Below are 248,680 nucleotides of genomic sequence, written 5' to 3'. Positions count from 1 at the left end.
GATCTCGCCACTCCCCAATCTCAGCCCTCCGTGGCCTCTGTGGCTATCTCGCCATCTCCAACCTCAGCCCTGCGTGGCCTCTGTGGCTATCTCGCCACTCTCTGTCTCTATCCCCAACTCTCTCTTCCACCCCGCTGGCTGGCGCCGTCATGAGCCCCTCAGCCACCAGGCTGAGGCACGGCGACCACCCAACGTGTTCACCACCCTTCACTCCCCCGACTGACCCAGATGGCTTCCTGTCTCCCCGCTATAACTTCTCCCCCACGTGACCCTGACTCCTCCCTCTCGGATCGTCATATCCGCCCCGCCCATTTACGCCCGCATTACACTATTATAGAGTGAGTAGATACTGCTATAGATTTTGTAGTTACTACTATAGTCAGTGGATACAACTATAGAGTCAGCAGATACTATACAGTTAGTCGTTACGAGTATATAGTCGGTAGATACTACTGTAGGCCCAGTAAATACTACTATGGTCAGTAGTTATTACAGTCACTAAATACTACTACACAGTCAGTAGCTACACATGGCTCAGTAGATACTACTGTACAGTCAGTAGATACTACTACAGAGTCAATAGATACCACTTCCTCTGTTGTATGTAACGTGTTGTTAGTATATATACCTACGAGGGGTAAAGATATTTTTTGAGGGGGGGGGGAGACCACAATTTTCGGAAACCTTTTGACATCAACTATTTACCCCACACTTTCTACAACTTTTTGGACTTTTGAAAGCCTCTTATATTTGTTGGTGGAGAAATGTACAAACAGCCCACCGGGCTTTGACAATACCTTAGTATCTGTGTATATATATGTAAGGTTTTTAAGAAATATATTTTTCACCCGGGCAAAGCCGGGTACTTCCGCTAGTATGTTATAAAGGAGCCCTAAATAAAAAAAAAACACTTAAATATTAAAAAACGAATGTTTCACTTGCATAGTAAAGTAATTGTGTTTTGTCATTTGCTATACAGCCAGATATTACGACAAATCGCTAACCTTAAACACCTAGTCGTTCATAAAAGTTGAAGGCAGTTTTGTACTATAGTAATAGAGCAAGTGCAGAATCACTGAACCGGAATTGATAGCTTGAAAGGATTTAGCGCGGGGTCCTTGAAAGTACGGAGCCCGTAGCTACATCATGTGTAGCTACTACACATGATGTAGCTACATATGTAGCTAATTTTGCTACGATGATCATCCGGCACTGATGTTGTCGTCATACTACGTTGCCCTTCCCCCGCACCTCCGATTAGCACGGTTAGCTGCGTACGGCGCGAAAGAAGTTCAACATACACACATATATTCCCCAAATTCGAAAATTACACACAAATTGCTCAAATGGAATTAAACATAGCTTTCATCACATTCTACTGGCAGTTTAATGCCCCCGGGTGACTCTTTGTAAATTAGACTTTGCTGGTCTCTAAGGTAGTCTGACTTTAATAAGCCCTCCCTGAAGTCAACGGAGCCATCAACATGTGTTTCCACACATGCCTACCACTGTCGCGTGTTCCCAGTGCAGCTTGTTCACCGGGAGACAAAGGTGGTCACGTGTGGTGTTCGCCAAGGCCATAATTATAATATATATTGAGGGGGGACACATCCCCCCCCCCCAATATTCAAATATGCTCAAAATGTCCCCCCCAATATATTGCTATAAAATATATTTATGTTTATATGATTGTGGTTATGATTGTACTTTATTAATCCCAAATCTCTGCCATTACATACAATGAAACAAGAAAAGGTAAACAAGAAAAAACAGCAATGTCATACAATACACTATTAGACATTATTGTAAAAAATAAATAAAACGTCCATCCTATGTATTAGTGAATTTCTTTTTTATTTTAGGCAGGAAATGGCAGGAAATGAGTTTTCAAATTGATATTTTTTTTCTGGGGTGGGGGAACCCCCAGATCCCCTGGAAGATTTGGTCCCCCCCAATGTTGACTCCATGGCTACGGCCTTGGTGTTCGCCATGCGTCGTGTGTCATGCCAGCCTTAGTCGGTGCTATACTCACTCGCAGCGCATCGTCATGGTGTCGTGGTTATTGCACGGCACTTAAAGCCGTGATATCCAGGGTTTGGCTCCTGACACCTTGATGTATAACATAACATTAATTGCCATTGCTATTTGAACTTACCCTGTCATCTCAGCCTAAAATAACGTTCTGCTCAAAATGCGTGAACATCACCTATGGGAAGACAAACGCGGCTGAGCAGCACTTAAACCCCAATGTTACTTTTCCATCCTTAATAGGTGCTCACTAACAGTTTGCCTACGCCTCATTATGCCACAGCAGTTGATCATGGTTTGTGTACAGAGCGGTGTTGCAGTGGTTAGCCACAAAGGTGGCCAGGCATGGTGCAAGCCACAACACCACCCTCGTGTGCATTCATGGGTGCTCACGAACGGCACGTGCCTCGACTCAACGGCCAGCATGGGCTGCACGGTGAATATTTGTCCGTGTGTGTAAATGTTATCAGGAAACGCACAGGGACAGCTGTGTTATTACACGCCTGGCTATTCTGCTGCATGTGTGTTCCACAACACGAGCACGCATGCGTGGTGTTGTGTTCACCTCTCGGGGACTGGGGGCGGGGTGCAGGATATCGCAGGTGCGCTCGGAATCCACAGCACGCGAACCTTGGCGATTGTAACCCAACACACAGACGCAACGACCGACCGGACGATGCAAACTCGCCTAATCCATTAAACGTAATGACGTGTGCGTTACAACCCACGTCCCTGTTGCGGTGTTTAATCATCTTTTATCGCCAAAACTGCTGCAATCGATGGTCCGCGACGGTAAAACGCCCCTCGTTGCCATCAACTCTTGCGCGCTGACCTCACGCCGTCGCGAACATCGCTCACTCGCATCGCCCCAGTTCGCACCCACCGCGCAACCGGCGGGCTACCGACTAAGTCCACCGTCGCTGACCCCCAGCTCCTCCGTGACCATCGCTCAACGGTATCCACTTGCGCCGCCCTCTTCACGCGCTCGCTTTTCCACTTTCCACTTCCCCCCCTCCCACCGTGCTCGCTCGACCCGACTTGCGCATCAGCCCTCTTCGCCGTGAGGTCGCACTCGTGGCGCACAAAGGCGCTCGTCGCGTAATGAACCACGACAAAGGCACCTTAGGCAGATCTCTCGTCAAGGGAGCGTGCAACCGTTGCGCGAACTCCGCTCGCCGTCGCAGCAGCAGCAGCAGCAGTTTTTTTGGCTCGGCCATCGAACAAAGGCGACGGTCAGCGGATCGCGCGCGGCACTCTCAGATGCGTTTCTGCGGCCGTCTGGAACGCTCTTCGTTCGGATGTTAGGAAGGCACTGGAGCTATGCACCTTTACATTTGGATATAAAACTAATTTCTAGGAACTCAATTTCGTGTTGAAAGTTTGTTGTCCTTCGCCCGCAGCTCCGATTAGCACGGTTGGCTAAGCACGGTTCAAAAGAAGTTCAACACAAGTATAGGTGGTGGCTCCTCCCAGAGATGCCAGTCTTCATATGCCGTCGTGTGCGCACTCCTGTATGAATGTTGAACTTCTTTCGCACCGTACTTAGCCAACCGTGCCCATCGAAGGTGCGTTAACACCCGCCTCTGTCTTGAGCCCTGAAAGCCAAACATCCCCTATGATAAGGTCATTTGCATATCCAGGGAGCGGAGATTCCCAACTCCTCTGCAGCTCTTCGACTCTTCAAACCATCGGTCTCCTCCGTAGGATCTGACTCGCCAGCATTTGGATGCTGGGAGTTTAACAAGAATGTTCACTGCTCCGGCCTTTACACATCTCTCCCATTGCCTGCAGGGCACCCTTGACCCCGCGGAACCGACCAAGCGCCGCACATCATTCCTGTGACCGCGTGCTCATATCCACACCATATTCGTCATCATCATTATCATCTCCAACAGCATTACACCCCGCGCCTCCGATTAGCACGGTTGGCTACGTACGGTGCGAAGGAAGTTCAACATAAATAGATACACACCAATCACATCAGTCCTACAATTCAGTCACAGCATATGCATGCACGTGTGGCACCTAGCCCTGCAGTATAGCACAAAATCCAAGTCTATGCAAACGATAGTGCTGCGATTCTACACCTATGCACAAACCCATAAGCATCCCGCTGTTTGGCCGACGTAGACTGCCAAGGTCACTTGCTCACCGTCAGCGGGCACCGAGTGTATTAAGGGCAGCATGGCAAGTCGACGTGTGTGTGGTGTGATTAACATCACGAGTCACGGCAGTGCTACTGTGGCCATGCAACCAAAACTGTGTACCGTTCACGTAAATCACTGCAGTCTGTGATCCGTCAATGAAAGAAGAGCAGAAACTACACGAATTCTCTCCTGAAGCCCTCTCGTGGCTAGCAGACCTCGACATTGGCATTTAGCTCCGGAACATATTGCTATCATACGCAAGAATAGACGAGAACGCCACGCTTGACTGCCTGCCTTTCTCTGCTCTGTCATTGTTGTTGTTGTTGTCCATTGTGAAACGCACCACGATATTTTGGGTTGAACAAGCCAAAGGGGAAGCTCAAGCCAGATTCAGATACCAATGGCCACGCGTGTTTCCCTGCTTTCTGAGATTGCATTGCAGTGCGCTAACCACTGACTGCTGCATTGTTCCCCACATTGCAAATTGAGGTCAGAGCCCAGAGCTGGCACTGCTGAGGGCCTGGGTTCAAATCCACGTTTAGCCGCCCATGATTATAAACTGGCTTTTATGTGTCGTGAGAAGATTGTCTCAGTCTTATCAGCAATGACTGCACAAAATAACGATCATTATACTTGGATTTGCACTTAATTTAGCTACATTCCAGCTCTGAGCATTAAATATATATATTGCTTTGCTGTCATGTGACCAACATTACTCTCTAGAGAGCATAATATGTCACTGGAAGATATTTCAGAAGCAGTTAACTGACGTTTCCTTCAATGGCCCTTCTATAATATGGGGGGTAATGCACTGCTCTGTGAGTTCCAAATGGATTCTTCATCTCATGTAATGACCCGATAGCACATTCGGGACACAATTCCGACGTGTGACTGCTGTTGACAACCTGAAGGTCGATATTTCTCAAGTTCGTCTGCTTAAACAAATGTTGCTGAAAATATAGGTCCAGAAGGCCCAAAAGCAATTAGTCATAAAATATCTTAATTTATTTTTATGGACCGAGACGGACTTCACATCTGTTCACTAAATTTCGTGACACGTTGCATGGGACGAGTTCGCTGCAGGGGCTGGGGAGATGGCAGCGGCTCAGGAAGGACCCTCATACAGCAGAGGGTTCACGATGTCTGATGATGACGATGATAATAATCTTCTTGGTTCTTTCGGTAAAGTCACGTAGAAGGGAAGTAATAAAATAGTAAAAGTAAAACATAATAAAATAAAATAATTCTCACGACGTTTCGGCTACAACGCAAGCAGCCGTCTTCATGTGCTTGCGTTGTAGCCGAAACGTCGTGAGAATTATTTTATTTTATTATGTTTTATTTTTATTATTTTATTACTTCCCTTCTACGTGACTTTACCGAAAGAACCAAGAAGATGAATCCCTGCAGTCACGAAAGCTTTAAATCGATGATAATAATGTGCACAGGAGCCTGTAGTGCTGTGTTCTTCATCGCTCGGCCCCCTGGTGGCCTTTAGTGCGGGTACCCGACAATACACAAATGTGAAAACACTGCGGTGCCACGACCACGGAGCAACTCTGCAAGCGCCACGACTCCCCCCTGCCCCCCACCCTGAGCACACGCACACACGCAGCACACACACGTAGTGTCCCGCCGGGGGATTGCCTGGCACAACGGGTTTTCATCCGAAGGGCCCCTAAGAGGGAAGTCCCGCGGTTTCCCGGTGGCAGGAGATTGGCCGAACCTCACAAGACAAGTCACATTGCGGTGCCCCTAAATTGGCTTAAAATTGTATGGGCGCACAAAGGTTCGCTGGGCCAGCCGCAATGAGTTATGCACGACATCGGGCAGGGGGCTGGGGTGAAATATTGAGCGAGCAGAGCAGACATTGAGGTCAGGGGATCCCAGCACCGCAGACCGAATGCACACTGGCAGGGTGTGTATTCGCCAGCCGGACGCCCTTCCAGATTAAACAGGCTGGGTCCGGAATTAATGAGTACAGGTGTAGAAACAATAGGTCGAGAAATGTAAGGGAAGAAAAACTATTGAAAATCACAGGTAGGAGCACGATTGGCTGCGCATGATAACGTAACCCTGGATTTTGGAAGGGGCATAAAAAGAGGAGCCAAAAACCGTTCAGTTGAGATCTGATCTTCAACCTCTGGGTCGCCAAGACCCCCCTCCCCCCTGCCATCCTGCCTCCTGGAGCTGCTCGCAGCATCCGTGGGAGTGCTAATACGAGGCAGTGATAGGCAAGGTATTTTCGTCATCCTCCCTCCGACTCTCACAGTGTCCGTGCGACGCCATGAGCACTGCTGCGAGGTACGTGATAGGGCGTGTGAGTGTTTGGGGACTTGGATAGCAGTAGGTTAGGCTCTGCTCGCAGAGCATCGGTGCAGTGTCTGTGATTTGTTTGTGTGTGGACACGTGGTGAGAGTGAGGGCAGAGCCGCAGCACGAGCGCTCGTTGACATAATCGCCTGCAGGGGCGCGTGCATGCTCGCCGCCACCGCGTTAGCATTCGTGGTGGTGTGTACGCGTGTTAGAATAGAATCGCCCGCAGGAGCGCGCGCGTTCGCGCAGCCGCTTCAACGTTAACAGTGGTGGTGTGTACGGGTGAGTGAGGGCTAACTCTGTACGGCGGTAGGCCAGTAGTTCAGTCATGTCCCTCAGAGAGGGCACTAGCGTGGGGGGGGGGGGCAATCACCCGGTCGGTGGGGGCCCGGCAGGAGCCGATCGACGCGGTGGAGGACGGAGTGGAGGGGGCGGACGTCGCACCCCACCTGCCCGGCGAGGGCGGTGGGGTGGACGCCGTCCCCCAAAACACCCCATCGTCGTGCGGTCAAACCCAATGGTTTAAATGTGTGGCGGCCCTCTGAGAATTAGTGACGAACACTGCTGTAGTGTATGTAGGTAAGCACGTATAAACAAAGATTCCCCATAGCGAGCTCCTATGAAGACCGGCACGACACACGAGGGGTGGGTGGCCAGCAGCACGCACGACCACTTTTGTCTCCCTGGTAGCGATGTTTACACATCGCACCAGGTACTCATTTGAAGCTGAGTCGACCTAGGGGAAGCCCAGGACCGGTTCAGATAATCGTCACTAGTGTTGGACCTGTGCAGGAATCGAACCCGGTTCGCCAGGTTCGTAGAGTAGCTCGCTAACCGCTACCTAAGCTGCTGCTCCCCACCTGTATAAAAAAAAACACACTGGCACTGTAAAATGTCATCTGCTACCCAAGTAACGTGTTGCTCGGTACACAGATGGTCTGCTGATGAAGGGTAGGTGTATAATGGAAGCCAGGGCAGTCTGTGGAGTTTGCAGTCACCACGCAAAGTAAATGAATATTGTCAACAATTCCTTGCGACGGAACACGTGGTTATTTTTTCTACGTGGCAGATGGCTTATAGATGCATGCGTGTTTGGCATTTCAGCACCTGTCATGTCCCATGAGCAAATCAGATGCGAGCCCATTAAGATTTGTTTCACAATGAACATTAAGTAATTGGCCATACATCTATATATATAAAATCGTTCATGTCTGTGTGTCTGTGTGTGTGTGTGTGGACTGCACTTTCATTGGACGGCGGTTGCCCCTGGCAACGGCTAGCCACGCCTTCGCAGCTTTCATTGGACCTGGCAACGGCTAGCCACGCCTTCGCCAAGGGCTGCAGTTTCATTGGACGGCGGTTGCCCCTGCCAACGGCTAGCCACGCCTTCGCCACTTTCATAAGCTCCGTATTTAATTAAATATTAGCCATTACACAGTATTGTTGGAGCGCTAGGTGGGGGGGGAAGGAACGCCACCCGTACCCTGCCTCTTCCAAGCCCACAATTTTAGGCGAGGCCGCAGGCTTTGCACGCTACTAGGCCTCGACACCCACCACGCCACTCTGAGGTAAATTCATCAAAGTTTTTCCTACTCTTCACTACACCCCCACCACAATGTGTGCTATTAATATTACTTTTAAACCCAACGCGCCAACAATCGATCACTTTAATGTTCACTGTACAAATACTCATTAAGCTGGGTGAGCGTACTGCCAGTCTATCATGTACACTGTAGCCTGCTTATTAAGCTCGGTGAGCGTACTGCCACTCTATCATGTACACTCTAGCCTGCTTATGAAGCTGAGTGCGTGTACTGGCAGTCTATAATGTGGACTCTTGCCTGCTTATTATAATCGATTCTTTATATGTTCTTTGTACAAACAGTCATTAAGCTGCTTGAGCGACCCCAGTTCGATTCCAACTCACGCCCACCACCGCTGACGATTATTTGAAACGGACCTGGCCCTCCCCTAGGTCCACTCAGCCTCAAAAGCGTAACTGCTGTCGTGTGTGAACATCGTCACTGGGGAGACAAAGGCGGCGGGGCATCGTGGATCCAAGTCCCCGGCAAAGCCGGGTCATGTGTGTGTGTGTTTGTGTTTATGTGTATGTCTGTGTGTCTCTATGTATGTGTGTATGTATGTGTATGTATGTGTTTGTGTGTATGTGTGTGTGTATGTATGTGGGTTTTTTTTATGTCTTTATGTGTATGTCTGCGTGTCTCTATGTATGTGTGTATGTACGTGTGTGCATGTGTTTGTGTGTATGTATGTGTGTGTCTATGTATGTGTGTGTATGTGTTTCTGTGTATGTATGTGTGTGTATGTATGTGTGTTATGTGTCTGTCTGTGTCTGCATGTATGTGTGTGTGTATTGTGTATGTGTTTATGTGCATGTATGTGTGTGTTTGCGTGTATGTGTATGTCTGTGTGTATGTGTTTGTGTGTATGTGTGTGTATGTATGTGTGTGTATGTGTTTGTATGTGTTTGTGTGTTTACGCTCGCATTACACAAATGTGTTGCTGGTCTAAGGCGTTCCTCGCACAGCATTGCCGCTTTATTATTTCAGTCGTTTACTGCCTTACGCACCCTGAAAGTCGTGTGTGTCTGCAGCAAGCGCGTGTATGTGTACCTATGGACGCGCGCGCGTGTGTTGTGTAGGGGGAACGGTAGTGTAGTGCTTAGCGTGCTGTCTGTGTCTGTGTGTGTGTGTGTCTGTCTGTGTCTGTCTGTGTGTGTCTGCGTGTGTCTGTGTGTGTGTCTGTGTGTGTGCGTGTGTGGTGTGTGGGGAGCGGTAGTGTAGTGCTTAGCGTGCTGTCTGTGTGTGTGTGTGTCTGTCTGTGTCTGTCTGTGTGTGTCTGCGTGTGTCTGTGTGTGTGTCTGTGCGTGTGTGGTGTGTGAGGAGCGGTGGGTGTAGTGCTTAACGCTACGCTGCGCTACCAACCCGGCGAACCCAGTTCCATTCCCGCTCACGGCCACCACCGGTGACGATTATTTGAACCTCCCCTAGGTCCACTCAGCCTCAAACGAGTAACTGGTGTGGCGTATTAACATCGGCACTTGGGAGACAAAGGCGGCTGGGCGTGGTAGATCCAAGTCCCGGGCGAAGCCGGGTCATGTGTATGTGTTTATGTGTATGTCTGTGTGTCTGTATGCATGTGTGTTTGTATGTGTGTGTATGTGTTTGTGTGTATGTCTGTGTGTGTATGTATGTCGGTTTTGCCGCCGTGGTGGATCCAAGTCCCGGGCGAAGCCGGGTCATGTGTATGTGTTTATGTGTATGTCTGTGTGTCTGTATGCATGTGTGTATGTATGTGTGTGTATGTGTTTGTGTGTATGTCTGTGTGTGTATGTATGTCGGTTTTGCCGCCGTGGTGGATCAAAGTCCCGGGCGAAGCCGGGTCATGTGTATGTGTGTATGTGTTTATGTGTATGTCTGTGTGTCTGTATGCATGTGTGTATGTATGTGTGTGCATGTGTTTGTGTGTATGTATGTGTGTGTGTATGTATGTGGGTTTTTTTGCATGTGTTTATGTGTATGTCTGCGTGCCTGTATGTATGTGTGTATGTACGTCTGTGGATGTGTTCGTGTGTATGTATGTGTGTGTCTATGTATGTGTGTGTATGTGTTTCTGTGTTTGTATGTGTGTGTATGTATGTGTGTTATGTGTCTGTCTGTGTGTCTGCATGTATGTGTGTGTGTATTGTGTATGTGTTTGTGTGTGTTTGTGTGTTTACGCTCGCATTACACAAATGTATAATGCGGGTCTAAGGCGTTCCTTACACAGCATTGCCGCTTTATTATTTCAGTCGTTTACTGCCGTATGCACCCTGAAAGTCGTGTGTGTCTGCAGCAAGCGCGTGTATGTGTACCTATGGACGCGCGCGCGTGTGTTGTGTAGGGGGAACGGTAGTGTAGTGCTTAGCGTGCTGCCTGTGTGTGTGTGTCTGTGTGTGTGTGTCTGTGTGTGTGTCTGTGTGTGTGTCTGTGTGTGTGCGTGTGTGGTGTGTGGGGAGCGGTAGTGTAGTGGTTAGCGTGCTGTCTGTGTGTGTGTTTCTGTCTGTGTGTGTCTGCGTGTGTCTGTGTGTGTGTCTGTGTGTGTGTCTGTGCGTGTGTGGTGTGTGAGGAGCGGTGGGTGTAGTGCTTAACGCTACGCTGCGCTACCAACCCGGCAAACCCAGTTCGATTCCCGCTCACGGCCACCACCGGTGACGATTATTTTAACCTCCCCTAGGTCGACTCTGCCTCAAACGAGTAACTTAACTACTGTAGCGTATTAACATCGCCACTGGGGAGACAAAGGCGGCCGGCCGTGGTAGATACAAGTCCCGGGCGAAGCCGGGTAGTACAGCTAGTACCAATACAAAACCCTCATTAAAGAGTATTGTGAGGGTTTTTTTGTCCGTATTAATAATGAATTATGATCGTTTTCTGTTGTGGTTGGTCCATAAATCTGTCGATTTTCCTCTCCTAATGCTCTTCGAGAACATTGCGTGTACATGAATACGCAGCATAAAAAAGGTCATAATTCTGGATATGTACGTTATAACATGGTTTTAGGAAAGGTTTGTTTTCTGTCATCGACAATGTAAAAAAGGTGCAGCCCTGCAATTTCTGTTTTTATTGGATGCAATTGTGAACAATAGCCATATTAGACATTAGTTCATCTCATCGGCATCATTTTTGGTTGACTGCAGCTCAAAAACTCCGTCCCTACGAGGCGTGTGGTGAAGTTGGGAGATGTCCATGTGCGCTCGCCATTTGAAGGCCTGAAGACCAGAATCGGTGATGCATTCAGGGAGGGCAGTTCCATATCCGGACAGCAGAGTGACTAATGGAGCTTCTGTCCAGGCAGCAATGTTCAGGCAACCGGAGGGGGCAATGGCGTGGCTTGGCCTGAAGGCAGAGGTCGCAAATGGGGTTTGATTCCTTACCCGTACCCGGCCGCACCAGGGTCGCAAACAGGTACCCGTACCCGGCCGTACACGTACCCTACCCGTACCCGGCCGGGTACGGGTAGGATACGGGTATCAGGTACCTGATTGCGACCTCTGGGATGAAGCCATGTTGCAGGCGCGGGTGCGTTGATTCTAGGAACTTGAATTGTGAGAAGAGACAAGACGTTGGGAAATGAGTGACAAACAGTTACTCACCAGTGACTCACGGCCTACCCGTACCCGTACCCGGCCGCACCAGGGTCGCAAACGGGTACCCGTACCCGGCAGGGTACGGGTAGCCGGGTATCGGGTAGGGTACGGGTATCGGGTACCCGATTGCGACCTCTGCCTGAAGGTCTGTGGGGCAGTGGTTGGTGTGCATGTTGTACCAGGGACTGCGACAGCAGCAACCTGTGACAGCAGCGTGCTCGCGCTGCTGCTGGCCCGACGGGTTACCACGTGGGGGAGCTTCTCGAGAGGGTGTACTTTGGCCCACTATCCCACGCTAGTTCGACGTTTTGGAAGAAGGTGGAAGTACCCGCACACTTCGTCCTAACAAACAACACCTGCCGATCGATTGTACCTGCTGGGTGGGCAGAGGTGGGTTGGATTTAGAAACTTGGTCGTTGTTTCAAATTAATAACCAAATTAAAAAAAAAATAAGAAAACAATTAACACTGACAGGTGTTAAGATGTTCAAACATCAAATAGAAACATTTTGCAAGGATCAAGTCTGCATTAACCACACGCACTTGTGGCGAACATGCAAATAAACGTGCTTTGATAACGTGTGCATTGTCTTTGAAACTGATTGGCCTACACCGCCTTTAGTGCCTCGTCTCACCAGTGTCAGACCAGAGAACGCCAACAGGCGAACATATTATTTTTCATTATCCGATACTGGCAAAAAAGGTCCCATTATAGAACCCTAATTCTTTGTAGATTATGAAAGGGAATTTTACTCTTTGATTTAAAGCTTACGTGACTGCAGGGATTCATCTTCTTGGTTCTTTCGGTAAAGTCACGTAGAAGGGAAGTAATAAAATAATAAAAATAAAACAAAATAATTTTATTATGTTTTATTTTTATTATTTTATTACTTCCCTTCTACGTGACCGAAAGAACCAAGAAGATGAATTTTACTCGATGAAAGTGGATGCAGTCTTCCAATGATTCACAAACAAATTATGAAACATAAACACGTATATTTATTAATAAATACATCAAAATTAGTTTGCTAAGTTGAAACTGCTACTCGGAGATTAATTTTAAGGAAAAAAAAGTGTGATAGATGAGACGACAGAAAGCAACAGAGCCAATTATCTAATTGCTCACGCTGGCAAAATGCAATTATATGATGATGATTCATAATCAACGTTTTTGGGTTTAGATCGCGTTATTTATAAATGTGTCGTAACCCTCCACCACCCGACACGGCCAATCAGTAAAAATGTGTCACGTTGACAAAGACAAATAGTTCACTGCTTTAGCCCACCGGTGTGTTGAAGCCACAACATTTACAATTTGAGTACGACGTTTCGCTGGTAATTGCAACCAGCATCATCGGGCAATTCGCCAGAATGGTGAGGCTCTCCTGTGTCTCCCGTTCTTATATAGAGCAGCAGCAGGGTGACGTCATCATTAACTCATCAACTCATCAGGTGCAAAGATTCAAGGGGGGAGTGATTGTATTTATATACTAGATTAGTAATCAGGCTATTGTTACGATGCGAGTTGTAGATTAGTAATCATTTGGAATGTGTTTTATTGTGATTATGCTACATTAGTAATCAGTTAGTGGTTGTTTCCCTTATAAGGAATTGTAATGTATCTTATTTAATAATACGCTTCCAGGCCGCACTAAGCCTGTAGCTGTCTGAGCGATTAAAGTTATTTCTGTTTCTCTCAATTTCAATCGATTCTCTAATTAGTCTTTGCCAGTAGTAACTAGTTTTACACAACACTTCCACGTTGTCAAAATCAATTGAGTGTCCCTGTGTCCAATAAAACACATTCCAAATGATTACTAATCTACAACTCGCATCGTAACAATAGCCTGATTACTAATCTAGTATATAATTACAATCACTCCCCCCTTGAATTTTTGCACCTGATGAGTTGATGAGTTAATGATGACGTCACCCTGCTGCTGCTCTATATAAGAACGGGAGACACAGGAGAGCCTCACCATTCTGGCGAATTGCCCGATGATGCTGGTCGCAATTACCAGCGAAACGGCGTACTCAAATTGTAAATGTTGTGGCTTCAACACACCGGTGGGCTAAAGCAGTGAACTATTTGTCTTTGTCAACGTGACACATTTTTACTGATTGGCCGTGTCGGGTGGTGGAGGGTTACGACACATTTATAAATAACGCGATCTAAACCCAAAAACGTTGATTATGAATAACATTGGTCGCGAAAGCCTACGTGTTAAAATGATGATGATTATCTGAAAAGTTTGACGCAGCACCTACATGGGGACTCACTAGTACAGGCAGTTTTCTTGGAAGATTTATACAAGAGGGGGTCAAACAGCAAACATAAACATATTTTTGAGTCTTTCCGTAAAGCCACGTAGATAGAAAAAAAGTAAATAAAAATATTACGTCGTTTCGATGGCAACACAAGTAATCGTCATCAGGTGAAAAAATATAGCGGGAGAGCTGCTGAGGCAGGAAAATATTTTGATGACGATTGCTTGTGTTGCGATCGAAACGTCGTGATATTGTTAATATTTTTATTATTTTTTATATCTACGTGGCTTTACTGGAAAACCCAAAGAATATGAATTCGTGCAGTCACGAAAAGTCAAGATTATAAACCAAATTTTTAAAAAGGTGAAAGAATACAACGTTACAGTCTGCATATATGTGTTTTATAGATTGTCAAAAAGCACTTGACTGTGTACAGCACCCAAAGGCTATTGAACAACGTAGAAGCTGGTTATAAACACACTGTATACACGCACAGTTCTGATATAAGCAGCACATCATAACATTACACGTGTCGGGGCAAGTCCAGAATGCGAACTACAAATACAAGCACGCGACTTTGGACATGAGCAAAACTCTGGACATGCCCCCAAGGAGTGTGATTATACACGGCCTCCACTGTCTGCTAACTGTGGTGAGTTTCCAAGATCACGTGGTGGCGGCTTTTGAGAAAGTTATACAGGAATCCGTCAGGAGTCAAGCTGTCAAAACAGCAACGCGGCGGCAGTGATTGATTGTATGACTTAGGCAGCCCACGGCGCGAGATTGTCTCTTGTCAAATCCAACGGTTGAATTCCCATAGGTGGTCAAACAAAAAGCGTAGTCATTATAGTGAAGTACCGGTGAGGACGCTTGACGCCGAGGTTGAGGCACACGTATATTTATTCACAATACGACAGTGGGCATATACACACTCGAGGGGGTATCAGCCCCCTCACCCGTATAACTCGGGATACACCCCTAGCTAACTCTGTCCTAGCCCCGAATCCTCCCCTAATGGGCTAGGGGAGGCTAACTGGCCCGACACTGGTAAGTCGGGCCCGGTACCCGGAGTTCCAGACCAGCTCTTACAAGAGCACCGGCTCTGGCTTTCGGGACCACGCCGCTGGCTCAGTCCTGTCCGGCCCTGAAAAGGACATCGAACCAGGGGAGTCCAGGGCTCTATCTAAGACGTCTTCAGTCTTCTTCCCTTAGCTTAAACATAACTAACTCGAGCCCTTTGAACATCCCCTTTTATACCCAACCCCTCCCTGAGGGGTGGGGCCCCGGGGGATCATAACGTTCGAACCAGCCCCCCCCAGGGTGTCTCGCTCGGACGTCGTAGAGGGCACTTGCTCGTGCACTTACGTAGCCCCGCCCACTGTGTTTGTTTTCCATAGGCTGCCATGCATAACGGGCCCTCTCTTTAACACCCCTACAATAGATAGGAGACAATACCATCCGGTTTGCAGGAAGTACGTGCGCTATAAGAAGATGTGTTAGAAGCGGTAGTGTAGCGGTTAGCACGCTGCGCTATAAACCTGGCAGAACCGGGTTCGATTCCCGCTCAGGGCCAACACCAGTGACGATGATCTGAACCGGTCTTAGGCTTCCCCTAGGTCGACTCAGCCTCATCTGAGTACCTGGTACGGTGTGTAAACATCAGCACTCGGGAGACAAAGGCGGCCGGGCGTGGTGCTAGTTACCCACCCCCTACTGTGCCGTGCCGCCTGCTCCAACAGTCTGTTAAGGCTAAACGGGGGATCGTTGTACTTGTTAGAAAGAGTCAACACGGAGAGTGCAATGTGTCAATGCATCACAAGACGAATGGCAATGGCGTGGAGAGGCCTTCATCCAGCAGTGGATAACAGATCGTGGCTGCCGATGTTGATGTTTGATGTGAATCATCAGTAGATGGGTCTTGTGCTTATGCAGAGAGATACACGGGTACGGATTTTATAACCAGATATAAACGACAGCCAAAGCATTTATCTGCTCAAAAAAACAAACATTGGGCGCTGCTCATCTCAGTCGGCAGCCCAGAGCATATTGTGGAAATTCCATAGTGCTATGGCAAGAGACAATCTGTCCACAGGGTAGCTACTAACTTGATTTGAAGCTTTCATGACTGCAGGAATTACTCTTTGGTTCTTTCGGTAAAGTCACGTAGAAAGGAAATAAATTCAATAATAGAATACGACGTTTCGATTGCAACACAAGCAACCGTCATCAGGTAAGAATGAATGAATGAGAAAACAAACCTAGTAAACTTAGAAATACAATGCAATACAACACAGAGAGTCGACTGACACAACAGTCAACACCCTATTTGGTTGATTACGTTCTTCCAACGATTGCTAAATTTAAGAGACAAAACACAGACACGGAGACACATAGACAGACACACAGACAGAGAGAGACACACACATAGACACAGATAAACAACGCTTCTGCGTCGAGGCCTTAAATAGAGAGGGGAGGGGGTTGTGTGTGTCTCTCTCTGTGTGCCTCTCTCTCTGCTTGTGTGTCTCTCTATGTGTCTCCGTGTCTGTGTTTGTCTCTCAATTTTAGCAAAGACAGACACACACATCAATTTACACGCACTTAAAGACATTGACCCACACCCACAAACACATCGACTTACACACACACACACACACATGGACTCACACACACATTGACCTACACACACATATGGACTTACACACACACATCGACTAAGACAAACACACATGGACTTACACACACACATAGACCCACACACACACACACATCGACTTACACACAAACATCGACTCACACACATACATAGACTCATACACACAACGCCCTACACATACAAACATATGGACTGACACACACAGATATCGACTTTAGATACACACACATGGAGTTACACACACATAGACTCACACACACACATAGACTTACACACACACATTGACTCACACACACACACATTGACTCACACACACACACATAGACTTACACACACACATTGACTCACACACACACATAGACTTACACACACACATTGACTCACACACACACACATAGACTTACACACACACATTGACTCACACACACACATAGACTTACACACACACATTGACTCACACACACACATAGACTTACACACACACATTGACTCACACACACACATAGACTTACACACACACATTGACTCACACACACACATAGACTTACACACACACACATTGACTTACACACACACATAGACTTACACACACACATTGACTCACACACACACATAGACTTACACACACACACATAGACTCACACACACACATAGACTTACACACACACATAGACTTACACACACACATAGACTCACACACACACATAGACTTACACACACACATTGACTCACACACACACATAGACTTACACACATACATAGACTCACACACACACATAGACTTACACACACACATAGACTTACACACACACATAGACTTACACACACACATAGACTCACACACACACATAGACTTACACACACACATAGACTCACACACACACACATTGACTCACACACACACATAGACTTACACACACACATTGACTCACACACACACATAGACTTACACACACACATAGACTCACACACACACATAGACTTACACACACACATAGACTTACACACACACATAGACTCACACACACACATAGACTCACACACACACATAGACTTACACACACACATAGACTCACACACACACACATAGACTTGCACACACACATTGACTCACACACACACATAGACTTACACACACACACATTGACTCACACACACACATAGACTTACACACACACATAGACTTACACACACACATAGACTCACACACACACATAGACTTACACACACACATAGACTCACACGCAAATACGGCCGAGGTGGCACCTTGGCAGGCTGGGGGCTAGGCCTCTACCCCCCCCACCATCCCCCCGGCCGTGCTACAATAATGCTATGTAAACACTAGAATATTAGTATCTAGCGAGCCTATAGTAGTAAGTGCACACATTGGGGTGGGGGGAGAGACATGAAACGTTGAATAATTTACCTCAGCGTTTATTTGCATTATGAAGGCGAAAGAGAAATCTCCCCCTCCACCCATAATGCGCGTGCGTTGCCAGGGGCAACCCCCGTCAACCGAGTGGTGTAATACATAAGTAAACGGAAACTGCACAAAATCGCGAATTAAAGTACTTTAAAGTTGACGGATGGGAAAAAGGAATAGCGTTTGCTCACCACGGGGCTTACGGCGTGGTACCTGGCTATTTTTTTTCGTAAACCCCACCGTTTGAGAGCCAAATCCCTCGAAAGCCTGCGCACACACACAGACAGACAACGAAAATCACATTTATAGGTAAGATGCATGATAGACAAATTACGGTTAGCACACTAAGCTTGCGATCCAGAAGTCACAGTGTTCGATCTGCCAGGACGGCAGTTGATACAATGGTGCAAGTTTCTTAAATGCCCCCTACCCCTCCACCTCTGTTTACCCAGCGGTATGCATGGAGACCCCCACAGTTAGTCTATCAGTAGGTCACACGCGGTGGGGTAAAGTGTGGGCACTGCCACCGTAATATAGTCGGCCGAAACACCCTCTGTATAAGTAGGCCAGAATGTCCCCCAGAGTTTCTCTCTAGAGCTTCCTGTCATGGAAGCTCATCCACCAGCATTGGCGTGAGCAAAGAGTTTCAGGGCTTTCGACTTTACCACAATTTTGACTCAAATGTTATTCGGTTAAAGTGAATCTATTCATCATATGGGGCCCCTTGTCAATCCACAGCTGGATGAATGCCTTTCAGCAGGCATTGCCATCCTTTACGGACTCACAAAGCAACACTGCGTCTGGCTCCTGCACATTTACTACTATAATGAGCCAAGAATGTCTGAGTCCCACGCGTGACGTCACTCCACATGGACCTCATTAATACTCATGAACAGGTGACGTCCTCCACATGGACCCCCCCCTCATTAATAATCATGAGCGGGTGACATCACTCCACATGTAGCACCCCCCCCCCATTAATATTCATTAGCGGGTGACGTCACTCCACATGGGGGGCGGGGCGAGGCGCCTCCTCCCCCCTCCTCGGCGTCAACTCACAACCCTCACTACAAAGGCAGAACACCCCACGTCACGCGATCTCCGTAATGCTCTTGAGACATATAAGTAAAAAGGACGTCATGATGAAGAAGGGATTATATAACCTTTAAATGAAATAATTCTGTGTCACCGCGGCCTTACAAATTGCACACGAATTGATGCAATTAATATCACGTCGCAGTCTTCTTTTCGCTTGCAAGTTTCAGATTTATTGAAATACACCCGTTCTTAAACGGGCGAAAGGCTAATTACCTGATATTACCACCCCATGTCCGCGGTAGCCATTCTCCTGGTTTGCCTGCCATTCTATTGCCAGTCTCATCCACCGACTGTCATCTTTTGAGTGATGTGTGCTACCCAAACCCACTTACTTTTCTTACCAGACAATATAATGTCTCTGAATTAAAGTCTTCTCTATTCCATGTATTCGTGTTTCTGTCTCTCGGTGTAACTCCAAGCACGTCCATGTTTCTTTGCACATTTTTCTACTTTTCTTCAACGTTATTTGTGCGTGGCCATCTTTTTGATCCATATTATTATTGTGCTTGTTTATCCACGGAAGTCCCAATGAGTCGCATGGACTGGGCTTTAGGAGGGTGCTGCCCAGGGGCGGTTTCTTCATTAGGGCGATTGGGCAACGCACCACCAATGTCATTCAACCACAGAGTTACGCTAGCCGTCACTGTGCCTCTGGATATAGTCCAATCAGCGTCATGTCACGTTCTGTGGAGTACCGCCTCTTTTTGGGCGATTTCACTCCGGCTGAGAATCGCCCCGAGTGGCCCCATAGACTTACATTCAAAGATGTTTTTTTTCGACCGGGGGGCGCTCCAATACATTCTCTATGACTTCCGGGAGGGCTCGCCCTAACGTGCTCACGTCATCATACGTAAGCACGTTTCATCCAACAATATAATTTGTCGCCACCTAGTGGAATCTTTAATAAAAGAAACTTGAGTGGATTCTATTAATAGTGAGCATAGAAACAAACAAGGAGATGTATTGTAAGAGTCACTTTATTTTTCATTAATATTAAAGAAGTGAAGTTGCCTTTACATGCTTAAGCTGTTAATGTATCCATTGCATGGGTGGACCTTATCCTTATCAATCATCCAGACATTTGCCCCCCCTGAGAGATTTTGCAGGAGCCGCCACTGGTGCTGCCATGTGTTGGCAAGGAGAGTTTCCCGCTCAAACCAATTCTTAAGGAAAGCATCGGCCCAGAAGGGCCACTCGACTGATGCGTTTTTCAGAAACAATTTTTTTTTTCTTTACGTGCAAAGATGAACTTATTGTCAAGTATTTTGTGACCCCCCTCCTCCCCCCCGAACCTCTGTGAAAGTGCATAACGAGTGTGTTATCCACAGATGACTTTGCTCTTTCAAAAAGAGTTGCACAGTTGTAAAATGGGTAGTTTAAGAGCCAATTATTCCAGAAGAACGAATCTACAATTCGGTCAGCAGTCTTTTCTTGGGCTTGGAAGAAACACGTCTGCAGTAAGGCCAAAAACACTGACATTTTTCACAAGATTAATTTACACTTTGTATTTCCAACTTAGTTTTTAACTTGTTCCCTTATCGTTAAGCAATTATAGACGTTACGGTATTAGGAGAGACTACAACAAATTATTTAGCCAATATTTCCCGTGAGTTTCTCTTAATGAGAATTTAAGCGCAAAACGTACATCTTTTTGTTCATGCAATTAGCATATATGTATCGTGTTTGCACCACACACAATATAATGAGATGTATCTGTTTCCATAAAGGACATGGGACCAAATCGTTTAATCGAGCACGTAATAAGGCCAGCATGGCACATGTGTGGGTAGTGTAGCCACCAGCACTATGGTCAACTGCCAGTGCTGACGTCCGCACACGGCATTAGCTCCTCGTTTGATGCCGAGTAAACCTAGGGGAAGCCCAATATATAAGCGAGTGATGCTTTCCATGGCAAAGAATCAAAGGCAGTTATTTGGTGCCACCTTCCCTAGCTGCTCTTAACACACAAAGACAAAGAACACCCCACATAGCCGTTTAAAAGGCTGTTCAGGAAAGTTCTGTTATCATGGACTTGTGAAGGTCGTCACATTTCACGAGTTGGTGGCCAGCCTTTCTCTCAGTGCTGATGTTTAAACCACCGCACCAAGTACTCATCTAATACCGAGTCGACCAAGTACAGACCGAGGACAGGTTCAGATATTCGCCACTGATTTTGGCCGTGAGTCGAAATCAAATACGGGCGGCTGGATTCATAGCGTGGTGCACTAACCACTGCAATTATGATAAAATCAGGTTCTCAAGTGTAGCAATTGTGATGATTACAGCACTGTCACGTACCACTGTCAACAGTGGTATGACATACATCCATGTTATGCAATTGACTGCAGCTAACGTCTGCATTTAGACCTGTATTTTTAATTCATTTTAATGCACACATTTCTGTCAATCTCTCCACTTTATATATATTTTTTAATATCGCCCGTCAGCCTATTATCTAATGAGACTCACAAATGTAGACACTGCTCTCGAGTTTGCGTGTTTAAACCGATGCTGCTTCTGCGCGCTGTTGATCGGGAAATGCCAGGACAGTCAACACTCGATTATCCAGGGTAAAGGAGGGGGGGGGGGGCGGGAAGGGGTAGCCCAGATAAAACAAAAACACAGACACTGCAAAACATATGTAAATTAGGCTATTTGTTATCTCTGCGATGCTTACATATGTAAGATGAACCACGGCCAATTTGGCGATGCCCGAACCACATTCGTAAAGGTGTCCGTCGCTGCAGAGCGAACCGCAGGGAGTGAGGCCATCTCGACCAGGCCCTGAACATGAACTACGTCTTCGGTGAAGAGCAGATGACGCTTCTTTAAAAAAAAACTAAAACTGTTTTTTTTTATTTTACCAGCTAAGGCCCACTGAGCTGTATAGTTCTTTTTCAGAAGCAACCTGGCCATAGATCATATCCAAATAAAGTGGCTTACCATGTGGAAATGTATAACAAACAAATACTATAAACGCATGTTTCTAAATGTGGGGGGGGGGACTGAAAGACCCTGATAAAAATCCACACGAGCATGGTGAGAACATGCAAACTCCAAATATATAGGCGTCAGGGTCCAGATTTAACCCATGACCTCCTGTATACCAGGCAAGCTAGTTAAAATTTCGCCACCATGGCGCCCAATATTTGCCCATCTCCTCTGAAGTGTGTTAGAGGATTCTAGATTTGAAGCTTTCGTGACTGCAAGGATTCTGCACAGCTGATGTATATCTGCACAGCTGATGTATGTATGTTGAACTTCTTTCGCACCGCTGCCAACCGCCCTAATCGAAGGTGGGGGGGAAAGGACAACAAACTAAACACAAAAACAACAGCTCTAAAGAGTGCAGCGCCAAATTAAATACTCACTACAATGACAATAGTTTAAGGCGCCCTTTTCCCCCCTTCCAACCCAGCTTATATATATGCTACAAGCGCGTGTGCTGTTTCATTCAGACGCTGTCGCTTCGACAGACCTGGTTTTCACCTGATGACGGCTGCTTGCGTTGTGGCCGAAACGTCGTGAGAATTATTTTATTATGTTTTATTTTTATTATTTTATTACTTTCCTTCTACGTGACTTTACCGAAAGAACCAAGAGGACGATTTGAAGCGTGTTTTATTTTTATTTGGGGGGGGGGGGGGGGGGGGGGACAGAGCTTTGTGACGTCATATTTGAGGGGGGTCTGACTTTTTGTGACGTCGTGTGACGATGAAGGAGGGGTAAAAAAATCGTCCTAAATCGCGTGACGTCATTTATGGACGGCCCCTAAGTTGATTGAGTTGATCTGACTTCCGCCTAAGGTGATATAATGGACTGCATGAAGGAATGACGAATGTATAATGTGGCTGCAGTTGTACTGCACAACGTGTCCGTGTTGTTTACGCTCCGACGTGTGTCTGCGGTCAAGTGGTCACTGAGTCACTGACCTTCGACGAGTAGGAGCAGCTATTAATAGAATCAGCGTGCACGTAAAAAGACGTGAATGCGCACAGTTAATCCGCAAATTTCCCACAGACAATGGTGCGTTAAGTGTATCCCAATGTAATATGAGACGCGGGGTTTTTGTTGTAGAAGTATGTGCATTTTATGTGATTACTGATAATGTTCGCGACAGTAGCATTTAATGTCTTGTAAATTGCACATTATAAATACAATTGTGGCAAACTTTAGCTCCAAAGCAGAAAATTAGTATTCCTAATTATCATTAAAGATAGAGATATACGTGTGTGATTAACAGTTAAAGAAGAGCATATCCTGCACCCTTTCTTTTTGTAACCAGTATTGACATGCCCCGCGTGGCTATTTTGTAAACAATCTTTCATCATTAAAATTTGTTGTGGAAGAATGTAAATTTTAGCACATTTAAGATGCAGTGTTGGGCCCACCATTTTTATTTTTTTTTAGTTGCATGACGAGTTCATAAAAAAAAACTCAGAAAATCATGATGGATAAATCCGGCCGAATCAGAAGTAAAAATAACCACAGTTAAAACTGGGACAAATATGTATAGTTCCTGATTTTTTTTTTACACATGCAATTCAGAAGCAATAAATAAGAACAAGTATAAATCACAATTCTGATTATGTAAGTGGGGTACTTTGTCTCTATTTTAATGTGTGCGTGTACTCGTGTTTGGAAATGTAAAGTCACATTGGACAAAAATCCTGACATTGCATAACTCAAATTTTCACAATGCATGTATTAAAATTACAAACGATTGTACACAATTCTTACATAATATATATAGAAACCTCCATTCGATATCTATAAATAAAAATTACTTAAAAGCATATGCATTTGTTTTACAAACAGCCTATTGTCATTCCTGACTTATTTTCACCATTTGCACAACACGTGGCTATGCTGCTGATGAGATCCCAAATATAGAATCCAGTCCAGAGCTGTGCTTGTTGAAACAAACGCTGATCTTTAACATACATCTGGACATTCAGAGTTATTATTTTTGGAACTCGGCTATTAAAAGTTATACGCTATATAATTGGAAGCATATTTGACAGTTTTGCCAGTGTGATCAGCCCTGAGCCAGTAGGTATGGACCCAAGGGTTCGACTCCCACCACAGACCTGTAATGTCTAGAGAAGATAATGTTGTCTGTTGTATAGTGGTCATTAAAGACACCACTGATTTTTGGAAAATACAGACAGTATGCTGCCATGGTGTAATGGATAGCACGCTGGACATGTAATCTCGAGGTCACCGATCAGATCTTCCAGCACGGAAGCTTAACAAATATGGCAGGTTTATTAAATCCCCCACCTCTGTCGAGCGGTATAAACGGGTAAACGGCAGTTAGCCGACGGCAGGTCACGTGTGGTGGGGTAAAGTGTGAAAAAATCAAGATTGAAAGTGTGAAAACTTTTACCTTTTCCAAGATGTCTAACCAGCATGGAAGAATAAATCAAAATATCTTCAAGAGCTCCCTCTAGCAGTGGAGTGAGCACAAGAAACAGCAGGGTGCACCTTGACATGTGTACCTTTTAGGTATTGTGAAATAATATCATACCCCCCCCCCCCAAATTTGAAAATAAAAACTGTACCTTTGAAGTTACATTTTACAGGGCGTTCTCATGGTTAAACAACGGACATAAAATAGACATTTGGTTTTGTTATGGAAAGTGTTGCCGCATCACAAATCAAATGAAATTTAAGAGAAATGGGTCTCACCTTGCTGAGAAAATACAATATACCGTGAGGTTTTTTTTTTGGGGGGGGGGTCCTGGCTGACCTTCCACAGAGATCATTTACTATGCACACTCAATGCGTCACATTCCATCCCAAGGTTACATGGTTTAAACACATTTTACCTGCACATATCATCGAGCTGAAACGAGGCATGCAGGCTTCCATATTAAACATTATTTGCCTACGCCCTTACCCACGTGTTGATTTGTTTTACAACGGCTCACTCATTGACGCATCACAAATAATTAGAGCATGTGTCGTGAACGGTACCGGTGGTCGTAGATTCCAGTGCAACGGCGATGAATGTTGGCCATTCACACGGAGCTGAATGACGTCTGTGTGAAAGACACCTCTCTTCGTTAGTAACGTCCACTAGGAGGCAGTAGAGCAAGTAGGTTCCTGACGTGCATGTCCTCTCCATCCCCATGAAGCCGTGGTGGTTTTTCTGGGTGCTCTCTCTATATAGTTTGTTTTTGACCCAAGAAAACCTCACAGTCTCAATATTCGTTTTCACTAGCCTCCTGTCAAGTTTCGCAACAGGAGGCGATGTTGCTTTGTGTAATCCCGGCAATTTTGCAGTACGCACTGGGATGTCTTTTTTCTTCCGATACCGGTTTCATTGTATGTTCTTTTTTAATATAGTAGTCGTCGTGGATAAACTGGCTTCCAACATAGGAATGTGGAATTTACACCATTTGTTTTAGACCATGAACAAATGCTCATTTGCACGAGCATTGTACTGTACTGTCACCTAAATTTAGTATTGAACATGCATTACAAACAACCATGGTCAATTAGATATTATCCACATATTCACTCAGCTTTTGGAATAAACTACAGATGCTGGTGTTTTGAGATAAAAAGTAGTTCGAAATCGATAGAAATGTAAAAAAAAATGTTTTACAGTATACCATGTTTAAAGCTCGGATAACAATTTACTGTACATCTTATTTTATCGCATAGATGCTTTTTATGTGCCATTCAGTAATAAAGGACAAATGTTTTTTGTTTACGTATCAAAGTTAATTTATTTATTTTCGAATTGTGACCGTGCTCGGTTTACAATTGGCATCTTATTTTATAATAAGTCCGCTTCATTCAAAAATGTGTTCTTAAAAGGCGTACGGATAAGCTATAAATTTAATAAGGCCAAAGTACACCTAATCAACAATGTATCCCATTCTAGAGCAGGACACATTCATATTGTGTATGCCTTCGAATGCAGCCAACAATAATCTGATTTAATTGTGCACATTACTTTTGCTTCTCAAATTACTACAGAAGGTTGGCAGGAACGGCGGACCCCACATGAGTGGGACAAACGCGTGGAAGAAGAAGAAGACGTCTTACAATTACTTACAGAGCAAACACATACTAATTAAATGATTACTAATCTATTATATAATTGCAATAACCCCCGCCCCTCCCATGCCTCTAATTTCTGCACCTGATGGGTTCAGTGATGACGTCGCCCAGCTCTATTTAAGACCGGAAGCAGGTCGATGGCTTCACGATTCTGGCAAATCGCCTGATGATGCTGGTTCATGTAATTACCAGCGAAACGTCGTACTACTCAAATTGTAAATGTCGTGGATTTACTCTCCAACACACCGGTGGGCTGAATGAGTCAACTAATTGGCGCGTTGTTTACGTGACAAACCTTCCTGGTTGTGTCGGGTGGTGGAGGGGTTAAGACACATTTATACTTACGCGATCTAACCCAAAAACCTTTCGATTTTAAGCTTTCTTGATTCGGTAAAGTTACGTAGAAGGGAAATAATAACACAGGGCTGTCGGAAAGACAGCCCTGTTCTTCGCCCGAGGACGGCTGCTTGCGTTGTGGCCGAAACGTCGTGAGAATTGTATTTGATTATGTTTTATTTTTATTATTTTATTATTTCCCTTCTACGTGACTTTACCGAAAGAACCAAGAAGACCAAAAACCTTTATTATGAGCTTCATTCACGTTTAAACAAAATAAAACGTGGAAAATAGACTGGGTATTTTAAACGGAATTGTTCGGTACCTTTTTTTTAATGGTCCCATACAAAACTACAGCCGAATATCCAATTATAATTGGCAACTCGCTGAATGCATTTTATTCGTGATTTGTTTTTTTCTCTTCTCACTTACATTAGGCAGAGCAGCCAATCCCCCTGCCTTAATCCTTTCCTTACTCCCCCCTCTCTCTCTCTCTCAGCGCATGTCAACACTCACTCACCCCCCCAAAATCCCACCCACCCCGTTCAGAGCAGTCACTGCGGTGGGCAGCCCACAGTCACGGTCACCCCCAGCCCTGCCTCTTTCTGCCGAGCTCATAAATAAAATGCGCAGTCGCGGCAGAACATGAGCGGAAGCTCTCCCGCCGCGTCCGAGGGTCTCAGGCGCACATGTTTAGCACAAAGGCAAAGTATTGCCATTGTACCCGCATCTCGGCAACCCTGCGCACTGCTCTGTCCATCATCAATGCCAGTCGAAGGTGTGAAGATTTCAGAAGAGCCGTGCGGAGAGAAGCCTTGAGGGAGATAAAGTTGCCTTCGCCTGCTGCTGCTGCTGCTGTGTATAGATGTGTTTATAACTAAAAAGGACACAAGGTGTGTTTTTTTTTGGGTGGAGGTAGCTATGTAGAGGAGCAAGCTGTTTCTGCACGGTGGTATTTGTATTTGAAGTGCGCGCGTGCTGTTTTGTAAAGGGGGGCTCTGTCCGATTGATTCCGTTGCTGCTGCAATAGCCCACGAGATTGTGGTGGGTCAGTGTCTGCTGCTACAGCATTGCTAACACGGGATCATTAATTGCGTTTGTACTGCAGCCGTCACGCTGTGTAGCTACGGATGATATTCGTGTCAATGTAATGTGCAACGTCATGTAATCTGCCTTTAAAACGTGTGCAACTTTACCGTTTAAGCGATCGAGAAATAGAATTGTCCTAAATTATGTTTGTCAATTGTGGTACAGCACAAGTGTAGCGGGGCATTGCGCGTCAATATATGGTCCAATAGTATAAGGAAAGCTTGTGCTTTTATAGTCCGTGGCTTTGCGTATGATTCGAATATAAAGCGCTCATGATTGAAATGTTTCAGGAAAACGCGTGAGTCGTATTGTGCTTGCCACTGTGCAATAGTTAGAAAAGAGTTTTCACATTCTCGGGTTATATCTAATACGCGTGCATTTATTAACCAAACGTCTATGGCAGTACAATGTATGTGAACACTGTTATGAGCCTCGGGCAGTGGATAAAATCAGCCCACGAGCTCTAGGAGAGGTTGTATACTTGCGAGCAGCACATAGCCGCACAGTGCTCGCTGCCTGCTGTTTTGCACGGATATAGTCTTGCCTAGCCGCGAAGTCTATACACAGCTGGACAGATGTAGAGTATAATAGTCATCTGTTACATGCGTTGTTGGCTTATGTGTAAGCGTACTGGCTGTAAATTATTCTTTCTGGCCCCTCGAGTAGGATTACTCCGCTGGGTTGTTTTATTGGAGTAATATACTGTCGATCAAACTTTAGCTATTGTAGTTCATATATTGTTAATAGGTCATAGATTCCGAACATATTGAGCAGAACGGACAGGCTACGTTGCACGTGCAACGCCACGTGACGCTGGACTACCCAAAAGTCCCGAGCAGCTAAAGAGGATAGGGCTCATGATTGAGATTAGTGTGCATCTGTGCGCACGCTGTATACAGAAAAGTACAATAGCGTAGCAGCCAAGCGGGTGAAATGTAGTGAAGAATTCTCAAACTCTTACAATCCATCAACCGATCATCACGGTGAAGATCGCGGCCATGGGGTGCCCCCCTGTCATCCGTGATGCCCGCACCGCGCAGGTGAGTTGAGATGCACTGTCACGGTTCTGTGTGTGTGTGGATGTGGACACCCTAGGGAGCGGTGGCATAGTGGTTTGCGTGCTGCGCTACGAACTCTGCGATCCGAGTTCGATTCCCGCTCATGGCCACCACCAGTGACAAAGTGTCTGGACCTGTCCTGGGCCTTCCATATGTCGACTTGAACTCAAATGAGTACCTGGTGCGATGTGTAAACATCCCCACTGGGGAGACAAAGGCGGCTGGACATGGCCACCTACCCACTTCATGTGCAGTGTCGGCCTTCATAGGTGCTCGCTAGCAGCACTTGCCACAAAGATATGTTAAGGTTAAAGGGGGGGGATCTTTGTCTTTGTGTGAACGCTATTGCTGTGGTGGTGTTCTTTGGAGCATGCCCAACGAAAGCAAATGTTTAATTGGTCTCATTTTGCAATCGATTAAGCAATATCAAGTATGGTAAGTTAATTAAAAGTTGCATTGTGTACGTTTTTGAGCGACGTGAATTTAACTACTCTACTCTATATCTCTTAACGTGTCGTGGTTTCCCTTCCATGTAGCCCTGTCCATGATGTTTATTCAAGAGCTTTGCATTAGATACCCCTCCCAGTTGCATCCAATTGTTCAAATTGCTTCTGTACTTAATTCGCTGCCTTCCCCGGCTTCTTGTTCCTCTAATTTTTCCAGTCAGAGCATTGCCTTCAGTCTCACTACATGTCGAAGAATTCTAATGTTTCTCTGTATATAATTGTTATTAATGTTCTTTTGTAGCTACTTTCCAGAATACATTTACGTGCTCACCTTGTCTATCCATGAACTATATATCAGCAGAGGTCAGTTAAATATCTCTCCACATGCAAATACAATTCGTATGTATAGGACAACAAACTAAGAGTTCTAAACAAAATTCGTTTTCAATCAAGACTTAAAAGTGCATGGCTTCAGGGGCTTCCTAATATCGAGAGAAAGGAGCTTTCCAGACGGCCGCAGAAGCGCATCTGAAATCAGGCGATGGATCCAGTGACCGTCTTTGTTTAAAAGCCCAGTCAAAGGCCCCTGCGTGATTATATCAGTCCATCGGCCTATTGTCCTATCAGAACAATATCATCCAGCAACATTTTTCTTAAGCAGGAAAACTATGGACCGGTTTCGACATTCTGGGTCTCATCAGCAAGGCATAATGAAACTGCGTTGAGCATATCGTGAGACCTCTTTTGCCAGTATCAAAGTATAGGTTTTACCCTTTCTGGCGAAAAAATATCTTCAAACGCCACGTACCATCACTGTGGCCTGCATTGACCACACGTATTAGTATTGTGGTCTGCATTGAGCACACGTATTAGTATTGTGGTCTGCATTGGGCACACGTATTAGTATTGTGGTCTGCATTGAGCACACGTATTAGTATTGTGGTCTGCATTGACCAAACATAATAGTACTGTGGTCTGCATTAAGCACACGTACTAGTGCGTACACCACGCGGTGTTTGAACATCTTAACACCTAAATTTCGATTTAAAGCTTTCGTGACTGCAGGGATTCATCTTCTTGGTTCTTTCGGTAAAGTCACGTAGAAGGGAAATAATAAAATAAAATAAACATAATAAAATAATTCTCACGACGTTTTAACACCTGTTTCATTGCCAGGAAGGGTGAAACCCATTCTTTTAACGTGCTGAGCATGCATGCATTCAGGCTTTGGTATCCCAACCCCACCATTCCCACTCGTCCACCCACATTCCCACTTGTAACGGTCACGCAGCGGGCGTTAGAACTTCAGCGGCCGTGAGCGGAGAGCCGCCACGTGCCCCCCTGCTGGACGCGTTCCGCTACTACGCCGTTCTGGCGTCCAGCGGTGACGGATCAAACTCGCGCACAATTAAATACCCCCCCCAACCACCACAACCACCACCATCACAACAACCACCAAAAAAAAGTGAACGCACCTCGTTCAATAACTCTACATTTTTTGTGTTTGTTAAAGGGAGATAAATATATAGCAGGCGATGGCCCAATGATAGCGCGCATAAAGAAGGGTCGTTGAGTAATACAATAATAAACATAAAACAGACCTGGTTTCACCTGAGGACGGCTGCTTGCGTTGTGGCCGAAACGTCGTGAGAATTATTTTATTATGTTTTATTTTTATTATTTTATTACTTCCCTTCTACGTGACTTTACCGAAAGAACCAAGAAGAGGGGTCGTTGACTGAAACGTCGCCTATTATATGTGTGTTCTTCCCTTTTTGACGTCACAGTTGTTGTTGTTGTTGTTGCTGTTGACGAATGTGTCGAGTTTGTTGTTGTTATTTGTGCTCTGGCGTCACTGCGAACGAACGCAGTGACGCCATACAATGTGTGCTCAGACGCAAATGTGACAGTTGTTTGTGATGCTATGCGATGCAGTGCAATGCAACAGCATCGTATGTTACTGCATTTTGCCTATGTTTCACTCATTAATGAAATATACGTTGCAATTACATTGTTTCGTGGGCGTATGCGTTTTACATACACGCACGCGCATACATTATGCACGGGAGTACAAACCAGGGTTGTTAAAATCGGTGCACAAAAAAATAGCAAAACCGGTAACCCCGTGGAAGAAACGGTTAACGGTTTGCTATAGGTAGAAGAATGAGCACTTTTTGTTTTACTGAGAAACGAAGGTAGGCTGCTGCATACATGTCACGTTGCATGCATTCTGTATGTCCTACAGCACAAGTCAGTGTGTCTTGCACACAACGTGTTTATATGTTCTGGCTTTAGTTTCAAGGGCAGTACAAGCATACTCTTTGTATACACGCCAGACGCTGCCACAATGTTTTTTTTGTATTGAAACGCACTCAAATCAATCCTCTGCTTTAAGTTGAAGGCTTCCTCCTACGGGCTTGTTTAAACCATACTTCACCACGCCGGTCTGTGCGGGTTGGTGAGGTGGCGCGTCCCTCGCACCTGTTCAGATGACCTTCACCACAGCCGTGGAATCAAACTCGTGTGTGTAACCGGGTTCACAGCGCAGCGTGCGCTAACCGCTGCGCCACCGCTCCTCCGCAATGTGGATTTTTTTTTATAGCGTAATAGCATGTGCTGACTGTGCTTGTACTCTTTATACTAAAAGAGACGGTGACACCAGGTCTAATGCTCGAGTAGATTTCCACTATTGTGCCCGAATGGTGTCAGCGATATGTGCATTGATGTTTGGAGTTAATGTGCTCAAAATGAATACGTGTGCATAGGCTATTGTGTTACATAGTACTCTCTGACTCTCAAGCCAGCCGAGTGTATACATAATCGTGAAGTGTGTGTATATGTACACGTTCGCGCGAAGCGTACATCATATGACCGTGCACTGAAATAGGATATATTATGCACAGTGGTAAATATTTCATCGACGCGAACCTTACACGTGGCATGGAATGCACTCATGAATGGTATCGGGCAAGCATTTCCAATTCAGGACCTTCCATACTGACAGTCTGCATAGTCGGCGAGGCTGTTATGAAGTGAACCTGGCCACCTGAGTTTGATTCCTCCCCCCACCCTCCTCAGCTATATAAACCCTTGTCATAGCCATCTCTTCGGCATACCTCAGCAACTGTTTTCGGTGTGGTGGTCCCCACCTGATGAAGGACGCTTGTGTTGCGCCCGAAACGTCGTGATTTAATTTAGTTGTTTTCATTTTTTGTATTTTTTTTATTTAATTATTATTTTCATCTACGTGACTTTACCGAAATAACCAAAAAGGATGGATCCGTGCAGTCACGAAAACTTCAAATCTAGAAGAAAAAAACACCTAATTTAGATTCCCCACTCCACAACTCGCCGCCCCCCCCAACCACCACCACCCCTTCACCAACTCACACTGACCGGCGTGGTGAAGTATGGTCAAATTGACAATCGTCACACGGTCCTGACACGAATGACACATTGAAGGGACGTGTTCACCCTGCAGTGGATAGACACAGAGCTGAAAATTATACATTACACATCGCATTGCTATTATATATAAGTTAAACGTTAAATATGCAAATGACACATATACATCATTAGTAAGTATAAGCGTGCATTTATGATATCCGTTAAATGTCCGTGCTTTGATTCAATATGCCCGTTACACTATTAAGTATAATCTGTGAGCTATAAATAACTTTAGTTTCTTCCCTCTATCCTTGACGAATCACTGCCATTACCAAATACTGTGCCATGCAGCACCCATGTCAGCTTTTAACTGTGACCTATCAAAACATATCTACAACATTCGTAAAGGGAACTAAATAGAAAACGCAGTATTATAGAGCCCGTGGACTGACGTAAAACTAATCCTCTATCGCTACAACCATGGTTACTGTCTCTGCGAAATTCACGCATTGATTCCTCCAGCCAGACTGTGTTCAACCACCACCAGGTCACAACAACACATTCACTCACCCAATACCAATACCCACCATTCGCGGCGACGTCACAACGGCGCCTGTGCCAGGCCAGGTGCACTTTAAGGCCACGTGAAGTGTCGAAGGCTCGCTGACAGGAGATCACGGGACAGACCCAGGTGCCATGGGTCAGCTGACTGAGACGATTGGTAGATGCACCAGTTGTATCCCCTACTGTGCCAACTTGCTGTATTTTAGCCACCCGGCGCTCCGCTCGTTGTTGTAAGTGTCGCTACTCTTGCCCTCCGTTGTTGTTGGAGGACGACTGCCTCCAACTGCCCAGTAGCGTCCTTCACGAGCCTCCTCCATAGAGGCCGATTTTGACACCGCTGGTACCAGTCGTCGGCAATTCCACTCAGCTCCACGTCCTCCCGTACCGCATCAGTCCATCTCTTCTCCAGCCCATGTCGTGCCCGTTTAGCCCCCTCTATGAGTCCAAACAAAAGATGCTAGGGGAAGCGGTGGCTGGGCAAGTGGGCTACTTGACCCAGCCAACGCAATCTTGTCTGCCGGAGGACCTCATTGATAGGAATGTGTCTAGATCTTTCAAGGATTTGTGAGCTCTTCAAACAATCCAGCCTGGTTAAACCCACTCACTCACTCTCACCCACTCACTCGCCCATCGACTCAGCCACTCACTCTCACACACTCATGCACTCTCACCCACCCACTCTCACCCACGCACTACACTCCAGGACAATACCGCTTCTCTTTCTTTCCCCTCTCACACTGATCCACTTCGGCATTCCCTCTCATTGTCTCTTTTTTCCAAAAGTGTATTACAAACTCGCTCAATTCAAGAGACATATTACTTACCTCTTTGCTATTACAACTTCAATAGTGCTGTTTGTTGCTGGCCACTTGGCACCTTTGGCCTTCAGGCCTTCGCTCTGCAACTGCGATACAATAAAACTCCATGGAAAGGCAGAAGTATATTTTGTATTTATCACTCATTGAGCTATAACATATTTATCTGCCTAGTCTTGGTATCAAATGCCACATAACAACAAATTCTAGCAATACACAGGCGCAATGAGCTCTAAATGAACATTACAGTGAATTTAATTAAATTGCACGTAATGTACCATAGCCCAGGCGTCTGGACAATGTAGTAGTCGAGAGACCTAGTTTTCAAGGAGCTGGAAGTTTTAATTTGACCACTGTGCAATCATTTCTCTGTGGGATTACCAGAGAAGACCATCTGCTGTTGAGTGGACGTTGAAGACTCGGTGGAATCGTTTAACGGAGTAGGGATGTTGCATGCCGTTATCTTAGACTCCATCCCCAATTATGAAAAGTAACTCTATCTGCTATAATAATCCATTCGTATATGGGTGTATATCTCTTTTGTACATGCTTACCAGCTCTCAATGCACCCTTACTTACTGTAAGAGTCAAATCAAGTTGTGGCTCAGTGGTCAAATAAGAATTGTGTGCGTCTCATTGTCATTGCAAAGCCCAAAGCCAGTGGAGGAAGTTACTGATTCCTGTGGTGAGGGTCATCCTTTCCACATGAAGACCCGTGTTCGTTTGTGTTCAATATCACTATTATATAATACATTATAAAAATACTAGCTGCCCTTTATTTATCAAGCCAGCCTCATTGATTCGCCACGGGTAAATCAGAACTCATTTTTTTCAGGAGGGTCCCAAATTGGGATGTTGGGTCACGTCATCCGTATGCAGTGTGTTCACGTGGGAGCAAAGCACCCCAGGAAAGCCAACATACAGAGTGGACTGCACTCACAAACTACAAATTCCACGCAAACAAAAATCAATCGTGGCATGTCGAGTGGGTATGCGTACATTTGTGGCAGGTTAAATAAGCAGCCCAAATCCCAATGACACGGGTCAAAATGATCATTCTTGATTTATTCATTACTCTGGATATTGCCATAGGCACTTTTATATTTTGATCTTGCATTCGCAAAAATGTTATCTGCATGAGGCTCATTGAAAAATTAATGCAAGTTTCTCAAATACAAAAACCTGTCGCCTACGATTTTTAAAATGCACTTACTGGAACAGTGGCATATGCAACAATCATCAGGTAAAGTGCAAAGAAAGCGTTAACAATCCATCGAGCATTTTATTTGTTTATGTCCGATTGTATTTCTTACCGAGGGCAGATTGCAGAGCCGGGGTCAGCCGCCGCCATAACTTACTCAAGGCTTCGGAAGCAAAAGAGCAGCGCCATATTCACAAAGATTAAACGGCTTAAACGATATGTGAGAAATACAAACAAATATGCCTCACCAGATAAGTAACATTTTATCATTTATTTGACGTGTAAATGGACTGGTTATGTGGAAATGTCTTAGTATTTCAATCATGCAGTTTAATAGGATAGTGGTCAATGCTTTTTATAATATTAATAGTAATTAATTGCTCTTTCTTAATCAAATACTGGATGAAGGTGGAGCAGCAATTTCGTTCAATAAGCGCGGTTGGCTACGTACGGTGCGAAAGAAGTTCAAAATACATGCATACGTTTGAGCATAATTGACCGCACGGGTCAGTGAGGGTTTTTGAAAGCAGCACCCACAACTGGTTCAAATATCGATTGCCACTGATGTTAGCCGTGGCATGGACTCTTAACTCTTGTTGCTTGCGCTACACAGCGCAGTGCGCTAACCATTGCATTGCGATGCCAACCAACTTAAATAATGACACAAATTGTCATTTGAATACGATCTGGCCTTCAGATAATGTAAGCAGCACCAATGTAAAAAAAAGTCGTCAGACTATTCACTCAGTCGGTGTCAGACAACGATTGTCACACTGATCGTCTATGTTGTGAATGTTTAGCCCAGAGGTGGAAATAACCCACTTGTATGGCATTTACCAGGACATAGGATTATTAATGTTGACTTCCAAATTAATGAAACGTATTTTATTGACCCCCAAAACGATGGTGGGCTGAATCTCACAATAATTATTTTATTTGGAGAGACTGTCGCCTGTCATTGGAATGTGGAACTTCCACCATAGGCTCAGGGCCACCCATGGATGTGAGCGCTGCCAAACACTAATTTGCTTGGGCAGGGAGAAACACTTTGAGTTTAGCTTATGGACAGTTTGGCAGCAACAGAAAATACTGCGAAAATGTTGGGAATTGCGTTTTTTCTATATATATTTGGAACACTTAAACTTGGCTTTGTCAGCTGTTTGACATTTTTGCAAACGGGCAGTTGTGTAAAGAGAACAAGGTAGCGGGCAAGGCCTGCTTGTCTGTTCGTGGCATTCTGTATGCTCCCACCGATGTGGCTGCTGCTGCTGCTGCTGCTGCTGCTGCTGCTGCTGCTGCTGCTGCTGCTGCTGCTGCTGCTGCTGCTGCTGCTGCTGCTGCTGCTGCTGCTGCTGCTGCTGCTGCTGCTGCTGCTGCTGCTGCTGCTGCTGCTGCTGCTGCTGCTGCTGCTGCTGCTGCTGCTGCTGCTGCTGCTGCTGCTGCTGCTGCTGCTGCTGCTGCTGCTGCTGCTGCTGCTGCTGCTGCTGCTGCTGCTGCTGCTGCTGCTGCTGCTGCTGCTGCTGCTGCTGCTGCTGCTGCTGCTGCTGCTGCTGCTGCTGCTGCTGCTGCTGCTGCTGCTGCTGCTGCTGCTGCTGCTGGAGGGACTGCCCATTGTTTTGCCTGAGATTCCTTTTTTCGCGACCCAAAATACACTAAAAATGTCCATCGCCGCGGGGTAGGGGTGTGACGACCTGGCAGATTGCTCTGCAAAGAACAAACAAGATGTTGATGCGTAACCACACGTGGCCATTCGTGTCTTTGGCAGCTACGATAAATACGGATGCAGACGAGTACCTGAACGACATCGCATCGTGTTACTGAGATCTCAAACATGAGTAGATCTCAAACATGAGAATGCCCCGTACAGAAGTGTGCTCCATCGTGGTGAGGTCGCAGTGTCTCCACGCCAACTCGCGCGGGGCAGCATTTACCTCTATTGGAAGCTCTGAGCCAATGGTGGAATTTCTGTATTCTCTGTGGCAGAGGTCGCTCGCTACCTTTGTACGATACGTCTCAAAACGTGTATCATATTTTATGAATCCTAAAGTTTGAGATGGGAAAAATTGGGCATGTGGACCCCTGGTGGAAATCCAAAGCACAATTACTGTTAGCTGTAGTCAAATTACCCACCATGTGTCTGATCATGTCAGATCTCAGAAACAAAGCAGAGATAGGTCCTGCATCGTGTTTGGGATGGACAACCAATCACACATTGTTGTAGTTTACACAGATGCAGAGCAGGTAAGCAAAACCCAGAATTATATTACACTTCCTGCATCTATGCTCCTCCCCACCAACCTACACTGACCAATATGGTGAAGTATGGTCAAATAACCCTCCCCACTCATCCCAGCAGTGGATTTAATCAAGGTCTGTAGATGTACTTATTTATTATTATTATTATTGTTGCACATGAGTGAAATCATAGAATAGCATTTTTGCAATCCACGGAAATGTACAGAACAACTTAACATTGCTATCCAGCTATTATTGTTTTGTCAGCATGTGGGATTTATGTTGCATCGAGGTGAGTTGTGGCACACTTAATTTATCGTCTTAAAAAAAGGAGTCTTCATAAGAACCCATTTGTAAAACGTCCTCAAATTGTGCCCTTGAATGTGATGTCAGCCTGAGTCTGGAACACCTGTACACACACAGACTACTGCTGTGTAAAGAATCGGGAAATGCCTTACACAGTTTTGACTTTCAGAACCGTATACCTTGCGACGTTGTAGTAACATTGTCATGAAAAACGCAGGATATGTTTTTCAAGCAGCTCTGTTGTTGTTTCCAAAGCGTTGCTATAGCTAATGCTCGTCTGAATGTATTTTTGCCTTCCCAGTGACAGGTAATTTGTAAACGTTTAAAAAAAAATACTGTTTGTGTTCAGAAGCTTTGCAGTCGTTGTAACCAGATGAGAGCTCGCTAGGCAAAGTAAGCACCGTTGATATGTTGAGTGCTTACTTATACTGGTAGGAACCACCTGGTTCCACCAGCCCACAGGGGATTATTGTGTCCGTCCATCCGTCGTGCATCCAAAAATGGGAGGGGTCGGGCTGGGTGGAGAGGGGAGGGGCTGGGTGGGGAGGGTAGGAAGGGGCTGGGTGGGGAGGGGAGGGGCTGAGTGGGGAGGGTGGGGCTGGGTGGGGCTGGGTGGGAGGGGTGGGGCTGGGTGGGGAGGGGCTGGTCACCCCGTGGTGCCCTTATAAAACTGAACGTTTAACCTACTCACGCCGGCTTGTGCCCGCCCTCACAGTCGGCGATATTTGCCGAATACACCACGCCGCCGTTGACCCTGGCCATTGACCGATCAAGCCAACGTTCCTACCAGCTCCCTCCGCAGGGATGTGTTAATTCTCAGGCCAGTTGGTCGAGTGAGCAGCTCGCAATCAGAAGTTGTGAGTTCAATCCCGGTCGGAGGGTTGACTCGGCCCATCAAGCCTCCTGGGGTTGATAAAGCAGGTACCACTTTGTGGGTTCAGTATGAATCGTTTTGGGGTTTAGATCGGGTCAATATGTATCGTTAACCCACCACCGCCCGACACAGCCACAAAAGTGGTGTTGTCCTATGGATAGACTTACCCCTGCCATATAAACATGGAATTTCCATAACTGGTTCAGGGCGGTAAATAAAAGATACACACTGCCTCAATGCTCGTTTGAGCTGGAAGCCAGTGATTCATATAGCGATTAATCTTGCTGAGTTCAAATCCAGGTCAGCAATCAAAATTAGTAGCTTATTATTGAGGAGTCCATGAAATGAGTACCATTTGGTAGCAAGTCATTGTGGATTGTGCTGTGGAAAGATCGGTCCTTCTCAGGTGAATGGCTTTCCACATCTACTGACTATGTACAGAATGTAGCCATTCCGGGTGCGTCTGTCAATCAGTCGGAAAGGGTAACAAAGCTCCTTTACTTTGATGTCACGAGTGTGGATCCTAGTTGAGATCGACAGCTGAGGGGAACACTCACATTTCTTTCGGTTTAACATGTCAACAACTTACTTCCTGTACTAAGTGATAGGGTATATAGGTGTGTGTTTCGCTACCAAAGAATTCAATAAAATAACACGTCCATTATCATTCCTAATTAATTTCTGCCAGAATTATGGCAACTGCCTAATGATGCCCATTCTACTTATCAGTGAAACGTCATACTACCCAATTGTTAAATATAGTGAAACAGTAATATATTGGCACGTTTCTTCACCACGTGACAACTTTTTAAATTGGCTGCTTTGGGTGAAGTCGGGTTTATGACACATTTTACAGATGCAATATGACCCAAAAATCAATTATGAATCGTAATATTGGTCACTAAAGTCTATGTGTTGAAGTCCATTATCCTTTGAACTTCCTGAGTAAATGATTTTCAGCAACATTTTATCCTTTTTACGGCTTAAAATTCAAAACGAGGTCAGAGTTTGACTGCTTCAACAAATGAAGTTCAAGTTAATTTTGTTTAACCGGGTAAGAGCTCAAGAGACCAGGATAGTCTCATTTGAAAGAGTGACCTGTGCCATTAGGTTGCCAGTAGGGAGAACGTATTGTTACACATTATCCCATGTGAGTCATTTGTGCGTAATTTCAAATTTGGCAAATTTGGACTCTGAAGTATGGTGCTGTAAAGTGTGGTTCAGAGGCACTCGGGTCTGATATATCTTAAGAGTCATTTTAGTTTTGGTGGTGTAACAGGCCATTGTCTCTTCGGTTATTCATGAGCTGTTACCCACAATGTCACCAGCACAGCAACAAATAAATTCGTAACATATTTGTAGTACAGCCTCCTGAAGGTCACGTGTAACTGGGAGGGGGTATAAATACTTCGAGGTAATGGTCTGAAGGTTGAATTTCTTAATCCAGCAGTGCACCGAGAACCACCACCAATTGATGATAACGATAGACCAAGTCGTTTATGCACTTTAATTACATTAACATAGCAATAGGGTGCAACTTACATTTCTGCGCTATAATTGGTTGGGAATTTTTTAATTAAACATTTAAAGCCAACAATAATGGCGTGATTTTTCTGGAGCAATAATCTCTCTCCATGCACATTTAAATATATACGCCCTTATTGTCGGTGCAATTAACTGAGATAATGCTCAAACATGGTAACCATCTTTGTCCACAATCTGCCCATTACACAAAAACCTCTCGAACCATTCTGGGAAGAAAAATAAATAACTCAAAAGAGTTCCCCCAAAGGTCATTAATTAGGAATTTAAATTGCACATCGACGGTCTTTTCAACCTTAATTATTTTCACGAAGTTTTGTAAGCAGAATTTCCCCTGCGAGCCCTATCACGTGTGTGGCTGTGCTAAGAACTCACCGAGCAACTTAATTGCCTTTGAAGGCGTGCGGCGGGAAAAGTGGATGCAAGGCTCCCCCAAACACCGAGGGGCTTTTCAAATCAGAACTTACCGACAAAAAAAACTAAAAGAAGTGTTCATGCTACGCCGTGGCAGCTGCGTGTTGTCATCAGACTTGGGAATGAGACAGCGTTGTGTTCCAAGTGGGACTTGTCAAATTCTCCGTGACAGGTGAACCCAAATGTGATTGAAAACTTCATTGCTTTTAACCGGTTCCTTCCCAACTTGCGCGACATGGGGCATTTTTGTTTACTTAATTATGGGGATTCGAACTCATAGTTGTAACTTTACAAGATCGTTCCAATGGTTTTTTTTTATTTGGTGAAAGCAAAACCGAAAGCAGAATTATCTTCTATTTCGCCACGCAATGAATATTGTTGAGTCCATCAGCCTATCGGATTTCCAGACCGCAATACTATCAAACGGCATTGGTTGAAGCAAAAACATTTCTGAACCGGCTTCAGCCTTTATGGGTCTCATCAGCAGATCCAGACCCATTGGAGCGCTGTCTTTCTGACAGCTCTGTTCTTCACCTGAGGACGGCTGCTTGTGTTGTGGCCGAAACGTCGTGAGAATGTTATTATGTTTTATTTTTATTATTTAATTGGTTCCCTTCTACGTGACTTTACCGAAAGATCCAAGAATATGAATCCATGCAGTCACGAAAGCTTTAAATCGAAAAATAAAAGATCCAGGCTTGTTAAACAAATGGTGTTGAGTGCGTGTAATGTTTACTTTTGTTCCATTACGAAGCGTTTCTCTTCTTGAGGGGGTGCAAGTGGCATATATATAGCGCTGCTATATGCAACCATATCTCAAAAGCCTGCACGAAATAGTTATAGGGTATGCATCAGAGGGGAAAGGAAGCGTATACGAACTGTGTATACAGATGCGTGTGGGAGGTGAAGTAGTGTCTGGCATAGCCTGATGAGAGTAGAAAGATCTGGAGTCTGGACTTGAAGAAGGGCGAGGAGCTCTTTCAAAGGGAAAGAAACTCAATTTATAATCAAAGCCAAACATATAATGTCCAAATATTAACAGCCATGATTGATCCACTGCTGTATGAAGGCCTCCCCAAAGCTTCCCCTGACGCCTGTATATTTGGAGTTGTCATGTTCTCCCCGTGGTCGCGTGGATTTTTTTTCTTCGGGTCCTCCGGTTTTTCCCGCCACAATTATAATCAACATGCGTTTCGAGTATTCGGCCGTTATAAATGTCTACGTGATAAGCCACTTCATTGAGCTATCGCTTGTGGCCGGTTCGCTTCTGAAAAATAGCTATATATCTCAGTGGGACATACCTGGTCAAATAAACACAAAATCGTTTAGTTTAAAATTTATCCTAGGCAGCTTCCAATAAATCATTTACAGCCAATTTTCGCAGCTGGATTAAGGTCTCCTAATGCCATATAGGTCATGGGGCTTATTTGAGTATACTTCGCCATGCTGGCCAGTGCTGGCTGGAGATGAGGGGGCTCACAACTGGTTTCGATGTCACTCGTCACCACAGCCTGATGTTAGTTGAACTCGGGACACTGTTCATGGCACAGTTCACTTACAATCGCCCTCACTTTAAGCGTGGAGCCCAAGACAATGTTCAGTTATTTCCTGAATTAAAGTTGTGACAGACAATTCATAATTTTGATTACCTCAGGATTTTAATTTTACGCTTATAGCAAATAAAAATTTGTCCTACCTGAACTAGATTTTACACACTAATGGTGTTGTTTTATCTTGCAAATAGCCTTGTCCCCCGAACTTAGGCAATGTTTAACCATAACCTACATATGCTTGGTTCTTTCGGTAAAGTCACGTAGAAGGGAAATACTCAAATAAGAAAAATATGAAAAAAAATTGTTTATATTTTAATGATTCTTTTATTATTTTATTATATATCTTCTACCTGACTTTACCGAAATAACCAAGAATATGAATCCCTGCAGTCACGAAAGATTTAAATCAAAACATAACCTACATTTTAACCTTTGACGACTGGCTGTGTCCTCTCCACTGAGGACACAGACACGTCTGGCAATGTGTGCTTTGTCCATAAGAATCAAGTTAGTACAAATTGTAATCTCTCGAATCTTCCTCTCATCTCTGCACCTCTTGGCTATATTTTCGTTAAAGTCTCTCATTCTGATGTTATTACTGTACATGTTGTCCCTCAGAAGTCCATTGCTTCATACATTTGGTGCAATGCTAAATCTTCAGGGCTCATTGACTGAACACGTGTTGGAATTATCTTCAACTTGCTGTACTTCAAGAACCTTAACGTTACCTGGGCAACTCTATCTGAAGTGCTGTTGGTTATCTCATGGATAGACTGGTCCTGCCATATGAATGTGATTTTTTTTTTACCACTGGCTAAGTGCTACCGATTATGGCCCATTCCTTATTTGGTTATGTTAGATTTTTTAAATAGAATAATGTCTTTCATAGTTATCGCTGACCAGTCTGGATCCAAAAACACACCAGACTTGAGCACCTGGTATGGTCATGATTTCCCTTAAAAGGCAGAATTCTTAACGAATGTGTTGAGTAAGTTTTGTTTAATCGTGAATGTCTGCATGGCTTACAATGCAGGATCTCAGAAGCGCTGACTCAGTACTCTAACAGAGAGGCATTTGCTCACGGAGACAACTCATGTTCACTGTGATAAGTGTGGGCACACGTGCACCGACAGCATCGCTTCAGCAAACATCGCCACAGCCTCTTGATGATGCTTTGTGTAGCACGTTGGTGTAATGGGTGCTTCAAAAAATGTTAACACTTCTAAGAATTTGCAAATGTGCCTTCGGGCTTTGGAGACGGTGTATTATCCGTTCTTTTTCCACTAAAAATGAAAGTCCCATATAAGTGTCAAAACAAATGTTTAAGCTCCCTGTATTTTCCCATTAAACGGAGCAGAGTTTCGATGACACCAAGTGCATGCATATATATCATGGGAACATTGTATGTAAAAACCGAGATGCTTCGGAAGTGCCAAACACCACACCGCGTTGCATTAACGAGCACGCTCGAGGCGGGGCCAGTTTGTCCTGCCAGCCTCCGGAGTGCAGGCGGATTAATATTATTTCATTTGACAGCAAGTTGCACAACTGAAGGACATTCTATACGATCAATGTGCTGCATGCGTTCTTGACAATGTTTTTAATATATATTTATTTATCCATTCCCTCCAAATGTATCCCAAATGTGTGATGTGCCATGGGCATTTTGCGCAGGTAGTGCACAGCAACTGGTCTACGTTGGACGAAACACAACTCAATTTAACAGATGAGGTGTTTGCGATGACTAACATGAGCGTTCAATAATCGAATTCATGTATACAGACAAAAAATATATTAATTTATTCGGGAAAGCCTCGCTGAGTCTCAGGGCTCTTTTTTTAACAGGGTCCTGTATTTGGGTGTTTGGCAGATCGCTTATTTAAATGAGTGGCTTGCTTGGGAAGAAAAAGCTGGACAAAATGTACGCGTTAAAATACCCCCAAAAAAATCACTCAAAATCGACACCTCACAGGTCTACATTAAACTTGCTGTAGTGCCTTGCGGTCATCACACGGCCTCTGACGGCATCCGTGTGATTGTACCACACAATTGTACCGCAGAATCGTTTCTCGCTCGCCCCGTTAGGAATAAACGCTTTTTCACTGCACTCGGCAACAGTGTGCGAACATCATCTTCATCACGCGAGGCTTTGATCATTCCTTTGTTACACAATGGGTGGCACAGCTCTGAAATAAGTGTTTGTACACACACACACACACGGGTGTAAAAAATCATCATAATTTGCGCGCGTGCTGCCTTGCTGTTGGTTTCAAACTGAGAAGGGAGACCAGCATCTGCGTCCTTGCCTCCTGCCGATGCCAGTGTTGTGAGGAGGTGAGTGGGAAGGTTGTTGTCAATATGCATCGTTTAAGTCGAACTGAGAAATCGCAACCGAAGATTTGCTCTTTTGGTTACGAACTGCCCCATGGGCGAAATGGAAATGCCAGCTTCAAAAATCAATTTTGGAATTTTTTCTTATATCATATATTGTTGTTATACCTATGTAGTGACTTGGTCGGAGACACTAAGAGTAGGAAGCACTCTGTTTATTAACAGCCTTAACAGTTCACACAAAGTAACGACAGCTCCCAATCAGGACAGCTGGCAGACTGCCTGACTGACGACGCCGAGATGGTGAAGACGTAGTTGGCGGCGAAGACTCCAGCAGCACGACGAGGAGATCCCACTCCAGGCAACAGCCCCGAGCCTTCGCTTGGGGGCCCCTTTTATCCTCCCAGCATGGCCTCGCTCCGCCCTGGCCACGCCCCCTTTCTAGAACCTACTAGCGGGTTCCACGTGCCTCCTCTGTAACCTTTACCCTACAACCCTCTCTCTGGTCTATCACGTAACCTGCTGTTAGGGCTGCTGCAACTGCAGATCCCCTCCTTTGCCAGAAACAAGTGCTATGCTGCAAAGTGACTGATTCTATGTCACGACACCGATATGCCCTATTTCGCATTTGAATTCAAGCGTCGGCATTTTCCATTTGGGTAATTGTCTAGTGAACGCTGAAGTTAATTGCAAGCCGTTAAATTGGTTGTTCGTTTTGCTTTGTTAGTATCTACATGTTTATCTCAGTCACAAAGTTTGAAAAGGAAACAGTCATCTGATTTGCCGAATTACATTTTCTTCTTTAATACATTCCACTCTGCTCAGGAGCTCGCATTAAACTCGCATTCATTTGCCCAATGGGCCAAGACAGTGCCAATCTAAAGTGCATTCAGTTGAACCAGTGATTAATGTGTTGGCAGTTTTGCACGCAGAGTTAATTTGTTCAATTATGCACATGCAGCCTTGGCTTTCGATATGTCTGCTTTTATTTGTGTCAGTGGTAGGCAAACTTAAGAATAGCATGAATACAATATGATTCGTTGTATTTCTTACGTGGGAAACAACGCTATATATATAAGCACACCTCTATTCTGTGTCTCCACATATTAAACTATTGTTCAGCCTATTTGCCTCTTGGCTATCCAGGCATATATTATTCAGAAGCATTTATTTAATCAAACCTCTGGACTTGTTTGGATCTTCTGGAATTCATCAACAGTAAGGCTTTTTTAGTCCCTCCATAGATGACGTGGTGTGCAAGAGCACTCCATGTCAACCGTCGCTCCAACACAAAAGTGAATATTGTACACAAACCCATTATGAATGTATGTGGAGCACTATGGGCAAGAACATTTACCTGTATAAGCAGAATTCCATTCTATCTCACCATATTAAAATATCTTTCAGTCCATCAGCCTATTGGCTTTCTAGACCAAAATTATCCAGTAGCATTTGTTTAATCAAGCAAACAATGCAGTAAATACATTTAATAATAAATACAGAATGGCCTGCGAGGCACAACAAGTACGAACATGCAAGTATAGCTTTAAAAGGCTGCACTGTGTGTCCTTTGCTTCATTTATTAGCGATACCAAGTGACAGAAAACCTCCTTGGATGCTTCGTAAAAATGAACAAAATAGCAAAATTGTGCCTAAATCCGCACATTGCAGGCGATGCTGTGACATAGAAGTGAGTGATCACTTTTCTCACGCGACGAGCCCCGGAGGCAGCATGCCCTTGAACAGCAGCAGGTGCTGCTCAATGAATCGATGTCTGTGTGGCCATATTGTCACCAGGAGGTGTGCACTTCTTTCACACAGTACGTAGCCAACCGTGCTAATTGGAGGTGTCGGGGTGGGGGGGGGGAAGGATGACAAGCTAAACACAAAAAATGGAATTATATTTTATCACTTGGCTTGGGTGGCCATGAAGCCTGATAGAGCCAGACTGAACACTTTGTCTCATCCACACTTTCGACCACCAAAACTGCAGGTTAAAAACTACTCTGAAACTAAACAATTTTTTTTATTCTACCAGGTAAGGCCCACGGAACTATATAGATATTTTTCAGAAGCGACATGGCCACAAACGAGAGCTCAACGGAGTGGCTTATCGTGTGGACATTTATAGCAGCCACATACATTTAAACGAATGTTTCTAAATGTGAAGGGGAAACCGGAGGACCCGGAGGAAACCCATGCGACCACGCAGAGAACATGCAAGTTCCAAATATACAGGCGTCAGGGTCGCGATCGACATCGAACCCACGACCTCCTGCGTACCAGGCAAAGGATATAACATTTCGCCATTGCTGCTTTCCACGCACAGCTCGGTTTTGGAATTCCCTCCTCTCGTCTCTATTCACAAGTTCTCATAATATTATGGTATTGTTTGTTGCTGGCTGATTGGAGTTTTAGGTATCTGGGCCTGTGACCAGCAAAGGTGATTAATAAATAAAAAAAGTCACCCTGCTGGAAGTTGTTGTTAGTTAAATGGTTCATGCGAGTGAGAGCACAGTGCCTGTGTGCGTGTGTGTATGTGCGTGTGTGTATGTGCGTGTGTGTATGTGCGTGTGTTCTCGTTTCATTGTGTATGTGGGGAGTGATAGCGCAGTGGAATGCACACTGCCCTACGCACCCAGGTAACCCGAGTTCGATTCCCGCTCACCACCAACATCTGTGACGAATATCTGATCCGGCCCTGGGACTCCCTTAAGTTGGTTGAGCCTTAATTGAGTAACTGGTGCAGTGTGTAAACATCAGCACTGGGGAGACAAAGGTGGCCAGGTGTTGTTCAGGCCACACCCTCCCCCCCTCGTACACTGTGCCGACCCTCATAGCTGCTCGCTACCAGCACTTGCCCCGAAAGCCCGTCTCTGTGTGTGTTTGCACACCTTGTCAATGGTAACGTTCCAGGATGTGGATATCCTGTGTACGCACAGCACTTTCCTAGGGCTTAGGCAGTCTGTGTGCTTTACCTGACCAAAACTCAGGTGGGGGTGCATTTATTTTTCTCAAAGTGAACAATCTGAAAATGATTGCCCACGTTGATGTGTTTGCAGTAATTTCTACCCTGGGTTAAACATAAAAAAATAAACCCACTTGGAATAATATCTCACGAGCAACGTTTACCAATGGCAAGCGATGCAGGAGGGGCGTCGAGTCAAGGGTATGACGTGTGGGAAAAAAAGAAAGAGGAACGGGAAAGGGGAAGAGAGAGTTCGAGAAAGAATGGGAAACATGAGGTCAAGGATGCAAAAGGAAGAGAGAAACTTGAGCCACGGGTCAGAAAAGATGAGGATAGGGCGGAAGAGGCTGAATAAGGGCCCTCATGCATTGTGCGCTTTCACAGGGGCACAAAGAGAGGGGAGAGATTCCGAGTGGGGGTGGCCATACAGAAGTCGTATGATTTACAGAAGCCTTGAGCTGATTTATATAGATAGATAGGTAATATAACAGCATATCTAATTACAGACAAAAAACAACATCGGTCTGCACGAAGACAAAACAAATCGAGTTCAGGTGGGAGAATTTCGACTGATTCCAAGCGACAGATTGAAATCGCTCGCGGAGAATTAGGCCAATGTGGATGGCACCACGACGGTCATTACATTCACCATGATTGCAATGGATGTTTGCGCTGACATTTGAGGAGGCCTGAAAACAGAAAACGGTGAGGAAGTTGCCTGAAACCCCAGCGAGGGCGATGTCGACGAGGAAGGTAATGGACAGCGATGAAAATGTCACATCTTCTTGGTTCTTTTGGTAAAGTCACGTAGAAGGGAAATAATAAAACATAATAAAATAATTCTCACGACGTTTCGGCCACAACGCAAGCAGCCGTCCTCAGGTGAAAACCAGGTCTATCTGTCTCCACGACAGACCTGGTCTTCACCTGAGGACGGCTGCTTGCGTTGTGGCCGAAACGTCGTGAGAATTATTTTATTATGTTTTATTTTTATTATTTTATTATTTCCCTTCTACATGACTTTACCGAAAGAACCAAGAAGATGAATCCCTGCAGTCACGAAAGCTTTAAATCGAAAATGTCACACTCAAGGTGGAATGCAAAACAAACGACGAAAGTTTGTGAAGCCGTTTGGAAAGTAATTTTAATGAAAATAAGAGAACACAAACACGCAAAGGCGTTCCGACGATAGGCGATGGCAAATAGTGTGAGCAGGAAATTGGGTAAAAAAACACAAAAGACACGTTGAAATTGGATTGAGGAAATAAAGCACGGACATAAGTAGAGAGAACGTATTCACCATCTCTGATTTGTTAATGACAGTCATTTAATAACAACCGATGGAAATGAAATAAATGAAATGGTTGAAGGACTTAACAAAGAATCCTGCAAAGTTGGGCTCAATACAGTATAGGCAATTATCATGTATTTTGATTATAGTGTGCTGCTACTACTATGATTGTTATTTGTGATCTAACATCAAAATGGGATTTTTTTTGCACATTTTTGTACGCAGAAAAAACAAATGGTGCTTTTTCTGGAATATTTTATTGTTTTTGTAGGGGCTGTTTCAATTTGCGTACAGTAAATTTAAAATGAATCTTGTAATTGTATTGTTTGTTGCGGTTGCACCCGAATCAAGAGCCGAATGGCTCGCAGGATTATTCCAAATGAATGAAATAAAAATAAAAGGTCGGGCTAAATATAATCAAAACAAAAGTTATATAGCAAGCTCATTGATAAAAACAATTGTTGGAGGGATGCAGTTGGAAAACACAACACAACATAATATATTTATTGAGGAGACTTTTGAAGGTAGACAATGAACCAATTTGATTAAACAACGAGGTGGTAAAAGCTTGATGAAGTGTTTTTGGAAGATTATTCTGATAAGCAGCGTATAGTACCGGTGTGCCTAAAGGGGGACGTTTTAATCAGTGCAGATTGCCTGCTATGACATATGGATCAGAAACATGGACACTGGCAAGACATGGATTAAGAAGGCAAAGGGTGTGCATCCTGAGAATTACTCTGAGAAACAAAACGTAGATCAGGGAATACACACAATTTAGACACATCGTGTTGACTGACGCGGATGCCTGATGCACAAATGGAAGATTTTTTTTTAAAAACTATCCAGTGTGCAACTGTGGTCATCCCGAACAGACCGTGCATCGTATAACGACGCAATGCCCCGATTCACAATTACGATGGGGCCATCACAGCGATGCACTCCATTGCTCCTGACCACCTGAAGTTGTGGCTATACATCTACATAGAGCCAAGATGTTCACTGCCTCGCCCGATATACAGGAGGTCGTGAGTTCAATTCCTAACTTGACCGCTGTTTATTTGGAGTTTGGATATTCTCCCCTGGGTCGTGTGGACTTTTCTCCAGGTCCTCCGGTTTTTATTACACGATTTTATTACACGCTTTTATTTAACTCACTCTGTCTGTTGTATCCCCAACTCTGTCTGTTGTCGTATCCTCAAATCTTGTAACTCAATTTTAACCCACTTCCCAATGTCGTATTGACTGCAAACTTGATATACTTATGTCATACTGATGACAATACTATATTCTATCATTAAAAATGAAAAAACAATTAAGCAATATTTTGTATATCTTAAATTCGGCTTGGGTCTAATTGTCCACCCTCAACTCACGTTGGCTGTAAATCACCACGGCCCCTTATGTTGTGGCAAGCTTCGGGGCCACTTCCTGGAGTCGTGGAGTTCTGCCATTACTCGTATGGTACATTTCATTAAAGCGTGTTTAAAAATTGTTTTTTTTATATATATATTACTTATTCCGTCCACATTTAGAAACATGCGCTATTATTTGTGGCCAGGTTGCTTCTTTAAAAGAGCTATATAGCTCAGTGGGCCTTACCTGGTAAAATAAAATAGATATATAGTTTAATTGTTTTTTTTATATGAACATTCAAGTATTTGGCTAAACATATACTTGCAAACGCAACGTGTTGATGCTCCGTGAAGCTTTTCTGAGTAAAAGAATGATTAGTATTCGTAGTAATAATACATATGTGGACATGCTCCCAGTTTAAATAGGCTATTTTGATTATTTGTTGACACTACTTTAGAATTCTGTGATCTCTTTGAACCACGTGGCACTTGTAAAGTTGACTCTTTGCCTTCATGGGCTGCCTCCACAATTATTTTTGTTCTAATGTAGCAGAACATATCGATCAAATTCAAGCTGAGTCATGCTGCAGGTTATAGCAAGCAACTAATAATTGGAAAGTTGCAATTACCAATTTCCTTTAAATTTCGATTTAAAGCTTTCGTGACTGCAGGGATTCATTTTCTTGGTTCTTTCGGTAAAGTCACGTAGAAGGGAAAAAAAAACATAATAAAATAATTCTCACGACGTTTCGGCCAAAACGCAAGCAGCCGTCCTCAGGTGAAGAACAGGTCTGTCGGAAAGACAACCAACCCAGCTTAAATATACGCTTCCAAGCCTGGTGGTGTTCATTCAGACACTGTCTTTCCGACAGACCTGTTCTTCACCTGAGGACGGCTGCTTGCGTTGTGGCCGAAACGTCGTGAGAATTATTTTAATGTTTATTTTTTATTTTTTTATTTCCCTTCTACGTGACTTTACCGAAAGAACCAAGAAGATACCAATTTCCTGTGAGGGATTGAGGGTTCGATACAATACGTTAAAAGTAAAGTTATTTATTGCTCAAATGAGCATTTAGGTGGTGCTCATCACCTATAAATAGCCCTGATCCAGCAGTGGAAATTGGACATTCTCATGGCAGAGGCGTGTTTCGATAAAACCAACTTCTGTTGACTTCCCCACGCGGTGGTTCTCGTCATATCAAAGCCAGAGGGAGTATCGGCTGAGCCAACCCCCAAATCAGGATTTGAACTCTCAACTTTTTGAGTGCGAGCCAATCGTTCTACAGCTAAGCTACCTGGCTGGTTTAAGAGCGCAGCTGTAGTTATCGTTGACCGTTGGTTGTCCTTTCAAAGACCCTCGTCCCAGAGGTCGCAAATGGGTTTTGATTCCTCACCCGTACCCGTACCCGGCCGCACCAGGGTCGCAAATGGGTACCCGTCCCCGGCCGGGTACGGGTACCCATTCCCTACCCGTACCCGTACCCTACCCAAAATGAGTGACAAACGGTTACTCACCAGTGACACACGGCTTACCCGTACCCGTACCCGGCCGCACCAGGGTCGCAAACGGCTACCCGTACCTGGCCGGGTACGGGTAGCCGGGTATCGGGTAGGGTACGGGTATCGGGTACCCGGTTGCGACCTCTGCCTCGTCCCCACTATGGGAGGTTTTTAACGCTGGCTCGGGGCCGCCGACATCGATAAGCACCACCAGCCAAGCTTGTGCAACCATAAAATGAGAAATGTTCACTTAAAATTGAAATTGTATAGCGGGAACTCAACAGTTGGCAGGCCGTTCTTTCGTTAACTTTGTGAATGCGTAATGTTATTCTCTTACAATGTGCCGTTTCATTAACGTCAAGCGATTACTCCGCAAAGCTTTTTAGAATTTCAAATGCGATTTTAATATAGCACTGTAATTTTTTTTTCATTTGTTAAAGGAGGTTTGAAGTCATCTGTTGATGGCGAAGAAAAACAAGAACGAATCAGTATTTCCCAGCTCAAACGATATAGTTGCCATCCTGCATGTGGCCTGTAATCCGGCACGGTAGGGATGGCGTGGGTGGTTGGATCGCCGCACAGATGCTGCAAAACTCCCTTCCTGCGGGCTTGCCAGGGTATGGTGGAACAGCAAAAATGTGGACTCGAATCCCCACCTCTGCCATTTGTATGGGATAGAGGAGTGTTCTTCACTAATTTGCAGAGGGAGGGGGACACTTTAACCAATGAGACATCATCAGGGTGAGGGCTGCCACACCGCCTGCAAGGTCTGTTTTCACATTTGTGTATTGTCGGGGGGGGGGGCACACTCAAGGCCACCAGCGGCCGGCAGTGGCCCACGGAGCCTTGCAGTGAAGAACGCTGGGATAGAGCGTGGCCCCCTCGCACGTGTGGGGTTTTCTCCAGGCGCTCCAGTTTCCTCCCACATGTACAAGCACTCATTGATTGGCTAAAAACATCGTGACGTAAAGAGGAACGCAGCAATCATTTGTAGTTGTCGGTAGTTATAGTAATAGGTTTTTACCCTTTCAGCTGGTACAAAAACTGACACCTTTATACAAGGCACCGTGTTTGCAATAACCACAACACAAGCAGTCAAAATGTAAACAAAAAGAAACAACTCTGATAATGATATGCACTGTCCTTGAAGGTGATTGGTCCACACCCGAGACAGCTTTTCTTAGAGTCTAGTCTCAATTGGTGTTGGACCAGATGACGTCAAAAGGCGGTAGTTGTTTACCTACGTAACTTTACCGAAAGAACCAAAGAGTACGGATTCCTGCAGTCACGAAAGCTTCAAATCAAGATTGAATGTAATATGTATATAAATATACATTAACCCCCCTCTGGTCTTCGCACCTGATCGGCTCACAGTGGTGACATCACCTTTACTCTATTTAAGACCGAAACAGGAGGATTACTTCAAAATTCTGGAAAATCACCCTGATGAAGATGGTTGTAATCACCAGAGAAATGTCGTACTCAAATTGTAACTCTTGTGGGTTTACGCTCCAACACACCATTGTGCTGAAGTAGTCACTGAGTCGCACTTTTTGTGAACGTGACACACCTTACTAATTGGCTGTGTTGGGTGGTGGTGGGTAAACGACCCATTCATATTGAGTCGATCCAACCCAAAATACATGTTTATTATGGATTATTAGAAAGCATTAACTTTGAACAAAAATGTATTACATCCTTGTTGCAGGAGCCGGTCGAACCATAGGACAACCCACTCTTGCATGAAGTTGTACTGATTCTCTAGACTTTGGATGGTAATCTAGTTACGTTGATCCCTGGTCAGGATGTGAACTCCCTGCAATGCCGACTGATATTCTAATTCCATAGTTAGAAGCACCACCTGGTTCAATCGATAATAGTAGGTAGAGAACTGCTGTTTGTGTTTTGTTTGTTGTCCCCCCACCCCACCTCCAATTAGCACGTTTGCTTAAGTGCGGCGTGAAATAAGTTCAGCATGTGTAAACACAACATAACAATTCCACTGGCTCAGATGAAGTGCATTCATTATTTTGAGTCAACGCTATATCGCAAGATCAATGAGGAACGCATTCCTCGCTGTCGGCATTTAAATACGTACTGTGCGCTAATGTGTCCTTTCGCGTTTCATGCCGTGATTAGCTCATCGCGGGCACGTAAAAATAGCGTATATTTATTTATATCTTTTTATAAAGCGTGTCGGAATGAAACTTGGCAGCGCTCGTAATCTCTTGTGTCTGCCTTGAGGATTTGTGCGCGCACGATTTTGTGCTACCGCACACTGGAAATTTAAAGGCTGCGCCACTCACAGTGTTGCAGTTCAAGCAGTGCTTGCTTTTGTTTTTGCAAAGCAGGGGCAGTGATGTTTGGGTCCCTGAGTCTGTCATCGCGTTCCCTCATTATATTGCAGCAGAGTTGCACCATATGGCCGTGTACGTACGTATATTTGATCTTCTCTCGCACCGTACGTTAGCCAACCGTGCGAATCGGAGGAGCGGGGGAAGGACAACAAAGAAACATCAAAAGCTATTCTAAAGAAATGAATGTTATACATATGAAGTGTCAACGATTCAGAGACAGAGTTTCTAGGAGGCACTTTCTTTATTAACAACTTTCACGGTCTCGTCCGCACACTCTCCACAGTAGCTCAGCCTGGCCTGCACACAACACCGGCCGTCTAACACTGACGGCGCTGACTGAGATAGCCAACTGATATCCTTTGTAGCGCAACATCTAGCGGAGACATTAGCGACGACGGTGACGAGACGACAGCGACGACGGGACGAGACCACTCCCAGATCCGGCAGCCTCGAGCTCCCGCTCTGGGCTCCTTTTATGCTCCCAGCGCGGCCTGGCTCCGCCCTGACCGCGCCTCCCTTCTCGAACCCGCTAGCAGGTTCTAGGGGCCTCCAGATGGGGTCCTCCGTGACCCTTACCCTAGTTCCTCCCCTTTGCCCACAGCCCGTGCACATCCTCAACGGCGTGTGTAATATCTGTCCACCTGCCAGCGCTATTACGCTACACATATAAGCACGGGTGGTGGTGGCTATGCACGCAGCCTGTAATCCGGCACTGTGGAGGCAGCGAGGGTCGGTGGATCACACTGCCTTCCCACGGCCATCGAGGTGCCACACTCTGGCTCGCCAGGAGAAGGTGGTGCACACATCATATATAGAGGACAGCAGAGCTTGGGCAATTGTTGGGGCCAAGTTAATTGCCCAGCTGTCTTCCAGCTCATCTATGGTTCCTAGGAAATTGTGTAAATTTGCATGAACGACGCAACAGAACCATAATAACGTTAATATAATAATCTGGCAAAGTTGTGCAGTGGTTTGAGTAACACACCCCCTATCAGAAGATTGTCAGGTTACGTTCTGTTGAATGTATTCTCAGACTACCATGCCTTCCTTTGTGGTCCGTAACATAATTTCCCACTTTGTGAAGTAAGCCATATTTGTCCAGTGTAGAAATTGGCCCCTTGATAACTCTGAATGGGAAATATCACCCCTGCCTCACGGCCACCCAATGGAAAATAAACACATCCGCACACTTTTTTGCCTTTAAATGTGTACACAGGGTAATGTTAGGTACGGGACGAATTGTAGTTAACTCTCGATTATCCATGGCTGAAGTTATCCGTGCTCATTCGCAACTGCTCCTGACACATGAATGGCTCGTGGGGCCGTGACTCAGTGCCCATGCCAGTAAATGATGAATACGTATCGGCAGCCTTGTTTACATGCGTTGTTGTTGTTGTTGTTATCTGGGCCGCCACTGACCCCAGTGGCATCAAATTACCAAGAGGTGGCTGTAATAATAACAACGTTGTTGATGATGATGATGGCGGTGGTGGTCTTTGTTTACGCGGGTGAGTCACTTGCATTGGGAACTTTGTGACCCATACCATTCATGAGAGTCGGGGCGTGTGGGAGGAAACTGGAGTGCCCAGAAAAAAACGGACGCATGTGAGACAGTGACACGGTCAAATGTCCACTCAGGTATATTCAAGGGTCCATTGCCGCACTGCTGTCTCTTGCCTACAAGGCCTGGTATTCCATATGAATCCCCCATACAAGAACTAACAACGACCAACCCTGCTAGCTTTCCGCAGTTGGAGGATGGTGGGTACGTATCTGGGTTATTTGGTTTTGATGAAATTCTAACCCTGTACCTTGCAATGTACATAGAATGTCCTCGTTGTGTACATGTTGCTCTCCCCCCCTGCCCCCCGCATTTAATTTAAAGGTAACTTATAACGAAATAAAACAAATATTAGTGGAAGAATACGAGTGGAACGTTCAACAGATCTGTGTTTATCGAGCGCAAATGTTGAGGCAAGCATGGATCAAACCGAATAAATGAAAAGGTAAGCCAAAGCAGGTTGCAGTGCGTTTGAAAAACATTTTTTTTATATAAGAAAACAAACATATGAGTGTCACTAAAGAGGAGACGTTTCAACAACGTGTTTATGACCCACTGGATCGTAAACACGTCCACTGACAAAGGACATAGAGCAAAAACTGAAAACTACGGAAGGAAGCGTGAAGAGATGCATGCTGGGAATTACACCGAGAGACAAGGATCACGTGATGTTGGCTTGCGGAGGACGCGGGGTCACACCCAGGAATCGGACCTCCATAGAGATGGAGCAATGAGATCAGCTCATGTACAAGAGCAAGATGGATCATGGGATCGTGGCACCGTGAGCGATGGCGCAACCGTGGGGGACCCTTCATCCAACAGTGGATTGATCAAGGCTGTTGATGACATATTCCAACACAATCCACAGCATTAACATTGGGACATGAGTGTGAATTCATCCAGTAGTTTACCAGTGCAAAGATGTCCTTCATTTGAGCCCTATGTTACATGAGAGCGTTCTATTAATAACTGCAATAAATACCCGTCAATCTGCAACCAGTCGCGATAATGTATTCCACACTCATTGGCCTACTTCGTAGCCTTTTGCCTTGAACAAATTGACTGGACATTCATTAATTTACCCTGAAGAAATGCAAAGTTTCACATTGACTGGGAAAAGTTAGCTCACGTTAAACTGTGCTCAATGCATAATCCAGCACTTAGGGAAAATTACAAAAAGCTCTGGAAACACATTGCGCTGATGAATTTTCCAATAAAAATAGGGTACGTGATGTTATTGCATGTCTGCTTCGTGTATATTAATTTGGTTGATTGGCCAGAGTAAGTGTTGTGTTGCTTCAGTCGTTTAGCCAATCACAGAATGAGGTAGCTTGTTTGTGCTGTCTTTTTTACAGTACGATGTGTGAATTGCATATTTCACCAATTACATAAATTCATTCCACGATCTTGTGGCAGGATAAAGTATCTCTATAGGACAAACACTGTTTCTTTTGCCACTGGGTTGTATTTATTTCATCCACCCCAGTGGGATGATCGGCTGATTCAACTTCACACCGTCATTTGAACTCGCAACATTCTGATTGCCAACCACTTGCTCAGGTGTGACTACGCTCCTGTTATGTTGACAGAGTGGCCTATTCTGGTTTTTACCAATGTTTTACTTATGTCCGAGCACTGAGTCAGCACCATCTCGACATCTTGAATTGTGATCCCTGGATCAAAAAAAGTATCAGGTTTGATGATCTTGGTTTAATCACCAATGACTGCACACCAATATAGATAACTCTTTGTTAATCTGCCTGCAATAAAACTACCCCATCATAATCATTAACAAGCACAGCCTTATCAGTGGAATGTGTAGTAACAATCTTTAAGTTAAGGTTTTGGCAGTCGGCACTCTTGTTTTAGAGCAGAGAGGAAGAAGGCAAAACGTTTTGACACGTTCTAAAATAAACCTTTAGATATAAATGTTTGACAAAGGAATGCGAGAGTAGCAAGACATTGGCCAAATATATTTTTAAGTGCTATGGAATGTGAAATGACTGTTAATTAAAACTGAAATAAATGATCCAGCCTAGGTCAGTATGTCCATGATATATCATGGCTCTGGTGCTCTTCACTGTCAGTGGCCCACAGCTCCTGGTAGAATTTGCACATTTTGATGGCTCGATTTAATATCTCCATAAAATAAGTTTGGGTGACAACATGTTGACTTAAGGCTATTAAAGTGGTAATGCACTACCTTATGGCGGCACGGAAGATACATTCTATCGTGCCGTTTTGAGGTGTGGTATGAGTGGTATATTCCAAAGACATTGGAAATCGTCCTGGGTTTGTTTACTTATTTCAGGATATTTCTCAATTTATTTTAATTAAAGAAATGCATTATTCACAATCTCACGCATACCGTGATAATCATCGTGTCCAGGTCAAAAGTGTTACTCTGCTCTTCCCCTATACTTTGAATTCCGACCGCTGGTTGTGTTGTTTGTTTTTGTAACTTTCTGACCCGCCCCTACTGGATAGCTGTGAAAAGTGCTTCATAGCTCATCAGATTGCTCCAGGATTAATAGTGCTTTTGATTCTGAATATGCATTGGGCAGGGTTCTCTCCACTCCAGAGCGGCTGATGAATAGCAGCCGCGTGAATTTTCAGTTTAAGTTGTGCCGCTGTACATCAGTGAAGATACTGTTAAATATATATCCTTGCCCAGATGACCATTTGAACGCACTCATCTCGCTTGATGGCACTGAGTCATTGGTAGAAATTCCATATTTTTATGGCAAGGGACCACTATGTATGTCCATGACTGATAGACTATCCAAAAAGTGATAATCATATTTATCCCCCCCCCCCTCCAAAGTGCTGCTGATAATGATTGGCTGAGTTCATCTACGCATTGATATTAAGAGTAATAATAATTTGTCCGAATGTTCAAAAAAAACATTTATTTTAACATTTGGGATGTTTGAGCACATATGGAAAAAAAATACAGAGCTGGCTGCATCCAAATGATCCGCGGGTTGGATCGGGTGGCTCGTGGGGTAAAGGGAAGGCCGGAAGTCGAGACAGATGATCGTGTTCGGGATAATCAAACCCTCAGAAACTCTTCACTCGGTTAACAGTCGTTAGCGTCCCTAGCTAGCGTAGGGGTGGAACGGCTGGCGCAGTAATTACCACGCTGCGTTCTTATAAACCCCGGCCATGGCTAGCATCAGTGACACGTGACATATGAACCGTTCCTCGGTGATCCTACCCACAAATCCACACTCACCAACACAGTGGAGGAGTACGGCCAAACAACCTCAGCGATTGAAACGTAAATCAAGTGGCCCTTCTCCCAGCAGTCGATTGACGAAGGACTGTGTCAAATGACAATGTCTGTAGGTGTAAGGTCACTAGCACTGGGAAATCCTGTGTTTTCAAACAAGTTTGTTATGCGTTGCATGTATACACTACAAATATGTGTAGACCATAAACACACGGTATTATATTTTCATTTCACACGTGTGTGGGTGTGTGTTATACGGACTTTGGGGAATGGTTACGTAGCAGTTAGCGCCGTCCGCTACGAGCCGGGTACCCGAGTTCGATTCCCGCTCACGGCCAACACCATTGATAATTATCTGAACCGGTTCCTGGGCCGCCCCTAGGTCGACGCAGGCCTCAAATGTGTACCCAGTGCGGTGTGTAGTGAACATCGTCGCCGGGGGAGATGAAGGCGGCCGGGCGGTGTTAGCCACCCACACTCCTCGTGTGCTGCGCCGGCCTTCATAGGTGCTCGGTAACAGCACTTGCCCCAACAGTCTTTCAAGGCTATACGGGGGAATTTTGTCTTTGTTTTTGTACGGACTGCACTACATTCCGGGTGCACACCTGAGCGATCAGTAGCGCAACCGAATTCGCGCAACTCCATCACCGCCTGCGCCCTGCTTTGTCCACATCTGAGCGATCAGTAGCGCAACCCATCACCGCCTGCGCCCTGCTTTGTCCACATCTGAGCGATCAGTAGCGCAACCCATCACCGCCTGCGCCCTGCTTTGTCCACATCTGAGCGAGCAGTTGCACGGCGGAGAGATTGAACGGCACGCGCCTCGGGATCCCGACAGCCAATCGTAGATCGCAAATGTGCGGCGCGCGATGAAATACGTTGCTACAAATCACCGAGCAGACGAGAGACGTTTTGAAGGGGAGTCTGTCTGTGCTGCGAGCAACCAGTTGAACAGCTGATTGCAGCTGGTTGCTGAAACGTCACGATCTGAGTGATCCATAATACAGGTTTTCTAGGTTCGATCGCGTAAATATAGAAATGTATCGCTAAACCCGCCACCACCCGAAACAGACGAATTTTAAGATTTGTCATGTAAACAGAACGTGCCAATTTGTTACTAGAACAGCACTAACCGGTGTGTTGGAGAGCCAAGCCACAACATTTACAATCTGAGTACGGCGTTTCGCCAGTCATTACAACTAGCTTCATCAGGCGACAGTCAGATTTGTGAAGTCTTCCTGTTTCGTTCCTTAGAGGGGTAGATGTGATGACGTCACTTGTGCGAAAGCCTACGTGTTCATCTGAGTGATGTCCATGCTGCGCAACTGGCCACTGAGGTGTGGACCCAGACTAAAGCCTGCAAATGTAGAAGGCTCTACACGAGTATAACGCATCGATGAGGGATAGTCATGATTTTGCGTAAGCACTTGACTCACAATCTAAAGGTTTTGAATCCACACTTCCATCAGAGGTAATTATTTATCCAGAGGTCAAGAAAACGAATACCACTTTGTGGGAAGTCATCCATGCTCTGATCCCTTCTATGAGAATGTGGAATTTCTACCCTCATCTAATTGCGACCAGTGGCAATTTATTTGATTTACTGAAGCTGAGATTTGTATTTGTTTTGTATATTTCACCACACCGTGTAAGATGCAATTCGTCCACCGGCAGGTCACGTGTGGTGGGTTAAAGTGTGGGTACTCCCACCTATTTTAATGTCTGGCCAGTGTGGAAGAGTAGGCCAAATCATGTTTAAAGATATTATCTAGAGTTCCCCCTCGTTTAGGCCCTTCTGCCAGCAGTAGCATGAGCAATAAATTGCATGGCTGCTCCTTTACATTCCCTTTGCAACGTACACTATACGGCCATATGGGTGTGTGCGCTCTACTTAGATCGTGTTATTGAACTTTCAAGTGAAGGTGTCCACAAGCCCAACTCATCTCTGTTGCACTTCAATGAGGTGCCATACCCTGGCTTGCCAGGAGTAGGCGGTGCAGTAAATGTGGGCTCCATCTGTATGGGATAGAGTGTTGCCCCCTCGCACCCACGTGTTTCTCTGGGTGCTCCGATTTCCTCCCACATGTAAACACGTATTAATTGGCCACTAACACCTTAATATATAGAGGACCACAGAGCTTGGGGGGGAATTTGGTGCCAGCTCCCGCTTGTCCGTGGTCCCTCCTCGTGCCTCTTGACTCATTCTCTCCCGTCGAGGGCGAGCGAATGCTGTGTGTATCAAAAACTTGAAATTGTGTGTTGCAGAGCAAAGTAACGACGTCGCCATGGGTGAGTGAGCAGTGAGTGCAGTGCCACCTCTGTTGGCGATTCTGAGCCAGTGGGATGGAATTCCACATTGTTCTAGTGGAGCGGGGGTGGCGTTTGCCTAAGCAAACTCGGCAAAGGCTGAGGTTCCCCGTGTAACTCACCGGGGTTGTGGCTCCATGAAAATAATATGGGTGCACCAAATATCAGCTCGATGTCAGATCCTAAGATCTCGTCATTCTAGTCGGTAAATGCAGAGCCCATCTGCACTGGCCACACGTCTTGGAAGGGGTCAGAGTCCCCACACTTTACCCCACCACACTCGACCAGCTGATCGAAAAACAGTCACTGCCATCATTCTAATGATACTATTATTCAAATAATTTTAATTGAAAGTCGCCTATTCACCTAATTACTTTGCTGCAACTGCGATACAGTCCGGTCGTGTCGCTTGCTCATCATGTCACGTCTCTACTTTGGTCACGTGACGCGCCCAACAATAATTCCTGCGTAAGGCCCTCCCAAAGGGCCCAGCACAGGGGTCGGTAACCAAAATACAAGAAGTGACAATTCTGTCCGAATTCTGTGTGTAAAAAAAGAAAACTCTATTTCAAGAACTGCCAATCCACCGTGGTGAATACGAGACGGTGGTGGTCCCTTAGTAAATAAAGTCGCGAAGCAGCGGTCCTTTAAAGAGCCGCGTGTGGTTCCTGAGTCGGCGGGTTTGCCGATCCTTGGGCTAGCAACCAACCACCGCTGCCTTCACTCGGCTGCAATGTTTTTAGTTTTGAGCCGGATCTGGATGATGAAATACAACGAGATACGCGCAGCCCACTGGGTTATTAATCGCTTCCAATGCGATTCACAATAAATCATTTGACCCGCGCCTGCCAGCGCATCTCCACGAGCTCGGCACCGACTACATAATGAATTCGTCCACGGCGGAGCGCATGTGGAATGCAACTTATTTGTTTGCTACGCGCTGAACAATCTACAAGTGAACATTTAGGATTAAATTTCTGCCCCCACGTGCAAACAATGTGTTCTCTGCCTCCCTCCCCGCCCCTCCATTGTCCCCACCCCCCTGTTGTGTTACGTGATGGGAGGGGGAGACAGGAGGCATGGCGGTGTTGTTTTGACCTGCCCTCCGATGAATATTGTATGCGGTGTAAGGGTACTTACTGTTCAGGTGTTACACGATTATCATCAACACGGTGTGTTATTGCCAGTCATAAAACCCATTCAGATGCAATGTCTCAGAGCTATATGTTGTACACTTAACACTTATAGTGGTAAACGTGTGTTGGGTCGAGGGCACATTCGGTTTTTTTTTTCATGTTTATTGTTTGTTTGGAAATCATTTGTTACTCAAAGTCTATTTCGAGCGTCTCGGTGTGTTGAAATGAGCATTTGTGGCCAGCGATCATTTCCATTTATGGCCATCTGTGATTTTTTTTGCACATCTCCGTGGCAGGGAGAAATATATCCAGATAATGCTATTCATGTACTATTGTAAATGTTATAAATTTACCGTTTAAATAAAAATCGTATTTTCTTAATTACGAAAAAATTATTTCAAATTAAGTTTAACTTTACCAAGATTGTGCTGCAATAGCAATTGTATGATCGGCACCTATTTTTGAGAAGATAACCATTACAGTAATTGGATTACTATCAGCCAATACTGACTGGTAATCTCAATATTAGTTATTCTGCTGAGTGATGAAAGGTTCCCTTTACTTCGCATAATTCGGGTTGAACACGATGTTTTAACTTTCAATATTCACATACAAAAATTACAATAATTACCCCCGAAAAAAAATGAGGATTGGGCACGTTCGCAGCTTGGGTGACTGCATTATTTTCCAGCGTAAGTCTCACTCACCGAAACATTACGGTAACTACGTTTGTCTAGTGATCCGTATTTACACTATGGGGACCTCATTTGCCAGTAAAAATATGATAATTGGTTCTTTACCCTTCTATCTGGCAACAAAACTGACACCTTTTTGCAAGGAGTCATGTTTGCATAGACCGCAATACCTGCAGTCATAAATACAAACAAAAGACATAACTCTGATAATGTGCACTGTCCCTGAAGTTGATTGTCTCGGGTGTGGACCAATCAACTTCAGGGACAGTGCACATTATCAGAGTTATGTCTTTTGTTTGTATTTATAACTGCAGGTATTGCGGTCTATGCAAACATGACTCCTTGCAAAAAGGTGTCAGTTTTGTTGCCAGATAGAAGGGTAAAGAACCAATTATCTGATCCGTATTTGTTTTGGGATTGGGCCACGTGGTGGTAGTTTTATCCCAAAGTTGTTTCCATTAGCCCTCTACCACCCGACAGAATTGTCACGTCGTACTCTGATTGTAAACGTTGTGGCTTGTCTCTCCAATACACCGGCGTGCTGCACTAGTGACGAATCAGCATGTTCTGTTTACGTGACAACCCTTACTTTTGGCGTGACAACCCTTACTTTTTGGCTGTGACGGGTGGTGGTGGGTTTTAACGACACATTTATATATTTACGCGATCTAACCCCAAAAAACCTCTATTACGGATGATTGTCACGTTCACAATTATACTATTTATACGGAGTGGTAGCTCATGCAATCTCTCATTTACTTGATACAGCTGTCGTGGCTGTGACGGTACCACCTGAAGACGGAAGCTTGTGTTGCCTCCGAAACGTCGTGATTTTTATTTTATTTTAATTAACTTTTTTAATGTTTTACCTACGTGACTTTACCGAAAAAACCTAAGAATATTTATACGTGGCCAACGTGTTTAATAAATTGTGGCCAACAAAACTCGCCGTCGTCGATGGTTTAAGACGTTTTTCTGTTGCCTTGAAGAACATGAAGGACAACACACTTGGGAAAGAGATTAATTTGGCCTAATAAGAGCTCATCAACAAGCCATGCCCGCCTATGGGCTGCTATATTAACGCTCTGAGGGTTAGAGGCTCGGAGAACCACAACTGAGCCATGGCGCTTTTGTAAATTTCAGCGGCAGAATTGCGATTGGATAATGTTAATGGTTTATTAGACATTTGCATACCACGTGTTACCTTAATACGTTGAGCGTCACTGGCGTGATGGTCTAATGATTGTGAACGGACTGCAATGGGGCATTTAGTGCACCGTCGTCGATGTGGCGTTCCAACTTGCAGGAGTGGAGCTTCTGTTGGGGAGAGAAGAGTTGGCAGTGCAGGTCCAACGCGAGTCTCTTTTGCATTGCGTAGACCTATAGACCTATTGCTGACGTGAAAATAAAACTGCTTAGTCGAGTGGGAAAAGAGTTTACTTCTCTTTTAAATCAACTCGAACTTTTGGCATATTGCCGGCTGTGTTGAACAGATTATACACTCAGCTAATGGTAAGACAATAAAGCTAAACTGATGGGCGCCTGGATAAATTGAGGTACATTTAAGGTAATTCTCATTCGCGAGCGTTGTCTGTTGTCTTGGCCAAGGCTACCCACTATCATCCAATATTACTGCAACATTCCTTGTCTGATTAAGGAAGCGGGCTCTACACGTGTAATTTCCCCATATACTCCAGGACTGACATTGTACATAAGCAGGGCCCAGTGTTAAATTGACCAACCGACCAGATCGGAAGGTTGCGAGTTCAAATAATTGTTGTAGATTGACAGCCCCCATCATCCCTCTGGGGGTCGTGAAAATGGATACCACTTTTCTAAGGACGTCAACAGTTGCTATTCTGTGGATTGACCCATCCCTGCAACAGGAATGTGGAATTGCAACCAATGGCTCAGAACAGTAAACGGAAGACGAATCACCACCTTCAATGCTCATCTGAGCGAGAAAAAAATTGCACTTTTGAATGCCCATTGAAGCAGGAGGCTGCTTAGCCTTGGCAACAGCAGGCACGGCATGCTCAACACGCCACCGATTTCCATAGCCCCGAGCCATAAAATATGACTCTGCACTCTCGCTAAACCCTAATCGAGGGGCCAACGTAGCAATCGATCCTGACTGAATCCGTGCCATGGCTCCCTGTGACTCGCCCCCATTCATTTGGTTATATATAGACCCTTTCGTAATCAAAAGGGTGTGTGCATCAGATTTAGCTCTGGCAAATCCCCACAAAACCAATGGCCGTTTCGGATAGAATACCTCAAGCAAATGCGCTCACCTACACCTAGGAGAAATGGAGAGCGAGAGACCAAAATAACGCAGTTGTTTAATTTCGTTCATCTTTCCCCGTATAATGTGAATGAGATCTGCTCATATGCCGGCAGTGAGAACAGATCGAAGCTTTTCAGGACCACGAAGGATAATGCCGGTGTGGGGAGGCCTTCATTCAGCAGTGGAGAGATTATGGCCAAATGATTATTGTGACGGATTGACCGTGATGCTTGCGCACCTACGGTTAGCACGGTTGGCTAGGTGCGGTGCGAAAGAAGCCCGACGTACATACATGCGTCAAGAACAGCACCCACACTTTCTCCGACCAAGCCAGGCAAAGCCCATCTTAACCGGGAGGAATATAGGCGAGGTCAAAGATCGTGGGGCCTCACCAGAGGTTGACCTGTGATGCTTCCATAGGAACACATTCCTCCTGCGGAGGGAGCTGGTAGGAACGTTGGGTTGCTCGGTCAATGGGCAGGGTCAACGGCGGCGTGGTGTATTCCGCAAATATGGGCGACTGTGAGGGCGGGCACAAGCAGGCGTGAGTAGGTTAAACGTTAGGTTTTATAAGGGTACCAGCCCCTTCCCACCCAGCCCCACCCCTCCCACCCCCCACCCAGCCCCACTCAGCCCCTCCTCACCACCCAGCCCCTCCCAGAGGTCGCAATCGGGTACCCGATACCCGTACCCTACCCGATACCCGGCTACCCGTACCCGGCCGGGTACGGGTACCCGTTTGCGACCCTGGTGCGGCCGTAACGGGTAAGGAATCAAAACCCGTTTGCGACCTCTTGCCCCTCCCCACCCTCCCCTCCCCACCCACCCAGCCCCTACCTTTCCACCCAGCCCCTCCACACCTTCTCCACCCAGCCCCACCCCTCCCATATTTGGAATGCACGACGGACACAAGAATCCCCTGTGGGCTGGTGTAACCAGGAGGTTCCAACCAGTATATTCCACCTCTGGCTCAGAGGCTTTATCGGAGACGAGCACTGCACCAAACCCGCCACAGCTCCAGACGTAACGGGAAATGCATGATAGCAAGCAGCGAGTGATTTAATTTCATATAGCGGCTATTCATGGCAACATAATTCCACAACGCTGTAAATTAATAATATACAATGACCAAATCCCATGTGCGCGGTTGGATACGCACTCACACCCACACAAAGCAAGCAAATGAAAACCCTACTTACCAAAGCGAAATCATAAAAATGATGACGAGTTGTAGCGTGAGTCCACCCAAACCGGTTCCTCACTTGGTAAATCCAGCGGTGGATTGATAATGGGCTGTGCATGTACACACCTGATGACGGCTGCTTGCGTTGTGGCCGAAACGTCGTGAGAATTGTATTTTATTATGTAAAAAAATGTTTTGTATTATTATTTTTATTTCCCTTCTACGTGACTTTACCGAAAGAACCAAGAAGATGAATCCCTGCAGTCACGAAAGCTTTAAATCGAAATTTAACATGTACGTATCGTTTACACCCTATGAGAATCTTGATTTGAAGCTTTCGTGACTGCAGGAATCCATATTCTTTGTTTCTTTCGATAAAGTCACGTGGGTAGAAATAAAATAGAATGAATCACGACGTTTCGATCACAACACAAGCGACCGTCATCAGGCGGAACCGATACAGCAGGACAACTGCAGATTTAGATCTTTCTCCGAAATCAGCTGTTGTCCTGCTGTATCGGCTCCGCCTGATGACGGTCGCTTGTGTTACCCTATAAGAAGCTGATTTATTAATGCGGCGATAACTCCGCTGACCACCGGAGATAACTCTAATTGTTAACAGTGTGGGTTCACTCTCCAACACACTGGTGCGCGTTTTGCTTACGTGACGAACCTTACTAATTGGCTGTGTCGGGTGGTGGCGGGTTTAACGACACATTTATATATTTACGCGATCTGACCAAAAAAACCTCTTATGTATAATACTGGTCGCGAAAGCCTAAAAACCCTCTACTCCGCCATTACCCCATTTTACAATTTCACCCAACACAAGTCGGGCCCAGGGCCAGATTAACGCAGCAGGAGCTATATGGGCTTGACCCTTGAGCCCCCCACCCCCCCCCCCCCAAGCACCAACATATATATATATATACAGCACTGCTTTATAATGGTTGTAAGGCAATGCAGTAGCACTAATTCCACAGTAAAATTCGGTCGTTAAAGCAGCAGCATCAATATGCGTACCGCTGCCGGTCATGTTCCGACATGAAATTAGTTTTGTTCATTTTAATGTTGATCACGCTTTGCAATGCGTACATAACATAAAAAAACAGTGCTGAAACAACCAAAACACTTAATCACATTCGTCTCAAAATGTAAAACGTAACAGTAGGTGACGTTTCAAACGATTCCTCTTCTTAATATCCAATTTGACACGGTATAATTTTATGGGGGGTTATTTTGTTGTTGTTTGCGCTTGTGAAACTGCTGCCAACTCAGTCACCAAATCATTCGTGAGGTAACCACGGCAAAATAACAATGCGGCATTTGGCATGGGTGGCGGTAAACTCCGAGTGGCTCGCAAGCGGAAGGTTGTGAGTTCAAATCCTGGTTGGAGTTTGACTTCATCCCTCCCGGAGTTGATACAATGACTGCGACTTTGTGGGGAGGGTAAATTCACCACACCGTCCCAAGTGCCATCATAACCAGGAGCTGAGCGCTGTCTCAGTGTTCATTGTACAAATTGGAGCCCCCAAAATTCAAATTTTCCTCCTCAAAGTAAATTTGACGGTAAAGAGACTACGTGCCACTGATGTGAGCCCCTTTCAGATGCGCTTCTGCGGCCGTCTGGAACGCTCGTCCTTCAGATATCAGGAAGTCACTCGAGTTATGCACTTTTAAATAATCTAGGTTGAAAACTAATTTCTTTAGAATTGCTATTTGTGTTCAGTTTGTCCTTCCCGCCACACCGCCGATTAGCACGGCTGGCTATGTAAGGTTCGAAAGAAGTTCAACACACGTACAGGTCTTGGCTGCTCCCAGAGATGCCAGTCTTCATATCGGTGCCGCCGTGTGCGCACTCCTGTATGAATGTTGCGCTTCTTTCGCACCGTACGTAGCCAACCGTGCCCATCGAAGGTGCGTTAACACCCGCCTCCGCCTTGAGCCCTGCCAGCCAAACATCCCCTATGATACTGGTAGGAACCTCCTGGTTACACCAGCCCACAGGGGATTATTGTGTCCGTCCGTCCGTCGTGCATCCAAAAATGGGAGGGGTGGGGCTGGGTGGAGAGGGGAGGGTGGGGAGGGGCTGGGTGGGGAGGGTGAGGAGGGGCTGGGTGGGGCTGGGTGGGGAGGGTGGGGCTGGGTGGGGAGGGTGGGGCTGGGTGGGGGGTGGGAGGGGTGGGGCTGGGTGGGGAGGGGCTGGTCACCCCGTGGTGCCCTTATAAAACTCAACGTTTAGCCTACTCACGCCGGCTTGTGCCCGCCCTCACAGTCGGGCATATTTGCGGAATACACCACGCCGCCGTTGACCTTGACCATTGACCGAGCAACCCAACGTTCCTACCAGCTCCCTCCGCAGGAATGTGTTAAGACCATTGGCATATCCAGGGAGTGGCAATTCCCAGCGCCTCTGCTCTTTGTATTTAGATTGTTGTCCTTCCCCCGCACCCTCGATTAGCACGATTTGCTACGTACGGTGCGAAAGAAGTTCCACACACATGATCAAGTGAACCCAGCTGACGCAACCTGTTTCCTGGGCGGCTAGATGCTGTTCGTGCTTCTGCTGGTCGCCTCGAGCACGGTGCGCTCAGAACGCCTGCTGTGCGACGGAGAGGAGCAAGCCAACTTCACAGGTGAGGGCCCAGCGAACAACACACACCTGATTCTAGATTTGAAGCTTTCGTGACTGCAAGGATTCATACTCTTAGTTCTTTCGGTAAAGTTACGTAGGTAAAAAATGAAATTAAAATTAATAAAAATAAAACAATAAAAAATATAATAATAATCACGACGTTTCGGAGGCAACACACCTGATGATGGAGACTTGTGTTGCCTCCGAAACGTCGTGATTTTTTTTTTTTATAATTTTTTTTTTTTTAATTTTTTTATTGTTTTATTTTTATTAATTTTAATTTCATTTTTTACCTACGTGACTTTACCGAAAGAACTAAGAGTATGAACACACACCTGCGCATTCCGCCACCGCCGCTGCTCCTGCCCTATAAACTTTCCGTTTAGTGTAAAACGTACACGGCTCGCTGGCCAAAACACATATATGTTTCTAGCACAGCTGCTGAGCACAGGCCAAAAGCATCAAACGGTCAAGGCAACAAATAGCACCGTCACAGTTGTTTGTCGTAGATGAGAGGGTGTAACACGCCCCCTGCATTGGTGCAAGGTTATGAGAGTCTGGGAAAAGAGAAGACGGTTGGGCGAATTCCAAATTTGTTGGAGGAAAGCTATTGGGAAGAAAACAAAGGGAACAATGTACGGATAACTAGGGCGTTTGATTTGGCTATTGCCACAGTATTGTATGAATGTTGAACTTCTTTCGCACTCTATGGGGACCTCGTTTGCCAGTAAAAATATGATAATTGGTTCTTTACCCTTCTATCTGGCAACAAAACTGACACCTTTTTACAAGGAGTCATGTTTGCATAGACCCGAGCTCTCATACTCTGATGGTGCATTGTCTTTGAGTTGTGCGCCTTTTGGCGTCTTCTGGTCCAACCCATGTGAGACTAGGCTCAAGGACAGTGCATACATTATCAGAGTTATGTCTTTTGTTTGTATTATGACTGCAGGTATTGCGGTCTATGCAAACATGACTCCTTGTAAAAAGGTGTCAGTTTTGTTGCCAGATAGAAGGGTAAAGAACCAATCATCAACTTCTTTCGCACCGTACGCAACCAACCGTGCTTATCGTAGGTATTATCTCCCTAAGCCATCCAACCGCCTCGCACAGCATTGCAGTGTGGTACTCTGCGTTCTATTGTTAGTTCTCTTTTACTTCGCTATGCCTTCCTGGGTATGTTGACGTTTGGCGGAGTCAGTGTACATCAGAACGGCTTGTCTTGGTAAGTCGTTCCGATGCATTGACGCAATGTGCTCTCCCATTGTTGGTCTGTCAGGCTTTATACAAGGGGGATTTGCACACCGCAAGGGTAGCCGTGTAGCGCGATTGTCATTGCATTTGCCGCTGTGCCAACTCGTTCCAGCAAACATGGTTTAATTCGAGCTACCGCTGGCGGATAATAGATTGCGTGTGTGTGTGTGTGTGAAAACTACTCAAAGCATTTCTGTGTATTTTAATTTCGATGCTCAACAATCTCGAACATCATTTGCAAGTGGAGGCTATTGTACGATCGTGACATTGTGAATCTGATAGTCTGAGCCAGGTCACATTTTGCCGCACAAAACAAATCTGTTTTTCAACTTAATTCGATCAAGCCAAGGCCACGTGGGATTAATTTGGCAGATGTCAAAGTCAAAAGTGTCCCCTGCTCAAATGAATATCGAGACGGTACTTGCCTCTCATTCGGGCCCTAATCAATGTATCGACATTCCCAATTCCTGTTGCCAGAGCTGGGCCATCCAAAATATAAACATTGTCATCGTAAAGTCACGTAGAAAGGAAATAATAAAATAATAAAAATAAAACATAATAAAAATTCTCACGACGTTTCGACTGCAACACAAGCAATCATCATCAGGTGTGAAATCCACAGCAAGAAAGTTTGAAAAAAGGAAAAACCGCCACTTTTTTCAAATTTTCTTGCTGTGGCTTTCACTCCTGATGATGATTGCTTGTGTTGCAGTCGAAGCGTCGTGATAATTTTATTGTTTTATATTTTTATTATTTTATTATTTCCCTTCTTCGTGACTTTACCGAAAGAACCAAGAAGATGTTTCCCTGCAGTCACGAAAACTTTAAATCGAAATTTAATTGTCATCGTAGTTTGTCCGTTGTGAATAGGAGTTCACTTCGAGCGCTGCATACAATGCAATGGCCATGCTATGGATTGACTCAGGGCTGGCATGTGAATTTGGAATTTGCAGCACTGCCTCAGGGTGGGTTAGCAAAGAGGTTGGCATAATCCCAAACACATTTGAGCAGAAATCCACTTTGACTTTCATCTAGCTTCTGTCATTTAATATGTTGTATGGCTGTGTATTTGGAATCAAAATGCTATGTTATACTTATTTAAATTACTGCTCCAGCTGCCAATGCAATGTTGATCTGCATACAACGTTTTCCTTGTTGATGTTGGCTTGTTATCCATGCTTCAACAATACATGTTTTAGTTAAACCAAGTTTTGGTCCGTTGAATATTAAAACACAGCTGCCAATTAGCTGAACGCTTAATGCCGTAACAACGAAGAAACGCTTGCCATGCTCTGCTCATCGTTCTGCGTGCATAATTTCGGCATGCAGAGAACTTGCTAAGTAGAAAATCTGTACCCGTGTGTATCCAAATTAAGCTGTGCATAGCACATTAAATAAGGTCACTTGTGTATTTTTGAGGGAACATTACTTATTGATTTCTGGCACTTAAATATTGGCCCCAATGCGAACGTACTGCGGCCTATTCCTTCTCAATGTCAAATGGACTCGAACATCGATGCACAAATGGCGTCTGTTCAGATGGAAATGCGCGTAAAATATTGCATTGCCTTCATTCCTCCAATTTCCTTTCAAACATTAGACGCAATTCATCGCGTTTACTTTGCGGCATCGATAAAACGAACTTTCCATTATTTAGACGCCAAAGGATGACGTTATACAGCGTTGCATCCTGCAGAGCCGATGCATCGGGAGTTCGTTTTTTGCTGCGTGCCCTTCCACGCCAGTGGATCTGACAAGACGACACTGTGTGTTGTTCGAGCTCTTTACTCGCGAGTAGAAGGTTGCAATTGCAAATCCTCGTTTCGGGTTGACTCGACAAATCGTCTTTCACATACTCAGCAGCGTGAGCGTCACACCTTAGAGGAAATGAACGGTGGTCGTCACCTGGAGAGACTTTCCCCTGCCGCAGAAATGTGGAAGTCCCATCGCTCACGCAAGGATGTAAACAGGAGCTGAGCCCTGCCTCAATGGTGATAAAAAAAAAATGCTTTAAAAAGGGAAATATGCAATTCACACGTCGTACAATCATCATCCCCGCCACAGGAATGTGGAATTGCAACCAATGGCTCAGGGCGATAAACAAGAGCTGTGCACTGCCGACAATGCTCATTTGAGCAAAACACACTTTGACGTTTGAGCAGAAAAGCAATTCCTGTAACCATTGATCACAAAAAAATACCGCTTCATGGGAAGGTCAAAACTGCTTGACCTGTAGAGAAACTGTCCTCTGCCAAAGTGAATGTGGAATTTCTACCAAAGTTTCTATTTAAAGCTTTCGTGACTGCAGGGATTCATCTTCTTGGTTCTTTCGGTAAAGTCACGTAGAATGAAAATAATAAAATAATAAAAATAAAACATATTAACGTCGTGAAAATTATTTTATTATGTTTTATTTTTATTATTTTATTATTTCCATTCTACGTGATTCTACCAAAGTCTCAAGGCCACCGGGAGCCACACGCAGGGCCCCCCCCTGCCCCCGCCCAGAGGCTCGCTTGAGCGTGGAGGCACTTCGACCTCTTGAGCTGCTTTCATTAACGTCGATTTGTGCAATTAAGCGGTAATTGAGCGCCCATCGCGTAACGAGTACGTCTCGTCGGCGTCCAATCGGGAGAAAAAAAACGGCGAGTGACCGGCGCGCGCTGATGGTGCTGCCTGAGCGATGGCGACGGGCGGGGGGGGGCGAGACCCGGGAGCTCAGTTTCCCAGGGTGAGTCACTCTCCGGGCCCGCTTTGAGAACGGTGAGGATGATAAATCTCGGGTACGGGAGCTCTGCTCACCCGGTATCACCACCCCCCCCCCCTTCCCCCCGGCGGGGAGCGTTGGCAGTGACACACGCGCAGGCCTTGATTCCCGAAAGGTCGTATGCGCATTTTTTTTCCGGAGCACCGCCTCCCTCGAGGGCGCCATCGAGCAGCCGACGCGCGGTCGCAAGGCACCGTTCCCATTTTGGTGGGGTTTTAACGGCAACTTCGCCAATCTTTTGCTTCCACTCACAGCAGTGTTTCCAACCGCAAAAATATTAACCAGGTCAGTTCTTGGCTGTAATTTGTACGGCGCTAAGGAATTAGAAATATCAGTCGGTAAAGGAAAACGGTAGAGTTGCAGCCCTGCAATTTCTTACTCGTGCCACTGCTAACGAAAGTTCTTCCACGAGAGAAAGCTCTCGAGAGGTGGGCATATTTATATTTTGGCCGACCCTTTAATGCCAGCCAGACGTTTTGGAAAAAATCGGAGTGCCCACACTATACTCCACCATACGCGACCTTGCTGAGGTCGCATTATCAGTGTTCCCATGTACACCGCTAAGCGGACAGATGCGGGGGGGGGGGGGGGAGATAGGAGATTGCCCAATGTTTCAACTGTTACAAATCAAACCAGGGACCTCAGGATTGCAAGTCCAGTGTGCTAGCATTTACATCAGGCCAGCACCTCTGCAGTATCAAGAGCAGTGGTTGTGTTCGTGGCGACACTGGTACCTGCTGCTTGTAAGATTCGTGCCAAATAGTCTCTGTTTAACAAGCATGGTGCAGTGTTTCTCTTCGTTGGCAGTCCTGGAAAATCCACTTTCCCATTGTGGGAACCATCAAAGTAATTCGAGTGCGTGACTCGCATTTGGAAGGTCTCAAATCCAAACTCATTAGCTGTCAAAAGATTGTCAAAAAATAAGCAACACATTTTGGGAATATATTTAGCAATACACAAAGGTGTGCATTTCATGCCGAAAAGCTCATCGCCCTTTGCGTTATAAAATACCATCAGTTCGGAAGAACTGCATTGTGGTCATGTTTCTGTTTTTGATGGGTTTTTCCATCATTATCAGACTTTAACTCCTTGGGAAATCGACAAGTGTATTCCTAATATGAGATTGGCTCCAGTCATATGAATGTAGAGCTGTCACCACTGGCCCAGGTCCACGAACAGACTTATACTACGTCATGCTCAATTCAATAGTGAATGCTTACATCTTTTACCTTCTGTAAATACTTCCTTATCTTTTTCCCTATTGCATTCCAATTTGGCTCTCTTCATCATGTCACGAGACGAATAGTCACCTCGGAATTTCCACAGAGCATTGAATCACTCGGCATTAGAGAATGATCCGCAGAAGATGATATCACAGAACTACCCTGAGATTCCTTCAAGTGACAGGTTATCCACTGCAGGTGCGCTATGCTCTCCTGCAGGTTTGTCACGTGTCAATCAAACCCATTTTTCTTTCAAATCGAGCGGGATTTTCAGCAAATTAGGTGAAAAAAAAGAAATTCAATGAGATGAGCTGTTATCAACTGGATGTAGAATATTACCTTGCTACACTGGAGAGCCCAGTTTAATCACAGATTACTGAAGCCCAGAGTTGATTCCAGGATATCAGCAGTACCGGATCAGTGCCTAACCCCCTAAGCCACCTCGTCTGTAGTTTTTTTTTTACCTTCTTAAAATTATACACTTGGACCAGAGGCTTCCAGTGCATGCTATCTGCTGTCCATTTAACACCCATAAGTCACGCCTCAGCAAGAGCGTGTTGTCGCCCTTGGCATTTTCCGGGTTAAATAAGGGCACAAGCCGCCACTAGCTACAACATCCAGTGCCACGCGGTATGGAATCTGTGTGATTTTCGAGCATATCCCCATCTGTTGTTTGCACGAGCCATAACGTTTAGAGCCGCCGCATGCATTTAGATTTTGCTCGTTTATTTCATTACGCTGAATGTACAGCTCACTATGCACATGCGGTGGCAAAACGGTCCGTCTTGTGTTTTGCATTGAAGCGCAATGAGAATTAGTTGAACGTGGCATAATTAACAAGGGAGAAAATTATGCACATGCATTGATTCCGTCATAGAACCACGTCCACCAACACCACCACTAACACCACCACCACTACCTCTACCAGCACCACCTCCACCATCTCCACCACTACCACCACCAACACCACCACCTCCACCACCACTTCCACCACCACCACCTCCACCACCACCACTATCTCCACCACCACCACCATCACCTCCACCACCACCTCTACCAGCACCACCTCCACCACTTCCACCACTACCACCACCACCACCTCTACCGCCACCACCATCACCTCTACCACCACCAACACCACCACCACTACCACCACCACCTCCACCACCTCTACCGCCACCACCACCACCTCCACCACCACCAACACCACCACCACTACCACCACCACCTCCACCACCTCTACCGCCACCACCATCACCTCTACCACCACCACTACCACCACCACCTCCACCACCTCTACCGCCACCACCACCACCTCCACCACCACCACCACCATCACCTCCACCACCACCTCTACCAGCACCACCTCCACCACTTACACCACTACCACCACCACCTCCACCACCTCTACCGCCACCACCATCACCTCTACCACCACCAACACCACCACCACTACCACCACCACCTCCACCACCTCTACCGCCACCACCACCACCTCTACCACCACCACAAACACGACCACCTCTACCACCACCACAAACACCACCAATACCTCCACCGCCACCACCACCTCTACCACCTCCACCACGGTATACGAATACGTATAACATGCCATGACGCACGGACCAGAAACACGGACATCCAACAAAGAAAATGAAAAGACGTGCAAAATATGTTTTCAAAGAAGCTTGCAGAGGGGTGTGCTTAGAATTACGTTGAGATACAGAATGAAGAGCACGTGGATCCGAGGGGGCAGGGCAGGTCGCTAGATATGGGACTATGGGAAAATTGCGGCAACAGTCATCTCCTTCGGCTGGCTGCCCTAAGCCATTGATGGGAATTCCACACTATTTTGATTGATGATCCATTGACCCTGGCAGCAGTCTCATTATCGTCATCACGATCCGTGGGCAGATGGGCCGTAGGTGTCCACTGCACATTACGTCCTTTGTTTCCACTTTCCTCTGTTTTGTACCAATATGCTCAAGTGATGGCCACTTCTTTATGGCACCAATCCCTTTCTATACCCTTTGGTTTTTTCGGTGAGGTCACGTGGGTATAAAATAAATCACGACGTTTCGGGCGCAACACAAGCGTCCATCATCAGGTGGGAAAGCATGGTCTGCTGCTGAGGCAGACTGTTTAAAAAGGTTTGAAATGGGTGTAGCCCAAGGGTCATAAAGAAGTGGCCGGGGCTAGTGATGTTAATGTGAGGGATTCGAGGGCACGGAAGTTGATATATTAGTGTGAGAGATTAGCATGTAACTGTCGAAAAGAAGAAGAAGAAGAGCGGCCTCCTCCACGAGGGAGTGCAACCCAACGGGTGTAATCTGAACATCACGCGAATCCCTCACATTAACAACATGCTAATCTCTCACATTAACATAACCACTTCCATGCCCTCTAGTTTCTCACATTAACAACATGCTAATCTCTCACATTAACATGGCCACTTCCGTGCCCTCTAATATCTCACATTAACATCATGCTAATCTCTCACATTAACATAACCACTTCTATGCCCTCTAGTTTCTCACATTAACAACATGCTAATCTCTCACATTAACATAACCACTTCCATGCCCTCTAGATTCTCACATTAACAACATGCTAATCTCTCACATTAACATAACCACTTCCATGCCCTCTAGATTCTCACATTGACAACATGCTAATCTCTCACATTAACATAACCACTTCTATGCCCTCTAGTTTCTCACATTAACAACATGCTAATCTCTCACATTAACATAACCACTTCTATGCCCTCTAGTTTCTCACATTAACAACATGCTAATCTCTCACATTAACATAACCACTTCCATGCCCTCTAGTTTCTCACATTAACAACATGCTAATCTCTCACATTAACATAACCACTTCCATGCCCTCTAGTTTCTCACATTAACAACATGCTAATCTCTCACATTAACATAACCACTTCCATGCCCTCTAGATTCTCACATTAACAACATGCTAATCTCTCACATTAACATGGCCACTTCCGTGCCCTCTAATATCTCACATTAACATCATGCTAATCTCTCACATTAACATCATGCTAATTTCTCACATTAACATCACTAGCCCCGGACACTTCTTTATGACCCTTGGGCTACACCCATTTCAAAGATTTTAAAACAGTCTGCCTCAACAGCAGACCACGCTGTCCCACCTGATGACGGACGCTTGTGTTGCGCCCGAAACGTCGTGATTTATTTTATTTTATACCTACGTGACTTTACCGAAAAAAACCAAAGACTATGGATTCCTGCAGTGACGAAAGCTTCAAATCAATCTCTTTCTGTCGTCGTCATTGTCAACCCATTCTCTGTGAGCTCTTCTTCTATTTCCGGTTCCTTCCATTTTCCCGAACAGCACACTTTTTGATTTTCCTGTTGTTGTCCATCCTACATACGTGTCCAAATATAGTGCCAGTTTCCTTCTCGCCACTGCCTGCATCATCAGGTTGTCGACTTCTTCTTCTGTGTGCAACCTTTTTCTTAACTCTACGTTGGTCACTCTTTGGGTGCAGCAGTCTCTCTATTAGATAATATTTCTAATGGCCCTACGTTTGAGCAGCAATTTGTGTATGTTTGCAAATGATGTCATGAATCTCCATACGTGTGCCCTTCTATAATCAATAAAGCAGATTGCATTTGGAGTGCAATAAAAAAAGTTACAAAAGTCTTCCTAATGGGATATGTTCGTTAATATGTATGTGAATGTGTGCGTGGAATGTTAGCGTTTTGGCCAACGATGTGTTAGGGAATTTGGTGTGATTGCAGATAAAAGTCAGTGGGCGGTTGGTTTATGAATCGGTCTTGGGCTTCGTATGGATTTGCTTAGCAGAAAATATGCGTGCAGTGTAGTGCGTTAACCTTAGCTCCTTAGAGACAAAGCTGCCAAGCAATTGGTGTTACTATCTGGCCTCATGATGTACGGATGGTGCTGGCCTTAATAGATACTTGATAAAGTAATTTTCCCAGTCTATATGGGTAAATGGAAGCCTCCACTTTTGTTTCCGTGCGTGCATGTAGGTTCATAAATTGCATCTTGTTGTGTCTCTATTCTCCCAGCTGAAACCTACATTTTGAGAATCACAATACAGTATAATCTTACATTGTAAGTAGCATATGGGCAAAATGATTAATAATACTCCAAAATAGGCGCATGTTTAATCTGGGAAATATGTAAACGTGTTTTTATGGGAATGTAACATACGTATTGCTTACAAAATAAACAAATATCACTCTGCAGGCCCACTGTTTACAGTTAACATGCTTGTCACTAAGAATAACTACGTGATATTTTCTATCTGGTATTTTATTACGAAATTAATATCACTAAAATATCGTATTTATGTTGTATTTACATTAAACATTGTGCTTTTGTAACAAACAAACAAAAAAACTCACTCTAGAACGAATATAATGTAATATTATATGCTTAAAAAGCTGAAAAGTATAGTTCATGTATGATATGACCCAGGTAATCCATCTTTCATGCCGCGCGAATTTCCTATCGGTTTTCATCAAAGACTTTGAAAGATATCACGAGTGCGAACGGATGCAGGGTGCGTGAGGTGTGGGGAGGGGGGGAGAACGGCTCGTCCTTGACCTTTAATCCTGTAAATCAATCTCTGGGGAGGCGACTTGGTCGTGAGCTGCCCTTGTAAATGTCATAAAACGTTAGACACCATTGCCCGCTTGCAAGGGGATGCCATTAGGACTCGGAGTGGATGCACACGGAGTGATGGGACGCTCACCCATGTCTTCGCACAGATGAGATCCGACACTCAATATCGGAGATTAGACATGTTAAGCTGCGATGTTCAAGTCAACGTGTCACATAAAACGTCGGTTTTCGGAGGCAATACAATGATCCATATTTGGGGGGGAGGAGTGCGGGGTTTAGGGGGAGTAGGCTTAGAAAATATGGTTCCACGTGACTCCATCCTCAAAGGAGCGCTGCACAGTCGTCATCTACTCTGCTGGGCCTGGAGCCGGTGATGGGAATTCCGGATTTAATGTACTGGAAGTCAGTCCCTCCGCAAGACCACCGCTGTTGACTTGCCACAAAGCTGCGTGCTTATTTTATTGGCCCTCAGAAGGATGATGAGCTGAGGCAAGCCCCCTCCCCCCCAGCCAACATAGAGGTTTTAAATTTCGATTTAAAGCTTTCGTGACTGCAGAGATTCATTTTCTTGGTTCTTTCGGTAAAGTCACGTAGAAGGGAAATAATACAATAATAAAAATAAAACATAATAAAATACAATTCTCACGACGTTTCGGCCACAACGCAAGCAGCCGTCCTCAGGTGAAGAACAGGTCTGTCGGAAAGACAGCGTCTGAATGAACACCACCAAGCTTGGCAGTGTATATTTAAGCTGAGTTAGAGGAGGAGGGCGCCTAGACAAAAGAATTTGCACACAAAAATCAACATAGAGGTGTTTTTGGTTAGATCGCGTAAATATATAAATGTGTCGTTAAACTCACCACCACCCGACACAGCCAATTAGTAAGGTTTGTCACGTAAACAGAACAAGCCAATTCGCTACGAGTACAGCACGCCGATGTGTTGGAGAGCAAAGCCACAATATTTACAATCTGAGGACGACGTTTACCCCCCCTCGCCCCTACTGATGAGGGCTTTCTGGTAGTGAACCGAGCGATCCTCCACTGTTCAACTCAGCAAGACACGTGTGCTCATGCGTGTAAAATAAGACTGGGTGGAGAGTGGACATATGTAACGTTACATTTGCTAACTTTAATCTAAATTATCCCATGGTTGTTATTGTTTGACTGGCATCACACTGGGAGTTTTGCACACAGCGTTGTAATACGGTGTTTTTTTTATTATAATATTTGCTGGTTTATTCCAGGATGTTTCTGTTGCGCGTCGTCGCTTTAAGATGTTCTCTATTCATATTTTGTTTGTTGCGGTTGCACCCGACTCAAGAGCCGCATGGCTCGCAGGGCTATACCTAATAAATGAAACTTTAAACTTGAAATGCCCACTGAATTAGAAAAAAAAGATAAAGGCGCCGCCCTGCAAACTGCTTGCTCGCCACACTGCTGCTGGAAGGGCCTGGGCCTATGTACGTTGAACTTTTTTCGCACCGTACATAACCACCCGTGCAAAGGGAGGGAGCTCTGGGGAACTCCACAATAGGGTCTTGTATATATGTTTGCAATCATAACGGCATTGTTATATTAACGTGGCCTAGACCTCCTCGAGGTCAACTCAGCCTCAAAACGTGAATGGTACAGTATGGTCAACATCTGTTCTGGGTTCCATGCACACATGGATCTCTTTGCGATCCACTAACCCCACCGCAGTAGCACGGGAGTGGTGACGCACGTCACAACCGCAGGCTAGTTTGAATTCGTCATCACTTGGGGACTAATTAATGCCGTGTGCTCGTACAAAAATATAGAGCAATAACGAATACACCTGTTTCGAGAGCCACATCTGGGTCGTACTGACAGATTCCACACTCGGGATCCAGAGACGCCGATGAACACATCTGCGTGAAATATCGGAGTCACAACGTGCGAACCGGACGCCCTTTTATCTTGACATTAACTGTGGTGGCAAGGATCGCTTGGGAGCTATCATTTCTAGTTTAACAAGGGGGGGGGGGGGGGAGAGAGGGATAAGCTCCTGACAGGTGTAGTTATTCAGGTGCTTTCAGCTCCCTTGCTCCCACTGGGATAACAGCGAGTTAAAACGAGTGTCGAATCTTTTTTTGTTGTTTTATATACTATGTTCTGACTGCGTTTCAAGTCACGTACAAATTAAAGTCCGTGATATCGTTGTTCAAATGAGCATCAAGGCGGTGCTCGTCGCCTGTTCACAGCCCCTGGAGAAGCAGTGGTGGAAATTCTAGATTTGAAGCTTTCGTGACTGCAAGGATTCATACTCTTAGTTTTGTCGCTAAAGTCACGTAGGTAAAAAATGAAATTAAAATGAATAAAAATAAAATAATAAAAATCACGACGTTTCGGAGGCAACACAAGTCTCCGTCATCAGGTGGGACCGTCACAGCTAAATTTGCTGTATCAAGTGGGCCTCAATGTCATAACCGGGGTGTTCCACTTGATACAGCAAATTTAGCTGTGACGGTCCCACCTGATGACGGAGACTTGTGTTGCCTCCGAAACGTCGTGATTTTTATTATTTTATTTTTATTCATTTTAATTTCATTTTTTACCTACGTGACTTTACCGAAAAAACTAAGAGTATATAGTGGTGGAAATGTCTCATTCCTGTGGCAGGGGCGAGCCGTTTCATTGGACAACCACGACTGGCTTCCCCACAAAGTGGTCATTGTTTTATTGACCCCCATAGGGATGACGGGCTGAGTCGACCCACAACCAGAATCTGAGCTTGCAGCCTCCGACTGTGAGCCCCTCGCTGTACTACGAGCCACCAGGCCGAGCCATGAGACTAAGAAGTTTACGTAAAAATCTATTTCGGTGAGCAACGTAGAACTGTGGATCAGAGAATGTGCCCCAGAAGATGACATCGAATAACTTCTTGCGAGGTCACTTCATTCGGCTTTTATTCAAACTACATGGCACATATTTTATATACTTCAACATTTTTTTTAATCTAAATGCTCAGTTACAAATGCTTATCCAAATCAAAATGCAACATTTTCAGAGCTAGAATAAGCCCACTTAACATATGATGACGGATGGGGTAGTGTGGATTTTGTGCCATCAGTTGCAACTTTGTTGTTTCCATCAACGCGAAGAACCTGGTCTCGAGCATGCAAATTTTGCAGTACAACGCAATGGCCTGTTGTGGAATATTAGTCCCTGTGTTCCACTTAAACAAATATAGCTGCGAGATTGATAGCGCTGTCTCAGCCCAGTCACCAGTGCTGTACACACACAACATTTAATGTTGCACTTCATGTAATCAATCCCCAACAGGGAGCATTAATTTAGTAGTTAAGCACCGAGTGAAAACTCAAATCATCCATTCTGCTGTGCAGAGAATAATCTAGTTGCCATTCAATAATGACCCTTTTTATGGATGTGGAACTACAGCCCATGCACTTTAATGTCATAACCGGGGTGTTCCACGAACTGTCGTCATAGGGGCGCCTGTATTGTAAAACAAATATTTACACTGCCTTGTAGACGCTGTCACAATTGCGCTCAACTTCATTGCAGGTAGCACTTGTTAAACATCCATCATCAGCCATGGTTGATCCACTTCTGGATGAAAACCTCCCGTGATGAGCGATGCAATGTACATGGTGACTTACCGATGTTTACAAATATTTTCCTACTCTCTTAAAATGGTGTCAGTGCATTCGTTCAAGGTTTCGAAAGGGTTTTTATTACATCTAAACATTCATGATTATTATTTAGGCATTTGCACAGTCTACAGAGGCTATTGGAACTCCACTAATCTATTCTAGAATTTGAGTGATCGGTGTTGTCGATAGTTAGAGAAACCTTCCCTAAATCCTGCCTGCTCACTTGGTTGGTCCATCTTAAATTTGCATAACTGTTATCGATTATCCTCGTGAATAATTGATAGATGCACACCAAGATGCTCATGGGTATGTAGTTCTTCTCATCAGTGTTATTACCATCTTTTTTTTTACAATTAATTGAGTCATCATTGCCTGATTGAGGTATTTGGATATCATGCGTTATAGTCATCATATCCATTTTAAATCTAATATATAATCTACTGGGTAGACTTGTGGCGAAATCTTTAGTGCACTGTGCTATTAACCTGGCGAGTTCTGTTCCCACCCACAGCGAACGGTCAGCGACGAGTGATTTCAGAACCAGTCCCTATCCTCCCCTAGGTTAGCACAAGCTTTCAAAAAAAGTACCTGCTATAGTGCGTAAACATTAGCAGTGAGGAGATAAAAGCATGTGCGTATGTCGAAAGTTGCATTCTCTTGCCTGTTTGTGTGTGTGCCCGTGCATTGGGGAAGCGGTAGTGTAGCTGTCAGCGCGCTGCGCCACAAACCCGGCCACCCGAGTTCGATCCGCGCTCACGGTAAACACCAGGGACGATCATCTGACCCGGTCATGGGCCTCCCAAAGGTCGACTCAGCGTCAAATGAATACCTGATGCGGCGTAACAAAACATCGCCCCTGGGGAGACAACGTCGGCCGTGCGTGGCGCTGCACTAACGTGGCTTACCATAGCGGTGCTCGCTAACAGCACTTGCCCCCAAACGTCTGTTAAGGCTACACGGGGGACCTTTATCTTTGTGTGTGTGTGTGTGTGCGCGTGCGTACAGGCCCACTGTGCAACGCGACGCGCGACGAGATCGGCACGTGCTGGCCAGAGAGCGAGGCCGGCCGCACCGTGGCAACTCCTTGTCCCGAGCGCTTCAACGGCGTGCGTTACGACTCCTCCAGTAAGTGGCAGCACGGCGCCCGCCGAACAGGAGTTCACGGCGTTATCTCTCTCAGTCAGAAGATGTTTCTGTTTCATCACCTGCAAAAGGTTTTTTTATGATTTTGTTGCAAATTTATTCTGCTTATTTTTTCGTTTTTCCCACGTTTATCTTGAGGCCATCTTTTCGGGGCTTCCTTGTTGGGTTTTTTGTTTGTTATCATTTAGTCATCGTTTAGTCTAGTTCACTCCTTTTGCGTATTTTAACTGCTACATCGTCAATAAATCTGAGATGATTGATGTTTTCTCCATTTAGATTTCTACTTTTCTTTGACAATAGAATGTCAGTGAACAGAAAAACTCAACACACCCATCAATAACACTGTGTGAGTCTCACATGGAAAAATATGCATAATCTGTGACATTTCAAAAAAATATATTTTTGAAAGTACAACAAATATTTTGTTTCATTATGCTTTTGCACTAATGTCAACACAGAATTGCCCAATTATTTGTTCAAATTTCTATGAACATATTCTACTATCGCTCTGAATAACCTTGGAGAAATGCTATCACCTGGCCTGACTCCCCTGCTAATATCTATTTTGGGACTTTCTTCATGCCATATCAATGGAGCTGTCCCATTGTTTTATCGTTTTTATTTCATAAATGATTTTTTTTTCCATGCCTCGGTTTGCGAGAACTTGAATGAATGCATCAATTTTCACTGAGTCCAATGCCTTTTCAGAGTCCCCAAAGGCCAGATGATGCACAGCTGGCTGTGAGCATTCCGATGGGACATTTCTTCATCTCGTGGCAGGCCGCCGATTGCACAATTCAAATATAATTGGGATGAAAATAAGGAAATGAAAAACTTCACGATTCTGTTTAATTCTCTCCGCAAGCCACGTTAATGGGGAAATGAAGACTCAGCTATCACTCTACCATTAAGGTAGAATGAATATTATGAAGTAATCAGCCCAGCTCTTCCTCTACTAATATATATTACGTTTTACCTTCCTTTTCCTCTTGAGGCCGAGTGTAACTGACCTAGGTAAAGTGCACTTTTCCAGGCATGAGTCTGGGTAAGGTTGATAATGAGCGTGTTTAGTTGGTAAGAAAAGCAAACAACATTTTCAGGCACCCACGAGCTCTCTGTTAGCTTGTGTCTTATTTGAAAAGGGAAACGTGTGGAAAATACAGGGAGATCTACTCGGGCAAGGGTACAAAATGTGAATTTGCACAAAACTATTAAAAACAGCAAGCAAGCAATATATTCTATTATATATTAAAAACGTAGACATGTTTTAAATAAATGTCACGATGCAAATATACTTTTTTCTCTGTTAATAAATGCGTTTAGTTAATAATGATGGTTTGCATCCCTTAATAACAATTTATAATCCACTTCCAGACAAAGGTCTCTCAACTCCATATTAGTAGCAGGGTTTTTGTCATCATACTTCACACACAAGGCCAGTGCAGGTTGGTGAAGGTGAAGAGCATAGACGTGGGAGAATCCAAGTACAGTGCAACAGTGTGTGTTTTAATGATTGTTCATAATGTAGGCCACACAACCTATGACACGTGTAATAGGTTGTAATAGGGGTGCCGCGGTGGCGAGATGTTAACTGCCTCGCCTAGTATACATGAGGCCCATGGGTTCAATCCCGACCCTGATTTGGAGTTTGCATGTTCTCCCCGTGGTCACGTGGATATTTATCCGAATCCTCCGGTTTTTCCCTCCACATTTAGAAACATTCGTTTAAAGTATTTGGCTGCTATAAATGTCCACACGGTAAGCCACTCCGTTGAGCTTTGATTTGTGGCCATGTCGCTTCTGTATATCTCAGTGGGCTATACCTGCTCAAATAATAAGAATCGTTTAGTTTATAGTTTTGCATATGTTGGTCACCCATCTAAACATTATCCAGGCTCAACACAGCTTATCTTCCCAGAGCTGATGACATTGAGTGCATATTCCAGGTAATTATGTCACAGGCAGGGCAGGCTGCTATCGAGGGTTGATTCCAGCAGGCCAGAATTGTAGCAATTTTCTTAAAAACGGACATCCCATATTTAAATAATCTTCCAATCCCACAATCTTACTGGAACTCATATTCGATTTTAATTATGCAATCACGATTCAACGTTAGGAATAATGCGAATTGCCCAGTTCTAGTGACTATACTAGAACATAAATTAAACACAGACACAACAACAAGTAAAAAAATATCCTCTATATAGCATATCAAACGATGAACTAAACTATTTTTATTCTAGCAGGTAAGGCCCACTGAGTTTATATAGCTCTCTTTCAGAAGCAACCTGGCCATAAATGATAGCTCAACAAAGTGGCTTATCACGTGAACATTTATAGCAGCCAAATTAATCTAAGCGCACATCGATCATAAATGTGGAGGGGAAAAAACGGAAGACCCAGAGGGAAATCCACGCAACTACGGGGAGAGGGAACAACTCCAAATATACAGCAGACGTCAGGGTCGGGATCGAACAATTCAACGTCCTGTATACCAGGCGAAGAAGTTAACAACATCTCTACACCGTAGCACAAGTGTTCTTAGCGAGTAGCACCTATGAAGGCCGGCACAAGGAACGAAGGGGTGTGTGGTCAACATCACGTTCGACTGCCTTTGTCTCCAAAATGGCCATGTTTTTTACATACCACAACAGGTACTCATTTAAGGCTGAGTCGACCTAGAGGAGGCCCAGGACCAGTTGAGATATTCGTCAGCGTTATTGGTCGTGAGCGGAAATCTGACACGAGTCGCCAGGTTCACAGCACACTCCATTCTCCGCTGCACGACTGCACATCGCAAAGACCCCCTGTATAACCATTAACAGACTGTTGGGTCAAGTGCTGTTAGCAATCACCTATGATAGACACACGAGCACACACACAAGTACCCAAACACACGCAGCGTAAGCCAGTATGACACTTTAAATAGAAATGTAACAAGTGCTGCAATGCAAACATTTAAGAGAATGTGATTTTTGAGTCCAAATATACACTGCGACATGGGAAGACAAATGGCACGAAAATCACAAACAGAACAGAACGACCTAATGGGAAGTGACAATGGAAAAACAAATAATAATAGAAAAGCACCTGTCATGGGAATGAGGATTAGGAACTCATTCCCATCACAAATTTGAAACTGCAGAGCAGTGTCTGATTTGCTGTGAAAACCTCTATGTTTGTGAATCATTCGAAGTGCCTTTATTTTGAGGTCGGCTCATAATACAATTTAGTTTCATGAACCAGGGCAGGGATGGCACATGCCTGTAATTCAGCACTGCCTAGGCGAGGGTTGGTGGTGTACACAGATGTCGTGAAACTCCCTTCCCATCGGCGTCAAGGTGCCATACCCGAGCTTGTCAGGAGGATACCGTGGAGGAAACGTGGACCCCCACCTGTTCCATCATCTGTATAGGTTTTCTCTGCGTAAACCCTGACAGGCGTGGCTATGCTCAGGGTGCCCTGGTTTCCTCCCAAATGTAAAATCACTCATTAATTCGCTGAGACAAAATATATTCATATGTAGAGAACTGTAGAGCTTGGGCAATTGTTGGTGCCAGTTCACTTCCTGGCTGCCTTTCATCTTGTCTGTGGTTTCTCAGCAATTGTGAGATACAATTTGCATGGTCGCCAATGCTATATAAAATTAAAAATTATAAGTATTATAATTATGATCATATCCTGGGTGGTAGTGCCATGGTGAAAGCACATTGCTCACAGTCCTGTTTGAAGTTCAAATCCTGGTGAGGGATCGACTCAGCCTATCATCCATCTGGTTATTGTAAAATAAGTTTTTAAAAAGTTGTATCACATAAAGAGATTAAACAATTATGGGTTTGTGGTATGTAAACCCGACTGAGATGAGCACCACTCCTGAGAGGAGATGGAGCAATGAATTGAGTGATGATGTCAGCGCGTGTGCAGGCGCTAAGGTGGATTATTAAATTTAGGATTGCGAAAAGATGGTAGGAGTTTGCGGAGGCCTTCATCCAGCAGAAAACTGACCATGGCTGATGAGGATAATGATGTGAGCTCCATGCCAGTTGCTTTTTCGATCAGAGAGACACTTTTTCTCTGCTATTGTCATAACTATACAGCTACCGGGGCTTAATCAATCTAACTAATGATTGTTCCCACCCGGATAAAATGGACATTGCTTTCTAAGCGTTACCCATCACCTCTCTACCATTACCATTACAATGGCCTCCTTCAGCGCTGACATCTTACTGCAGGCTGCACATTGTGGGGAGGGGGCACCTCGGTCTCACCACTGCTCGTGTAGAAAGGACACTGTACAGATGAGCGCCCTTGTTGCTCTATTACGCATGCTTGTAAGTGGATAACTGCATACGTGTCAACCCATATGGTTTACCCCGTATTCTTGTGCAGGTAAATTTAGTTTTTAGGTCCATACGGCATACAGCCGTTTCAGTATGGGCGACAAATGTTCGCCTATTTGTGCTTCTTGCTTGTGATGGCACTTTGCAGGATGAACGTTGAGATTTATAAGGGCACGCGGTGACCAATAAGGTCTGAATTGGTCTGTAATAAGGTAGGCCCTGATAAGGGGTTGACAGGAATGTAACTGTGTCACAACACCAGAATGAACCTTCACCAGGAGCAAGCGAGATATTAGAAGGCTGTCGAACATTTACGTGCGCTGCCCGTGGTTCAATAGAGTTATCGTTGGTAACAAATCCAGACATTTGAATATTTGTTTTATATTTGTGAACACAATTGATGAACAAAAAACGGAGCACATTGTTCAATTGAGAACTCTGAGGTGAAAAAATTAGGGTGTTAAATTAAGGGCATTACATGCTTTCGAGCTGCTATAAAGCCATAGAATATGACTATTATACATCCAAGGATCAAGTGGATTTGATATATAATCAAGGCTATACTCTTTGGTTATTTCAGTAAAGTCACAGGAATGGCTCATTTCCACCAATTGGCTCGGGGCTCATAAGAGAGGTTTTTGGGTTGATCACGTAAATATGCGTCGTTAAACCTGCCACCACCAGACACAACTTGAATTATACATTTTGTGTGCTTACTTTCCAACACACCGGTGTGCTGTACTCATAGCGAATTACTACGTTTTGTTTACGTGACAAACCTTACTAATTGGATGTGTCGGGTGGTGGCGGGCTTAACGACGCATTTATATTTACGCGATCTCACCCAAAAACCTCTTGTGAATATTGGTCGCGAAAGCCTACTTCGTGTTAAACTGGCTCAGGGCTGTCAGTGGAGATGAATGCCACCATTTTCTCATTGGAACAAGGAGATGATTGAACCGCATCTGATCCACGACCAGGATTTGAATTCATGACCCTTCTAATTGTGAACTTGGCAACGTGCCTCAGCACCACCCGGCTTGTTAGGCTCCCAGAGAAAGTGTAAAAAGCGTAATTAACAAATAAACATCCGAACGTGCTGTACGCAGCTGCCAGCAGAATATACCCACCGCAGATCGAGCGCATTCCCGTAGTAGTTTTTTTTTCATAGCAATCCATAATGTCCCAGCAATTAAAGTCATTACGTTCCCACGCAATCACATGCAGGGAAGGTGCCTTCAAGCAACACTGGTGGCAGCAATTTTACCAAGTTTAGAAACAAACTGAAATTATTCTAAATGCTCTTTGGCAGTTGCTTCAGAGACTGGTAATGCAAGTTGCGCAAGTGCATTCTGTAATTGTGTGTAACATTACATTAGTCTCCCACGAAGGACAAATGGGAATGCTGTTGGGGCTTCTATTGCACTTTCACCCTTTTACAAGTCATTTTCAGCTAAATGTCCAGTGGGTGGAACCTTGGGGGAAGTTTATGGGCAGGTTCATGCCAGGGCACGCACATCTTGCAATTCAACGTAATTGCCAATTAAAGTTCACTTTTTCAAGGCCACACGGGCGTAACGTAGACTTGCTTTGTTGAACTTTAGAACGTATTAAGTGAATGTTACATGATCTGGCAGCGAATCAGGGACAGGGCGAAGCATCTGTGTGATGATGATGATGGTGATAACAATACTTACGGAAATTATTTATTTTGGATACAGCCTTTATGCCGGGGCGCCTCGGAGTGCTTGACACGTGATCTCAACATATTTGAAAGGGCACCCCTGGTGGCAGCTGCCCCTGCGGGCACAGCGTGACTCATCGCCTAGACTGCAGTCAGCGATTATCCATAATTCAGTTATTTCTTGGGTCTGATCGCGTAAATATATAAATGTGCCATTAAACCCACCAACACCCGAAACAGCCAATTAGTAAGGTTTGTCGCGTAAGCAAAACGTGCCAATTCGTCACTAGTACAGCACACCGGTGTGTTGGAGAGCCAAGCCACAACATTTACAATCTGAGTACGACGTTTCACCAGTTATTACAACTAGCTTCATCAGGCGACAGCCAGACTCGTGGAGAAGTTCTCCTGTTTCGTCCCTTAAATAGAGGCGTAGATGTGGTGACATCACTTGTGTCCTCTTCTTGTGCCAAGTGGAGGAGGGGGGGGGGTTAATGAACGCATATAAATGACTATGGGTATCCATTGCCGTTTAGGTTATTTATATAGTGATCACCGTACATTATGCATGCACTTCTTGTCGATTGTGTGTACATAAATAGCCCTACCAATGGTAATCCCTATTGAATTATATTGAAGTATAGTGACCTGTATAGGCATGCGTTAGTTGATGAGTCGCTTCTAAGCCTGTAGTGATCTGAACGGTTACAATTATTTTTATTTCTCTGAATTTCGATAGATTCTCTAATTAGTCTTGGCCAGTAGTAACTAATTTTGCACAAAACTTCAACATTATCAAAATCAATTGAATGTCCTTGTTGGCACGCGTGTTCTGCTGCTGTTGACAGTTCTATTTGGGAATATTTAATATTTCTCTGATGTTCTTTTATTTTCGTGCTGACCATTCGTTCTCTTTGCCCAACATAGCATTTGCCACAAGTGAAATTAATCCGGTGCATCTTTTGGAGCAGATATATTCATTTCTGTTTATGTAACGTGCCAAATCTGACTCGGATGTTTTTTTTCCCAAACATCTGGCTAGTTTATCAATTACTAACGCAATGTACGGTTTTCATAGTTTTAATTACTTGGTCAGTTTCAATGCTCGTGTTATTTGATTTGGTTTTGGCATCCAATGCCCTGTTGATTTGTGCATCATTGTAAACGTTCAATTGCACCGCTGCTTTAAAAAAAATTATTTAACTACTCAGACTATCACCATCAGACACTTGTTTTAGCCCGATGTATGAACGTCTTGATGATAGCGGATTTCTGTGCAGGGTGATGGTGTGACTCTGCATTCAGATAGGCGTCAGTATGCGTTTTCTTTTGGTTAACGCTGGGTGTTATTTTACCTTTTCGACCGTGTCCGAGCAGAATATCCAGAAATGGTAGAGTTCTGTCAGCTTCCACTTGCATGGTGAACTGGATGGATGGGTTTTACGAGTTGAGATGATTTAGAAATTAATTAAGTGTATCGTTGCCATGTGGCGAGACCACCAATGTGTGATCCACACATCTAAACCAAGCAGAGGGTTTTAGTGTGCTTTAAGCAATTGCTTTTGTTTAAAACATCTTCCATGTACAAATTCGCTATCACATGAGACAAAGGAGAACCCATTGCTGCGCCTTCCTTTTGTTTTGTTTTTTCAAGAAGTATTCTTTCCACAAGAAATGGGCGTTCGGATAGCTACAGACTAAGTGCTGCTTGGAAGCAACGCAATAGATAGGAGGGTACAAGAACAACGGGCTTGCATAATGCATAATGTACGTTGATTACCATATAAATAACACAAACAGCAATGGATACCCATAATTATTTATATGCATTCATTAATCCCCCCCCCCCCAACTTTGCGCAAGAAGAGTGCACAATTGTTGTCGCCTGATGAAGCTAGTTGTAATTACTGGTGAAACGTCGTACTCAGATTGTAAATGTTGTGGCTTGGCTCTCCCAACGCACCGGTGTGCTGTACTAGTGACGAATTGGCATGTTCTGTTTACGTGACAAACCTTACTAATTGGCTGTGCTGTGTCGGGAGGTGGCTGGTTTCACCACACATTTATATATTTACGCGATCTAACCCAAAAAAAACCTGTATTATGGATGATATTGGTCGCGAAAACCTACGACGGGAAGGCCATGGTGAATATCACCATGTCCTTCCCATCGTACAACTTCTTTAGAGCATGTAATGTTTATGAAAAAACCCTCTGACCTATTTCGTTCCATGAACAAACATAAAGCAAAACAAATTGTCCGTGCCAGCATCCAGACAAATATATAACGGCTTTGTGTTTTATGAAAGGGCTTTTATTTTTGTTTTGCTAGTACATGCACCCTCATGGCCTATTTTTCCACTACAGCTGAAATATATACTTATTTAACCATTTAATGATGCCAAAATTGCGCGATTTTTAGTTTGACACGTAACTACACAAGCAAACGTTCAACTTCTGTCATTATTAATAACGATCCTTGTAAGCTGTGCTAAAAAAAAATACGTTAAAATGTTCTGCTAGCTGCAAATGCACGCCGTGCCGCTGTTGCGGAACCGTCGCACAAACTCCACACAGAGGCTCCCCTTAATGTATTCCAAACGCACCGCTGTGCGATTCCCAACCTTTCTACGCTAAGAGGGTTTCCAGTAGATGGCAGTATGGCAAGTAGGTTCGCTGATCATTCCATATGGACTTTTGAGCATTGTCTCTTCGTTTACAGGAGTTCTTTTCCAGAAATCTGTCCCCTATATCCACGTGCAAGAATACTCGCTAAAGATTTGGCATTGCTCTGCTGAAGCCCCCAAGGCAAAATAACCATTGAGCTTTAAAGAGGTTTAATCAACTTCAGTTTAAGCAAAGCCTGCCTCTAGTTGTGGAGTGGGAATACGCGTTATGACACCACGGATGCTTTTTTTTGTAGTTCCACGAAGCAAACATTGCAGATGTCAACATGTTTTCTAAAACATCCTCAAGAAGACTAGCTTACATTTTTTTCTCTACCACATTTGCACAATGCCAAAGAGCTGCACCCATTACAAAGTTGAAATGTTCCCGAGTGTACGAGTCTCTTTTATGACATTGGCAGCATCATTTGCATTCCGACTGAGCCTTAATGATCACCTCCATCATCATCATCATACATCGCCATCTCTCACGATCCTGCAATGTAATAATCCATTTCACGGCTGCACACAAACTGACTTCACTCGCTGACGGGTGTCCTGTCAAATGCATTCCATTCCATGGCTACCATTCCATCACTATGCATGACGAATAGGCCACCGTCCCGTCAAGCAATGTCCTGAGTATAGCCACTTATAGTTCAGAACAGTTTGAACAATGTGATTAACCTGCGTTTGTTGTGTGTCTCAAAGTAAGCATCTCTCTATGCTTATTTGTGCCCATTTCAGTTTTATTTTTCTGATACTGCTTTATACATTTTGGCCCTTCAAAACGTGACCAATATTCATGAAATTTGAACTTGATCTACGGTGGAATTATTAGACTTTATTTTGCTTTTCTTTTGTAATCAGCTGATAAACTTTGTAAGTACTGCCATTTAGAAAGCACATGCAATATGTAGTATTTACTTTACCAGAGACGAATTTAAATGAATGGGATATGGATGGAAACAATGGTATACCTGATATTGTAACAAATCAGAAACCCAGGCAGGGCCATGTTAGATTCTGGGTACTTAGTCTAATAATTCCTCTGTCATGGGAAACATTACAAACCCAGCAGCTTGAGTGTGATTCCTTGCTACAGTTAATATCAGCCATGAGTGATATCTGAATCAGTCCTGGGCTCCCCTTCACCAATATGCACTGACTAGCATGGTGAAGTATGGTCAATCTTATCTACTTCCGCCCCCTGCATCACAAAGCTTCAGTTTGAACTCCAGGTTACTTCCCAGCCCACAGCCCGCCCCCACACTCACCATGCCCCTCCCCTCTAGCCTTCCCCCGCAACTGTATAATTCCTTGTCACAGCCATCTCTTAGACACACTTAAGCGGTTGCGCTTTTGCTACGTTGTCCCCACCTGAAGACGGACGCTTGTGTTGCGTCCGAAACGTCATTATTTAATTTAGTTGTTTTCATTTTTTATTTATTTTATTTTTTACCTACGTGACTTTACCGAAAAAACCAAAGAGTATGGTCAATCTACCTCCATTGCCAACATGGTATAGAGAGGCTTTTGTACAGTAGATTGACAAAAGGCTGTTAAATGAAAAAAACATATTTTATTCAGTCTGGATTAACGGTCGAAAAAAAAGCCTTGCGAGTCGGCCTAAATTTATGGGAAAAGTAGCCATTGTCAAAATGTAACATGGAATCGTCAGTCAAGATATGGCCAATCATTTTTAAAAGTTTGATTTTCAATACCTGATACGGTCAATTCAAGGATTTTAAAAGCGTGTGTTTAGGTATGTTTTCAACTCCGTATCTGTGTTCAATTTATTTTGCACCATACATAGTCAACCGTGCTAATCAGAGGTGCGATGAGCACCTGTTTAATTACGTAGTTAATGTTGACATTTCGTGCACAGTACGTTATAAATCAAGACTATGTTGAAGGACAAGACTACGTATTGAGCATGTCCAACAAGTTTCAATAACGAACACCAAATCGGTGACAGCCACTTAATATTCAGCTCATTTTATTACCGTCTTACTATATTTGTCACGTTAAAACACACAAACCACCAGTGGCAGAATACTTAATTCACATGACAAAGGCCACTCTCTCCGTAGAAAGAAAAGCAACACTGTTGGTATAGCACAACAGAATTTTGAAGTAGATTGCATATTCTGTGATTTTAATGTGTAACCTTATTTTTCTAGTCTAGAGCTCAATCACGGCACCATGCAGACACCGCATTGCGACCTCTACGTGTCAATGCTTACCTATTTCTTACATTGCCTCTCGATCTGCATTCGCTACTGAAAAGGAAAATCAGCCCCGAATATGCCTACGACTGACTACTGGAATTCACCATGAATGGGCCCAATTCCACCAGATCTCAGATGCTAAGCGGGTTTGTGCCTGGTTAGCACTCGGATGGGAGACTGCCTGGGAATGCTCGATTCTGTGGTGTTGACCTGTGAGGTGGCCAGAAGGCAGCAGGGCGATATATTCTTGAATCGATCTGTGCGGAGATTTGTGTGTTACACGCTTAAATGCAAAGATTTTTGGGGCATCACGGTGGCGAGATGTTAACTACCTCGCCTGGTATGCAGGAGGTTGTGTGGTCGATCCCAAAGCCTGACGCCTGCTGTATATTCGGAGTTCGCATGTCTCCCTCCCCGTGGTCGTGTCATATTATTATTTGTGGTCAGGTCGCTTTTGAAATAGAGCTATATCGCTCAGTGGGCCTTACCGGGTAAATAAAAAAAATTGTGTAATATTGTTTAATCGTATGCGCAGTGGATATTTTCCTTTTTCTCTGATTTTTTTCCTCCACATTAAGTTAAACTATCCGTAACGGAATTGACTAAAACATCCTCAATTAAGGACCATCCCAAAGAAGAGTCTTGACAACTCAATGAGACTTTCATGGGTAAATGAAGGCAATTCATCATTTGTTCTTTTACTAATTTCTGCATTGCAGCCGAGGTTTGTTGGTGTGATGCTTTGTATTAATTTTTACAGTTGCATAATGAAGCCTCTGAAGTGTTTGTGTTTTAAACGTGCCTCCTCCGGTCGGCATGATTAGACCGCACAGTGTGTGCTTATCTTCATGGAGTGTTGCTTCGCCAAATATAATGCCACGGTGACACCGTTCTTTTGTTACATAATATATGCCACATTGTTAATTTGGAGTGGCAGGGTGGGTGCAACGGTAACACTCGTGCCTCTCACAGCAGCTTAGATTCGATTCCCTATTTGTGTTTTCTCCCTGTTCCGCATGGGTTTCTGCCGGGTTCTCTAATGTCCTCCCAAGGCTTTGAAAATGCAAACAATGTAATTGGTATTGGCCAAACATTCCAACGATGCTGAAAATGTACCTGCAAATTACTCAATTTGGATTACACCCAGCATAATTGGCAGGACCCTCGTGAAAACATTGTCTTGAGACTTACTCTTTGGCTCTTTCGGTAAAGTCACGATTGCTATCGCGATTTTCACCTGAAGACTGAACGCTTGTGTTGCGTTCGAAACGTCGTGATTTATTTTATTTTATTTTTCTACCTACGTGACTTTACCGAAAGAACCAAAGAGCATGGATTCCTGCAGTCACGAAAGCTTCAAATCAGTCTTGAGACTTGGTGAATGTTTCCAGGGTAAACGATGTGTGGACTGATTAATTATATTCATTTCAGCAAATGTGCTGCGTAGTATAAAACACAACGATTAAAACGAGGATTCCCAATGTTCGACCCAAGCATTGGATATTGCTCATGTGTATCTGGGCTGCTGAGCCATGCGAAGAAATTATATTTTCCAATGGCAGGTGGCAAATAACTGCAACCACTGTTCCCCTAAAAATAGGGAGGGGAATAACAACGTACCATCGTGCTTTAAACTTGCAGACGTACATATATTTCGAAATCATTTGACGTAAAATAAACTTTGCTTGTGCTGCACAAAGCAAAAAATTGTAATACCGTTGGTAAACACAAAAAAAAAACTGGCAAATGTCACAACACAAGACACACTGGGTCAGAGTACATAACTCTATTGATGTTAACAAAATAATTTGCACACTTATTTTTAAATGTGTCCTAACAATTACTTAACCGACGTGAAGTAACATGTTATGATCGTATTTATGTTCTATGGGTCTGAACACAGACTGTTCAGGAATATGCCAAATGTGTATGTACAGTATGTATGTTGAACTTCTTTCGCACCGTACGTAGCCAACTGTGCTAATCGGAGGTGCGGGGACAGACAACAAACTAAACACAAATATTGTCCCAATCGTAGATACAACCAGGCAGTGCTGTGGCAAGTACCAATTGGATGTTCAACTAAGCCCATCATCACTCTCCAGGGTCGATAAAATCCATGCCACCTTTGTGGGGACGTCAAGAGCACTCATATGGAGAGTGCTGCAGAGACACAGAGTTTGTACTCTTGACTCAGGGGCACCCTTTGGCCAGTGGGAAACTGTTCAATTGACTGGATAAGAAGTGAACATCAGAAGAAAAAAAAACGTTAATTGGCTGAAAACATCTTCAGAGCTTGGACAATTGTTAATACTCGCTCAATGCCTGGCTGCCTCCAAGCTTGTGTGCGGCTTCTCAGCGAAGATGAAATGCTATTTTTCAGGAATGCCCATGCTATGTAAATAACTAAACATCGGTATTACTTATTAGGTATAGCCCCTTGTCATTCCACTACCGGGTGAAGATCTCCTCTCCATGCTGTGTCAGTCATGGGGGCTGTTTTACCATACTTCACGCTAGCTAGTTGGGATCAAAGTATCAGGTTTGGTTCCGATTTCACTCACCATCATCGGTTGGGAATCGAACTCAGGTTATCGGGTTCTTGCGCAGCACGTAACATAAACCGCGGCACCACCATTTCTCCACAAACGTGCAACACCAATAAAAAACGGTTCATTGTTATTAGTTTCAGCCCATTGCCAAAGTTATTACACCGCATTGACGAAAGGAAACATTTTACGAGAAGAAACACAAAATACTTGCGTCTAATCCAAAAAGTGCATCTTTCACCATAGTCGAATCATTCCATTCGTGAATGCTCACATTGCGATGGCGGTGGGTTGGCTTCCCAGGTTAATGCGCCATGTCCTGAAGCGTGCTGATACAGCAACTCTTAAGTCCTGCTTTTTCGAGCCCCGAGGCAGATGAGAAGAAAAATACGCGAACGTTGTCTTCTCGGTTTATGAAACTAAACAAAAGCTTCTCGGCACAGCGATTATTATGGCGTGAGCCCCGGCGACGAAATTCGCCGTGCGGATTGGACGACGTGAGTTGAAGCAAAATTAAATTTCGCACTTTCTTTTAGGCCGCACTCGGCGACTGGGAGTTACTATTGCATCGAAACAAACCAATATTTGACAATTAATTAGCGAAATTAAGCGCGCGACCAAATTGAATGTGAGAGCGGTGGGTTTTTTTGTGTGTGTGCGGTCATTGACGACTGGGGTGTAACATTTTCCTCATTGCACCCGATAACGCAGATTAATCACCGGTGGTTGTCCGGATTTGAACCCAGGATATCCCTGCAGTGCCAGCTCAGCGCTCTGACCTCGGAGCCACCCAGCCACCTCAACAAAATCTGAATACTCTACTACTTCGAGTATTTCATTGTTTTTTTTTAATTCTCGCATGAATCAAACGCCTGCTGACATCGTCATTCTTGCATTTTCATTTGCGTTATTATCCTTCAGAATAAGAGGCACTAATAGTAAAATGTTATCACCTGGTAACTGCAGAGAACAGAACTGTGATTTAATATCGTGGACTTTTCTGCATTTATTGGTGACCAGTCTGAGGCCATTAACTCAGTATTCCTCGGAATCCAATTTGATCACGTTTAACGATATCAGTGGTGCCAACTGAATGCTTTGACACGGCGATTATGAGCCCCCCCCCCCCCCCCCAAGACAAACATACATTTGTATCTGAGCATGCTGGATGTAATTTCAAGTCAAACATCGTACCCATGTGCATGTTGTGAGATTCCTCTCCAACAACAACACAAACACTGATGTTGGTGGTGGTGGTGGTGCAGCTGAAGCAGTAACATATTTGGCCACATTTGATTCCTGTGACACTTGCATTAATTGTCTGCGCTAGGTGGAGGAGGGCTTACGACACATTTTCACGCGACCAAAACCCAAAAGAAACCCAGTAACAATCGGATACATTTGTACTCATTATCCTTGCTGGCTCACGAAACCCACAACGCAATGCTCCTGTCGGATGTGTTCCGTCTCTCCCTCTGCACAGAGAGTGTGATCCGTGAGTGCCTGGCAAATGGCACGTGGGCACAGCGCTCCAACTACTCCCTGTGCAAGCCAATCATCGACACCAAGGTCAGTGTGTGCTCTGTCCCTCATTACACACTTTACCAGCAATACATTGTTTTGTTTTTTTGCATTAAACAATAACAACAACGATATATACGGAGGGAAACCAGGGTCCGAGTACACAACAGCAGGATGTTAATTCTAGATTTGAAGCTTTCGTGACTGCAAGGATTCATATTCTTAGGTTTTTTCGGTAAAGTCACGTAGGTAATTTTTTATTTTTTACCTACGTGACTTTACCGAAAAAAACTAAGAATATGAAACAACAGGATGGCTGGGATACACGTGTACATCGAAATGCGATCCTTATTCATTATTAATTAGCATCGTCGCCCATGGAAAGTATACCACCAGCCTGACACATTGAATTGGGTGCAAAGAGAGAGACGGTGTGTGGTGGGGGGGGAGGAATAGCACGAGAGAGAGAGGAGAAAGGGGAAATAAGTATAACCCGTAAAAACAAAGTTTTTCACTATAAATCCTTTATATGCGTGGCGGCTAGAGTCCTCTCGTCCTCTGGCTTGAGATGGCTGCCACCTATGGGTCAGATGATTGTCTGCCAGTATTAAGCAATTGGTAATTAAATATTTAATTTGTTTTCCCTAAACAGTGTAAAATTTGGGGAAAAAAATTTCACGAACATTAATTGTCTCGCACAACGAGTCTGTGTGCAAAATGTCAGCTCGATTGGATCACGGGGAGTGGGTTAAAAAACGACCGAAAGATTTGCACGGTCGTAAGCAAGCAAGCAAGCACGCAAGCAAGCAAGCAAGCGAACTTAATATAAAGGATTTAAAAATGGAAAAGGGTGATGTGCAGTGAATGTATGGTGGGGTGAACTAACCTAGAGGCCTTGAGTCTGAGCGGATCTGTGCACGAATCTGTGAAAGTAGTGCTGGGGTATTTCTGAAACGGTGTTAATTTTGAAGTTGCCTGCCGACTGCCAAATTGCTTTCACGGACACGTGCAACCAACACGACAGTCCCCTCCAACGTGGATATATGAAAAACTGAGATAGTTGAAAACTCAATGTCGACAATGGTGTGTGGCCTTTAAAGGAAAACGATACACAAGTCGTGGTTTCGGACAATGGCCGTTCTATCGTTGCGGCATGTTGTTATTTGTGCACCACCGCCAATGCAGAATCACCAAATAAGTTATTAAATAGTCGAGTCTGGAAGGCTGCATCCGTGCATTGATTAACGTGAACCCTTGCACTCATGATATATACACATCGGACGAGGTGTTTAACAATGAATGTTTGACGTTTATACATAAAATGAGATGCCGCCAAATCACCACACTTGTTTAAAATGAATCTATTCTTGAACGGAACTCATCGCCCTGAATCATAACACATCATCACATCGGTGGGGGGCTGCATGGCGGATGAATCGTTGTGTTTAGGCTGAAGTTTAATTTAAATTAAAAAAAGTCCAATCGCTTCACTTGATTACCACCTTTCACATGCATAGGTGCGTTGACATCGAGTGCAATTCAAGTCATTGAGTGTCATCTGTAGATATAATACGCAGGAGGTCTCTTTCTCTTTCATAGACACCGCTTGGAACAATCACTGGCCGCCTTTGATGGGAATCCATCACTTCGATCACATTTCACTTTCATTACACCTGCCTGTTAAAGTGATCGCCATTTTCTTTAATAGAGTTAATTAAATTAAACCTCACATTCGCAGTCATTCAAATCTCTGTACAGCGACCTATCGCTCACTGGCAAAGATAATTGTTTCATGGAATAGCCCCACCAATAATGAGTACGGCATATTCTCAGATTAACACGATCCATTGTAACTTACATGACGACGTTAGCCCCGCACCTGATCGTCCCACAGTGATGACATCACCTTTATTCCCTCTATTTAAGACCGAAACAGGAGGCATTCTTCACAGTTCTGGCTGTCGCTTGATGAAGCTGGTTGTAATCGCCAGCAAAACGTCGTGCCCGAATTGTAAACGTCGTAGGTTCACTCTCCAACACGAGGGTGTGCTCAACTAGTAACTAATCGGCACGTACTGTGTACGTGACGAACCTGACTAATTGGCTGTGTCGAGTGTAGTGGGCTTAACGACACATTTATATTTACGCGATCTAACCCAAACAACCTTTATTATAGACTAGCTGTACTACCCGGCTTCGCCCGGGACTTGGATCTACCACGCCCGGCCGCCTTTGTCTCCCCAGTGGCGATGTTCACACACCACACTAGTTACTCGTTTGAGGCTGAGTCGACCTAGGGGAGGCCCAGGAGCGGTTGAAATAATCGTCACCGGTGGTGGCCGTGAGCGGGAATCGAACTCGGGTCGCCGGGTTCGTAGCGCAGCGCGCTAACCACTACACTACAATGCGTTACGCTTCCACATGCGCGGGTCACATGACAGATTTGACATCACAGCCCACTTGCTGTGCAAAAAATGTTTGCATTATTGAGCTCCCCCCCCCCCCTCCCAAAAAAAAGTGTATTTTTATAATGTTTGCATGGTGTACAGTCTGGAAAGTACCCACATGGCAAATTTCCAGTTTGTTGCATGTCGGGAAGTACGCTAGACATTTTGAACAGACACACACATTCACAACTTTGCCTTATATACGTGGAGATTTAGTTTTAAAGTTACCTCGTTTCACGTTCGTAGAGAAACTACATGCTCCTCTCGCAGATGTAGATTTCACAGACACTGATTTACTTTCATTGAGTGCTATTCGAGCATCTCCAATAGGTATTGCACATCTCCTATCTGAGATTCACGTGTATTTTTGACCAAAGTCAAAGTTCAATTTGACCATCAAATATAATGTGGGGCCATGCACACACACACAAATGATCATTATTCCAGAAAATAATTTTATCTGACCCCTCCCTTTGGGTGTTCGGGGAAGCCGGTTGGGTTAGATGGTTTTGTGTGGAAAATAAAGGGGAGAACGTTCGTAAAATTCTGGCGTATATGCTAATTAAAACATACTCTTTGGTTTATGAGATCTCTTTTACCAGTGGCAAATTATAGTAGTAGGTTTTTACCCTTTTAAACTGGTACAAAACTGACACCTTTATTCAAGGCATCATGTTTGCAATAACCACAACACAAGTAGTCAAAAAAGCAAACAAAAAGAAGCAACTCTGATATTGATAATAATATGCACTGTCCTTGAAGTTGATTGGTCCACACCCGAGACGGCTTTCTTTAGAGCCTAGTCCCCATTGGTGTTGGACCAGATGACACCAGAAGGCGTACAACTCAAACACAGTGCAATATCAGAGTATTGAGAGCTCGGGGTAAGCATTTACACTATGAGATCTCTTTTACCAGTGGCAAATTATAGTAGTAGGTTTTTACCCTTTTTTAAACTGGTACAAAACTGACACCTTTATTCAAGGCATCATGTTTGCAATAACCACACTACTTGTGTTGTGGTTATTGCAAACATGATGCCTTGAATAAAGGTGTCAGTTTTATACCAGTTTAAAAGGGTAAAAACCTACTACAATACTCTTTGGTTCTGTCGGTAAAGTCACGTAGGTATCAAATCAAATAAATCACGACGTTTCGGGCGCAACACAAGCGTCCGTCATCAGGTGGGAAAGCATGGTCTGCTGCTGAGGCCACGGACGCTTCATTTGCGCCCGAACCATCGTGATTTATTTTATACCTACGGGACTTTACCGAAAGAACCAAAGAGTATGGATTCCTGCAGTCACGAAAGCTTCAAATCAATAGTTAAAACATGTTTTGGTTTAACGAGATTCAAAGTTTTCCCCTTCTTTTAATAACAGTGTCAGCTTTGCAATGCAAAAAAAAGATTTCAAAGTCATCTTCATGCCCATTACTTGTTAATGCCGTGGAATGTGAGCTGAGTGTCTTTGAAATGATACGTGAATTAATTCCACCCGTCTCTTTCAATTTAGCCGAACAGCCAACACTACAAAATTGCACTCATCGTCAATTACCTAGGACACTGCATCTCGCTGGCAGCCCTCATCACCGCATTTGGATTCTTCTGGTGGCTCCGGTAAGGCTGTGCACAACATACGAGCTAGGAACCACAGTATATTTGTAATAAAGGACTCGACTACGAAGTCTGGCTTGGTGTCCTTTATTCGGTTATTTCTCGTAACCCACACGGCTGTCCTTCTATGAGGCTTCCCGCACCGCGCTGATACTGCTGTTACTCCCGTCACGCCAACAGCTCCGCTGTTGGTCTCCCGTTGTTCTCGTAACCTCCCAGCAGCCTCGCCGCTGTTACCCTCACGCAGCCCCCACTGGCTGCACTCGTTACAGTTTCTCTTCTCGTCGCTCTCGTAGCCTCTCACACACAGCCTCGCCGGCTGTGCTCCCCGCAGCTCCTCAACCGCTCTCTCTCCAGCAGCCCCACTGCTGTCTTCTCCCGCAGCTCCGCTGGCTGCTCCCTTAGCTGGCCACCGCTGGCCGCCGGTGCCACTCTTCCTGGCTTCGCCCAACGTGGCCTTACTCTTGTCCAGTCTCTCACTCTCTCCCGTCTCCTTCCGGTCTCATCCCTTAAGAACCTTAACCTTGCTCCCACGTCACCTAACTCCACCTCTCCATGACGTCACATCCGGGAGGTCGCCCGCGCCCGCATTACACCACCCTCCCCCGTGGAGAAAAACCCAGCCGACCTCGGCTGAACAACACCAACAGTAATGCGGGCGAAACCGACCCTGACACACCAAAGGACACCAAGCATGCAATATAACAGTAAGAACAATCAACAGAGCATAATAATCAAGTAACGTACCAGAAGCAGGCAATAAATACACAGTAAGAGCAATAATGCAACGTAACAATCAACGAAACACAAGGGATTTAGAACGTGTGCGGGTCGCCGGCCCGTCCCGGACGGTCGGCGGCCCACCCGCGGAACGGGAACGTGATGGAGTTTGAGGAGTGACAGGGTGAAATCCCACTGTCGCTGTTGGAAGTCCACCAACGTCCCGTGTCCCTGAAGGATCAGTCTCGGGCGTGTCCCGCGGATGTGTCTGCAGCGGGGTCGGAAGGGCTGCAGAGCTCGAAGTTCCCGCAGATCTGGCAGGCACCCTCCAAGCAGGGCGCCTCGTCCCCTGTGGTGTCAAGGCCGGCCTGCCTGGAACAGGTATGACAGGCGCTCTAGCAAGATCAATAGACGCAGGCGGGGGAGAGTCGGCAGCAACAGACCCCGGCAAGGCAACATTGGGAGATGACGCATCATGTAGGGGAGCAACATACGGTTTCAAGCGCGACGTGTGAACAACCCAACGGCGAGAACCAATCTGAACACGCGCCGACTGAGGGTTAGGAACCTCAATGAGGCGGACGGGCCCTTGCCAAGGTTTGTGAAATTTGGGAGAGGTACCCGGCCGCACCTGCGGGCAATGGAGCCAGGCCAGGTCCCCAACCTTCCAGGGGCATTCCCCCTTGGAACGCCGCGCATACCTCTCATTCCGGGCTTGAGCTTTGGCCGTAGCCACGCGGGCACTCTCCCGCGCCTCCGAGACCCGGCGAACAGTGTCCCGAATGTAGTCAGGGAGTGGTTTACAAGGTCCCCTTACACCGGTTCCCATCTGCACATCCATCGGCGGCACGTTTTCCCGACCATACATAAGGTAAAACGGCGAATAACCCGTAACCGCATGAGGAGTCATCCTCTACGCCGAAAGCACCGCCGGGATGTGCAGGTCCCAATCCGATTGTTGCTCACTCACCGTATGGCACAGCATGGCAGACAATGTCCGGTTTAGCCGCTCAACCATACCATCCGTTTGCGGATGGTATGGGGATGTCCGGACCTTCTTAGTTCCTAGGCCCGCGCACACTTCCGCCAATAATTTAGAAGAGAAATTTCGGCCCTGGTCCGTGAGGAGTCTCTCCGGCGCACCCTTGTCCATAACTTATCCGAACAAAAAGGCATCGGTAATGGCCACGGTCGATTGGTCGGGCAACGGCCAGGCCATCGGCCAACGGGAGAGGTACTCAACCCCGACCAGCAAATATTTATTACCCCTCGCCGATGGTGGGAAAGGTCCCAAAATGTCCAGTGCCACCAATTCATTAACCCGAGACACCTGAATTGACTGTAAAGGCGGCACATAAGGATGTTTAGGTGGCTTACGTCAGGCACAGTCAGGGCACGCGCGGACGTACCCCACGACATCCGTCGCCATGCCGTGCCAAAAATAATGACGTTGCAACGTCAACAAGGTCTTCTGCACACCCAGATGTAATAGCGTGTCACAATGGAGAGTTCTAATCAACTTGTATCGCAGGGACGCAGGCACTACCAGACGCCAGCGCTCCTGGAGACCTTCCCTCCACATGAGCAGACCATCTCGGATCGCGGTTTCCGGCGCACCCTCCGTAACCGGACCCCCAATCTCCACTTTAGATCGCTTCCGCAAGGACACTAACGACTCATCCATCATCTGCTCCCTTATCCAAACAGACCGTGGCAGATTCAAAACCCCATCAGTCGGCCCCGGTTCCACAGGAGCATCCGACTCCTCAACAGCCAACACCAGCGGCTGAGGGGGGGGTAGGCTGGGCGTACATCTATGCGTCCCCGACGCACATTTGCAAGGGGAGCGCTGCGGCAATCTAGAAAGTGCGTCTGCGTTCGCATGGCGCACCCCTTTGCGATGGTGAATTTGAAATGAAAATTCCTGTAGCGTGTCCAACCAACGCGCCAGCTGGCCGGAAGGTTGATCCATTTTAAGGGCATATTGCAAGGCCGCATGATCCGTACGTACGATAAAGGAACGGCCGTACAGGTACGGTCGAAACTGACGTAGGAAAAAAACAACGGCTAGGAGTTCCCTGCGAGTGACACAGTAGCGGGTTTCCGTGGGAGACAAGACCCGGCTACCATACGCCACGACACGCTCTACGCCCCCTCTAGACTGGGATAATACCGCGCCAATACCTGTGTCACTCGCGTCCGTATCAAGAATGAATGGGCGATCGAAATCGGGATAATCCAATGTTGGGGCCGTAGCCAACAGATCGCGCAGACTCTGAAAGGCCGCCTCCTCCGGCGGTCCCCACGCAAACTTACGTCCCTTACCCGTAAGGAGGTGCAAGGGCCTCGCGATCGTCGCAAAATTCGGCACAAACCTTCGATAATATGAGGCAAATCCCAAAAATCGACGTACATCCCCCACGGTGGCCGGAGTAGGCCAATCCCGGACGCACGCCGTTTTTTTCCGGGTCTGTGGACACCCCCTCAGCACTCACGATGTGCCCCAAATAACGGACGGACCGTTGCAGTAGGTGACATTTCTTTGGTTTGAATTTCAAATTGGCAGAGCGCATCCTCGTGAACACTGTCTCCAGCCGCCTTAAATGTTTGTCAAATGTGCGGCTGAAGACAATAATATCATCCAAATATATGAGACATGTCTCCCACTGCAACCCCGTCAACACGAGCTCCATAAGCCTTTGAAATGTGGCAGGGGCCGCATTCAGCCCCATCGGAAGGCAGTTGAATTGAAACAACCCCTGTGGCGTACGGAATGCGGTTTTCTCCCGCGAGGGCTCGTCAAGGGGAAGCTGCCAAAATCCCGAAGAGAGGTCCAGTGTGGAAAAGAACTTGGCCCCCGACAATGCATCGAGGGAGTCGTCCATACGCGGCAGGGGATACGCATCTGCCACTGAAATCTTATTCAATTTGCGAAAATCAACACAAAATCGCAATGTGCCATCCTTTTTCTTGACCAAAACCACAGGCGCGCCCCAAGGGCTGTTAGATGGCGATATAATGTCCGCAGCCAACATGTCCTCCACCGCCCCCCGAACGTGGTCTCGCTTGGCGGGACTCATTCGGTGCGAATTCAACCGAATAGGGGCAGCGTCGCCTGTATCAATATGATGGTGAAGCAACGAGGTGCGCCCCAAATCCAAATCATCGGAGCTAAATACATCCGAAAACGTCAACAACAATTTGTGAAGCGCACCACGTTGATCGACGGACAGGGAAGAGTTTCCGTCACACAATTTAGCAATCCAGCGATCATCTGAAGGCACCGGCTCAGAAACCCCAGCAACCACCCTCTGGCTATGCGAACAATCCTGAGCCGTAAATGCCGTCGTGGCATGTGCCACGACCGTACCAGCCGGAATGCAGACGGTTTCTGCACCCGCATTGAGCACCTGTAAAAAAGGTAATTGATCCGGCCGGACGATGGTCTGTGCCCCAACCAGCGCCAATCCGGTCGTTATCGAGGCTGACGGAGACAACAAAACCCCAATCTCTCTTAGCCGATCAGGCAGGGGCTTCCGATACCGCAAGGGAATAAGCATCCGTGAGCCAGGTGGGATGTCAACAGATGCCACTGACAGCGCCTGCACTTGTACGGCTGAAGCAGGTCGCCCCCAGGGCGAGGGCAGAAAGGAGATTTGACGGGCACCTGGCAGTTCAATACAATTCTCATTAATTTTAATCAAAATAGGCATTTTAGCCAGGAAATCAGTGCCCAATAAACATGGAACTGCCAAGGACCTTGAAATCAACACCATGCCGGAAGCCGACACCTCCCCAATAGTTATTTTAGCGTCCCGTTCGCAGCGACGCATGACCCGTAAACCGGACGCACGGCCCCGGGTGGGATGCCCAACAGATGGAAAATGACATCGGAAATGATAGTGGCGGACGCGCCGGAATCGACTAGAATGCGCAAGTCCACCCCTTGTATAGACCCCGGTACGGTGGACGAACCCGTAGCGGCCGCGACAACCCTCCGTGCCAACTTGCGCCACTGCGTCACCGAGCGACAAGGCCCCGTGGCTGGCCTCTCATCAACAACAACATTCGGATCGCACAACGAAGGTAATGGGTGAGGTGCAAAGCCTTGCCGGGTGTCTGGTGCGTGCCGACTTGCCTGGTTCGGTGCTTCCTTAGTCGGCTTGGCCGTTGATGAGGCCTCCTGTTGCGGCGGACCCGGGATGCGGGCCCAGCAGTCCTTCGCGTAGTGGCCCCTCCGTCCGCAGCGGAAACAATCGGCGTCGTTGCGCCGAAGCGCAGGCCTTGCATCCCGCCGGCCCCGTACCGGTGGTGCAGCGCGAGAGGCCGGCCCACCACGGCCCGACCATGGCCCAGAGGCGGCCGTCAGCTCCTGAGGGCCCCCCCCATCCGGCACGTATACCGACTTCGTAGGGTCCCAACCCAGAGCGCCACCCTCTGCGACGGGCCCCCCTGTCCACGCCGCGACTTGTTTCCACCGTCGGAGGTTGAATTGTGCATCCAGACATTTTGCCGCCGCCCGGGAAGTGAGCTTCTCATGCCCACACACCGGCATGGGAATCCCAAGATCCCGCGACAGCTCGAACATCTTGCCCAAGATGAGAGGCTCGAGCAGGTCCGGTGTTGTTTCTGGATACGCGGCCATAGCCAAATCAAGCACCGCACCCCTGTATGCCACGGGCGATTCCTCGGGCGCTCGTTGTCGTTGAGCAAATCGCCGATGCGCGTCGTCAGGTGGCTCGTAGGCGTCGGCCATTTCTTGAAAAACTCCATATAATGTCCTCTTCTTTTCGGCCTTAATGGAACGAAAAAATCGAACAGATTCGTCGTCCAGAAGAGTCGGCAACACTTCTAAGGCCTCAGCATTGGTCCATCTCGCAGAACGGACCGCCGCCAAAAATCTGCAGGCGAAAGCGCTCCAGTCGCCCCCAATGGCGAATTCTTTGACCGTGGTGAGATGGCGACTCCGACTTCTCTTTACTCCGCCCTCCGCCGATGGCTCCTCCGGTGGCAAATTCAAAATGGCGTCGAACCGCGGCGTGGTCAAGATGGCGGTTTCCCGCCGCGGAACGCGCAAGATAGCGGCCTCCTGCCGCGTGGCCGATGGCGCCGGGAGCGAAGATACTGTGGCGGTCTGTGGAGCACTCTCCGCTCTCTCCATCGCCGTCCTTGGGGTGACGAGATGACACAATTGGCCCAGGACGTCCTTGAGAGTCTCCAGTTGCTCCGCCACCTGCAGCCATCGCGGATCAGCGTCTGATGTTGTCGGCGGCCCCGACACTGCGGCTACATCTTCCACCCCAGTCCCCGCACTCGTTTCAGCAGGGCTCTCCTCCACCACCCCGGCAGGATCCATGTTTGGAGGGAAGTCGTCGTCTTCGGACGAAGAAGCCGATGCTGGCGCTGGAACATTTTTTTTTCTCACTTGTTTCGACATGCCGTTGCACTTCCGACACCAATGTAATAAAGGACTCGACTACGAAGTCTGGCTTGGTGTCCTTTATTCGGTTCTTTCTCGTAACCCACACGGCTGTCCTTCTATGAGGCTTCCCGCACCGCGCTGATACTGCTGTTACTCCCGTCACGCCAACAGCTCCGCTGTTGGTCTCCCGTTGTTCTCGTAACCTCCCAGCAGCCTCGCCGCTGTTACCCTCACGCAGCCCCCACTGGCTGCACTCGTTACAGTTTCTCTTCTCGTCGCTCTCGTAGCCTCTCACACACAGCCTCGCCGGCTGTGCTCCCCGCAGCTCCTCAACCGCTCTCTCTCCAGCAGCCCCACTGCTGTCTTCTCCCGCAGCTCCGCTGGCTGCTCCCTTAGCTGGCCACCGCTGGCCGCCGGTGCCACTCTTCCTGGCTTCGCCCAACGTGGCCTTACTCTTGTCCAGTCTCTCACTCTCTCCCGTCTCCTTCCGGTCTCATCCCTTAAGAACCTTAACCTTGCTCCCACGTCACCTAACTCCACCTCTCCGTGACGTCACATCCGGGAGGTCGCCCGCGCCCGCATTACATATTGATAAAAATTCCTTCTGTGACATTGCAATAGCCCCGTGAACGACAGAGTGGCGCTGTGGTTCATCACGCCACGCAATATTACACACCCGACTCGCTGGGGTGGACTCAAGTAAAGGTGGATACGTGAACATCTATCGAAAATTACACCCATACTCGAAATACTGCAATAGATGCCGGCGGTTAATTGGTCAGGGCGGATACGTGATGGTCGGATATGTGACGCTGTGCTTCAGCTCTGTGTGCGGCAATGCTCTCTCTGCAATCGGAAGGTCGTGACTTCAAAACACACTTGGTTATTTCCGTAAAGTCACGTAGATAGAAAATAAAAAAAATTTAAAAAAATAAAAACTCGCGATGTTTCGATCGTAACACAAACGGTCGTCATCATCCCTCGGGATGATTAAATGAGTACCTCTTTGGTTTTCGGGAAAGTCAACAGTGATCATCGTCTGGAGAGACTGACCCCCTACGTGGGCATGTGGAATTGTTTCTATTGGCTCAGGGCTGTCAATGGAGATGAGCACCATTCTATGGTCACTTGATCACGGGGACGCTTTTACTTGATTGATGACTGGGCTGAGAGGATTACCTCCGTTGTTCTTAATAACGTCGGTTGATCACGGTTGGCCGCCCGGATTTAAAAACAGGACCTCGGCACGATCATCCCTGGTGTAAGCCCCTCCGACCTACCCAGTCACCTCTACTTGTGGCACATTTACCACACAATTTGGCCCAACAAGATTGATTGAAGCAAGGGCTTTTTTTCGTGGTAGACTTTTATTGGGACTCGCGGCGAAAGAACCATTAATTACTCCGCCTCGCGACACAAATAGGTGCCCCTCAAGGACAGCAGTTGGAAGCTGACGCTGCGTAAATTACACCGGCACACGTGCTCGTTAGCCTCGAATATATTACCTCCTAAAAGCACTCAAGGCATTATTTGGCTGTATAAGACATGCTAAAATATTCATCGAACATCATTGCTCACTGCTGTTTGGGGGAGGGTAAGGGGGGGGGGGGGTGTTGGGCGAAGGTGGCGGGATAATTTCTTAGGGCATCCCTTTTGATGCACGGCCGTGAACTCAAAAGCCTGTTTTGGTGTCTCGCTCTTTGCAAAGTCGCCCGTGCTGGCCATCGTTGGTTGACTCTTTGGAGGATGATGTTAATGGCTCACGCGGAGATGCACCTCCAATGAGCATGGTTGGCGACGCATGGTGCAAAATATGTTTAACATCCATACGTACGTACATGTTACTACGTGCTTGATTCTCCAAACCTTCCGGGACTGTGGGATGACCAGTCGATGGAAATGAAAGGAGCGGTCGCTGGCCCACCCGTTACCGATTGTTGATTGTTATTTCCATCTCACGCGTGGGGTTTCCCTACACACTCTCTTTCCCCCTCGTGGAATTGTCCAAACTCCCAAATTCATGGCCCTTTTGGAAAAGTGTTCAGACTCAGTGAGACTTTCATGACTAATACAATGATTATTGTTACTGTCATCATATCATGCTAAAATGTGTATAGAAATTGGGCATATAATAAACCACCAAAATAGAGATTAAAATTGAGTCTCATGTCCATGAGACACCATTGAATCGCGCGTGCAAACAAGACGGGCAAACGAGACAAAAGCAAATCTACTACTCAATCAGATTGTGAGCACAACTTGTGAACGGGACATTTCCAAGGCAGGGCGGCGAATCATTGCCTGATGAATAGATACCACAGATTTAAATAACGCAATCATCGGTTGTGGGAAGTCCGCAGTGGTTTTCGAATTGAGATACTGACCCGTGTCATAAGAATGCGGAATATCCATCACAAGCTCAGCAGGGCTTTCAGTGGCGATGCGTAACACCCAATGTTAATTTAAGAATCAGATATATCTCCACCCTTTCGATGACTCTCGTGTGTGGGCTGTAACTCAGAGCTTAATTTCAGCCGTCAGAGTCTGGCATGCTGTTCCGGGCATGTATGTACATTTAACTTATTTCACAGCCAACCGTGCTAATCGGAGGCAGACTACATCCATCTCTCCTTATTTTGCCATCATAAGATCATAGTTTCGGGTATAATAATGACATAGGATCATTATGGATAGGCGTACGTTGCTCTCCAGTGGCCGTGCCTCATGCCAATCAAAGTCCTTCTCCCTCCAAGCCAGCCGAGCAGTGTTGCAGAAAATGTCGAGTGAGAGATACTGATCCCCGGTCTCACCGCAGCAGGTCGTACCGACCACGCATGGAGGAGAATCTAACAAATGCTACAGCTTACTTAGCCCAGCAGTTCCCAACTTTTCTGGATCCGTGCAACCCGCTATCAACATTCAGAACAATCACCATGCAAGTGAACACAAAAAAAAGAAACCCTGGCATTGTGTGAACACAAACCGTGTCTGCAAGAAGTTCTGCGGACCAATTCACACGGGCTTACGGGTCAATCAGTGGTCGGTGAACCACAGCATGGCAACCCGCTGCTTTGGTCCATGCCCAGCTGCTGACGGCTTCACTGGGGCCACGATTGCCGAGGGTGTGCGGAGAGCGCGAGCTTCGTGCTGTGGCTGCGGGCGATGGCTTACTTGTCCTGTTTTGTGCGCGACCGTTCGTGGCGTTTCGAGCAGGAGCATCCGCTGTCTCCGTAATGCCATCCACTGGCACCTAGTGACCACGTTCATCCTAAGAAACGCCGCCTGGTTGCTCCTGCAGATCATCGACTTGAGCACGCAGGAGCGCAACGAGGTACGATGAAAGGCTCCGGCTGGCAATGCCCTCTCCCCTCCGCCCTCCATACCCCCAGTCTCCCACAACGAACCAAGGGCACGGCCGACCAAATAATTTTTTTTTTCGCACGCCTATCACACGGTTGTCCAAACTGATTGTGTTAGTGTGACTCTTACTGATCATTTGGAAGGAGACTATTGCCGTGCTCAGACACATTTCTCTAAAGGTATGAATAGTGGTTGTATGAGACTGAGAGAAATACGCGGGTTGTAAAGTATCTCATTAATGTAAAATACATTTAGGTCGATCAAAAAACAATCCTTCTGGACAGATATTGTGGTCTAGGTTCCAGGCAACCCAGCAGAATATTTTCTGAACAGGCCACACTCTGCTGTAGACATTTTGAAAGTTGAAACCTGACCAGGATGCATATGTAAACGAATTACAAAAGGAAAACATGAGCCTTTTGACTAATGGGGTTTAAACGTGCAGCATTACGGTAATTATTTTGCTACTTGCTGCGCACAGCTCAAATCCAGCGGCCGTCTCGGATGTTAGCTCGAGTGAGTTCACCAGGGGAAATGTGCGCACCGTCGGTTTCGCAAGTGGATCTTACACATCCTGTGCGCATAGTTCCCAAGAGTAGGTCATGTCGCGTGCCAGCGTCATGGAGACACATACGCTGAATTTTAATAAGAAATCGCTCACAAATTGCATGAATTCGAATCTGAATAGCAACCGTCGCCCCAGGCCGCACATTTGGCAGGAGCCCTTAAAAAGTTAGACACTCGGTGAGGCTTTCCCCGGGTAAACGAGCGCAATCATAAAATAAGAATGTTTGGCTTTTTTAATGTTTAAACACACCAGTGTTTGAGAATACGTTTTCCCCTTTTTTCTGGCAACAAAACAGGGGTTAAGATGTTAAAACACCAAACTGAAACCTTGTACCAAGAATCATGTCTGCATTAACCACAATTCTTATGGTCAGAATGCAAACAAAAAAACATACTCCGATAATATATGCATTAATCTTGATTTGAAGGTTTTGTGAGTGCAGGAATCCATACTCTTTGGTTCTTTCGGTAAAGTCTGCTGTGTTTGTTTCACACCTGATGACGGTTGCTTGTGTTGCGATCGAAACGTCGTGATCTATTATTTTTTCTACCTACGTGACATTACCGAAAGAAGCAAAGAGTAATATATGCATTGTCTTTGAAACTGATTGGTCCACTCCAGAGACAGCTTTCAGTTTGGTGTTTTAACATCTAACACAACTGTTTTGTTGCCAGAAAAAAGGGGAAAACCTATTATCATATTTTGGTACTGGCAAAGGAGTTCCCATGATGAAACCAGTGTTTGTATATGTATTATTATGCTAGCTCACGTGCATCTGTTTGTATTTAATAAGCAGAGGCCTTTGCGATATGATTGTTTTTTAGAGGCCTGAGCATTTTCAACCTAAATGCAATGACTAAAAATAGTCAAATGACATCTTCAGATGCCTGCACCTACATTCGCACATTGCCAAACCTGGTCTGTTCAGGTCGTGTGCTAATGAACTCGGGTCTTTGGAATTGCTGTCGGCATCCAGCCAAGGTGAAAAATTCCTGTTTCCTTTCTGGCACTCTTCAACAGCGCAGCAATGTTCCGCACTGGGGAATGACCTCGACATAACGTCGCAGTCCACACCCTGACATCAATCAAGCAGCTTATCTTATCACAGCGGTGCAGATACGCGTGCCATTTTCTCCGTGTGCCTACTCCGCGAAGAATAACTCCTCGGAGCTGCGCTACGTTGCCAAATTAAGCACGTGGGCCAATTTATATAATGGTTTTCTTATGCGCGTCCTCAGTGGCTGGCCTGCGACTATTAACATTCGCTTCATTTGAGAAGCTGTGACGATCTCGGCAAGCTGTCACACTGGTCTGAAACCATATTTGCCAAATATCTCAAATTGAATTGGTGTGGTCATTGGAGGTCAAGCTGTGTGGCTGGAAGGTGGTGGGGAGGGGTGAGGTGTTTGCCCCCCTCACTTGGCAGTCTGGAAGGTGACAGTAATACATCTTAACGCAACAGCATCACCTTTAACAGCAATGCAGACTACTTAAAGGTTTCCATTCCTCACGTTATCTCAATTATTTGATCAATAATAATAATATCCAGCCCCCCCCCCAAAGTAAATTCACTGCGAAATAAAGGCCACCCCATTATTATCGGTCATGGAGGTTGTTTGACCATAATTCACCATTCTGGTCATGTAGATTGGTGGGGGCATCCGTGACTGGTACATATGCCGCTCGTCACTGATGCAAACTGTGGCCGGGAATCGAACTCGTGCTCACGGGATTCATAAGACGCAGTGCGCTAACCACTACACAGTATTCCCCCTGTATTCACGACCTTGCTATCCGCAAATCGCATTTGGAACTCTACATTACTGCATCGAGAGAGAGAAAGAAAGTGATGAGATAAGGTGATGAGAGATAAAGTAATGTGATAAAGAAATGAGAGCAATAGAGAAAGAACCTCTCGCAGCTTAATAAGCATCTGCAGACGTTGCTCATACGATATTTGTAAGCCAATTTCATTATCCATGGCATTTTCTATTTGCGATCATCTCCGGAACGTATCCCTCGCGAACAACGAGGGAACGCTGTACCACCGCTCCCTCCCACATCCAACGACAATACGCTGTCGAAAGCAAACTGACGAGTGAATGAATGAAAGGCCCGATGAGATGGGCCGTCATCCCTAACCTCTCGCTAACGCCTTCCGCCCCCACGCAGCCATGGTGCCGTGTGGTCATCACGGTGTTCAACTACTTCCAAGTGACCAACTTCTTCTGGATGTTCGTCGAGGGCTGCTACCTGCACACGGCCATCGTCATGACGTACTCGACGGACAAGCTGCGCAAGTCCATCTTCGTGTGCATCGGCTGGTGTGAGTGTTACGCACCGCATACCCACCCTCCCTCCCTCGCTCTCTCAGCTACGCTCACAGTCGCACGAGGGGCCGGCGGTCGGGCGGTGGTGGCGGCGGCTACGCACGTGGCCTATAAATCTGGAATTTTTTTCGGTTATTGACATCGACCAGGGAACTCGGTGGAAAACTCGCGCAGAACAGGCGACGAAAATTCAAATGCCACGCAAAGAGGCGTTCGGGTCGGGGAATCAAACCCGGTCGGTTCTTGCGGTATTGTTGAACTTCTTTCGCACCGTACATAGTCAACCGTGCTGATCAGAGGTGCGGGGGAGGGACGACAAAGTAAAAACAAAAAGCAGTTCTAAAGAAATTCGTTTCAAACTTTGATGTAAAAGTGCATAGCTCCAATGGCTTCCAGTGGCTTCCTGATATCGGAAGAAAAAGTATTCTGAGACGGCCACAAAAGCGCATGTGAAAGCAGCTCACATCAGTGGCACGTAATCTCTTAACCGTTGCTGAGCCCCACCTTCAACAACCTGCACCCACCAGCGTGGTGATGTACGCTCATGCTCCATGACTCACACGGTGTGAGGAGGCCTTCATCCAGCAGTGGATGGACAAATCAATAAACGTAGTCTACACAGGCCATGTGACACTCTGATTAGAACACCCGACTCAGTTGGAGGTTTGCGAATGTAATATCTGGTCAAACATCCACTCCGCTAATCACTCCTCCGTATGCAATAACAAGTATAACCCGTAAAAACAAAGTTTTTCACTATAAATCCTTTATATGCGTGGCGGCTAGAGTCCTCTCGTCCTCTGGCTTGAGATGGCTGCCACCTATGGGTCAGATGATTGCATGGCAGCATTAAGCAATTGGTAATTATATATAATATTTTTGTCCTAAAAAGTGTAAAATTTTGGAAAAAAATTTTCACGAACATTAATTGTCTCGCACAATGAGTCTGTGTGCAAAATGTCAGCTCGATTGGATCACGGGAAGTGGGTTAAAAAACGACCGAAAGATTTGCACGGTCGTAAGCAAGCAAGCAAGCACGCAAGCACGCAAGCAAGCAAGCAAGCGAACTTAATATAAAGGATTTAATAAGTATAACCCGTAAAACAAAGTTTTTCACCATAAATCCTTTATATGCGTGGCAGCGAACTTAATATAAAGGATTTAAAAATATATTCACCTGTGGAGGACGCGGAGATCAATCCCGCGACCTTTGGCATGGGAAGCGAGGGCGCTACCAACTGCGCTACTCCGCCACGGCCTGTGGAGGGGTTACGCTCTGGGCTCTTATACTGTGATGTTCAGCCAAAGCCATGAATGCGTTCTATTTGAATATATGTAAAATAAAAAAAATTTGCCTAAAAAGTGTAAAATTTTGGGAATTTTTTTTCACGAACATTAATTGTCTCGCACAACGAGTCTGTGTGCAAAATGTCAGCTCGATTGGATCACGGGAAGTGGGTTAAAAAACGACCGAAAGATTTGCACGGTCGTAAGCCAGCAAGCAAGCACGCAAGCAAGCAAGCGAACTTAATATAAAGGATTTTAAAATGAGCCCGACTTTGTGGAAAATCGATAGTGGAGAGATTGGTCCTTGCCCTGGGCATGTCGAATTTCCACCACTGGCTCAAGACGAGTGCTGCCCCATGTCATCGTAAGCAGGGAGACACTTTGATGAATGGTTACAAAATGTGAAATGAAAATGGTAACTTTAATTTTTCTTAAACTTCTCATTTGTCTAACTCCAGGCATCCCTGCGCCCATCATCACAGTCTGGGCGATGGTGAAGCTATTTTACGAAGATGAAAAGTGAGTATAATCCGACATAAAACGTAATTATCCTTAAGCCATGCATGCATAATGTAATTGTAATGGCTCATTGGGATATAACATCCAGGCAGTAGCGTAGCAGAGCGCTTGAATAAAACTCAGAATGTCATAAGTTCGTATCCTCGTTTAAGTTTATTCAGCCGTTTATCCCCTTTTGGGTCAACAAGATGATTACCACTTTGTGGGCGATACAAAATCCATGCAGAGACCGGCTGCTGACATATAAATGTGGAATTTGCGATTAACATCCCTGGCTCATTCCAATACAGAAACCTGATGACGCTTCACTTTTTGTAAAACTAATCAGTATGTGTCGATAATGCATACGACTATAAATATGATTCAAGGGATTACATCTCGAATCATTGCCTCACTTGATGCAGCTAATCCGGCTGTGACGGTCCCACCTGATGACGGAGACTTGTGTTGCCTCCGAAACGTCGTGATTTTTGTTTTATTTTATTTTTAATTAATTTTGATGTTTTACCTACGTGACTTTACCGAAAAAACCTAAGAATATGTTGCCGTGGTGTGTGTTTGCATTGCCCTGCAGATGCTGGTTTGGGAAAACGGAAGGGAAATACATCGACTACATCTACCAAGGACCCATTATACTTGTTCTGCTGGTAATGAATACTGTGCGTGTGTCAGTTGCGCTACCTTCCCGATTGTGTTGTATCTTTGGGTTTATTCCGCAACACAGAGATGAGTGCTGAAAGTGGGTTACTTTTGAGACAAAATCAGTCTCTGATTGCTCGTCATTTCAGATGTAACAATGCTCCCCTGTATTTTGGGGTTTTTTGGGGGGGCACGAGCCTTAATCCGAGAACTTGACGGTGGTGGTGGTTACAATCGCACAGGCAATAATTTCATCAGGTACAAACTAATCATATAATCACTTCCAAAACGTCTATTGTAAAAAAACACAGACTCAAACAACACACAGACAGAGATTCAGCCCGGCAACCTTATAACCCGTTGTGGAAAGTGCTGTTTGTAAGCGCCTGTTATTTTGCCAGGATCATTCCTGCGCATATGTGTCCCCACCAACACGTGATATTTCCGCTCCACACCAGATACTTGATCTGAAAGAACAACGGCTGAGAAAACCGCTGCCACTAATGGCTAGGAATCAAACTCAGGTCACCGTGATCGTAGCATAATGCATAATAGCTACTACGCATATTCCTGGGTCTTTCGGTAAAGCCACGTAGATAGATTACCAAGGACCCGTTATTCTGCTGGTAATGAATACTGTGCGTGTGTCAGTTGCACTTTTTTTCCGATTGTGTTGTATCTTTGTGTTTTTTTTTCCGCAGCACATAGATCAGTGCTGAAAGTGGGTTACTTTTAAAACAAAATCAGTCTCTGATTGCTCGTCAAATCAGATGTAACAAATGCTCCCCTGTATTTTTTGTGGGGTTTTTGGGGAACGAGCCTTAATCCGAGAACTTGACAGTGGTGGTTACGCTCTGCTGATACATACATACGTACAAATGCACATGGAAAGACAAAAATAAGACAAATATCTTGCTTTAGCCTCAAGAGGCTGTTGAGCATGGAGACTGGAATGGCTCAGATTGCGTTCGTTCACCCACCTTTGTCTCCCCAGCGCTGATGTTTACACACTGCACCAGGTACTCATGTAAGGGTGTCTTCGACCTGGAGAGGAGGCCTGTTATCATTTCAGATATTCATCACTGATGCTGGCCCTAAGTTTTAATCGAACATGGGTCACTGATTCCTAGCGCAGTGCACTCAGCACTGTACTACTGCTCCCCATAACACTTGTACACACACACACACATATGCACACTCGGGTGTTGTTGAAACTAGATCTCTGTGAGTTTGAAAACCATAATTAATTCATTAGCACATGAATTGTAAATCCTGTTGCCTTATTTATTTTAGACATATGACCTTGCGATGTAAAATGACTCATGGTTTTTAATGTACGTGTCATTTGTTTGACTAAATTAATTGCTGTATTTTTGATAAATGAACTTAGAAAAAACACATCCACACACACATTCACTTACAAACAACTCACACATACACATATATGCTAACAAAGACGAAGATTTTCCCCCCTCCCCCATGTAGCCTTAATAGACTCTTAGCATTTCGATTTAAAGTTTTCGTGACTGCAGGGATTCATATTCTTGGTTCTTTCGGTAAAGTCACGTAGAAGGGAAATAATAAAATAATAAAAATAAAACTATAAAATTATCACGACGTTTTGATTGCAACACAAGCAATCATCATCAGGTGTAAAAACCACAGCAAGAAAAAATTTTTTTTTTAATATTTCAAAACGTTTTCGAAAAAATGTTTTCAAAAATGTTCTTGCTGTAGTTTTCACACCTGATGATTGCTTGTGTTGCAATCGAAACGTCGTGAGAATTTAATTATTTTATTTTTATTATTTTAATATTTCCCTTCTACGAGACTTTACCGAAAGAACCAAGAAGACTGTTAGCAAGCACCTATGAAGGACGGCACAGCACACGAGGGGGGTGGGTGGCCAGCAACGTGCTGATGTTTACACATTGCACCAGGTTCTCATTTGAGGCCGAGTCGACCTAGAGGAGGCCCGGGACCAGTTCAGATTATTTTCACTGGGGTTGGCCATGAGCGGGAATTGAACTCGGGTCACTGGGTTTGTAGCACAGTGCACGAACCGCTGCACCACCGCTCCCACAATTATTAACATACAAGTCAGTATCAGAATCTTAGTTTTTACTTGGAAGAATCCGATGAGCTGTGAAGCTCTTTTTCACAGATGTCCAGTATTTTACAGGTGTGTATGTAAATACATACACATATATCCAGCCACACAAATTGGCACACCACACGTGCACGCGCATGCACACCCTTAACATGCCTTCGTACCATCCTCTCTACAGGTCAATTTCATTTTTCTTTTCAACATCGTGCGTATTTTGATGACCAAGCTTAGGGCCTCCACAACTTCTGAAACCATCCAGTACAGGTATGCATACACAAAAGGTGTTTTGGGAGGGGAAATCGATGGATAATCAGTATTTTGCAGCAGCACCAGTAGTGCACATTGCCATCATAATCATTTTAATGTATCGTTAAAATCGTCCACTTTTAACATCAAGATCATCCTAGATTTGAAGCTTTTGTGACTGCAAGGATTCATACTCCTAGTTTTTTCGGTAAAGTTACGTAGGTAAAAAAATGAAATTTAAATTAATAAAAATCAAATAAAATAAATCACGACGTTTTGGAGGCAACACAAGTCTCCGTCATCAGGTGGGACCGTCACAGCCAGATTTGCTGTATCAAGTGAGGCAGGGATTCCAAGATGCAAGTTCTTAAATACAACTTAAGGGATCCCTGCCTCACTTGATACAGCAAATCTGGCTGTGACGGTCCCACCTGATGACGGAGACTTGTGTTGCCTCCGAAACGTCGTGATTTTTATTATTTAATTTTATTAATTTTAATTTCATTTTTTTTCCTACGTGACTTTACCGACAAAACTAAGAGTATCAAGATCATCATCATTAGACCTCCTTTGCCAGTACCAAAATATAATAATAGGGTTTTTCCCCTTTTTTCTGGCAACAAAACTGAAACCTTTTTTACAAGGAATCATGTGTGCATTAACCACAATACTTGTGGTCAAAATGCAAACGAAAAACACACTCTGATAATATATGCTTTGTCCTTGAAACTGATTGGTCCACACCATCAAGATCATCTTTAACGCAACACGTGACAGCAGCCATTATTAGGATTCATAATTGAGTTTTGGATGAGGCCGCCGCGTCATTATGTGGCCAAATCTAAAGGCTTAAACGAGAATAATTGGCTCGTTAAATGTTTGTGCAGTACACGGCACGATTGCATGTGTATGGCCGCGTCGGGTGGTGGAGGGTTCCTCATGATTAAAGATTTGGTCAGATCATTATGTGGCCCATTCAAAAAACAAATTATGAATGTCATCTTTTTTTTGCATCAAAATCGCCATCATCTTTTTCCACATCATCCTCACCGTCATGAAAAAAGTTCAACGTACATCATAATTGACGGTCACTGCATCGCGTGCTTTCAGATGCACTTCTGCGGCCGTCTGGAACGCTCTTCACTCTGATATTAGGAAGCCACTGGAGCTACGCAATTTTCAATCTAGATTGAAAACTCATTTCTTTTTTGTGTTCAGTTTGTTGTTCTTCTCCACACGTGCGATTAGCACGGTTGGCTTTGTACGGTGCGAAAGAAGTTCAACATACATGCATTGTTTTTAAGTCACGCTTAACCACCTCTTCCTTCTTGCTACAATTTCTCAACTTGGGGCAGAGAACAAGTAACTATTGCTGCTGCTGGCATGGTGGCGAGATGTTAACTACCTCGTCTGGTATAAAGGAGGACCTGGGTTCTGTCCCAACCCTGACACCTGCTGTATATTTGGAATTTGCATGCCTCTCTTCCTGTGGTTGCGTGGATTTTTCTTCGGGTCCTCACGTTTTTTCCTCCACATTTATAAACGTGCGTTTATAGTATTCGGCTGCTACAAATTTCCACTTGATAAGCCACTTTGTAGAGCTATCATTTGTGGCCAGTTCGCTTCTGGAAATGAGCAATATAGCGCAGTGGGCCTTACCTGGTAAATAAAAATAGTGTAATAGTTTTTAATCGTATGCATAGTGGATATTATCCCGTTTCTTTGATTTCCTCTCACATTCAGTTAAACTCTCCGTAACGAAATTGGCCAAACATCCTCAATTCAGGACCATCCTAAAGAGGAGTCTTGACAACTCAATGCGACTTTGCGGGGTAAATGAAGGCAATTACCGCATGTTATTTTTGCTCGTTTCTGCACTGCATCCGAGGTACGTTGGTATGATGCTTTGCATGATGGTATGACACCTCTGAAAAAAATCTGCATAGCTCAGTGGGTAGAATAAAACTTTAAAAGTTTTAGTTTAGTTTAGTGCTGCCGTTGTGGCCCCCCTAAAGGTTTCCCCGCCCGTGTTGCTTGGAGCAGGAAGGCGGTGAAGGCCACGCTGGTGCTGCTGCCGCTGCTGGGAATCACCTACATGCTGTTCTTCGTGAACCCCGGGGAAGACCCCGTCTCCCAGGTCATCTTCATCTACGTCAACTCCTTCCTCATGTCCTTCCAGGTAAAGAGAGCGACCCTATCCATTAAATAGGTTTGGGGGGTGGGGACGGGTTAGATCGCGTAAATATAGATGTGTCGTTAAACCCGCCCCGTCACCACCCGACTCAGCCAATTGGTAAAGTTTTGGTCGTGGAAACAATTTGTGCCAATTAGTTACTACTTCGGCACACGCCCGTGTGTTGGAGAGTGAACCCATAACATTTACAATTCGAGTAATGATTGCAACCAGCTTCATCAGGCGATAGCCAGAATTGTGAAGAAGTCCTCCTGTTTCGGTCTGAAATAAGGGAGTAAATGTGATGTCATCACTCTGTGAGCCTATCAGGTTCGAAGACCAGAGGGGGGATTAATGTAATCATATAAGTTACAATGGATCATATTAATCTGAGAATATGCAGTGCCTAATATTAGTTGGGTTATTCAGAGTTCATCAACCCTAGCTGAGCCCTCTGCGAGTAAGCCTCTTACCCACCCAGACCACCCTCATCTCTTTGTTTTTGTCGTATTTGTACGACGACGCCGTGGTTGTAGACCTTGACTCGTAATCATCAGGCTGGTAAACATCCCGGTTGAAACCCAGTCGGTCCATTGAGATTATTTCGGTGCTATAAATGTCCAAATGATGGGCCACTTTGTTGAGCTATCATTTGTGGCCAGGTCGCTTCTGAAGAATAAGTGAACACCGCAGTGGGCTTTTCCTAGTAGAATGGGGATGGTTTAGTTTTATTTGTACAGTATGTGCTTGGGTGATTTGTTTACATTTCTTGTACTTTGCACTAAGATAATGTCTTTGTACTCTTTGTTGTAACATTGTTACCCTCTCCCCCCCGACTGGACATCTGTGAAAAAGAGCTTTATAGTTTCATCGGATTTCTCCAGTAAAAATAAATCGTCTGATTCTGAAGGATGATACAACAAGTGCAGTACAGTGCCGCATATCCGACCGGCCGCATAACCGCCTTCACCCATTGTGCATGGCGTGAACATTTTTTTATGATAAACTTTAATAGCATTATGATGATTCTCTGCTCAAGGATAAAATGTTACGTACTCTATTTACTATTTATATTATCTTTTACACGTAAAAAAAAGTCTGGTAGTTTCCCATACAATACGTCACGTATCTAACCGTCTCATATCCGCACCGCCCAATGAACCACCCCACACTCAGTGCAGTGTTTGTACACGTGGTGGTGTAGCCGTCGATAGATGTTCACGTATTCGACCCTTTTCACATCACTGCCCAAATCTACGTTCCCAGCGAGTCACAGCTTACACGCTGTTCTACTGCACCGCTTCGTGGTAGGCCAGCAGTGGGCTCTTCGATGGACTGCATAAACAGCTCTCTTTATTCACTACACTCATTTTGCTGTGGCGGTTCCACCTGAAGACGGAGGCTTGTGTTGCTTCCGAAACGTCGTGATTTCATTTAGTTGTTCTCATATTTTTTTTGGGTGATTTAATTTAGTTGTTTTCATTTTTATTATTTTTTACCTACGTGACTTTACCGAAAAAAACAAATAGTATGGATCCTTGCAGTCACGAAAACTTCAAATCTAGAATGCATAAACCACTTTGGATGAGGAATCGTGAAGACCGGATTACGATGGGCGGGCACATGTACAGGTTGGAAGTTGGTGCATCATCGAGGGTGGCACAGTTGTAAAGACTCGTGCCTCACAGCAAGAGGTGCCTGGGTTCGATTCCCGACTCGGGTGCCTCTCTGTGTGGAGTTTGTATGTGTGGGTTTCCTCCGGATTTCCTCCGGATTCTCGCAGTTTCTTTCCATATCTGTGAAAACTTGGCAGGCGCCCTTCTGACAAAGAGTCACCAGCAGGGCTGTCGGCAACCAAAATAACAAGAAGAGACATTTTTTTTGCGAATTCGGTACAAAGCTCAATCATTCAAGAGCCGCCAATGCATGTGAATACGTACGTGCACACATACTTACGTGCGCACATACATTACATGACGAAGCAGTTCCTTAAAGAACTGCCGACCCTCTGGTCATGAGACTCAGCGAGGCATTTGCTGATTAAAATAAGTGCAGAAGTAACAAGAATAAGACAGCCATTGGCAGTGGAAGACGCAGGTCAGTGACCGTGAGCCTGTAACAGCAAACTTTATTTCTTATGACCCAGAAAAAGACTCACTTAGCCTCGTGTCTATTTATCAGGAAGATCCTGCCAACTGTTCTCAGTGAGGGGGGGGGGCGATGATTTCTGTGTCGATTGTAATTGAGTACTTGGAGGCCAGGTGTCCACCTGTGTACCAGTTGGAGGATCAGATAGGAAGGAAGAGAAGGCCAAGTGTGTGTGGCATTATTCCAGTAAACATGGAATAGAGGTTTTTTGGGTTAGATCACGTAAATATAAATGTGTCGTTAAACCCAGCACCACCCGACACATAGTTATACGATCTAATTCAGAAAACCTATTGTGGATAATATTGGTCGCGAAAGCCTACTACTACATGTTAAATGGAACGTTGAGTCAACGTTGGCCCAAAGTTGGCGTGTTTACTGGCTGTGATAACCTCGAAATGTCCGTTCGTAGTTAATGGCGTTTTTTTGCAAAAGAAAAGAAAAAAAGACACCATTTAAAAATTACAAATAAAAAACACATTAACACGGTGTTGTATTTCATGCTTTTCAGGGATTCTTTGTGTCAGTATTCTACTGTTTCCTGAATGGGGAGGTAAGCGAATACTGAGCCACAAACGTGCAAATACAGTTCAACAATGCAGCAAATGCTTTTCATGGAAATGTGTTGTACACGTATACATTTTCTACATCTATACTAAATTATAAGTTAATGTAAGGATACATTAATATATGTAAATGCTGTACAGCATCTCAAATCACTTTATAAGCAATGTGTGCATATCAGATTTGTACATATATGTGCTCCAGATTATAAAGCAATGTCTGTTTGCCTTCAATGCAACCATATCTTTCACCAACAAATCTATGAACCCATCTCAACCCACACACATGCACCCACACATACATACATACATGCACACACACTAAAACATACGCATACATGAACACACTCACAAAAACACATGCACACACACTAATGGCTGCACACACATTGACACGCTCAAAACACACACTAACATTTGCACATGCAAACACGCAAATATACACATGCATACATACACACGCACACAAACGCACACATGCACACACGAACACTTTCACTCACATACATACATACGCACACGCGCGTACACGCACGCATGCACACGCACACACACACGCACACACACACGCACACACACACGCACACACACGCACACACGCATGCACACACACGCACACACACGCGCATGCACACACACATGCGCACACACGCGCGCGCGCGCACACACACACTCATGCGCACACACGCATGCACACACACACACGCACACACACGCACGCGCACACACGCATGCACACACACACACGCACACACACGCATGCACACACACGCGCACTCACACACGCACACACACGCGCACACACGCTCACGCACACACACGCAGGTGCGCTCTGCCCTGCGCAAGCGCTGGAACCGCTGGATGGACAACCACCGGCTGCAGGCGCGCGTCACGAGGGCCATGTCCATCCCCACGTCGCCCACGCGCATCAGCTTCCACAGCTTCAAGCGCACGACGTCCGTGTGACGGCGGGAGCGCTCCGGAGAATGACGAATCACCGAGGGGGCGGTGGACAGCGACGACGACGATGATGACCCAGCGTCTGCGCACGCCGCTCTCGGATTCCACCACCGCCGGCGCTCACCTGACGCTCCCGCTCAGGGTCAATAGGTCGCAGATTTACGTCCCAAAAACTCCAAACCGCTGTCCGTACGTATTACCCAGAATGGATTCCTGGCGTCAAGGTGTTTTTTTTTTATTACTTAGTGGGGTGGGGCGCTCTATTTATTTATTTATTATCGTCGTTGCTATTCGACGAAAATATCGTTCCATCTGAAAGCGGAAGCAAGGGGTGACTCGAGCGGTTTGTCTTTGACTTTTTTCTTTCTCCCCAAAAATCTAACGATTCAAGCAGTGAGTAGGGCCGCGACGACTTGTGTTGCAGAAGGAGGACTTTCAAAGAGTGCACTGAGCCTCAGCCGGGGTGGAGAGCAGGGGGGGGTGGTGTTAGGCTGATTTACAAATTGGTAAAGCGGTGGTTATTAAGCAAAACATAAAAAATTCGCCAGTTTAAACTTTGCTCGCTAGCAGGCATGCGTGAAATTTGTGGCGTCCCACGTAGCTGTAAGAGGATCTCTTCAAACACGTGCGTGCACTTTATTAAAAACACGCTCAAGTCAGGCGTTCGTCAAGGCAAGCGTCCGTCGTCAGACAACCTTGGCGGTAGTGCCCGTCTCTGTCGTCGTGGGTGACGCTGGTCGCGTGGGGGCAAGCCCTACATTGCAGTAGCAGGGGCCAGTCTCTCCATCAGATGACCATTGTGAACTTCTAGCACAGTGGTGTGCTCGTTTTTGTCAACCCTGGAAGGACAATGAGAAATGTTTCACCGATGACCCTCCAGTTTGTAAAGTCCAACGGTGCAGCATTGCCAATAGTGTCACCCGGCCAGAAGTGAAAACCACAATTCAAGTACGAACACGGAAGGGAGCAGAGCAATGAGAAGCAGTCGACAAATGTCTTCAATATCAAGAGTTCATCGCAGCCAGTGTTGGTGATGCCACCACCCCTTGCCATCGCGTCCTTCCACTTGACCCCGTCGGCACCTGACTGCCAAGGCTTTCCCCAACCTGTCCCTTTCATCATCAGCCATGGTCTATCCACTGCTGGACGAAGGCCCAACGAAAGACGTCGCCATCACCTGTGGTCCCCACGATGTGACAATCCATCTGGCACCCGCGAACGAGCTGACTTCATCGTTCCGCCTCCGCGGTGGACGTCCTCCCGGGCCGTGTCGCTGCCGCTCCGTTCTTAGTCTCGGCCGCCGGCCATCTTCCCCTTCCAGCTCCACGATCTCAGAGCCACGGTCATTCATGTGCGGGAAATAATGTTCACTTTATACATTGCGTTCTTTGTTTTTTATCATCAGTTGCATTCCCTGCCCACACCCGCTTATTTTACCTAATTTTGATGTCTATAGCTTAAGTATTTTATCCAATCCGTGAGTTCCTCTTTCAATCAAAGAGTGTGATTCCCAGCATGCACCTCTCCATGCTTCTTTGTAAGCTTTTCAGGTTTGGTCTCAGTGTCTTTGTCAGTGTCCATGTTTCATTTGTCGTAGCACGTAATAATCACCGATTAAAATACATTTTTAGGCTCATTGCTGTTCTTGCTTCTCATTGTGAAGTTAAATTCCCGCAAATCACACCTTCTGCCTCTTTATTTCATCACTTTGGTCCCGTTTCACCTTTAATAAATTCCCTGGGTATCAATAATCAAATACATTTTCCCAGGTGGGACATCCCAACGGGTATCTCCAGTTGGCTAGCAAAGTTGTGCATGACGTTTCTTCTGCTCAGATTTACCTTGAACTCCACCTAACAGCGTTTTTTTATTAAGCTCGGCCACAACTCCATGTAGTTTGTTTCCACTGGTTATAACGACTCTGTTATTATCAGTATATATCACCCAGATCCGGAAGAATGCTGTTTAACAGTGGAGCAACGTGGACGTCCTGAATATGCAGCTCATTCGAGACCCAAACATCGTCGCATTTCCTGGCTTTGACATTCCCTCGAAGACACTGGTGGTGGAATCATCAATCACATGAGAACATCGACAGGCCGATGTGCACATTCCCTTCATGAATGAAAGATGTATGGCAGGCCACGGTCGTGCGATTTTGGCAATGCAACCCAAACGATTTCCCATGAATGTAAACATTGTAGTCTGCGCTCCTTCACCAAAGCAGCTGGATCTACAGACTTCCACTGCAGATTACTGGCCATGGGCAAGCAGGCATCGGAATCGAAAGCCGTGCAAGAGATAAACAACGGAAATGTGGATTTACCACCCCTCCACCCCCCATATAGGGTTTGCGATGAGTGTACATCTTTGGCAGTGCAACGATAAGTATGTGATTTAATTTTAAATTTGTAGCCGTGAAACTTGTATTATTTAATTAGCCATCCTGCAGCATGCTAGCGAGAGAAGACGGGACACGTTCACGATTGCTGACATTTCTGCAACAACAAATGAAATAAAATAACATTTCGTATGACGGCGGTGAATGGGACTTGGACATAAAATGGCATTCTGGAGAACGTTTTCAACATACTTTAATTGTGAGTTTTCATAAAAAAATTATTTGTTGATCGAGTGCCACAGGCTTCTAGAACACACACACACACGCGCGCGCGCACGGTGTGATTGTGCACATTTCCCAAACAATAGCCTCGGACTTGCACAGACTTTGTCGACTCCGTTTTGCCCTGGAACGGAACGAGTCTGGCTGTTCGGAGACTTGCAGCGTGGCTCAGTTTTACCCATAACGAAGGTTTAGTATCTGTCCACTGTGGCAGAATATCCCCAGTGCGATCATTTATCACAATGCTCGGAAGATCTGCCGTGCGTCATAATTGGGAGGTTTGTCCGTTGTGGACTTGTTACGATGTAAGTGGAACACGCAACGTGAGAGAAGACACAAAACAACAACAAACAGCTATTGTAGCTTACACACCTAGGCTCAATGAACAATACTCTCCAACATGAGTTTTGAAACGTTCTTGTTGAGAAAAAGACTTTAAATGGACATTCAGGAACACAGCTTATTTTGGCAGCGCCAGCGTGTCAGATATCACTTAAGAAAGCTTATTGCACAGCCTAAGTGTGTAGAAGAGTTTTTTTTTGTCACGTGTTTGTTTAATAGCTGCAGCAGAAAGAATTGTATTGGCATGTTTTATTTCATTTAATGGAATTTACTGTTTTTGTGCTTGAAACTGTACACTGTTGGCTTAAATGTTTCACATAAGGTACTGCTTATGGCACAAGCCCCGTGCATATCTTTGTATATATACTTACGTATAAAGTCATACACTATGGCTGGGCAATACTTTTATATTTCGATGTTAACAGTTTCGTGAATTATTACATTTTTTTAAACGGAGGAGCAATACGAAACTTGGCACACGGCAGCAGAGGCTTCAGTGTCAGTGATCAATCGATGTCAGAATTAACAAAAATCACTTCGGTGCAGAATTAAATGACCATTTAAACTTGTCAAATCTCGATGCAAACGAGGCTATTGTGCACCGAGTTTCCAATATGCATCTCATTGTATCAGTTTTATACGGTCGGTCAAAAACTATGCCATGGTGGCATACAAGTATGTGTGAGTGTAATCTAGCCACTGTGGGAGTATATACAGATTAAATGTGTGCGTATATATATCTGTGTGTGTGGTTAGCACATAGTGCGACAATTCCAGCAACAGGGGTCCAATTCGCAGTTATGGAATATGAACTTGTTCTGGACCTCCTGTGCCTCCTCGAAGTCAACTCAGTATTAAATGAGTGCCTGAGAGTGGCATTCCGTGACTCCAGTTCAGGTGGTCAGTGAGCTCCGTGCCGGGTTTTGCAATTGCAGGTGACATGAGCAGGTGATCAATGGATTAAGTGTGCAATTTGAAGCGGTGGCGATGCTTAATGAACCAGGTTGCTGCCTCCCAGGAGGCCACGGAGATTTATTCACGAGAAAACCTGAAACGGAACCCATTACTCACCTGACCTGAACCCACAGTCCCCAATGGTGCCTGTCGGAATGACAGATATCTGCACTGGAGAGACAAAGGTGGCTGAGCACAGTACTATAGCCGTACAACCGCCTCACGTGTCATACCCCCCCCCCTAATAGGTGCTCACCAGAGGTGTGGACTCGAGTCATGTGACTTGGACTCGAGTCAGACTCGAGTCATGAATTTGATGACTTCAGACTCGACTTGGACATGCATAACAATGACTTTGTCCCACCTCTGAGGTGTGGACTCGAGTCATGTGACTTGGACTCGAGTCAGACTCGAGTCATGAATTTGATGACTTCAGACTCGACTTGGACTTGCATAACAATGACTTTGTCCCACCTCTGGTGCTCACTAACAGCGCTTGTCACTGTCATTTACGTGGCTGCATTGGCAACCCTTATCTGCGTGTGCGTAGAGTGCAGTGTACAATGCAGAGAATTAGCATAGTAGTTCATGCGCTTCACGTATCTCTGGTCACCTGGGTTCACCCTTTGCCAAGCAAAATACCAGTAGCAATTGGTATCTGTATCTATCACAGGCCTCTCCTAGGTGGACTAGGCCTGAGATGATTAAAACAAAGAAATTGCACCTTTACTCCAATAAGAGTTTGGCTGCGTCATCTCCCTTGGCGGCACTCAGCCAGCAGTGGAAATTCCTCGTTCCCATGCCGGGAGCCACTCTTCTTCGTTATAATGACCACTGTTGACTTCCCACAAAGTGGTACCCTTCTTACGACTGTGCACCGTTGTGCTATGCAGCTCTCCAATGTGTTTTCAGATTGTGGCCGCTATCTGCTGTTAAGTGTGATGGGGGAAAATAAATGAATACCGACTCAGTTCCCGAAGAAGCTCCCAGCACGTGGAAAAAATGGCAGACTTCACCGAAATAAATTTTCCTGAAGAAGCTCCTAGCACTTGGAGCGAAACGTCGGACATCATGCCGAACGACATGTTGTACAAGTGGAAGAATACATTGGAGAACTGCGGTCCTCGTTATATCGACCTTGAGGGGATGATGGACTGAGTCGACTGCTCATGCTCTCTGATTGTGACTCATGATCTCTGACCACAGCACCCACCAAGGCGAAGCAGAGCAGCTGATGTGGGATTCTTTCGATCAACAACCGAGCATTTTCTGGCCCCAAACATCCCCTCGATTCCCACGTCGGTCTTAACAGCACTTCTTCGAACAGTGCATGAAGAAATTCAAATTATTTGTCTCTTGTATATTTGTATAGTAAATTAAATTATTCTGCTATCATATACAAGTTGAATGTAACGTTATTTTTAAGTGATTTTATTTTTTTTCTGCCTGGCAAGGAAACGTTTAATGTTGAGCTCAAGCTGGTCTTTATATATTTAGGATATACATTATTTTTACCGAGTTTGTTTTCTTTTTCTGTATCGGTGAGAAAAATAACTCATTTTATTGTCCTTTAACCCTATACACTTATTTAATTTGACTGTGTATATGTTTATAAATGCATTGTGTTTTGTGTTACGTGTGTATACTACGTGTCATTTTCATATACTGAATGTGTGGATGTGTGTGTGTGTATATGTATGGGAATTACACGCGACACGCACATGTGTGTACAAATGAAAAATAAAACCCAAGTGAAATCTGTTGGCATTGATGTACGATCTCAGACTGATGAAATCTCACCGCTGACGTCATTAACAGTGCTCATGCTGATAGCACGAACACGGCTCCCCGTGGGGGCTCAACAGTGGACGTCCTTTTCCAAGAGTGCCCTCATCATTCAGGACGCAGCTCCGCAAATCGTTTGCTCACGCCTCCTGCTTGGAAGACGTGGGGGTTACCCAAGACTTTGAACCCGTTGCACACGGTGCTTGCCCATCGACGGACCCGTCGTGTACCCGTTTATTCCGCTGCCGCGCACAGAGGCGTGACAAGAGAGCGAATCGAAACGGCGAACTGTCGATTGCAAATTCGGCGTGCGCTCACCGCTACGCCACGGCAGCGTCCCGTCACGGAAATGTGGAATCCCGCCGTTGGCTCGGAGAGGGCTGCCAATTTTGATTTAAAGCTTTCGTGACTGCAGGGATTCATCTTCTTGGTTCTTTCGGTAAAGTCACGTGGAAGGGAAGTAATAAAATAATAAAAATAAAACATAATACAATTATTCTCACGACGTTTCGGCCACAACGAGTCTGTCGCCTCGACGGACCTGGTTTTCACCTGAGGACGGCTACTTGCGTTGTGGCCGAAACGTCGTGAGAATAATTTTATTATGTTTTATTTGTTATTATTTTATTACTTCCCTTCCACGTGACTTTACCGAAAGAACCAAGAAGAGGGCTGCCAATGTAAACAAATGAACACGATCCGATGCTCAATTTAGCAGGAGGACGATTTGCTTGTTTGCCTTCATGAAATAAATATATATTGTATATATATATGATGGGCAAACACTTTAGACACCGACGCATTCAAAGTAAAGCATCAACATTGCCTGAAAACGTCGGCCTCCTATTTTGTTTTCACCCACTATAATTGTCTCATCATAGGATGAATCATCATCGTCGTCGGCCATGTTCAATACATTGCTAGCTGCAGGCTTTCCCAAGTCACTGCCATCGCTTGCGATCCTGCGTTGTAACCCTCCATCTGGACCCGGCACGTGAGCTGATTCATTGCTCCATACAATGATGATGGCGGTTACCTTTTTTCTCTACGAAAATGTATTTTTTGCATATGCACTAAACACGAGTCAAGTCTAGGTATTTCCAGCACGAAATGGGAGGCAGTGCTCATATCTATTGGCAGCTCTGATCCAGTGGTGGAAATTCTGCCTTCTTCTTATGACAGACGCCATTCTCTCTATGGGACAACGACTTGTTGACCTTCAACACAAAGTGGTACTTATTTTATCAACCACACAGAGTTCACAGGCTGAGCGAACTCACACCCGGGATTTGAACTTGCAGGGCATCTTGAATTGTTTGACATTTATTCATGGTGGGAGCGGGGGGGGATTTGAAATGTTGGGTGGCACGCAATGCCTTGCTCTTGTCAACAACATCACAGGGTCTTTAATATCCCCTCTCCCCCCCCCCCCCAGCAGCAGGCAAAGGGGGCATTTGGTGGATCACCACATGCTCGCACTGGTGCAGTCAGTGGATCCTACTTGTCACACTCACTGGCTCAGTGCCCTTCGGTGTGCAGCTAAGATTTACAAACTGAAGTCATTACGAACGGTTTGCAAAATGATTTTCTTATCCTTAATTGGGGACGCACGGCTCGCGCGCTCATTCACATTAAATATCCATTATTTCATTCGCATTTGCATTGAAAATAATTTCTTAAAGTATGGCTTCAATTACAGCTAAAATGTTTAGTGAGAGCAGAGCATATGCTCCAATTTTAGATCTGCAAACGGTTAACAATTGATCTGAAGGGGCTGTAACAAATTAAATTAAAATTGTGTTATGCAAACACAGCTTTAATTACTCGCAATTACAATGCAATGTTCTCCGATGAAAAGTTAATTGGTGAAATGTGTAATTAACCTGAGCGTACTGCACCAAGCTGTGATCCCCAAAGAAACGCAAAGCAATTTAACAATCAGTCTTGTTACAAAGATGTATTTGTCACGACAGGAAACATGCCAATATGGGCTGTGACCTTTACTCTACCACTCTCTCCCTTCCTCAGTTTAAATTCCTATTTTATATATGCCATTGAGGAATAATGTTCTATCGCGTGTTAATTACCAATTCCGGACGGGTGGTGCTTGTGGAGCAGTGCTCTATCAGCGGGCGGAAGATTGAGAGCACAATTCCCAGTTGGGGGGGTGACTTAGGCTATACTTTTTCTGCTTTCAGTACAACTGGGACCACTTTGTGGGTCAACCCAATGAAAGACGGGACCAAACCATACGAATGTGGATTGTCCACCACCGGTTTCAGGACTCCACTGAGATGAGCACTGCAAGTGTGTGAAATGCAGTTGCAGTGAGGCACAATTAAGACAGGCAATTGGGTTTTTTGTCCACCGGCTAACGTGCTGTACAAGAGGTGGTGGACAGCCGATTGTTGAATACTCCACTGAAAAATCCCACCACTCATCATTACGTTTCATTTTGAAATGTGTTATGATTTATATCTCTGGTATTCACGATTTCATCCTTATTGGGCTGGCTTGTGATTTGGCTAGAGGACTTGACTTGCATTTGAAAAGTTGAAAGTCAAAACCCTGGTCAAAGAACCAACTTTCATCCTAATCATCTATTCGTAGTCGAGATCTGAGCTAGTGCCTGTTAACCTGAGAATGCTGGAGATAATCTCCATTGATACGTCATACCCACGTAAATGTTGTGAGATTCCTCTCCAGCAACAGCAACAACACTGGTGGTGATGCTGCTGAAGCCATAATACGTTTGGCACGTTTGATTAATGTGAGTCTTTATTAATAGACTGTGCAGAGTGGAGGAAGGCTCACAACAAGCTTGTTTACACGATGATCAAATCCAAAATACAACACTTACAGGGTATATATTTCTGCAACCACGAACCGCCCATGAATGAAACTCTTGCCACTTGAAAGGGCGGGGCATCGAGTTTCAAATGATTACTGCTTGATGTCTGTCCCAGCGCACAAACAGCCCCTAGCCTCAGTCATTCACAAGACCCACTGCGTCAAAGTTGGATAGGTCGCACAGGACCCCAAGACTTGGCACTACACTCTTGGCCCCTAAGATCCCCAGACATCACACCCTGCGACTTTTTCTTGTGGGGATACGTCAAAGACCGTGTTTTTGTGCCACCATTAGCGACTAATCCGGATGACCTCAAAAACAGAATCACGGCAGCGGTGACATCAGTGGAAGAAGACACTTCGAGAGGCGTTTGGGACGAATTCAACTATCGTCTCGATGTTGTCTGTACAGCAGGTGGAGGGCACATAGAGCATTTATAAAATGGTTAGTAAAACTTGATAACTCATTAAACCGTTTGTAACTTGTTGTGTCATTGTAACATGTTGCCATCGTGAAATATACTGCTTTGAATTTGGGTCCATTTATTTAAAACCCCCTGTATTTCTCATAATATTGGTCGTGAAAGCCTACGTATGAAATTAAATCGTAACCACTTTGTGGAAAGTCAAAAGTGGTAATTCCGCAGAGAGATTGGCCACAAGACATGTAGAAGTAAACACTAAACAACTGTTTGATTGAGCTGGTGCGCATTAACAATACATTATTTTACGTACGTTTACCCTCTCGTGACAGTATCGCACTTACAGATACCATCGTATGTTAGAACCGGCTCGTAAAACTGAATTCCAATAGCCTTGCCCGCACACCCATATTCCACTCTGCTCCTCCACGACAACCCCACCACCCTGTTGCAAGCTTGCCTAACAATCAACGACCCCTTTTAGAACGGCCACATCGCGAGCCAGGGGAAATGGATATGTCCATTCAGAGATCATTTTGGACGCGCAATTACAACGACCTAAATGCCTGGTGGCACTTCGAGTGTCGCCCCCCCACCCCGCCCCCAAATTGCTCTGGTAATTGCCCCGTTGCACATTCCCACGTGGGTAGCCAAGCCTCGGGCGTAGCGCGCGAGACGCAAGCGCTGCCAAGCGTGCGGGCGTTCGGTTTGTCGGCGATCGAGCGGCACGAGAGAGGCGATGGCTGCACCCAGAGCCGGCCCAGCCACTAAGCGACCCTTGCAATTGCAAAGAGCCCCGTGGCCAGCAGAGGGCCCCCTAGAGTCATTGCTAGCGAGTGGGTGAAAAAAAATCATACATCAAAGGGGCCTCCAACCAAATTTTGCTTAGGGCCCCCAAAGGTCTAGGGCCGGTTCTGGCTGCAGCTTCCTTCCGCTGGCCTTGCGAGCACCGCTTGTCGTGATCGCTCGTCGGGTTATCGACGGCGTGAGGCAGAGGTGTGGACTCGAGTCATGTGACTTGGACTCGAGTCAGACTCGAGTCATGAATTTGATGACTTCAGACTCGACTTGGACTTGCATAACAATGACTTTGTCCCACCTCTGAGGTGTGGACTCGAGTCATGTGACTTGGACTCGAGTCAGACTCGAGTCATGAATTTGATGACTTCAGACTCGACTTGGACTTGCATAACAATGACTTTGTCCCACCTCTGAGGTGTGGACTCGAGTCATGTGACTTGGACTCGAGTCAGACTCGAGTCATGAATTTGATGACTTCAGACTCGACTTGGACTTGCATAACAATGACTTTGTCCCACCTCTGAGGTGTGGACTCGAGTCATGTGACTTGGACTCGAGTCAGACTCGAGTCATGAATTTGATGACTTCAGACTCGACTTGGACTTGCATAACAATGACTTTGTCCCACCTCTGAGGTGTGGACTCGAGTCATGTGACTTGGACTCGAGTCAGACTCGAGTCATGAATTTGATGACTTCAGACTCGACTTGGACTTGCATAACAATGACTTTGTCCCACCTCTGAGGTGTGGACTCGAGTCATGTGACTTGGACTCGAGTCAGACTCGAGTCATGAATTTGATGACTTCAGACTCGACTTGGACTTGCATAACAATGACTTTGTCCCACCTCTGAGGTGTGGACTCGAGTCATGTGACTTGGACTCGAGTCAGACTCGAGTCATGAATTTGATGACTTCAGACTCGACTTGGACTTGCATAACAATGACTTTGTCCCACCTCTGAGGTGTGGACTCGAGTCATGTGACTTGGACTCGAGTCAGACTCGAGTCATGAATTTGATGACTTCAGACTCGACTTGGACTTGCATAACAATGACTTTGTCCCACCTCTGAGGTGTGGACTCGAGTCATGTGACTTGGACTCGAGTCAGACTCGAGTCATGAATTTGATGACTTCAGACTCGACTTGGACTTGCATAACAATGACTTTGTCCCACCTCTGGCGTGAGGTTTCGGAAGCAAAGGAACTTTTACATCAATATGTGGCATTTTGAGTTGAGCGTCAATTTAATCAGGTGCATTGAACAATTACCATGGTGATTATGGTGGTGGCAGAACAAGGAGCGATGGGGGGGGGGAAATGAAGGCGTTTAATTAAGGGGACCCAGCACGTGACTTGGCAACCATGTTCCGAAATTCGGTAGAGAAGCTTCACCCCTTCAACTCGTGGGCCGAACGCGGCCCGCTACTTAATTTCATACGGCCCATGGCCACATGATCAACCCTTCCACTTTTAAATATCCTGTAAATTATATATTTCCATCATTTTGTTACTGCAAGGGCATCTTGCAGTCACATAAGTAACTGAAGTGTGTATTTTTCTTAATGTTTGGCATGCCAAATGTATTTGAGAGTGCTGTATGGTCCTCTCTAAGGAATATATTTCCCACTTCCAGTGGTAATTCATCATTCCTATGGCGCTGATTCATCTTTACATGGAATGGTGAATTGGCTGAGCAAACCTCTCAACGAGATTTGAACTTCTAACCTTCTGATTTGTGAGTGTTATAACCACAGCGCCACCCATGCAGTCCTCGCCATCGCAATATGGACGTATTACCAAGGGCTCAATACCACCAATGTTCATGTGCATAGTCGAATTTTTGCATTACATTTTTTTTTATAATAAAAAGAAATTGAATGATTAAAAATAAAAAAACAGTAATCCAGGCACTGGGACATTTGGCCAAAGACCACGTATTTGGGGCATATATCCACAAATGCTCTGTATTTAGACCATTGAACGAGCGTGGAACTTTTAATTTATTATGATCGCGGGAGATCAGGGTAGTCAGGAAAACGGGCGTTCCTTCGGGCACGTGCACAATCTGTAAAACTCCACCGGAAATAGATTTTCCAACAGCTCCCCTTTCCCATGGTGCCTTCTGTTAAAAAAAAATCCTGCAAATGCTTCTTAATTCTCCAGCGCAGGGGCCACAAGATTGGATTCCCCGCACAGCCGTGCGACGCGAAGTCAGTGCATAGGCATTGCCAGGAGTGATGATTACACATCATGGTGAGCTGCTTCTGATTGAAATAAAAAATAGACAGACAGAAAGCAATAAGGGCGCTCCTGTGGACACTGTGTGACCTTCCGAGATTATTAAACGTTTGCTTTTCACATTCTAGACACTAGTAAATTACTTTAAAAGCTTTTGAAAAAATGTAATAAGACCCTCATACGTACAAAGGTTCCGCGGCGAGCACTGCAATTAGATTTGCGTGGGGTGAGGCATTGCATACCATGGATTCACCTAGAAGAAAAAAAAACATCCCCCAAGGAGTGATTGGTCATGAGAGTTTGCTCCGCCTGCCCTGGGATTGTTGGTTTTCACCTGTCACGGGCTGCATATTTTAATAATTGACTGCTGATCTCCCAATGCTGGCAAGTGCGGATGCATGAATTATTATGTGAGGTGGCCTCCTGACTCAAGGGGGTTAAGACTTTTTTTCTCTCCCTCTCTCTCTCTCCAGAATCAGAATGTTTATTCATACTGGAGGAATACGATGAGCCATAAATCTATTTTTCACTGATGTCCAATGGGGGCGAGTCACATCGTTACTACAACAAACAATACAAAACATGACAGCAGTGCAAAGTGTAGGAAATGTAAACAAATCACATTAAAATGTAGACAAATAAAACGAAATTATTATTATTTTACCAGGTGAAGCATCCTGAGTCATAGAGCTTATTTTTCAGAAGCGACCTGCCCACAAATGATAGCTCAACGAAGTGACTTATCATGTGGAAATGTATAGCAGCAAAATTATCGAAATTACCTAAAAGCATGTTTTTTGAATGATAACACAATACAGCACCCACAGTGATGAGATCATGTGCCTGGATTTTATCCAAACCCGTGATTAACACTGTACTCTCAAATTAATTCCCGGTGTCTATCTGGTTACATATGACTGCACAAAATAAAGAAATCGTCGAATTTAACTTTGTTTGCGAGTTCATTTCACTGATTCCAACTCTGATGATTAAAAACTTCATTTTCATTGTTGTGGATTTTTTTTGTTCATGCTCTTTTTTTTCTCCCCCTATCGTTACCCAGTGGCGTGTATCTATGGGGACCTTTTTGCCGGTATCAAAAATTATTTTAAAATATATATAAGAAAAGGTTTTATACCCATTCTGGTATTCAAACAGGAGATGTTGAGATGTCTAATCACCAAATAGATGCCTTTTGCAAGGCATCAAGTCTGCATTAACCACACGTACTAGTGGCAAAACATACCAACAAACATGCCGCCGTCGATGCATTGGTGTAGGCCCATTTGTTTCAAAGACAATTTATATATTATCAGAGAATGTTTGTATGTATGTATGTTTTAGTACGCGTGGTTAATGCAGACTTGATGCCTTGCAAAATACATCTATTTGCTGTTTGGACATCTCAACACCTCCTGTTTGATTGCCAGAAAGGGTATAAAACCTGTTCTTATGTTCCCATTATTGTGGTGTGTGTGTGTCGTACGGTGCTTTGAGATACAATCACATTTAACAATTTCCATCCCAATGTATATAATTATATATATACGTGTAAATTAATAAAATCGTCATTATAGTTCAGGTCCAGTTAGTCGACGGCAGGTGACGTGGGGATATTCCCCCACCTTTGCCCAAGCTGTCTCGCCAAAATGGTATAGAGGAGACCAAGATAGACACAGGGGTGTAAATTATCATTGTTGAATGATTCTCTTGTGAGAGAAGACAAAGTTGATCGTTGAACAGAGCCAAGCCACCTCAGTGATAGCACACGCATTGCCCTGTATATACAGACACTGATATCTAATACAGGTAGGAACAACAGTTCCACACTGCCCACCAGGGATTATTTGTCTGTCTGTCTGTCGTGCATAGCCCCTCCCAAACACGTACGCTCTCGGATTGGTTGAAGTGCGTCACGTGTCCGCGAGCCAGCAGCCAACCAGAGATGCGCCCCTCCCAAACATGTACGCTCCCGGATTGGTTGAACCAAGTTCCTACCTGCCCACTCCGAAGGAACGTGTTCCGCATCAGTTAGAATGTATACACTATACAATGTAAACAATGTTACAGATGTGTATGACCAAGTACTGCGTTGTACAGTTGTGCTCTAACGTATACACACGTGCATTAACCATGTGACATTCATCGAAGAATTGGAATTTTGCCTCACTTGATACAGTAAATCTAGCTGTGACGGTCCCACCTGATGACGGAGACTTGTGTTGCCTCCGAAACGTCGTGATTTATAATTTTATTTCTATTATTATTTCTATTATTTTTATTTTATTATTTATTTTTACCTACGTGACTTTACCGAAAAAACCTAAGAGTATGAATCCGTGCAGTCACGAAAGCTTCACATCTAGAATTCCTCGAAGACAGCAACGTAACCATCAACGGCATCAAAACACCAACAGGCCGATGAGCACATCTCCTTGATGAATGAAAAATTAAAGACGAGCCCACAGTGCGACTATGGCCATGAAACCCAAGCTACGGACGGAATAGTTAACCAGTTGTAGTCTTCTTCTTGGTTCTTTCGGTAAAGTCACGTAGAAGAGAAATAATAAAATAATAAAAATGAAACGTAATAAAATACAATTCTCACGACGTCTCGGTCACAACGCAAGCAGCCGTCCTCAGGTGAAAACCAGGTCCGTCGAGGCGACAGAGTCTGAATGAAACAGCACACGGGCTTGGAGCATATATATAAGCTGGGCGAATTGACAAAGGAATTTGCATATCAACAGGAATTTAGCATATTTATGGGAAATGCAGGAATGTAATTTAGCATATTTATGGGAAATGCAGGAATGCTGCAGCAGCAGTAACTGCAGCTCCCTTTGATGCTGTTAATCCTGCATAATGCACATGCATATGCAGTACTAATTACATTCCTGCATTTCCCATAAATATGCTAAATTCCTGTTGATATGCAAATTCCTTTGTCAATTCGCCCAGCTTATATATATGCTCCAAGCCCGTGTGCTGTTTCATTCAGACTCTGTCGCCTCGACGGACCTGGTTTTCACCTGAGGACGGCTGCTTGCGTTGTGGCCGAAACGTCGTGAGAATTGTTTTATTATGTTTTATTTTTATTATTTTATTACTTCCCTTCTACGTGACTTGACCGAAAGAACCAAGAAGATGAATCCCTGCAGTCACGAAAGCTTTAAATCGAAATTTAGTCACTACTTGTGGAAAATGCAGATTTGGGATTAGTCACTACTTGTGGAAAATGCTGATTTGGGATTAGTCACTACTTGTGGAAAATGCAGATTTGGGATTAGTCACTACTTGTGGAAAATGCAGATTTGGGATTAGTCACTAATTGTGGAAAATGCAGATTTGGGATTAGTCACTACTTGTGGAAAATGCAGATTTGGGATTAGTCACTACTTGTGGAAAATGCAGATTTGGGATTAGTCACTACTTGTGGAAAATGCAGATTTGGGATTAGTCACTACTTGTGGAAAATGCAGATTTGGGATTAGTCACTACTTGTGGAAAATGCAGATTTGGGATTAGTCACTACTTGTGGAAAATGCAGATTTGGGATTAGTCACTACTTGTGGAAAATGCAGATTTGGGATTAGTCACTACTTGTGGAAAATGCAGATTTGGGATTAGTTACTACTTGTGGAAAATGCAGATTTGGGATTAGTCACTACTTGTGGAAAATGCAGATTTGGGATTAGTCACTACTTGTGGAAAATGCAGATTTGGGATTCGTCACTACTTGTGGAAAATGCAGATTTGGGATTAGTCACTACTTGTGGAAAATGCAGATTTGGGATTAGTCACTACTTGTGGAAAATGCAGATTTGGGATTAGTCACTACTTGTGGAAAATGCAGATTTGGGATTAGTCACTACTTGTGGAAAATGCAGATTTGGGATTAGTCACTACAGTTGTAGTCTCCGCTCCTTCAATGGATGAGAAGTAACAAAAGTGCACAAAGTCTCTCCTGAAGCCTTCTTGTAGCTAGCAACACCTCGACATTAGCATTGAGTGCCTGAACATATCGCTAAGTGAAAGAAAAAAAAGTATGATTATATACAGCTATTTGTGAATAAATTGCTTGATGAAGGCCTCGCCACACCCTGTCAATCATAGACTAGGCCCAGGACCGGCTGAAATATCTCTCACAAACATTGTTAATTTTGGCCTGAGAAATCGAACTCGGGTCAATGGGCTCATTGCTGCACAGTGGGGGGAACAGCTCAGTCACTGCTGTTAATTATTGGTTGTCAAAGTGTTTTGGTAGCATTTGTAAAAGCCAAAGCAATCTATTGATAGCATTAATGTATCACCCTGCATGCGCCAATAAATTAGGTATTCATCCGGATGGTGATGTGGTTAGGAGTTCATCTCACAGTCCGTCTAAAGCTCAAATGCCACGAAGAAAATGACTCAACTCACCATCCCTTTAGAGCCAATGAAGCGGTAATCACAATTGGTTGTCTTTTGGGCCCAGGAATTGTAGAATATTCAATCCTTGCACCAGGAACATTATCCAAGGCTTGTTAATATGTGAGAACAGTTTGGAACGTCATGTAATAGGATGGCATTAACACGTGATGATGATGATGATGATGAAAAATAAAATAGAATCTTTTAGTTGGTGTGAATTTCCAAACTTTTTAATCTCCAATTTTCAATATTTTTGACTAACTTTTGCATATGTGTATACACACAATGTATCATTCTGGCTGTCTCCAGCAGCATAGCCAATTATTGTGTGGCTATAATGGCCCATTGGCTTCATTTATTTAAACTGCCTGAACAATATACCTGATCCATTATTATTGTCCTTGTTCTCCTACCAAATCCTCATTGAGTCGCATTACGCGATTTCAAGAGAGTCCTGCTAAGTTGTTATCAGTTTTTGCAGGAAGCAATGTGTCATCCCACTTGAGTAATTGCCGGCCATATTTCAGCATTGGGATATTTGGTCAATACCGGTTACGTTTCGATTTAAAGCTTTCGTGACTGCAGGGATTCATCTTCTTGGTTCTTTCGGTAAAGTCACGTAGAAGGGAAATAATAAAATAATAAAAATCAAACATAATAAAATACAATTCTCACGACGTTTCGGCCACAACACAAGCAGCCATCCTCATGCGAAAAACAGGGCTGTCGAAAGAACCAAGAAGACCGATTACGTTGCACGTTGTTTGAGCTATGGGAGTAAATTGGACAACCCAGCGGAAAGCCATGCAGAACAGGGGGAAAAAACAAAAAGGAAACCAAGTAGAGAATCAAACCCAGGCACTTCTTGCTGTGCGGAACAAGTGTATCCAATGCACCACCCTGCTGCCTTAAATATAGCAAGTTCAAGTTTCAGGTTTATTTTAGTTGACCAGTTGGGAACTGAGCAGACCGGAAAGAGTCTCGTTTACAAGTCACCTGGGTCACCCAAAATTACAAAAGCAAAACAAATAAAACATTCTAACAAAAGCAACTGCACTATTGCAAATAGAATTCCCTGCAGTGCAAATCGCCTCTCCTGAAATGTTTGAAATGTGTATCTCTATTAATTTATTGAAAAATAAATAATTATGGTGTGGGCCTTTTTTATGTGATATTAAACTGATGTGTCAATGTGTATGGTCTCTACGTACATTCCGTTCTCTTAATGCGACACTGTATACCCTTGCAGGAAATGATAACACTGTGTAGCAATTCTTTTTTGTTCCTGGGTAGTAAGTGTTATTTCCTGTTCTTGGGTCTTTCGGTAAAGCCATGTAGATAGATAAAATAATAAAAATAATAACGATATCACAACGTTTCGATCGCAACACAAGCAATCGTCATCAGGTGAGAAATATCGCGGGAGAGCTGCTGAGAATATATGGGGACAGCGCTGCTAAGGTAAGGAGTTATAAAGGTTTGGGGTGGGTGTAGTGGGAGGGGCTAGAGATGAAATTTGCATGTAAATGTAAGATAGGGTAAAAGCTGTGCGGGTGGCCATTGTATTGTGAGAGATTAGCATGTCAATGTAAGATATTTTCTTGTGAATGTAAGCTTGGAGAGAGCTCAGAAAAAAGCCATCGCCACATGGAGGTGGAACAGGATTGCCAGCCGCCATTTACAAACGAAGCTGTGGGGGTGGCCATTGTATTGTGAGAGATTAGCATGTCAATGTAAAAAATTGGCTTGTAAATGTAAGCTCGGAGAGAACTCGGCAAGAGCATTGCCACGTGGAGGTGGACAAGGATGGCAGGCCGCCATTTATTAATACAGCTAACGATGGCTGTGTTAGTAAATGTAACTTAGAGAGTCGAAAATAACTGCTAACATAGGTAGGGAGGGAACATCACAGCCAGTTATGACCTAAACTGGTTAATAACGTCCTTCCAATGATTGCTCAGTTTGTACCCATCTTCTCGGCTGAAATTGTGTCTGTGTTTATATACCTGGATGGCTTCATGAACGAATCTTTGCTGATAGCCAGTGGGCTTGCAGAGTACCCTCGTCTTGGCAAAATCAATTTTGTGTGTGCCCCCAATTAATCAAGACAAGAGCGAAAAAGTACCCTGTTGAAGCATCTGCTAAGATGTGTGAGGCCTACAAAGCATATTTCGGCATGCCTGTTGGGGATCAAGACAAACCCTGGGCACCTCATTTCACCGATGAACAATGCTAAAAAAAAAAAACTCTGGAAGGTAAGATGTGCACTCGTTGCTCTGAATTTTATGTTATCAAATTTGTTGATATCTTTTTTAATTGTAAAAGTTTATCATTTTAAAATGTTTTACAATTTTAAATGTTATTGAAAACATATATGTGAAAAATGTTGCGAGAATCTGTTACACATTAGTCATGGGTGAAATAAATGTATTTTTGTAGGATGGTTCAGAGGGGAAAAGAGAGCCATGAAGTTCGCTATCCCAAGAATTTGGCGGGAATCCACTGACCACTCAAGCAACTGCTACTTCATCTTCTTGGTTCTTTCGGTAAAGTCACGTAGAAGGGAAGTAATAAAATAATAAAAATAAAACATAATAAAATAATTCTCACGACGTTTCGGCCACAACGCAAGTAGCCGTGGTAGACCCTTCCAAACGTCGGACTGGCAGGAATGCACCTGCTATCACGTGTCAGGACCTTCCTTCATCCATCGCCCCGGTGCCACACTGCCATGAGCTCCCCGTACCCACTCCTCCGGAGAGAGAGTAGCCGTCTTTAGAAGAGAGCAGTAAGTCAGAGAGCGAGGAAGACGTTGTAGATCCAGATGACAATTTCAGAGGTGGAGCTGAGGAGAGAAACCCATACTACCCCAACCAAAATACCAAAACGACTTGATTAGAGATTTTGGTCTCACCAAGTCCAATGCCGAGCTTTTGACGTCTAGGCTGTACCTGTTAAATCGTGCACGTCAGAGAAATGGACTTCAACAAAAACACGTGTTACAAACTTGACGGGCAGGATAGGGTAAACAACTTGTGGAGGTTAAGAAAGCACGGCAGACGTAATCAGGAAGGGTGTGCAGGATGGAAGAGAGGCAGGTTTACCGAGACGGGGGCATTGACACCCAGAGGTCAGCCACCACGGGAAAGACCTCAAGCCGGGTGGCGCAGATGATACGGTGAGCCGGAGCGGACCTTGCGGTTGAGTCGCCGGCGTCAGCAGTTTGCGCGATTTGGCAAAAGGAAGCGATCGCGAGGGTGTGGTGGCATCGGCGACGTTGGATACGACGACTTCTTTCGCCTGACTTGTACGCACACACAAAGACAAAGATCCCCCCGCATAGCCTTAGCAGACTGTTGGGGCAAGTGCTGTTAGCGAGGACCTATCAATGGTACACGAGGGGGTGGGTGGCCAGCACCACGCCCGACCGCCTTTGTCTCGCCAGCGGCGATGTTTTTACACACCGCACCGGGGGCTCATTTGAGGCTGAGTAGACCTGGGGGAGGACGAGGACTGGTTCAGATAATCATGAGTGGGAATCGAAATCGGATCACCAGGTTCGTAGCGCAGCTACCTCGTCTACACCACCACTTCCCAGGAATACAAACACACACACTCATGCATATTGTATACAAACGTGTAAACGGCTACCTGCAATAAATATCTGAACGCAACTAAAGTGATCTTTGGAGAGGAATGCACTTTGAACTGTGACCTATATAGCCTGGCACTCAGACCAACATAAGAGTGGTCATCATGGCTCTTTGCGAGCAAAGTTAATTCACTTTGGAAGAAATCCATTAATGAACGCAAACCGACAGCAGTTCAATGCTGTCGAACACAGATGGGGGCAAAGTTGAAGTGATCTTCTGAAATTATGATTATCCTAATTATGTTTAACAATTCATTCTGGTTCAGACAGTGGCATATCCTCAGTATTGAGCGCTACATTCAAAGATAACTCGGCATGTTTTAACGTGCAAAATTCAGTGTCTTTCTGTACAAACAACAAATGAATGTTGTTCATCGTCACTGATGACTCTGAGCCAGTGGTAAACATTCCACATTCATGTGCCAGTGGCCAGTCTTGTGAACAATGATGCTTGATTTTCAACAAAGCACAGTAAAACTCCTTCTGTGCGCGACGCTATTATGCGTTAATGTACGTTGAACTTCTTTCGCACCTTACGTAGACAACCGTGCTATTCAGAGGTGCGGTAAGACAACAAACTAAACACAAGCATTTTACCTGTCGTCCCTCTAATCGTAAGTGCTACAGGATCTGTGAAAACTCCTAATTGCCATGCCTCAATTATTTATATTAGCCTCAGTTTCTTCAGAGTAAATTTACAAGAGGCGTTCTATTGAAATGCGCCTATTCGACACATTTAAATAATGTTGGTGCTGAGTTTTCCACCGCCATTACGAACCAAATTTGTCTTATTATTATATGTCTTATTATTTTAAAAGTCATGTCTTTGTTGATTTGAAAACCCGTCTGCTGAAACTCTTTCGGTCACCATAGCATCACATGGGCTCTGGAAACATTGGCCAAAGCTCAAACGAGACGCTCGCTTGCGGCAACATTAGCATGTGCTCATTGATGCGCTGTAAGAACTGGTAAGAATTGTGCGTGTCAATCAGCCAATATGCTGAATGCAGTGTTCTTCAAAAGTTTTTGACCACTCAGCCGATATTCTTGGTTTTTTCGGTAAAGTCACGTCGGAGGGAAATAATAAAATAATATAAATTCAACAATAAAATTCTCACGACGTTTGGATTGCAACACACGCAATCGTCATCAGGCATGAAAACCACAGTAAAAAATGAAAAAAATTTACCCGTAAAAACCAAGTTTTTCACTATAAATCCTTTATATGCGTGTTCAATGGGCCACAACCCAGCCCACATTGGTCTTTGAAACGGGCGGCTAGAGTCCTCTCGTCCTTTGGCTTGAGATGGCTGCCACCTATGGGTCAGATGATTGCCTGCCACCATTAAGCAATTGGTAATTAAATATAAAAAAAATACCTAAAAAGTGTAAAATTTTGGAAAAAAAATTTCACGAAAAGAAATGTCAGCTCGATTGGATCACGGAAAGTGGGTTAAAAAACGACCGAAAGATTTGCACGGTCGTAAGCACGCAAGCAATTGAACTTAATATAAAGCATTTTAAAAGTGGCGTTTTTTTCTTAACGTCAGCACCACGGACAGCAACTGGTGGTTGTTCAGACGGACGAGTCCATCTATGCTCGGAACGGAGGAGGGGGGAGAGAAGGAGAATGGAATGCGGTCTGAAAGTCACCGTAAACGTGAACACAATCAATTAAGACCCGAAATGGTTTATCACATCCTTCCAATGATTGCTAAGCCAGAATCCATCTTCTCGGTTGAAATTGTCTCTGTGTTTGTATATGTGGATAGCCTCATGAACGAATCTCTCATGGTAGCCGGATGGCTTGCAGAGAACCTCTGTCGATGCAAACATTTCCGCGGACCATCGTTTAATCAGGATAATTTGCCTAACTTCATTTTTTTTTATTAAATATCATGAGTTAAATATTAATTAACGTCTAAAACAAAAGGATTGTTTTTATTGTCCGGATCAACCTGCATTTGCAGCACAGCCCAGCGGACCACCTCGAGGACCGTCACGGACCACCGATGGGATCGGGGACCACGCTTTGAGAACCACTGACTTCATGTACTTGTATGTATGTATATTGAACTTCTCTCGCACCGTACGTAGCCAACCGTTCTCATTATGAAATCACTTAAACTGTGATCCTCAAAGCCGGCATAGGTAAAATAGAGTGACAACTCCCAACTGTATGTGATAATAACGGACAGTTATTGGTGATCGGGCAGAGACTATCAACCTTTCTTGAGTAGATAAAAAAGACTTAAATATCCCAAATATACATGCTAGAGATGTTCGATTTTTAGATTAATCCAAGTATCTGAAAAAGCTGGCCTCGATAGGAAAATGTGGATCATCCGGAGAAAAGTTTGATTTGGATGGATCCAAAAAGGATGACAACCGAGAGATTTAAACCCAAGCGTCAGCAATGCCAGGTCGGTGTTCTGTGACAAACATTACCCCCCTTTAGCCACCTGGGTCACTTGAAACTACATTGCACACCTATGATGGGGCTGGATGTTCCCATGGCTTTCGGCTAACTTCACTGTGGGTAACTCAGAGGGTAACTGGAATAATAACAACAACGATCGTGGGTAAACAAAGCCCGGGCATGAGGTCTAATAAACAAACCCCTGGAGCCTGCAAGCTCTTTCCAAAATCATCCCCAGGGAGCTGTCAAGACCAGGCTCAGCGTTCGCACGCCGTAGTTGAGATGACACCCTCAGCTCCTCGCATCCGTTCACATCTCACGCACACCACGCTCTAATTAGTGCAATTAAAGCCGGTCTCGTCATGTCCTTGCCGCGCCAAGCCAAACCCAACGCGTCTCGCTGCTCAAGCGAGTGTAGTAAGGTGGTTTCCGTCTCTCTCTCTCCCCCTTCTTAATCCTGAGCCAGTCGTGAAATGTTCCACATTCCTATGGAAGGTGCCAAGGCTGTCCTACACTTTGCACTCCCATCGTGTTTTCGTATTGTTTGTTGTTGTTAACTTTCTGACCCACCCCTATCGGACGTCTGTTAAAAAAGAGCTTTATAGCTCATCGGATTCCACAAATATGAATCAAAAGTCTGACTCTGACTGGTGATTTTCCCATAAATTGTACTTGTTTTATTTATCCCAGAGAAATTATGAGTTGAGTTTATCCTTTGGTGCCATTTGTAGCTGCAGCCTACCGCTTGTGGATTGATCATTTTAAATACAGACCCAGCTGTCTGGACTGATTGCCCCATTGGAATGCTTTAATCCTACGCTTTAGTCAGTTTCAAAAGTGTCAGACGTATCTTGTGGTGCCTTTGTAGCGCGCTCAACTGACAGTCAGTCATTAACTAAAATCCCCAGCAGGGTCAACTCAGTTCATCATACGTCTGAGGATGATGACATTATTTTATTCTCCTTGTGGGAAATCAACAATGTCTCAAGGCCACCATTAACAAAACCCACCACCACCACGTACTTGACTGGAAGTTGTTTTTATTAGAACCTTCTGATATGTCAGTCCACTCAACAAAATCCATAGACCATAGTTAGAGGCAATGTGACCATGACTTTTTGAGCAGACATTTAATTAGCCTTGCTAGTTATTCATACAATGTTATATTTGACTATTCCAACAGTACATAACTGCCTACTCTTTCAAATTCTATCATAGGCTGCCCAAGTCACTTTACAGCATGGGTAATTCTCAACCGCTGAATGTCCATTCTGTCCTTCTGCCACACGTACAAAACGAATGCCTGTGAGCTTCAGAGTGACATTTAGTGAGAGAACATACGATTTAACTGGTAGCACACCGGCTAAAACATTGGGTGGATGGGATGGGAGGTGGAAATCAGAGTTGGTTTGGACTTTAGGAAACCATGACTGGATTGGTAATGGAATGTCGCATTTGGGAAGTGAACGCTTGCTGCGATTGGATATAGTAAACAAAGCTACAGTGAAGAGGCGTGGGGCGCAGCACAATGCTGCTGCGTGCGTACGGGAAGAGAAGGGTGAGAGAGACGGAATTGGGCTTCTGAATTCCTCCACCCCCACCCCATCGAAACTGATGCTGTCCTCTGCCCATTCCTTTCCCCCCATCGCGTCTGACAGACATACGAGGTGGGGAGCGAACGTGATTAACAATGGCTAGAGACACAGGAAGTTGGTGTTTCGGAGAGGACTCGAAAAATGCCTTTGTCGGATTGACCTGGTTGCCTGTGACCTCAAGCTATCCATGTGCGTATGTGGCCCTGTCAGTTCACTCTCCCAACCCCCCGCTCCAATCTTAGCCTCCCTCAGGACCTTTCCACATTGAATTCATAAAGGAAATAGTAATTGACTGATGGCACTTTGACAACTGTGGACGCTGTTATTGATGGCCAGTGAAAACACGTTTCGAGTATGCAGAGTTTAAAGGATGTGAAGAGCAACTGAACGTGTCTCGATGCATTGTGGAGTGGAGCTCACACAAAGAGAAACCTTGAGCCGGTAACGTAATTCCACATTTTTTAATGGGGGTTAGTGACTCCAGAAATCATTGTATATTGTACGACCTTGAATATTTAATCATAATTGTGCCTCCCAATGTCAGCGCAGCGATTGTACGATACAGTGTCATAATAAACTATATTTTTGTCAAATGGGCAATTAGTGCTTGTTGCAGAGGTTCACGGTTCGAATCCCACAGCCGCCCTGATCAATACTGCGGGTGCATTAACCGTAAAAATTACACTCGGTCTGCTTGAGAGTGGACGTTAAAAATCGCATGATGTAATTCGTAAGAGTAGGTCATCGTGTGTCGGCGTCAAGGTCCAAACTTGACTAGTTTAAAAAAATACCCGCAAATTATTCAACTGGAATCTACACGACTGTAAAAACTTGACACGACCCTCTTGAAAACGAGTCTTGGGGAAAATTAACAGAATAATACATTAATATAACTGGAACTGAACCAGTGGTGGAAACTCCACGTTGCTATGATGGATGCCATTCTCTCAATACTATAACCACCACTGACTGTCCCCCAAAGTGGTAACCACTTTATCAACCATGTAAAGATGATGGGCTGCGTAGACCCCTGACTACCAGTAGTGTACTGTCCATGTAAGGCTTGTATTACATCTTTAAAATGCAATGTATATTTAAAAGTATATCGAAATTGAATTAGAAATGTACATTACGGCTGGGAAATTGTTACGTATGATTTAAATAAGTGCAAATGGAATTGCACTGCAATACATATAACTGTAAAACACGTCCTCTGTTGTACAATGTTTTTTTTGTTAAGTATTCCCGATGCAAATTGTTTTTGTTCAAGCCTGAAGTTTAATTACATTGCAGCCTCCTTAAGAGCCCAACTAAGTCAGGAGGCAGGCAGGCTGTGCAGTTACCGTGTGTTACTAATCCACCGACCACCATAAATGGCATCGTGTATCCAAACGCGTCCTGTTCGTCTCTCGTTGTGAATGACCACAGGCCACTCCGTTCACAGCTACATATTCATTAGCACCGTCATCACCAGCTCTTTGGTATGCTACATTATTACATCTCCATGCACTCATAAAATAATATTTCCTACGTATTATTGCAGAGTAGATATTTGTGCGATTGTGTATTTGTGATGTGGATTCAACGTGATTTGCTGCAGAGTGGCATTAATACAGTGCGGTCATTATTGCAACTGCAGAAGGGGCTTTCTTTCTCCCAATTACATTCTCATTGTGCCCTATCACGAGATCAAAGCGCTGTCATTCGGGACTGCTTATATCAGCCGGTGTGAGCTCACCTGCGATTAATCACAAGTACAATTGTGCATTCTGTAGAATATGTAAACCATTTTGCATAGCCAGGTGCGTTTATTTTTTTGTATTATTCTAAGTGAATGTTATGGCGACCAGAGATTGGAACCCCTGTGCCACCACGTGCACAATAGAGAACAAGGAATTTGGGGCTAACTTCTGGGCCGGTAAGCTGCCGGTCTACATTAGCTCCGATACTAGATCGCTTACATTGTTCTCATTTGAATGTCCATCGACGGACGGGAACCCCCGTGATGTCAATTAACCGTCGATTGAGTTATCGGTGGCAAAGAAAATATGCACAACTGAGACTTTGCTATTAAAGTTGATTTCAATGTGCATGGAATGCTCGTCTAAAGTATTAAGGGGCCGTCCATAAATGACGTCACGCAATTTTGGACGATTTTTGACCCCCCCCCCCCCACCTCGACACACGGCGTCACAAAAAGTCAGACCCCCCCCTCAAATATGACGTCACAAAGCTCTGCCCCCCCCCCCCCCCAAAACCAAATTTCCATTTTGAAGATAAAACATGCTTCAAATCGCTTTAAACTATTTTCATTGTAGCGCGTATTTAATGTGGCGCTGCACTCTAATGTTGTAGGAGAATACATTTATTAAAACGTCTATTTAATTAAGTAGAACGCGTTGTCTATATTTATTTAAAGTTGCGCATTTTGATGCGACGTCCCATTTCTCACCCCCCCCCCCCCTCGTCACACATCGTCACAAATGTCTGACCCCCCCCCCTCCAGGTGCGTGACGTCATTTATGGACGGCCCCTAACACTGGCGCTCAGTCCCATTGACGGAGGCAATTCGACCGCGGTGTTTGTGACGTGGTGGGTTATCCGTGACCGCTTTTGCAGGTACCAGGTGTTCACTTGTTTTTTTAGTTGGATTATACCGTTCGCGTTAATTACTCGTTTATGTAGATGAATACAACGGAGTTGGAGGATGCTTAAGAGTGTTTTTTGGTGTTGAAAATATACGTTGTTTTTTTGGAATAGTTTATAACATTTGGCGCTCTACATTGGGAAGGCGCAAACTACTTAATTTTAACGTAAAGCTAATGGGGTTGGTATAAGAAAGCAATTGTTTGATAAGTTAATTGTCAGTGAGATATGATTAATCTAATTTACATATTAGTATGATTTGATATTAACATTTCATATATTATTAATTGTATAGTTTAAGTCGTCTTGTTAATGTAGTATTAGTAGGGGCTGTAGGACGCGCTAAAGATGCGTAGAATTAGCTGGGGCTGTAGGATGCGCTAAAGGAAAAAAACCTAAGAGTATGTTTAGAGCGGATGTTTGATGTTGGATGATAAATTGTTTCCCGTTGAATGTTTGTTCAATAATGTATGTGAAATGTTGTTCAATATAATAAGCGGCTGTTATCACAATATAGAGCTTTGGGCTATCTCTTGGACCGAGGAATTCATCTGCGGTGTTGTGATGTAGAGGGGTAACTCTACTCGCTATTGCAGACACACAAACGTGCCCTTCTGAAGAGGACTCTTGATTCATAATCAACGTTTTTGGGTTTAGATCGCGTTATTTATAAATGTGTCGTAACCCTCCACCACCCGACACGGCCAATCAGTAAAAAAGTGTCACGTTGGCAAAAGACAAATTAGTTCACTGCTTTAGCCCACCGGTGTGTTGAAGCGTGAAACCACAACATTTACAACAACAACAAAATTCTTGATCTCAAGTTTTTCCCGCTTCACAAACCCCTGGTGTTCAGCTGTTGTTGAGTCGCCCCCTTCTCCAAAGGACAGAACACAACGCGGAGTCTACTCATCCTCTCCGAACTTATTTGTTATTGTTGTCTATTTAGCAGACCTGATCCCCCACTCCCTCGAAAGGATTCGCGACGGGAAGAGACGGGGACAGGGCGGGGCCGGCTACAAGCGCACTAATCTACGTCACACAGACGCCTCTGGAAGTTGTTATCATAGAACTACTTCTCAAGTCACTTCAATTGAGCTCTTTAAATATCACAGGGGGCACATATTGTAAATGCCCTGCAAAAAAAAAGAAATCATTCATTCGCGGTCAAATAATTGAGCTGAAAAATATCCAAATTAAGTCATATAAACTATTGAATTATACGCTTCCTCTACCTTCAGCAGTCTGGCTTCACGAGTGTAGTGTGGAGGGTCATCACGACAGCTTCCCGCCTCTCCACCCTCTCGCTGACCCCGCTTAGCATCTCGTTGAGGACCCGAAGGAGGGCAGTGATTTTCTCCCATCTGTCAAGCTAATTGCTCGATCTTTCCCTCCCGGAGGAGGCTCTGGTCTCACCTTGACTGTGGAAGCCAGTGGGGCCGAGGCTGACGATTTTTTTTCCCTGGGCTTTGTCCGCCATTAAGCACGAGGTGGGGGGGGGGGTCCCCCTAATCTAGCAACAGGAACAGACCCAAGCTATCTACAGAAGGCTTCAGAGGGTATGTAAATTGTCCAAAGACGCGGAAACTATGAAACAAACAAACAAACGCTCTGGGATCCTAAGGTTAAAAAGGAAATAAATACATCGTCTATAGAAAAAAATGTATCTAGTGTAGCCAATGTACACGGTTGTTTTCTAAAGTAAGGGTAGGGGCGGTCTGTTCAGTGCGGCTCACTCGGCTATTACGTCAGCGAAAGTCTATCGCCAAAAACAATATTAAGTGATGGGTTTGTTTGTTTAAATATATTTGTGCAATCATTTGTGACTAAACTTTGAAAATGAACTCGCTACATATGAGAACTGGGATTCGGAGGCATTATCTCAGTGGTGCCAGTTGAGTCTCCTGACCCATGAGCCACTGGGCCTCCACATGGAGTTGTTTTTTTTATCATGGCAAATTAATAAACTGTTTTAGTATGGGGGTGTTGCTGTGTGTGCTTATGGGCCTGCAATAAATAATATGTGCACTATACTCTTTGGTTCTTTCGGTAAAGTCACGTAGGTATATCTACGTGACTTTACCGAAAGAACCAAATAGTATGGATTCCTGCAGTCACGAAAGCCTCAAATCAATATGTGCACTCCATATTCAGAGGCAGCTTGGGCGACACTCAAGCTAAAGAGCCATCGCAGCCGGTGGTGGAGTGGAAGATGGCCGCCTTCGCGTGGCCCACTCTGTTCAGTGAGGAATCACGACAAATGCTATCAACGCGGCGACTGAACATCGATCGTCGATCTCCCGGTCTCCAGAGCAACAACAACACAAGCCACGGCAACGGCCCTCTTCAGGATCAAACAACACGCCAGATGGGCCCTGTAACAAATATCCTCCAACTGATTATTGAGGGATTCTCCCGGCTGAAGTATCTGGCTTGACCACCTGAATGTGAAATTGTAGTTGTTGTTCTGCATCTACATCAGCCATACGAAAGAAGAATACGACGGACAATGATGTTGATATCACCACTTCTCACCATCACTTCTGCTAGATCCGACAGCAGTTGTGCAGTCCACACCTCGTGACCCCCCATCGATCTATTGCTTATATCGAGGGTGTGAATGTGGTTGTTGCCCACACCTCCCAACCACCCACGATGTTTTAACCCTGGTGGTGTTTCCCCATGGGGATCCTGAAATCAATGCCAAAAAGAACGTGTTACTGTGAAGGACATGGTACACAACTGCTGACCAGGGTTTGAACTGGCAACCTTTACTTGCGAATCAGTCGCTCTGCCGCAGCACCATCCAGCCGGATATTGCACGATCTGCTCGCAGATGTGGGTCTTTATAAATGTCACCAGTAGATGAGGTAGAGTTAAGAGCTCATGATTGAAAGGCTATACGTTCAAATCCCTGTCAAGATCAGCACAGCCTCCTATCATTATAAATAGCATCCCTTTGAACACTGGTCTCCTCCCACAGACAAAAAGGATAATACAATAATGACTCGAACAAACATACTTATTTTTATAATTACGCTTGTTAACCCAGGAAAGCCGCAATGAGTAGTGTGATTCTTTTTCAGGAGCATCCTGCCAAGTTTTCGAAGAATGAATGATGATTGCTACGTACAATCCCAATTGAGTAATGTACGAGTAATTTTTTTTCATTCGGCAAATTTGGATGACACCGGCACACAATGGCGAATGACATCGAGTGACATTTAACGCCCACTGTGAAACTGCCGGCATTTGTATTCATGGTTAATACACCTTCAGTAATAACCAGGGCGGTCTCTGGAATAGAACCGTGAACCTCTGCACGACTATTCTAAAAGAGGGTCTTGAGGCTCAAGTTATGCTTTAATGAGAAAATAATACTTCCTTTTTATATGATTTTTCACTTTTAAAAAACTCTATATATTTTATATACTATCTGGCCAAGAAGTTAGAGTGCATAACCCACATTTATGAGGGTGTGAGTTCAGATCCTGCCTGGGGCTTGATGCATCTCATCGGGACTAACACGGTGAGTATGTGGGGGCCGTTGGCCCCCGGGGTCCCTCCCGCCTGCATCCCCTATTCCGTTTACGTTACCCCACCTCCCTATTACCCGCTACGGTTTCGCCGGCATTCGAACGCGACGCCCCTACTGTTACAGCCTCGCGCCGCGCTCCCACGCTGCGAGCATACGTGCGCACATCATCATCAATCAAACGCCGTGCTTGCAGTATAGCCCTGTGCGGCACGTTACCAATGCGCATCCGTATCCGACACGTAACGAACGTATCCACACACACACACACCGCTTCGTGCACTCCAACTCCACACTGACTACTCAAGTTACGATCGCGCACCTGTATCACACACGGAGTGAGCACACGCGACACCCACTCTCGCACCGCTCTGCGCAGCGCTCCCCCGAGGCGAGCCGCAGCACTACAGAATCACTGCGTACACACGCGCACCCACACGCTCACACTGCACGACAAGATCACGCGAGACCACGCTTCGCTATTAATGATTTATTATATGCTACCTGCGAATTGATGTTGAATCAGTGAGTCGACGAGGCTGGCCTATTCCACCCAAACCTGTACCTATTCCCTATTTATCGGCTTACGCTACCCTACTTCACCTCCCCACTCACTGTTTGGTGCCCGCGGTGGTTCGCTGCTCCCGGTGCTAACAGCGCACCTCGATGCGTCGCACGGACGTCCGGGTCGCTGGCTGGAGCTGCTGCTGGTCCTCTGGCCTGGAGAGAAGAGAGCCCTTTCCCCCTTGCGCCCCCCCTATTTATTCTCCCTACCTCAAAGGGATGCTGCGCTGAACAATGGGCTCGTGCACCTCGAGCCCGCGCACGGCGGTTCCGGGCGCTTTTGATCTGCTAATCAGTGAGCGGCGTTAGCGGCGTGCGCGGCGTAAATCCTAATTAATCCCTTACCCTTCCTAACAATGGGGCCTGCGCGCTCCAGCGTAATGATCCCAACCCTCCATGACTATCCGCCAGAGCCCATGCGGTCCCGCTATTCATGCTGTCCCCTCCCTCCTCCGCCTGTCTCGTCGACCCGTGGGGGTGTGTGTGGGGGGAAAATGCGCCTCAACCGCGGTGGCCGAATGCCCCATGCCGCGACCACACCATATTAAGGCTGGTCGCAGCGCCGCGGCGCAACGTAGCACGGGGGAGGTCGTCCAATTCCCTGATCGCCGGAAACCGTGAGAGTTAACCCCGATAAGGGTTTCTCGGATAAAAACCGGTCGGCCAGGTGACCTTCCCGTCCAGCTCTATGGGTGGGGGAAAATGCGTGCGGGTGTGTTCGTGTGAGGTGAGGTGAGGGGGACGCGGGGTTGGCTCCGTTGCTTGGTGGTGGCGAGGTCGGGGATTTGGGCGCCTGCCGAACGGCTTCGTGGCGGCGGCATCACAAGTAACCCTCTAGCACCAATACGATTAGTACCGTGTTGTGTAAAGTCAACAGTGGTTCTTCTTAGGAATGCCTTTTCCGTGCAATAAAAACGTGGAATTTCCATCGCTGGTTCGAGGCAGCTAATGGAGATGATAATGATATAGTATGAGCAGAGAAACACTTGTTTTTTTAAATTCCTTATTAAAATTTGAATATCCTGAAGGTTGAGGCCAATAGGCATGTTGGTGCAGCCAATGTAATACGAGGACTATTCTGGGGAACGTTTTGGCATTGACTTTGTCAGCCTGAGATTTAAGTCTGTTAATATCGTGTGACCTTAGACTCAAGCTAAAGATAATGCCACGGGGAAGGTAGGCGATAGACTTGGGTACACACAGATGGGGAGGGAGCAAACAAACGGACACACATACCGGGGTCCTTTAGCCTTGGGAAGAATCAACAATGGTGTGGAACTGCTGACATCAAATATATAAATCAGTAAAAAGCACCTCTGAACACTGGCGGTTATTTGAATTTACGTTTGATAAACACGAGTCAGGCCAGCACGATTGTAAAACGCACCTTTAAAATAAGATTTAAATGCACAAGCCACGCATTGTGGGGCTCCTTGCAACCGTTTCATCGACTCAACTGCAAACCCTTGACACGGGTGTACGCGTGGATCGGTGTGCAAATGGGGAACAGCGGTTGCGGTGATTAACGCACTGCGCTACAAACCCTCGGTTACGGCTAATGGTAAAGTAGATAAATAATGAAGGGGTGGGGGTTGGCGGGCGGGTGAAGAGGCCCTGCAGTAACCGCTGCTCCCCACTGTGAACCCATCACCTGAGTTTGATTCAACGTGAGGCTCATCGTCAGTGGCGCTTGGTATCAGTGTCAAATTGTATATATGGTACCCTATACACTACGTAAACAACTTGAAGCAATGGAAGTACTGCACGTGTATACATTTTTCATGACGAATAACTAAAGTAATAAAAATAGAAAATAGTGTCATTCGGTATTTGGCGGAGCACCCGTCTAAAGGCTGCATCAGTCCCACGATTGTCAAACACAAGTTGATGAAACAAGAGTGTAATACTATGTACATCACCCCATGCAGAGTATTTTAGATTGTAGTGGTAAGTACGGTACAGTAAATACAGTATCTTTTAACGTTTTTTGTCTATTTGTTTGTTTATTTATGCCAAAAGTCACGTACACAACACTTAAACACCATGTCATACAAGAATGTGTTTTAAATAAATCCGGCGCCCCTGAAACTGCCGGAAAATTATCGGTGATCTAGTGTGATTAAACTCAGGAATAATAGGAATCACCTATTTCCCCAGAGAAACTTCGTTGAAACTCAAGACTTTTTATCGCATGAACAGTAGTTGTCCTGTTCTTACTTTTGCCCACCCTAGGAATGTGGAATTGCCATCACTACCTCAGCATCGCCAGTAGAGATGACGTTAACCCAATGCTCGTTTGAGTAGTGGAAACACTTTGACTGATTTTGTTAAGTATTTCCCTACTCGAAATAACAGCGATGGCTCTTAGCTATTGATGGAAACTTCATGTTCATATGGCAGCATCAGTCTTGCCACACAACAACCACTTTTGACATCCCATATTGTGATGTGATTTATTTTAAAGACCTTAGGGGGACTATGGGCAGTCAACTCTGCCATATGAAAGGGAATATGCGGCTAAAACAAAATTAACATCCGCTTTAGGGATGTATTCAGCGGATTTAATTAACTCCAAAGATATTCTCATGAATACCCTAACGTCTTCCAAATGTCTTACACTATGTACATGAAACATCCAGACTCGATTTAATGTGTTCAATGTAATCTTGTTTTTTTTTTACTTTATTAAGTTATTATAAGTGGGCATGCGAGTGGCTAATCCTGCAACATTCATTTTGTACCTTTGATTTGCAATCAGTGAAATCTGTTTTGACATTCGGAAAAATATCCCCGTTGGTGGCTCAGGCTTTAAATCATTTCCCAAGATCAATTAATTTCCTCTCTTGCCTGAAGACTCGTGTATTTTAAGGCATTTGCCGTGATCACTGAAATGCTATTTCACCCCACTTTAACCTGCGTGCGAAATCTGTTTTTCATTTTCCTTTTGCTCATTTGATGTGCTTGTGTTTATCGTTCTTGATAAGAGCATGATTTAATATGAACCTGTTTCGCATGTTATATATGCTTTGTATATATCTCATTTGTTTGGCATTGTTTTAAATGTTACGTTGTTTTTTTTTTCTACAATGGAATAACATTCGTGTTGTGTTCACTAAAATTTCACAACTCTAGGTCTCGCGGATAATTAAGTTGACAATTTTTGGGCAGCACACATCTCCATTAATTAGTGTAAAACGAAATGCCTTTAGACACACAGCCAAGAAAACATCCAACAACTCCCGCACTCAATTCGACACAACAACAATAGCTGCCATTTGATGCAACGTATGAATGTTCAACTTCTTTTGCGCCGTACTTAGACAACCATTGCTTAACGAAGGTGCGCGGAGAAGGAGCACAAAAACTAAACACGAAAAAAAGTTTCAAAGTAATTTGATTTTAAAAGGTGCATAGCTCCAGTGACTTCCTAATAATGGAAGTAAGAGCGTTCCAGACGGCCACAGAAGCGCACCTGAAGACACGTGATGCGGTGACCACCGTCTTTATCGAGTGACGGTGACCTCTCTCCACGCCGCTTGTTTTGTAGCTGCCACCCAGCGGCGATTACACTGGTCAACACACTTTTTCTGGCATAAGGTATTCTAACGGTTTGAAGGTAATTTTGGGGTGCTGATTCCAAATCTGGCATCAGGTTTTTGAGATATCAAATATTGCATTTTCAATAAAAACTGCAGAAGAAAAATATTAAATAAATATGGATATCTACATAAAATGATATTATAAACACACTATCCTAAAAATACAGCACCATATTTTAACACTGACTCGCAACAACTTGCAATCATAAATGACAGAGTTAATTTCGGGTAAAATCAATGAAAATGGGGTATGCCGATAGCATAAAAATGATGTGATAGAGCAAATCTGAGATCAGATTTAGAATCACCACCCTGAAATTAGTCTAAAACAGCTGCAAAAGTCCAGGCCAGAAAAAAATGTTTTTTTTTGTTGACCGGTGTTATTGTTGAAGTCATTCTAAATCAACAGCCGATCAATCCCGGGGCAGCGCACAACCTTCTCCATTTTCCCCGCTTGCACGAACGTTCGTCTAACGGTTCCAACCACGTGCCAACGTTGACCCAACGTTGGATGCTTACTGGGTATATACAAACCTACGTCTACATTTGTATTACTCTCCCTTGGTTGAAAATGACTCGGGGTTTTAGTGTTAAGTTTCATGAAACACATTCCTGCGGAGGGAGCTGGCAGGAACGTTGGATTGCTCGGTCAATTGCCAGGGTCAACAACGGCGTGGTGTATTCCGCAAATATGGCCGACTGTGAGGGCGGGCACAAGCCGGCGTGAGTAGGTTAAACGTTGAGTTTAATAAGGGCACCACGGGGTGACCAGCCCCTCCCCACTCAGCCCCACCCCTCCCCACCCAGCCCCTCCCCACCCTCTCCACCCAGCCCCTCCCCACCCTCCCCACCCAGCCCCACCCTCCCCACGCAGCCCCTCCCCACCCTCCCCTCCCCACCCAGCCCCTCCCTCCCCACCCAGCCCCTCCCTGCACGACGGACACAATAATCCCCTGTGTGCTTGTGTAACCAGCAGGTTTCTACCAGTAAAAGTTTAGTTCTACTACACTATGTATACTTTGTCGCATAAGATATATTCATTATCTCGCTGCTGTCCTCGCATTGACCCAAACTGTTAACACCATCATTCCCCCTTTCTATGATTATTCTATAATTCGTTTTAATATATAAAGTGAACGTATGGTACCATAAACCCGAAGGGTAATAAGCCAGTGTGTGTCAAGTCAGAGTAATCCAATCACACGCTGAAAAGGGTAATGATAGGCTGTTACAATTACTGGCATTTGGTAGTGTGGTGATTGTAATGCATTACTTTCGAACGGTGTCTTTAACGCTCTCACATTAAGGTTGAAAGCGTTTTGGGCATTAACTGTTCGTGTGTCTGCGTAACTGGGAGGGGTCACGATGACTCTCATAGATAACATACAATATGAACTCTACTTTAGTTGCTTTTAGGAAGATAGAATATTGAAAGCTGGCCAAATTGATCAAAGGGTTTCCTTCAACTTGGAGGACATAAACCAGCACTAAAGTGGCCGCCGCCGTTGTATGCCCTGCACCTGTGGTCAAGGCGCTCACTCCATCACCGGCAGAAGCGCTATCAAAGCCTCGTTTGAAGCTTTCGTGACTGCAAGGATTCATATTCTTAGGTGTTTTCGGTAAAGTCACGTAGGTAAAACATTAAAATTAATAAAAGTAAAATAAAATAAAAATAAAAATCACGACGTTTTGGAGGCAACACAAGTCTCCGTCATCAGGTGGAACCGTCACAGCCAGATTTGCTGCATCAAGTGATGCAGCAAATCTGGCTGATGCAGCAAATCTGGCTGTGACGGTCCCACCTGATGACGGAGACTTGTGTTGCCTCCGAAACGTCGTGATTTTTATTTTTATTTCATTTTACTTTCATTAATTTTAATGTCTAACCTACGTGACTTTTCCGAAAACACCTAAGAATATCAAAGCCTCGTTTGTCTCATCCATGGCATAAGGACGTGACAAATTCCTGATACGGGGCACTGACGTTGTTATCGCCAATTTAAGACGGGCTGCAAAGCAATTGTGGCCATGCCACCAAAACTCTGGATCATATAGCAAACCACTGTTGTCTGCACTACTTCAACGGAGGAGGAACAGCAGAACCACACGAATTCTCTCTCTCTCTCTGCTGAAGCCCTCTCGTCGTGTCAAGCGGATCTCGACATTGGAATTTAGCTTCTAAATTGATTGCCAAACAAAGTATTAGAATGAAGTTTTCACGAATGAGGACGATTCAACGGACAAACTCATCATGGTAAACGTTACAGAATACATTCACGGGCAGTAGTTAGTTCTTGTCCATGCATTATGTTCAATGACAAAGACACGCTGTGGAATGTGCTTTGTACAAAATGCAACCAGAAATATAAATACAAACCGACATTTCCAATTTAAACGTTTCTTAGAATGTACGTTTGCACAATAAAATACATCTCTTCCATAACGCCTAAATATCCCTTAATTCATTATTTTTACCTAAGACCCTTTCCATAGGCATGTGGAATGTTTCACCAGTGGCATGCGTCAGCATTGGAGATGAGTAATGGACAATACTTGAGCATTGAGAAATAATAACAGAAATTATTTTTAAAAAATACATTTTCAGCGTTGAGAAATTATTACTTTTTTTTTCATTCAACATTTCCAATATTTTCCCTGCATAGCTGCGCTTAAAATGTGTCAATTGTGTCGTCTTTGTGCATTCGTTTTTCGCCTGAAATCTGTCTGAAAAGAAGGCATTAACTCGTCACTTTAGCAGACTAAATATAAACAATATTGATTTGAAGCTTTCGTGACTGCAGGAATCCATACTCTTTGGTTCTTTGGGTAAAGTCACGTAGGTATACATTTATTTAATTTTATACCTACGTGACTTTACCGAAAAAAACAAAGAGTATCAAAAAAGATGATTTCCCAACGCAAATATATTTACAGATTTTGACGACACACAGCAGTATCTCGCTTGCGAAAATACAGAAGAGACAATGCTAATCCGTACGTCTCGCTCCAAACAACATATTGCGTATCAGTGAGTACGCATCGTTTCCAGTAAATGGTAAACCACAGTGGTGTTTCATTTATTTTGCCAGGCGTAGTGACGCACGCATGTAATCCGGTGCTTGAAAAGCTGGGTTCATGGATCACGCGGAGATCATTGTTTGCGTAGCACTAAACAGTAGCCAAGTATAAATGGAGTACAGCAAGTGGGATGATGACCTACATGGATTTTAGAGTGTTCTCAGGGGTCAACCGGTTTCCTCCAACAAGCAAACTACTCAATCAGGAACTGGTCAATCCTTTTGAACAAGACCCTCGTAAAACAATGCCATGAGACTTAGACTTTCCACAGTCACCCCCCTCGCTCACCCATGAACCCGATGATGCCATTGCATAAATGTTAGCACGCCGTTCGATTCGACGCGATTTTCGCTGACCTTACATCGCACGGTACATCGCAATAACTGGACTGAGCCCTCTAAAGTTGGCGGTCGTGCGTCGCAAAAGGTAGTTCTGTAACTCTGACCTATTGTCGATGGACGCTACAAAAGTGCAGACTTGCAACTTGTCACAACACGTCCCATGCAGCCTGGAAGTTGTAGCGGTGAGGCCTTGCGAGCAAAGATAGCAGACGTGGATGCACACAAGTGAAAATACGGTCACTGCACACCTGATAACATGTGGCATGAATATTTCATATGGCCGGTCCTTTCAGAATAACAAAGCCTTTTGAAGATGTTTTCAGTGGATTTTTAGTTGTTTTTGATCTATATTCAAGTTTTTATTTGAAGGAGCTGTGATGTCGTGGAGTTGCGTTCAGGTAAGTGAAGAAGTGCACACACGTAACCCTTAGCGACACGGCACGAGGCAGAGAATTCCATTTGATATTCATCGTTTGAACGGATGTGATTGTTATTGAAAAGAGATGCTGAAAAAAAAACCCAAATCTTGCCAATGTCTGGCTGGGTAGTAATGGAGTCAAAATCCTCGGATTACAGATTGAAACTCGAGGGTTCAATTCTCAACGCATCTGTGGTCAGTGGTCAATGATACGTATACTTGTTATTTTCTTTTTACCGCCTCCAGAGTTTATTTCTGAGCTCATCTCCCAGGCTACTTCACCGTTAATAGAAAATGGAAAGGGGGATGGGGGCACTGGGGGGGGGCACTGGGGGGGGGGGCACGGGGCGAGGGGAATCTACGATGACAAAAAGGGGGGGGGGGAGGATATGTGTACCACTTAATCAACAGCTTTGTGACCCATGGTCTATACTGGTCTCTATTATACGAATGAGGGATTTCCACCACTCTCTCAGGGTCTGACCATGCTGCTAAACCTATAACCCGTGGTATGTCGCCGCTATTTCTGATGTTAAATCATCCAAATGTATATAGGGCTTACATTTCATCTGGAGCTGTCCGGGGCTTAACTCCAGAAAATATTCCTCCCCACCTCACGCTGCCTAATAACCAGATGGCCGCAGAAGCGCATCCGAAAGCGCGCGATGCAGTGTCCGTCTTTGTTTCATGGCCAGCCAAAAAAAAACCTGCTGCGAGGATGACCGGAGTTCACGCGATGGTGTATGCCCCTTGACGAGACCAGCATTTGTGGCAAGCACTTTGTGTGTAATGGGTACGACCTTACAATGTGTTCGTTCAGCAACCGGAAGCCAATGGTCGCATCTTGCAGTAACCGATTACAGTTGTAATAAAGCTCGTTGAGACGACTTCTGGAATCCGTCTTTTATTCAACTTATGTTACATTTACTTCACGCTGCTGATAGGCAGCGTGAGAGGGACAGATAGACAGAGAGAGACGCCCTGCCACGTGGCAACTCGGAGCCCCGCTCCCGCGTGGCCCCCTTCCTCTGTTCGTTCCTGTTCTGACCACGTGTCGTCCGTCTCCACCCCTATTTAATACCCGGGTCACATGGTACGTTTCCGCCAATCCTCGTTAGCCTCCATTGAATATTCCAGGCTCCCTTGTCAGCTCCCGGGACCACGCCCCTGACTCATCGCCCCATTGGCTGAGGCCAAAGCCAGCAGAACCAATCCTTATAGATGTCACCTTTCCATTACGTCAGGGCCACGCCCCCAGGCTTCCCCCCATTGGCTGTAAACCAGGACCGGCAGAGCCAATCACCATGACGAGTTGTGATACGTCAGTGAGCCGGATATAGCCTCATATTACACAGTGAAACGCAAGTCCTTGCTAAACAAAAGGACTCGCACACACACAAATTCAAGTGTACAGGAAAGAGGTTTGGCTATGACAGCGAGCGTTTAAAATGTTCAGCGTCTCTCTGCTCAAGCGAGCGTGGAGTGGCACTTTATATCTGGTTGGTGGCCTCAGGCCAGGAGTAGAAAACAATTTAGTTTCACATGCCAAGTTATTATAATTTTTTATCGTGATTTTAAGTGACTTTTATCTTGCATATCACTTGGGCGTTGTGCTATTTGCACTCAAATTGTTTCTATTGTTGTTTCCGTTGGTTGACTTTGTTACATGTGTGTTGTTGGAACGGTTCTTTTCTGCATCCAAATGTTGATTAGTGCCCCGTTTCTTTTCTCTTCCCTTGCGTTTGTCTCCATGGGGTCCCACCTGGTCATTAATAAAGCACTTGGGATGATTGGCAATATTACAGTGAGGGCAATTGACTCCCCGAAGAGTGCTACTCTGTGGCATTTTCACTTTCGACCTCATCACCATCACTAGCGGGATGGCACAGTAGTAACACTCACAGCGAAAAGGCTCTGGGTTCGATTCACAACTCGGGCATCGATTTCCACTGTTCTGCATCGGTTACATTTGAGTTCTCCGATTTTCTCCCGTGGAGAGAAAATAACCCACAAATGTAACCAGTATTAACTCAACATCGCAATGGTGCAGAAATATTACCTGCCAACTGCTGCACTGGGATTACATTCAGCAGCAACAACGCCCCCCAGCTACGAAAACCTGGCAGGACCCTCCTCAAAACAATCGTCCGACTCGGTGAAGCTTTCCTGGGTAAACAAGCAGAGGGAGCTGGTAGGAACGTTGGGTTGCTCGGTCAATGGCCAGGGTCAACGGCGGCGTGGTGTATTCCGCAAATATGCCCGACTGTGAGGGCGGGCACAAGCCGGCGTGATTAATTTTAAACGTTGAGTTTTATAAGGGCACCACGGGGTGACCAGCCCCTCCCCACTCAGCCCCACCCCTCCCACTCCCCACCCAGCCCCTCCCCACACTCCTCACCCAGCCCCTCCCCACCCTCCCCTCCCCATCCAGCCCCACCCTCCCCACCCAGCCCCTCCCTCCCCACCGAGCCGCTCCCTGCACGACGGACACAATAATCTCCTGTGGGCAGGTGCAACCAGGAGGTTCCTACCAGTATAATATATTTATACTCTTTGGTTCTTTCGGTAAAGTCACGTAGGAGAACTGCTGCTGCTGCTGCGTCAGCAGTTCTCCTGCTGTGCTTGTCTCACCTGATGAAGGTTGCTTGTGTTGCGATCGAAACGTCGTGATCTATTCATTTTCAACCGACGTGACTTTATCGAAAAAAGCAAAGAGTACGGATTCCTGCAGCCACGAAAGCTTCAAATCAATCATATCTTTGTTGACCTCGGTTGCGAGTGATGCTTTCACAAGAACAACACCACCAAGTCCAATTAGCTCATCACGAGATAGGTGCTAATAAAGCGGGGGCTATTTAAGCGCATTCTCGATTCGGCACGCGCCGTGCGTACGTGCGCCGGGACTCGCTTGGGCCTCGTGAAGGTTCGCCCCTTTTCCGATGTCGTGGAAAAAACGTTCAGTTGCCAGGTTTGTGCTCAGGCCATCAGGAGGCAACGCACGGACGGGGGAGATGCGGGCGGGGGGCACACGAGGGCGACGCTTTCGTGATGGCTGACGCGCGTGTTGCCATCGGACACGGTCACCAATGGCGAGATGTTAACTCTAGATTTGAAGCTTTCGTGACTGCAAGGATTCATATTCTTAGGTTTTTTTCGGTAAAGTCACGTAGGTAAAACATTAAAATTAATAAAAGTAAAATAAAATAAAAATCACGACGTTTCGGAGGAAGACGGAAGCTTGTGTTGCCTCCGAAACGTCGTGATTTTTATTTTATTTTACTTTTATTAATTTTAATGTTTTACCTACGTGACTTTACCGAAAAAACCTAAGAATATGAGATGTTAACTACCTCGCCTGGTGTGCAAGAGGTCGCGGTTTTGATCTCAACCCTGACGCCTGCTGCTGTATATTACAAGTTTGCGTGTCTTTCTCTCTCTCTCTACCCGTGATGGTCGCGTGGATTTTTCTCCGGGTCTTGCGGTTTATCCCTCCACATTTAGAAAGGAGCATTTAGAGTATTTCGGCTGCGATCAATTTCCAGGTGATAAGCCACTTCGTTGAGCTGTCATTTGTGGCCAGGTCGCTTCTGAAGAAGGCCTACATAGCTCAGTGAGTTTTACCTGGCAAAATAAAAAATAGTTTATAGTTTAGTCAATCCACTTTCTGCTTGAAAGCCTCCCTCAGAATGCTGCGACGTGATTACACTCATCAGCACCTCCCGTTAAAAAAATAAAATCTCGAGCACAAGCTCGTGCGCTGCAACCAGTGCTGCGGTTTTTTTTTTCGTGAGGTTGTAGATTTTTTTTTTATCTAGAAAAGCACTCATGCTTCCGACTCTCACGAAATGCCACGAGCGTTCATGTTTTTCCTATACAGTATGTGTTTTAAGTTTTGTATTTTTTTCACGAAAAAATGTACTCATCCTAAGAGACCAACGCCAATGTTGACCTACAAGTATTACAGTTTTTGCGATGAAAACAACCGATTTGCTCAAAATGTTTGTATACAAAAAAGTAACCTCCTTTGTCAATCCACTGCTGGATGAAGGCCTCCACAAACAGACATAGGGTTCTAGATTAGAAGTTTTCGTGAATGCAAGGATCCATACTCTTTGGTGTTTTCGGTAAAGTCACGTAGGTAAAAATATATATATATAAAATACATTTAAATGAAAACAAATAAATTAAATCACAATTAAATCACAATTCATCTGTTTTCATTTTAATTTATTTTTCATATATATTTTCTTACCTACGTGACTTCACCGAAAAAAACAACGAGTATAGGCATGGGGTTATTTAACCATACCACACTGGTCAGTGTGCGTTTGTGAGGAAGTGGGGCCCAAAACCATTTGAAATCTTCTTGGTTCTTTCGGTAAAGTCACGTAGAAGGGAAAGAATAAAATAAAATAAATAAAGTAAAAAAATAATATAACACAATAATATAATATAATAAATAATATAATATAATAAAAAAATTCTCCCATTTGAAATATCCCTCGGTGTAAATCTTAGCCATTGCCATGAATCAATCTCGTGCATCGCACAGTGAGCTAACCATTGTGCCACTGCTCCCCCTTGATATACTGATACACCTCACGTGATTTCAATATGGTATCTACTTCCCCATTGAATTATGGATAATACATAAACAGATTCGGATGAATATACAAGTCCAATTGTTTTACAATGTTAGGCTATAATAAATTCATACAAAAAGGTCATCGTTGGATTATGAGAATCCTCTTATCGTGTCTTTTTTATTTGTCTAAAACGTACAAATGGCAGTATTCATCAACCATATGGTAGAAATATTTCTTACTTTCCACCCGTTCACAAACAGTGTAGCTGCTGCTGCTGCAGTGTGATTTCTTTGCGCGCTGGACTTGTAGTGCAGAGGTCGTCAGTTTGATCTCCCGGTGTGACAGCGGAAACAATGGTGCATGAATCTTAACCCCCTCCCCCTCCCCACACTGCCTTTGCCCACCCAGCAGCATAATTGGAAACGTCGCAGTCGATCGCCAGGTCGCGTGGAGTGGGCCAATGTATGGTGGTTACTCCCACCTCTTAAAATGTGTCTTGCCGGCGTACAAAAGCAGGCCAACGTTACCCTGTCGAGGAGCTCTCGGGAACTCCCTCTAGCGGAGGCCCTGTTGCCATCAGTGTGGTGAGCACCTGAATAGGACATTTGCACTGAATTTGTTATTTTCAACGAACAAAATGTCCTTTAATGACACGACTAAATGTACTTTCAATAAAAAATTATGGAACATCGTGATTCATTTTTCCTTTTTACACATCATAAAAAAAAGTTGAAATGTCTCCCAACTCCACCGAGCATGGGGGTGGTGATCTTCTTTGTCCACGATCCATGTGCAAAAATTCCACATTCCCATGGCAGAAGACAATTTCTACAACCGCTCCCGTAAAACGGCACTCATTTTTATCAATCACAGACAGATGATGAAAGCTGAGACGATCTAAAATGTACATTGGACTCTCAACCCTCTTGATTGCGAGTCAAGTATTCGACCTATCATGCCACTGGCAAGGCCACATTTGTGAGTCACACTCCCATTCAATCAGTATGCAACACATTTGTTGCTTCATAAACGTTCTTAATTAATCATGTTTGATACGTATTTGTTTTTTGGGTTCGGCCAAATCGGTAGTTGTACCGTCGTTAACCCTCAAGCACCAAACAAGATTATGCACGTGCAACGGATATACTATTATCATTATTTGTATGTGTCAATGCATTGATCAAATGTTGACCAAATACATTTCCTCCGCGGTGGTGGCTTCAGACTTTTCACGACTGAATGCGCCATAAACATTCTCATGAAGTTGCACCACATTTAAGAAGTCACAACGACACTGCGAATGGCGCAAACAATAAATATCGCCGTAGGCGGGCAAGTGTTCATTAGAACGGAGTTCGTCATATCTCTGCCCTCGTAATATGAGGCTGGTAATGTAACATCGTGAACGTTATTAACTCGATCAACGCGTACCAGATGTCTAATAAATCACTAGCGTCGCATGAGCGGTGGGCCGTTAAAATGACTCGTGCAAATTCACCGCCGACACATTACCTAAACAAATAATTCGCTCGTAAAGCAAAATTAACGGGCACTCTCTTCTCTGAAAATAAGCAAACAGGCAAATGAATAAATACATAAATAACAAACGCAGCTTTCCCAGATCATAAAAAAACTCTCCGTGTATTCTTTCTCCAATCTACCCCATTTAATGGCACGTTCTCTGCCAACTGCAGAACGGTTGTGTTTATCCACATTCCCTAACGCCCTTGATGTACATTTAGTCTGGGTGGGTTTATTTTAGTTTGCCAAGGGGATAAAGGCTGGGAATTCTAACTAACTTTGTTAAAGGGCCACCTCTATGATGAATATATTTCCACATTCTGTTAGCAGTGGCCGTATAATGGCATTAATTTTATATCACCCATAGGGATGATGGGCTGGGCTAAGCCCATAAAAGAGCCCATTTAGAATTGTTATCTCCATTTTGACTTAAAACTTTCGTGACTGCAGGAATTCATATTCTTTGTTTTTTTCGGTAAAATCATGTAGATAGAAATATATATATATAAATAAAGTGAATAAAAATATCACGACGTTTCGATCGCAACAAAAGCGATCGTCATCAGGAAAAGGGGTTAGCCTCTAAAGGCAAACTGTTTATAAAGGTTTGAAGATGGGCGTAGCCCAAGTGTATCAGCAGCACCAGCAGTATGGGCGGGGCAGCAATGCCAATGCAGCAGCAATGCCAATGCAGCAGCAATGCCAATGCAGCAGCAATGCCAATGCAGCAGCAATGTCAATGCAGCAGCAATGCCAATGCAGCAGCAATGTCAATGCAGCAGAAATGCCAATGCAGCAGCAATGCCAATGCAGCAACAATGCCAATGCAGCAAAAGGCCGCTATATAATCACTGCACCCCGCTCCACACATGACACTGCTGACGGTGGAGGTTGATTGACAAGAAAACACAAGTCAAGTCATGACCCAAAGTGGTTGATGACATCTTTATAATGATTGCTGAGTCTATAACATTCTTCTCGGTTGAAATTGTGTCTGTGTCTGTATATATGGATGGCTTCATGAACGAATTTTTGTTGATAGCCAGTAGGCTTGCAAAGTACCATCGTCTTAGAGAAATCAATTTCGTGTGAGCCAGCCGCATTAAAATAATGATCAGCCACGGCAGAAGTATTGGTCCTACTCTGTTTCAGATCTGCCTCATGCTCACGAACAGTGTCCGAGACATGTCGCTTAGTTTCCCCAATGTAACTGCTGCCGCAGATACAGCTTAGTTTGTAGACGCCGGGATATTGCATGTCAGGAATCTTGCCCTTCACAGATGAGATAAGATCACAAATTGTATGTACTGTGTTAAATCGGACCTGGATCTTGTGTTTGTTCATGATTTGGGAAATATTTTTGGTTACCCCTGCTATGTATGGCAGGGTGATGGTTTTGATTGGATTCTCAGATGGCGCCTTCCTCACGGTTGGGGAGATGGCTTTGTGGATTGTGTGGTCAGAATATCCATTCGCCTTGAGAGCTTGGTGTATGTGTTTGAGTTCACTGGTTAGGTGTTGATGGTCGGAGATACATTGAGCTCTATGGTGAAGCGTTTTGATTAGGGAATTCTTCTGGGATGGATGGTGGTGGGAATCAGGTTTTAGGTAGGCGTCAGTATGGGTTACTTTCCTGTAGACAGAATGGCTCATTGAGCCATCTGGTCTTTTTTTATTAGGACATCCAAGAAAGGTAGCATGCCATCATTTTCTACCTCCATGGTGAATTTGATGGCTGGGTGTATAGAATTGATGTGGTTGAGGATTTGGTTTAGAGCCAGCCGTCCATGTGGCCAGATGACGAACGTGTCATCTAGAATGTTCCATTCCAGGTGAAGTATGTATTGGTGAGGCAGTGTCTCACCAGGGCCGGTACATCAGCATTCAATCCTTGTTGGACCAAATCTTCAATGATTGCAATGGTATCGGGCACAGGAATTTTGGTGAACAAAGAAACTACATCGAAACTGACGAGTAAATCAGCTGGGGACAGTGAGATGTCTTTAATTGACGATACCAGGTGAGCTGAGTTTTGTACAGAAGAGGTGGTCTTACCAGTGAATGGCTGCAAGGTTTCAGACAGATATCGGGCTAGTTTGAAGGTGGGTGAGCCAATGGTGGAGACGATGGGACGAAGGGGTGTATCTTCTTTATGGATTTTTGGTAAACCATATAATCTGGGTGGTCTAGCAGTGGAAGATTTTAAGAAAAACTGTTTGGTCTGTTCAATTAATGAAGCTGAATCAGTGATGATACTGTTCGTTTTTGTAACGGGTGGTTCACACTAAATTGATTTCTCTAAGGCGATGGTACTTTGCAAGCCTACTGGCTATCAACAAAGATTCGTTCATGAAGCCATCCATATATACAGATACAGACACAATTTCAACCGAGAGGAAGGTTATAGACTCAGCAATCATTATAAAGATGTCATCAACCACTTTGGGTCATGACTTGACTTGTGTTTTCTTGTCAATCAACCTCCACCGTCAGCAGTGTGGTGTGTGGAGCGGGGTGCAGTGATTTTATGGTGGCCCTTTGCTGCATTGGCATTGCCGCTGCATTGGCATTGCCCATGTTGCTGGTGCTGCTGATACACTTGGGCTACGCCCATCTCCAAACCTTTATAAACAATTTGTCTTTAGAGGCTAACCCCTATTCCTGATGACGACCGCTTGTGTTGCAATCGAAACGTCATGATATTTTGATTCACTTTATTTTAATTATTATTTTTTCTATCTACGTGACTTTACCGAAATAACCAAAGAATATGTTGTCTCTATGTCAAGGGAGTTGTAAATGACATCATATGGTCCTTGATGTGCCCATCTTGAAAACAGACAGCTCATTTGGTAACTCTAAAGATATTACCCGACTCTTGATGAAGAGTACTGTAGTTGGAGGAGGTGGCCGGGTGGCTCAGAGATTAGATCGCTGAGCTGGTACTGCTGAGACACTGAGTTGAAATTCAGGTTTAAGCTGACTGCGCATTAAACCGGGTTCCTCGGTGTAGTGAGTTGTATGTATTAAGTTGAGCTTCTTTTGCACTATACGTAGCCAACCGTGCTAATCGGAGGTGCGCGAGTTAATGGTCTCAGCCCAGTCACCAATACCAATGAATTCACACGTAAACAAAAACAACCATGGCATCCAATGTAGCTCAGCACTTATTTTGGTAAAATTCCAATTATTAGAATATAATATCGGTTTAATCGGCACGCATCGAATAATCACATGACCAATGGTTGAGAGGCACGCAGACTCCAACTAGACGGCAATCTTCAGGTTCGGGATCGAACCCACGGCCCCTGTATACCGGGCGAGGGAGTTAACATCTCGCCACTGCGGCACCCAGGTGGCTCAGAGGGTGCGAATCCCGGCAGCCTCTCGTGATTAATTGGAGCTCCATGCTCTCAGCCAAGTCACCAATGAATGCGCAACAACAAACCATCACATTCAAGTTGCTGTTGCGCATACTTTGGCTATATTCCAGATCCGAGAAATTAAAATAGCAAACATTTCAACACATTTATTAATAACAACGTGGCCTTAAAGTAGATATATAATAGGCAAAAATGTTGCGCAATGGTCGTTGTCCATAGCACATAAATGTCACATACTATATATGTTGCACTTAAAGCCAGTGTTATTAATTAGTGTGTAGAGGAGTTTTTGTTTGTTAATTGTGCTCGTGCATCATTGCCAACGGCGGCATCACCAAATAATGACAATGTCACTATGGCTGACACTCAACGGTCAAATTGAGAAGCAAAGTGCATGGGAAAAGTACAACTCAAAAGGGGAGGGGAGGGGGGAGGGGGGGAGGGTGCAACAAAAAGAAAGGCCAATTGAAACATTTGTTTGGGAGAAGTTTCTGTGTAAAAAATCTATAGTGGAACCAATCTCACACACAGGGGGCACACTGCTCTGTGGGACTTCCAAATGGCAGGACGCCGATAGGACAATTGAAATCAATTGGGGGAAAAGATAAAAAAAAAACTAAATAGGATTGCTCCTCGAAACTCTTAGGTTTTTTCGGTAAAGTCGCGTAGGTAAAAAATAATAATAAAATGAAATAATAATAAATCACGACGTTTCGGAGGCAACACAAGTCTCCGTCTTCAGGTGGGACCGTCACAGCTCGATTTACTGTATCAAGTGAAAAGAAATCCAAAAGACAAGATCTTAAATACTAGTTAAGATCTTGTCTTTTGGATTTCTTTTCTTAAATACTATTAAGATACTCTTAGTTTTTTCGGTAAAGTCACAGAGGTAAAAAATGAAATTAAAATTAATTTTAATTTTAATTTCATTTTAATTTTAATTTCATTTACCGAAAAAACTAAGAGTATGAATCCTTGCAGTCACGAAAGCTTCAAATCTTGAACTATTTAAGATCTGGTCTTTTGGATTTCTTTTCACTTGATACGGTAAATTTAGCTGTGACGGTCCCACCTGAAGACGGAGACTTGCGTTGCCTCCGAAACGTCGTGATTTATTATTATTTTATTTATTTTTTACCTACGTGACTTTACCTGAAAAGAACCTAAGAGTATGAATCCTTGCAGTCACGAAAGCTTCAAATCTAGAATTTTCTCCTCGATGTCAGAAAGAGTGCTGCGACTGGCTCGTAAAAAATCCCACAATCCTCTACCTGCCCCTCTGGCTTTCGACGCTGCGAAGAAGGTCCATTACCCCAAAACGTCTGGTTGCTCTGTATTTCTTAAATTCTACGGCGCGGCGTTTGTGAGCGATGAGTAAAAGTATTTCCAGCCAGAGGCAACAAGCCCTTCAATACCGGCGTTCTTCAGCGTGAGACCTGCGTGCTAGATTTTAGGAACAGATTCCTGCTTGCCGCAAATGATGTGACACAATGTGCAATTTACCACCGCCTACATTTAAAAGCAGATGCAATGCTTTTTCTCATTCCGTACCATGCGACAAAAAATATTAAAACGGAAATAAATGAATGCTGCTTTGCACATCAATGGCAGTCCACACATAGATATCGACACATGCTCGTGTACATGCGTTTCAAGATAAAGATCCTCTTATAACCTGCATAGACTGTCAGGGGAGGTGCTGTTTAGCCAATTCCTATAAATGCCAGGATGGTGGATAAGAGGGCAGAATGGTCAGCACCACGCTAGGCCGCCTTCGTCTCCCCAGTGGTGGTGTATACACACCGCATCAGGTACAAGGTATTGAAGGCTAAATCGACCAAAGGGAGACCCAGAACCGGTTGACATATTCGCCACTGATATTGGCAGTGCGTTAAATAACAAACACAAATCACACACACGTGTGTACACGTCCCAGTGAAGGGCAGTTGCTCGTAATTAAGAGCGACATTTCGTAATTTTGTCAGTTTAATAAACTTCTATTCATATGTGTATATGGAGAGGCAGGTTTTCATCATAGGAATATGGAATTTCCAGTCTGCTCTGGACCATCAATAGAGAAGATCAATGCTTAGTGAATGGTGGAGTAATAACTTGACTTTATTGATCATATATATTAACTTCACTTTATTGATGCATATGTTTTGCGAATTAATGAGAAGTGGATGGCATCGTGGGTAAAATGACCATAATCCCATGTGCAGTGTGAATACCTGGGAAATGAGGGGTTGGCGAAGGCAGGGAGCATAGACGTGGGACCATAGAAATACAGAACAACATTGGATTTTTCTGGACTGCCCGCAATATATCCCCACAGATGCCGCCGCCTCTAACCGATTCCTTTTTCGTGGTGGTCACCCATCCAAGCACTGCCAAGGCTCAATTCTGCTTAGCGTCCGATTTCTGAAGAGATCAAGGAGCATTGTTGGTAATTTGGTCATAGGTGCCATGACAACGTGAACTCCCAGTCAACCACCCGTGATCTATTTGGCTTCCCTAAATACGGACTTTGTGACAATTGTAATAGAAGTCGCAATAGGTAAACTACTGAGGAAAAGTAAAAACAAAAATGTCCAACTTTTTCCCGTGATCTGCATGTTTTCTCTAACCCTGTAGCTTTATCTCCACAAGCAACAAAGTAATAACTTGTAACGTCACCACAAATCCCACTGAGACTCCTAAAACAAGTTTTGAGACTTGGTTAAACATTTATGGAGAACACATCTAAATAAATACGAATAATTTACAACCCCACCCTGTCAATCCATTGCTGAACGGAAGTCTCTTCATGATGTGTCATTAGGTGGGGGTTGTTGCAGCATACTTCGCAACGCTGGTCAAGTGTGGCTTGATTAAGAGAATTGGTGGAGGTGAGAGAGACCCAAAAACAGTTCAGAGGTCACTCACCGCTGATGTTAGCAGTGGCCCCGGATAAAACGTAGGGCACCAGGTTTATGGCACAGTGCGCGACCCACTGCAACCACTGCTCCACCGCTATACATACAGAGTATAAAGTAAACAATTTTTTTTATTTTACTGGGTAAGGCCCACTGAGCTATATATAGTTTTTTTTTGCAGAAGCGACGTGGCTTATCACGTGGAATGTATAGCAAAGCAAAGACTCTAAACGCGTGCTGATTTTAAATGTGGAGGGAAAAACCAGAGGACCCGGAGAAAAATGCACGCGACTACAGGGAGAACATGCAAACTCCAAATATACAGGGCTTCAGGGTCGGGATCGAACCCACGGCCTCCTGCGTACGAGGAGAGAGAGAGAGGGAGTGAACATTTCACCACCGCGAGTATAGTTTAACATTTTGGAGTACACAATATTCCTTAATATATTTAGCCCACTTGTTTGCCGTCAGAAGCAATACTCGTCCCCTCCACCGCACCAACACAGTGCTTAATTAACACGATGCTTACAACCTCGATCCTGGCTCGCCCACGTAATAAAACTTGACACTTTGCACGACTTTAATCACTTTAAATTCGTAGCCATGCGCTAAAACAGAGCGGTAGTGATTTCTGGTAGCCTGAAGCGTGCGTAAAAAAAAAAACGCCTTGCCAAATCGCGATAATAAAATTTGTCCCCGCGATGTATGGGGCATTGCGATGTTTCATCACACGCTGTGACTGAGTTAGTGTTCGGGCATATTAAGGAGCCAGCGCCACACTTGGTTGCGGGAAAAGTGGAGGCTTTGTCTACTGTGGGCACCGCTCAGATCCGCTTGCGTTGACACAAAGTACAAATTGTCCCCGTGTTCACGGAGCAGCACTTATCTCCATTAGGGGGGCCCTGAGCCGGGAATGAGATTGAAATTCACTTGAACAGAGCAGCCACCGTTCACTTCCCACAAATTAGTACCAATTTTATCTGACACCAAGATATAACGTTCAGTTCACCACCCCTCCCCAGTTTTTGTTGAACTCGTGACCTGATTGTGCGTGACCTTCAAGATAGCCTTGAGTCATGAATTAATTTAATGTCGCCTGGCTAAATTAATGAATATAGTTATTTGTGCACTCAGCTGCAAAACTGGTGGAATTCGATTCCTGGCCAAGGATCGTAGCAGTGGTGAGTGATATTTGAACCAATGCGGGACCCTGTCATCACCAACTTGGTGAAGCATGGCCATACAACCCTGATAGCAAACGCCGCATCAGGGAGCCTTTCACCCATGATTGGATTGACAAAAGGCCGTGAATTATTATCACCTTACCCACTGTCATTCTGGTTCCAGCCAGACCACATTTGTCAATTTGGGATCATTACTGTGAGCGCTGACTATGGGTAAATCACTTGGAATGTGCCCCAAGCTCGTCACATCTCAGAAGCTTAACAGAGGTGAAGCTGAAAACACAAAAATGACATTGCAAGAAGCAAAATATCGCATTTCTATGTGTAAAACATCTCTTTAGACCGCTGCAATCGCTAAGAAGTAATCGCTTGCTCGCCGCGCTGCTGACAGAAGGGCCTCCACTCGAGGGAGCTCGAGAAGGCCCCTCTAGAGAGTTGTTGTCCTACTTTTACAGACCAACACACACAGCAAGCCTGCCGATCAACTCACCAACATGTGTCCACGCGTAAGCACTCGGACCGAGCCAGGCGGCGTAAGAATGGCATCGGCAATTACGAAATGTTTTCACGACCGTCAAAACAACTGCGGATTATTACGAAGTTCCCATTCTTCATTGACAAGAAAAAATTGTCACCGTTCGTGAGAACAAGGGACACGCTGACACCTTCCTAAAATACGCCACCCTCCCCACGCTGCACCATTGTCTCGGGGATTGCGCGCATAGCGAGCTCTTCCTCCGTCGATTGCACTGGTCAACACACTTTTTCTGGCATAAGGTATTCCAACGGATTTAATGTAATTTTGACGTGCTGATTCCAAATCTGGCATCAGTTTTTGTCTATCACATCAGGTTCTTGATATATCAAATATTGCATTTTCAATAAAAACTGCAGAAAAAATGTATTAAATAAATGTGGATATCTACATAAAATGATATTATAAACATACCATCCTAAAAATACAGCACCATATTTTAACACTAAAGCAGTCACTGACTAGTAACAACTTGCAATCATAAGTGACAGAGTTAATTTCGGGTAAAATCAATGAAAATGGGGTATGCCGATAGCATAAAAATGAGATGTGATAGAGCAAATCTGAGATCAGATTTGGAATCAGCACCCTGAAATTAGTCTAAAACAGCTGCAAAAGTCCAGGCCAGAAAAACATGTTTTTTGTTTGTTGACCAGTGTTGTCGTCGTCGTGTTCTTTCCTGCCAGAGAAATGCGCGTGCCCGCAGTGGGACCTCTCGTCTCATCCCATCCGTTGCTCTCATTTTTCGCTAAACAATTCTCAACGTGTCGGGCTGAATCTAACCAGCATTTGCGCCGGTGTTCATCTCGGTTGGCAGCATGCAGCATGCTGCTGCTCATTGCCGTGGTAGGCTCCCACAGTGCGGCGCATACTGGGCTTACAAACCCGGAGGTCGCCGCCTCGATTTTTATCTCCCGGCGTGGCAGTTGAAACGGCGGTGCAAGGCTCTTAATTCCACCTGCATCTCAAAATCCGACAACGTATATGAGCAGGACACGGTTGGTCGACCGGCATGTTTGCGCTGCGGTGGGGTGAAGTGTGCGTCCCCTCGCCTCTTCAAAGTCTGACCAGTCTGGAAGAGCGGGTTGCCTTACCCTCTAGATGGGCTTTCTAAAAGCCGGCAGTGGCGCGAGTAAGAATTCGCAGGGCTGCATCTTTGCCCGTCTCTGTTGAAGGGCTCTGTGCCAGTGGTGAAAACATCACATTCCAGCATCAGGAGCCGTTCACTCCAGCCAATCATCACTTACTTCCAAAAAAGAAGTACAGTACTCACTGTATTGGCCCCGAAAGATAATGAGCTGGGTTGACCCCTGATCTGGATTTGAACTCTCAAACCTTCTGATTGGTCAAAGGGTCAAAGGGCAACCTAGTTAAAAGTAGAATTGGAAAGATTATAGTTATAACATTTGTTTACATTATTAGTGACATTGTTTAAAAATTTTAAATAAGATCCATCACCTCAATATGTTTTGAGATTCTTCAATGAGAGAATCGCCAATTTTGATGGAATAATGGTTTGGTGGTTAGCGCTTTGCACTAAGAACCCATTGGCGAGTGATATCTAAGCCTGCCCTGGTTACCCCTTCACCAAACCATACAGACTAGCGTGCTGAATCTATGATCAAACAATTCCCACTACCAAAAAAGCATGGAGAGGCCTTCATCCAGCAGTGGATTGACAAAGGATTATAATTCTTCTTTAATATTTATGATACACCTTAAGCCTTGCAGGGTGGTGCACGCTTGTCATGCAGCGCTTTGCAATGCCAGGTTGGCAGATCACAAAGAGACCATCAAGTGCTGTAAGGCTACCAAAGGAACTGGGATGCAGAATGGCCAGGGAATGGCAGTACAGCTACTGGGCTCATAAGATGTCTCCACAAACCTTTGGGCGGTGTTTCTTTGCAGACACCCTCGGTTTCCCCCACATGCAAACCACGGCTTCGAAATTAAATTGTCAAGCGCTTAATGAGCAAATAGTTTCCTTTAAGCTCAACTGTGAGTTGAAGAACAATCCTCACAACCAGGTTTAGCGAATTCAATAGGTTTGTGAGAATAGTCCTTTAAACATTTCAAGTGGGCTGAAATTACGATTACTTGGCGTGTCGTTAAACACGTGTACACCACGTGACGATGTAATTTGTTTGGCTGAGTCAGGGGGTGGAGGGCCTTAACAGCACACATTTTTCTAGACTATTACCAAAAACTAAATTATAAATCGTAAAATATTGTCTGCGAAAATGTACATGTTAACTACTTAAATGGTAATGAACCAAACAGTCCAATGCAGGACTCTCCTTTTGAGTTTCAGTGAGGCTCACCTGGACAATAAAGAGTATACATTATTATTATTATGCTTATACAATAATGGCACCACCATCGTCTCTCTCACATGCATGCAGGCAGGCATACGTGTGTAGCGTAATAGCGCCGGCTGGTGGACAGCTGTGGCAACTATGGTGGACAGACAGCGCACACGCCGGTGAGGGTGTGCACGGTGTGTTGGCAGAGAGGAGGAACTGGGGCAAGGGTCACGGAAGACCCCATCTGGAACCTGCTAGCGGGTTCGAGAAGGGAGGCGCGGTCAGGGCAGAGCCAGGCCACGCTGGGAGCATAAAAGGAGCTGAGAACGGGAGCTCGAGGCTGCCGGTTCTGGGAGTGGTCTCGTCTCGTCGTCGCTGTCGTCTCGTCGTCATTGTCGCTAACGTCTCCGCTAGATATCGCGCTACGAAGGATAGTAGTTGGCCATCTCAGTCAGCGCCGTCAGCGTTAGACGGCTAGTGTTGTGTGCAGGCGAGGCTGAACTATTGTGGAGAGTGTGTGGACGAGAACATTCCAGCCACATGTGGCCATACAAGGCCACTTGAGCACGAAATCTCCTGCTGCTGCCAACACGTTAATTTGAACTGGGAACATCTGTGCTTTGTGCTGCCAGCATACAGAAACATTCCATCTGCTTATCCCATCGCTTCTGGTCACGTTAAAAAGGTCCTGCTTGAAATACCGAATACCCTCCCGCCGGTTACGTGGGTAATCACACGGACCCTGTGCCAATCACAAGACCCTGACCTAAAGTGTATTATTAACATTATTATCATTCCGATTATTATTTCTACATTAAATCCTGCTTGATGTTTTATTTTGTTTTGCGTTAAAAAAAAGTGTAAATGAGCATTTGGCGGCAGATATCTCTGTTGGCAGCTCTGAACAAGTGGTGGAAACATTTCCACGAAACTGACCCGGTTTCACCATGGAATTAGCAGCGTTGGCTTCCCACAAAATGGTACTTGTTTTTATTGGCCCTGGAAGGATGATGGCCTCCGTTTACCCTCTGCCAAGATTTGAACTCACAAAGCTTCCCATTTACGAGTCAAGGGGCTCTCATTCGCATTGCCTCCCAGTCAGATTATATATTTTTTTAATGCCCAACCATTGTAATAGAAAAAAGTGTATAATAACCGTAACATTATATTTAAATATAATCACCCACATCGTCCTCGTAAAGGAGAGCGAGAATGTCAAGTGGGCTCCCACCTGGTTAAATGAAGGACACTGACTCGAATTAACATACTGCTGAAGCGCATTTCTCAGCCAAAGGATAATGACTGAGTGAATAATAAATTGTGGAAGTTTTAATGATATTGTGTTGAGCTGGAAATTCGCTCAGAAGTCACAACCTCCACAACTCACTTTGCCGCCTGCCTGCCCGAGCGTACAGCTCACCTACAGCTTACAAAAGGGGCAGCATAACCCGATGAAATACAAAGCGCACCCATGCTAACTCGTGCAGCCACGAGCCAAGGGGGTTGATCAATGCCACCTGGGTGGACAAATGCTACCAGTGTTTAGCAGCCACGACGGGCAGTATGCACGATGAACTAAACGATCTGTGTATATATTGCCTGTCTTATTGACACACTTACGATTCATAATATTCCATAGATGTTACATCTCAATATTTGTTTTCGTCTTTTTTACCAAACGATATTTTTGCTATCAAACGCAACACAGGGTCCCTTTTGGTGAAATGTGTCTCACAAACAGCTACCACTGTGAACTTGCTATAATATAGACCTGTGATATAGAGATTAAATTATTACAGAAAATAATTCTTAGAATGTGCCACCCTAGGTTGTATCAATAAGTATTTTCGGACCAGTGGGCTTAATGACCAATAAGCACGCATGTAGTGCCTATGCATGAGCCATGAACTGGATTTCGTAATTCGTATAGAGCACACATCACTATAGGTCCTGGCCAAATGCAATAATAAGAATTGCCCGAAACTTATTTTTTATCGAACGTGTTGAGTTGGGTTTTTATTTTCTTTTAAAATCAATGATGACCTGCCACCAGCAATTACGTAGGGGAGCACCTTCATTTGCAAAGGGTCACTACAGGCAATGGCATTACCATTGTGTGGGTCAAAGCAGGTGATAGGCAAGCATTCATTTGCTTTACGTGTCTTGGGGCTCGCTTTGGCATGTGTCTGCCCTTCGACATTCCCCAAATTAAAAAAAAAAATTTACACGGTTGATTTGGAGCCAATGGGTTCCGGCTCTTAACCCGGCAGCTGTAATGAATTGTGTTTAGGGGACAAATGACAAAGATCCCCCATATAGCCTACAGACTGTCGGGGCAAGTGCAGTTAACGAGTAGCACCCATGAAGGCCGGCAACGGCACGCGAGAGGTTGGGTGGCCATCAGCACTGTAGGGGATACAAAGATAAAGATCCCCCGTATAGCCTTAACAGACTGTAGGGGCAAGTGCTGTTAGCGAGCACCTATGAAGGCCGGCACGGCACACGAGGGGGTTGGGTGGCCAACAACACGCCCGTCCGCCTTTGTCTCCACAGTGGCGATGTTTACACATCGCACCAGGTACTCATTTGAGGTTGAGTCGACCTAGGGGAGGCCCAGGACCGGTTCAGATAATCGTCACCAATGTTGGCCGTGAGCGGGAATCGAACCCGGCTCGCCAGGTTTGTAGCGCAGCGCGCTAACCGCTACACTACCGCTCCCCATTGTGTGCTATGCACGTCGGTCGATGTTTTACGTGCTGTGTTCATCGGGCACAACTAAGCAGTGCTGAAGGTTCAAAGTTTGATTCCTGAAAAAAACCGTCCACTAAACAAGGCGAATAAAATAGGTACCACTTTGTTGGAATTGGACAATGTTTATTCTCTCGAGGGACTGACCTGCCACGGAAATGTGAACATTTTACCTCTGGCTCAAAGCTGCCAGCTACTCATATGCTACTTTAACCGGGTGCACTATATACAGGAGGAATGGTAGTTGATTGGCATTAGGGGTGGCTGAAAGTATTCCTTGATGAGGTAGGTTTAATGAATAACAATGTTTTTTTGTTTCCATTTTTTTAAAAGAAAATCAAAGTTCAAAACAAGGGAGCGCAAGCACATCCGTCGTGCTGTGAACACATCCACGAGTTCGCCGATCGCGTCAGTCTACCGCGCGCTCTGCCCATGGTCACCATGCCCTCCCTCATCATGTTCAGCTTCTAGTGGTGTCTTGTTTGGTGGCACAGTGGTAACACTAAATGTCTAACAGCAAGAAGGACCTGGGGTTTAATTTCTGACTCGGGTCCCATTCTCTGTGACCGTTTCTGTTCTCTCCCACTGGTCTGCATGGGTTTCCTCTGGATTCTCCGGTTTTTAATAAACATACTTTTCGACCGTTTATATGATTTTGCTACTATAAATTTCCACATCATAAGCCACTTCGTTGAGGTATAATTTGTGGCCGGGTCGCTTCTGAAAAATAGGCTAATAGCTTAGTGGACTTTACCTGAGAAGATAACAAGAAATATTTTAGTTTTATTTGTATGTATTTTTTAAAACGATTTGTTTCCCTTTCCTGTACTGTGCCCTCCTATCGTGTTGTTGTCTTGTTTGTTGTTGTAACGTTCTGACCAGCCCCCACTGGACATCTGTGAAAAAGATCTTAACAGCTGGTCGGATTCCTCCAGTATAAATAGATATTCTGATTCTGTTTCTTCCCATAGCTAAACATTTAGCATTGGACAAACATCCCAATGCTGAAATAAATCCTGCACATTACCATTTAGGAATACACAGAGCAGCAGCAGCAGCAGCAGCAGCAAGGACATTGCCTCCTACTGCAAAAACTTGGCAGGACCCTCCTGAAAAGGTATTGAGACTCCGTGAGGCTTTTCTGAGTAAACAAGTAAAATAACGATAGTTGTATCGGCTGTATGTATGTTGAACAACTTTCGCACCGTACATCACCAACCGTGCAAATCAGAGGGGCTGTTTCTAAATGCAATCTAGTAAATAGGTTTTGAGAGGCCTCAGCTGCCCCACCGCCTACATTTAATCAGTAAGTTATAACCAAGAATGGTGGTGCACACCTGTTAACTAGCGACTCGGACTGAGGGTTGGTGGATAATGTTGAGATTGGGTGTGCGAGACACCAGCCTATACAAAAACAGCGAGGTACCTGTCAGAGGCGGTTCGTCAAAGGAGGTTCCTGATTCTAGATTTGAAGCTTTCGTGACTGCAAGGATTCATATTCTTAGGTTTTTTCGGTAAAGTCACGTAGGTAAAAAATTTAAATTAATGAAAGTAAAATAAAATAAAAATCACGACGTTTTGGAGGCAACACAAGCTTCCGTCTTCAGGTGGAACCGTCACAGCCCGACAGCTGTATCAAGTAAATGAGAGATTACAGGAGATACCACTCCGTATACATGTATGTAAAGGTTGGGGGGGGGGGCAGAAATGGCCCACTTTTTGATACAGCTGTCGGGCTGTGACGGTTCCACCTGAAGACGGAAGCTTGTGTTGCCTCCGAAACGTCGTGATTTTTATTTTATTTTACTTTCATTAATTTTAATTTTTTACCTACGTGACTTTACCGAAAAAACCTAAGAATAGGTTCCTGATTACCGACACGACTGTAGTCTTAGTCACATGTATTCCTAAAATAACACACAGCTTGAAATGGTAGCTTACGAAACACAAGAAAGTGTTGTGTAAATTTCAATAAGCACCAGTGAAAAACATGGCGTAACGCACGGAGCAGCGTGTCCGTAGTAAAAACGCGATGCCCGAGCCTGCCGTATTGCAAATGTGTTTACGTAATTCAAAACTCTGTCATTTCACGCTATGCGTGTATTATTTTAGGGAAAATACACGTGAAGAATTCTCGAGTGTGTGTGTTTTTTTCTTCATCTGAAGACTCCGTGGTGTGGGATTGGGGTGTTTTCCCCCTCACCTTCATGCAGGCACTTCAAATTCTTCCCACACACACACAAGACACAGAGCAGAACCCGCTTGAATAATCAGAATCAGACTATTGATTTACACTTGAAAGAATCCGATGAGCTATGAAGCTCTTTGTTTCACAGATGTCCAGGAGTTCCACAGACGGCCAGATGTTCAGTCGAATAAATATATCAAGACTCAGCAGACTGGCTTGCAAGGACTATTGATGATTGAAAATGAAATGTGTGGCATCTTTCTCCTCGAATGCCTCATTGAGTCTCAAGACTCTTTCAAGAGAGGGATGTTTGGCTGATGGGTCATTGTGTGTTGAGTGGACCAAGGAAATGCTAATTTCAGTAATTGTAAAATAGTTTGAAGGCAAATTCTAGAAATAAAAAACCTAAAATCTTGATTTGAAGTTTTCGTGACTGCAGGAATCCATACTCTTTGGTTCTTTCGGTAAAGTTACGTAGGTAGAAAAATAAATAATAAATCACGACGTTCAGCAGTTGTACTGCTGTATCTTTCTACCTGATGACGATTGTTTGTGTTGCGATCCAAACGGCGTGATTTATTATTTATTTTCCTACCTCAGTGACTTTACTGAAAGAACCAAAGAGTATGAAAACCTAAAATGCTAAATATCTTGGTTTGCAGTCAAATAAGCTAGGGGACCGTTTGTTATTTAACGGCCGGTGATTACACAAATTAATTGGCTATCAAAACGATTTAATATGCACAAGTAATGCGTGATAAAAAAATATAAATGTGGCATTCACAAAGTAGGCATGGTGTCATATATACGGGTGTGAAAGAAACACGCTTTTCACCAGTCAGGAAAATAAAAAAATGATTGAAAAATAAAAATAAAGGCACTGAGTAACACCTTTGAATATTTTACAGTTATATAATAACGTATTAAAAAAAACTTCTGGAGAAAATTAGATATTTTTGTTTACTCTCCGTGTCACCAAACGAGCTCAGGACGATTGGTGGATAATTGCGATTTTATCGGGGGGGGGTTTTGCCACACGTTTATTTTGTAAAACACAAGGAACAGGGACCCAGTGTGTTGCGTGGCGTGCTGTTGGAGACATGTGCAGACGAAACCTTCTAGAGATGTGATTTGTGGCATTGCACAAAGAAACTCCGCTGGAAGGACAGCGACGAATAATCGAATGAGGAGAATCTATCGCGGAATAAGAAGGACCGACATCGAATTGGAAGAATCCAGAAATCTTCTTGGTTCTTTCGGTAAAGTCACGTAGAAGGAAAATAATAAAATAATAATAAAACATTACATAATAAACTATTTGTTATTTTTATTATTTTATTATTTTCCTTCTACGTGACTTTGCCGAAAGAACCAAGAAGATGAATCCCTGCAGTCACGAAAGCTTTAAATCGAAATAGAATCCAGAAAGGCAAGCGGTACTGCTTGGGCACGATTCTCAGAGGTGAAAGGTCGCCGCAGAGCGTTCTGGAGTGAAGGATGCTGGGAGGAAAATAAAAACAAATCTTGCTTGACAACTTGAAGGCAGAGGTGGAGGTCGGGAGCGGAAGGTGAAATGAAGAAGAAAGCAGCTCTAGATTGTATCTCACCGAGATTTATACAGAGCCTTCGCCAAGGCGCTTTGCAACAATTATAAAATTGTACACAGGATGATAATGATTTTTGAATAAAGAATCGGGTTGATTGTAAATGATGGTGGTGTTGCTTCGATGACAGTAAAACAAGAGGGATTGATGGGGGAATGGTTGGGATAGGCCTGGTCGTAGCTGGGGGGCAGCTGAAAATTAATGAGGCGTCGTTGCATTGAGCAGACAAAGGGGGTTGGCGAAGAACGGGAGCCAGGAGGGGGGAGGGGGCCAGAGCCAAGTAGCCCCCCCACATTGACGCCGACGACGTCCGCACAGCAGAGGTCGCAACCGGGTACCCGATACCCGTACCCTACCCGATACCAGGCTACCCGTACCCGGCCGGGTACGGGTACCCGTTTGCGACCCTGGTGCGGCCGCGTACGGGTACGGGTAGGCCGTGAGTCACTGGTGAGTAACCGTTTGTCACTCATTTCCCAACGTCTTGTCTCTTCTCACAATTCAAGTTCTTAGAATCAACCCACCCGCGCCTGCAACATGGCTTCATCCCAGAGGTCGCAATCAGGTACCCGATACCCGTACCGTACCCGGCTGGGTACGGGTAGGGTACGGGTACGGCTGGGTACGGGTACCCGTTTGCGACCCTGGTGCGGCCGGGTACGGGTAAGGAATCAAAACCCGTTTGCGACCTCTGCCGCGCAGCGCAGCGGCGGAGTGCCGCCTGCCTGGGCCCTCGACGAGGGAAGAGAGCAGCGCTGAGCGGCTGGGCCGGATCGCTCGCCACGGAGGGGAGTGTTCGAGGCAAAGGCCCGGACCATATGGCAGAAAGATTTAAGAGACGAGGGCCTAAAAAGACCACGTTGTCGGAAAGTCATTAAAAGTGAGCCACTTTATGTAAAAATGCAGTACTTTTTTGGTCACCGTCTCATACTTTGCAAAAATCTAAAAGTGCATGAATTTTTAAAAAAAATATGAAATGTTCTCGATTTTTATGTTATTACATTTTTCACTCAGTATAACAGATCATTGAATTGTGATTTTTACGAAAAAGATTTATATCAGCCCAATATTTTCAACGCTCTGACATGATTATATGAAGCACTTAAATTTGGATTTTAAATTCACTACATTAGTGTGAGTTATATTTTATTGGTCATGGGTAAAAAAAATTGAAACGTCATATCTTGACAAAAAAATGTGACAGGGACCTGACATTTTGGCTGTATTCATGTATCATAAGTAAATATATGCCAATTATATTCAAGAAAGTGTGAAATGGTCAGGCGTGACCCGTTTCAGATGGCCTGAATTTACCTCTATAATAACCCTGAGCATTGTTCTGGCAAAGTGTTCAACTCACATTAAAGAGGTTGAGAGTAAACATTTTTTGATTTATTTTTTAAAACATGTATTTTACCAGGTAAGGCCCACTGTACTATGTATCTCTTTTGTTCAGAAGCGACCTCGCCACAAATGATAGCCTAACGAAGTGGCTTATGTGGAAATTGATAGCAGCCAAACACTCTAAACACGTTTCTAAATGTGCAGGGGAAAACCAGAGGGCCCGGAGAAAAATCCCCACGACCACAGGGAGAACATTCAAACTCCAAATATACAGCAGCAGGCGTCAGGGTTGGGATTTAATCCACGACCTCCTGTATATCTGTCAAGGAAGTTAACATCTCGCCACCGTGGCATTCACGTTTGCGAGATGCATCTGATATCGATACAATTGGTACGGTTAGACTGGCCCCGCCCACAGGAATGTGTACATTCCATCATTTGTTCAGAGCTGCCAGTGTGAATCAGCATCGGCCAAAGCTGACGTGATCAGGGAGACACTACAACTGTCCCCTGACTTCTTTGTCCAGTCGTTGCACTGGAAAACCCGGTTTATTCATGGGTGGCCACCCAGACTTCAAGGCAGGGATCTCAGCAGTGCCGGACCGGGGTTCTGTCGCAGGCATAGAAGAACTGTATCCTGCGTTGAGATTTTAATTTGGAGACCTAACATAAACACACTAAGAGATAATCAATAAATGTTTAAGCAAGAATAATTGCATTATCCCGATTGATGATACGACCCTGGGCAGCGAAGCTAAGCCTAATTATCATAGCTGCACACATTAGCATAAACTCATACATTCGCATAAATTAATACGAGTATCTCCATAATTAGCATAATTTATGTATTAGCATAATTTTCGCTAATTTAGCATTATTTTCATAAATTTTTCTAAACCCGACATATACCCCTCGACGTTTTCCACATTGAAACGCTCAGATTTCAAAGGGGCCACAAAGCAAACAGGAGAATGACGATTTGCCAAGACCGTGATTGATTGCGATGTTTATGGAAAGAGCCCAGCTCCTGCGAGATCCATCCTGTTTGTGGAGTTGCGTCGGTTCATTGTGGGGAGCGGTGGTGCAGCGGTTAATGCTACGCTGCACTAAGAACCCGGCGACCCGAGTTCGATTCCCGCTCACGGCCAACGCCCGTGACGATTATTTGAACCGGTCCTGGGCCTCCCCTAGGTCGAATCGGCCTTAAATGAGTACCTGGTGCGGTGTCTAAACATCGCCACTAGGGAAACAACACGGTGGCTGGGCGTGGTACTGGCCAGACCCCCCCCCCCCCTTGTGTTCCGTACCGGCCTTCATAGGTGCTCGCTAACAGCACTTGCCCAAATAGTATGTTAAGGCTATACGGGGGATTTTTGTCTTTGTTCGTTTGTGAATCGAGGAGGGGTGGGGGGAGTGGTGGCAGGGACTATTGCAGTGGCCGCACGTCCTGCCCGTGGATTGGAGAAGAAGCCTATTTTTAGGTTTTTTCGGTAAAGTCACGTAGGTAAAAACATTAAAATTATTAAAAGTAATTTTATTTTACTTTTATTAATTTTAATGTTTTTACCTACGTGACTTTACCGAAAAAAGCTAAGAATATAAATCCTTGCAGTCACGAAAACTTCAAATCTAGAAAGAAGCCTCCTGTCGTGTCGCAAGGGCCGTCGCACGGCGATCCTGCTACGCTTCGCGGGACCAGGTTTCAGGCACGGCCGGTCCGACGCAGTTGCCTGGAACCCGGCCTCGTGACGTTGAAGTTCCACGACGCGGGGGTTGAAGGAGACGCTGGTTCCTAACGCGGTCCTGGTAGTGAGGGTGCCTTGTTCACATCCAGAGCGCAGTTTCGGCCAAAACACTCCGCGTCACGTTTCCATAAATTAGTTTGACATGTCTTCTTGGTTCTTTCGGTAAAGTCACGTAGAATGGAAATAATAAAATAATAAAAATAAAACATAATAAAATTATTCTCGCGACGTTTCGGCCACAACGCAAGCAGCCGTACTCAGGTGAAGACCAGGTCTGTCGGGGAGACCGCTGTCTCCCCGACAGACCTGGCCGAAACGTCGTGAGAATTATTTTATTATGTTTTATTTTTATTATTTTATTATTTCCATTCTACGTGACTTTACCAAAAGAACCAAGAAGATGAATCCCTGCAGTCACGAAAGAAGCTTTAAATCGAAAATTAGTTTGACATGCTACATAAATCTCACTTTGCATTGCATATAAAGCTGTTCGTAGGATTATAGGAATATAGGGCTCAATTATATGGGCTCATTTTGCAGAGGTTACCTTCAGAGCAATTTTACCACTGGAAACTTCCCACACAGTGGTGTATTCCAGAGTGATGGGTTGAGTCAATATCTGCTGGATATTTAACTTACACAAGACTCACAGTCTTGTGTGCGAACCACAGTGCCACCCAAGCTGGATACATGTAGATGTTTAGTCTTTATTCCCATTGGGGTCATCTCGGTCAGTCATCCCTCCAAGATAGATCAAAAGTAAGTTCTACTTCTGGAGACACAGGGACCCACCAATGGAAGATCAGAATTCCACCCTTGCCTCTGACCCTGGTGGGATGCCGTGTGTCGTAACGGACTTGCACCGGACCTCCGATTAGCGGGGTTGGCTACGTACGGTGCGAAAAAAGTTCAACATACACGTGCAGAGGTCGGCGGTTCGATCCCCCGAGTGGGTCAATTGAAACGATGGCCAAGTTTCTCAAATCCGCACACCTGTTTCCACCCAGAAATGTATATCACATCGTGGTTAGTGGATGGGCAGGTTAGCGCGTGGTGGGGGGGTAAAGTGTGCGTACGCCCACCTCTTCCGTGACGTCTGACGAAAAACGTGGAAGGGTAGGCCAAACACGCTCCAGAGAGGGGGGCACTCTAGTGGAAGCCGTTCCGCCAGCATTGGCTCGAGCGATTAATCGCAGCGCTGCATCTTTGCCTTTTCCATTCTTGCTCTCTTCCTCTGCGACGAACTCTCACTGCACATAAAACAATCATCGTCACGAACCAGCCTCCACTCCTCACTGAAAGCAATCCCCATCTCTTCTCCCTAGCCCAGCTGCGACCTGCCCCCGCCCCCCCCCCCCCCCAGATACGACCAGGCCTACCCCAACCCCTATGACGACCTCTATCACGACCCTCATCGCTACCCCTGCCCGCTATCCCTACCCCAAACCCCTCCTTGACGGCTCCCACTTGCTCTTCCAACTCTCGCCGTGACTCCACCACCACCACCACTTTAAATCACCACACTCTGTATCTCAACCACTTTTCATCTAATGTACCATTTTTTTTTGTTATAATTCCTGTAATTTAAAAAAGGCCTTGGATAAAAAGGTGCAATATAATCACAAGTTTCAGAATCAGACGTCTCCTTTGCCGAGTAAATCCCACCAACAGTTCCCAAGAAATTAGTTTACAATTTAGATTCAAGAGTGCGCAGCTCCAGTTGGCTTCCTAATAACGAAAGCACTTTCCAGCAGGATGTTTAATTCATCTGCCTCAGCCCCAAACATCCGAACGACAGGGTGCCGCCCGGTGTCATGTGGGGCGAGTTTGAAAGGGCAGAGCACAACTTACTCGTGTGTTTTTGTTTTCACCATTAGAAATAGAAACCAACGGGGTGGGAACGACACTACGGCCTCAGAGTGTGCGGTGATAGAAGAGCCATCCGTTGGGAAGAATACTTTCTACAAACAATAAATCTTGGATCACTTGTCGCTCAAATATTGAAACGGAAAATACATAAACAAACACTATGCAGCGTGCAAGTGTGGTCAACTAGGAGTGTCCGTAGAAAGTAAAACGACTCGATGCCCGATTGACAAATAAGCCGGAGACATCACGGCGAGGCACCACTCCGCTATTCCAAACGATACGAATTGACTCAGCCACCTCAAAATAATGATAATCATATTGCAGTCGTTGCTCTGCATCAACATCAGCCACATTAAGTACAAATCTAATAAGTATAACCCGTAAAAACAAAGTTTTTCACTATAAATCCTTTATATGCGTGGCGGCTAGAGTCCTCTCGTCCTCTGGCTTGAGATGGCTGCCACCTATGGGTCAGATGATTGCATTGCACCATTAAGCAATTGGTAATTAAATATAATATTTTTGTCCTAAAAAGTGCAAAATTTTGGAAACAAATTTTCACGAACATTAATTGTCTCGCACAACGAGTCTGTGTGGAAAATGTCAGCTCGATTGGATCACGGGAAGTGGGTTAAAAAACGACCGAAAGATTTGCACGGTCCTAAGCAAGCAAGCGAACTTAATATAAAGGATTTAAAAAGGGGTCACTTTGGTTCCAGCCAGACCACATTTGTCAATCCGGGAACATTACTGTTGCGGTGCCTTTGAGTAATCCACCTGGAATGTGCCCCAAGCTCGTCTGAAGTCAGAATCTAAACAAGAGGTGAGCCTGAAAAAGCAAAAATAACATCGCAAGAAGGAAAATATTGCTTCTTATATTTACGTAAAACATCTCTTTTAGACCACTGCATTCGCTAAGGGGTCATTGCTGGCTCACGCCACCCCTCGAGGCGGCTCCAGAGAGCCCCTCTGGAGGCTATTTGGGCCTAACCCTTCCATGCTGAGCACCAGACGTCATAAAAGAGGTGAAAGTGGCCACACTTATTCTCCACCAATTCTGAGTGGACAGAGATGGGTCGACTTAAAAAAAAACTTGCTACGCCGTTTCAACTTCCGCACCCGGATGAATGAACATGTGACCTCTGCGCGACTAGTCCTGTGTGCTTAGCAATATGCCACCAGAGCAGTGGTCCTTCTTAACCTGGGGGGGTGCACGCACCACCTGGGGGTGCGAGATGCCCTTTCTGGGGGTGCAAGACACGAACAGGTTTTTTTAGAAGGTAAATCATCAAAATTAGCACGGGCACGTAAGTAACAGCTTGATTAACATTTATAGATTTTGGTTTTACGATTGAGAACCAAATGAGTGCAAGGCTGCAGTAAAGGCTCAGAGCCCACTGCACGAGAGGCATTCCGCGTTCGTTGTATTTGATTGGTGTGAGCCTGCGCGTGTGTGTGTCTTTGTTGTTGTCGAAAGCCTTGCGATCTCTGGGTGAAAGGCGTTTCAGTAGCGTAAGTTATTATTTGTATTATTATCATCGTTATTATTACGATCGATGTATGATGAACAAATTGAAGTAGATCCCGCTACAATTTCTTAGGTTTTTTCGGTAAAGTCACGTAGGTAAAAAAAAATAAAAATTAATAAAAGTAAAATAAAAAATAAAATAAAAATCACGACGTTTCGAAGGCAACACAAGCCTCCGTCTTCAGGTGGAACCGTCACTTGATACAGCAATCGTGCTGTGACGGTTCCACTTGAAGACGGAAGCTTGTGTTGCCTCCGAAACGTCGTGATTTTTATTTTATTTTTATTTTACTTTTATTAACTTTAATTTTTTTACCTACGTGACTTTACCGAAAAAACCTAAGAATATGAATCCTTGCAGTCACGAAAGCTTCAAATCAAGAATCCCGTTACAAATTTGCCTCGGAAATAGCAGCGCTGTGCTACGGCACTGCACTGCACTGCTACGCCTGCGCGTGTCCTTGCAATGATCCAAGCCGCTCACGTCATTATTTAGCCTCCCCTCCCCCCATGCCTCCTGTAACAATTTGCATTGTTAGAGTTGTTATTTTTGTTAACAATGAAATTCATCATAGACACGTAGGCATATTCGAAGCCAGAGTAATCTGCATTCAGAAAGCTGAGAAAAAAATATGGTATTACCAATACAGTACCTGTCTTGGGTAGTCTATGTCGAGGAATGCATTACTCTTACAGAGATAAGTGAATACTGATCTCATTGTGAACAAAATCATTGCCTGGTAGTTACAGGGCAAACACATTTCGTTCGGTTGATTTTATTACAATAATAATAATGCGCATTTCATCTGTAGATCCCACCAAATCGCCGTGTATGGAAAACCAGGAAATTAACGGAACCTGCGGGGTAAATGGCCAGAACTAGTGGGGCTAAAGACCAATTTACGGCGTGAGTCTTATTAGCAAAGGAAAGACGTTCCAAAGCCTGGGAACAGGAGTGGTGAAAGCCGATCACCCCCAGGGAATGAACCTTGACCTCGGAGTACATCAAAGAAGGTGATTCGAATATATCAGGGACCTCGTTGGAGTGTAAACGTGAATCATGTCCTCATGAATATGGAAGCAGTTTGCGTATATTAATTATTACTCGACACGTAGGCCACCTCAAAGGTACTGCATCTCTTTATCGATTAACATCGATGCCTGTACTGATGATACGCGCATCAAATCCAGTCGTGTGAGGCCCACCGCATTTGCAACGAATTAAAGTGGCACGCGTGCCACGCATTCGCGTTGTTGGCCACGTACGTACGTGCGCAGGCTGGTGGGGTCAATGAGACCACGCAAATCGGACGGAGTATATAAGAGACATCTTCTTTGGGTCTTTCGATAAAGTCACGTAGATAGGTTAAAATTTATTTTAAAATATATATATAAATAACAATTTAAGTCAAAATTTATTTCAGAGTCAATACAAATTAAGGCTTTAAAAACGAATCAAAAACTAAATTCATTATTGAAATGTGTAACACCACCCACGCCCCCCCCCGGCACCACCGAATCTCGAAGAACCATCGCATTTTCCAGGGCGTGTAAATCTTTACGCTGCACAATGAGTATATGAAAGGGCCCCTGCCACTCTTATCGTCCCGATTTGAACTTCGCTCGCGAGGACTCACGTGCGTTCATTCTGTATTGACGATTGTGTTGACGTCCTAAGCAACGTTTCCAACATCTTTTTGTTAAGGCGCTCTTCCACCTCCAACGCAGCTTATATATAAGCTCCTAGCTTGGTAGTGTCTCATTCTTCACCTGAAGACGGCTGCTTGCGTTGTAGCCGAAACGTCGTGAGAATTATTTTATTTTATTATGTTTCATTTTTATTATTTTGTTACTTCCCATCTACGTGACTTTACCGAAAGAACCAAGAAGATGTTTCCAACATCGTCGAATGCGCCCTCAAGTTCAAAGACAAGCGTAAGGGCGCGACGGCGTTGCACGTCGACTTCTTTGAGCGACGTCAATGTCGTCTATTTTCGGAGGGCGGTTGTCCTTGCGTAAGGACCAGAGGTCACATCGGGATACACCGAGCCGAGATTGGGATCTATAGACTAAACAAGCCTTCTCCATTGCACCGGCCCCATTATTTGGCATCGTTCCCGTCGCGACGTTCAAACTAAACCCCAGGTTATTCTAGGACAAAGTGAGGCTCGGAGCATTTTTGCCGTAATGCAGAACCCACGCCACATTTTGTATTATTCCAAGCACGCGTTACTCATGCCCATCTCTTAAGCAGTCAGAATAAAAACCCCTCGTGATCCGAGGGCCAATTTACGCAGTGAAATTCCCATAGCCTTTCGGTAATGTATAGGGGCAGCGTGGTACAGTGGTAGTACTTGTGCCTCACAGAAATCCCGTCCTGGGTTCGATTCCCGAAGTTCTGCGTGGAGATGAAATGTTCTCGACCTATTCTGCAGAGAGTGAGTGAAATATGTGTATGACCTCCCTCTTTTATGCAGAGTGCGAGTGAGTATGAGTGAGTGGAATATGTAAGATCTCCCCCTGTTTTGCAGAGTGTGAGTGAGTGGAATATGTGTATGACCTCCCTCTGTTATGCAGAGTATGAGAGTGGAATTTGTAAGATCTCCCCCTGTTCTGCAGTGTGAGTGAGTGGAATGTATGTATGATCTCCCCCTGTTCTGCATGGATTTTCTCTGATTTCTTCAGTTTCATCCTATAGCAAAAATAAAAAAAACATAAAATGTAACCGGTAGTGGCTAAACAAGCCCAATGTTTGAAAATCGCCTGCAAGTTACTCGAGTGAGATTACACAGAAGAACATTGCCCCGTCTGTAAGAATACTTGGCAAGGCCCTCCTGCAAAGTGTCCTGAGACTCAGTGAGGGTTTCTTGGTAAACATGCGTAAGCTCCAAATCTCTCATTGACATGCTAATTTCTCTACCCCCCCCCCTTTCTCTCTGCCCCCCTCTCTCTCTATTTAAGGCCTCGACACAGAGGCGTTGTTTCTCTGTATGCCTATGTGTGTGAATCTGTGTTATCTCTCTCTGCGTATGTGTCTGTCTCTGTGTGTCTCCGTCTCTGTGTTTTGTCTCTCTCTCAAATTTAGCAATCTTTGGAAGAACGTAATAAACCAGGTAGGGTGTTGACTGTTATGTTATCCGACTCTCTGTGTTGTATTGCATTGTATTTCTAAGTTTACTAGGTTTGTTTTCTCTTTCATTCGTACCTGATGATGATTGCTTGTGTTGCAATCGAAACGTCGTATGCAATTTTTTTCTTTTTAAGTGACTTTACCGAAAGAACCAAAAAGTAATGCGTAGTAGTAGTCGTGATAATTAGCGTGTTTTGCAATTACCAGCTGGTCCTGTGGTTGTGGGTTCAAACTCCCGGTAGGAGACAACTCAACCTATCATCTCTCCAACAAAATGAGAAAGGCTATGTTGGGGAAAGACAAAATTGACTTTCTTCTGGAGATACTGGCCGCTGCCATAGGAATGTGGAGTTTAAACCCTTGGCTAAGGGCCTTCTTCTGAAGATAGGGATCCAACGGTGCTCGCTCGAGACCCTCTGACTTTTGGCCGCTGGGAGGCGGACATCAAATAACCTGTGGGCATCATTCACAAGAGCGAGTAAGTGTGTGCTATAGTGAGTCATTGCCCATATCAATTTATTTACAGAAATCTACAACTTGAAAGTATATCTGTTCCTAGATAATACAAAGTAATATTACATGTTTAAAATGAAGGACATTGAGTTGTTATTGTTGTTGATGTAGTCAGAGCTTAATTTCTGAATGAAAATATATTGGGTCCCTGGGAGACTGAATTTGCCACGTGGCTGGTAGCCAGAGCCAAAACGAAAGGTATCGTGGATGTGGCGTGCCAGGGGCATGCGTGTGCTCTAGTTTCCCGCACAGCACAGACCCGGTTGAAATTAAAACTCTGGTTATCATGATTTAAAGTAATTACTTTATCGATAAAGAATGCAGGTTGCTTATTGATTAAGAGATAAGCTATTTGCAAACACGCGTTACTCCAACGTCCACACGCGCACACATAAATAACGGTCGTAATTTTTCAACAAGAGACAATGACGTCGGCGCTGCACTTGTGCCAGGCTAGGTGCGCTTTTGCGCCACACGAAGGGTAGCTGGCAGGAAGACAATGGACAGATTCACGTTGTTGGGTTAGTAGGGCAGTGACTGGGAAAATCACCGCAGGCGACAATCACGCTTATCGCTCCTTGTTTTATTATTCTTATTACGCTTGTTTAGCCAGCAGAGCCTCGCTGCGTCTCAACTCTCTTTCAGGAGGTTCCTGCGCAGTTCTCGCAGTCGGGGGGAGGCGATGCCGCCGCGACGTGAATTCCCAATTGAATGAAATGTGTGCACGATCTTTCGCCATTGAAAAATGTGGCCGCGAACACTTGCATTGTGTGCTTTTCTTTTTTACCTTTATCCACCCAACACTCTGCTCATTGTTGTGAGCATCACTTGACTCGCGACCGCTGCCAGCTATCCAGTGGCATCATTCACAAGCCTTTTACACACCAACGTTCCTAATTCGACTCATACACAAGAGCGGTTAGCAATCATCTTTCAAGTATAACATGGCACGCGAGAAGGTGGTGTGACCAATAACCATGCCCGGCCACCTTTGTCTCGCCAGTGCGGATGTACACATCCTGCACCACCGGAAAGTTGACTCTGGCTGCGTTGACAGAGTGGAGACCCAGGAGAGATTCCAATGCCACTCGTCGCGAATGGTATTTCCGTGGCCTGGAATCAAACCCAGGTCACCGGGCTCGTAATGCGTGAACCACTGTGCAACACCGCCAATGCAAATATCCACCATGTGCCACTAAGTGGCAGTTAAATTTCGATGTAAAGCTTTTGTGACTGCAGAGATTCATCCTCTTGGTTCTTTCGGTAAAGTCACGTAAAAGGGAAATAATAAAATAATAAAAATACAACATAATAAAATACAATTCTCACGACGTTTCGGCCACAACGCAAGGTGAAGAACAGGGCTGTCGGAAAGACAGCGTCTGAATGAACACCACCAAGCTTGGCAGCGTAAATTTAAGCTGGGTTAGAGGAGGAGAGAGCCTTGACAAGAGAGACTTGACAAAGGAAGGTTGATATTCTTGGTTCTTTCGGTAAAGTCACGTAGAAGGGAAATAATAAAATAATAAAAATAAAACATATTTCTTTTATTTATTATTTTCCTTCTACGTGACTTTACCGAAAGAACCAAGAAGATGAATCCCTGCAGCCACGAAAGCTTTAAATCGAAAAAGGAAGGTTGGCCAGCTCCATGCTCAAGCCGCCTTTGTCTCTCTACTGGTACTCATTTGAGGCTCAGCACCGATTCAGATAATCGAGTCTCTCTCTCACACGCACGCGCACAACAATCTCTGCGTGAGCTGCCAACGCTATCTTGGCAGCCCTGGATTTCGGGACCATGCTCCGCCGAGATCCATGAGCCCAAGGCGCACGAGAGGCTTGAATGCAAATCCGCGCACTTGCAAAAAATGCGCTTGTGGTGGCATCGTCATCGTCGTCGTCGTTGTCGAACAGGTGTATCGGGGTTAATTGGGTGAACTTTCCCTGCAGGCGCAACATAAGTGCCGTGTTATTCCCCCATCAGGACGCGCAAGGTAACAACGCATTAGTCCAAAACAGCGCGCGGAATGTGTCTCCCGTCCCACGCACACACGCGCACACACACAGCTCGTCTATTATTCATATGCGTATGCTCTTACTTATCCATGGACATCACCTCCCGTAGGACTTAGCATTTTGCAAGTTAATGTCATCTCCGTATTATACACAACACAGCCTTCAACTGCATAGCTATGATTAATTGTTTTTTTCCACCTCATCCCATGTCTTTCTTAACGCTTCACCCCATTTGACCCAGCTGCTATGAGGATAGCTTTTTTTGTTATTACGTTACTAGCTTCGCCCGGGACTTGGATTCACCACGCCCGGCCGCCTTTGTCTCCCCAGTGGCGATGTTCACACACAACACACCAGTTACTCGTTTGAGGCTGAGTCGACCTAGGGGAGGCCCAGGACCGGTTCAAATAATCGTCACCGGTGGTGGCCGTGAGCGGGAATCGAACTCGGGTCGCCGGGTTCGTAGCGCAGTGCGCGAAGCACTACGCAGATGTGACGCCACAGCTCACTTGCCGTGCAAAAAATATACATTATTGCGCCCCCACCCCCCCCAAAAAATACAAAAGTGTATTTTTATAATTTGTGCATGGTGTACAGTCTGGAAAGTACCCACATGGAAAATTTCAAGTGTGTTGCATGTCCGGAGGTACGCTAAACATTTTGAAAAGACACACATAATCACAAATTTCCCTTTTATAAATACTGTATAGATTTCAGTTTCGTCGGTTTATTGTTTTGAGAACAACGTTCATTTTATCGTGGATTCCTGCGCTGCGTGTTGATGAGCAGTCGCCGAGTGTGTATGGACATGCTGATAAAGGAAGCTCACTTTCATTTTGTAGAGCCGAGAACTAATACGTATGCAGCAAAAACTCTGTTCTGTGGCTCAACATGTGGATACAAATACTTTATGTTTCGATTTAAAGCTTTCGTGACTGCAGGGATTCATCTTCTTGGTTCTTTCGGTAAAGTCACGTAGAACGCTGTCTCCCCGACAGACCTGGTCTTCACCTGCGAACGGCTGCTTGCGTTGTGGCCGAAACGTCGTGAGAATTATTTTATTATGTTTTTTTTATTTTATTATTTCCCTTCTACGTGACTTTACCGAAAGAACCAAAAAGAGAAATACTTTATGATTAAGTGCATCAGCCTAGTGGCTTTCCAGACCGGTATTATCCAAGTAGCATTTGTTTAGGCAAAGGCACTCTTAATCTCTTCGGACCTTTTGGGTTTCATCAGCAGTCAGACTTGTCTAAACAGTCACTGCTGAATGACCAGATGCTATTGGCAAGAGCACTCCATGTAAACTTTTGAACCACGTTCAATGCAAAAAAGCAACACCATACACACACTCGTTGTTTTGTAAAGAAGCTTTCAACGATCTTCGTCTAAGCACCGAACGAGCTATAAATGACTGGAATGGCTTCGCTCGTTTGTTAGCAGGGCTACCAATCATGTGCTATGAAAAAGAGCCATCATACCGAAACGCCACGTATATTATCCTGTTTTTTTTTCATTTTGAGATAGGGGCCGTCCATAAATGACGTCACGCGATTTTGGACGATTTTTGACTCCCCACCCCCCTCGTCACACGGCGTCACAAAAAGTCTGACCCCCCTCAAATATGACGTCACAAAGCTCTGCCCCCCCCCCCTAACCATATTTCCATTTTGAAAATAAAACATGCTTCAAATCGCTTTAAACTATTGTCATTGTTGTGCGTATTTAATGTGGCGCTGCACTCTGATGTTGTAGGAGTGTTGTTATAACAGTTAGTGTTGTTATAACAATTCTATATTTATTTAAAGTTGCGCATTTTGATGTGACGTCACATTTCTCAACCCCCCCCCCCTCGTCACAGATCGTCACAAATGTCTGACCAGCCCCCCTAGGTGCGTGACGTCATTTATAGACGGCCCCTTAGTGTTATTTTGTTAACTGTGCTTGTGTACCACTGCCAACGCAGCAGCAGCATCACCAACATAATTCGTCGAATAATGAGGGTTTGGATTAAAACCCTTGTCAGGGTCAGCATCATCAGCATCATCATCATCAGCAGCATCATCATCATCAGCAGCAGCAGCAGCATCATCATCATCATCAGCAGCAGCCGTCATCAATTCAGCAGCAGCATCATCAGCATCATCATCATCAGCAGTGGGTGAAGGTCTCCCCAAGCCAATGTCATCTACTCTTTGGTTCTTTCGGTAAAGTGACGTATAAAGAGAAAGTAATAAATTAAATACTAGCATACGAGGTTTCGATTGCAACACAAGCAATCGTCATCAGGTATAAATGAAATAGAAACACAAATCTAGTATACTTAGAAATGTAATGTAATACAACAGAGAGTCGGATAACATAACAGTCAACACCCTACCTGGTTGATTACGTTCTTCCTGAGAATGCTAAATTTGAGAGAGAGATAAAACACAGAACCAGAGACATATAGACAGACATATAAGCAGAGACAGGTATCACAGAGATACATAGAGAGAGACGTACATAGGCACACAGAGAATAACAGTCAACACCCTACCTGGTTGATTACGTTCTTCCTGAGAATGCTAAATTTGAGTGAGAGATAAAACACACATGTCATCTCTCAGTGTCCCAACAGTCTGCCGTGCACTTGCGCACAGGCCGATTTCCACGCTCCATCTCCAACCAAACTCCATTTTATTTTATCCAAAAACAGTTTATACATCGCCTTGTCTAAGGCACTTTACGCAGAATTAACAATGGTGCATATGAATGTAATGGTGGCGATGAGGTGAATGCAATAGATGAGAAGAAGCAATTGGGGGGGGGGGGAGGGGCGAATCTGTGATGCGTGAATTCGGTGAAAGCGAAATTGACGACAGTGGATGATGATGATGATGAATGGATTGATTGGGGAATGGGTGAAAGCCGTGTGGGACTGTGGGAGAGAGAAAAGTAACGGTGGCGGTTATGAGGGTGAGATTAAGGGGTCGTGGGGTGAGCGCGGGGACAATGAGTGGATGTTGAGTGCGGAGCGGAAACTAGTGAGCGAAGGTGACTGCTTTATGTGGAGTGGGAAGTGTGTTCCAGTGAAGGGGGCGAGGAGAGAGAGAGAGTGAAGATTGAGAAGGGAATGATTATCTTAATTTGGCACGTAATGATGCGTCAGCGATGCACGCAACAGGTCATGCATGTGAGCATCTTTTGCTTGATCATTTAGGCGAATTATGTTCGGTGCAGTGCTTCGTACATTGCGCTAAGGGGCCGTCCATAAATGACATCACGCACCTGGGGGGGGGGGTCAGACATTTGTGACAATGTGTGACGAGGGGGGGGGGGGGTTGAGAAATGTGACGTCACATCAAAATGCGCAACTTTAAATAAATATAGACAACACGTTCTACTTAATTAAATAGACTTTTTAATAAATGTTTTCTCCTATAACATCAGAGTGCAGCGCCACATGAAATACGCACTACAATGACAATAGTTTAAAGCGATTGAAGCATGTTTTTTTGGGGGGGGGGGGCAGAGCTTTGTGACGTCATATTTGAGGGGGGGTCTGACTTTTTGTGACGCCGTGTGACTAGGGGGGGGGGATCAAAATCGTCCAAAATCGCGTGACGTCATTTATGGACGGCCCATAAGAACGCAGTAACACGAGTTGAATTACCAGCCTTGATTAACGTCAGTCGATTAACGTCAGTGGTTATGGAAGCTCTCATGGGCTTTTGCTGAGTGCACTGAGCCTTAAATTAATAGCCGGTGTGGAGTATAAAGATGTATGTTGAATTTCTTTCGCACCGTACGTAACCAACTGTGCTTATCGAAAGGATAACAAACTAACACACACAATGCAGTTCTGAGGAAATGAGTTTTCAATCTAGATTTAAAAGCGCCTAGCTCCAGTGGCTTCCTAATATCGGAAGGAAGAACGTTCCAGACGGCCACAGAAGCGCATCTGAAGGCGCCGCGCGATGCGGTCACCACCGCCGTCTCTGTTCGATCGGTTAGTCAATAGCCGCTGCGAGGATGACCGGAGTTCACGTGATGATGATTTATGCTCCTTTGACGAGATCAGCAGCAAGGTGTCGTGGTTCATTAGTGACAGGCACTTTGTGTGTAACGAGTGCGAAGTTACAACGTATTTGCTCGGTAACAGGAAGCCAAAATAGCTCGGCGAGCACTGGGCAGACATGGCGGGATCTTGTACCAACGCTGGGGGAGACAAATGTGGCCGGGCGTCGTGCCTACCAGACCACTCCTCGTGCTCCATAACAACACTTACCGACACAGTCTGAGCTATATCTGTGTATGCGTCTTTGCCTTCTATTCTCCCACAAATACAAATTCGTTGGGTTACCAAGCATCTGTTTGATGCCAGTAGAGCACATGTTTGAGTACAACCCTGGATTGGACTTAAACGTGGAACTTTTCTTGATTGTGAGCTGAGCATTATAACCATCTCAATTATCACAAACAAAAGGTCAACACAATCGCCAGTAACACTGCGACCTTGAAAGGCAAATTATGTAATAGGCGACGTTTCGAGCAATGCCCCTTCTTTTGTGCTTATGCCGACGCAGCGTCACCAGATATTCATTAAGCATCACTGGCACGAGTGGCGCAATACACATTCGGTGTCAATGCATTGCCAGGCAGGCGGAGGCTTTGTTTGGAACCGCGCGGCTGATCTCCGATTGGATGACAGCTGACAGGCTATCGCTGGAGGCCACAAATGATATCAGGGAAAGGTCGACCGCTAGATGGGGCGATGTCATTGGGACTCGAGCCGCGGCTGACAAGGTCACAGCAGAGCCTGTTTGGATTACACGGCAATGCGCCGGTTGCCTGGCATATTTTTTCATATCCTCAGGAACTGCTTTTAGCAACTTGACATTTAATACCCCTCTATAAATGTCTCGGACGATTTGATGATGTTCATATTTCTCCTTTTTTTTTTGGCTTACGCCACTGCTGGGGTAAAGGGCCCTCCCTAGATTGAGCACTCGAGAGCCCATCTAGCCTAGGTGAGATTTACTCTTAGGTTTTTTCGGTAAAGTCACGTAGGTAAAAAATAAACTAAAAAATTACTAAAAGTAATAATAGAAATAAATAAAATAATACATCACGACGTTTCGGAGGCAACACAAGTCTCCGTCATCAGGTGGGACCGTCACAGCTAAAATCACTTGATGCAGCACGACGTTTCGGAGGCAACACAAGTCTCCTTCATCAGGTGGGACCGTCACAGCTAAAATCACTTGATGCAGTAATTTTAGCTGTGACGGTCCCACCTGATGACGGAGACTTGTGTTGCCTCCGAAACGTCGTGATGTATTATTTATTTTAATTTCTACCATTACTTTTAGTAATTGTTAATTTCATTTTTAACCTACGTGACTTTACCGAAAGAACCAATAATATGAATCCCTGCAGTCACGAAAGCTTTAAATTGAAATTTGAAGCTTCATAACCACGACTTCACTGGGCCAGAATATATACTGGTAACCGGCAGCGGTTATTACCGTGCTGTGTAAGCGCAGCAGTATCATTGGGAACTGACATTAGGTGTAACCATTCAAAAGGGTCAAGTGGCCCCCTGATCAAACGATCGACGGGACGATCCTTCGGGATCGTGAATGGGTAGGGGAGGGGACGGGGACGCGAAGGAGTGGTGGGGTGAGAGGCGAGAGAAGAGAAGAGGGGAGAGAATGGACAAAGTGGAAAATGGTGGGGGTTTAACCGAAGGAAGTTAAAGAGAGCGGAAGTTGATTCCAGTGGGGGGATGCAAGGAGGGAGATGGGCCGAAAACGGGATTGGGCGTAGGGAGGAGGGCCAGAGTGGGAGAGACAGAGAGAAGATTGGGAACGAGGAGGAGGAGAGGAGGGGACATGGAAGGAGATAATAGAGGCAACACTCTTCTGGACTTTAGCCTCTTGGGAAGTGAGATGTGTCCGTGCAATGGATGCCATGGACCGTGCAGCTGTTTCGTTTCTCTTTCTTCGTTGACGATGACCCCGTGCCACTGGTGCCGGCCTTAATGGTCACGAGGCAGTCGGACAAAGAGCGTGGGACTGACTTTCAAAATCCCCGTGGTGGCCCAGCAGGATCGATTGAGTTCAGTATCAATGTCGTGTGAATGGCTTGGGTTGAGCGAGTAAAGGGAGGCAACATCGCTCCACAATTGGGCAACACAGAGCGCGACTCGGATGCTCTGAGTAGCGTTTGCGTCATAACAACAGACAGATCATCGACGTCGGTATGCGGAAAGACATGTGTTGTCCGCTTATCTATTTTGAGCGTCTTCCCAACGTCCCATTTTGTGTTGGCTATTTTTGGAGTACATTGTTACCGGAATTCAATTTCTTTTGACCGATTATTTAATTGAAGTAATGAAAAAAAACCTTTCTCGAAATGTCATTCCAATTGTTGCTCTGGGCATCACGTCACGCGAGTCGAGGAATCCATTGGGAATCTCACAGGGCAAAGCGACCCTTCTTGATTAGATTACGGCCCACAGAAGCGGATATCACAGGGCTATCTCTGAGTTCCCTTTACAGTACAGGGCAGCACTTCCACAAAGACAAAGATCCCCCATGTAGCCTTTAACAGACTGTTGAGGCAAGTGCTGTTAATGAGCACCTATTAAGGCCGGCACAGCACACGAATCGGTGGGTGGCCAGCACCATGCCCGGCCGCCTTTGTCTCCCTAGTGGTGATATTTACACACCGCACAGGTTCTCATTTGAGGCTGAGTCGACCTAGGGGATGCCCACGACCAGTTCAAATAATTGTCACTGCTTTTGGCCATGAGTGGGAGTCGAACTCGGGTCGCCGGGTTCCACACCCACCCTGCCACAGACATTAACACCCGTAGCTCGAGTCAAACCACGTGTTTAATGATTAGCACGGTTGGCTACGTACGGCGCGAAAGAAGTTCACACATACATACACACAGAGCTGGTATTCATTCAAATGAAGTGCAGAAGGAAATGTAACGCGATTGATTCTTTGTGTGCAGTCATATATGACCGGGCTGAAACCATCGACTCACTAACACTTGAGAACCCGGTTTCATCATAGACACGTGCTCATCGAATGTCATGTTTAGTCTCATCTGACCCCACGGCGCTTGGCCTCATGTTGGAAGCACACACGTGTCTCCTGCCAGGTCAGTTAGGATGCGATTATAAACATATCCAAGTTCGGCGTCTCGGTGCGCACACAAGCGTGGGATGCTGCTTACCTCTCTTGGCAGCTCTGAGCCGGGAGTGACAATTCCTCATTCCCATGATGAGGCCAGTCTCTACATGGGACGGCCGCCGTTGTCCTTCTACAAAGTTGTATCAAATAATTAATTAATTTCACCATAAAATAATTGTATCATCTCCAAGTTGAACGAGGTGAGAACTCAACACTCAAGGGCCAGTATCAAAGTATGAAAAATAAGAATAGGGTGTCGGTCAATCAGTTTCACAGACAATGCGTATATCATATCAGAGCATGTTCGTTTGCATGTTCACCACAGGTGCGTGTGGCGAATGCAGACTTTGATTTCTTGCAAAAAGGCATCCATTTGGTGTTTGGACGTCTGAACACCCGTTTTATTGCCAGAGAGGGTAAAACCCCATTCTTATTTTTCACACAAGGAAAAGTCGCATTTACAAACGTGACCTGGGTTCACCGAAGTTGGGTTGAGTTGACTCACAGCTGGACGGGTTTTTGTTGTTGTTGTTGTTGAGTGCGCTGAGCACTCTAACGAAGCGCCGTGAAACCCAGCCATATTAGGTTGTCAGTGAAGTTCAAACGTAATTGCTGCTGCTCCATAACTTCGTGCTGCCATGGGTGCGATGGTTGGCACAATCGAAGGGGTCGCTGGTTACGAAACGCCCTTTGCGGCTGCTGAAAAATGGGTAATAAAAATAAAACATAATAAAATATAATTTTCACGACGTTTCGGCCACAACGCAAGCAGCCGTCCTCAGGTGAAGAACAGGTCTGTCGGAAAGACAGACCTGTTCATCATTCAGACGCTGTCTTTCCGACAGACCTGTTCCTCACCTGAGGACGGCTGCTTGCGTTGTGGCCGAAACGTCGTGAAAATTGTATTTTATTATATTTTATTTTTATTATTTTATTATTTCCCTTATACGTGACTTTATGAAGCTTCACTTACGATGAGAAGTTTGTGGATTGAACTCCTCAGGTTCTGAGCAACCAGTGTTGATCAAATTAGTGCGACATTGAAGCAAGTCAACGGTGGTTATCTCCTCTGGAAATAATAGCCCCTGCCATGGAAATGGGGAATTTCCACCACTAGCTAAGGACCATCAACAGTGAGAGCGTGGAGACACACTATATTAACCGTGTGTGATCAAGTCAGATTCGTGAACATCTGTAGTGTGGGCTCCGGTAGAGGCTGTGGTGTGCATTATATGAGGACTGTATTGTATCTATATATATAAAATCGTTCATGTCTGTCTGTGTGTGTGTGTATTTCGGCCCATTAGCACTTTCATTGGACGGCGGTTGCCCCTGGCAACGGCTAGCCACGCCTTCGCCGCTTTCATTGGACCTGGCAACGGCTAGCGACGCCTTCGCCAAGGGCTGCAGTTTCATTGGACGGCGGTTGCTTCTGCCAACGGCTAGCCACGCCTTCGCCGCTTTCATAAGCTCCGTATTTAATTAAATAATAGCCATTACACAGTATTGTTGGAGCGCTAGGGGGGGGGGGAAGGAACGCCACCCGTACCCTGCCTCTTCCAAGCCGACAATTTTAGGCGAGGCCGCAGGCTTTGCACGCTACTAGGCCTCGACACCCACCACGCCACTCTGAGGTAAATTCATCAAAGTTTTTCCTACTCTTCACTACACCCCCACCACAATGTGTGCTATTAATATTACTTTTAAACCCAATGCGCCAACAATCGATTACTTTAATGTTCACTGTACAAATACTCATTAAGCTGGGTGAGCGTACTACCAGTCTATCATGTACACTGTAGCCTGCTTATTAAGCTCGGTGAGCGTACTGCCACTCTATCATGTACACTCTAGCCTGCTTATGAAGCTGACTGCGTGTACTGGCAGTCTATAATGTGGACTGTAGCCTGGTTATTATAATCGATTCTTTATATGTTCTTTGTACAAACAGTCATTAAGCTGCTTGAGCGACCCCAGTTCGATTCCAACTCACGCCCACCACCGCTGACGATTATTTGAAACGGACCTGGCCCTCCCCTAGCTCCACTCAGCCTCAAACGCGTAACTGCTGTCGTGTGTGAACATCGTCACTGGGGAGACAAAGGCGGCGGGGCATCGTGGATCCAAGTCCCGGGCGAAGCCGGGTCATGTGTATGTGTGTTTGTGTTTATGTGTATGTCTGTGTGTCTCTATGTATGTGTGTATGTATGTGTATGTATGTGTTTGTGTGTATGTGTGTGTGTATGTATGTGGGTTTTTTTTATGTCTTTATGTGTATGTCTGCGTGTCTCTATGTATGTGTGTATGTACGTGTGTGCATGTGTTTGTGTGTATGTATGTGTGTGTCTATGTATGTGTGTGTATGTGTTTTTGTGTATGTATGTGTGTGTATGTATGTGTGTTATGTGTCTGTCTGTGTCTGCATGTATGTGTGTGTGTATTGTGTATGTGTTTGTGTGCATGTATGTGTGTGTTTGTGTGTATGTGTATGTCTGTGTGTATGTATGTGTGTGTATGTGTGTGTATGTGTTTGTGTGTATGTGTGTGTATGTGTTTGTATGTGTTTGTGTGTTTACGCTCGCATTACACAAATGTGTTGCTGGTCTAAGGCGTTCCTCGCACAGCATTGCCGCTTTATTTTTTCAGTCGTTTACTGCCTTACGCACCCTGAAAGTCGTGTGTGTCTGCAGCAAGCGCGTGTATGTGTACCTATGGACGCGCGCGCGTGTGTTGTGTAGGGGGAACGGTAGTGTAGTGCTTAGCGTGCTGTCTGTGTGTGTGTGTCTGTCTGTGTGTGTCTGCGTGTGTCTGTGTGTGTGTCTGTGTGTGTGCGTGTGTGGTGTGTGGGGAGCGGTAGTGTAGTGCTTAGCGTGCTGTCTGTGTGTCTGTGTGTGTGTGTGTCTGTCTGTGTCTGTCTGTGTGTGTCTGCGTGTGTCTGTGTGTGTGTCTGTGCGTGTGTGGTGTGTGAGGAGCGGTGGGTGTAGTGCTTAACGCTACGCTGCGCTACCAACCCGGCGAACCGAGTTCGATTCCCGCTCACGGCCACCACCGGTGACGATTATTTGAACCTCCCCTAGGTCCACTCAGCCTCAAACGAGTAACTGGTGTGGCGTATTAACATCGGCACTTGGGAGACAAAGGCGGCCGGGCGTGGTAGATCCAAGTCCCGGGCGAAGCCGGGTCATGTGTATGTGTTTATGTGTATGTCTGTGTGTCTGTATGCATGTGTGTATGTATGTGTTTGTGTGTATGTCTGTGTGTGTATGTATGTGGGTTTTTTTGTATGTGCTTATGTCTATGTCTGTGTGTCTGTATGTGTGTATGTACGTGTGTGTATGTGTTTGTGTGTATGTGTGTGTGTATGTATGTGTGTATGTGTGTGTGTATGTATGTGTGTATATGTGTGTGTATGTATGTGTGTTATGTGTGTCTCTGTGTGTCTGCATGTATGTCTGTGTGTATTGTGTATGTGTTTGTGTGTAGGTATGTGTGTGTTTGTGTGTATGTGTATGTCTGTGTGTATGTATGTGTGTGTATGTGTGTGTGTGTGTTTGTGTGTATGTGTGTGTGTGTATGTGTTTGTATGTCTTTGTGTGTTTACGCTCGCATTACACAAATGTGTTGCAGGTCTAAGGCGTTCCTCGCGCAGCATTGCCGCTTTATTATTGCAGTCGTTTACTGCCGTGCGCACCCTGAAAGTCGTGTGTGTCTGCAGCAAGCGCGTGTATGTGTTCCTATGGACGCGCACGCGTGTGTTGTGTAGGGGGAACGGTAGTGTAGTGCTTAGCGTGCTGTCTGTGTCTGTGTGTGTGTGTCTGTGTGTGTGTCTGTGTGTGTGCGTGTGTGGTGTGTGGGGAGCGATAGTGTAGTGCTTAGCGTGCTGTCTGTGTGTCTGTGTGTGTGTGTGTCTGTCTGTGTCTGTCTGTGTGTGTCTGCGTGTGTCTGTGTGTGTGTCTGTGTGTGTGTCTGTGCGTGTGTGGTGTGTGAGGAGCGGTGGGTGTAGTGCTTAACGCTACGCTGCGCTACCAACCCGGCGAACCGAGTTCGATTCCCGCTCACGGCCACCACCGGTGACGATTATTTGAACCTCCCCTAGGTCCACTCAGCCTCAAACGAGTAACTGGTGTGGCGTATTAACATCGGCACTTGGGAGACAAAGGCGGCCGGGCGTGGTAGATCCAAGTCCCGGGCGAAGCCGGGTCATGTGTATGTGTTTATGTGTATGTCTGTGTGTCTGTATGCATGTGTGTATGTATGTGTGTGCATGTGTTTGTGTGTATGTATGTGTGTGTGTATGTATGTGGGTTTTTTTGTATGTGTTTATGTGTATGTCTGCGTGCCTGTATGTATGTGTGTATGTACGTCTGTGGATGTGTATGTGTGTGTCTATGTATGTGTGTGTATGTGTTTCTGTGTTTGTATGTGTGTGTATGTATGTGTGTTATGTGTCTGTCTGTGTGTCTGCATGTATGTGTGTGTGTATTGTGTATGTGTTCGTGTGTGTTTGTGTGTTTACGCTCGCATTACACAAATGTGTAATGCGGGTCTAAGGCTTTCCTTACACAGCATTGCCGCTTTATTATTTCAGTCGTTTACTGCCGTACGCACCCTGAAAGTCGTGTGTGTCTGCAGCAAGCGCGTGTATGTGTACCTATGGACGCGCGCGCGTGTGTTGTGTAGGGGGAACGGTAGTGTAGTGCTTAGCGTGCTGCCTGTGTCTGTGTGTGTGTGTCTGTGTGTGTGTCTGTGTGTGTGTCTGTGTGTGTGCGTGTGTGGTGTGTGAGGAGCGGTGGGTGTAGTGCTTAACGCTACGCTGCGCTACCAACACGGCAAACCCAGTTCGATTCCCGCTCACGGCCACCACCGGTGACGATTATTTTAACCTCCCCTAGGTCGACTCTGCCTCAAACGAGTAACTGCTGTAGCGTATTAACATCGCCACTGGGGAGACAAAGGCGGCCGGCCGTGGTAGATACAAGTCCCGGGCGAAGCCGGGTAGTACAGCTAGTATAATATATATAACAACCAGGTCTTCACCTGAGGACGGCTACTTGCGTTGTGGCCGAAACGTCGTGATAATTATTTTATTATGTTTTATTTTATTATTTTATTATTTCCATTCTACGTGACTTTACCGAAAGAACCAAGAAGATGAATCCCTGCAGTCACGAAAGCTTTAAATCGAAATATACATAACAAATATAGAATGAGAACTGTATTGATGAGCACGGTTTCTGGGACATTGCCATACGACAAGGCAGCGCCGTGGTTAATCACATCATTCAATATTACATATCTGACTCACTGGGAACTGAGATGTAGGCGGATATCTGAAAAGATTGGATATGTGAACATCTTTAGAAAATGACAATTACACCCATGGTCAATCACTGCAATGGGTGTGGGTGGTTAATTGGTCGGGGCAGATGTGAGGTGGTTGGATACGTGATGTATTGTTTGCGGGGGGGGGGAGGGAATCTGCTTCATTATAAAAGATAATCAGTGTAAACAATGAATGCAGGCGATAACATTTAATCATCGAGCAGAGAATCATCGCAAAGTGTCTCATTATACGTTATTCACAGTGGTATTTCAACAAGTCTGATGGTGTGAACGTTTACTGTATTACAATGAATAAATTACCAAAAACTGCTCAGATATAATTGCCCATGAAACTCATTTAATGTAATTAAGCAATCACCAAAAAATATTACTCAAATCACTTAGCGGGCATTTAAACAATGTGAAATCATAATATGGTCTCAGAATTTATATTTTTTTATATCTTGGCGGATGAAAATATCTATAAATACTGTACTATTATAGACTTGACTTTCACGAAATGTCAACTTTGTTGCTTCTATTTATTTACGTGTTCAGCCCAGCTGGGTTACACTCTCAATAGAATGCGAAAGCTGTGATGCCAAGTCTCAGCACGATGTCAACTCAGCTCATCACCCAACACACTCGTGGCACACTGAGCTATGTTTGGGCCAATGTTCGCCCTAAACATTGGATATTTTACTGAGCAGAGGTAAAAAAAAAACGACTCATACTAAAATTCACCCGTAGTCGTGCTATGAGTTAACAAAACCCCTTCCATGGGAATGTGGAATTTCCACCGATGGCTCGTGGCCACCAAATATGATGAACCCTATATGTGGTGAACATGCAAACAAAAAAACACAAAAGACGCATGTTCACCACACGTGGTTAATGCGGACAGGATTCCTTGAATAGAGATTCTGTTTGGTGTTTTAACATCCTGACACCTGGCAAGAAAGGTCCCAGATGATGAAACCTGCCAAACGCTCGCTGGCACAGGGAAACTCAACGCACATTTTTGGTGGGGGGAGGGCGAAAAATCTTCATTTGTTTGCAAACCAAGTTTTGAATCGTCACTGTGATAACACCTTTTCATTTCTCCTCCAGGATTTCGTCGGAATCTCTACTTCTCTGCCTTTTGACCGCTCGCGCTGCGCAAGGCGCACGGTGACCTGCCTTTATTTATGCTACGCCACTAAACATCTGGTTTATAATCGCTCCGGCACGGTCGGGGAGACGTAGCGACTAAGATTTGTGTGAAGGAGCATGAATCTGACACGCCGTGACGACCTCCCGTGAGTAGATCGAACAGGGCAACGTGGGGGAGACACAGTGACAGATGGCGCCACAAGTGACCGACAAAAATTCATGTTAATGAACAGGCAGACGAGAAAGTGTGAGAGACAGACGAAAGAGTGAGAGAGACAGACGAGAGAGTGAGAGAGACAGACACGAGGATTAGAGGAACAAGGAATATGCGTACAGATAAGAGAGACGGGGGGAGGGGGGGGGGGCTTTGAACCTAGAACACAGATAAGAGGCCGGTGATAAATTTGGGCCACGGAAATGTAGGACGCAGATAAACGAGGACTGAAGTTTTGTTATATAAAATGCAGTGCAACAAAGCGAACTACGAAGTGTAATACTGAATATAATTTACTTTTCGGTTATTTCGGTAAAGTCACGTAGGTAGAAATAAAATTTAACAAATCAAATGATTTTTATTTTATTTGTTTTATTTCATTTCTACCTACGTGACTTTACCGAAAGAACCAAAGAGTATGGATTCCTGCAGTCACGAAAGCTTCAAATCAAGATTGAATATAATTTAATGAGACGTATATCACGCAAAACTAAAGTGTACAACATACGTGTTTTCAAGGAAGGGGGGGGGAAGGATTATTTAATAATAATAGCTGCTTCGTGTACTTTAGTAAGGGCAGGGAGGTGATCACCCTGAGTGTCATTAATGCAACCCATACTGGACGAAGACCACGGGATCAACCCAGGACACGCTGACGGGACGATGTCGCTCGGCTGGCCTGGGAACGCCTGGGAATTCCCCAGGAAGAGCTAGAGTCTGTGTATAGTAGTGTATAGTGTAGTGTATAGTGTAGTGTATAGTAGTGTATAGTGTAGTGTATAGTGTAGTGTATAGTAGTGTATAGTGTAGTGTATAGTAGTGTATAGTGTAGTGTATAGTGTAGTATAGTGTAGTATAGTGTAGTGTATAGTGTAGTGTATAGTAGTGTATAGTGTAGTGTATAGTGTAGTGTATAGTAGTGTATAGTGTAGTGTATAGTGTAGTGTATAGTAGTGTATAGTGTAGTGTATAGTGTATAGTGTAGTGTATAGTGTAGTGTATAGTAGTGTATAGTGTAGTGTATAGTGTAGTGTATAGTGTAGTGTATAGTAGTGTATAGTGTAGTGTATAGTGTAGTGTATAGTGTAGTGTATAGTAGTGTATAGTGTAGTGTATAGTGTAGTGTATAGTGTAGTAGTGTATAGTGTAATATATATATAGTGTAGTATATAGTGTAGTGTATTGTAGTGTATAGTGTAGTAGTGTATAGTAGTGTGTAATGTATAGTGTAGTAGTGTAGAGTAGTATATAATAGTAGAGTATATAGTGTAGTATATTGTGTAGTGTATAGTGTAGTATATAGTGTAGTAGTGTATAGTAGTGTAGTGTATAGTGTAGTAGTATATAGTGTAGTAGTGTATAGTGTGTGCATAGTGTAGTAGTGTATAGTGTAGTGTATAGTGTAGTGTATAGTAGTGTATAGTGTAGTGTATAGTGTAGTGTGTAGTGTAGTGTGTAGTGTAGTGTATAGTGTAGTGTATAGTGTAGTGTATAGTGTAGTAGTTTATAGTGTAGTGTATAGTGCAGTGTATAGTAGTGTATAATGTAGTGTGTAGTGTAGTGTGTAGTGTAGTGTGTAGTGTGTAGTGTAGTGTGTAGTGTAGTGTATAGTGTAGTGTGTAGTGTAGTGTGTAGTGTAGTGTATAGTGTAGCGTATAGTGTAGTGTATAGTAGTGTATAGTGTAGTGTATAGTGTAGTGTGTAGTGTAGTGTGTAGTGTAGTGTATAGTGTAGCGTATAGTGTAGTGTATAGTAGTGTATAGTGTAGTGTATAGTGTAGTATTTAGTGTAGTGTGTAGTGTAGTGTATAGTGTAGTGTGTAGTGTAGTGTATAGTGTAGTGTATAGTGTAGTGTGTAGTGTAGTGTATAGTGTAGTGTATAGTGTAGTGTATAGTGTTGTGTATAGTGTAGTAGTGTATAGTGTAGTGTATAGTGTAGTGTATAGTAGTGTATAGTGTAGTGTATAGTAGTGTATAGTGTAGTGTATAGTGTAGTATAGTGTAGTATAGTGTAGTGTATAGTGTAGTGTATAGTGTAGTGTATAGTGTAGTGTATAGTAGTGTATAGTGTAGTGTATAGTGCAGTGTATAGTAGTGTATAGTGTAGTGTATAGTGTAGTGTATAGTAGTGTATAGTGTAGTGTATAGTGTAGTGTATAGTGTAGTGTATAGTAGTGTATAGTGTCGTGTATAGTGTAGTGTATAGTAGTGTATAGTGTAGTGTATAGTGTAGTGTATAGTGTAGTGTATAGTGTAGTGTATAGTAGTGTATAGTGTAGTGTATAGTGTAGTGTATAGTGTAGTGTATAGTAGTGTATAGTATAGTGTATAGTGTAGTGTATAGTGTAGTAGTGTATAGTGTAATATATATAGTGTAGTATATAGTGTAGTGTATTGTAGTGTATAGTGTAGTAGTGTATAGTAGTGTGTAATGTATAGTGTAGTAGTGTAGAGTAGTATATAATAGTAGAGTAGATAGTGTAGTATATCGTGTAGTGTATAGTGTAGTATATAGTGTAGTAGTGTATAGTAGTGTAGTGTATAGTGTAGTAGTATATAGTGTAGTAGTGTATAGTGTGTGCATAGTGTAGTAGTGTATAGTGTAGTGTATAGTGTAGTGTATAGTAGTGTATAGTGTAGTGTGTAGTGTAGTGTGTAGTGTAGTGTATAGTGTAGTGTATAGTGTAGTGTATAGTGTAGTAGTGTATAGTGTAGTGTATAGTGTAGTGTATAGTAGTGTATAGTGTAGTGTATAGTAGTGTATAGTGTAGTGTATATTGTATAGTGTAGTATAGTGTAGTGTATAGTGTAGTGTATAGTAGGCTATAGTGTAGTGTATAGTGTAGTGTATAGTAGTGTATAGTGTAGTGTATAGTGTAGTGTATAGTAGTGTATAGTGTAGTGTATAGTGTAGTGTATAGTGTAGTGTATAGTGGAGTGTATAGTAGTGTATAGTGTAGTGTATAGTGTAGTGTATAGTGTAGTGTATAGTAGTGTATAGTGTAGTGTATAGTGTAGTGTATAGTGTAGTAGTGTATAGTGTAATATATATAGTGTAGTGTATAGTGTTATATATATAGTGTAGTATATAGTGTAGTGTATTGTAGTGTATAGTGTAGTAGTGTATAGTAGTGTGTAATGTATAGTGTAGTAGTGTATAGTAGTATATAATAGTAGTGTATATAGTGTAGTATATCGTGTAGTGTATAGTGTAGTATATAGTGTAGTAGTGTATAGTAGTGTAGTGTATAGTGTAGTAGTATATAGTGTAGTAGTGTATAGTGTGTGCGTAGTGTAGTAGTGTTTAGTGTGTGCATAGTGTAGTAGTGTATAGTGTAGTGTATAGTAGTGTATAGTGTAGTGTATAGTGTAGTATATAGTGTAGTGTATAGTGTAGTAGTGTATAGTGGAGTAGTGTATAGTAGTGTGTAGTAGTGTAGTATATAGTGTAGTGTATAGTGTAGTATATTGTGTAGTAGTGTATAGTAGTGTGTAGTGCATAGTGTAGTCGTATAATGTATTGTAGTGTATAGTGTAGTTTATAGTGTAGTAGTGTAGTATATAGTAGTGTATAGTAGTGTATAGTGTAGTGTAGTAGTGTAGTGTATAGTAGTGTATAGTGGAGTAGTGTATAGTAGTGTATAGTGTAGTAGTGTAGTGTATTGTAGTGTATAGTGTAGTAGTGTATAGTAGTGTATAGTGTAGTATTGTAGTGTATTGTAGTGTATAGTGTAGTGTATAGTGTAGTAGTGTAGTGTTTGTAGTGTATAGTAGTGTATAGTGTAGTAGTGTAGTGTATAGTAGTGTATAGTGTAGTAGTGTAGTGTATTGTAGTGTATAGTGTAGTAGTGTATAGTAGTGTATAGTGTAGTATTGTAGTGTATTGTAGTGTATAGTGTAGTGTATAGTGTAGTAGTGTAGTGTTTGTAGTGTATAGTAGTGTATAGTGTAGTAGTGTAGTGTATAGTAGTGTAGTGTATTGTAGTGTATAGTGTAGTAGTGTAGTGTATTGTAGTGTATAGTGTAGTAGTGTAGTGTATAGTGTAGTGTATAGTGTAGTGTATAGTGTAGTAGTGTAGTGTTTGTAGTGTATAGTAGTGTATAGTGTAGTAGTGTAGTGTATAGTAGTGTATAGTGTAGTAGTGTAGTGTATTGTAGTGTATAGTAGTGTGTAGTGTATAGTGTAGTGTATAGTGTAGTAGTGTAGTGTATTGTAGTGTATAGTAGTGTATAGTGTAGTAGTGTAGTGTATTGTAGTGTATAGTAGTGTATAGTAGTGTATAGTGTAGTGTATAGTGTATAGTGTAGTGTATAGTGTAGTGTATAGTGTAGTGTAGTATTGTAGTGTATAGTAGTGTATAGTGTAGTAGTGTAGTGTATTGTAGTGTATAGTGTAGTTTATAGTGTAGTAGTGTAGTATATAGTAGTGTATAGTAGTGTATAGTGTAGTAGTGTAGTGTAGTAGTGTAGTGTATAGTGTAGTAGTGTAGTGTATAGTGTAGTGTGTAGTGTAGTGTGTAGTGTAGTGTAGTAGTGTAGTGTATAGTGTAGTGTATAGTAGTGTATAGTGTAGTGTATAGTGTAGTAGTGTAGTGTATTGTAGTGTATAGTAGTGTATAGTGTAGTAGTGTAGTGTATTGTAGTGTATAGTGTAGTAGTGTATAGTAGTGTGTAGTGCATAGTGTAGTCGTATAATGTATTGTAGTGTATAGTGTAGTGTATAGTGTAGTAGTGTAGTGTTTGTAGTGTATAGTAGTGTATAGTGTAGTAGTGTAGTGTATTGTAGTGTATAGTAGTGTATAGTGTAGTAGTGTAGTGTATTGTAGTGTATAGTGTAGTAGTGTAGTATATAGTAGTGTATAGTAGTGTATAGTGTAGTGTATAGTGTAGTGTATAGTGTAGTGTATAGTGTAGTAGTGTATAGCTCTACAGAGACACAAGTTCGATTCCCGCTCACGGCCAACGCCAACTAGTGAATACTTGAACTGCTCCTGGGCCTCTCCGAGGTCGACTCACCCTCAAAACGAGTACCTGGTGCGATGTTCAATATCACCAGTGGGGAGACAAAGGCGGCCGGGCGTGGTGCTGGCCACCCACCCCCTCGTGTGCCGTGCCGACCTTCATAGGTGCTAATCGCTAACAGCACTTGCCCCAACAGTCTGTTGTGAATACGTCTGTCGTGAATACGGTGACAACTGCATGGATCTCGTATCATTGTTCATTACTGGATCCTTTGCATGGTCCAATGACAGCCACTACTCCGTGTCTCTTGTGACAACGGCGACTCGGGTGACTACAAACAAACGCTGAGTGGAGAGCGCTGCCCCGTAGCATCGCAAGGGAGCTGGAGGCGGCTTGGCACTCCCCCCCCCCCCCCCCTCTTCTGAAGACGACACTGTTGTAGTCAAGCTAAAGGATGCAATTTACTCAATATTCACTGTGTCATGCGCCCCCCTCTTCACCTCTGTGATTTCTTGTATGACCCCCCCCCCCCTTCCTCGTTTAATCATATCACGCGACACGGTTGTAGAACGTGAAAACACATTCCTGCGGAGGGAGCTGGTAGGAACGTTGGGTTGCTCGGTCAATGGCCAGGGTCAACGGCGGCGTGGTGTATTCCGCAAATATGCGCGACTGTGAGGGCGGGCACCAGCCGGCGTGAGTAGGTTAAACGTTGAGTTTTATAAGGGCACCACGGGGTGACCAGCCCACCCCCACCCAGCCCCACCCTCCCCACCCAGCCCCTCCCTGCACGACGGACGGACACAATAACCCCCTGTGGGCTGGTGTAACCAGGAGGTTCCTACCAGTATCATTCAGATGCATTCAGTAACCAGCTTTTCACCTTGGAGTTCAGTGACACCGCGACGCTCCGGTCTCATTTTGACATCGACCTGAAGAGGCGAACACCGCATTGCTTCGGTGTCACGGTTCAAACCGTGTGCGGGCACGTTTGCGAACTCGCCGAAGCCTTGATGCCAACATTCTCTCTCCGAACGTGTCGGTCTGCTGCTGTCTCTCCCACGACACGTAGGCCCTGACAAGAGGTGGGACGATTTACCCGAAGCGGTCGCTTTTTTTGCAATCAATTCGGCGATAAAAGAAAGTCATGCCGCCTCCTGAAGGGCCGGGGCGTGCACATCAGAGCCCACGTCAATCAATCGCCACCGCCTCTCATCCTAATTCCGATGTGTCTCTCAATCAAAGGGTGGCGCCACTGACCGGCACCCACCCAGCAAACTGCGCCATCGCAAGGGAGGGCTCTGTAATCATCTATTTGGGGGGGGGGGGGGAATAGCAGGTTGACAGAAATGACGGTAATAGCAGCACGCGTCTTCCCTGGACGGTGTTATTTCGGTTAATAAAAGGCACGGCCCGCTTCAAATTAGGTGATTTTGTGTGATTTGCTGGGGGGAGGGGGGGGAGGAGTGGAGATGTCTTTGTGAACTCCTCCTCACTACAGCCCTGGGTGTTGGCTTCCCAATCCGCGTGCGCAGGGGTTTTTTTTTGGGGGGGGGGGGACGAGGCTTGTGATACGACAGAATTCCCCGCGTGTCAAAACGACACCCCCCCCCCCCTCCCGTGGATGTCACTGTAGCGGGGCAGCCCAGCCGCTTGACGCGACAGCGATTTGCAGACGCGAAGTTCGGACGCCAAAGTCAACGCGCCGTCGTCTCTCGCTCCGGTGGCTTTGACAAACGAACAAAACAAAACAAAACCACTTACACCGCCTTCCCATGTTGGTCTCTACAGTTCGGTTTGCTATCATCAAAGCGCATCCCATCAGCAGCGTTGATTCGGTGCAAACAAACTGTGGACCGATCTGGCTTGCTTGGACCTCCGCTGGTGAAAATTGCGCGATGTTCATAGGCAAGGACCTTTTCTGTAAGGAATGGCTCCTGGTTGTGTGAGGTCAAACTACCCTTCATCATACGAATTTTGTTTTATGATGCAAGGTATCTTTTAGAAGCCGTGTGTGTTCGGTGAGCTTCATGTCCAATTTCAAAGGTTATCAGAAGTGACACTTTTACCCTGCTTTGATGTGCCGCGCGCACAGAAGCGTTTTGTTGTTGTTTGGATTTTTGTTTCATGATGTGGCATGGTTTGACGTCTGTATCTCCTCGTGTTTGTGCTTTGGTAAGAGGGATCGCCTGACTTCGAGGTGAAGCCAATGATCTGCTGCTGAGAGTGGTGATAATTTTAAAATTAATCTTGTTCATGAGACGTGATCTATCCACTACCGGTTAAAGGTCTCCCCTCTGTCGTTGACCTTTATCAGGATGCCTACAATGTCACAATCCATCTTGTATGTAGCCAACCGTGCTCGTATTGCTCTTGCACGTGACAATTATCTGATCGTTCTGTGTCCCTTATGGTCATACGCTCAGTCACGCTCCCTATGTTGGCAGTCATTCCCCCACGAGTCTTGTCAATGGACCATCATCCTTTTATCGCAATGTGTTCCCATTATTTGGGTAACAATGAAGCATGTTACCAATTTGCGTTGGTCTGTGTTCCGCGTGCTCTTCTACCTGCCCTGGTGTGTGTGTTGGCTGCTTTGAACTTCGATGCGCTCGGCATTTTTGTTCACATTTAAATTTAAAATAGAGCGGTGGTCAACTTTAAAGCAGCCACCCGATTAAAGTGGCACATTGCTCCTTCGTACGAAGCCAATGTTAAAATATTTTTTTTTAAACGCTGAAATTAAGAGAAACACACGGATAGCAAACGTACAACATACACGTGTTTGAATAACGCCCTCCGAACGCATCGCCATGATTTTTGCAGCGCGATCTTATTGTGTATTGTTGGGATTGTGAGACCGAAAAAACATAATGCAATTCAAGATGAAAGGAGGGGAAGTAGCAGGCACTGTGGGTGTCTTGGGGGTCCGGAAACCCTCAACCCCACAGCATTTTGGACAGAACTCGCGGTGTGTTTGAGATTCCAGATGTTATCTGTCTTCAAACAAGGCCACACAAGACACTGACCGTTCTGATGACAGAAACATTAAAATGCACAACGGCGCACTAACAGTAGTAGGCTCGATAATTGTTTTTTTACCCTTCTATCTGGCAACAAAACTGACACCTTTTTACAAGGAGTCATGTTTGCATAGACCGCAATACCTGCAGTCATAATACAAACAAACGAACATAACTATGATAATGTGCACTGAGGTTCCCATAGAGTAGTAGGCTCAGTAAACTTTTATTTAATTTTACCAGGTGAGGCCCACTGCTACACAGCTCTTTCCCAGAGGCGACCTGGCTATCACAAATGATAGCTGAACGAAGTGAATTATCATCATGTGGAAATGTAACGAAGCCAAATACTCTTAAGAGCATGTTTCTAAATATGGAGGGAAAACCCGAAGGACCCAGGGAAAGATCCACGCGACCACGGGGAGAACATGCAAACTACAAATATGCAGGCGTCAGAACTGAGTTTGTATCCAGTATTTGCGTATATTTAACAACATAATAATAGTTATAGTAGAACTCCTCTTATCTGTCCCGAAGTGTGTGGCAGTGGTGACGAGGTGAAGTTGGCAGACCCGTCAGCAATCTACCCAGTGACCACCGGGAACCATTCGGTATTAGGACTGCCACTACTTCCACAGAGTGGCTCAGATCCTGAGGTGAGGCCCTATCTTAGGTCACGTGGGGGCCCAGCTGTACTCAAGGCTTAGGTATGGCAGCCGTGAACCGGTATGCAATTCATTTGGATGGCGAAAAACTCATTGATTTGTGTGCCGGACACCAACACTCAATGTCAAGACTGCACAGCACATAGATATTTAAAACACCCCTAGGCGGAGCCAACCATGCACCTCTAATCCCACAGTTGCATTACATTTCGAAATTTTGCTAGGTTTATTTAATTTAGTGTGTTTCTCTCTCTCTCTCTCTGTCTCCCCTCATTTTTGTCGTTTTGCGCAGGCTCCGTGCCACTCATTGACATGCTAATTTCTCTACCCTCCCCCTCTCTCTCTATTTAAGGCCTCGACACAGAGGCGTGGTTTCTCTGTGTGACTATGTGTGTGTCTCTCTCTATGTGTCTCTGTGTTCTCTCTCTCTGCTTATATGTCTGTCTATATGTCTCCGGTTCTGTGTTTTGTCTCTCTCTCAAATTTAGCATTCTCTGGAGAACGTAATCAACCAGGTAGGGTGTTGACTGTTATGTTAACCGACACTCTGTGTTGTATTGCATTATATTTCTAAGTATACTAGGTTTGTTTGCTCTTTCATTTATACCTGATGATGATTGCTTGTGATGCAATCGAAAAGTCGTATGCTATTATTTAATTTATTATTTTCTCTTTATACGTGACTTTACCGAAAGAACCAAAGAGTAATTACTGCAGTCACGAAAGCTCCAAATTAAGTTAGAGACCTACACAGCCACTGCTACACCAGCACCCTCATGAGGGTCGCCACCTTTTCCACAGGCAGCCCGAAACCAGACGTATTTCTCAGCCAGCTTCGGTCTATTAAACTTTGCAGTGTACTGTGATAAAGTTTAATACAATCCCAGTACCAAATCAATTCCTGCCACCCGAACACAGACGCCAATTCCCAGACTGCACCGGGTCACAAACCCAGACAGGTGGCATCCCTTCCCCCAAGTTCGCGTGATCCTCGCTTGGTGCTCCACTGCATAGAGTATCGTAGTTTCTTGATGTTGTGTTACCGATGTATGGCTGTATGTTGAGCTTGTGCACGATACGTAGCCAACCGTGCTAATCCGAGGTGTGGGGGGGGGGGGGGGGAGGACAACAAACTAAACATGAAAGCAGTTCTAAAGAAATGAGTTTTAAACCCATGTCATTTTAAGCACAGGCGATAATGAATATTACATTTGCAGTTGTGGAAAAAACACTTAATGTTACCAAATGATTGTCCGAGATGTGAAATTTTACATTTTTGTAACTGTCAGTGACACAAATAATGGAAAGATGAAGCTGAGACATGATGGTAACGAGACATTTCTTCAATTAATGATGGTTCTCCTTTCAGATTACTTTCATAAGCGAGATATTTACCGTTTGGGCAATCTGAATGTGTTTTTTCATTATTGCATCAACATATAATTTGGGCTTTATCTTGTTTGAATTATCGATTTGTGTCATACTTGTTTGAATGATCGATTTGTGCCATATTTGCACGTTCAAGGTTATAGGTTAGGTGGATCAACATTGGATTGGGGGTGGTGTGGGTTGACATTGAAAGCTGCTGGATCATCTTAAGTTGCAAGAAAAGCATCATCATTGTCGTCACGATTATCATAATTCATTCTCATAATTCATCACCTTCATTTGTTATGACCATCATCACCATTAGAGCCACGATCATCATCGTCATCATCATCATCATCGCGATCATCACCTTTGTCATCATCTCCTCCGACATCGTCAATGTCATCGTTGTGTTTACATTCCAGTAAGTAGCATGGCAATCGGTGGAAAGTCTTAAACTAAATGCACAGTGAATGCCAAGTTTAACTAACCTAACGCGTGGGTTTTCCCTTCACTTATTTTTTGGTGAGGCCACCTAATGATCTGGCCAAATTTGCGTCATTAAGGCCCTCAACCTCCCGATATGGCCAAACAATTTAAGTTGCTGTTCATAGAAGCGTTCAACGCACCAATTGTTAGTTTCAGCTCAACCATGCGGGTTAGCTGTAGAACAATTTATTGTCACGAGTACATATTTTGATAAATGTAACTGCTCAACCCGAACTGTTAATACTTTTGTAAAGGAGAGCCGACACAAGGTTGCAGGGGTTCGTCCTTTATTCCTCTTCACCCATCCACACCTGTCCCCAGCCGTCTCAATCTCGTTCCCGCAAAAGCTCCCCTCTTCCCGCCCGTGCTCCCCTTATATCTCCTCGATTACCCCCCCCCCCTTCTCCTGTCACCATCCCACTAACCCTCCTATTGGTGGGAATCCTTCCCCTGACACCCCTATACAGTAAAACCTTGGATTGCGAGTAACTTGGTCTGCGAGTGTTTTGCAAGACGAGCAAAATGTTTTAATAAATATTAATTTGATAATCGAGCGAGGTCTTGCAATACGAGTAGTACGTGTATACGCTTTGTCTGCCGAGCGTCACGTGATCACACCTGATATTACGAGTGCTTTGATATACGAGTGCTTTGGATTACAAACACGTTTCCGGAACGAATTATGCTCGCAATCCAAGGTTTTACTGTACGTTGATGTTTGCATTGTCTTTGTACTGTTCGCATTTTGTGCGTTCTTTGGACTGACACTGGTTGTGAGACAAGGCCACAAGAAGGCAGTCTGGTGTAGTTCTAGATTTGAAGCTTTCGTGACTGCAAGGATTATTTTATTTTACTTCCATTATTACTTTTATTAACTTTAAATTTTAATTTTTTACCTACGTGACTTTACCGAAAAAACCTGAGAGTATGAGTCTGGTGTAGGCCAATCCGTTATAAAGACAACGCATATAATATCAGAGCATGTTTGTTTGCATGTTTTACCACAGCTATGTGTGGTTAATGCAGACTGGATGCCTTGCAGTAGGTTATCTATTTGGTGTTTGATCATCTTGACACCTGACAATAAGTTTTCCCCTTTTATCTGGCAACAAAACAGGCGTTAAGTTGTTAAAACACCAAACTGAAATCTTTTACAAGGAATCATGTCTGCATTAACCACAATACTTGTGGTCAAAATGCAAAAAAAACCAGACTCTGATAATATATGCATTGACTTTGAAACTGATTGGTCCACACCAGAGACAGCTTTCTTTTGAGCCTCGTCTCAAACGATGTTAGACCAGAGGACACGTCTCGCATTTTGACCACAAGCATTGTGGTTAATGCAGACATGATTCCTTGTTAAAGGTTTCAGTTTGGTGTTTTAACAACTTATAACACCTGTTTAGTTGCCATATAAACGAGGAAACCCCTATCCTCATATTTGGTACTGGCAAAAGAAGTCGCATGATGTAGCTGCTCACCACCGAGCTCTCATTACTCTGATAGTGCATTGTCTTCGTGCTGTTCGCCTTTTGGCGTCCTCCATTCTAACACCGTTTGAGACGAGGCTCAAAAGAAAGATGTCTCTGGTGTGGACCAATCAGTTTAAAAGACAATGCATATATTATCAAGTCTGTTTTTTTGTTTGTTTGCATTTTGATCACAAGTATTGTGGTTAATGCAGACATGATTCCCTGTAAAAGGTTTCAGTTTTGTGTTTTAACAACTTAACACCTGTTTTGTTGCTAGATAAAAGGGGAAAACCCTATTCTCATATTTTGGTACTGGCAAAGGAGGTCCCATGATCTTGACAGCTGTTTAATTGCCACAAAAGGGTAAAGCCTATTGTTATATTTTAATACTGGCAAAGAAAGGTCCCATATGATGAACCCTGCCAAATTCTCGCTTTAACACCTGTAGATAATGTGTCGCTATGTTGGGGGTGTGGGCGATGTTGCTAATGTGTAATCCCAGATGATAAAAACACATTTCTGCAATGCAAGCAAATCCCAGTTCATTTGTATCTTTTTATTTAGGCCTGTAAATTACCAATTCACGTAACATGTTCTAGCTTTAGAAAGCCAGATGAATGTGGATACATGTGGTTGCAAATGCTGGTGATGGAATTGAAGAAAAACACATCAGAACATTGAAATACTCTTTTTTTTATCATAAGAGAAGCATCTACCGTAATGATGACGTCACCCTGCTGTTGCTCGATATAAGAACGAGAGACAGAGCAGAGCCTCACCATTCTGGCGAATTGCCCGATGGATGCTGGATGCAATTACCAGCGAAACGTCGTACTACTCAAAAATTGTAAATGTTGTGGTTTCACGCTTCAACACACCGGTGGGCTAAAGCAGTGAACTATTTGTCTTTTGTCAACGTGACACTTTTATTTTTTACTGATTGGCCGTGTCGGGTGGTGGAGGGTTACGACACATTTATAAATAACGCGATCTAAACCCAAAAACGTTGATTGTGAATAATATTGGTCGCGAAAGCCTGCCACGTGTTAAACTACCGTAATTTATACTCGCACTTTAAACTGGACGACATTTTAGAATACCAATTAAAACGCTCACGTGTTCACGTGGCAACGTACATTAAAGTCAGATAACCCAGGGGACCCCAATCAACCAGCAGTCCCCTTCACTTATACGCGCATACAAAGGGCATCTCTGTAACGGTGCTTAATTGCCTTTACTTTTCCCGCTTGACTCCTAGAAACATGAGGTCCCATGCCGTCAGACAAAATGCGCCACTAAAACCAGGAGCAAACCTGCATGGAAAAGTTCACATTAATTTTAGCAACAAACGTGAAAAGTTAACACGTTTGCTTTTGGAAATGAGACTTGATCTCGAGCTACCCCTCCAACCCCCCATGTTAGAAATTATTGAACTTTATCGCCCGCCCCCCACCCCTTATATTAGCACGAAAATATATATTGGAGCCTCTCGTGTCAGCTGTGGAACAGCTGCTGGTGGTGGATGTGGCAGACAGTCGGACGCATGTTCGTTGAACTTCGATCGCAGCGTACGTAGCCAACCGTGTGAATCGGAGGTGCGTTAAAAAGCGAGGTGTGGTGACATCAACAGCCACGATGGCATCTCCATTGTGATAAAAAAAGGTAATTAATTCACATTTTAGGCTGGTGTTTCAAATGACAATTATTCAATCCATTTGCCTAAAAGGCCTTTATGACGTTTTGCTGCCAGTTTATTTTTTTCCTTTATTATATCGCGCAGAATTAATTGTTCGCGACGAAGGAAGTCATTGCGTGTGATATTATAACCATTAAACAGAGGTTGATTAGCTTTCTGCAGAACCCAACAATGCCGAAACATTGCACGGGGATGTGTATTCATCACACGTCATTAAACCACCACCATAATAATTATTCCTGAATACGGTCATGTCAGTAAAATGTATTCATCATAAAAAATATGAGAATTACATTTTTTAATTACGTGCTTATTATTATATATTTAAGGAAATATGGGCAACCACACGAGGATTTTATTGTTTGTTTACGAGTTAACAGTTTTGTTGTAGCAAAAGAGGTAATCAGTATTCTGCGAATATAATTATTATTTATTCCTGATGGAGGCATTAGAAGAAATGTAACAATCTCATGTTTTGTATTTTCAAAGTTTTCTTCTATAATCCCAATAGGGAGCTGGAGTGTCCTGGTAAAAGACTCTTAATAGACGCAAGAACTGCCCTGTCCTCACTGGGATAAGGACACAGATGTTAGCCTTGTTAATGCTCTCCAACAAAGGTTGAAAGTTTTAATGCATTCGCTCTGCCCATCTGCCTGTCCGTCTGCCCGCAAGATCACAGGCGTGCACCACCACCAACTACCACCATCAAAATACAGAGATCCCCCCCGATAGCCTTAACAGACTATTGGGGAAAATGTTACTAGCGGGCACCAATGTAGGCCGGCAACAGCACATTGAGGGGTGGGTGGTCAGCACGCCACCCGGCCGCCTTTGTCTCCCCCGGTGCTGATTTTTAACACACTGCACCAGGTACTTATTTAAGACTGAGTCGACCTAGGGGAGGCCCAGGACCAGTTCAGATATTCGTCACTGACGTTGGCTGTGAGCGGGAGTTGAACTCAGTGTGTTCACCACTGCGCCACCACTCCCCATCACTCCCCAGACAAAAGGCAAAGGGGGTAGGGGTTAGGCAGCACCACGCACGACCACAAAGGTCTGTCCAGTGGCGATGTTTACACACCGCAACAGGTAGTCACTATCACCGCCATCACCACATCCAACAACCACCACACCTGGAGCTGTTTGTCACGCAGTCGGATTCGATTCATCAGCTGGGTCAGTTTTTTGAGACACTCCTTTGGGTAGAGCTATCAGCTTGTTCCTCCATAGACACGACTTGGTAAGCTCAATCTTCTTCTTTCGTACGGCTGCTGATGTAAACGCAGAGCAATGACTACAATTTCACATTCAGGCGGTTCAAGCCAGGAGCAGCGGAGTGTGTCATCGCTGTAATGTCTCCTTCGTATTAATGGATCAGGGGGCATTGCACCGTTATACGTCCTGTTCTGGATCACCACAGTCGGGCAGCTCAATGGAGGCGCGTGGGGCAACTGGCAGCTCCTACCTCCACCAACCCCGCCCACTTTTACATAGCCACGCCCACCCAGGCACTATCCCCGAACGAACGGCGAGTGGCTCTTTCTGAGTGGCTCTTTCTGAGTGGCTCATTCTGAGTGGCTCGCTCTGAGTGGCTCTTTCTGAGTGGCTCTTTCTGAGTGGCTCTTTCTGAGTGGCTCGCTCTGAGTAGCTCTTTCTGAGTGGCTCTTTGTGATTGGCTCCTTCTGAGTGGCTCATTCTGAGTGGCTCGTTCTGAGTGGCTCTTTCTGAGTGGCTCATTCTGATTGGCTCCTTCTAAGTGGCTCGTTCTGAGTGGCTCCTTCTGATTGGCTCGTTCTGAGTGGCTCTTTCTGAGTGGCTCTTTCTGAGTGGCTCGTTCTGAGTGGCTCATTCTGAGTGGCTCTTTCTGAGTGGCTCTTTCTGAGTGGCTCTTTGTGATTGGCTCCTTCTGAGTGGCTCCTTCTGAGTGGCTCATTCTGAGTGGCTCTTTCTGAGTGGCTCTTTCTGAGTGGCTCTTTCTGAGTGGCTCTTTCTGAGTGGCTCAATCTGATTGGCTCATTCTGATTGGCTCTTTCTGAGTGGCTCGCTCTGAGTGGCTCATTCTGAGTGGCTCTTTCTGAGTGGCTCATTCTGAGTGGCTTATTCTGAGTGGCTCGTTCTGATTGGCTCGTTCTGATTGGCTCATTCTGAGTGGCTCATTCTGATTGGCTCGTTCTGAATGGCTCGTTCTGATTGGCTCATTCTGATTGGCTCTTTCTGAGTGGCTCATTCTGAGTGGCTCATTCTGAGTGGCTCGTTCTGATTGGCTCGTTCTGAGTGGCTCGTTCTGAGTGGCTCGTTCTGAGTGGCTCGTTCTGAGTGGCTCTTTCTGAGTGGCTTGTTCTGAGTGGCTCATTCTGAGTGGCTCCTTCTGAGTGGCTAGTTCTGAGTGGCTCGTTTTGAGTGGCTCCTTCTGAGTGGCTCCTTCTGAGTGGCTCCTTCTGAGTGGCTCGTTTTGAGTGGCTCATTCTGAGTGGCTCATTCTGAGTGGCTCATTCTGAGTGGCTGGTTCTGAGTGGCTCGTTTTGAGTGGCTCATTCTGAGTGGCTCATTCTGAGTGGCTCCTTCTGAGTGGCTCCTTCTGAGTGGCTCATCTGAGTGGCTCCTTCTGAGTGGCTCGTTCTGAGTGGCTCCTTCTGAGTGGCTCGTTCTGAGTGGCTCTTTCTGAGTGGCTCTTTCTGAGTGGCTCATTCTGAGTGGCTCCTTCTGAGTGGCTCATTCTGAGTGGCTCATTCTGATTGGCTCCTTCTGAGTGGCTCATTCTGAGTGGCTCGTTCTGAGTGGCTCGTTCTGAGTGGCTCGTTCTGATTGGCTCCTTCTGAGTGGCTCATTCTGAGTGGCTCATTCTGAGTGGCTCATTCTGAGTGGCTCTTTCTGAGTGGCTCATTCTGAGTGGCTCGCTCTGAGTGGCTCATTCTGCATGGCTCCTTCTGAAGTTGGCCTCGCTCATTGCTCATAGGCTCCACCCGCTCTTGTGCATCCACGAATCAGGAAGCCCCTATTCTCTGTGCATATCAGGGGCTATGTAATGACAAAGGCAGAACATATTTTGACCTGGAAAAACATTTCAAAAGCTTTCCGATACCAGGACAGCCATTCTGATACTGGGATGTTCGTTTACCATAACGCACAGAGGCAGCTCCTTCAGGACTCACCGAATGGTTAAACGCACCCCTGGTTTATTTTTTTAAATAGATAAATATATACGGGTTTAATACATTTCAATCATAATCGTGAGGAAATGTGAACAACGTTGCCTGTTTACACATATACAACAGCGTTACACTAAATAAATATGACCCAATAGCACAACGATGAAAATCTGTTTAATTTTCTTTTTCTTTTACGATTGCCATTCATGTGGTGGTTTTGGAGATATAAAAAAAAACCTGAACCATTGCAGGAGCAGATGAAAGTCTATCAACCTCTCGTGACAAGAGGTGATAAAAATGAAATAAGAAATAAATAAACCAGAGCTGTAGATTTTGTTAAGGTGTTGCTCGCTGATGACTTGATTTTGAATTTGTCAAAAGAGCAGAGTGGAATTCTTTATGGACTCCATGCAATCACACACCACTCACCCCACTAACACCGGTCAAGCGCAGGGTCAGATAAACTGTCGCTGGCGCCAGTACAAAACAACTATCCGTAGGGTGTAGCAATTCAAGGCCTCTCAACGATTCGATGAATTATCCTGATTCAGGACCTGTTTCGCTCCGCTTTCATACGGGCCTATGAATTGAGACCACATCCACCCACCAACTTCACATGTCCTGTATATGAAGGAGTTTCTCCGTATCAGAGTAGGGGGCGGGGGGTCTTCATGCCCAGAATCGATGCTCTCATGCGGAGTCCTCTCAGGGTTTCCTACGCAGATGACGTCCTTCTGATCACCTCTGTTTTTTATTATTTGGATTGGAGAGGCTCTCCGAGGGCACCGCAGCCGTGGAGCAGTCACCAGTGGCTCAGGGCCCACTGTCTATCTCTCTTTGAAAGCTTCCACGGTCGAAGTCGTCCTGATCACCATCAAACAGTGACTCGCCATGCCCACGCTCCCTTCGTGTACATTAACCCTTTCCCGTTCCGTGACGCCTGCAAGTTGCAGTGTGGGTCCCGTTCATTGCTGAATCTCGGAACGTGCAAGCGGTTAGCGTTAATTGTATTTAGAGAAGCGTTGTTTTAAAGACACTGTCCTCTACTCACTGCAGAAAACCATAGCGACACGACCACACTCTATGACGGCTGGCACAAAGTGAGCTCCACGCTCTCCCACGTGGTGACGATGTACGTGACATTTGATGACGAACACGTACGTCATCGGAACGGGAAAGGGTTAATCGCTGACTCCACTGCCCATTTGTTCGACTGCATCAAGTTCCTTGGCGTCACACTCAAGTCCACCCTGCCCCTCAACAGCTACACCAGCCACATCGTCGGATCTTGCAGCTACCACCTCAGGGCCCTCTGTCATTCATGTCCACTCATCGCCCTCACCCGCAGCTTAGACGGCTCTCTTCTCGACTACCGAACCAACATCTTCTTGGTTCTTTCGGTAAAGTCACGTAGAAGGAAAATAATAAAATAATAAAAATAAAACATAATAAAATAATTCTCACGACGTTTCGGCCCCAACGCAAGCAGCCGTCCTCAGGTGGAGAGCAGGTCTGTCAAGTAGACAGAGTCTGAATGATATATATTTTATTAAGTTTTATTTTTATTATTTTATTAATTTCCTTCTACGTGACTTTACCGAAAGAACCAAGAAGATGAATCCCTGCAGTCACGAAAGCTTTAAATCGAAATACCGAACCAACAGTTGGAAAACAATCTCGCCTGCATCGTCCTTTGGCGCGTGTTTTCACTAACCTCCCTCCACTCCCTCCTCTGCTGGCTTCCCATCGCTGGGCATCTTTCCTCCGTGGCAGCTTCTTGTCGCCTGGTGCGACATCCCGCTGGAAGTTCGCGGCATTCAATCCACACCAACTTTTAAGAAACGCTCACAGGTTCCCACCTTCTTCATTAAGGGCCACGCCGCTTTCCCCCGGCTTTCCAGCTACACTCAGCTTGTGGCTCCACGTCTCAGAGTGACGGTGATTTATGTCTGTGAAATACTGTGCGTTGTTATGAATTGCACCATTATTATGATTATTGTTATATCCGGGGCAGTGCGAAGTTACACGGGCAGTGATTTAGAGTTCTTCGCCGCAGTCACACACAGCAGAGAGAGAGAGACGGGACCTTGATTTTCCACGTGTGCATTAGGGACGTGCTTTGTACGGATGCAGTTAAGATTCAGGACCACAGTTCTATTAAAGATTCGCTTATTTTTTGTTCAGTTTGTATGGTATGTCGTATGTTTTCTGCCCTAGTTTTTTTTTGTCGTGTTTATTCCATTCATAAATAATAAATTCCATTCATTAATAATAAATCATTCATTCTCAGCTACAAGATTGAATCTGTGTATTTTGAGCATTACAATCTATTTTGTATTATTACACGCTTTTATTTAACTCACTCTGTCTGTTGTTGTCATATCCTCAAATCTTGTAACTCAATTTTAACCCACTTCCCAATGTGGTATCGACTGCAAACTTCGTATACTTATGTCATACTGATGACAATACTATATTCTATCATAAAAAATAAAATAAAATATATTTTAACCATCTTTTTATGTCATGTTTGCCCTGGCTCTAATTGTCCACGCTCAACTCACGTTGGCTGTAAATCACCAGGGTCCCTTACGTTGTGGCAAGCTTTGCGGCCACTTCCTGGAGTCGCGGAGTTCTGCCATTACTCGTACGGTACATTTCATTAAAGTGTGTTTAAAAAAAGAAAGTATTTTTAAATATTACTTATTATCAAATGAACTGATAAATCGTTGCACAGGAATTTCCCCAGCAGTGATGCAAAACAGAGCTCTGTGTGGCTATTTGTAGATTTGGCACCGGACACGTTAAGGAAATATCTCTTTAGCTGCATGGCATCCTCACACATCACGCCAGTTTATACATATATAATCTCCAATTTTTATTACAATTGTGCTACAAGCATCATGGTATGAGTTAAAAGGACTGGCATGATAATGTGTTATTTATACTCTGTTTAACACAACGCAAGTCACAAAGTACCATACAAACTGAAATCAACACTAGTAGAGAACGGTAAATAACAGCTTCAATATGAAAAACGAAACCGGCAGATACATGTGGCAACATTAATAACAAACATCAACTGACGCGCTGAGCTGACACCATCTCCGTTAAACTAAACTATCTTTTATTTTACCAGGCAAGGGCCACTGAGCTACACAGTTCTTTTTCTGGCCAACGCAAATGATAGCTCAACGAAGTGGCTTCTTGTCATCGTGTGGCAATGTATTGCAACCAAATACTCTGTTAGTCGCCTTGCGCCAGTGGTGGAAGTCCCACAGTGGTGGAAGTCCCATAGTGGTGGAAGTCCCATAGTGGTGGAAATCCCATAGTGGTGGAAGTCCCACAGTGGTGGAAATCCCATAGTGATGGAAGTCCCATAGTGGTGGAAGTCCCATAGTGGTGGAAGTCCCATAGTGGTGGAAGTCCCACAGTGGTGGAAGTCCCATAGTGGTGGAAGTCCCACAGTGGTGGAAGTCCCATAGTGGTGGAAGTCCCATAGTGGTGGAAGTCCCATAGTGGTGGAAGTCCCACAGTGGTGGAAGTCCTATAGTGGTGGAAGTCCCACAGTGGTGGAAGTCCTATAGTGGTGGAAATCCCATAGTGGTGGAAGTCCCATAGTGGTGGAAGTCCCACAGTGGTAGAAGTCCCATAGTGGTGGAAGTCCCATAGTGGTGGAAGTCCCACAGTGGTGGAAGTCCCACAGTGGTGGAAGTCCCATAGTGGTGGAAGTCACATTGGGATGGAAGTCCCATAGTGGTGGAAGTCCCATAGTGTGGAAATCCCATAGTGGTGGAAGTCCCACAGTGGTGGAAGTCCCATAGTGGTGGAAGTCCCATAGTGGTGGAAGTCCCATAGTGTTCTTAGGTTTTTTCGGTAAAGTCACGTAGGTAAAACATCAAAATTAATAAAAAATAAAATAAAATAAAGATCACGACGTTTCGGAGGCAACACAAGTCTTCGTCATCAGGTGGGACCGTCACAGCCAGATTAGCTGCATCAAGTGAGGCAATGATTCAAGATGTAATCCCTTAAAAGCGAGTTGAGGGGGGAGGAGAGGGGGGGGGGAGCTCATCAGAATGTGGTAGCCAATGAATGGAACGTATCGGGAGGGAGGGGGGCGGGGCCAAAAGGGTGGGCGACGGCGTGGAAGCGATTGTGCGCAAGCGACAAACTGCTGCACACGCCAACGCATTGGACAGGGAGGGGGGAGGGGGGAGGGGGAGGCCTGATACACATGATAGAAAATAACGAAAATGCCCATGTTTATACCAATGCTGGCTGAACAATGAAGAGATTACTGTTAAACACTGGGGATGTTAACACTCGGTAAAGGAAAGTAAAATAGTGCCTGTCAGATAAGATGGTCCAAAAAAAGTGTAATTAAGTCTTTTTTGCGTGGTTAATAACATCTTTCCAATGATTACTAAGTTTGTAACCATAGTAATCATTGGAAAGATGTTATTAACCACGCAAAAAAGACTTAATTACACTTTTTTTGGACCATCTTATCTGACAGGCACTATTTTACTTCACTTTACCGAGTGTTAACATCCCCAGTGTTTAACAGTAATCTCTTCATTGTTCAGCCAGCATTGGTATAAACATGGGCATTTTTGTTATTTTCTATCATGTGTATCAGGCCTCCCCCCTCCCTGTCCAAGACGTTGGCGTGTGCAGCAGTTTGTCGCTTGCGCACAATCGCTTCCACGCCGTCGCCCACCCTTTTGGCCCAGCCCCCCCCCTCCCTCCCGATACGTTCCATTCATTGGCTACCACATTCTGATGAGCTCCCCCCCCCCCTCTCCTCCCCCCTCAACTCGCTTTTAAGGGATTACATCTTGAATCATTGCCTCACTTGATGCAGCTAATCTGGCTGTGACGGTCCCACCTGATGACGGAGACTTGTGTTGCCTCCGAAACGTCGTGATCTTTATTTTATTTTATTTTTATTAATTTTGATGTTTTACCTACGTGACTTTACCGAAAAACCTAAGAATATGAATCATTGCAGTCACGAAAGCTTCAAATCTAGAATTAGTCCCATAGTGGTGGAAGTCCCACATTTCCACGGGGGCTGGCACATTCTCATCATCGCATGGCCACTTTATGGTGTTAATGTCATCAATCGCACGTGGAGTGAACCCTTGGCCACTGCTTGCTTGCGCATTAAACTTTGACCAAAATAGTTTCCCAAATGCAGAGCTAAGGTTATTCCATTCATAAATCCCTACCACAACAAAATAACATTTCACGTTGAGATGTATCATTGCATCCATTCACTTGCCATACTTCAAGCGTCTATATAACGTAACCACAATGATGATATTTAAGACCGAAAAAGGAAGATTTCTCCACTAATCTGGCTGTCGCTTGATGCTGGTTATAATTACTAATAACGAATTTGCACGTTTTCTTTACATTACAAACCTTACTAATTGGCTGTGTCGGGTGGTGGCGGGTTTAACGACACATTTACGCAATCTCACCCAAAAAAACCTCTATTATGATAAGTAGGTTAAAAAATATGATTACACTTGTTTACCCAAGACTCTTTTTTCAAGAGGGTCCTGCCATGTTTTTACAGTAGTATGGACCATTTCTCTATGCATCATCCCAATGGAGACATTTATAGGTACATTTTCATAATTATGTTGTTTGGCCAATATCGCTTACATTGAACATTTGTTTGCAATTTTATGTTTTTATTTGAGCCACATAACAATGCATCGATTCATCGACGACAATTAACGTACGTGTGTAAGCTCACGATACGTGCATGAGATTCCAAGTGTGACGATCGCTGCCTTGCAATGTGATCGAGTTGTACGCAATGAGACGTACGCAATGGCTGCAGCCATCAGAGCTGCTGCCATTTACCGCAATATATATGAAAATCAATTCTTGAATTGTGACAATTTATCAAATTGCCGTGGGGGCGTGAATGGTTCCCGTTTTCGTGATGGTTCCGTGAGTGTTGGTTGTTTGGCTAACAGGCTGTTAAAATAGAGAAGGGTTAAGTTATACCAAAGAAAGATGACGCAAACAAGTGTGGCCACCGTGGTGATGGGTCTTTTTCTTGTCATTTACAGATTCGAGGAGAACAGACTTTTTTAAATAAAACAAATAAGGGCTCAACTATAGAACAAATTGTTCCATCTCCACATTGTTTCACAATCAATGTTTCATCATAATGGCTGTTCCAATGCATTTGATGGCTTGTCGCAGAGATACTTTCACAGCCACAGCGCGCCAGCTCATGCTCCGTAGTGGCGTTGCGCTCGAAGTTGTACATCATTCGACATCAACTTCGCTGGGCTGGCCACGTCGTTTGTATGCCCAACTCAAGACTCCCGAAGCAAGACTTCTAGTCCCAGCTGAAATCGGGGTGTGCGTTCAAGAGCAGGGCAGAGAAAGCGCTTCAAGGATATCGTCCTCAAGGCCAACATGAAGAAGGTCACCATCGACATCAACTCATGGCAGACTCTTGCCCAGGATCGCCTCAGCTGGAGACGCAGATTCTATTTCAAGGATCCAAATATTTTTCGATTTAAAGCTTTCGTGACTGCAGGGAGTCATCTTCTTGGTTCTTTCGGTAAAGTCACGTAGAAGGAAAATAATAAAATAACAAAATAATAAAACAAAATTCTCACGACGTTTCGGTCACAACGACTGCTGCTTGCGTTGTGGCCAAAACGTCGTGAGAATTTTATTTTGCTTAATTTTTATTATTTTATTATTTCCCTTCAACATGACTTTACCGAAAGAACCAAGAAGATGGATCCAAATATTTTGAAACTCAACCGCGGAAACAGGAAGATGAAGAGCGGAAACGGCGGAAACAGCAACGCTGCAGCCGAATTACTAATCCAGTCCCAAACCACCACCACTCTTGCTGGACACGTGTGCCCGAGCTGCGGCAGAATCTGTCAATCCCAGATCGTACTCTTAGTTATTTCGGTAAAGTCACGTAGGTAAAAAATGAAATTAAAATTAATAAAAATAAAACAATGATTTTTATTGTTTAATTTCTATTAATTTTAATTTCATTTTTTACCTACGTGACTTTACCGAAAGAACTAAGAGTATGAATCCTTGCAGTCACGAACGCTTCAAATCTAGAATCCCAGATCGGTCTCGTCGCCCATCTTCGGGCCCACAGAACAATCCAACTTTTCTGTGGAAGACAACCATCCTCGATTGCGAGGGATAGCCTATCATGATTTGCAGGGACTGGACAGGGCCACCCACCACAACACCCGTCCGTTGCAATATTTATCCACGAAACAAGCCATGGCCAAGAGAGCAGTGTCAATAGATTTTTGTCGCTCGGTACAAACGGCTACCTAAGGGCAACAAGCGTTGCAGAGCTGAGACCGCCACGAACGCGACAGTGGCTAAGGCAACCGCACGTAGCGATCGGAAAGCCAATCGCACGCACGAGCCATGCCACTTCACCTCCAGCGCCGTGCTCGCAACAGAAACGTTCTGAGCTCATCGACTGACTTGAATTTTGGAGAGACCGCACATTCCGACGTCAGAAACGAAAGTGTCTCTTCCACTCAGACGAGCGTGGGACGATGATCATTCCCGAGCCGAAGGTGGAGATGCAATATTCCCGTGGCAGAGGTCAATCAATTTATAGGACAATCGCCGGTGACTTCCCCGAAAAAAAGCAGCGCTCGATTTATCTACCCGGCAGGAATGAGGGCCCTAGTCGACCCGCCTGACCCGGAGTTTTGAGTTTGCGACATTGCGATTACGAGTCGCGCACTTTCACCGACAATGCAGCGAAAATACGGGGATGTTGAAACAGTTCATTTAGGAACGGTGGAGCAGAGGCCCTGTAATTGGTTTGCTGTGCTATGAACCAGGCGACCCTGTGTTGAATTCCCGGCCAAGGACTGATATCATTGTTCTTAATCAAAATCAGAATCTTTATTTAGACTGTAGGAGGAATCCGGTGAGCTATGAAGCTATTTTTCACAGATGTTCAGTATGGGAGGGTCAGCAAGTTACAACAGGAAAATATACAAAAACAAAGATCGGAATGTGAAATGGAGAAAAGGGTAAGTCATCTTCTTGGTTCTTTCGGTAAAGTCACGTAGAAGAGAAAAAAAATAATAATAAAATAATACATAATAAAATAAATTCTCACGACGTTTCCGTCCTCAGGTGAAGAACAGGGCCCATTGTAGTGCGTATTTAATGTGGCGCTGCACTCTGATGTTGTAGGAGAAACATCTATTTAATTCAGTAGGACGTGTTGTCTATATTTATTTAAAGTTGCGCATTTTGATGTGACGTCACATTTCTCAACCCCCTCGTCACACATCGTCACAAATGCTTGACCCCCCCTAGGTGCGTGACGTCATTTATGGACGGCCCCTAAGTACATTTCCCTTCGAACCTCTTTGGACCGAGTTTGACAGTTCAATTCCCAGTAATCCTTAAAATTGCAACATGCGGCTTTGCATCCACGAGTGGCAATGCGACTTTTTACATATTTGAAAGGGTTTACTCCCCCTGCTTAATATATGAAACGTGGTTGATTAATGTTAATGCGCGTGTACCAGAACGCCATAATAACATCAATCCTTTGGGACTTCCATACTAGCACAAATCAAATAAAGTTTTTTCTTTTTTTACATCAAATCTCAGTCACATTTCGTTACTGTGCATTGCTTTCATATTCTTTAATAGTTTAACTTCGCGCACGATGGATGTTTTATGTCGTGTTGCGTGCATCGTGGCATATGATGCCTCGCTCGAGTCGAAACGTCTGAATGTCCATGGTGCAACGGTTTCTATTTTATCTCGCGAATTATTTTCACACGTCACTTTTTCACACGTACATTTTTATTTTTCACACGTGACTTTTACACAGTTAGAGCACCCGATACGCAAGAAGAATTGTTTTTAATTCCATTAACACACGCTGTATATGCCTATGTTAAACATGCGAGCGGACGTCAGCCCCCACGTAGCCCACAGAGCTCATGCGTGACAGCCCCCTCCTCCTCCTCCTCCTCCACCACGTGCAGGCCAACCAAGTCCACTGCGGCCACGCGCTGACGAACTTCACAGCCGGAGACGATGCGCGCGCCGCGGTGCACAGCGACACGAGACGACAGCCCGTGGTGCCGTGAACACCTGGCAAGCCACGCACACACACACACCCCAACCCACCCACGCACGCGCGCGTCGCGTCGCCCGTGTGTTCGCTGTGCCTCCGCATTGCGGATCGCCCGCCGATTGGCTCAGTGGTGGAGCGAGCGAGTGGGCTCGCGAATGAGTGAAAGTTTTGCGAGTTCAAATCCTGACTGTGGGAGTTGACTCAGCCCCAAACTCCGTCTGCGGTCGATCAAATGGGGCACCGCCTTGTGGGGAAGTCGACAGTGGTTGTCCTGTGGATATACTCGCCCCCGTCATAGGAACGTGGAATTCACCCAAAACAACCTCAGGGCTATAAACAGGAGGAGAGCACCGCCTCAATTTTCGTCCGAGCAGGAAATCACTTTGACGTTTGTCTGGACACATTTACACAAGCGCTCGATGCACAGTCAATAGGTGATGAGTGAAAAAATCCCCGATTGGGCTCCACTCAGCCCATCGTCTGTCACTGGGGTCATTCAAACAATTAGTATCCACTTTGTGCAATGTCTGGCGAGATTGGTCCCTGCAACAGGATCGTGGAATTTCCACCACTGGCTCAGGAAAGACAATGAAGGTGACTACCTACTGGAGCAGGGAGCCACTCCAGCTTGTTGAGTCTTTTCTACCCACTGAGAACTAAACGATTACCTATCTTTGATCTTACCAGGTAAGGCCCACTGAGCTATATTGCTTTTTTCAGAAGCGACCTTGGCCACAAATCGTAGCTCAAGGAAGTGGCGTATCAACGTGGATATTCATAGTGGAAGTAAAAAAACCCGGAAGCCCGGAGAAAAATACACGCGACCATGGGGAGAACATCCAAACTACGAATGTACAAGCGTCAAGGTCGGGATCGAACCCGCAAACCTCATGCATACCGGGCGACGGTAGTTAACATCTCGCCAGATAGATGTTAATCGATGTCGAACGTGACATTCAAATTCGCAGTGGCATTCACGGGTTTAATTATTCACCCTCTCCGAGCTTAAGTCCGGAACGGCTCTTTTTTTCGTCGCTTCGTTAACAACGGTGGGCTCCAGGCCACGTGGACGGGCGCAAAATCGAATGTTACTCGAGTAACATTAAAAATGCATGCTCACTCTGCTTTCCCAAGGGCAGTGTGAGTCGTTTATTTATTATGCTCCATTAAACTACCAGGCATCGCAAACTGCCAGGGTGGATAAGACGGGCGTAATGTACTGACCTGTGTGAGGATGGCAATATGGGACTGCCAAATTTAGAACTATAGATACAATTGAATGGCCTATTTAAGAATTAATCAAAGTCAATAAAGGGTCAAAATAAAAGTATATATGTTGGCTCTGTCATGCATTCATGGCTCAATACGGACACCTTTTTACATAAGGAACTAAACAGATTTTACATAAGGAACTAAACAGATATTATACTCATTGGTTTATTTCGGTAAAGTCACGTATGTAGAAATAAAATAAAATTTAAATAAAGAAAATAAATTAATATTTCTTTTATTTCATTTATTTAAAAGTAAATACATAAAATAACTTTTTATTTAATGTTATTTAATTTATTTCCATTTTATTTTTTTTCTACATACGTGACTTTACCGAAAAAAACCAATGAGTAGAATTTCTGCAGTCACGAAAGCTTCATTTCTAGATGAACAGATATTCTCGTACAAGATGCTCTTGAAGTAGTGTTAAAAATCAGTGTGGTTTTCCCGCATGATGAAAATGTTAATATTTATCCAATCAAAGTGAGCATGAGGCATTGACACTCTCTACTGGAAGCCTTTTACTCGGAGTGTAAATTCCACATTCCAATGGCAGGATCTAGCCCTTCCTTAGGACAAGCACAGCTGATATTCCACACAATGGTACTTGATTTATCAACCGCAAAGTAGTATGGCCTGAATCAACCCCCATCTGAAATGTGAACTCACTTTTCAATTGAGTCTTTGCCACCATGTCACATGGCTATTTTTAGGAAGCCACTTAGGCAGCCACCGGAGTTTTAAATATAAATTGAAAACTAATTTCTTTAGAACTGCTTGTTGGGTTTAGTTTGTTGTCCATCCCCCGTGCCTCTGATGAGCACGCTTGACTACATACAGTGCGAAAGAATACATGCATTCATGGCTGGGGATGTATTTAAAATTGAAGACTTTTCACGTTTAAAAGGAATGACATGAACACGATATATGTAGCTGTTTACATCTCCATATATATGAAAGGAAAAGTTGTGAATGTGTCTGTTCAAAATGTTTAGCGTACTTCCCGACATGCAACAAACTGGAAATTTGCCATGTGGGTACTTTCCAGACTGTACACCATGCAAACATTATAAAAATACACTTTTGTTTTTTTTGGGGGGGGGAGCTCAATAATGCATATATTTTTTGCACAGCAAATGAGCTGTGACGTCAAATCTGTCGCGTGACCCGCGCATGTGGAAGCGTAACGCATTGTCATCACGGTTGAAATTATGTCTGTGTTAGTATACTTGTATGGCTTCGTGTACAAACCTTTGATGGTAGCCAGGAGGTTTGCAGAGAACCTTGGTCTCGGAAAAGACAATTTCATGCTCGCGGACACGAGCACAAGTCAGATCTGAAACACGGCAGAACTGATTCTTCGGCCGTTGCCGATCATTGCTACAACTCGGTGGGCTCTCATGAAATTGTCTTTTCCGAGACCAAGGTTCTCTGCAAACCTCCTGGCTACCATCAAAGGTTTGTACACGAAGCCATACAAATATACAAACACAGACATAATTTCAACCGTGATGATGGGTACAAACTTAGTAATCATTGGAAAGATGTTATTAACCACGCAAAAAAGACGTAATTACACTTTTTTGGACCATCTTATCTGACAGGCACTATTTTACTTTCCTTTACCGAGTGTTAACATCCCCAGTGTTTAACAGTAATCTCTTCATTGTTCAGCCAGCATTGGTATAAACAATGGCATTTCCGTTCTTTTGTATCATTGTATCAGGCCTCCCCCTCCCCCCTCTCTGTCCAATGCGTTGGCGTGTGCAGCAGTTTGTCTCTTGCGCACAATAGCTTCCACGCCGTCGCCCACCCTTTTGGCCCCGCCCCCCTCCCTCCCGATACGTTCCATTCATTGGCTACCACATTCTGATGAGCTCCCCCCCCCCTCTCCTCCCCCCCCCCAACTCGCTTTTAAGGGATTACATCTTGAATCATTGCCTCACTTGATGCAGCTAATCTGGCTGTGACGGTCCCACCTGATGACGGAGACTTGTGTTGCCTCCGAAACGTCGTGATCTTTATTTTATTTTTATTAATTTTGATGTTTTACCCACGTGACTTTACCGAAAAAACCTAAGAATATGAATCCTTGCAGTCACGAAAGCTTCAAATCTAGAATTTACCGAAAGAACCAAAGAGTATGTATTCCTGCAGTCACGAAAGCTTCAAATCAAGATTATAAAATTTCGGTTAAGCGCAGTCCGTCATACCACGTGAGATGCATAAGCAGGCTGAACAACGACTGAGGCACGTGGGTAGCATCGAGAAGCATCCAGCAGCATCCCCGCCTCGTGTGATGCTACACCGAGGCAGCCGTACAGCCGCTTATTCCTACTCGCGCGACGGAGTTCTGCTCGCTCAATCGCGTTATATCCAATTCGCATCCGCGTTATAACAAATGTGCTCCCGAATACATTCATCGCGTTATATCCAATTGGTGTAAGGAAAACACGCAGCAGTGTTATTGGAGAACAGACTTCAAATCAAAGTGTGCATCTCTCCATACTCCTGTGTCCACTTTTTTGCTTTCGTTACATTTTCTTTGTCAATGTACACGGTTCAGATTCACGCATCATGGCAAGTCATAGACACTGGTGAAAGACATTCATTTTTAGGTCCGTTTGCAGCTTGTGTTTTTCATTATTAAGCTCAGTCTCCAAAAAGCTCTCCAACCCGCATTCAATAACTGCGCATGGTATACATAACTATGATGTGCTTTCGAGTCCCTCCGAAAGATATCTGCAATTATCAAGCAAACTTGTGGACGAGTTTTGTGTTACTCGTATTTGTCTTGAGCCCCACTTAGCAGCGTCGTTTTCATCATTATGTACCCTTATCACTTCCTGTAGTGCTTGATTACTAAGTCATCGTGAAATCTGAGATGGTCAAATATGTGCCTTTATTTATATTAACTCCTTATATTATTCCAAGGATGGCCGAGTAGCACAAAAGTAACACTTGTGCCTTACACCAAGAATATATTGGGTTTGATTCCCGACTCGGACAACTTTCTACGTGAAGGTTGCATGTTCTCCCCCGTTCTACATGAGTGTCCTCCGGGTTTTCTGGTTTCCTTCCATGGATATAAAAAAAACAAATAAGGTCACTGGTATTGACCAAACATCCCAATGCTGAACAAAAGCACCTGAAATTACTCAATTGGGATGACACACAGGAGCAACATCGCCTCCCTACTGCTAAAACTTGGCATTCACATCATCATCACGATCCATGAACAGATAGACCATAGGCGTCCACTGCACATTTCGTCATTTATTTCCACTTTCCTCTGTTTTGTGCCAATATGCTCAAGTAGTGGCCACATCTTCCTGACACCGATCTCTTTCCATCATTCTCTGTGGGCTCTTCCTCTGCTTCCGGTTCCTTCCATTTTTCCGAAGAACACATTTTTTCATTTTCCTGTTTTTGCCCATCTATACGTGTCCAAATAGTGGCACTATCCTTCTCGTCCCTGCCTGCATCATCAGGTTGTCTTCTTCTGTGTGCAACCTTTGCCTTACCTCTACGTTGATCACTCTTTTGGTTGGCATTACCCTCCTGGAAAATAGTCTTGAAGCTTTCTGGGGGAAAACAAGCATAGCAATAATAATGTCTCCAATCACACGTCTGTACATCTTTCGCTTCTGTGAATGACTCTGGTGAAAGCACGTCTCTTTGTCAAGACTCCCTTTGTTGCTTTCGTATCGCTGTTCAGTTTGTATAAATGTTTTTCTCATTCTTTAAAAATATTATTCAGTTAGAAGTTGCTTTGTGAGATCTAGGATGACTGCATCGTGATTGGTCACTGGGGAGCGTGGTGCGGGCTGCTGGCGGAAGGGGGCATATGAGGACGAGTCACCCCGGCCTCGGGTGAAGCACGTGATGGGCCCGGGTGAGGAATGTGGGGTCAAAGGTGACCGAGGGGTCACGGGAAGTGTGGCCGGGAATCTTCTGGAGAGTTCCTGAAGGGGGCGTGGTTAAGGACGGAGCCGGGCAGGTGGCACGTGCAAGGTAAAATCACCATGTAGGTAAAAAATTTAAATTATAAAAGTAAAATAAAAATAAAATAAAAATCTCGACGTTTCGGAGGCAACACAAGCTTCCGTCTTCAGGTGGAACCGTCACAGCACGATAGCTGTATCAAGTGAGAGCTATCGTGCTGTGACGGGTCTACCTGAAGACGGAAGCTTGTGTTGCCTCCGAAACGTCGTGATTATTTTATTTTTATTTTACTTTTATTAATTTTTTACCTACGTGACTTTACCGAAAAAACCTAAGAATATGAATCCTTGCAGTCACGAAAGCTTCAAATCTAGAATGTGCAAGGGAACGTTCCAGAAGGGGGCGTGGCAGAGGGCAGAGCTAGGCCGCGCCGAGAGAGATAAAAGCGAAGCTCCGATTAAAGATCGGGGCTGTCTGCAAGTGAAGTGAACCCGAGGTGCTACGTCTTCGTCTCCGACGTGGTGGATCAGACAGCACGTTGGCTGCTCTGACCCGTTTATAGTTATCCCGTGTGTAACGGTGTGTAAGAGATAGGCATGTTGTAGTCGCGTGTGTAACGGTGTTATATAGTGTAGAATAAACGCCATTGCCTCCTAACTAGTGTCTCCGAAGTGACTCACTACAGATGGTATAAATCCAAAAAGTGTGAATTGAAAAACTAACTTTCAAGGCACCACACTGGATACCTGCATTATCACCTCCAAAATATCTGGAGGCTGATGGGCGATTGATGCTGTGAAACGAAATGTCGTTGGTTATCACTTACCGTACTCAAAGCCAAAGTAGCGAGGTCTGGGCCCCCCTACACTTTCGTGTTCCATCGTCAAAACATCTTTCACAAATACAATTCAGCTGCAATATACGCTGGTGTGTCCGCTTGGGCAAACATCCTAAGTGACTCATTTTGACAACAGTGGCCCCACAACCCACGCAGAGACGAGTCAATTAATTGACCGTGGACTTGTCCCGCAGGATATTTAAAAAAATCACAGGGCTGACAAAAAACGGTGGCCTCAAATAACTGTGGTCTGTGGCCACCACGAGTCACGCGTCTCGCCCCACCCACCTAAAAAGAACCTCGCGTGCAGTCAAATACAGATGGGGGAAAAAATAAAAATTTGCACCATCTAAATTATAATAATAAAAATCTCTTTTGCTTAAATGAGTCTTGGGCAAAGCTGAAATCAATCGGAGGTCCTGAGCCAGTTAGACGAGCTTCCACATTCCTAGAATTCCTACAGGACTCAATTTGGATTACACATAGCAATCACCGCCCCCTTACTGGCAGACTAATGCCCGTTTTTGCAGAACAAGTGCTGAGTTGCGCCCACGGGACCAGCTGCCACTGGGACTGCCGTTTCAAATGCGTTGAAATGAGATGTGATGTAAAGCACCCTCGAAACACCCCCCGCTGTATAGGGCGCTATATAAAAACAAATCATTATAATTATTACAGTACTCTTGAGAAGGAGTTGTGTAAAGCACAAATGCCTTCGTTTAAACACAATAACTGGTGCAAATAAAAATAAAGCCTAGCCAGGTTCCGTATTCATAATTATTATGGCTCACTGCCAGTGTTGGGTCATTGATTTCTGGAGAGTAATCAAACATCTATAACCGATTACTCGATTTTAAAAAGTAACGTGACCTTTTTACTTGAGTTTACAGATACATTTGAATAATTATAAATTGGAAATATTTAGCGCTACGCTTTGTATCTGATACAAATGCAATGGTTCCCGTGTGCCCTTACACCAACCCAAGATGCTGGCACAAATAATTTCGACCTATAAAAAAAACATAAAACTCAACACATGTATCAAACACCCTGTGGCCTTAAAAGGAAGGACATAAAGCCTCTTCTCCATAGCACATAGACAGGCCAGAGTTGGAGACTGCACTTTACACCATGGGCCTGATGATATTTAATTTTTTTAGTTTTCTGACGAGTTTTTAAATGGGCCGATAATAAGTGTTATTGACAAATGTGTTGAGTTTTATTAATTTGTTCTCATGCACCGCTGCCAACGCAAAATCACCAAATAATTTGTCCCATTGTTTAAATCAATTTAGATTTTTATAAACGTAATCGTAAAATATAATAAACTGGTAAATGGCATGGTGAGGGATAATATAATTATACACTGAAATCAGTTGAAATGTTAAGGAATTACTTTGGATATTTGACAAAAAGAACCACACGCGAATTCCTTCCACTACAGCAGCATATCAAGGCCACGAAAGCAATGGAGTGAAATCCAAATTGGCAAACATTGCTCAAGTGCACATCGAACGCTTTGAAAATACGCCGCACTAAATCCGCCCTCTTCCAAAGAAAAATGTCCCACAGTATTGTGGCATAAATCAGGAGGGGCCCGATTCTACTCGCTAAATGTCAGCTGCCTGCAATTTTCAGATTAAGCTTTGAGCTGCACGCATCCCGAGTCAATTCTCCTTTGTTCAAGGGATTGTCTGTGTCAGGGTTTAGTGGTCTGGTTGACCACTAAACATTGTGGGTTTGGTGGTGGGTTCGGTGCTGTAGGTCGGCATCCTCGACATGCAAGTGGTGCTGGTGGATCACACACAGAGCATGCAAGACACCCATCTGCGTGGGCACAAGGTCATTCTGCAAAGCAGTACAACAAGTAGGTTAATGACCTATCTGTTTTTTTCTTCGTCTTGGTTCTTTCGGTAAAGTCACGTAGAATGGAAATAATAAAATAGATGCTCCAAGCCCAGGACGTGTCATTTAGACTCTGTCTCCTCGACAGACGCTGTTCTTCACCTGAGGACGGCTGCTTGCGTTGTGGCCGAAACGTCGTGATAATTATTTTATAATGTTTTATTTTTATTATTTTATTATTTCCCTTCTACGTGACTTTACCGAAAGAACCAAGAAGATGAATCCCTGCAGTCACGAAAGCTTTAAATCGAGACCTATCTGTTGTTAATGGAGTTGGAATGTTATCTCAGTTTTCTGTTAATCTCTCCAGAAGTTTAGTTTCCTTACTTCCTTATTTTTGTAATTAAAAAAAAATTAGTCAGACAAACATTTCAAACAGCACCCATCTCTGAACGTCTTTAAAGTCAGGTGTTCCTGGTGACATTAAGGTTTCACGTTGGTTTTTAGATTATGTTTGTAATGTAAACGAATAGCCATGACATTGTTCAATTATTTTTTTAGGGTGAGATCGTGTGGGCATGCCACAAGCACTGCAGCCCTCCACCACTCGACACGGCCAAACAAATCGAGTTGCCACGTCGGCACAAGTGCTCATTGTTTATCAGCAAACCGGTTACGTTGAAGGGCGAACCACATTTTAGATGTGAAGCTTTCGTGACTGCAAGGATTCATACTCTTGGGTTTTTTCGGTAAAGTCACGTAGGTAAAAAATAAAATTAAAATTAATGAAAGTAGTAATAAAAATAAAATAATAAATCACGACGTTTCGGAGGCAACACAAGTCTCCGTCATCAGGTGGGACCGTCACAGCTAGATTTACTGTATCAAGTGAATTTACTGTATCAAGCAAATCTGGCTGTGACGGTCCCACCTGATGACGGAGACTTGTGTTGCCTCCGAAACGTCGTGATTTATTATTTTATTTCTATTATTCATTTTTATTTTATTTTTTTACCTACGTGACTTTACCGAAAACACCTAAGAGTATGAACCACATTTTGATGAATTTGACGTTTCTCTGGAGATTGAATGCTGCAACATCATCAAGCGTCAACAAGAGCTCAGATCTCGCGTTTTAATTGCTCGCTCATGCCACTGCTTGACAGAATCGCCTCTATGAGGTGGAGTTTTCGAGAGACCCACTAGAAAAAATATATATATTTAAAATATATTTTACATGTTCTAGATATTCTATTTCGCCTTGCTTCATATCAGTTTACGTGCGGTTCATACGTATATTGAAAATTCTAACTAAAAACTAGTTTATATTTTATCAGGTAAGGCCCACTGAGCTACATAGCTCTTTTTCATAAGCCACCTGGCCACACATGATAGCTCAACGACGTGGCTTACCACGTGGAAATGTATAGCAGCCAAATACTTTTTAACACATGTTTCTAAATGTGGAGGGAAAACCCGGAATACCGTGAGAAAAATCCACGTGACCATAGGGAGAACATGTTCTCTCTCTTGTTCGTCCATCATAGTTGATGATGACCATGGCACGTTATGGTAAAAAAAGTGCCGTGACTTGCGCAGAGAACTTGGATTTAAGTGAGGGTGATTTGCACAGCGTCAACCTCACTCTCTCGACCAGCCCCATCTGTACCCAGTGGCAAGACGTAGTCAAGACGACTTGAGATGGTCCTGGTTGTAGTGGAAGGTCCAAAGACCCTTTTGGTGGAATTTCCTCCACCAGAGGTTCCACACGCCCAGGCTCAGACAAGCTGAGTTTTCCGGGTTAATCTTCTTGGTTCTTTCGGTAAAGTCACGTAGAAGGGAAATAATAAAATAATAAAACATAATAAAATAAGACAGCTGTCTTTCCGACAGACCTGTTCCTCACCTGAGGACGGCTGCTTGCGTTGTGGCCGAAACGTTGTGAGAATTGTATTGTTTTATTTTTATTATTTTA

At 44.8% G+C, this 248,680-nt stretch overlaps 1 protein-coding gene across 3 annotated transcripts; it reads left to right on the top strand.

Moving 5' to 3' along the window:
* The first annotated feature begins 27,147 nt into the window (after positions 1–27,147).
* Positions 27,148–131,265, top strand: LOC133355939 (corticotropin-releasing factor receptor 2-like). 3 transcript variants are annotated; one of them, XM_061573386.1, is made up of 13 exons: positions 27,148–28,622; positions 68,729–68,816; positions 83,340–83,459; positions 98,431–98,516; positions 102,430–102,533; positions 111,886–112,003; positions 114,773–114,926; positions 116,676–116,736; positions 117,311–117,383; positions 119,664–119,749; positions 121,775–121,910; positions 124,564–124,605; positions 125,441–131,265. In XM_061573386.1, the coding sequence occupies exons 1-13, from the start codon at positions 28,581–28,583 to the stop codon at positions 125,579–125,581; spliced, it is 1,251 nt and encodes a 416-aa protein (XP_061429370.1). In that variant the 5' UTR covers positions 27,148–28,580; the 3' UTR covers positions 125,582–131,265. The 3 variants fall into 3 exon arrangements, with proteins under 3 accessions (XP_061429370.1, XP_061429362.1, XP_061429379.1); XM_061573378.1 differs by having other exon boundaries at positions 111,883–112,003; XM_061573395.1 differs by lacking the exon at positions 119,664–119,749 and having other exon boundaries at positions 111,883–112,003.
* Positions 131,266–248,680: the final 117,415 nt, after the last annotated feature.

This window comes from Lethenteron reissneri, chromosome 7 (assembly GCF_015708825.2).
Source record: "Lethenteron reissneri isolate LAM-NWPU_2019-01 chromosome 7, ASM1570882v1, whole genome shotgun sequence".
NCBI classification, from domain to species: domain Eukaryota; kingdom Metazoa; phylum Chordata; class Hyperoartia; order Petromyzontiformes; family Petromyzontidae; genus Lethenteron; species Lethenteron reissneri.
The sequence above is the reverse complement of the archived record's forward strand: the minus strand, read 5'-3'. Positions and strand labels throughout refer to the sequence as shown.

Excerpts from the sequence above, each read along its gene's own strand:
- LOC133355939 (XM_061573378.1), top strand. The coding sequence starts at position 28,581 with ATGGGGTGCCCCCCTGTCATCCGTGATGCCCGCACCGCGCAG. Across the intron at positions 83,460-98,430 it reads CGTGCGTTACGACTCCTCCA|AGAGTGTGATCCGTGAGTGC; the intron begins GTAAGTGGCAGC and ends CCCTCTGCACAG. Across the intron at positions 102,534-111,882 it reads GGATTCTTCTGGTGGCTCCG|CAGGAGCATCCGCTGTCTCC; the intron begins GTAAGGCTGTGC and ends TGGCGTTTCGAG.